The sequence below is a fragment of the Budorcas taxicolor genome, chromosome 16, assembly GCF_023091745.1.
Source record: "Budorcas taxicolor isolate Tak-1 chromosome 16, Takin1.1, whole genome shotgun sequence".
Taxonomy (NCBI): Eukaryota; Metazoa; Chordata; class Mammalia; order Artiodactyla; family Bovidae; genus Budorcas; species Budorcas taxicolor.
In genome coordinates, this window is record NC_068925.1 from 7380564 (window position 1) to 7668921 (window position 288358).

The 288358-nt window shown below is 38.1% G+C and overlaps 2 protein-coding genes and 1 pseudogene across 2 annotated transcripts; all 3 read right to left on the reverse strand.

Annotated features, from left to right (window-relative positions):
* Positions 1-637: 637 nt before the first annotated feature.
* LOC128061870 (complement factor H-like) lies at positions 638-36693 on the reverse strand (annotated as a pseudogene).
* A 27859-nt stretch (positions 36694-64552) lies between these two features.
* Positions 64553-161785, reverse strand: LOC128061747 (complement factor H-related protein 4-like). The gene is made up of 9 exons (XM_052654123.1): positions 161728-161785; positions 155975-156163; positions 131990-132172; positions 130228-130404; positions 122865-123053; positions 98874-99056; positions 97110-97286; positions 65183-65365; positions 64553-64749 (listed from the first exon to the last, which is right to left on the reverse strand). Exons 1-9 carry the CDS (start codon positions 161783-161785, stop codon positions 64553-64555), a joined length of 1536 nt encoding a protein of 511 aa, XP_052510083.1.
* A 31521-nt stretch (positions 161786-193306) lies between these two features.
* On the reverse strand, positions 193307-264316 carry LOC128061748 (complement factor H-like). The gene is made up of 16 exons (XM_052654124.1): positions 264184-264316; positions 261454-261642; positions 260861-261037; positions 236301-236483; positions 234364-234540; positions 230335-230511; positions 229240-229425; positions 228949-229128; positions 224590-224757; positions 219057-219239; positions 211204-211413; positions 210336-210509; positions 208399-208575; positions 207174-207347; positions 193938-194120; positions 193307-193503 (listed from the first exon to the last, which is right to left on the reverse strand). Exons 1-16 carry the CDS (start codon positions 264314-264316, stop codon positions 193307-193309), a joined length of 2868 nt encoding a protein of 955 aa, XP_052510084.1.
* Between the last annotated feature and the right edge of the window lie 24042 nt (positions 264317-288358).

The following is a 288358-nucleotide window of genomic DNA, read 5'->3' on the forward strand; positions in this document are numbered from 1 at the left end:
AAACTCCGGGAGTTGCTGATGGACAAGGAGGCCTGGAGTGCTGCAGTGCATGGGGTAGCAAAGAGATGGAAGCAACTGAGTAACTGAACTGAACTGAAAATATTATGTGTTTCATCATTTTTGGTTTATTCACCTATTGATAGATGAGCAAAAGTAAGATAAACTACTGATGTTTAATTACTGACATAAGTATGACATAGTTTGCTTCTGTATGTTTGTTAAGTGATATTATCAACATTTTGAGTTTTCTCCATTTCTTTCCACAGTTTTTTTCCCATGTATGCTAAAACAGAGTTTCAGAAACCCTCAGAAATGGAGAAATCTTTAAGAAAGTTAGGAAACTGATGGATGGAAGGAGACATGGAAGTGATTGAATCTAATTTCTTGCTGTAAATGTTTCATGAACAGGACACATAACATTTTGATATTCCAAGTTTAATGAGGTACTTTTAAGAAGTGATTCATTGGTCTCCCATCATCTCTCAATTACACTGTCCCCATAATATTTAATACAAATCTGGTTTATGATTCAAGATGAGTTAAAAAAATACTTGATAAAATAAACGGAATTGAATTAATAAGGAGAAATCTGAATACAGGTACATGTTCAGATTTACAACTGCATTTAGTCAATGTTTTATCCACATCAAGGATACACCACCTTTCCTTCCCGACAAGTTGTTCAAAATGTATGTTTTGGTGTCACTAGATGATAACCATGTTGGCACATAAATACAATATTATCCTCTGTTTTAGAGTAAAGATTTACATCGTGTTTCCATCTTAACTGTATGTGATGTTTTTTCACTATTTCTTCTGAAATTACACATGCCTCTAAAGTTAAAAAAAAATAAACATGAACCTTTGAATAATACGCAAATATCTTCTTCAGAATTTCAGGGTTTCAAGAACTTTGGTCCATAAATTCTTCTTCAGATCTTTCCAAACCAATATACTGAAAATATATGACATAAGTATCATCATATTAATAAAATTAATGTTATAAGAATGAGATACTTTGTTTAGTGTAATCATTAAATGTTATAATGAAAGATTCATAATGTCAGTTATCATATGGTTTCATAATGTCAGTTACCATATGGTTTCATTACTCGAACATGAAATTTTCTAACTTTCTTTCTATATACAGATATTAATACTTGGTGGTCAAGCACACAACAGAATGGTTGTTATTTAATCCATAAAAACTATATTATAAACAGTTAAACATTATGCTGTGTACAAGGACTATCCCAGGATCCAAGAGAATTTTAAAACATTCACCTAAGCATTTTGGTGGTTCTGACCACTCTCCACTTTGACATACTACGTTTCTGTTTCCCCGAAGTTCATAGTAGTCCTGACACTGGTACTCAACAAACATTCCTGGAGGATATACCGAATGCAGGAGTGAGGTAATGTCTCCATTGTCTATTGGTGGAGGAGGCCCACATTTTCCTTGAGAGTCTAAAAAAAATCATGTTTGCTTTATTCAAAGACAACCCCTACAGTTTTAAATAAATAAAATAAAAATGCAGCCAAATATGTCATATTAAAACTTATGATTTCTGATGACAGAAATGATTTGTAGAAGGAATTTTAATCACCTAATCAGAAATACACATTTTAAGACCTTATTTTACCACCATGGAAGCACATATAGTACTTTAACAAATATGTCTGCTTGGCAGTGTCCTGATGTTCAACACGTTTTCTTTCAGAGTATATGCTGGGAAGATGGGTAGTTAAGATAAAAAAATGTTACCCTTTTTTACAACATGTTGGAGTGTCTGTGAAAAGAAATTTTTTGGCTTCCATTTCTGGACAAGAGGAGGTAAAATTATTTTTGCTTATAGCATCTGCTAAGTATTCCTTCTCCCAAATGAAGGTCCTGAACACATTATAAAAAACAAACACAGGAGACTGTGAAACAAGTAGTACATCAATCTGCTTAGGGACATTTGGATTCAAAGAGTTACACTCAAGAGAGTCTTTTGGGTTTTCATTTTGCCTTCTATGTATCCTGAATGGGCCACTGAGACAACAACCCAGAAATAATACAAGTTGAGAAAGAAAGAAAATCTCAGGAAGCAGTTGATCTCTTTAAGAAAAGGCCCAGAAAAGAGTAGCTAAGACATAGTTTTCACAATACTGACTTAGTGTAGAAATATTACACAAAGTGTACACACTAAGTCCTTGTGTGCACCAGGACCCAGAGACCCCACAGAGACTAAGCCAGAATTGTGTCTGAGTGTCTCCTGCAGAAGTACGGGTGAGCAGTGCACTGCTACAGGCGCAGGGGCTCTGGATGCAGTAGACCTGGGTATTGCATAAGCCCCCTTGGAGGAGGCTAAAATTAACCCCACCACAGAGCCGCCAGAACTTACACATGACTGAAGAAACAGACTTTTAGAGGGCACAAACAAAACCTTGTGCACAACCGACCGAAGAGATAGAAGCAATGACCCCACAAGAGACTGACCCAGACTTGCTTATCAGTGTCCAGGAGTCTTCAACAGAGGCGTGGGTTAGTGGTGGCCTGCTGCAGGTTTGGCAGCATTGAGTGCAACAGTGCATGCATAAGACCTTTTGAAGGAGGTCACCAGTATCTTTCTTATCTCCACCATAGTTTGGCCACAGTTCAAAAAACAGGGAGGGAACATGGCCTGACCACCCATCAACACAAAATTTGTCAAAAGATTTACTGAGCGTAGCCTCTTCCATCAGACCAAGACCCAGTTTCCCCCTGAGTCAGTCTCTCTCATCAGGAAGCTTCCATAAGCCTCTTATCTTCATCCATCAGAGGGCAGAGAGAATGAAAGCCGCAATCACAGAAAACTAACCAATCTGATTGCATGGACAACAACCTTGTGTAACTCCATATAACTCCAAGAAACTCTGAGCCACTCAAGATGGATGGGTCATGGTGGAGAGTTATGACAAAACGCAGTCCACTGGAGAAGGGAATGGAAAACCACTTCAGTATTCTTGCGTTGAGAACCCCATGAACAGTATGAAAAGGCAAAAAGATAGGACACTGAAAGATGAACTCCTCAGGTGGGGAGGTGCCCAATATGTAGGAGATCAGTGGAGAAATAATTCCAGAAAGAATGAAGAGAATGAGAAAAAGCAAAAACAATACCCAATTGTGGGTGTGACTGGTGGTGGAAGTAAAGTCTGATGCTGTAAAGAGCACTATTGCATAGGGACCTGGAATGTTAGGTCCATGAATCAAGGTAAATCGGAAGTGGTCAAACAGGAGATGGCAAGAATGAAAATTAGCATTTTAAAAATCAGCAAACTAAAATGGACTTGAATGGGTGAATTTGACTCAGATGACCAGTATATCTACTACTGTGAGCAAGAATCCCTAAGAAGAAATGGAGTAGCCATGATAGTCAACAAAACAGTCTGAAATGCAATGCTTGGATGTAATCTCAAAAATGACAGAATGATCTCTCTTCATTTCCAAGGCAAACCATTCAGTATCAGAATAATCTAGGACTATGCCCTGAACAGTAACGCTGAAGAAGCTGAAATGGAGCAGTTCTATAAAGACCTACAAGAACTTCTAGAACTGACACCCAAAAGGGTGTCCCTTTCATTATAGGGGACTGGAATGCAAAAGTGGGAAGTCAAGAGATACATGGAGTAACAGGTAAATTTGGGGTTAGAGTACAAAATGAAGCAGGGCAAAATGTAATAGAGCTTTGCCAAGAGAACACACTGGTCATAGCAAACACCTTCTTTCAACAACACAAGTGAAAACTCTACACATGGATATCACCAAATGTTCAATACCAAAATCAGATTGATTTTATTCTTTTCAGCCAAAGATGGAGAAGCTCTATACAGTCAGCAAAACATGACTGGCAGCTGTCTGTGGCTCAGATCATGAACTCCTTATTGCCAAATTCATACTTAAATTGAAGAAAGATGTGAAAAACCACTAGACCATTCAGGGATGACCTAAATCAAATCCCTTATGATTATAGAGTGGAAGTGACAAATAGATTCAAGAGTTTAGATCTGATAGGGCCGAAGTTCCTGACTTTGTATAGGAGGCAGGTATGGCAAAACCAATACAGTATTGTAAATTAAAAAAAAATAAAAATAAAACCTACTAACAACAACAAAAAAAAAAATAAAAATAAAAATAAATTTAAAAAGACAAAATTGTTGCCTCAGTAGCCCTTACAAATAGTTGAGAAAAGAAAAGACTCTAAAGGTGAAAGAGAACAGGAAAGATAAAACTATTTGAATGCATATTTCCAAAGAACAGCAAGGAGAGATAAGAAAGCCTTCTTCAGTGTTCAGTGCAAAGAAACAGAGGAAAAAATAGATTGGGAAAGGCTAGAGATCTCTTCAAGAAAATTAGAGATACCTAGGACTTTTCATGCAACAATGGGCACTATAAAGGACAAAAATGGTATGGAACCACCAGAAGTGGGAGATATTAAAAAGATGTGGCAAGAATACACAGAAGAACTATACAAAAAAGATCTTCATGACCCAGATAACCACACTGGTGTGATCACTCACCTAGAGCCTGACATCCTAGAATACAGAGTCAAGGGGGCCTTAGGAAGCACCACTGAGAACAAAGCTAGTGGAGGTGATGGAATTCCATTTGAGCTATTTCAAATCCTAAAAGATGATGCTTTTTAAGTACTGCACTCAATATGCCAGCAAATTTGGAAAAGTCAGCAGTGACCACAGGTCTGGAAAATGTTAGTTTTCATTCCAATCCCAGAATGTTCAAACTACCATACAATTACATTCATCTCACACATCAGCAAAGTAATGCTCAACCTTCTCCAAGCTAGGCTTCAACAGCATGTGACCAACGAAATTCCTGATGTTCAAGCTGGATTCAGAAAAGGCAGAGGAACCAGAGATCAAATTGCCAACATTCATTGGATCATCGAAAATGCAAGAGAGTTCCACAAAATAATCTACTTCTGCTTTAATGACTACATCAAAGCCTTTGACTCTGTGGATCACAACGTACTGTGGAAATTAAACAGATGGTAACACCTTACCTGCCTCCTGAGAAATCTGTATGCAGGTCAAGAAGCCACAGTTAGAATCAGACACGGAAGAACAAACTGGTTCCAAATCAGGAAAGGAGCATATCAAGGATGTATACTGCCAGCCTGCTTGCTTAACTTATACGCAGAGTACCTCATGTGAAATTCCAAGCTGGATGAAGGACAAGCTGGAATCAAGATTGCCAGGAGAAATATCAACAAACTCAGATATACAGATGACACCACTCTTATGGCAGAAAATGAAGAAGAACTAAAGTGTCTCCTGATAAAAGTGAAAGAGGAGACTGAAAAAGTTGGCTTAAAAATCAACATTTAGAGAACTAAGGTCATGGCATCCAGTCTCATCACTTCATAGAAAATAGATGGTAAACAATGGAAACAGTGAGAGACTTTATTTTGGGGAGCTCGGAAATCACTGCAGATGGTGACTGCAGCCATGAAACTAAAAGACATTTGCTCCTTAGAAAAAAGTTATGACCTACCTAGAGAGCATATTGAAGAGCAGAGACATTACTTTGCCAACAAAATTCCATCTAGTGAAAGTTATGGTTTTTCCAGTCGTAATGTATGGATGTGAGAGTTGGATTATAAAGAAAGCTGAGCATCGAAAAATTGATGCTTTTGAACTGTGGTGTTGGAGAAGACTCTTGAGAGTCCCTTGGAATGTAAGGAGATCAAACCAGTCAATCCTAAAGGGAATCAGTCCTGAATATTCATTGAAAGGACTGATGCTGAAGCTGAAACTACAGTACTTTGGCCACCTGATGCAAGGGACTGACTCTTTGGAAAAGACCCTGATGCTGGGAAAGATTGAAAGCAGAAGGATAACGGGATGACAGAAGGTGAGATGGTAGGATGGCATCACTGACTTGATGGACTTGAGTTTAGTTAAGCTCTGGGAGTTGGTGATGAACAAGGAAGCCTGGTGTGCTGCAGTCCATGGGGTTGCAAAGAGTCAGACACAACTGAGCAAATGAATTGAACTGAACTGAACTGATTTAGTCTAGAAACACACAATGGCAGAAACCTAAGGCCAATTCTTTCCATGCCTTGATCTACAGGGTTCAAGTAAGCAGCCCACATTTCCACCCACATAATAAGGGAATAAGAAACTTCTGTCCTTTCTCCTGGTGTCTGAGGAGGCCAGGTGGGAACGTTGGACTTGTACCCTACATGGCAGTAATGGAGGCCTGATTAATGAAGGAGTCCAACATCATCCTTAGTCTCAAGATATAAAAGTGAATCATTTATCAGACCAAAGACCAGGTAAACCTCAAAAGAGAAAAAATGAATCAACAGAAGACAACACTGAGATGACACAGATATTGAAATCATTGGATAATGGTTTTTAAAAATCCAGTCCAATTGATAGAACTAGAAAGTTGATTATTAAAAAACCATGTGGTTCAACAATATATTGCAGAGGGCAGAAGGATCAATAAGTTGAATATTAACTAACTTTGAAAATAGACTGAAAAGAAAATGGGCATAGCTTCAAGGACCTGTGGGAAGATAGTAAAGAACTGTTGAACATGAAGTTGAAAATAAAGAGTAAGAGATAAAAAAAATAATGGCTGAGTTCATTTTCTGATGGCCTAAATGGAAAGGAAAGCCAAAAGAATGGGGATATGTGTATATGTGTAGCTGATTCACTTTGATGTGCAGTGAAACTGACACTATATTGTACAGGAAATACACTCCAAAATTATTATTTTTTAAATAATGGCTGAAAATTTCTCAAATAGGGCATATGATTTAGTGACTAACCAAAAACAATTACATATTAAAACTGCTCAGTAAATTCCAAATGGGACGGAGCCAAAGAACTTAATGTCAAGATACATCATAATCAGTTCCTGTTGTGTTGTTCAGTCACTCAGTTGTTTCTGACTCTTTGCAACCCCATGGATTGTAGAAAGCCTGGCTTCCTGGTCCTTCATTAACCCCCTGGAGTTTGCTCAAAGTCATGTCCATTCTGTCGATCATGCCATCCAACCATCTCATTCTCTGATGTCCCTATTCCTGCCCTTAAACTTTGCCAACATCAGGGTCTATTCCAATGAGTCAGCTCTTCTCATAAGGTGGCCAAATACTGGAGTTTCAACTTCAGCATCAGTCTTTCCAATCAATATTCAGGACTGATTTCCTTTAGGATTGACTGGCTTGATCTCCTTGCAGGATAAGGGACTCCCAAGAGTCTTCTCCAGCACCACAGTTCAAAGAAGTCAGTTCTTTGGTACTCAGCCTTCTTTGTGGTCAAACATTCACATCCATACATGACTGCTTGAAAAACCATATCGTTGACAATAAGAACATTTGTTAGTAAAGTGATGTCTCTCTTTCTTAACATGCTATCGAGGTTTTCATAGCTTTTCTTCCAAGGAGCAAGTGTCTTTTAATTTCATGGCTGCAATCACCATCTACAGTGATTGTGAAGCTGAAAAGAATGAACTCTGTCACTGTTTCCAAGTACTTTCTTTCTTGGGAATTGGCGAGGATTGACCTTTTCCACTCTTGTGACCACTTCTGGGTTTCCAAAATTTGCTGATGTAATGAGTGTAGCACTTTGGTATTATCGTCTTGTAGGATTTGAAATAGCTCTGCTGGAACTCAGCTAGTAACCTACCTTTAAATATCATACATAGTTACAGGTGCCCACATCTATATCAGACTTTGTGATCAGGCCCCAGCTGCTTATTCCATATTTCAAAGTGGAATTTCTTGGGCAGTTTAATGTAATTATGGTATATTTTACACACTTATTCTTCAGAAAACAACTGACTGTCTTAGTATTTAAGACAGGAAATGTCCCGTGATTCCAACTGCTCAAATCTAGTCAACCCTGTCATAGAATAAACATGTTAGATTACATATTAAGACCACAAAAGAACTGGATTTTCAGCACCATTTTTTTCTTGCATCTAAAAATTGTTCCAGAAAAGCTACTTCATCCTAATTTAGTATCAATATATTTTGTTCTTAATATATTCTCTAAATTGGGTGGACAGGGTGAGTAAGATACTCTACCTTTGTACTGAGGTGGTTTTGTCCAGGTTCCATTTAAACATACCACATCTATCTCCCCAAAGAGGTCATAATTTGTGATGCATTCATAACGTGCTCTCTCACCACTTTGATACCTAGACTTCTGATTTTGTATAATAGCATTTTCCACTTGAGGTGGATTCACACAGGAAACATCTGAATAGAAAGGGAAAAAAGTATCTCTAATCTAATGATTATCATGAACAGCAAGGAGGAATTAGAATGTCAAATATACTCCATGGTTGTTTTGATTCAACAGTTAATCTGTCATGAAAGACTGCTAATTGTCTTCAGTTTATATGTAAAGTTAAGTCAAAGGAAATAAAACAATATTTTTCAGCATGAATTAGACTTCTGTATCTTAAATCTCTCCCCTATACTTCACTAGAAAAGTGATACACAATTTTTAGGGCACTGAAAAAAAAGTTTTCCTGGAAATCTCTTTTTGAGGTTAGTAAAATAAAAATTATAAAGTATATAAATTCAAAATGAACTTATAAATCATAAGGAAAACATAATAAAATATCACTTGACATCAAGATTTGGTTTACATTCCTCCTGTTTACGAGGTATAACTTTAGGGCCTTTCAGAAAATAAACACAGGAGGTTCTTCTTTAAACACTTGATCAAGAATTAACACACTTTGAAGAATACTATAGTTGCAGGGAGAAGATGATTAATTAAAGATTTAAACAGAAGATCTGGAAAAATGATAGAAAAATAAAGTGTAAATTAAAAAAAACTATAATGATATTTTGAGGCAAATGCTAAGGACACCACCATCAATCATGTGCATTCCTCATTGTGATTCAGGGAATTAAGAGGCTGTAACTACCAGAGGCTGTAGCCATGGGTCATAAACTGAAATATACACAGAATTCCTTGGGAATCATCAAAACATTGTCGGAGTTGCAGCCCCAGAGGTTTAGATTCAGCAAGTCTGAGTGAGCCTGTGAATCTGCTTGCATATCTAACAGTTTACAGAATGTGCTGAGAATGCTCTGCCAGGACTGTGCTTTGAGAACTATTGGGCTACAACACCAAACACTGGGAACACAAGTCCATCCCTTGTTATGTTCAGGCACAAACTGGTTTTGACCTGGCCTAAAAGTAATCTATGTCCATTTAATGATAGTGGAGGCAATTTTCTACACTATATTATTTCAGATACTTATATACATTTTAAAATTTTACCAAAGTACCTCTACATGCTGGCTTTCCTATTCATTTGCTCTTAATACACTGTATAATATTAGATCCATCCAACTGATAATATGATAGACACTTAAAAGCCACTTATTCTCCTGACTTATAGAAATCCTTCTCCTGATCTATAAGTACAGCACCATCAAAGGTGGGCAAGTTAACACAATTTGGGCCTGAAAGAATATGCATTTGTTTAGTACATCTTTAAAGATTCATAGCCACCACTGATTATATTCCAGAAAATAAAGTTATATATCAAACCAAAGAATATTTACAGTATTTATCTTATACCAAGAGACAAGTGTCGGAAATCTTTATTTAGTCACATTGACTGTCTCTGTATAATCAAAAATACAACGTGGGAATGGTGACATTCTACGAGGTAGAGCTGCATACTTCTCAAATTTAAATTTTCTTCACCCATGACAGCCCACCTAAATTATGAATGTTTCTGTTTTTGCCTTTATCAAAATATGTTACCTTGAGTTATGTTAAATATCTTAGAAAATTGCATATTACAAAGAAATGATTGAAAAATTAACAGCAAATTGGGTAGTGATAAGAGCAGAGTTCAGCCATAGGACAGGAACAGAGACCTGAAATCTGTGATCTATATCAGAGGATGTTCAAACTGCACCCAAGATGATGTGAAACTGAGATAATTTAGTTAGTGTTATCAAATTGCAAACCTCCATTGGATCACAGAAAAAGCAAGAGAATTCCAGATAAACATCTACTTCTGCTTCATTGACTATGCTAAAGCCCTTGATTGTGTGGATCAGAACAAACTGTGGAAAATTCTTGAAGAGATGGGAATACCAGACCACCTTACCTTCCTCCTGAGAAAACTCTATGTGAGTGAAGAAGTATCAGTTAGATCTGTACACGGACAATTGATTGGCTCAAAATTGGAAAAAGAGTACTTTAAGAGCATATATTGTCATCCTGCTTATTTAACTTATATGCAGAATACATCATGCAAAATGCCTGGCTGGATAAAGCTCAAGCTGGCATCAAGATTGCTGGGAGAAATACTAATAACCTCAGCTATGCCTCAGATGACACCACCTTAAGGCAGAAAGTAAAGAGGAACTAAAGGGGCTGTTGGTGAAAGTGAAAGAAGAGACTTAAAATGCTAGCTTAGAACTCAGCATTCAAAAAATGGAGGTCATGGCATCTGGTCCCATCACTGCATGGCAAATAGATGGGGAAAAAATGAAAACAGTGACAGACTTCATTTTCTTGGGCTCTAAAATCACTGCAGTTTTTGACTGCAGCCATGAAATTAAAAGACGCTTGCTCCTTGGAAGAAAAGCTATGACAAAACTTGAGAGCATATTAAAAAGCAGAGCCATCGCTTTGCTAACAAAAGTACATCTAGTCAAAGCTATGACTTTTCCAGTAGTCATGTACGAATTTGAGAGTTGGACAGTAAAGAAGCCTGAGTGCCAAAGAATTGATACTTTTGAACTGTGGTGCTGGAGAAGAGTCTTGAGAGTCCCTTGCACTGCAAGATCAAATCAGTCAATCCTAAAAGATATCGACCCTGAATATTCATTGAAAGGACCGATGCTGAAGCTGAAGCGCCAATACTTGGGTCACCTGATAAAAGTGTGAAGTCGCTCAGTTGTGTCCAACTCTTTGCCACCCCATGGACTGAAGCTTACCAGGCTCCTCCATCCATGGGATTTTCCAGGCAAGAGTACTGGAGTGGTTGCCATTTCCTTCTCCAGAGGATCTTCCTGACCCAGGGATTGAACTCGGGTCTTCCACATTGCAGGCAGATGCTTTACCATCTGAGCCATCAGGGAAGTCACCTGATACAAAGAGCCAACTCATTGGAAAAGACCCTAATGCTGGGAAAGATTGAGGTTAGGAGGAGAAGGGGACTACAAAGGATGAGATGGTTGAATGGCATCACCAGCTCAATGGACATGAGTTTAAGCAAACTCCAGGAGACAGTGAAGGACAGGGAGGCCTGGCTTGCTACTGTCCATGGGGTCGCAAAGAGTCAGAAATGACTGAATACTTAACTGCAACAACAAATCAAACTTTCCCTGGTAGTTCAGATCGTAAAGAGTCTGCCTACAATGCAGGAGACCTGGGTTCGATCCTTGGGTCTGGAAGATCCCCTGGAGATGGAAATGGCAACCCACTCCATTATTCATGCCTGGAGAATTCCATGGACCGAGGAACTTGGTAGGCTACTGTCCATGGGGTCACAAAGAGTCGGACACGACTGAGAGACATCACTTTATTATTTCTAGGGTTATTAATTTTCTACCAGAGTTTAGAACTTTCCATAGATACCTTGTTAAATTCTAGAATTACTGTTTAGTTTCATATTTGTGCCATTTAAGCTTTGAATTAAAAGATATTTGTCAGCTTAAGAATAAAAGGGAAAACACTATGCTTATACAATCTTGTGGATGAGACCATTCCCCTCCTAAACATCTTATAGATGCAGGCCCATCAGTTCCAAACCCTTCATCACATTTGTAAGTAACTTCTTCTCCATATTGGTAACTGTTTTTCTTGTGAGATACAACACCATTCAGAATATAAGGTGGAAGTCCACAAGGAAGTCCTGGGAAGAAATGAAAAAAATTGATTTCAAGTTTTGCTAACTTTTAACTTGATGTACTGGTCAACATATTTGGCAATTTTACTTGAAAACAATAAATCATCATACAGGAACCTCCATGACATGGGAGGAAAGTGCACAAATTTTTCCTAAAATCACCATTCTGATGTGTGTCCACTTGAGCAAGAACTTGAAACAGAAATTATCAATATATGAAAGAAACCACCAGTGCTTCTCTAACCAGTCATGAGTAATAAAAGAAAAACACATTGAGACTCCAAACATCATCTCAGGAAAAGTACTATATATTGTAAGAAATTAAAAGGGACATATTAGGGAAGACATAGGACATATTTTTGTAACTTGAATAGATAGGGATATAAATATGTTTACTAATATGAATAGTTAGGTTTAATTTCAGTGCACATCCAGTGTTAATACAAAATAATTGCCAGATTTAAAAGTGATTCCATATAGAAGAAATGAATTTTTTAATTAGAAAAATGATTAATTTTATATGTCTAATTTTAACATATGAATATATACATTTTATTTTCATACATAAATGGCCTATAAATAGATGTTACTTGATGTATTTAGAAATCTAAAGGATCAAGTCTCATGACTTTGATGACAATTGATTAGTTTAACGAATGGTAATGAAAAGAGATTTTGGTTTGCCTAGTGTCCTCACCTACACACTGAGGTGGATAGCTCCACTTTCCCATGTGGCATATTATCACATTATTTTTAGATATCTCGAAGCCTTCTTCACAAGTATAACTTAACTTCATGCCATGTGCATACAGCCTTCTTCATGTATTTCTCTCCTTTCTTCTGCAGAGCTAGATGAGTTAATGGTTCCATGGTCTATTTGAGGTGGTTGAGAACATCCAATTTTTTCTATATGAAGTACAGAGGTCAAAGAGTAAAGTACAAATATAATCTTTAAATTAAAAATATTAATACAATCAAATATTACTTTGGATTTTAAAATAAGAATTAAAAAGAATACCTGGAACAAGTTAAAGGATTTTAAAACTGACAGATATGGGAAAATTGCAAGCTATTTGTCTCCATAAACACTATGCTACTACTACTTGTTCAATATGTCCCTTCATCCTTTTTTAGTTTTATTATTATTATTATTTTCTATTTTACTTTAAAATACTGTATTGGTTTTGCTATACATTGACATGAATCCACCACGGGTGTACATGAGTTCCCAATCCTGAACCCCCCTCCCACCTCTCTCCCCATATCATCTCTCTGGGTCGTCCCAGTGCACCAGTCCCAAGCATCCTGTATCCTGTATTGAACCTAGACTGGCAATTCGTTTCTTACAAGAGAGTATAGATGTTTCAGTGCCATTCTCCCAAACCATTCCACCTTCTCCCTCTCCCACAGAGTCCAAAAGTCTGTTCTATACATCTGTGTCTCTTTTGCTGTCTCACATACAAGGTTATCATTACCATCTTTCTAAATTCCATATATATGTGTTAGTATACTGTATTGGTGTTTTTCTTTCTGGCTTACTTCACTCGGTATAATTGGCTTCAGTTTCATCCACCTCATTAGAATGGATTCAAATGTATTCTTTTTAATGGCTGAGTAATACTCCATTGTGTATATGTACCACAGCTTTCTTATCCATCCGTCTGCTGGTGGACATCTAGGTTGCTTCCATGTCCTGGCTATTATAAACAGTGCTGCGATGAACATTGGGGTACACGTGTCTCTTTCAATTCTGGTTTCCTCGGTGTGTATGCGCAGCAGTGGGATTGCTGGGTCATAAGGCAGTTCTATTTCCAGTTTTTTAAGGAATCTCCACACTGTTCTCCATAGTGGCTGTACTAGTTTGCATTCCCACCAACAGTGTAAGAGGGTTCCCTTTTCTCCACACCCTCTCCAGCATTTATTGCTTGTAGACTTTTGGATCACAGCCATTCTGACTGGTGTGAAATAGTATCTCATTGCAGTCTTGATTTGCATTTCTCTGATAATGAGTGATGTTGAGCATCTTTTCATGTGTTTGTTAGCCATCTGTATGTCTTCTTTGGAGAAATATCTATATAGTTCTTTGGCCCATTTTCTGATTGGGTCGATTATTTTTCTGGAATTGAGCTGCAGGTGTTGCTTGTGTATTTTTGAGATTAGTTGTTTGTCAGTTGCTTCATTTGCTATTATTTTCTCCCATTCTGAAGGCTGTCTTTTCACCTTGCTCATAGTTTCCTTTGTTGTGAAGAAGCTTTTAAGTTTAATTAGGTCCCATCTGTTTATTTTTGCTTTTATTTCCAGTATTCTAGGAGGTGGATCATAGAGTATCCTGCTATGATTTATGTCGGAGAGTGTTTTGCCTATGTTCTCCTCTAGGAGTTTTACAGTTTCTGGTCTTACATTTAGATCTTTAATCCATTTTGAGTTTATTTTTGTGTATGGTGTTAGAAAGTGTTCTAGTTTCATTCTTTTACATGTGGTTGACCAGTTTTCCTAACACCACTTGTTAAAGAGATTGTCTTTTCTCCATTGTATATTCTTGCCTCCTTTATCAAAGATAAGGTCTCCATAGTTATGTGGATTTATCTCTGGGCTTTCTATTTTGTTCCAATGATCTATATTTCTGTCTTTGTGCCAGTACCATACTGTCTTGATGACTGTGGCTTTGTAGTAGAGCCTGAATTTCTTATTGAAATGTTGGATGTTTAACAGTATGTTAGCTTCAGATGGGCTACAAAATGATTTTACTTTCACATACATTATAAAATGACTACCAGTGTGTCTAGTAGCAATCTGTCCAGATCGAATTTATTACAATATTATTGACCATATTCTGTATGCTGTATATTACATCCCCCTGGCTTCTTCATTACATAACTGGGGTTTGTACTTCTATATCCCCTGTATCTACCTTGCCAACCCCCTCCTCTTTTCTTGCAACAACTCATTAATTTTTTATATCCATATGAGCCTGTTTTCCTTTGATTTTATTTTTAGATTCCATAAGTAAATGGAATCATGTGGCATTTGTCTTTTTCTATCTTACCTACTTCACTTAAAGTAATATATCCTAGACACATTCATGTTGTTGAAAATGGAAATGTTTCATATTTTATGTCATGGTTATAGTTCATATTGTGTGTATATATATAAAATATGTTCTTTATCTACCTATCAGTGGACTTTCTAGGTTGCTTCCAAATCCTGGTTATTGTATGCAATGGTGTAATGAGCATTGGGGTACATATATCTTTTTAAGATTAGTGTTTTTGGTTCCTTTGAATAAATACTCAGTAGTGGAATTTCTGGATCATATGGTGGTTCTATTTTTAATTTTTAAAGGAAACTCTATCCTCTTTTCCATAGCAACTCTGCCAGTTTACAATCCCACCAACAGTGCACAAATATTCCCTTTCTCCACATCTTTGAAAACACTTGATATTGTCCTTTTCATGATAGCCATTATGACAGGTGTGAAAGGACATCACACTATGGTTGCAATATGGTTTTCCTGGATACAGTAGTCTTGCCTGCAAGGTTTTTTCCTTTCATCACTTTGTATATGTTGTGCCAGTCCTGTGTGACCAAAAAAAGATTCTTCAGAAGCTGTTGATACTTGTAAGGGCCTCCTTGTAGGTAACTACTGCTTTTTCTCTTGAAGAAGAAGAGGGTGACAGAGGATGAGATGGTTGGATGGCATCACCAATTCAATGGACACGAACTTTGGCAAACTCTGGGAGATGGTGAGAGACAAGGAAGCCTGGCCTTTTGCAGTCCATGGGGTCACAAAGTGTTGGACATGACTTGGCAACAGAACAACTTTTTAAATATTAAATAATTTTAATTGGAGGCTAACTAGTTTATAATATTTTGGGGGTTTTTTGCCATACATTGACATGAGTCAGCCACACATGTACCCGCATCTTGAACCCACCTCCCACCTCCCTCCCTATCCCACCCCTCTGGGTTGTTCCAGTGCACCAGTTTTGAGTGCCCTGTTTCATGAATCGAACTTAGACTGGTAATCTATTTCATATATGGTAATATACATGTTTCAATGCTTTTCTCTCAAATCATCCCTGCCTCACCTTCTCCCACAGAGTCCAAAAGTCTGTTCTTTATATCTGTATCTCTTTTGCTGTCTGGCATATAGGGTCGTGGTGATCATCTTTCTAAATTCCATATATATTCATTAATATACTGTATTGGTGTTTTTCTTTCTGACTTACATCACTGTATAATAGGCTCTAGTTTCATCCACTTCATTAGAATGGATTCAAATGTGTTCTTTTTAATACCTGTCTAATATTCCTTTGTTTATATGTACCACAGCTTTCTTATCCATTTTTTCTGCCAGTGGGCATCTAGGTTGCTTTCATATCCTAGCTATTGTAAACAGTGCTACAGTGAACATTGTGGTACACGTGTCTCTTTCAATTCTGGTTTCCTTAGTGTGCATGCCTAGAAGTGGGATTGCTGGGTTGTATGGCAGATCTAGTTTCAGTTTTTGAAGAAATCTCCACACTGTTCTCCATAGTGGCTGTACTAGTTTGCATTTCCACCAACAGTGTAAGAGGGGTCACTTTTCTCCACACCCTCTTCAGTATTTATTGTTTGTAGACTTTTGATAGCAGTCATTTTGACGAGCATGAGATGGTACCTCATTGTGATTTTGATTTGCATTTCTCTGATAATGAGTGATGTTGAACATTTTTTTCATGTACTTATTAGCCATCTGAATCACTTCTTTGGAGAAATTTCTGTATATTTTTTGGCCTGTTTTTGGATTGGGTCATTTATTTTTCTGATATTGAGCTGCATGAGTTGTTTGCATATTTTTGAGACTAGTTCTTTGTCAGTTGCTTCATTTGCTATTATTTACTCATACTCTGAAGGCTGTCTTTTCACCTTTATTACAGTTTCCTTCTATGTGCAAAAGTTTTTAGTTTAATTAGGTCCCATTTGTTTATTTTTGCTTTTATTTCCATTACTCTTGAAGGTGGGTCATAGAGAATCTGCTGTGATTTATGTCAGAGAGTGTTTTGTGTAAGTTTTCCTGTAGGAGTTTTATAGTTTCTGTTCTTACATTTAGATCTTTAATCCATTTTGAGTTTATTTTTGTGTATGGTTAGAAAGTGTTCTGGTTTCATTCTTTTACAAATGGTTGATCAGTTTTCCAAGCACCACTTGTTAAAGCGATTGTCTTTTCTCCATTGCATATTTTTGTCTCCTTTGTCAAAGATAAGGTGTCCATAGGTGTGTGGATTTATCTCTGGGCTTTCTATTTTGTTCCATTTATCTATATTTCTGGCTTGTGCCAGTACCGTACTTTCTTGATTACTGTAGCTTTGTAGTATAGTCTGAAGTCAGTCATGCTGATTCCTCCAGTTCCATTCTTCTTTCTTAAGATTGCTTTGGTTATTTGAGATTCTTTTGTATTTTCATACAAGTTGTTAAATTATTTGTTCTAGTTCTGTGAAAATTGCCTTTGGAGCTTGATAGGGATTACATTGAATCTATAGATTGCTTTGGGTAGTATACTCATTTTCATTATGCTGATTTTTCTGATCCATGAACACGGTGTATTTCTCCATCAATTTGTGTCATCTTTGATATCTTTCATCAGTGTTTTATAGCTTTCTATATATAAGTATTTTGTTTGTTTAGGTAGACTTACTCCTGAGTATTTTATTCTTTTCATCACAATGGTGAATAGTATAGGAATGCAAGGGATATCTGAGTATTAATTTTATATCCTGCAACTTTACTATATTCATTTCTTAGCCCCAGTAATTTTCTGGTGATGTCTTTAGGGTTTACCGTGTAGAGAATCATGTCATCTGCAAACAGTGAGAGTTTACTTCTTCTTTTCCAATCTGGATTCCTTTTATTACAGTTTCTTCTATGATTGCTCTCACTAAAACTTTCAAAACTATGTTGAATAGTAGTGATGAGAGTGGGAACCATTGTCTTGTTCCTGATCTTAGGGGGGATGCTTTCAATTTTTTGCCATTGAAGAAAATGTTTGCTGTGAGTTTATCATATATGGCTATTATTATGCTAAGGTATGTTCCTTCTATGCCTGCTTTCTGGAGAGTTTTTTTTTTATCATAAATGGATTATGAATTTTTTAAAAGGCTTTCTTTGCATATATTGAGATAATCATATGGTTTTTATATTTTAATTTGTTAATGTGGTGTATTACATTGATTGATTTACAATTATTGAAGAAACCTTGCATCCTTGGAATAAAACCCACTTGGTCATGATGTATGATTTTTCTAATATGTTGCTGGATTCTGTTTGCTAGAATTTTGTTGAAGAATTTAGTGTCTATGTTCATCAGTGATACTGGCCTGTAGTTTTCTTTATCTGTGGCATCTTTCTCTGGTTTTGGAATTAGGGTGATGGTGACCTCATAGATTGAATTTGGGAGTTTATCTTCCTCTTCAATTTTCTGAAGAATTTGAGTAGGATCAGTTCAGTTCAGTTCAGTTGCTCAGTTGTGTCCGACTCTTTGTGGCCCCATGAACTGCAGCATGCCAGACCTTCCTATCCATCACCAACTCCCGGAATTCACCCAAACTCATGTCCATCGAGTCGGTGATGCCATCCAGCCATCTCATCCTCTGTCATCCCCTTTTCCTCCTGCCCCCAATCCCTTCCAGCATCAGAGTCTTTTCCAATGAGTAAACTCTTCGCATGAGGTGGCCAAAGTATTGCAGTTTCAGCTTTAGCATCAGTCTTTCCAAAGACCAGGACTGATCTCCTTTAGAATGGACTGGTTGGATCTCCTTGCAGTCCAAGGGACTCTCAAGAGTCTTCTCCAACACCACAGTTCAAAAGCATCAATTTTTTGGCACTCAGCTTTCTTCACAGTCCAACTCTCACATCCATACATGACCATTGGAAAAACCATAGCCTTGACTAGACAGACCTTTTTTGGCAAAATACTGTCTCTGCTTTTGAATATGCTATCTAGGTTGGTCATAACTTTTCTTTCAAGGAGTAAGCATCTTTTAATTTCATGGCTGCAATCACCATCTGCAGTGATTTTGTATCCCCCCAAAATAAAATCTGACACTGTTTCCACTGTTACCCCATCTATTTCCCAAGAAGTGATGGGACTGGATGTCATGATCTTAGTTTTCTGAATGTTAAGCTTTTAAGCCAACTTTTTCACTCTCCTCTTTCACTTTCATCAAGAGGCTTTTTAGTTCCTCTTCACTTTCTGCCATAAGGGTGGTGTCATCTGCATATCTGAGGTTATTGATATTTCTCCCGGCATTCTTGATTCCAGCTTGTGCTTCTTCCAGCCCATTGTTTCTCATGATGTACTCTGCACATAAGTTAAATGAGCAGGGTGACAATATACAGCTTTGACATACTCCTTTTCCTATTTGGAACAAGTCTGTTGTTCCATGTCCAGTTCTAACTGCTGCTTCCTGACCTGCATATAGATTTCTCAACAGGCAGGTCAGGTGGTCTGATATTCCCATCTCTTTCAGAATTGTCCACAGTTGATTGTGATCCACACAGTCAAAGGCTTTGGCATAGTCAAGAAAGCAGAAATAGATGTTTTTCTGGAACTCTCTTGCTTTTTCCCATATCCAGCAGATGTTGGCAATTTGATCTCTTGTTCCTCTGCCTTTTCTAAAACCAGTTTGAACATCTGGAAGTTTATGGTTCACGTATTGCTGAAGTCTGGCTTGGAGAATTTTGAGCATTACTTTACTAGCGTGTGAGATGAATGCAATTGTGTGGTAGTTTGAGCATTCTTTGGCATTGACTTTCTTAGGGATTGGAATGAAAGCTGACATTTTCCAGTCCTGTGGCCACTGCTGAGTTTTCCAAATTTGCTGGCATACTGAGTGCATCGCTTTCACAGCATCATCTTTCAGGATTTGAAACAGCTCAACTGGAATTCCATCACCTCCACTAGCTTTGTTCATAGTGATGCTTTCTAAGGCCCACTTGACTTCACATTCCAGGATGTCTGGCTCTAGGTGAGTGATCACACCATCATGATTATCTTGGTCATGAAGATCTTTTTTTCTACAATTCTTCTGTGTGTTATTGCCACCTAGGTTATAGCTTTCCCCTAAAGTTTTGGTAGAATTCACCTGTGAAGCCATCTGGTCCTTGGATTTTGTTTGCTGAAAGATTTTTTATTCCATTTTCTATTTCTGTGCTTGTGATGGGTCTGTTAAGACCATGTATTTCTTCCTGCTTCAGCTTTGAAAGATTCTACTTTTCTAAGAATTCATCCATTTCTTCCAAGTTGGCATATAGTTGCTAATAGTAGTCTCTTATTATCCTTTTTATTTCTGTGTTGTCTGTTATGATCTCTCCATTTTCATTTCTAATTTTGTTGATTTGATTCTTCTTCTTTCTTTTTTTTTTTCCTTGATGAGTCTGGCTAATGATTTCTCTCCTTTATTTATCACCTCAAAGAGCCAGCTTTTAGTTTTGCTGATTTTTGGTATAGTCTCCTTTGTTTTTTTTCATTTATTTCTGCCCTAATTTTTATTATTTCTTTCCTTCTACTAACACTGGGGTTCTTAATTTCTTTTTCTAGTTGCTTTAAGTGCCAAATTAGATTATTCATTTAACTTTTCTCTTCTTTCTTGAGGTAAGATGTAATGCTATGAACCTTCACCTTAGTACTACTTTTATTGAATTCCATAAGTTTGGGGCTGTTGTGTTTTTGTTTTCACTTGTTTCTGTGCATATTTTGATTTCCTTGTTAATTTCTTCCATGATATGTTGATTTTTCAGAAGCATGTTATTTAGCCTCCATATGTTGATATTTTTAATAGTTTTTGTCCTGCAGTTGACATCTAATATTAGTGCACTGTGATCAGAAAAGATTTTTGGAATGTTCCATTTTTTTGAATTTACTAATGCTAGATTTATGCTGTATCAGGATGTGATCTGTCCTGGAGAATGTTCTGTCTTCACTTGCAAAAAAGGTGAAATTCATTGCTTGGGGGTGAAATGTCCAATAGATATTAATTAGGACTAACTGTTCCACTGTATCATTTAAAGCTTGTGTTTCCTTGATAATTTGCTGTTTAGTTGATCTAACCATAGGTGTGGGTGGGGTATTAGTCTCCCACTATTGTGTTACTGTTAATACCCCCTTTCATACTTGTTAACATTTGCCTTCAGTATTGAGGTGCCTCTATGTTGGGTGCATATATATTTATAATTGTGTTATCTACTTCTTGGATTGATCCTTTGATCATTAGGTAGTGTTTCTCTTTGTCCCTTTTCATGGCCTTTATTTCAAAATCTATTTTATGTGATATGAGTATTACTACTCCTGCTTTCTTTTGGTTTCCATTTGCATGAAATATCTTTTCCAGCCCTTCACTTTCAGTCTGTATGTTTCCCTTGGTTTGAGGTGGGTCTTTTGTAGACAGAATATAAAAGGGTCTTGTTTTTGTATCTATTCAGCCAGTCTTTGTCTTTTGGTTGGTGCATTCAACCCATTTACATTTAAGGTAATTATTGATAAATATGATCCTGTTGCCATTTACTTTGGAACATTTTTAATTTTTTCCATTAAATGATACTGTGTCCTGGTATGGACCTCTTCAGGTTCATCTCTTTTTGGGACTGTCTGATTTCGAGACCTGAATGTCTGTTTCCTTCCCCAGGTTAGAAAAGTTTAGCTATTATTTCTTCAAATAAGTCTCTGTCTCTCTCTACTTTAGATCCCCATAATGAGAATGATACTTCACTTGATGTTGTCCCAGATGTCTGTTAACCTAGCCTCATTTTTTAAATTTATTTTTCTTTTTCCTATGCTATTTGGGAAGTTTCTACTACCCTGTCTTCCAGATCTCTGATCCATTCTTCTGGATCCTCTAATCTACTATTGATTTTTTTTTAGTGTATTTTTCATTTCAGCTGTTGTATCCTACAGCACTGTTTAGTTCTTCTTTATATTTTCTTATTCTTAAAATTCTGTTTTCATCCATTCTTCTCTAGAGTCCATTGAACATCTTTATGGTTATTACCTTGCATGCTTTCTTGGGTAGATTGCTTATCTTAACTTTGTTTAGCGACTTTTCTGAGATTTTGTCTTATTCCTTCATTTGGAATGCATTTCTCTGTCTCCTGATTTTACCTAACTCTGTATTTATGTCTAACAGTTAGGTGTATTCCTGATCTTAGAGAAGTGGTCTTATGCAGAAGTCTATGGGGCCCAGCAGAATGCTCCCCTCTGTAGGATCTGGGCTGCAGATGTAGATGCTATAAGGGTGCCCTTCTGTTGTGTCAATGCCAACTACTCTGGGTGCACTGGTAGAAAAGGGTCCCACCTCCTCCCCTGTTGGCTGCCAGACTCTGCCTCTTGTGATGTCTGCCAGGTCACTCATAAGCAGGATGAAGTATTGATGGAGCTGGGTTCAGGGCCTAAGAATACTTGAGCTGGTGATATCACACCCAAGAGCAGGGTGAGATGCAGGTGTAGCAGCTGTGGAGCCCAGTGGAGTCTGGGGTTAGTGCTTTCATGCTGGTGAGTTGTTTAGCCTTTGGTGCTAGTAAGCTATGTATGTGTGGGTTAGAGAGAACGCTAAAGTGGCACTTGTTTCTCATGATGGCTGGCACCAGTATCTATGATCCCAATCGTCTCCTATCTCTCTAGAAGTTTCACGAAGATAAGCAAATTTTTATAACCCAAGCTTTTTTCCCACTGATGCCTCTTTACTGGGACACAGAACATGTGAGATTTTTGTATGCCTTTAAAGAACAAAAGCTCTGTTTCTTAAAGCCCTCTGGCTTTCTTGTGCACAAGTTACTCTGGACTTCTAAGTCAGAATTTCTGGGGGCTTATCTTTCGAGACCATGACTCCCTGGCTGGGCAGCCCAGTTGTCCCTTCATCCTTGTCCTTTTGATCATTAGGAATAAAATTTGCATAAACATAAATTTTACCAGTTATTTACACAGCAGCCCAAATAATTTGTCTGCATTTCACATCAGAAGTGAAAGAGTGTTCATCAATCCATAAACAGAAACTGTGATTTACTGTTTCAAGATAAATTGGAAGAGACAGAGAGGACTTAATCTTGCTGTTCCACACAAAGCTTGTGTGAAAACACAACAACTCAAAACCTATGGGATGCAGCAAAGCAGTTCTAAAAAGGAAGTTTATAGGAAGAAACAAGGAAAACATCAAATAGACGACCTAATTTACACCTAAAACAACTCGATAAAAAAGGGCAAAAAACAAACCCAAAGTTAGTAGAAGGAAAGAAATTCTAAAGGTCAGAGCAGAAATAAATGAAAAAGAAAGGAAGGAACAACAGTAAAGACTAATAAAACTAAAAGCTGCTTCTTTGAGAAGATAAACAAAATTGACAAACAATTAGGCAAACGCATCAAGAAAAAATGGGAGAATCAAATCAACAATATTAGGAATGAGAAAGAAGAGGTTACAACAGAAATACAGAAATACAAATGATCATAAGAAGCTATTGTGAGGAACTATGTGCCAATAAAATGGACAACCCAAAAGAAATGGATATATTCTTAGAAAAGCTCAATCTCCAAGACTGAACCAGGAAAAAATTGAAATTATGAACAAGCTAACTACATGCACTGAAATAAAAAATGTGATAAAAAAATTCTCAAAAAATTAAAGCTCAGGGCCTGATGGTTTCACAGATCAGTTCTCTCAAACATTTAAAGGAGAGCTAATAATATTCTTACAAAACTCTTTCAAAAAACTGCAGCCGAAGGAGCTCTTCCAAACTCACTTTACAAGGCCATCATCACCTTTATACCAAAACCAGACAAAGACAACACAAAAAAGAAAATTACAGGCCAATATCACTGATGAAAATATATGGAAAAATCCTCAACAAAACACTAGCAAACAGAATTAAAAATACATTAAAAAGATAGTACACCATGATATGGAGAAGGCAATGGCATCCCACTCCAGTACTCTTGCCTGGAAAATCCCTTGGATGGAGGAGCCTGGTGGGCTTCAGTCCATGGGATTGCTAAGAGTTGGACACAGCTGAGCAACTTCACTTTCAATTTTCACTTTCATGCATTGGAGAAGGAAATGGCAACCCACTCCAGTGTTCTTGCCTGGAGAATCCCAGGGACAGAGGAGCCTGGTAGGCTGCCATCTATGGGGTGGCATAGAGTCAGACATGACTGAAGCGACTTAACAGCAGCAGCAGCACAGTATGATAGCAACCATCAAGTTGGGTTTATTCCAGGGATGCAACCATTCTTCAGTATACACAAGTCCATCCATGTGATATACCATATTAACAAATTGCAAGATAAATTCATATGGTAATAAAAATAAATACAGAAAAATTCTGAAAATTTTCAACACCCATTTATGATAAATACTCTTCAAAAAATGAGCAAAGAGGGAAACTACCTCAACATAATAAAGGCCATATATGAGAAAACCAGAGTGGACATCATCCTCAATGGTGAAAACCTGAAAGCATACCCTCTCAGATCAGGAAACAACAAGGGTGCCTACTGTCACCACTATTAGTCACCATTGTTTGGAAGCCTTAGCTACAGCACAGGAGAAAAAGAAATAAAAGGAATCCATATTGGAAAAGAAGAAGGAAAACTCTCATTGTTTGCACACAGACAATACTACACATAGAAAACCCAAAAGACACTATCAGAAAATTACAAGAGGTGATCAGTGAATTTAGCAAAGTGACAGGATACAAAATGAATGCACAAAAATCACTTGAATCCCTATGTACTAACAATGAAACATCAGAAAGAGAAATTAAGGTATCAATCCTATTTACCATTACAACAAAAAGAATAAAATGCCTAGGAATAAACCTACTTAAGGAGAAATAAGAGCTGTATACAGAAAAGTATAAAACACTGAGGAAAGAAATCAATGACAACATAAACAGATGGAGTGTTACTCCATTATCTGGCGTCGGAAGAATCAACATTGTGAAAATGACTATGTTATCAAATATAATCTACAGATTCAATGCCATCTGTATCAAATTACCAATGGTTTTTTTTCACAGAACTAGAACAAAAAGTCTCACAATTCATAGGGAAACACAAAAGACCTGAATAGCCAAAGCAATCTTGAGAAAGAAAAATAAAGCTAGAAGAATCAACCTTCCTGACTGAACTGACTACAAAGCTATAGTCATCCAGACAGTATGGTACTGGCAGAAAAAAACAGAAATACAGACCAATGGAACAAGATAGAAAGCCCAGAAATAAACCCACACACCTATGGATAGCTTATGTTTGAAAAGGAGCAAGAATATACAATGGTGCAAAGAGAGTCTCTTCTATAAGTGCTGCTGAAAAAACTTGACAACTACATGGGAAAAAATGAAATTAGACTACTTCCTAACACCATACACAAAGATAAACTCAAAATGGATGGAAAACACAGGCAGAACACCTTATGTCATAAATCACAGCAAGATCCTCTATGACCCACCTCCTAAAGTAGTCTGAAAAAAAAAAAAAAAGATGATCAAGTGGGACATAATTAAACTTAAAAGCTTATCCACAGCAAAGGAAATTATTAATAAGGTGAATAGACAATGCTCAAAATGGAAAAAAATAACAGCAAATGAAACAACTGACAAAAGATTAATTTCCAAAAGATGCAAGCAGCTCATACAAATCAATACCAAAAAACAAACAACCCAATAAAAAAGTGGGAAAAAGACCTAAACAGACATTTGTCCAAAGACCTATGATGGCTAATAAACATATGAATAGATGTTCAACATCACTCACTATTAAAGAAATGCAAATCAAAACTATAATGAAATATCACTTCGCACCAGTCAGAATGGCCATGATCAAAAAGTCTACAAACAATAAATGCTGGAGAGGGTGTGGAGAAAATGGAACCTGCTTGCATTGTTGGTGGGAATGTAAACTGATACAGCCACTATAAAGAACAGTATGAAGAGTCCTTACAAAATGAGGAATAAAACCACTGTATGACCCACCAATCCCACTCCTAGGTATATACCCTGAAGAAACCAAGATGGAAAAAGACACATGTACCCCTATGTTCACTGCAGTTCCGTTTACAACAGCTAGGACATGGAAGCAACATAGATGTCCATTGACAGATGAATAGATAAGGAAGCTGTGCTACATATATGTAATGGAATATTACTCAGCCATACAAAGGAATGCACTTAAATCAGTCCTAAAGAAGAGGTAGATGAACATAGAGCCTAGTATACAGAGTGAAGTAAGTCTGAAAGAGAAAAACAAATATTATGTAGTAACACATATACATGGAATCTAGAGATATTGTACTGATAAACATATTTGCCCAGCAGCAATACAGACACAGACACTGAGAACAGACTTATGGACACAGCTGCCAGGGAGGAAGTAGAGGATGGGATGTATGGAGAGGGTTAGCATGCAAATTTACACTAGTAGTGAGTAGTGAAGTTGCTCAGTCGTGTCCGACTCTGCAACCCCATGGACTGTAGCCCACCAGGCTCCTTGGTCCATGGGATTTTCCAGGCATGAATACTGGAGTGGGTTGCCATTTCCTTCTCCAGGGGATCTTCCCAACCCAGGGATCGAACCCAGGTCTCCCATATTGTAGGCAGACGCTTTACCGTCTGAGCGACCAAAATAGACAGTCAAGGGGACTTTGCTGTATGGCTCAGGGAACTCAAACCAGAGCTCAGTAACAACCTAGAAGGGTGGGATGGGCAGGGAGCCGGGAAGGATGTTCATGTGGGAGGGGAGATGGGTAAATCGATGGCTGATTCTTGTTGATGTTTGGTAGAACCCAACATAATACTGTAAAGTAATTATCCTTCAATTAAAAATAAATAAATTGAAAATAAACAACCACCCACCCCAAAATTCCATATGCCAGGGGCCCAGGAGGAGGCTCGCTCATCCATGCATGAGGTAAAAAGCAGACAGAGCTCTTTCTTGACTGTGATGCCTACAGTGGCTCATGAACCATCTCAATTCCCTCTCAGCTGCACTCCAGCAGTCCTGGAAAACCTATCTTAAAAATTCATGCATGGAGCTAATCCTTCTGTGAAATTCCAGGTTTTCACAGGAGGACCTCTGTCTGCTTCATTCACACATCCTTCCACCCTGTGGCCAGATCCCTGTGGTTACAACTGACTCAGAGGAAGAGCAACCTTTAACAGACCACCAGTGAGTTTGTACAGAAATTTGGCTTAAATCTGTGACCAAGTACAGGAACACAAGATTAAGATGTAGTGCTACTTTGGGGGAAACAAACGACAGGCTGTCAGTACCATTTCTGGTGCACTAATATATCTAGACAAGAGATGAAGCACAGAAATTCTGACAAAACAGTGATGAGAAGTGTCAGCAGGTGCCACTATAGAAGATTTGAGATAGCTGCAGAGTCTCTAGCTGGGTTGAAGGAAGTTACCTCACACCCAAAGGAGACTGGTACTTTAATTAGAAAAACAGCACCACAAAACTTCAAGGAACATGAACCCAAACTATCATGACACAAACAAAGTATAAAAATCTTCAGTATTCACATCTGAAGATTGGAGATATGTGATTTATCCAAGGAAGAATTCAAAATAGCTGTTTTAAATAACTCAGTGTGCTACAGAAAATACAGGACATCTCATGATGTAGTCTGCATATAAGTTAAATAAGCATGGTGACAACATACAGCCTTGACATACTCCTTTTCCTACTTGGAACCAGTCTGTTGCTCCATGTTCAGTTCTAACTGTTGTTTCCTGAATTTACTAAGGAGGCTTCATTTGGATCTAGGAATATTTCTCAGCAGAAACCTAGTGGGCCAGGAGAAAGTGGGATGACATATTCCAAGTGTTGAAAGAGAAAATTGCCAAAAAAGAATATTTGAAAGTATCCTTCAGAAAAGAAAAGAATATAAAGACTTCACCTGACCAAAAAATACTGAGAAAATTGAACATAGCTAGACCTTCCTTGAGGAGGGCATGGCAACCCATTCCAGTATTCTTGCCTGGAGAAGCCCAATGACAGAGAACCTGGTGGGCTGCCGGCCATAGGGTCACAAAGAATCAGACACAGCTGAGGTAACTGAGCAGGCACACAGACCTTCCTTACTGAAACACTAAAAGGAATTATTCAAGCTAAAGTAAAATAATGCTAATTAATTCCATGAAAATATGTAGTACACTGGTAAATTTAAGTGCACATTCACACTCAGAACACTATAATACTTTGATATGGAATGTTAAACACTTAACTAAGTTAAAGTGCAAGAATATAAAAGTAACTATAGCTACAATTATCTTTTTAATAAAGTACACACTATAAAAAGAGGCAAATCATGACATCAAAAAGATAAAATGGAGAAGCGGAAAAGGAAGGAGATTTAATATATGGTTGTAGTGAAAGCAGAGAGTGAAAAAGTTGGCTTAAAGCTCAACATTCAGAAAATGAAGATCATGGCATCCGGTGCCATCACTTCCTGGCAAATAGATGGGGAAACAGTGGAAACAGTGTCAGACTTCATTTTGGGGGGCTCCAAAATCACTGTAATGGTGACTGCAGCCATGAAATTAAAAGACACTTACTCCTTGGAAGAAAAGTTATGATCAACCTAGATAGCATATTCAAAAGCAGAGACATTACTCTGCCGACTAAGGTCCGTCTAGTCAAGGCTATGGTTTTTCCAGTGGTCATGTATGGATGTGAGAGTTGGACCGTGAAGAAGGCTGAGCGCTGAAGAATTGATGCTCTTGAACTGTGGTGTTGGAGAAGACTCTTGAGAGTCCCTTGGACTGCAAGGAGATCCAACCAGTCCATTCTAAAGGAGATCAGCCCTGAGATTTCTTTGGAAGGAATGATGCTACAGCTGAAATTCCAGTACTTTGGCCACCTCATGTGAAGAGTTGACTCATTGGAAAAGACTCTGATGCTGTGAGGGATTGGGGGCATGCGGAGAAGGGGATGACAGAGGATGAGATGCCTGGATGGCATCACTGACTCTATGGAGGTGAATCTGAGTGAACTCCAGGAGTTGGTGATGGACAGGGAGGCCTGGCGTGCTGTGATTCATGGGGTCGCAAAGAGTCAGACACGACTGAGTGACTGAACTGAACTGAATTGTGTTCATATATTATCAGCATAAAACACACTGCTCTCTCTTAAAGATGCTTTATGTAAATCTCATGGTAAACAAAGTAGGAATCCATACTAGATTCACACTGGTAAAGAGAAATTTATTAAATGCATACTACTATAAAGTTATAGTAGTATAGTTACACTGCTATAACTAAAATCATGAATTCACAAAGGCAAGCAGTCTGAGGAAAAGAATTCAGTTCAGTTCAGTTCAGTTCAGTCACTCAGTCGTGTCCGACTCTTTGCGACCCCATGAATCACAGCACGACAGCCCTCCTGTCCATCACCAACTCCCGGAGTTCACTCAGACTCACGTCCATAGAGTCAGTGGTGCCATCCAGCCATCTCATCCTCTGCAGTCCCCTTCTCCTCCTGCCCCCAATCCCTCCCAGCATGAGTCTTTTCCAATGAGTCAACTCTTCACATGAGGAAAGGAATTAGGGAACTTAAAATATCCTGTTACAAAAAATAGTATTAATACATCCTTGTCTATCAATAATTACACTAAATATAAAGGAACGCATGAGTGCATGCTAAGTAGCTACTATTGTGTCTGACTCTTTTGAGACTCAATAGACTGTAGCCGTCCAGGGTCCTGTGTCCATGGGATTTCTCAGGCAAGGATACTGGAGTGGGTTGCCATTTCCTTCTCCACTGTTTTCTTCTATCTCAATGAAATTCTTCAGCAATTACTTTGAATTGCTAATCAGACAAATCGTCCATATCCATTTTTGGGGTTCAGTAACTGAAAAACTATTGTGTTTCTCTGTTGACATTTTAGTCCTTTGATGTCTATGTCCCTTGAAGTCTCAGGTTGCTGTGTTTGCCTTTAAAGAAACAGTCACTCCCTCCAGTCTTTACAGACTGACCTGGGGAGGGAAGTACACTGTCACACTGATAGGGATTTTGAGACTTTTTCAGACCTTTTTTAAGGACACACCTGTCCCATGTACTCAGTTCCTCCTAGGAGAGAATTCTGAAGCCCATATGCTTCTACCAATGTAGCAAAGACAGTCTCTGTGCTGACAGTTTTCTGGCTGCTTCCCTGGGGCAATGCCAAATGCTCACATTTGTGTGCTTTCTCACAGACCCACGGGGACAGGTTGGCTTCTAGATGTCCCACAGGCCATCTGCAAAGGTCTAGATGTCACTGTGGGGACCTACACAGGGAGCTGGCCCTAGGGAGGGGGATGTGGCTGAGATGAGGGGCCCAGGGGTGAGCAGGACCACAAGCACAGTGTCTGCAATGGTTTGGGGCTCCCTGGTGGGGTCTCCACATGGTCAGTAGGACTCATGTCCCTTGAAGAATTCTAGCCCTGGATGCTGTGCTCCTAGCCTCTCCCCACCCCCCAGCCATACAGGTGACCCCAGTGTCCTAGATAAGGGGAGAAAGAAGAGGGCTGGAAGATAAGGACGTGGTACTTGCTCACGTGCTCTTATTTTCCCCACAGGTAAAATCCTGTGCTGAGGTACCTGTCTTTGCACTAAGCAGTGCCACCTCAGGGGCTAAATGAGGCTACTGCTCTAACCCTCAGTGATGCGTCCAGTCTTCAATCTTTGTGCTCTAGCAGCATGCTCTCATGTCTCTGCTAGACTCGTGGACCCCCACAAAGATCCTCTTATCCACGAATGATGGTCAAAGTCTGCGTTTATATCAGGAGAGACAGTGAGACTCCTGCCATCTTTCTGACCTCACTCTGTTATTACAGCTTTCTTCTTTGTGGATCTTTTCCTATTTTCTTGACTAATGTCTATCAATACATGTAGTTTGTTATATACTTATCAAGAAGTCTATAGGTACACTCATAGACACTTGTAAACAAAAAAATTAAATTGGTCTTTGGAAAACAAAAATTTGATATAAACTTTTTGAGTGGATAATACAGCTGAGTCTTAGAAAATGGGATCTCAGCCCAGTTTACTCACTGACACAGATGCATCTGGGAGGAGGAGACCAGCCACTCTCTGTGCAGGTCATTGTTTTCTGATTGTTTTGAAGACTGTAGCCATGATAGCAGCAAACCCTTACTGTTTCACCCTGTACAACTTTTTTTCACTACTTGAGTTATATCCATTTTCCAAATTATTGAAAATACTTTCTCCTAAGGATCATAAAATAATATGATAGAAAAAAACATAAATTTGTTAAAATAGAACCTTAAAGATTAACCTTCTAGAATTTAAATGTGAATGCACTAGTATTCAAATATAATACATAACAATAAAAATGAAAGCTACTACCAGAATTTTTACAAATGAAAATCAACATTCCATATTATTTTTCTTTAGTTTATGATTAAAGTATGTATAAATGATGCAGATATTCTTATAAAGTCTGTATCTCACAGGATTTACATGAAAAGCCTCTAGTAAAGGGAAGATCTGTTGGCACGGTTTTTTTTTTCATAGAACTCACCCCTTGGCCTTGCTGTTCTTACACAACACTTAACTCAGTTGTATACTTTTGTCTCTTCACTCTTTCAAAGATTTATGCCTATAAATTTAAATAGGTTTACTTTCTGAGGCATGGTTCTTCTGGAGACCATCCTTCTGCTGTGCAAGTCAGGTAATCTGAGGAATATTGTGAAGGAGGCACAAAATACTGATCACAGTTATAGAGAAACTGTTGATTTACATGTGCTGGAAAGTATCCACTGTATGAATGATATAGCCATCCATGTTTTATTACTGGATAATTACAATGTTTCCCTTGGAATAAAAAAAGAAATAATGCTTTACCTCATTATATAATCAAATTTGAAATTAACATTACCTCTATGAATTACATTCTCGTTCAGTTAATTACACTCACTACATTATGGTTGCTAGGAAAAGAAAAGTTATAGAAAACTCAGATGATTGAAGTATGTAAAGAGGTCCTTGATATTGAAGGTCAAATTATGTCTTGTGAGTCATATCATATAAAATTTGTATGTGGATTCTCTTGGTAGAAAACTATACAGACTTATTAAATGAATTCTCCTTACATGGAAAAGTGCTAACTATGGTTGACTAAATTAGCATCTTAGTCAAGAGATGAAAGTACAGATTTTATCTTGTGGCTCATCTGACTTCTTTTTCTTTCTTTTCCATTCTTATCAGAAACCAACATCCTGACACTTCTTCTCAGACCAAGTCAATGTAGAAAGAAAACAGTGTTTTGGGGTTTTTTCCAATTAACATTCACTTCTTTAATTTTCTGTTTATTGGAAACATGTGATATATATATCAGTTCAGTTCAGTTCAGTTCAGTTGCTCAGTCATGTCCGACTCTTTGCAACCCCATTAATTGCAGCACACCAGGCCTCCATGTCCATCACCAACTCCCAGAGTTCACTCAAACTCACATCCATCGAGTCTCTCTATATATATCGAGTCGGTGATGCCATCCAGCCGTCTGTCGTCCCCTTTTCCTCCTGCCCCCAATCCCTCCCAGCATCAGAGTCTTCTCCAATGAGTCAACTCTTCGCATGAGGCGGCCAAAGTACTGGAGTTTCAGCTTTAGCATCATTCCTTCCAAAGAACACTCCAAACGGATCTCCTTTAGAGTGGACTGGTTGGATCTCCTTGCAGTCCAAGGGACTCTCAAGAGTCTTCTCCAACACCACAGTTCAAAAGCATCAATTCTTCAGTGCTCAGCTTTCTTCACAGTCCAACTCTCACATCCATACATGACTACTGGACAAACACTTAAACCACAATAATTTTCATAGATCTAATCACACAGGGAAGTAACATTATTGTTTAATCTACTTTTTGTAGATTAGAATAATTTCTCTTAATCCTTGAATTTTACAAATTTCATCATGTATGTCAAAATATGTGTATTTAACAATAATACCATGTTGGGCAAGCTTGAGTGTTTGTATTTGCAGGAGCCAAGTGAAATGAACTCAACTAACTTTGTTATTACATTGAAGAGAGACTTCAGTCCTGATTATCTGAGTTCAGATCTAGTACAGGTATTCACCTTATTTTGATGCTTCATAGAACATGAATACAGTAAAATAATCCACTGAGACTCACTTCCAAAAGGTACACAAAGAGGGCATAATTAAAAGTAAACATCATTGCTATCACTGCCCTGAGCTATTTCCCTCCTCCCTTTTATTTGGTCACATGTGAATCTGTCTTTGTCTCTCTAACCAGATCATTTACTGAAGCACATACATAGTCCACTATGGTCAGAGTGGCACTGACTCTGTCAGGACTCAGAACAACTTCATTCTCCTCTTACACTTCTACTAATACAAGTTCTGGTCTCACGAGCAGGCTTGGCTGTCCATCATAGTGTTGGCTCAGATTGATCTCAAAATTGAGATCAATTATTCACTAAGTTGTAAAAGTGTTTCTATTCTTTCTGTATTTGTGCTGCTTATTCCTATGATCCAGGCCCAGGATCTTATAATTATCACAGCCAAATATCACATTACTGAGTCCAACCTCACAAATGGGCATCTTTCTGAGTTATGAACCTGTCTTAATGCGGGTTCACTTTCAGTAGCTCAGTATCATTCCAGGCACATCTTCTTTGCTCCATTAAACTGGTTGATGATACAAAACAGCAATGGAGCAGGCCTGAGAACAAAATCCTGCATCTGATAATCAGCTTATTTAATGAAATTATGAATATCTGATGAACTATTTAATTGGCCAATTTTCTCATCTTGTCTACAAGAACTTTACAAGGTCCCTTGTGGGATAACTTTTCTGTGATATAAATATATTTGGGTTGATCTGCCATTTTCATAGGGCTTCCCCTATGGCTCAGTGGGTAAAGAATCTACCTGTAATGCAGAAGACAAAGGAGCTGTAGCTTTGATCCCTGGGTCAATCATATTCCCTTGCAGAAGGAAGTGGCAACCCACTCCAGTAATCTCGCCTGGAGAATTCCATGGACAGAGGAGTCTGGAGGGCTATATAGTCCAAAGGGTCGCAAAGAGTTGGACATGATTGAGGGACTAAGCACACAGCACCATTTTCATAAATCCATCTTAAACAAGTTTAAATATCTTTAGTATAATTCTTATGTAGATTGAAATCTGTTTAATACTGCAAACACCATCATTTAAAAAAATTTTTAAAAAGAAATTATGCTTTCTGTGGAGGCTTCCTCCTCCCTGTCTGGGGTCAATGGCCCTGAGGAAAGCTACCTGTCTCTCAAGCAAGCTGCAGAGATTCTCCAGTGGTCAGGAGAGTGAGCCAACTTGGAAGCAAAGATTCCAGCCCAGCTGAGCGTCCAGGTGACAGCAGCCCATGTCATTACCCAGTTGCCCCCCAAATAGAGTGACGCATAACTAGCCAATGAAACCTTTTCCTTATTCCTGACTCACAGGAGCTCTAAGAATATGGAGGTGTATTGTCTTAAGCCAATATGTTCTCTAGAAAATTGTTAATTAGGACTGTGTATCTAATACAATGGGCATCCCAGTTGGTGCTAGTGGTAAAGAACAAACCCGCCTGCCAATGCAGGAGACATAGTACAGGCAGATTCGATCCTTGGGTTTGGATGATCACCTGGAGGTGGACATGGCAACCCACTCCAGTATTCTTGCCTAGAAAATCCCATGGACAGAGAAGCCTGATGGGCTAGAGTCGATGGGGAGGCAAAGAATCAGACATGACTGATACGACTTAGCATGCAGGCATCTACAACAATAGGTGTTAGGTGACATGAGTTTTACTTAATGGCTTGAATCTGATATTACAATTATTTTACATGCTAAAAATTTCATAAGTGCACCCATAAATTATGAAAAAAAAACTTTGCTTAAATATTTGAACATTTAGCTTTAAGACCACTTTTGGAAAGAGTTCAGCTGTTAATGACAAGACAAGTGTTGCACTGGAATATCTGGTGAAGATTTGTCAAAGTTTCACATTTCTCCTTCATATTGTGTAGTCTTTCTCCTCTTGTTTGGAAATATGTCTGTAGTCTTATTCTAGTTGATTAATAAATCATCACTCATATACCTGAGAATCAGGAGAAACAATTCATGTCTGCATGCTCCTCAGCAAGAATAATGGTGATGCAGCCTTTCTTATAAGTGATCTGGGGCCTGAGCTGCTCTTAACTGTAACACTAAGGACTGGACAAGGAGCTTTATTGTGTTGTAAATGTTGTTCATGGAGAAAATTGCCTAATGGACTAAAATAACATGCAACAAATTATGAGATGAATAATGCAGAGTGATGCATATTCTATTCACACCTTGAATTTCATGAGGTATCATAAAATTCATTAGAGTTTTCATTTACAAAAACTTGAAGACAGATAGATTATTAAAGAAAATGAAAGACAAAAACATCATAATGAAGAACATATAAGTTTTATAGTTTGGAATAAAATCTTTGCTTTTGATATGATTTAATTACTTATATTAATACAATTATATAATTTAATTTTTGTTTTCTTTAATTTTTATTGGAGTTGCCTTAAAATGTTGGGTTAGCTTCTTTTGTACATCAAAATGAATCAGTTATATGAAAATATATATTTATCTCCCTTTTTTTTGGATTTCCTTTCAATTTATGTCACCAGAGAGCATTGAGTGGAGCTGCCTATGATACACAGTAAGTTCTCATTAGTTATCTATTTTATTCACAACAGCCAGGACATGGAATCAACCTAAATGTCCATCAACAGAAGAATAGATGCAGAAAAAGTGGTACATATACACAATGAAATATTACTCAGCCATAAAATGCGATGAAATTGTGCAATTTGCACAGATGTGGATAGACCTCGAGACTTTCATACAGAGTGAAGAAAGTCAGAAAGAGAAAAATAAATATTGTATAATATTGCTTATATATGGAAGCTAGAAAAATGCTACAGACGAACTTATTTGCAAAGCAAACATAGAGATACAGGCATAGAGAATGGATGTATAGATAGAAGGGGGCCCAAGAGTAGAGGGATGAATTGAGAGATTGAGCCTGACATGTAATAGATAACTAACGAAAAGAACTTATAAGTTTAAAAATAAAAGTGACAAGTTTTTTTAAGGTTGTCAACGTTTACTTTTCTCTCTGAAAAGAATTCTAAATGTATTGGCACTACACTTGAAATTAAGACTGTATTCCACATTTTGTAAAAAGAAAATATATCCGGTACCTAAGCTAGTTTTTTTAAAATTAACAGTGATGTTAATGACCTTTAATAGACTTATTAAACTATAATCACAATAAGGTCAACTGAACATATTTAAAATGAGATTTGAACCTGGAAAAATATATTTGAACCTGTAAAATTGTAAAAATAACCATTTTTCTACAAAGTTTCCTCATATTACAAGTAAGACTCTCCTAAACATTCTGGAATTATGATCTACTTTTCTGTGACACATTTTCTATTCACATTTTCATGAGCATATTCACATGACCCCATAATCTACATAGAGTACATTTTTGCACTATGGAACTCAGATGACATAGAAAAGTATTCATTTTGTTTTCCCCTTTTAGGTGAATGTCTGATCATTTTTCCATTAAGGTATTCTTATGGTTACCTCACAGTGCAGACTATTTTAACCAGTTTATTCAATCAAAAATACACAAAGGAAAGTAGATAGTTATATTTAGGAGGAAGGCTGAGTGTTCATATCTGTTTCAACTTACCCTGTCCATGAGCAGTGTAAAACCACAAGGTGAGAAGAACATTGATTAAAAACAACATGTTAGATTTTCCCAATGGTACATTCACACAAATACTCCAGTTGCACTGTTTAGGGTTCAAAAATCTGCTTCATTTGCAGTTACCTGAGCGACTTCACTTTCACTTTTCACTTTCACGCATTGGAGAAGGAAATGGCAACCCACTCCAGTGTTCTTGCCTTGAGAATCCCAGGGACAGGGGAGCCTGGTGGGCTGCCCTCCCTTGGGTCGCACAGAGTTGGGCACGACTGAAGCGACTTAGCAGCAGCAGCAGCAGTAGTTACAAAGGCATACGTGTGTGTTAAAACAGTTATCAATCAGATTAAGATTAACTTTAGGTGTTTAGTTATTTATATGTTTAACTTTGCTTAAAAAATTACCATTTTCAGAATAAAATGTAAAGTTAAAAGTTACAATCCAATCCAGAGGACACACCTTAGGTCTCAAATCAAAAGGACTTGAGAGAGCCTTGAGTCTTTATCACCAAACACAAGAATTTGGGGCTATTGGTAATACTAGTTTCTACTGAATAATATGAAATCCTATATGAAAATTAGACAAATTTGTGAATGGGGTGCTATTTTCACTTTCAACATTTTAATGTTTCTTTTTTTATGTATACCGTCTATAAAAATAGTTGTGGACATTTCCATAAGCTAAAATTTCCATACAACTTATGTTTTCATAAAGAAAACTATAGCTTGTTTAAATGTTTATCAATAAAAGAATGTTGAAAAGAAAAAGAAAAAGTTACCTGTGACAGATTCATGTTGATGTATGGCAAAATCAATACAATACTGTAAAGTAATTATCCTCCAATTAAAATAAATAAATTTATATTTTTTAAAAAAGTTATTGTTTTTCTTCAAAAGTTCATTTCTCATTGAACACAAACCTCCACTCCAAAAAGAAATAGTGTAGTTATGGAACATGGAGAGACTTCAGAAGGCATGAAGGAACATTTGGGATGATGAAAATATTCTACATCTTGATTATAGAGTAATTGTATAGATGTATTGGGAAGGAAATGGAAACCTACTCCAGTAGTCTTGCCTGGGAAATACCATGGACAGAGAAGCTTGGCAGGCTACCCTCCATGGGATCACAAGAGTTGGACACAGCCTGTCACGACATAACTATATATATTTTATGAGACTCATCATGTTGCATATTTAGAATAGACAGGTTAAACATGTCTACTCTGTAAAGGTAATGGGAAGTTCCTCAGAGCTCTAGGTGGGGGAAAATAGGACTTTAGAATTCTCCAAAGAAACTAAAAGACCAAGGCAATAATAGAAGAGCATTTTCATAAAAGTTAAGAAAAGAAAATGAAAACCAAGAGTTTTATATCCATACAACCAGGCAGCCAAGTATTACACTACAAAAAATATTTTTAATTATGCAAGAACCCATAGAACGCTATTGATCTACAGATGCACACATTCCGTGGCTTTAGCTACATGCTTAGTCACCCAGTCGTGTCTGACTTTTGCTATCCTTTGGATTTTAGCCCGCCAGTCTCCTCTGTCCACGAGATTTTCTAGGCAAGAATAAGGGTGAGGATTTCCATTTCCTCCTCCACAGAATCTTCACAAACCAGCAATCAGACTAGTATTTCCTATGTCTCCTGCACTGCAGGCAGATTCTTTAAACGTTGAGCCATCAAGAAACTGCCTCCATGCATGTAAGGAGCACCTTAAATATGGAATCTACATTATTCCATCTGAATGAAGAGTTCGAAAAAATAGAAAGAAGAGATAAGAAAGCATCCTTAAGTGAACACTGCAAAGAAATAGAGGAAACAATAGAATGATAAAGACTAAAGATCTTTTCAAGAAAATTAGAGATACAAAAGGAACATTTCATGCAAATATGGGCACTGAAGGATAGAAAGAGTTGGACCTAATAGAAGCAGAAGATATTAAGAAGAGGTGGCAGGAATACATAGAAAATCTGTACAAAAATACAAAAAACCTCGAATAGCCAGAGCAATCTTGAGAAAGAAGAATGGAACTGGAGGAATCAACCTGCCTGACTTCAGGCTCTACTACAAAGCCACAGTCATCAAGACAGTATGGTACTGGCACAAAGACAGAAATATAAATTGATGGAACAACATAGAAAGCCCAGAGATAAATCCACACACCTGTAGACACCTTATCTTCAACAAAGGAGGCAAGAATATACAATGGATTAAAGGCAATCTCTTTAACAAGTGGTGCTGGACAAAGTGATCAACCACTTGTAAAAGAATAAAACTAGAACACTTTATAACACCATACACAAAAATAAAGTCAAAATAGATTAAAGATCTAAATGTAAGACCAGAAACTATAAAACTCCTACAGGAGAATATAGGCAAAACACTCTCCGACATACATCACAGCAGGATCCTCTATGACCCACCTCCCAGAATACTGGAAATAAAAGCAAAAATAAACAAATGGGATCTAATTAAAATTAAAAGCTTCTGCACAACAAAGGAAACTATAAGCAAGGTGAAAAGACAGCTTTCAGAATGGGAGGAAATAATAGCAAATGAAGCAACTGACAAACAACTAATCTCAAAAATATACAAGCAACTTATGCAGCTCAACTCCAGAAAAATAAACGATCCAATCAAAAAATGGGCCAAAGAACTAAATAGACATGTCTCCAAAGAAGACATATGGATGGCTAACAAACACATGAAAAGATGCTCAACATCACTCATTATCAGAGAAATGCAAATCAAAACCACAATGAGGTGCCATTTCACACCAGTCAGAACGGCTGTGATCCAAAAGTCTACAAGCAATAAATGCTGGAGAGGGTGTGGAGAAAAGGGAACCCTCTTACACTGTTGGTAGGGATGCAAACTAGTACAGCCACTATGGAGAACAGTGTGGAGATTCCTTAAAAAACTGGAAATAGAACTGCCTTATGACCCAGCAATCCCACTGCTGCGCATACACACCGAGGAAACCAGAATTGAAAGAGACACGTGTACCCCAGTGTTCATCGCAGCACTGTTTATAATAGCCAGGACATGGAAGCAACCTAGATGTCCATCAGCAGATGAATGGATAAGAGAGCTGTGGTACATATACACAATGGAGTATTACTCAGCCATTAAAAAGAATACATTTGAATCCATTCTAATGAGGTGGATAAAACTGAAGCTGATTATACAGAGTGAAGTAAGCCAGAAAGGAAAGCACTAATACAGTATACTAACACATATATATGGAATTTAGAAAGATGGTAACGATAACCCTGTATGCGAGACAGCAAAAGAGACACAGATGTATAAAACAGTGTTTAGACTCTGTGGGAGAGGGGGAGGGTGGGATGATTTGGGAGAATGGCATTGAAACATGTATAATATCATGTAAGAAACGAATTGCCAGTCTAAATTCGATGCAGGATACAAGATGCTTGGGGCTGGTGCAGTGGGATGACCCAGAGAGATGGTATAGGGAGGGAGGTGGGAGGGGGGTTCAGGATTGGGAACACGTGTACACTCGTGGTGGATTCATGTTGATGTATGGCAAAACCAATACAGTATTGTAAAGAAAAATAAAGTAAAAAAAAAAAAAAAACTAAAAAAAAAAAAAGGTCTTAATGAACCAGATAACCATGATGGTGTGATCGCTCACCTAGAGCCAGAAATCCTGGAGTGTGAAGTCAAGTGGGCCTGAGGAAGCATTACTGCAAACAAAGCTAGTGGAGTTTATGGAGTTCCAGCTGTGCCATTTCAAATCCTAAAAGATAATGCCAATAAAGCACTGCACTCAATATGCCAGCTAATTTGGAAAACTCAGCAGAGGCCCCAGGACTGGAAAAGGTCAGTTTTCTTTCTAACCTCAAAGAAGGACAATGCCATAGAATATTCAAACTATCACATAACTATGTTCATTTCACATATTGTCAGTATAATGCTCAAAAGCTTTCAAGCTAAGGTTCAACAGTATGTGAACCGAACTGAGACTTCCAGATCTATAAGCTGGATTTAGAAAAGGCAGAAGAACCAGAGATCAAATTGCCAGCATCTGTTGGATCATAGATAAAGCAAGGGAATTCCAGAAAAACATACACTTCTGCTTCATTGACTACACTAAAGCCTTTGACTTTGTGGATCACAACAAACTGTGGAAAATTCAGGAGACAGGCATTCCAGACCACCTTGGAAACCTGTATGCAGGTCAAGAAGCAATATTTAGAATGAGACATGGAACAATGAGCCAGTTCCAAATTGAGATATGAGTACATCAAGGCTGCATATTGTCACCATGTTATTTAACTTTATGTGGAGTACATCATGCGAAATGCTGGGATGGATGACTCACAAACTGAAATCAAGATTGCCAGATAAATATTAACAACCTCAGATGTGCCAATGACACCAGCTCTTTGCAGAGAGCCAAGATGAACTGAAGAATCTCTTGATGAAGGTGAAAGAATAGAGTGAAAAGGCTGGCTTAAACCTCAGCATGAAAAAGCTAAGATTCTGGCATCCAGTCCCATCACTTCATGAGAAATAGATGGGGAAACAATGGAAATAGAGACAGATTTCATTTTTGAGGACTCAAAAATCACTGACAAGAGTTACTGCAGCCTCAAAATTAAAAAGAAAAAAAAAAAACCTGCTCCTTGGAAGAAAAACTATGACAAATGTAGATAGAATTTTAAAAAGCATCACTTTGTCAAAAAAGGCCTATATATTCAAGCTATGGTTTTTCCAGTAATCATGTAAGGATGTGAGAGGTGGATCATAAAGGAGGCTGTGCACAAAAGAATTGATGCTTTCAAACAGTGGTGTTCTCCTGAGAGTCTCTTGAAGGGCGATGAAATGAAACCAGTCAATCCTAAAGGAAATCTACCCTGTATATCTATTGGAAAGACTGATGCTGAAGCTGAAGCTCCAATACTTGGGCCACCTGATGTGAAGAGCTAACTCACTGGAAAAGACCTTGATGTTGAGAAAGATTGAGGAAAGGAGGAGAAGGGGTTGACAGAGGATGAGATGGTTGGATGGCATCATTGACCCAATGGGTATGAGTTTGAGCAAATTCCTAGAGATAGTGATAGACAAGAAAGCCTGGTGAGGTGCTGTCCAAGGGGTTGTAAATAGTGGGACACAAATGACTGAACAATAAAACGAAGCTTAATCCACCAGATGGCACTGTTCAGTTTCTAAAGAAGGGTTTTTTTTGTTTTTTTGTTTTTTTTTTTAAATTATTTTATGGGTAAGGTAAGAAGGAGCCTTGAAGATTCTGAGACTCTTTTTGCTTTAATATACATTTCAAAAGGTGATGTGGGAAATGGGCAATATCATGATATTAAATATTTTGTATATTTTTTTCCACAGCTGAGACTGAAATAAGAACTGGGGCATGGATAGACTTATATTTGTATGAATTAAATATTCTGCAAAGTAGAAAGAATGTAACCAAATCATGGCAGGAGTAGGAAGAGATGGATGGAATAAAAACACTGACCACTGAGAAGTAGGTGAGTGTTCAAACATCCCACTTACAACTGGCAGTAAGATGTCAAATGGTGGAGTATAATGAAAACAGGAATGGTGTTCTATGAAATGTACTATACGTGTTTAGACATATAGAAAAGGCACAAAACTTTCGCAGATAACAAAGAAAATGTAAAAGCACAAAAGGAAAGAGGAGTGTATATATTTCAACATAAGATGCTATAGCAGTTTCCACCAAACATGAGTCATATGTATAAGCATGTACAGTGTGATATTGTCTATTAAAGAAAGGGTCCTTCAACTGACTTAACCTTATTCTGTCCATATACAAGGAGCATGCCTAATCAGAGTGACCTAGGAAACTAAACCTGACTTATGCACAGCAATTGGCCAGGCTTGGAGGAGAAAGAGACAGGGAGAGATGTGGAGAGTGAGACAGAGTATTATGAGGGAAGATAGAATTGAGATTTAACAAGAACTTTTTGGGCTCCAAAATCACTGCAGATAGTGATTGCAGCCATGAAATTAAAAGACGCTTACTCCTTGGAAGGAAATTTATGACCACCCTAGATAGCCTATAGAAAAGCAGAGACATTACTTTGCCAACAAAGGTCCATCAAGTCAGGCTATGGTTTTTCCAGTGGTCATGTATGGACGTGAGAGTTGGACTGTGAAGAAAGCTGAGTGCCGAAAAATTGATGCTTTTGAACTGTGGTGTTGGAGAAGACTCCTGAAAGTCCCTTGGACTGCAAGGGGATTCAACCAGTCCATTCTAAAGGAGATCAGTCCTGGGTGTTCATTGGAAGGACTGATGCTGAAGCTGAAACTCCAGTACTTTGGCCACCTCATGCAAAGTGTTGACTCATTGGAAAAGACCCTGATTTTGGGAGGGGTTGGGGGCAGAAGGAGAAGGAGATGACAGAGGATGAGATGGCTGGATGGCATCACTGACTCGATGGACGTGAGTCTGAGTGAACTTCAGGAGTTGGTGATGGGCAGGGAGGCCTGGCGTGCTGTGATGCATGGGGTCGCAAAGAGTGGGATACGACTGAGTGACTGAACTGAAATGAATGGAACAAACAACTCAGCAGGTAAAGAATCCGCCTGCAATGCAGGAGACACAGGAGATGCAGGTTGGATCCCTGGCTCGGGAAGATCCCCTGGAGGAGGGCATGCCAATCCACTGCAGTACTCTTGCCTGAAGAATTCCATGGACAGAGGAGCCTGGTGGGCTACTGTCCATGAGGTTGCAAGGAGTCTGAGAGAACTGAGAGAATAAGCTCACGACCAAGCACACAGAGGAACAAAGGACACTGCACAATGCAATAAGTCCAAATCATAATAAAGACTTACCAGGTTGGGAAAGTTGTGATAGATCCAGAAACACAAGGTTCTACTGCTCCTGGATGTACCTTCAGCTTCCAACCACCCCTCTGTTGTTGGAGATATGGTTTTGCAGTTAGTTCTGGGTCTAGAGAAGAAGAGGAACAAGCTAGCAGGAATCTAACAGGATTTTCCCTCTGGATCACCAGATCTCCACATGGAGATCTCTCACCAGATCTCTGTCTCTAACTACTGTGGGCAACTGCCTCACTGGTAGAGCTGGAGAAATCTTCTGGTTTCTGATTTCCCACTCCAATCTATGGGCAAAACTCAGGGAAAACCTGAAAATCAAAAGAATCTGAAACATAGTTTATAAGCGCTAACCTCTAAGAGGGCACAGCAGTGTGTAGAAGGTGGATATGGTGCTTGGGAACACCAGTAAATAATCAGTGTAGTTCACCATTGTCCACCACAGTAACAACAACGATGCTTCTACATAACAATATTAAATCCTAAAATGAAGATTCCTTTGTTCTCTTTCTATAGGCTGAAGTTAAAACTTCCAAGAGTCAAATTATTTCTATTTGGTGACATTATTATCTTTTTAATTTAGTCACAACTCCAATAGGTGTCTTGTATTTTGAAAAAGGGAATGATTTTTCTTTAAAACCATAAAGTCAAAGAGGCAAATGTAGTTAAAAATTTACAAGTATATTTATAAGAGTCAAACTAGAAAGCACAATGAAACAATCCTCAAAGCAGACTCAAAAGTAGACTCTTGAAATTATAAATTTGTTTTTATACACCTGATAATATATCTGCCTTGTCTTCAGCTGGCAATGAAAAAGTCCATGTCCCTTACCTTGTGGGGTTAACTTAACCTTCATTTCCAAGTGGTCAGAATCTAGAGGGATCTCACAGTTAATCAGTTCCTGCTGTCTTCTATTAACCTTAATAGGAACATGGAAAAGTGCAAAGGAGAAGCCTCAGAGAATATCCTCATCCAAATAAAGCTTCCTGCCCACGTCACGTAGCAATAGACAACGACCACTTGGTGGCTGAGTTCAATGTCCCCAGCCTGTGTTCATATCAATCTCTGTGCCTGACAGTTCAATGACATAAAAGGCTTAAGATAACAGATAGTTACTTTTCACTTCCAGGAAAGGGAAGTATCCATTTTTCTGGTGAAAAGATCTTATACTATGAACTAAACCTTGCACTTTGGCAGAATAAGAATTTGTAAGCCTGGAAAAAGAATGTTATTAGTGATTGTACATCTTAACAAATGCAAACAAAATTATAATCAACACAACCTATTACTAATACTTGGTAAAAAAAAAAAAAGAAAAAAAAGAAAGAAAGAAATACAAGAAATCAAGTTCTTTCAAAGACAAATAGAAATTTTCTTTGTTCAATTAATTTATAGCCATTGATACGATACAGTGCCAATATGTACCATCCCAACAAATCTGCAACAATGTTAGGGTTTGTGATGTTGTGATTTTCAATAAAAAAAGATATAGTTGGTCTTTGTCCCCGTTTTGGGCACAGAACTCCAGAAACTCTTGGAATTTCCTATATGTCTTTTGTTATGTTAATACAGTAACTTTGGCAAACTTGTAATGATGGAGGCTAGTTGTTCAGGGAAACAACCACATGACTAGATGGTTGAAACAACGATCCTACCCTCCTGATGTCCAGCAAAGGGCAAGGGACTGGAGGTTTCATCAGTTAGCAATGGTGAATAAATAAATAACTTATGCCCATGTAGTGATGCATTGTTTTTGCTTTGGCTCCATCCCTTCATTCTTTCTGTAGTTATTTCTCCTCTGATCTCCAGTAGCATATTGGGCACCTAATGACCTGGTGAGTTCCTCTTTTGGTACCTAACATATTGTCTTTTCATACTGTTCATGGGGTTCCCAAGGCAAGAATACTGAAGTGGCTTGCCATTCCCTTCTCCAGTGGACGACGTTCTGTCAGTTGTGGATGTGACTGGTGATAGAAGCAAGATCTGATGCTGTAAAGAGCAATATTGCATAGGAACCTGGAATGTCAGGTCCATGAATGAAGGCAAATTGGAATTGGTCAAACAAGCGATGGTGAGGGTGAACGTTGACATTCTAGGAATCAGCGAACTAAAATGGACTGGAATGGGTGAATTTAACTCAGATGACCATTATATCTACTACTGCAGGCAGGAATCCCTTAGAAGACATGGAGTAGCCATAATGGTCAACCAAAGAGTCCAAAATGCAGTACTTGGATGCAATCTCAAAAATGACAGAATGATCTCTGTTCATCTCCAAGGCAAACCATTCAGTATCACAGTTATCCAAGTCTATGCCCCAACCAGTAATGCTGAAGAAGCTGAAGTTGAATGGTTGTATGAAGATCTACAAGACCTTTGAGAACTAATAACCAAAAAAGATGTCCTTTTCATTATAGGGGACTGGAATGCAAAAGTAGGAAGTCAAGAAACACCTGGAGTAACAGGCAAATTTGGCCTTGGAATGCGGAATGAAGCAGGGCAAAGACTAATAGAGTTTTGCCAAGAATATGCACTGGCCGTAGCAAACACCCTCTTCCAAAACCACAAGAGAAGACTCTACACATAGACATCACCAGATGGTCAACACCGAAATCGGATTGATTATATTCTATGCAGCCAAAGATGGAGAAGCTCTATACAGTCAACAAAAACAAGACCAGAAGCTGACTGTGGCTCAGATCATGAACTCCTTATTACCAAAGTCAGACTCAAATTGAAGAAAGTAGGGAAAACCGCTAGACCATTCAGATATGACCTAAATCAAATCCCTTATGATTATACAGTGGAAGTGAGAAATAGATTTAAGGGCCTAGATCTGATAGATAGAGTGCCTGATGAACTATGGAATGAAGTTCGTGACATTGTGCAGGAGACAGGGATCAAGATCATCCCCATGGAAAAGAAATGCGAAAAAGCAAAATGGCTGTCTGGGGAGGCCTTACAAATAGCTGTGAAGAGAAGAGAGGTGAAAAGCAAAGGAGAAAAGGAAATATATAGGCATCTAAATGCAGAGTTTCAAAGAATAGCAAGAAGAGATAAGAAAGCCTTCTTCAGCGATCAATGCAAAGAAATAGAGGACAACAGATTGGGAAAGACTAGAGATTTCTTCAAGAAAATTAGAGATACCAAGGGAACATTTCATGCAAAGATGGGCTCGATAAAGGACAGAAATGGTATGGACCTAACAGAAGCAGAAGATATCAAGAAGAGGTGGCAAGAATACACAGAAGAACTGTACAAAAAAGATCTTCACGACCCAGAGAGTCATGATGATGTGATCACTAATCTAGAACCAGATATCTTGGAATGTGAAGTGAAGTGGGCCTTAGAAAGCATCACTATGGACAAAGCTAGTGGAGGTGATGGAATTCCAGCTGAGCTCTTTCAAATCCTGAAAGATGATGCTGTGAAAGTGCTGCACTCAATATGCCAGCAAATATGGAAAACTCAGCAGTTGCCACAGGACTGGAAAAGGTCCGTTTTCATTCCAATTCCAAAGAAAGGCAATGCCAAAAAATGCTCAAACTACCACACAATTGCACTCATCTCACATGCTAGTAAAGTAATGGTCAAAATAATCCAAGCCAGGCTTCAGCAATACGTGAACCGTGAACTCCCTGACGTTCAAGCTGGTTTTAGAAAAGGTAGAAGAACCAGAGATCAAATTGCCAACATGCGCTGCATCATGGAAAAAGCAAGAGAGTTCCAGAAAAACATCTGTTTCTGCTTTATTGACTATGCCAAAGACTTTGACTGTCTGGATCACAATAAACTGCGGAAAAATCTGAAAGAGATGGGAATACAAGACCACCTGACCTGCCTCTTAACAAATCTGTATGCAGGTCAGGAAGCAACAGTTAGAACTGGACATGGAAAAACAGACTGGTTCCAAATAGGAAAAGGAGTACGTCAAGGCTGTATAATGTCACCCTGCTTATTTAACTTCTATGCAGAGTACATCTTGAGAAACACTGGACTGGAAGAAACACAAGCTGGAATCAAGATTGCTGGGAGAAATATCAATAACCTCAAATATGCAGATGACACCACCCTTTCGGCAGAAAGTGAAGAGGAACTAAAAAGCCTCTTGATGAAAGTGAAAGAAGAGAGTGAAAAAGTTGGCTTAAAGCTCAACATTCAGAAAACGAAGATCATGGCATCCAGTCCCGTCACTTCATGGGAAATAGATGGGCAAACCGTGGAATCAGTGTCAGACTTTATTTTTGGGGGCTCCAGAATCACTGCAGATGGTGATTGCAGCTATGAAATTAAAAGACGCTTACTCCTTGGAAGAAATGTTATGACCAACCTAGATAGCATATTCAAAAGCAGAGACATTACTTTGCTGACTAAGGTCTGTCTAGTCAAGGCTATGATTTTTCCTGTGGTCATGTATGGATGTGAGAGTTAGACTGTGAAGAAACCTGAGCACTGAAGAATTGATGCTTTTGAACTGTGGTGTTGGAGAAGACTCTTGAGAGTCCCTTGGACTGCAAGGAGATCCAACCAGTCCATTCTGAAGATCAACCCTGGGATTTCTTTGGAAGGAATGATGCTAAAGCTGAAATTTCAGTACTTTGGCCGCCTCATGCGAAGAGTTGACTCATTGGAAAAAACTCTGATGCTGGGAGGGATTGGGGGCAAGAGGAGAAGGGGACAACTGAGGATGAGATGGTTGGATGGCATCACGGACTCAATGGACGTTGAGTCTGAGTGAACTCCGGGAGATGGTGATGAACAGGGAGGCCTGGCATGCTGCGATTCATGGGGTCCCAAAGAGTCGGACACGACTGAGCGACTGAACTGAACTGAGTGATGCGTTAGTCTGAGAACCTCCAGGACTCATAGCTTAGAGGAACTGGGAGTGTGGAGCCCTGGAAGAGAATGGAAGCTCTGAACTTGGTAGGTTCCTGATGTCTTCTATTAACTTCTATCACACCTTGCCCTGGGCCTCCCTTCCATCTGGCTGGTCATGAGTTAATCCAATGAGTTTCTTTTGAGTTCCATGGGCCACACTAGCAAAATAACTGAACCTGAAGACGAAGTTGTAGCTACCTCCAATCTTAATGATTAGACTAGAAGTGCAGAGTCACATGGATTTGTCATTGACTTCTGAAGTGGGCAGGGGGGCATGTTTGTGGGACTGAGCCCTTAACCTCAAGGATCTGAAGCTGTTTCAGGTAGATGGTATTAGTATGTACTAAATTGTAGGATACTCAGCTTGTGTTGGAGAATTGCTTGGAGGTATGGAAAAAAACATACACATCATGATAGAAAAGATCATCAAAATACTTGAATAGCGTATTTCAGTTGGGATAACAAATAGACTTGTCCTCAGTGGGAATAAACTTACAGCTAAGTGTGTAACTGAAAATGTTCAATTTCACGAAGTGAACTTTTCACAGTTTCAATTAAGCTTCTTGTCTTCCCTCCCACTGTTTCCTTCATATGCAGTTGTTGTGGTTGTTGTTCAGTCACTCAGTCGTGTCTGACTCTTTGCAACCCCAGGGACTGCAGCATACCAGGCTTCCCTGTCCTTCCTAAGTACCATTTACTAACTTGACACCTGTCTAGGTTTGTTGTAACTCTCTTTAAAGGAGCAAGCATGTTTTAATTTCATGGCTGCAGTCATTGAGACAGTGTACTGAAAGCAGAGACATCAGATTCCTGACAAAGGCCCATTCAGTCAAAGCTATGGTTTTTCCAGTAGTCATGGATGGATCTGAGAGTTGCACCATAAAGAAAGTTTAGCACTGAGGAGATGATGCTTTTGAATTGCAGTGCTGGAGAAGACTCTTGAGAGTCTTTGAAGTGTAAGATCAAACCAGTCAATTGTAAAGGAAATCAATCCTGAATATTCATTGGAAGGAGTGATGCTGAAGCTGAAGCTCCAGTACTCTGGCCACCTGATGCAAAGAGCTGACTCATTGGAAAAGACCCTGATGCTGAGAAAGATTGAAGACAAAAGAAGGGGGTGGCAGAGGATGAGATGGGTTAGATAGCATCATAGACTGAATGGACATGAAAGACTTCAGGCGACAGTAGAGGACAGAGGAGCCTGGCTTGCTACAGTCCATGGGGTCACAGAGTCAGACACTGGTTAGTGATTGATCAACAGCAAACCTGACACCTGACCTTCTGTGAGTAACTGAACTGTGCCACTTCCTAAAGTTTTAGGGGAGAACTTCCTGCTTATTCTCTTTTTTAAAAAATATTTATTTGTTTTAAGTGATTGATGATTGCATTACAATATTGGCTTGAATCTGTCATACATCAACATGAAGTAACCATAGTTGTACATATATCCCCTCCCTCGTGAATCTCCCTCCCACCTCTCACCCATTTCCACCACATCTAGGTTATCACAGAGCCCTGGTTTTGTGTTCCCTGAGTCATACAGCAAATTCCTGTTGGTATCTGTTTACATATGTTAGTGTATATGCATCCATGCTGCTCTCTCCATTCATCTCACCCTCTCCCTCTTCTCCCCCACCCTTGTCCATAAGCCTGTTCTCTATGTCTGTATCTCCATTGCTGCTCTGTGAACAGGTTCATCAGTACCACGCTTATAAGTACATTAATATACAATATAGGTTTTTCTCTTTCTGACTTACTTCGCTCTGTATAATAGACTCTAGGTTCTTCCACCTCATCAGAACTGACTCAAATGCACTCCTTTTTATGACTGAGTAGTATTCCACTGTATATATGCACCATAGTTTCTTTGTCTATTAAACCGTCGATGGATATCTAGGTTGTTTGCATGCATTGTCTATTATGTATAGTGCTACAATGAACACTGGGGTACAGGTTTCTTTTTTGTTTTGATTTATTCAGGGTATATGCCTAGTAGTGGTATTGCTAGGTCATAGGGTGGTTTTATTCCTAGTTTTATTTTAAGGAATGTCCATACTATCTTCCATAGTGGCTGTGTCAATTTACATTCCCACCAGAAGTGCAGAAATTTTCCCTTTCTCCAGACCTGCTTCAACACTTCTTTATGAATTTTTTGATTATGGCCATTTGGTCTGGTGTGAGGTGATATCTCATAGTAGCTTTGATTAGCATGTCTCTAATAATGAGTGATGTTCATGGGTTTTTTGATGCTTTTGAACTGCAGTGTTGGAGAAGACTCTTGAGAGTCCCATGGACTACAAGGAGATCCAACCAGTCCATTCTAAAGGAGATCAGTCCTTGGTCTTCTTTGGAAGGAATGATGCTAAAGCTGAAACTCCAGTACTTTGGTCACCTCATGTGAAGAGTTGACTCATTGGAAAAGTCTCTGATGCTGCGAGGGACTGGGGGCAGGAGGAAAATAGGATGACAGAGGAAGAGATGGCTGGATGGCATCACTGACTCGATGGACATCAGTTTGAGTGAACTCTGGGAGTTGATGATGGACAGGGAGGCCTGGCATGCTGCAATTCATGGGGTCGCAAAGAGTCGCACACGACTGAGTGACTAAACTGAACTGAACTGAACTGAGGTCCTCTTTGGGGAAATGTCTGTTTAGGTCTTTTGCCCACTTTCTGATGGGCTTGTTTGTTTTTCTGGTATTGAGTTGTATGAGCTACTTGCATATTTTGGAAATTAATAATTCAGCAATTGTTTCCTTTGCTATTATTTTGTTCTATCCTGAGGGTTGTCTTTTCACTTTGTTTATAAATTCCTTTGCTGTGAAAAATCTTATAAGCTTAACTAGGTCCCACTTATTTATTTTTTGGTTTTATTTCCATTATTTTAGGAGGTGAGTCATGAAAGATCATGCTGTGATTTATGTCATACAGTATTCTGTTTATGTGTTCTTCTAAGAGTTTTATAGTGTCTGGTCTTAAATTGAAAACATTTAGTTTTTATCCATTTTGTGTTTATCTTTGTGTATAGTTTTATGAAGTGTTCTAATTTCATTCTTCTGCACATTGTTGTCCAGTTCTTCCAGCATCAGTTATTGGAGAACTATTATTTTTCCCATTGTATATTCTTGCCTCCTTTTTCAGAGATAAGGTGCCCATGGATGCAGGGGTTTATCTCTCAGCTTTCTATCTTGTTCCATTGGTCTATCCTTCTGTTTTTGTGCCAGTGCCATGCTCTTTGGATGACTATAGATTTGTACTATAGTCTGAAATTACATAAGTTGATTCCTCTAGCTCTATTCTTCATTCTTTTTTAAAAATTTATTTATTTTAGTTGGAGGCTAATTACTTTACAATATTGTAGCGGTTTTTGTTATACACTGTCATGAATGAGCCATGGGTTTACATGTGTTCCCCATCCTGAACCCCCCTGACACCTCCCTCCCATCCCCTCCCTCTGTGTCATCCCAGTGCACCAGCCCTGAATACCCTGTCTCATGCATCAAACCTGGACTGATGATCTGTTTCACCTCTGATAATATACCTGTTTCAATATATTCTCTTAAATTATCCCACCCTCACCTTCTCCCACATAGTCCAAAAGACTGTTCTATACATCTGTGTCTCTTTTGCTGTCTTGCATATGGGATTATCGTTACGATGTTTCTAATTCCATATATATGGGTTAGTATACTGTATTGGTGTTTTTCTTTCTGACTTACTTCACTCTGTATAATAGGCTCCAGTTTCTTCAACCTCATTACAAATGATTCAAATGCATTCTTTTTAATAGCTGAGTAATATTCCATTGTGCATATGTACCACAACTTTCTCATCCATTCATCTGCCGATGGACATCTAGGTTGCTTCCATGACCTGGCTATTATAAGCAGTGCTGTGATGAACATTGGGGTACACATGTCTCTTTCAATTCTGGTTTCCTCTGTGTGTATGCCCAGCAGTGGGATTCGTGGGTCATATGGCAGATCTATCTTCAATTTTTTAAGGAATCTCCACACTGTTCTCCATAGTGGCTGTACTAGTTTGCATTTACACCAACAATGTAAGAGGGTTCCCTTTTCTCCACACCCTCTCCAGCATTTATTTCTTGTGGACTTTTGGATAGCAGCCATTCAGACAGCTGTGAGATGGTACTTCATTGTAGTTTTATTTGCATTTCTCTATAATGTCTATTCTTCTTTCTTAAAATTACTTTGGCTTTTGGGGTCTTCTGTGTCTCCATACAAATTGTGAAATTTGGGTATACCTGTGGCGGATTCATGTTGATGCATGGCAAAACCATACATACAAAAATGTGTATGCCTGTGGCGGTTTCATGTTGATGTATGGCAAAACCAATATAATATTGTAAAGTAATAAACCTCCAATTAAAATAAATAAATTTATATTAAAAAATTTTTAAATGATAATAGTAAAAATATATCTAGGAATTTCTCTGGAGCTGTTGTGGACAGTATGGGGTCAATTCATTTTCAGATAGTTCCTTGGTCTGGCTTATACTTCTCAAGATCTATAGGCACCTTCCTATGTAGTCAGTGCTGACTACAGGGTTTTAATCTGTTGCACCTGTCACTTCCAAAGTGGGTCCCTCTGTTTATTTTAGCTTTTTCTGTTTACTGGTCTCTTCAGCGTCTAATTTCTGCCCTGACACAAGGGCGCGATGGTGGTCACTTTTTCAGGCTCACTTATTCAGTCGTGCTGTTGGGAGGGAGCAATACTGCATAAAAATATCACTGCCATGTATGGGAAGTGCTCACAGTGTTTCAGCCGCCCTGGGTTTGCCTCCGCTCACTGCGTGTGTGCTTTCATTCTACACTTCTCAGGCTCTATGTTGCTCTGCCGGGAACTATCTGAGGTGGGCCCTGGGTTGCATACACTTCCGAGATCTAAATTGCTCAGGTTCAGGTTCTTGGGTACTCCACAAAGGCACAGACTTGGTTGGGCCTTCGTTTGGTGCCTTTCCCAGGCCCGAGCAGCTCAGGTGACCACGTCCTTGGCGAGCGCAGTCACCCCCAGGTAGGGGGTGCATCTTGTCACCTCCCCCGTCCCAGCCGCTCGGTTTTCTGAGTGTACAATGGATGTGCCTTCTCAGGTGTGCCGGGTGTCTCTTCTGGGGAGCTGATCTCTGGCTACAACCCTCCCTGCAGATGTCGGCCATCCAGAATCCCAAGTAGTCTTGGTTAGCAACAAAGCCTGCTTGCAGTTTGGTAGATGATGCCTCTCTGGGACCACCATTGCCCCCTTCTGGCTCTGGCTGCCCCCAACCCCCTGCCTGCCTGTCTCTGGTGGGGGATGGGCTGGTCTGCTAGCTCTGCTTAGTTCTCTGTTCTGTGAGTGGGCCTGGCAGAGTCTTAAGTTAGGGCTTTTCACGGGATAGTTTCTCTCTCTCTCTCTCTCTCTTTTTCTGTCTCTCTCTCTTTTTCTGTCTCTCTCTGGCTATCTCACAGTCTGGGTTGCTTTCTCACGTTAGTTCCCTGATGCCCTCAAGGCATCAGGGGCCCAGGCCTTACCCTAAGCAATGCAGCCGGTGCCTCCCTGTCCAGACCCTGCTTGCTAATGGCAGATGCGAGCCTCTGGGCTGCTTCTCCTCTGGGAGTTGCCATTGGCACGTAATCTGTGGGTTTTAATTATTTATTTATTTATTTTTCCTCCAGGTTATGTTGCCCTCTGAGGTTACAAGACTCTCCGCAGACCTGTGGTGAGTGTTTCCTGGTGTTTGGAAACTTCTTTCTTTTTTAAAACTCCCTTCCTGGGACAGATCTCAGTCCCTACCTCTTTTGTCTCTCTTTTTGTCTTTTATATTTTCTCCTACCTCCTTTCGAAGACAATAGGTTGCCTTTCTGTGTGCCTGATGTCCTCTGCCGGCATTCAGAAATTGTTTTGTGGAATTTGCTCAGTGTTAAAATGTTCTCTTGATGAATTTGTTGGGGAGAAAGTGGTCTCCCCGTCCTATTCCTCTGCCATCTTAGGACTGCCTCCCTTCAGTTCTTTTTCATTTATTTCTGCTCTGATCCTTATAATTTATTTCAATTTACTATTTTTGGCTTTTTGTTGTTGTTGCTGTTGTTCTTTTACCAGCTGATTTAGGTGTAGAGTTAGGTTGTCTATTTTACAACTTTCTTGTATCTTCAAGTAGGATTGTATTGTTATACACTTCCCTCTTAGAACTGCTTTGCTGCATCCCATAGGATTTGGGTCATTGTGTTTTTGTTGTCATTTCTTTCTATGAATCTTTTGATTTCCCTTCTGATCTCTTCAGTAACCTCTTTATTACTTAGAAATGTATTGCTTATTATCCTTGTTTTTGTGGGGTTTTTTTTTTTGCAGTTCTTTCCCTGTAATTGATATCTAGTCTCATAGCATTGTGGTCAGAGAAGTTGCTTGGCACGATTTCAATTTCCTGAAATTTACTGAGGCACAATTTGTGGCCCAAGCTCTGGCCTATCATGGAGAATGAATGTTCCATGTGCACTTGAGAAGAAAGTGTATTCTTCTGCATTTTTGGATGGAAATTTCTGAAGATATCAATTAACCCAAATGGCTTAATGTTTCATTTAAGGTTTGTGTTTTCTTATTGATTTTCTGTTTCTCATGCTCTGTCCATTGGTATAAGCAGGGTGTTAAAGCCACTACTACTATTTTGCTATTCTTGAGCTCCATTTTTATATCTGTTAGTATTTGTCTCATGCAAGGAGGTGCTTCTATGTTGGATACATAGATATTTACAGTTGTTATGTGTTCTTTTCAGATTGATCCTTTGATCATTATGTAGAGTCCTTTTTTATCTCTTGCAATATTCTTTACTTTAAAGAGTATTATATCTGAAATGAGAATTGCCACTCTGGCCTCTTTTGATTTCCATTTGCATGGGTATCATTTTCCATCCTTTTGCTTTCAATCTTTATGTGTCTCTAGGTCTGAAATGGGTCTCTTGTAGGCAGCAAATATATGAGTCTTGTTTTTTTATCCATTCATCCAGTCTATATCTTTTGGTTGGAAAATTTAATTCATTTACATTTAAAGTAATTATTGATATATATGTTTCTATTGACATTTTCTTAATTGTTTTTGTAGGTCTTTCCTTTCTCTTTTGTTTACAACTTATATAAAATAAGTCCCTTTAGTATTTGTTGTAATGCTGGATTGGTGGTCCTAAATTCTCTTAAAATTTGCTTTTCTGTAAAGCTTTGATTTCTCCATCAGTTTTGAATGAGATCCTTACTAGATAGAGTAGACTTGACGGTAGATTTTGTATTTTGTTTTTTTTTTTTCTTTCAGTATTTTAAAGATAAGATATTTTAAAGATATCCTGACATTATCTTCTGGCTTGCAGAGTTTCTGCTGGCTTGCAGAAAGATCTGCTGTTACTTGTATGGGCTTTCCATTGTATGTTACTTGTTTCTTTTCCCTTGATGCTTTTAATATTGTGTTTTATACTTTGTGCTTTTAATCTTTGTGTTTAATATCTGTTAGCTTGATTAGTATGTGTCTCAACATCTTTCTCCTGGGGTTTATCCTGTATTAGACTCTGTGCTTCTTGGACTTGATTGACTATTTCCTTTCCCATGTTGAGGAAGTTTTCAACTATCATCTCCTCAAAAATGTTCTCAGTGCCTTTCTTTTTCTGTTCTTCTTCTGAGACCCCTATAACTCAAACATTGGTGAGTTTAATACTGTCATAAGTTTCTTCTCATTCTTTTTCCTGTATTTTTCTCTTCAGCAGTTATTTTTGCCATTCTGTCCTCTAGCTCACTTATCTGTTCTTATACCTCAGTTACTCTACTATTGGTTCCTTCTAGAGTATTTTTAATTTCAGTAATGTGTTATTCATCTCTCTTCATTATTTATTCTTTATTTCTTCTACGTCCTTGGTAATTGTATTAATTGTGTTAATTGCTTCTTGCATATTCTACATCATATTTTTGAGGCTTTGGAACATCTTTACTGTCATTATTCTGAATTATTTTTCAGGTAGTTTGCTTATTTCCTCTTTCTTTATTTGGCCTTGTGAGTTTCTACTTTGTTTCTTCATTTGTCCTATATTTCTGTGTCTTTATTTATTTATTTATCTATTTATTTATTTTCTAACTTGCTCCATTTGAAGTCTCCTTTTCCCAGATTTTAGGGGTGTATCCCTTCTTCCTTTTGGTGTTTGCTCTCAGTGGGAAAGGTTGTTTCCAGGTTTGTGTTGATTTCTTGTTAGGGGTGACCTGAGTCTGTGTTAAAGTGGAGGAAGTGAGTTGTTTTATTTATTTATTTTTTTTCCCTGATGGAGAAGGCTGTGTGAGGCAGTATAATTTGGAATGTCTGTGGGAATCTTGTGGCTGATATTGTTTTTGTGTTTTTGTCTTGCTACTTGATTGGGTAAGGTATCCTGCAGGGTATGCCATTGGCAGCCCAGTGATACCAGGCTCTGTTTACAGTTCTAGGCCTTCATGGATTTTCTCAGTAATTAATTTCCTTAATTTCCATGGGAAGGGGGGGGGGTGCAGTTAGGAGTTCATTAGCAGTCTCGGATCTTGGACTCAATGCCCCCACTTCAGTGGTTCCATCTCAGGCACAATCTCCCATCCTGAAATTCTCCATCTCTTCTTTTCATTTTTTATGTCTTATCTTTTGTCCCACCTCATTCCAGTGAGCTTAGCTTGCCACCCTGGAGGCGCCTGGGGTCTTCTGCTGTCTCTTAGAGGCTGCTTTGTAAGCATTGTTCAATATCTTGATGAGTTTTTGGTGTATTTGTGGGGAAGCTGGAAACCTCCCCATCTTACTCCTTTGCCATTTTTTTCTACTTCTTTTTATGTGTTGCTGTATTATATAAAATTGTGTCAAATTCTATATAAAATATCCAGTGCATTTAAGAAGTAGCATAACATTTTTGTAAATGGCACAGTATTTAGAGACAGACTAATAAGCATTTAGTTGTTTCATAACAATGGGATAGATGTGAGGTCTTCAGTGATATACTATGAGTTGTGTGGCTTCCATCTCATCTGTGAAATATCTACAATCATATACTCAGTAAATGAGCTTCCTTTCTATCGTCTTCCCTCAAAGCTCATTAGTAAAGAATCTGCCTGCAATGCAGGAGATCCAGGATCAGTTCGTGGGTTGCAAAGATCTCCTGGAGAAGGAAATGGCAACCCACTCCAGCATTCTTGTGTGGAGAATTCCATGGACAGAAGAGCTTGACATTCTACAGTCCATAGAGTCACAAGAGTCAGACATAACTTAGCAGTTAAACCACCACCATACCCAGTAATAAGGCCCTTTGTGAAGATCACACATGTTAATTATACAATATCTTGAAATGTAGTATTGATAAGTATTCAGTTGTTACTAAAACTTAGTTTTTCTTAATTTGATATCTTCTTAGGCAATTATCTTACCACTAAACATTCCTGGGGATACAAACTTCAAGGGAAGATAGAATCGTTATCCTCACTAGCAAGTCATATCTCCAGATACAAACTGCAATTTCCTAACACTAAAATAAAGAAGACTATAGTGGAGAATGGATTAAGAAATCATACACATTATTCTACAAATTACTTCATTAGAAATTGAACTCTATGTTTTAAAGCAGGTTTAGGTTCATAGAAAATATGAGCAGAAAATACACAGTTCCCAAACTCCCCACCACACACACACACACACACACACACACATACACAGAGATTGAGATTTGTTTTAAGGATCTGGCTCATGTGATTGTGAGGACTGGTAGGTCTGAAACCTGCATGGTAGGTGGCAGCCTGGAAAATTCAGGAAGGGTGTGTGTTGCAGTTTTTACTTTGGAAGCCTTGAGAGGCAGAGTTCCTTTTTCCTGGAAGGAGTTCAGTGTTTTCTCTTAAAACTTTCAACAGAATGGATGAAGTATACCCATGTTATGAAAGGTAATTTACTTTATTTAAAGTTTGTGATTAAATGTTAATCATGTCTTTAAGATGCTTTCAGAGAAACAGCCAAACTGGTTTGACCAAACTACTGAGTACTATAACCTGGCCAACTTGATACAAAATTAACCACTATACAAAATGTCCAAGGTGAACTTGGATATTTAGTTCAGAAGACTGCCAACCCAATTATGGAAGATTCATCTAATTTCTTCTCGCTGCTTGCATAAAATACATGAGATGAGTTGTAAATGGAAGAATGAATCACCAGTCATTAAGAAGTCAATGGGAGATAATTCAAAATTTCTCAGTGGAGCTAGTGGTAAAGAGCCTGCATGACAATGCAGGAGACTTAAAAGATGGGCATTTGATTCCTGGGTTGAGAAAATCCCCTGGGGAAGGAAATCACAACCCACTCTAGTATTGTTGCTTAGAGAATCCCATGGACAGAGGACCCGCTCAGGCTACAGTCCCTGGCGTCGCAGAGAGTTGGACACGACTGAAGCGACTTAGCATGGCACAGCACAAGACAGAGATAGAGATGCTGTTATCCAGGGATGATCTGTGTTTTATCCACATGGCTGAGAACTTATACGTATTAAAGCACAAGAGACTGAAAAGGTTTCTGACAACTCTATATTAGCAGAAATGCATTCAGCATGGACTGAAAGGAGCAGGCATCATACACATAAAAGAAGAATGCCTTCAAAGATAGAGCTCTGATAACAGGGCTTCTTTCAGCTGAGAAAGTAGGCTCACTTCTTTGGTGGGTTGAAAAGTTGTGGCTTTCCCCCATTGGCTTTTTTTTTTTTTTTCATAGAAATGTGTTCTCTCAATTGAAATCTAATGAGATTTCTCCTCATGGGGTTTGAGTTTAAGACTTGAGACTCATTTTTTCTTTATCTTTCTCCATTTTTGAATGATGATGTCTATTCTATGTATGTATTAACATTGTACTTTGGAAGCACATTTCTTGTTTTCTGGTTCATAGGGTCACACATGAATAGGAATTTTGCCCAAGGATGGACAAGAAACTGCGTCTCACCCATAACTATTTGGAAGACATTTAATAAAATTTGGGCCTTAGAGTTGACACTGAAAATGGTGAAAACTTTGGGAGATGTTGGGATTGAGTGAATATATTTGACACTTGGGAAAGACAGGAAGCTGGGAAAGACAGGAAGCTGAGAGGCTGCAATGTGCACTGTTATGTGTCAAACAGTGTCCTCAAAAGAGTTTTTAGAATCCTTACAGGCAAGACCTAAAAGTCTAACAGATGTAATGAAGTTAAGATGCGATCATTTTGTGACACTTAGATTATTCCCAGGTTGTGGCTGTTCATTTCAGAAAAGGCAAAACTACAGTCACAGAAGCCAAATTAATGGTTCTCAGAGGTTAGGGTTTGATGAAGAGGATTGCCTGCAGAAGATTTTTCTGGGGTTATTGAACAGATGGTGCTAGTGGTACAGAACCTGCCGGCCAATGCAGGAGATGTAAGAGCGTAGGTTTGATCTCTGAGTGGGGAAGATCACCAGGAGGAGGAAATGGCAACCCACTGCAGTATTCTTGCCTGGAGAGTCCCATCGACCCAGGAGCCTGGCAGCCTACAGTCCACAGGGTCGCACAGTCAGACACGGCTGAACGCACAACAGCCTGTATTTTGACTAGATGATTCTTATACAACTGTATACATTGGTCAAAATTTCTTCAACTCTGTGCAACTCAATTCCTCCATTAAAAATAATTACTTTTAAGAGTGATTCTGAAACCATTTTATTTTATTCAATATATTTTCATAATTAATAAAATATCTTAGACTTAATTATCCTTGATGGATTTAAAAGATTAATTTCTCATAAGGCATTAGTGTAAACCTAAATTTCCTTCTTGTCCTTAGACTTGGGCTGTACATTTGCATCTTAGTATGTGTATAAGGCCACTTCTCCCAAAGAGAATTGACTGTGTGTAGGATCTGTTCATAATTCTTTAATTAAAAAAGAAAAGAAGTTTGACATATACAGACTACTATATATAAAATAGATGATGAATAAGGACCTACCATGTAAGAAAGGGAACTCTACTCCATACTCTGTTACAGCCTATATGGGAAAAGAATCTTAAAAAACTGTATCTTAAAAAAGTGTATATCTTTAACTTTACAATGCATCTGATACTACATATTATAAACCAACTATGCTGCAATAAAATTCATTTTTAAAATAAAAAATAAGTCAGATTTGTTCACGATTCTCATACTTGCATGTAATGATCCATGCATAGTACATACTCATCTCATTTTTAGCTTAGAAAATCATAACCTTTCACTGAAACTGAAAAAACAATTTGTGTTCTTACTGTCCAGATTACTTTCTTAGACTCACTCTTCATTATTTTTTCCAGACTTGCATCTTGTATGTAATCCTTTTTCCCCTGGTGTTTCACATTGCAGACTTACAAAATATGTCTAGATTCTCCTCTCTAGTACTTATTTAAGGTGCCAGATCATAGTCTATTCTCTAGTACCTCAAGTGATGATGCTTTCTTTTAACTTCATCTCCTAGAGGTACATATTTATAGATATATATTTTTTCACTCTATGTTTTCCAAAAATACTAGATATCTTAGTACAATTAAGAAAAGACTAAAAAGAAAATTGTAACAAATTTTATTTATAACTGGCCTTCTGAAATACTGGGACAATGGTAAAACAATTCCATTGTTTTACCTCCCACACCTGCACACCAGATTCATGCAAAATAAGTTAGACTTCACAGCTCTTTTTCGACTTCTTTAAAAACAAAACCCTCAAATATGCTTAGTCAAAGACCATCACAGCTTGGAAATTAATGCTCCTTATTCAGTGTAAGCATATAAATATGGATGAATATGAATCAAATTTAAATCTCCTATTCCCTAGCTTACCTTCAATAACCAGGACTACACTGATAAAAGATATGATGCTTTTCTTGTCTTTATAGTAGATTTAACTCAAACCACTAATTATGTGTGTATATATATATATATATATATATATACACACATATATATATGTATATGTACGTATTTACACAAGGGGTTAAAGTAACCATAAACAAGAATGAATTTTTGCTATTTTATACATCATGATTAGACTTAGAAGGTATTATTCTTTGTGAAATATGTCATACAGAGAAATACAAGTACCATATGATATCACTTATTTGTGGAATTAAAAAAAATTAATTGAAAGAGACACGTGTATCCCAATGTTCATTGCAGCACTGTTTATAATAGTCAGGACATGGAAGCAACCCAGACGCCCATCAGCAGATGAAGGATAAGAAAGATGTGGTACATATACACAATGGAGTATTACTCAGCCACTAAAAAGAATACATTTGAATCAATTTTAATGAGGTGGATGAAACTGGAGCCGATTATACAGAGTGAAAGCCAGAAAGAAAAACACCAATACAGTATACTACTGCATATATATGGAATTTAGAAAGATGGTGATGATAACCCTGTATGTGAGACAGCAAAAGAGACACAGATGTATAGAACAGTCTTTTGGACTCTGTGGGAGAGGAAGAGGGTGGGATGATTTGGGAGAATGACATTGAAAAATGTATAATATCATATATGAAACAAACCACCAGTCCAGGTTCGATGCAGGATACAGGATACTTGGGGCTGGTGTACTGGGATGACCCAGAGGGATGATACGAGGAGGGAGGTGGGAGGTGGGTTCAGGATGGGAAACATGTGTGGACCCGTGGCAGATTCATGCTGATGTATGGCAAAACCAATATTGTAAAGTAATTAGCTTCCTATTAAAATAAATAAATTTATATTTTAAAAATAAATTTAATAATGAATGTATGGCAAAACAAATACACTATTGTAAGGTAAAATAAATAAAAATAAAAATATAAAAACAACAGAAAAAATGAATGAATATAACAAAACAGCAACAGATTCACAGATACAGATAAAGAGCAACTGGTTGCCAGTGGGGAGAAGGAAGCTGGGAGGGACAATAGGCGTATTTGATTAAGAGGTATTATGTATAAAATAGAATCTCCAAGGACATACCATACAACACAGGAAGCATAACCAATATTTTACAATAACTCTAAATATAATATAGGGAAGTCGCTCAGTCGTGTCCAACTCTTTGCAACCCCATGGACTGTAGCCTACCAGGCTCCTTCCTCGGGATTCTCCAGGCAAGAGTACTGGAGTGGGTTGCCATTTTCCTTCTCCAGCAGATCTTCCCGACCCAGGGATCGAACCCCGGTCTCCCGCATTCCAGGTGGATGCTTTAACCTCTAAGCCACCAGGGAAGCCCTCTAAATACAGTATAATCTTTAAAAATTGTGGATCTCTGTGCTATACACCTGAAACTTGTAAATTAACTATATGTCCACTACAAATTATTTAAAAACAAATTATTTTATAGATTTGCTAAAACGTTTTAGGTGAAAGTGATTATTAACAAAGTCTGTAAATTAACACTCATCTCTTTACACAGAATGATAATAAATGCAGAAAAATGATAGAACTGATCTTTAAAAATCACCATTTTCTAGACAACAGTGAAATAACCGTTTGCAGCCTTGGGTCATAAATAGATACTACAACGATTACTTGAAAAATTTGGAGAAATATTATCTGCAAAAATGTTAACATTTACAGCAAAGATAACTTGTCAACTGTAACAGTTTTATCTAAGGGTGAGAAAACCAGCTGTTACCAGCAATTCAGATTCAAATCAATTAGCACCAATGCTGATGGCCATGCTTCTTAGACTAACAAGGTCACTTGATGCAGTACAAAGTAATAAGATATCATCTTAAATATTGTAGCTTGATTATTTAAATCTATTTTAATAATAAAATTTTTATGATATTTAGAAATTTAAAATGTTTATAGTTAACTGATTTAAGCTTAATATGCTGTTTAAAATGTGTGAACATAAAAATCATCTTTCAGACTGGTGGTGAATGTTTCTAAAGTGCTCTGTACCAGCAAAGTCAGGAAAACGTTACTAGACCTGGAGTTTATTACCAAATTGATCTCTAAAGCTCCTGTTGTGTCATTTTGCATATTTATTTTAGAAACTATTTTGAGGTTCAAAGTTGATACACACTGAAGACAGAAAAAATCACGAATTCATGTAAGTAAAAAGAAGTGAAACACATTTTACACCTATTATCTGTGAATTCAACTCTAGCTATACTAGTTTCTTATATTTCTTGCCAATATTTTTCTATAAAAAGTTATTCAGTGTTTAAAGCAGAGTGTCTTTATGTGTGTGTATGTATTTAATGTTGAATTTTTAAATCATTTATATGCCGTGTTACAGTAGTTACACAATGTGATTCTCATTGTTCTTTATTTGAATTATGTATACTTTGATAAGCATCTTGTAAAATATTATGAGATCCAACCAGTCCAGCCTAAAGGAAATCAGTCCTGAATGTTCACTGGGAGAACTGATGCTGAAGCTGAAGCTCCAATATACTGGCCACCTGATGTGAAGAGCTGACTCCTTTGAAAAGACCCTCATGCAGGGAAAAATTGAAGGAGGGAGGAGAAGGGGATAACAGAGGATGAGATGGTTGGACGGCATCATTGACTCAATGGACATGAGTTTGAGTAAGCTCCCGGAGTTGCTGATGGACAGGGAGGCCTGGAGTGCTGCAGTGCATGGGGTCACAAAGAGTCAGAAACGACTGTGTGACTGAACTGAACTAAAAATATTATGTGTTTCATCATTTTTGGTTTATTCATCTATTGATAGATGAGCAAAAGTAAGATAAATTTCTTATATTTAATTGTTGACTTAAATGTGACATTGTTTGCTTTATATGTTTGTTAAGTGATATTATCAATATTTTGAATGTTTTCCATTTCTTTCCACACTTTTTTCCCTTGTATGCTAAAACAGAGTTTCAGAAACCCTCAGAAGTAATGGAGAAAGCTTTAAGAAAGTTAGGAAACTGATGGATGGAGGCATGGAAGTGATTGAGTCTCATTTCTTGCTGTAAATGTTTCATGAACAGGACACATAATATTTTGATTTGCCAAGTTTAATGAGGTATTTTTAAGAAGTGATTCATTGGACCCATCTCTCAATTACATTGTCCCCATAATATTTAACACAAATCTGATTTATGATTCAAGATGAGTTTAAAAATACTTGATAAAATAAACAATTGAATTAATAAGGAAAAATCTGAATACATATTTATATTTCAGTTTTACAACTGTATTTAGTCTATGTTTTACCCACATTGAGGATACACAACCTTTCCTTCCTGACAAGTTGTTCGAAATGTATGTTTTGGTGTCAGTTGATGATAACCATGTTGACACGTAAATTCAATAGTATCCTCTGTTTTATAGTAAAGTTTTGTATCATGTTTCCATCTTAACTGTATGTGATGTTTTTTCATTGTTTCTTCTGAAATTACACATGCCTCTAAAATTAAAGAAAATAAACATAAACCTTTGAGTAATATGCAAATACTTTCTACAGAATTTCAGGGTTTCAAGAACGTTGGTCCAAAAATTCTTCCTCAAACCTTTTCCAAACCAATACACTGAAAATGTACAATGTAGGTTTCATCATATTTAAAAAATTAATGTTATAAAAATGAGATATTTTGTTTAGTGTAATCATTAAATGTTATAAGATTCATAATGTCAGTTATCATATGAAGAGCTTTCATAAAGGAGCCATTGTGCTTGAACATGAAATTTTATAACTTTATTTCTATATAGAGATATTAATGCTTGGTGTGCAAGCATTAACTGGTTGTTATTTAATCCATAAAATCTCTATTATAAACAGTTAAACATTATGCTGTGTACAAGGATTATCCTAGGATCCAAGAGAAGTTTAAAGCATTTACCTAAGCATTTTGGTGGTTCTGACCACTCTCCATTCCGACATACTATGTTTCTGTTTCCCCTAAGTTCATAGTAGAGCTGACACTGGTACTCAGCAGTATATCCTGGAGGATATACTGATTGCAGGAGTGAGGTAATGTCTCCGTTGTCTATTGGTGGAGGAGGCCCACATTTTCCTTGAGAGTCTAAAAAATAATGGCGTTTGTTTTATTCAAAGACAACACTGACAGTTTTAAGCAAATAAAAATGCAGCCAAATATGTCGTATGAAAACTTAAGATTTCTGATGAAAGAAATTATTTATAGAAGGAATTTTAATCACTAAAACAGAAATACACATTTTAAGACCTTATTTTACCACCATGGAAGCACCTATAGTACTTTAACAAATATGTCTGCTTTGCAATGTCCTGATGTTCAAACATATTTTCTTTCAGAGTATATGCTGGGAATATGGGTAGCTAAGATAAAAGTTTGATATGTGCAACTTTTTCATTTTGAGGGTGTAGTGCCAGTAGCAAGTATAGACACTGGAAAAAATAAAATGAAAACAGTAGAAAGGGATATTATAAATACCCACTTTACTTAAAGCGACTATGTAAAATATCACTTCAAAAATATCACTGTGTAGCTTTGGGATGAATAAGACAAACTCATTCATTGTTCTTAGAAAATCTTCATAAACATCTATGTGTTGCTACAAGAAAAACCTTCAGCACAGCAGAATTTGGTCCTGTCTAGAGGTGTTTCTCTGTCTCCACTAACTAGATGTTTATGAAGATTTCCTAAGAGAGAATTTTTCACAAGGACATTTATCCTAGAGATTCAAACATATGAATTATATGTCATATTATTTGAAGTTTATGTACCATGGCCTCACATCTTCACTTAAAAACATAACTTTTAGGCTTAGGAGCAGAGACTCTGGCTTAAGAGTCTCCTAAAATAAAAGCAGATGCATTAAGCATAAAGGTCTCAGCTGAAAATAAATGAATTTACCCCAGAAGAGAGGTAAGGATCTTAGCAAAATTACTTTTTAGTCACAGGATGTTTTAAAGTGACAAAACGTTGAACTAAATAGTACAATGATATTCTACTCCACTAGTAATTAATCATTAAAGGCAAAAAAAAACATACATTTTTCAAAGCTTTGTAATTGATCTTTTAAAATACAGCCATGGAATCACAAAACACTTCATATGACCCTGCACCAGCAAAAAAAAAAAAAAAGAAAGAAAGAAAGAAAAAAAGGAAAAAATAACAAAGTTAAAGAGTACTTCTGTATAGTTATCATCAGGATAAAGAATAGTAAGATAATGATTTACTTACTAATGCATACAGGTTGAGCTGACCATCCATTTTGCAGACATGTAATTAACCCTGATGTCTTACCATCTGCTGTTACATAGCCTGGTTTACACTTATATTCTGTTTGTTTATTTAGGAGATACGTAAAGGCAGATTCAGACAAAAATCCATTCTCAATTCTTATTTCAGATTTTGAACATGTTTCTAAAAGGGAGAAAGCATAAAGAAAAGGTAAGCATATATTTGATACATATTTCATAAGAACCCAAATAAGGTAATGATACAAAAAAGAGGAGTCATTTATGACTATAAACCAAGAAAACATCTAATCATTTCCCCTCCTGTGTGGGAGGGGGAAAAACAAAACAAAAAACTATGAGTTTCCAAAGATATAAAACCAAAACACTTGATTTCTATTTTCTAGAGCAAAGCAAGATTTAAAATACTCCGGATCCCTTCTAGGAAATTATTAGAAATCTGTCTGTGTAAAGGGTCTGGAATCCCACGGCACGTCAGAAGTCTTTTAGCAAAATGGGTTTCCTTTCCTGGGGCTTGTCGACAGTTTTGCCTAGTCTGGATCTCTTACACAAGCCAGAACACAGATCAGGCGGCGACCACAGAATCTTCCACCATGGTTACCCCAGCCTTTGCCTCTGAGAATTTGAAACGCTGTCATCAAAACTGAGTGCTTAAAGCCACATCAGTACATGGAGTTCAATGAAGATGACAAGGATCAATACATCCATTCATTTTACTAAGGACAAAATGTTGATCCTTCAAACCATGAATAACTAAACTTGGGAAAGTACAATTCTGTCACCTAATAGACATCTTCATAGAATTCAGCTAATTTTTTTAGTACTTCATGGATAAAGAAGAAGTCAAAAGAGAAAACTGAATATTTTGAATTGAATGAAAATAAAACCATGATAAGTAAAGTTTTGTATGATTTATAAGATGACACAAAATTGTGCTGAGGGGAATTTTAAAATTACATAGCAATAACAGTAATGATAAAGACTGAAAATCAATCATTGCTTTTCCCTAAAATTGAAAATAGAAAAACAAACAAGCCCAACACATATAATTTGGAAACACTGCAGTGATATCAGTAGGAGAGTAGAATAGGCCACCTTAACCTCTCCTTCCCTCCACAGACACACTGAATTAACAGCTATGTGTGTATCAGCTCCTTCTATTCCAAACAGAAACAGTAGATGAGAAGTTCTGCATTCAAGGCAAGTGAGAAAATGCCAAAATCCTAAGTGGGAGGGAAAACTAAGACACATTTCTGCAATAAGATCCGTGCAGCAGAGGACCATACAGTTTGAAGGGAACACTCAACTCCCAGCTTCTCCTGGAGGAGCAAAGAGTTTGATCCACCATCTAGGTCTCTGATTCTGCAAATGCTAGTCCACGGTCCAGTTTCCAATTTACCTGCCTCTGGGAGGCCTAGGATTTCCAATTTCCTGGGATTATAGAAATGAAGTGGCAGTTATGAATCTGTACCAGCACTTCTCACAGGTCTTCCCCTAGCTTAATGGAGAGGGAACAACTCCCAGTTTCTCCATGGAAGGAGTCAGAAGGCACATGTGGACCTTGATCTTTTCCCGCTCTGCCTGAGGAATTGGCTTCTAACTAACCTGTCCCTGAGAGCTGATGAAATCCAATATTTGCATTTGTGCCTGGATACTACAGAGAGCCAAATTATGGTGCAGAAGGCACAGGGTTTGAAGTAGCATGCAGGCATTAACCACAGCTCCTTTCCCCAAGTCAGTGCAGAGTGAGCAAGGTGATAAACTCCAATTGCCTGTTCCACCAAGTATTCTGACTTGTTCAGTTCAGTCAGTCACTCAGTCGTGTCCGACTCTTTGCGACCCCATGAATCGCAGCACGCCAGGCCTCCCTGTCCATCACCATCTCCCGGAGTTCACACAGACTCACGTCCATCGAGTCCGTGATGCCATCCAGCCATCTCATCCTCTGTCGTCCCCTTCTCCTCCTGTCCTCAATCCCTCCCAGCATCAGAGTTTTTTCCAAAGAGTCAACTCTTCTTATGAGGTGGCCATAGTACTGGAGTTTCAGCTTTAGCATCAGTCCTTCCAAAGAAATCCCAGGGCTGATCTCCTTCAGAATGGACTGGTTGGATCTCTTTGCAGTCCAAGGGACTCTCAAGAGTCTTCTCCAACACCACAGTTCAAAAGCATCAATTCTTTGGCACTCAGCCTTCTTCACAGTCCAACTCTCACATCCATACATGACCACTGGAAAAACCATAGTCTTGACTAGTTGGACCTTAGTCGGCAAAGTAATGTCTCTGCTTTTGAATATGCTATCTAGGTTGGTCATAACTTTTCTTTCAAGGAGTAAGCGTCTTTTAATTTCATGCCTGCAGTCACCATCTGCAGTGATTCTGGAGCCCAAAAAAATAAAGTCTGACACTGATTCCACGGTTTGCCCATCTATTTCCCATGAAGTGATGGGACCCGATGCCATGATCTTAGTTTTCTGAATGTTGAGCTTTAGGCCAACTTTTTCACTCTCCTCTTTCACTTTCATCAAGAGGCTTTTTAGTTCCTCTTCACTTTCTGCCATAAGGGTGGTGTCATCTGCATATCTGAGGTGATTGATATTTCTCCCAGCAATCTTGATTCCAGCTTGTGTTTCCTCCAGTCCAGTGTTTCCCATGATGTACTCTGCATAGAAGTTAAATAAGCAGGGTGACATTATACAGCCTTGACGTACTGCTTTTCCTATTTGGAACCAGTCTGTTATTCCATGTCCAGTTCTAACTGTTGCTTCCTGACCTGCATACAGATTTCTTAAGAGGCAGGTCAGGTGGTCTGGTATTCCCCTCTCTTTCAGTATTTTCCACATTTTATTGTGATCCACACAGTTAAAGGCTTTGGCATAGTCAATAAAGCAGAAATGGATGTTTTTCTGGAACTCTCTTGTTTTTTCCATGATCCAGCGGATGTTGGTAATTTGATCTCTGGTTGCTCTGCCTTTTCTAAAACCAGCTTGAATGTCAGGGAGTTCACGGTTCATGTATTGCTGAAGCCTGTCTTGGAGAATTTTGAGCATTACTTTACTAGCATGTGAGATGAGTGCAACTTTGCAGTAGTTTGAACATTCTTTGGCATTGCCTTTCTTTGGAATTGGAATGAAAACGGACCTTTTCCAGTTCTGTGTCCACTGCTGAGTTTTCCAAATTTGCTGGCATATTGAGTGCAGCACTTTCACAGCATCATCTTTCAGGATTTGAAACAGCTCAATTGGAATTCCATCACCTCCACTAGCTTTGTTCATAGTGATGCTTTCTAAGGCCAGTTGACTTCACATTCCAGGATGTCTGGTTCTAGATTAGTGACTGCATACTCTCGACTCCTCGAGGAGGCTGATTACAAACACAGAAGTTTGGATGAGCAGAGAGGTTAGAGAGGTAACCAAAATTCTGGCCAGGCTGATTGAAAAGGCTGAGTTCTGGAAAGGTTCTAATTCTGAGGCCAATCTGTGAAGACTAGGACAAGTGGATGTTTAGTCTAATGCACAGATATCAACACAGAGACTCCAGAAAAATGATCAACTGAGAAGTATGTTCAAATGAGAACAAGATATCCATTGTTTTTTATCCCAACCCAACAGCAGAAATTTAACAACCGACCACAGCAATCCTGAGTTGGAGTGAGGTGTGGACTCTATACCATACACTGAGATCCATGATGGTAAAAGAGTAGGTACACATGGAGTACATCTCTCTCCACGGATACATCAGGAATACACCTCCAGACACAGAAGATCTTGCAGAACACCAGCTGAGAACCTGACCATGGGAAAAGAATATATAGAACCAGGCAACACTCAGCAAGACAAAAGGAGAAGTGAAAAAAAGAGGAGAGTGAGTAGAACTGGATCTGCATCTGGGGTCGGGAACTGAAGCAGGGACAGAGCTACACGGGAGGGCAAATGTTCGTGACAGAGGTGAAGCACTGAGACTGTTGGAGAGTGAAGCAGCTGACCAGTGAGTGTCTGAATGGAATGAGGATCACACAGACAATCCTTGCCACAGCCGTACCTACACCAGACAGGGATGCAAGTCCCCTAGAAAGTGCTTCAGGTTGGAGCTGGAACATAGAGATTTAAAAGCAATCCCGTGGCAAGGTCTGCTGTTGACTGAAGGGAGATGATGTGAAGGAACCTGAGAGAGGAGAGCACAGTGGGAAATGCTTATGAAGGAAAGCCAGCTAACCTGGAGGCATCGTGATACTGCTGAATCACACACAGAGGATGGAGCCATCTCTATAGCCTCTCTCTCTGCACATATCAGCACCAGATGGCTGAAATAACACAGGGAGGGTGGTCCTTTAAGGACCTGACATGCAAAGCAACAGATGGACCCCAGCCAGGGTAATCTTTAAGTCCCTGATGCAAAGAACAACAAATAATGCCCCCAACAGGGGGGCCTGTAAGCGCCTGATAGAGTGAAGCAACAGTGAAGGACCAGCCAAAGAGGCCCTCTGATGGCCAGTTGCCAGAAGCTAGGAAATGACTCTAATAGGACAGTCGCTTCTGCAGCTGAGTCAGTTGGTTTCCCTGCACGCTTGGCACTGCCAGGGTTTCCATAATTCAAGCAGCTGTGTCACCTCCATGCTCAGTCCTCACTGGGCAGAGCTATCAGAAGCTAAAAAAATCCCTAATAGTCACATACCTCTGGTGACAATAGCCACAGCTATGTATCCGGGATTGCTATGGTCCCCATTATCCAAGCTCCTGTGTCACTCCCTAGCTCAATCCCACAAGGACAGAGCAAGCAGAGGCTACAAAAATCCCTAAGGTCATCATATTTCCTGCTGTCCTAGACAGTGGCTCCCCTTAGTACCTGGTACTGCCAGGGCTCCTGCAATCTAAACAACTGCATCACCTCCACATTCTGTCCTCCCTGGGGCACACCCAAGTCCTCCAGGGGAGCCTCAGGAGTAAAATCCTGTGCAAAGGTGGAGATAAAACCACAAGTGAAATCCAGGGGCAGATGTCTAAGGAATAGATCCAAAGCATTCCCACCAGTGGTACAAGCTCAAGATTGAATCCACATGATCAACTGGCAGACTTAATGTATCTTTGGAATATATAAAAGACAATGAGAATTCCTGCAAAAGAAAACACACTAGCACTGGCAGATGTGGACATTAGAGCAAGAACATGCAAGAGTAGGACCAGATGAGAGTCTGAGCTGCGGCCACAACAGGTAAGAGACCAGTCCAGAACTGGAGAGCATCCTAGAGAGGTGAGGTGGACTGTGACCCACATTGAGGAAAAGGATGCTGACAGATGACCCAAGAAAAATATCTGTTATTCTTATATTTTAATTTATTCAGAAGTTGCTACTGGGTTTTTAATTTTTTACTTGTTTTTTTGCTCTCTGTTGTTGTACCTGTTGATTTTAATACTACAATTAAATGTATTTACAATTTTGAGAAATTGTTTTCACCACACATTTAATTTCCTTTAAATACTTCTGCCTCTACATGGTTTTGAGGGTTGTTTTCCTCTTTAATTTTCAAAGCTTTAAAAAAAATTATTTTCACTATTTTCCCACATATATTCTTTTGCTTGCTTTCTTATTCTTTTTCTGTTGTTTCTCTTTAACATATGTAAAACTTCTTTATCTACCTCTATTTAAATTTGCTTTTCTAGCTTTTCTTTCTTTTTTCCTTTTCTCACTTTTCCTCATTATGTTTATTAGTTTGTTTTGCTTTAGTTGTTTTATTCCCCTGTTGACATATGGCTTTGGTTTTGTTTTCCAGTTTACGCTTTTAGTCAGATTTGTTAGTAACTATTTGATATCATTCTTACTTTACTTTGCTCATTGAATAAATCTCTTCTCCTTTTTTTCCCACTGTTTTGGTTTTGTTTATGTGTGTATACGTGTGTGTGTATTTCCCATTTTTTTGTTAGTACTTGCCTGATTTTGTATCTGCCATTTGTCTGAGGTTTGCAGTTTGTTTCTAGTTTTAGTGTGTTTGCTTTATCCCCTTTAATGCCATTACAAACCACCTGTGGAATCTCACTTCCCTGGCCAGGGATCAGGCCCAGAACCTTTGAAGTGGGAGCACTGACAAGACTCTAGACTTCCATAAAACTCCTAATCCCAGGGAGTACTTATTAGTGAGAATTGTCATAAAAGCCTCCACCTGTATACACCTGGCATCACCCAACTACCAGCAGTATTCAGTGTAGGATGCCTCACCCAAAAAAAATCAAACAAGATAAAAACACAAACCTAGTCATCAATAAACAGGACTGCCACCTCAAACAGCCCTGCCCATCAGAGAGAGAGAGGAAAAAAAAAAAAAACGTGCCTCATTTACCAGAGTACAAACAAAAGTCATGCCCAAAAGAAGCCTACACAAACCACTGGCACAATCTTACATACCAAGGGCAGACCAAAAGGAAGAAAGTATTCAAATTGAAAGCCTGAGAAAAGGAGACATCAAATGCAATAATGAAAAAAAGAAAAGGTAAAAAATTATTGCTCAAATGAAGGAACAAACTAGAAGCATACAAGACTAAAAAAAAAAAAACAAAAAACCCCTTAGGAGGAAGTAGTTCAAATTCCTGAAAAAAATTCAGAATAATGATGGTAAAGATGTTCCAAAACCCTGAAAACAGAATGCATAAAATGCCAAGAAGCAACCAACACAATTAACATAATTACCAAAGATATAGAAGAAATAAAGAATAAACAAACAAAGATGAATAACACAATTACTGAAAATAAAAATACTCTAGAAGGAAACAAGAATAGAGTAACTGAAGCAGAAGAATGGAACAATGAGCTGGAAGATAGAATGGTTGAAATAGTTGCTGATCACCAGAGTCAAGGAAAAAGAATGAAAATAATTGAGGAGAGCTTCAGACACTTCTGGGACAGTATTAAACACACCAACATTTGAGTTATAGAAGTCCCAGAGGAAGAAGAGAAAAAGAACGGCACTGAGCAATTTTTTGAAGATAATATAGTTGAAAACCTTCCCAGCATGGGAAAGGAAATAGTCAATCAAGTTCAAGAAGCACAGAGAGTCCAACACAAGATAAATCCAAGCAGAAACATGTCAAGACACATACTAACCAACAGAGATTAAACACAAGGAAAGAATATTAAAAGCAACAAGGGAAAAGCAACAAGCAACAAACAAGGGAAAGGCCATTCAATTAATAGCTGTGTTTCAGCAGAGATCCTGCTGGCCAGAAAGGAACAGCAGGATATATTTAAAGTACTGAAAGGGGAAAATCGACAAGCAAGATTACTTCGCCTGGCAAGGATTTCATTCAAAATTGATGGAAAAATTAAAACATTTAGAGATAAGCAGTAGTTAAGAGAATTTAGCACCACCAAACCAGCTTTACAACAGATATTAAAGAGACATAGGACAGATATTAGAGAGACAAAGGAAAGACCTACAAAAAACCCGAAACAATTAAGAAAATGTAAGTGGGGGGTGGTCTTAAGATGGCAGAGGAATGGGATGGGGAGATCACTTTCTCCCCCACAAATTCATCAAAAGATCATTTGAATGCTGAGCAACTTCCCCAAAACAACTCCTGAACACTGGCAGAGGACACCAGGCACCCAGAAAGGTGGCCCATTCTCTTCTAAAGGAAGTAGGACAGAATATAAAAGACAAAAAGAGAGAAAAAAGAGTTAGGGACAAAGACCCTCCCTGGGAGGGAGTTGTGAAGGGGGAGAAGTTTCCAAACACCAGGAAACCCTCTCACCAGTGGGTTTGTGGGGAGTTTTGGAATCTCAGAGGGCAACATAAAGTGAAAGACAGAAAGAAACAAAAAAGTGAAGTTGCTCAGTCGTGTCCAACTCTTTGCGACCCTATGAACTATAGCCTACCAGGGTCCTCTGTCCATGGGATTTTCCAGGCAAGAATACTGCAGTGGGTTGCCATTTTCTTCTCCAAGAGATCTTCCCTACCCAGGATCGAACTCAGGTCTCCCACATTGCGGGCAGATGCTTTAACCTCTGAGCCACCAGGAAGAGGGCAACATAACAGGGAGGGAAAAAAAAAAATACAAACCATAGAATATGTGCCTTAACCACAACTCCAAGCAGAGAAATAGCTCAGATGCTCAGGTCTGCCACCAGCAAGAGGGGGAGGCACTTTTGCATTGCTTAAGTTTAAGGACCTGTCCTGAAAGCCCTGAGGACAATCTGAGGGAGCTAATGTGAGATAGCAATCAAACTGTGGGACAGACAGAGAGAGAAAGGGATAAAAGAGAGAGAGAGAAAAGCTCTAACCTAAGCCACATCCTGGCCGACTCACAGAACAAAGGATTGAGCGAATGCCAAAGGAGAGCTAGTAGACTGCAGACCGGCTCCTCCCCAACCCCCCCACACCGGAGGCAGAGAGGCAGACAGGCGACAGCCAGAGCCAGAAGGCAGGGGGCCATTTTGGCCCCAGAGACGGCATTCACCATACTGGGAGCAGGCTCCCACTTGTTAACCACGTCTTCCTGGGATATTGAAAGGCTGACATCTGCCAGGAGGGTTGCAACCTGAGATCACCCCCCAGAGGAGACACACGGCACACCTGAGATGGCGCTCTTGCAGCGCACCCAGTAAACCGAGTGACAGGGACCAGAGAGGTGATAAGATGCACTGCACACCTGGGACAGTGTGCTCGCCAAGCACCTTGTTGCCTGAGCTCCTGGGACCTGGGAAGGGCACAAAATGCAGGCCCAGCCGAGTCTATGCCTTTGTGGAGAAACAACCTGAGCAGCTTAGACCAGGGAAGTGCACGCAACCTAGGGCCCACTTTGGAAAGTTCCCCTCCAAAGCAACCTGGAGTCTGAGCAGTGTAGATTGGGAAAGCACAGGCACCATGAGCTAGGGCAACCCAGTGTGGTCCATACACTGTGAGCACTCCCCACACATGCCAGTGATATTTGTTTGCAGTATTCCTCCCTCCCCACAGCACGACTGCACAAGTGAGTCTAAATAAGTGGCCACCTCACCCCCTTGCGTCAGGGCAGAAATTAGACACGGAAGAGACTTGCAAACAGAGGGAACTGCTCTCGAAGTGACAGGCACAACAGACTGAAACCCTGTAGTTAGCATTGACTAAGCACTGGAAGGGGCCTATAGACCTTGAAAAGACGTATAAGGATAAGAAAGCTGTGGTACATATACACAATGGAGTATTACTCAGCCGTTAAAAAGAATTCATTTGAATCAGTTCTGATGAAATGGATGAAACTGGAGCCGATTATACAGAGTGAAGTAAGCCAGAAAGAAAAACACCAATACAGTATACCAACACATATATATGGAATTTAGAAAGATGGCAATGACGACCCTGTATGCAAGACAGGAAAAAAGACACAGCTGTGTATAACGGACTTTTGGACTCAAAGGGAGAGGGAGAGGGTGGGATGATTTGGGAGAATGGCATTCTATCATGTATACTATCATGTAAGAATTGAATCACCAGTCTATGTCTGACACAGGATACAGCATGCTTGGGGCTGGTGCATGGGGATGACCCACAGAGATGTTATGGGGAGGGAGGTGGGAGGGGGGTTCATGTTTGGGAACACATGTAAGAATTAAAGATTTTAAAATTAAAAAAAAAAAAAAAGGACGTATAAGCTGGAGCAAGGAACTATCTGAAACTGAACTGACCCCACACTGCCCTCACCAGCTCCAGAGAAATTCCTAGATATACTTTTACTAGAATCATTTTTAAAAAATTTTTTCAGTTCTTTATTACACCTTTAATTTTTATTTTTATAACCTACTATTACCTTGCAGAAAAGACCCTATTTTTTAAAGCAAATTTCACATATGTATTTTTTATAATTTGTGATTGGTTTTGTATTTATAATGTTGCATTTTTCAGAGTCTAACCTCTACTCTAGATTTTTAATCTTTGCTTTTTGTATCTGTTATCAATTTTGTACCTGTAAGAATCTAATCTTCAGTACCCATTTTTACTTAGGGGTGTGATTACTGGTTTGATTGCTCTCTCCCCTTTTGACTCTCCTTCTTCTCACCCAGGTCACCTCTATCTCCTCCCTCCCCTTATGCTTCTCTACTTAACTCTGAATCTCTCTGGGTGTTCCGGGCTATGGAGAACACTTAGGGACCTGATTACTGGCTAGATTGCTCTCTCCCCTTTGGATTCCCCTCTTCATCTATCTTCCTCCTCCCTCTTCTCTTCTCCATGTAACTGTGTGAACCTTTCTGGGTGTCCCTCACTGTGGAGATTCTTTTCACCATTTTTCTAGATGTTTTATCAGCAGTGCTGTATGGATGGAGAAGTCTTGAGGCTACTGTAAGATTAAGACTGAAAGCCAGAGGTAAGAGGCTTAAATCCAAAACTTGAGAACACCAGACAACTCCTGACTCCAGGGAACATTAATCGACAAGAGCACATCCAAAACTCTGCATACCTACACTGAAATCAAATTCCATCCAACAGCCAACAAGTTCCAGAGCAAGACAGATAATGCTATTTCTCCAGCAACACAGGAACATAGCCCTGAGCTTCAATATGCACTCTGTCCAAAGGCACACCAAACCCATAGACACCTCAAAACTCACTACTGGGCACTTCACTGCACTCAGAAGAGATCCAGCTCCACCCACCAGAACACGGATACAAGCTTCCATAACCAGGAAACTTTGACAAGTCAAACGTCCAACCACACCCTCAGGGTGCAACCTGCACAATAAAGAGGAACCACAAACTTCCAGCATACAGAAAGGCCACCCCAAACAGAACAATCTAAACAAAATGGAAAGGCAGAGAAATATTCAGCCCATAAAGGAACATGATACATTCCCACAAAATCAAACAAAAGAGGAGGAGATCTCTCTTTTTGAGTCTGTCTCAAAAAGAATTCAGAATAGTGATAGTAAAGATGATCCAAAATCTTGAAAACAAAATGGAGTTGCAGATAAATAGACTAGAAACGAGGATTAAGAAGATGCAAGAATGTTTAACAAGGACCTAGAAGAGATAAAAAAGAGTCAGTCAATAATGAATACTGCAATAAATAAGATCAAAAGAACTCTGGAGGGAAACAACAGTAGAATAACTGAAGCAGCAGATATAAGTGAGGTGGAAGATAGGATGGTGGAAATAAATGAAGCAGAGAGGAAAAAAGAAAAAAGAATTAAAAGAAATGAGGATAACATCAGAGACCTCTGGGACAATGTTAAACACCCCAACATTTGAATAATAAGAGTCCCAGAGGAAGACAAAAAGAAAGGCCATGAGAAAATACTTGAGATAATACTTGAAAACTTCCCTAAAATAAGGAAGGAAATAGCCACCCATTTCTAAAAAAGCCAGTGGCTCCAAAACAGAATAAACCCAAAAGGAAACACCCCAAGACACATATTAATTAAATTAATGAGGATCAAACACAAAGAGCAAATATTAAAAGTAGCAAGAGAAAAACAACAAATAACACACAAGGGGATTCCCATAAGGATAACAGCTGATCTTTCTACAGAAACTCTTCAGGCCAGAAGGAATTGGCAGGATGTACTTAAAGTAATGAAAGAGAAAAACCTACAAACCACATTACTATACCCAATAAGAATCTCAGTCTATTATGCAGGGGAAATGAAAAGCTTTACAGACAAGCAAAAGCTGAGAGAAGTCAGCACCACCAAACCAGCTCTTCAACAAATGATAAAGGAACTTCTCTAGACAGGAAACACAGAAAAGGTTTATAAGTAAGTATGGATGTGAGAATTGGACTGTGAAGAAGGCTGAGTACTGAAGAATTGATGCTTTCAAACTGTGGTGTTGAAGAAGACTCTTGAGAGTCCCTTGAACTGCAAGGAGATCCAACCAGTCCATTCTGAAGATCAGCCCTGGGATTTCTTTGGAAGGAATGATGTTAAAGCTGAAACTCCAGTACTTTGGCCACCTCATGTGAAAAGTTGACTTATTGGAAAAGACTCTGATGCTGGGAGAGATTGGGGGCAGGAGGAGAAGGGGACGACAGAGGATGAGATGGCTGGATGGCATCACTGACTTGATGGACGTGAGTCTGAGTGAACTCCAGGAGTTGGTGATGGACAGGGAGGCCTAGCATGCTGCGATTCATGGGGTCGCAAAGAGTCGGACACGACTGAACGACTGAACTGAACTGAAGTGTTAGTCGCTCAGTCATGTCTGACTCTTTGCGACCCCATGGACGGCAGCCCACCAGGCTCCTCTGTCCATGAGATTTTCCAGGTAAGGATACTGGAGTTGGTTGCCATTTCCTTCTCCAGGGGAGCTTCCCAAACCAGGGATTGAACCCGGGACTCCTGCACTGCAGCCAGATTATTTACCGACTGAGCTACAAGGGAAGATATAACAGTTTATAAACTCAAATCCAAAACAACAAAATAAATGGCAATGGGATCATACTTAACAATAATTACCCAAAATGTAAAAGGAGTGAATGCCCCAACCAAAAGACAAAGACTGGCTGAATGGACTCCAAAACAAGACTCCTATATATGCTGTCTATAAGGGACCCCCTTCCAAACAAGGGACACATACAGACTGAAAGTAGAGGGCTGGAAAAATATATTTCAAGCAAATGCAGACCAAAAAAAGCAGGAGGAGCAATACTCATATCAGATAAAACAGATTTTGAAATAAAGACCATGAAAAACGACAAAGAAGGACACTAAATAACGATCAAAGGATCAATCCAACAAGAAGATATAACAATTATAATTCTATACGCACCCAGCATAGGCACACCACAATATGTAAGGCAAAGGCTAACAAGTGTGAAAGGGGAAATTTAACACAATAATAGTGGGAGACTTTACTATCCCACTCACTCCTATGGATAGATCAACTAAACAGAAAATTAGCAAGGAAACACAAATTATAAATGATACAATGGACTAGTTAGACCTAATGAATATCTTTATGACATTTCACCCCCAAACAATGCATTTCACCTTTTTCTCAAGAGCACATGGAACCTTCTACAGGATAGATCACATACTGGGCCATAAATCTAGCCTTGGTAAATTCAAAAAATTGAAATCATTCCACGCGTCTTTTCTGATCCCAATGTAATAAGCCTAGATGTCAACTATAGGGGGAAAAAAAAAACTATTAAAAATTCAAATATATGGAGGCTAAACAACATGCTTCTGAATAATCAACACATCATGGAAAAAATCAAAAAATAAATCAAATATGCATAGAAATGAATTAAAATGAGAACAAGACAACACAAAACCTAAGGGATTCACTAATATCAGTGCTAAGGGGAAGGTTCATAGATTACAAGCTTACCTCAAGTAACAAGAGAAAAATCAAATAAATAACCTAACTGTACACCAAAAGCAACTAGAAAAAGAAGAAATGAAGAACCCTAGGGTTAGTAGAGGGAAAGAACGCATAAAAATTAGGGCAGAAGTAATTGAAAAAGAAACAAAGGAGACTATAGCAAAAATCAACAAAACTAAAAGCTGGTTCCTTGAGAAGATAAATAAAATAGAAAAACCATTAGCCAGATTCATCAAGAAACAGAGGGAGAAGAATCAAATCAATAGAATTAGAAATGAAAATGGAGAAAGCACAACAGACAACACAGAAGTACAAAGGATCATAAGAGATTACTATCAGCAAATTTATGACAATAAAATGGACCACTTGGAAGAAATGGACGAATTCTTTAAAAAGTCTAACCTTCCAAAACTGAACCAGGAAGAAAGATAAAATCTTAACAAACCATTCACAAGCACGGAAATGAAACTGTAATCAGAAATCTTCCAGTAGACAAAAGCCCAAGACTAGATGGCTTGACAGCCGAATTCTACCAAAAATTTAGAGAAGACCTAACACCTATCCTATTCAAATTACTCCAGGAAATTGCAGAGAAAGGTAAATTGCCAAACTCATTCTATGAGGCCACCATCACCCTAATACCAAAACCAGACAAAGATGCCACAAAAACCGAATACTACAGATCAATATCACTGATGAACATAGATGCAAAAATCCTTAAAAGAATTCTAGGAAATAAAATCCAACAACATATTAAAAAAATCATACATCATGACCAAGTGGGCTTTATCCCAGGGATGCAAGGATTCTTCAATATTCACAAATCAATCAATGTGATACACAATATTAACAAATTAAAAGATAAAAACCATGTGATTATCTCAATATATGCAGAGAAAGCTTTTGACAAAATTCAACATCCATTTCCATTTATGATAAAAAAAAAACCTCCAGAAACCATGCATAGAAGGAACATAACTCAGAATAAAGGCCATATATGATAAACCCATAGCAAACATTACCCTCAATGGTGAAAACTTGAAAGTATTTTCCCTAAAGTCAGGAACAAGAGAAAGGTGCCCACTCTCACTACCACTATTCAACATAATTTTGGAAGTTTTATCCACAGAAGTCAGAAGAGAAAACATAAACAAACGGAATCCAGATCAGGAGAAAGTAGTAAAACTCTCACTGTTTGCAGATGACATGATCCTCTACATAGAAAACCCTAAAGACACTACTGGAAAATTGCTAGAGCTAGTCAATGAATATAGTAAAGTTTCAGGATATAAAATTAACACACAGAAATCCCTTGCATTCCTATACACTAACAATGAGGAAACAGCAAGAGAAATTAAGGAAACAATTTCATTCACCAGTGCAATGAAAAGAATAAAATAGTTAGGAATAAATCTTCCTAAAGAAACAAAAGACCTATACATAGAAAACTATAAAACATTGATGAAAAACTCAAAGAACACAAATAGATGTAGAAATATGCCATGTTCATGAATCAGAAGTATCAACATAGTGAAAATGAGTATACTACAAAGGCAATCTATAGATTCAAAGCAATTCCTATCAAGCTACTAATGGCATTTTTCAGAGAACTAGAATAAATCAATCCACAATTTGCATGGAAATACAAAAAAAAAAAAATATTGAATAGCCAAAGCAAGCTTGAGAAAGAAGAATGGAACTGGAGGAATCAACCTACCTGATTTCAGATTATATTACAAAACTACAGTCAATAAGACAGCATGGTACTGGCACAATGCCAAAAACATAGATCAATGGAACAAGATAGAAAGCCCAGAGATAAACCCATGCACCTATGGACACCTTATCTTTGACAAAGGAGGCAAGAATATACAATGGAGAAAAGACAATCTCTTTAACAAGTGGTGCTGGGAAACCTGTCAGCCACTTGTAAAAGAATGAAACTAGAACACTTTCTAACACCATGCACAAAAATTAACTCAGAATGGATTAGAGATCTAAATGTAAGACCAGAAACTATAAAACTCCTAGAGGAAAACATGGGCAAAACACACTCTGACATAAATCACAGCAAGATCCCCTATGATCCACCTCCCAGAGTAATGGAAATAGAAGCAAAAATAAACAAATGGGACCTAATTAAAACCATTTGCACAACGAAGGAAACTATAAGTAAGGTGAAAAGATAGCCTTCAGAATGGGAGAAAATAATAGCAAATGAAGCACCTGACAAAGAATTATTCTCCAAACTATACAACCAGCTCATGAAGATAAATTTACAGAAAAATAAGTGACCCAATCAAAAAATGGGAACACGTGTACACCCATGGCAGATTCATGTTGATGTATGGCAAAACCAATACAGATTGTAAAGTAAAATTTTAAAAAAAGAACTAGGCAACAACAAAAAACAAAAATGCTAAATCTAGTTAAATTGTAAATTATTTTCCTTTTTTCTTTAGGAAATAAAAAATTGAAAGTAAAAAAAAAAAAAGGGGGGGGGGGGGGGCCAAAGAACTAACAGACATTTCTCCAAAAAGACATACAGATGGCTAACGAACACATGAAAAGATGTTCAACATTACTCATTATCAGAGAAATGCAAATTAAAATCACAATGAGGTACCATCTCATGCTGGTCAGAAAGGCTGCTATCAAAGTCTACAAACAATAAATGCCCATTGGCAAAGTAATGGATAAGTAAGCTGTGGTAAGTATACACAATGGAATATTACTCCATGATTAAAAAATGCATTTGAATCGGTTCTAATGGGGTGGATGAAAATGGAGCCTATTATACAGAGTGACAGAGAAGGCAATGTCACCCCACTCCAGTACTTTTGCTTGGAAAATCCCATGGATGGAGGAGCCTGGTAGGCTGCAGTCCATGGGGTCACTAAGAGTGGGACACGACTGAGCGACTTCACTTTCACTTTTCACTTTTATGCATTGGAGAAGGACATGGCAACCCACTGCAGTGTTCTTGCCTGGAGAATCCCAGGGATGGGGGAGCCTGGTGGGCTGCCATCTCTGGGGTCGCACAGAGTCAGACACGACTGAAGTGACTTAGCAGCAGCAGCATACAGAGTGAAGTAAGTCAGAAAGAAAACACCAGTACAGTATATTAAGGCATATATACGGAATTTAGAAAGATGTTAATGATGACCCTATATGTGAGACAGCAAAAGAGACAGGATGTAAACAACAGACTTTTGAACTCTGTAGGAGAAGGCAAGGGTGGGATGATTTAAGAGAATAGCATTGAAACATGTATATTATAATATGTGAAATAGATTGCCAGTCCAGGTTTGATGCATGAGACAAGGGGCTCAGGGCCAGTGCAGTGGGATGACTTTGAGGGATGGGCTGGGGAGGGAGGTGGGTGGGGGCTTCAGGATGGGAGACACATGTACACCCATGGCTGATTCATGTCAACATATGGCAAAAACCACAACAATTTTGTAAATTAATTAGCCCTCAATTAAAATAAATTAATTAGTTTAAAAAATGTTATAAGAACATATGGCATTATATTATATTATAATAGTAAAATGCTAATAGTAATATATAAATAATTACTTTAAATGTAAATGGATTAAACTCTCCAACCAAAAGACAAAGATTGACTGAATAGATAGAAAACAAGACCCATATATAGGCTGTCTACAAGAGACCCACTTCAGACCTAGAGACACATACAGACTGAAAGTAAGAGGATTGAAAACATATTCCATGCACATGGAAATCAAAAGGAAGTTGTAGTGACAATTCTCATTTCTGACAAAATTGACTTTAAAATAAGGAATATGATACAAGATAAGGAAGGGACATTACATAATGATCAAGGGATCAATCCCAAAAGAAGACAAAATTCTAAACATCTATGCACCCAGCATAGAAGCACCGCAGTACATAAGGCAAATAAACAAACGTAAAAAGGGAAATTGACAGCAACACAATAATGGTAAGGGATATTAACACCCCAGTTATACCAATGGGCAGATCATCAAAACAGAAAATTAACAAGCATCGAACCCAGCTCTCCCACATTGCAGGCAGACGCTTTAACCTCTGAGCCACCAGGGAAGATCTCAATAAGGAAACAATCTTAAATGAAACATTAGACCCAAGGGACCTAATTGATATTTTCAGCATTGTCCACACAAATCCAAGAGAACACACTTTCTTCTCAAGTGTGCTTGGAATATTTTCCAGGATAGACTATATTGGGGCTAAAAATAAAACCTCAGTAAATTATTAAAAATCTAAATTCTATGAAGCATTTTTTCTGACCACAATACTATGAGACTAGATATCAATTACAGTAAAAAACACAAACACTTGGAGATTAAACAATATGCTTTTACATAATGAACAGATAAGTGAAGAAATCAAAAGGGAAATCAAAGAATTCTTGAAACAAATGAGAATGAAAACATGATAACTTAAAATCTATGGGATGCAACAAAACAGTTCTAAGAGGGAAGTTTGTAGCAAGAAAAAAGAAAAACATTAAATAGACAACCTAACTTTACACCTAAAACAACTGGATAAAGAAGGACATTAAAAGAAAACAAAAAGTTAGTCAAAGGGAAGACATCCTACAGATCAGATCAGAAATAAATGAAAGAAAATGAAGGAACATATAAAGATTGATAAAACTGGAAGGTGCTTCTTTGAGAAGATAAACAAAATTGTCAATTAGTCAAATCCATCAAGAAGAAATGGGACAAGAATCACATCAACAAAATTAGGAATGAGAAAGGAGAGGGTAACAGACAACACAGAAATACAAAGGATCATAAGGGGCTACTATGAGCAACTATATGTCAAGAAAACAGACCAACTGAAATAAATAGATCTATTCTTAGAAAAGTTCAATCTACCAAGACTGAACCAGGAAGAAATAGAAATTATGAACAAGCCAATTACATGCACTGAAATTGAAAATGTGATTTAAAAAACTCCCAGAAAATTGAAGCACAGGGCCGGATAGTTTCACAGGTGAATTTTCTCAAACATTTAGAGAAGAGCTAATGCCTATTCTTATCAAACTCTTTCAAAAAACTGCAGAGGAAGGAACACGTCCAAACTCATTCTACAAGGCCATCATCATCCTAATACCAAAACCAGACAAAGACAACATGAAAAAGAAAATTACAGGCCAATATCATTAAAGAAAATATATGGAAAAATCCTCAGCAAAACTAGCAAACAGAATTCAAAAATACATTAAAAAGATAGCACACTATGATCAAGTTGGGTTAATTCCAAGGATGCAAGCATTCTTCAATATACTGGTGTATATCCATCAATGTGATATATCATATTAACAAACTGCAAGATAAAACCATATGGTCATCTCAATAGAGGCAGAAAAAGCTTTTGAAAAATTTCAGTAGCCATTTATGATAAATACTCTTCAAAACATGAGCAAAGAAGGAACCTACCTCAACATAATAAAGGCCATATATGAAAAACCCAGAGCAAACATTATTCTCAAAGGTGAAAAACTGAAAGCATTCCCTCTGAGATCAGGAAAAGACAAGGGGGTCCACTCTCACCACTATTAGTCAACATTGTTTGGAGCCCTCGCAACAGCAATCAGAGAAGAAAAAGAAATAAAAGGAATCCAGATTGGAAAAGAAGAAGCAAAACTCTCACTGTTTGCAGACAGATGACAGACGATACTATACATAGAAAACCCTAAAGATATGTTCAGAAAATTACTAGAGGTCATCAGTGAATTTAGCAAACTGACAGCATACAAAATGAATACACAGAAATCACTTGCATTCCTCTGTACTAACAATGAAACATCAGAAAGAGAAATTAATGTATCAATGCCATTTATCATTGCAACAAAAAGAAAAAAATCCTAGGAAAAAAAACCTAAGAAGACGTAAGAGCTGTATACAGAAAAGTACAAGACGTTGAGGAAAGAAATCAAAGACAACAAAAAGAGATGGAGAGATATTCCATGTTCCTGAGTTAGAAAAATCAACATTATGAAAAGGACTATACTACCAAATATAATCTGCAGATTCAATGCAATCTGTATCAAAATACCAATGTTATTTTTCACAGAACTAGAACAAAAAGTCATAATTCATATGGAAACACAAAAGACCTGAATAGCCAAAGCAATCTTGAAAAAGAAAAATAGAGCTAGAGGAATCAGCCTTCCTGACTTCAGACTGACTACAAAGCTACAGTTGTCTAGACAGTATGGTACTGGCAGAAAAACAGAAATATAGACCAATGGAACAAGATAGAAAGCCCAGAGATTAACCCATACACCTACGAATTACTTATGTTTGAAAAAAGAGGCAAGAATATACCATGGGGCAAATAAAGGGTCTTTCATAAGTGCTGCTGGGAAAACCTGACAGCTACATGGAAAAGAATGAAATTAGACTACTTTCTAACACCATACACAAAGATAAACTCAAAATGGATGGAAAACACAGGCAGAACACCCTATGTCATAAATCACAGCAAGATCCTCTATGACCCACCTGCTAAAGTAATGGAATAAAAACAAAGATAATCAAGTGGGACGTAATTTAACTTAAAAGCTTCTCCACAGCAGAGGAAACTATGAATAAGGTGAAAAGACAATGCTCAGAATGGGACAAAATAATAGCAAATGAAACAACTGACAAAGGATTAACTTCCAAGAGATAGAAGCAACTCATAGAAATCAATACCAAAAGGAAAAAAAAAAACAAAAAACAAACAAAAAAAACACACAACTCAATCAGAAAGTGGGAAAAAGACCTAAACAGACATTTGTCTAAAGACCTAAAATGGCTAAGAAACACATGAATATATTTTCAATATCACTATTAGAGAACTGCAAATCAAAGTTACAATGAGATATCACTTCACACCAGTCAGGATGACCATCATCAAAATGTTTACAAACAATAAATACTGGAGAAGTTGTAAAGAAAAGGGAACCCTCTTGCACTGTTAGTGGGAATGTAAACTGATACAGCCACTCTAAAGAACAGTATGGAGAGTACTTACAAATCCAGGAGTAAAACCACTATATGATGCACCAACCCCACTCCTAGGTATATACCCTGAGGAAACCAAAATTGAAGAAGACACATGTACCCCAATGTTCCCTGAAGTTCCATTTACAACAGCTAGGACATGGAAGCAACATAGATGTCCACAGATTAATAGATAAAGAAGCTGTGCTACATACATACAGTGGAATATTACTCGGTCATAAAAAGGAATGCACTTGAGTCAGTCCTAAAGAGGAGGATGAACATATAGCCTAGTATACAGAGTGAAGTAAGTCTGAAAGAGAAAAACAAATATTGTATGCTAACACATATACATGGAATCTAGAGATATTGTACTGATAAACTTGTTTGCACAGCAGCAACAGAGACACAGACACTAAGGACAGCCTTATGGACACGGCTGAAAGGGAGGAAGTAGAGGGTGGCATTTATGGAGAGGGTTAGCATACAAACTTAAGCTACCATATGTAAACTAGAGAGTCAATGGGAATTTGCTGTATGACTCAGGGAACTCAAACCAGAGCTCAGGCACAACCTAGAAGGGTGGGATGGGCAGAGAAATGGGAGGGATGTTCATGTGGGAGGGGACATGGTAAATCTATGGCTGATTCTTGTTGATGTTTTGTAGAACCCAACATAATACTGTAAAGTAAGTATACTTCAATTAAAAATAAATAAATATAAAATAAACAACCACCCACCCCTGAAATTCAATATGCCAATGGACCCAGGAGGAGGCTCGCTCATGCATGCATGAGGTAAAAGGCAGACAGATCTCTGTCTTGACTGTGATGCCTACAGTGGCTCATGAACTATCTCAATTCCTCCTCAGCTGCACTCTAGCAGCCCTGGAAAACCTATCTTTAAAATTCATGCATGGATCTAAGTCCTTCTGTGAAACTCCAGGTATTGACAAGTGGACCTCTGTCTGCTTCATTCACACATCCTTCCACCCTGTGGCCAGATCCCTGTGGTTACAACTGACCCAGAGGGAAGAGCAACCTTTGACAGACCACCAGTGAGCTCGCACATAAATGTGGCTTAAATCTGTGGCCCAGAACAAGAACACAAGATTAGTAGCACTGAAGCATATATATTGTCATATGTGAAGCGGATTGCCAGTCCAGGTTTGATGCGTGAGACAGGGTGCTCAGGGATGGTGCACTGCAATAACCCTGAGGGATGGGATTGGGAGAGAGGTGGCAGGGGGGGTTCAGGATGGGGAACACATGTACGCCCATGGCTGATTCATGTCACTGTATGGCAAAAACCACTACAATATTGTAAAGTAATTAGCCTCCATTTAAAATAAAAAATTTTTTAAGTAAAAAGGAAAATTAAAAAAAGATGTAGTGCTACTTTGGGGGAAACAAAGGACAGGCTGTCAGTACCATTTCTGGTGCACTAATGTATCTAGACAAAACAAGAAGCACAGGAATTCTGACAAAACAGGGATGAGAAGTGTCAGCAGGTGCCACTATAGAAGATCTGAGATAGCTGCGGAGTCTCTAGCCAGGTTGGAGGAAGTTGTCTCTCACCCAAAGGAGACTGGAACTTTAATTAGAAAAACAGCACCACAAAACTTCAAGGAACATGAACTCAAAGTATCATGACACCAACAAAGTATAAAAATCTTCAGTATTCACATCCAATTGGCGATGTGTGATTTATCCTGTGAAGAATTCGAAATACCTTTTTAAAATAACTTGGTGTGCTATAGAAAATACAGTAAGATACTTGAACAAAAGCAGGAAAACAATGGACAAAACAAGCAGTTTAATAAAAATGTACAAATCATTCAAAATCAGAAACTCTGGTGCTGAAGGTTCCAAGGATGAAATAAAATCATTCATTAAAGAGCATCAATGACAGAGTCAAAAAGATAGAAGAATTTATTAGATAGATGATATATCAAAGTTATCCTGTCCAGGGAGATTAAAAACAAAATTTAAAAAAAAAAGAATGAAAAAGAACAAAGAAAGGCTACATGATCTATGCCACATTGAAAACAGGACCAATTTGCAAATTATTGAAGTTCCAGGAGGAGAAAGGACATGAGGCAGAAAATATATTTAAGGAGTAGTGTATGAAAACTTCCCAAATCAAGGATGATATTTGAATATCTAAGTTCAGGAAGCTTACAGGGACCAAACCAAATCAACTTTAAAAATCCTCTACAACACACATTCATAATAAAGTTGCAAAAATCAAAGAAAAATAGAGAAGCCTTCAAGCAGCATGAAGAAAAAACAAACAAGCTAACAAAACAAAAACCTTGAAATTTACTAAGGAGCCTTCATTTGGATCTTAGCAAATCTCTCAGCAGAAACCCACTAGGCCAGGAGACAGTGGGAGGATATATTCCAAGTGTTGGAAGAAAAATCTGCCAAAGAAGAATACTTGAAAATATCATTCAGAAAAGAAAAGAATATAAAGATTTCACCAGACCAACAAATATTGAGGAAATAGAACACAACTAGACCTTCCTTGTGGAGAAGGCAATGGCAACCCACTCCAGTACTGTTGCCTGGAAAATCCCATGGATGGAGGAGCCTGGTTGGCTGCAGTCCATGGGATCGCGAAGAGTCGGACACGACTGAACGACTTCACTTTCACTTTTCACTTTCATGCATTGGAGCAGGACATGGCAACCCACTCCAGTGTTCTTGCCTGGAGAATCCCAGGTACGGGGGAGCCTGGTGGGCTGCCGTCTCTGGGGTCGCACAGAGTCGGACACGGCTGAAGCGACTTATCAGCAGCGGTAACAGACCTTCCTTGAGGAGGACATGGCAACCCACTGCAGTAGTTTTGCCTGGAGAACCCCATGGAGGGACGAGCCTAGCGGGCTGCTGCCCAAAGTGTCCCAAAGAGTCAGACACAGCTGAGGTAACTGAGAAGGCACACAGACCTTCCTTACTGAAACACTAAAAGGAATTTTTGAAGCTGAAATAAAAGAATGCTAATTCATTCCATGAAATTACCTAGTACACTGGTAAATTTAAGTGCACATTCACATTCAGAACACTGCCGTACCTTGATACGCAATGTTAAACACAACTATTTAAGAGTTAAAGTACAGGAATTAAAAATTAGTATATTTAAAATTATTTTTTAATTAAGTACACACTATAAAAAGAGGTAAATCATGACATCAAAAAGATAAAATGGAGAAGGGCAAAAGGAACTAGATTTAATATGTGGTTGATGTTCATATATTATCAGCATAAAATACACTGCTCTCTCTGTAAGGTGTTTTACGTAAATCTCATGGTAAACAAAGCAAGAATCCATTCTAGATTCACAAATGGTAAAGAAAAGTTCATTAAATGCATACTACTGTAACAAAAATCATGAATTCAAAGAGGCAAGCCATCAGAGGAAGGAAAGAATTAAAAAACAATAAAACATCTTGTAAAATAAAAAAGATAATATTAATATATCCTTATCTATCAATAATTACTCTAAATATAAAGGATTGCATGTTTGCATGCCTAGTCACTACAGTTGTGTCTGACTCTTCTGAGACTCAATGGACTATAGCCCTCCAGGCTCCTCTATCCATGGGATTTCCCAGGCAAGAATACTGGAAGGGGTTGCCATTTCCTTCTCCACCGTTTTCTTCTATCTCAATGAAATTCTTAAGCAATTATTTTGAATTACTTATCAGACAAATCGTCCATATCTATTATTTGGGGTCAGTAACTGAAAAACTATTGTATTTCTCTGTTAACATTTTAGTCCTTTGATGTCTATGTCCCTTGAAGTCTCAAGTAGCTGTTTGCATTTAAAGAAGTGGTCACTCCCTCCAGTCTTTACAGACTGACCTGGGGAGGGAAGTATACTGTCACATTGCTAGGGATTTTGAGACTTCTTAGACATTGTTTAAGGAGACACCTGTCCCATCTACTCAATTCCTCCTAGGAGATAATTCTGAAGCTCATATGCTTCTATCAAAACAGCAAAGACAGTCTCTGTGCCGACAGTTTCCTGGCTGTTTCCCTGGGGCAGTGCCAAATGCTCACATTCATATGGTTTCTCACAGACCCACGGGGACAGGATGGCTTCTAGATGTCCCACAGGCCATCTGCAAAGGTCTAGATGCCACCGTGGGGACCTATAGAGGGAGCTGGCCCTGGGGAGGGGATGTAGATGAGATGAGGGGCCCAGGAGTGAGCAGAACCACAAGCACAGCGTCTGCAATGGTTTGGGGCTCCCTGGTGGGGTCTCCACATGGTCAGTAGGACCTATGTTCCTTGAAGAATTCTAGCCCTGGATGCTGTGCTCCTGGGCTGTCCCCACCCTAGCCATGCAGGTGACCCCAATGTCCTGGATAAGGGGAGAGAGAAGTGTGCTGGAAGGTGAAGACACCACCCTTGCTTCCATGCTCTTATTTTCCCCACAGGTAAAATCCTGTGCTGAGGGGTCTGTCTTGGCACTAAGCAATGCCACCTCAGGGGCTAAATGAGGCTACTGCTCTAACCCTCAGTGAGGCATCCAGTCTTCAATCTTTGTGCTCTAGCAGCATGCTATCATTTCTCTGCTAGACTCCTGGACCCCCACAAAGATCCTCTTATCCACAAATGATGGTCAAAGTGCATTTATATCAGGAGAGACAGTGAGACTCCTGCCATCTTTCTGACCTCACTCTGTTATTACAGGTTTCCTCTTTGTGAATCTTTTCCTATTTTCTTAACTAATGTCTATCAATAGGTACATGTATTTTGTTATATACTTATCAAGATGTCTATAGGTATACTCACAGACACTTGTAAACAAAATTAAATTGGTCTTTTGGCAAAACAAGAATTTGATATAAACTTTTTGAGTGGATAATACAGCTGAGGCTTAGAAAATTATGAACACCCTGGGATCTCAGCCCAGTTCACTCACTGACATGGATGCATCTAGGAGGAGGAGACCAGCCACTCTCTGTGCAGTTCATTGTGTTCCGATCATTTTGAAGACTGTAGCCTTCATAGCAGCGGACTCTTACAGTTTCACCCTGTAAATACTTTTCTTCATGATGTGGGTTATGTCCATTTTCCAAATAATTGAAGATACATTGTCCTAAGGATCATAAAATTAATATGAAAGAAATACAACATAAATTTGGGAAAATAGTACATTAAAATTAATCTTATAGAATTTACATGAGAATAAATTAGTATTCAAATATATCACATAAGAATAAAAATGAAAGCTAGTACACGTTTGTTGGAAATGAAAATCAACATTCCATATTATTTATCCTTAGTTTATGATTAAATATATATATTAATGATGCAGATATTCTTGTAAAGCCTCTGTATCTCTCACAGGATTTACATGAAGAGCCTCTAGTATGGAAAATCTATTGGGTGTTTCTACTCATAGAACTCATCCCTTGGCCTTACTGTTGTTATACAACACTTAATTGTATTCACTTATATATCCTGTTTAAGTATGCTATAATTTTACAAAATACCGTTAGAAAAAAGAGAATTGTTACTTTAGAAGCAGGAAAGTAGTTGAGGACTAAACGAAGCAGCCCCAGAAAATGCTGTGTTCAGTTGACCTGACGTTTTTCTATATGTGATGGTTTTAGGAAAGTCCACAACACCTTCCACACTCCTCTCTCCAAATATTAAAGCTTGAGTCCTCACTACTGAGTGTGCAGGACTTAGTGGCCATTTCTCATGATTACACATGACTGATGTGACAGTGTGACAAACTGATACCTGATGTGGAGGCTTCCTCCTCCCTGTCTGGGGTCACTGGCCCTGAAGAAAGCTAGCTGTCTCACGAGCTAGCTCCAGAGATGCCCACGTGGTCAGGTGCTGAGGCCTCCCCCAAAAGCCAGGAGAGTGAGCCAACTTGGAAGCAAAGCCTCCAGCCCAGCTGAGCATCCAGGTGACAGCATCCCAGGCTATTACCAAGTTGCCACCCAAACAGAGTGACTCAGAATTAGCCAGCGAGGCCCTTTCCTCATTCTGAGCGACAGAAATTCTAAGAATATGGAGGCGTGTGGTCTTAAGCCAATATGTTTTTTAGAAAATTTGTTAATTAAGAGTATGTGTCTAATACAATGGCCATCTCAGTTGGTGCTAGTGGTAAAGGACGAACCCACCTGCCCATGCAGGAGATATAGTAGTACAGGCAGGTTCGATCCTTGGGTTTGGATGACCCGCTGGAGGAGGGCATGGCAACCTATTCCAGTATTCTTGCTTGGAAAATTCCATGGACCGAGAAGCCGGGTGGGCTACAGTCAATGGGGAGGCAGCACATGACTGAAGCGACTTAGCATGCAGGCATGGAGGCATGCAGGCATCTACTACAATAGGTGTTAGATAATGTGAATTTAATATAATGGCTCGAAAAAAAAATATAATGGCTCGGATCCAATATTACAATTACTTTGCATGCTAAAACTTTCACAATTGCACCCATAAATTATGAAAAATAACTGCATATAAATATTCAAACATTTAGCTTTAGGACCACTTTTAGAAAGAGTTCAGTTGTTAATGAGAAGACAAGTGTTGCATTGGAATGTCTGGTGAAGAGTTGTCAAAGTTTCACATTTCTCTTTCATGTTGTGTACTCCTTCTCCTCTTATTTAGAAATATGCCTGTAGACTTATCTATAATTGATTAACAGACCATCACTCATATACCTGGGAATCAGGAGAAACTGAATTAAATAACATATCTGCCTGCTCCTTAGCAAGAATAATGGTGATGCAGCATTTCTTATAAGTGATCTGGGGCCCGAGCTACTATTTTTTATTGTTTTCAATTTGTGTGATTTTTTTATTCATTATTTTCTTTTTTTTTAAGATTCTTTTTTAAAATTTATTTATTTTAATTGGAGGTTAATTACTTTACAATATTGTATTGGTTTTGCCATACATCAACATGAATCCGCCACAGGTATACTTTTAATTGTAACACTCAGGACTAGACAGGGAGCTTTATTGTGCTGTAAGTCTTGTTCATGAAAAAAATTGCCAAATGGTCTAAAATAACATGCAACAAATTATGAGATGAATAATGCAGAGTGATGCATATTCTATTCACATGTTGAATTTCACAAGGTATTATAAAACTCAGTAGAGGTTTCATTTAAAAGAACTTGAAGACAAATGGATTATTAAAGAAAATGAAAGACAAAAACATCATAATGAAGAACTTATAAGCTTACTTTTTTGGAGTAAAATCTTTGTTTTTACTATTTACTTATATTAACACATCTATATAATTTAATTTTTTGTTTTTTCATTAGTTTTTATTGGAATGTAGTGGTTTTACATTGTTGGGTTAGCTTCTGCTGTACATCAAAATGAATCAGTTCCATGAATATATATATATATATATGCATAAATATATATCCCTTTTTTTTTAAATTATTTCCTTCCCACTTAAGTCACCAGACAGCATTGAGTGGAGGTCCCTATGATACACAGTAAGTTCTCATTAGTAATCTATTTTATTCAAAACAGCCAGGACATGGAATCAACTTAAATGTCCATGAACAGAAGAACAGAATAGATTGAACCCAAGTCTCCTGCATCGCAGGCAGATTCTTTACCACCTGATCTTTTTTAAATAAGCCAATTGCTTTGCTGTCTCGGCTGCTGCAAAGGCGTGTGTCTCTGCTGACAAATGGCTTCCAGGCTTTCTTTGCATAGACGTCTTCCTACATAAACTTGACCAGCAGTCCCTCCTACTTTCTAAGCACTTGGATTCTTTTGTTCTTAGAATACACTTATTGGAACAATAGAATAGAAATATTTTTACTTTTTGGTTCATTATTTGCCTTAGTTCATCTTTTTTTTTTCATACTGGCATGAAAGCTCTTGAAAGACATACCACCTTCCTCCACTGTATTCTTCACAATTACTCTTAGGTAACTTCTGGTACATATTAGGTGCTTTCTGACAGCCTGAAAGTGAAATTACCTGGGCTCTGGACACTGTTGAACAAGCCTGGCTTGTTCCTCTAACAAGCTACCCCTGTGTGTCTGTCTGAAATCTCTATCCTGAACCTCTTGTTCTCTGTCACAACCAAGCCTTTTCAGAGTTATGTCCGCATGCTATATTGCATTTCTTATTAATAATTTATTTAGCAGATTCTAAGTACATTTTTCCCTGTCTACATCATCTTAAACTGTCTCTCTCACAATTAATGTTGGCATCATATTTTTAGTCTTTTAACCTGGCTTATTAACTGAATTAGAAGTATTCATTAGTGCAACTATTCTAATGTAATTAGTTTACAAGTTCCTTGACTAAACTCTATGGCAGGCATTATGACAAGTGTATATGAATATTTTATTTTAATAGCTAAAAGATATTTTGAAATATTAGAACATTTGTAAATATTAAATCTTTTTACAGATTCAGAGGAGTGAACAAAGCTTCAAATAGGTTGTTGCCCTTAGATTCATACTTAGCAAATGGTGGAATTGGATATAGAACCATTTCAGGCTGATTCCATAGGAATTACTATTAGTCAATTTATTATCCCTTGCTCTTAAATCATTTTCTTCTGTCCAATCTATGCAACATTCATTCTGACATGTTTTCTCCTAAATTCTCTGGGTCCTCCTTTCTTTCTGTCCACTTTGCCGTCTATACTTCTTCTGTCAGACACCTCAGCGTTGGAAGCTTCAGAACTCAGTCTTGAGCTTTCTTCTATTTTCATTCTACATTCTTTTCTAATCTGATGTCATCATTTAGAGAGTGATAATCAGTCTATGGTTTTTCCAGTAGTCATGTATGGATGTGAGAGTTGGACTGTGAAGAAGGCTGAGTGCCAAAGAATTGATGCTTTTGAACTGTGGTGTTGGAGAAGACTCTTGAGAGTCCCTTGGACTGCAAGGAGATCTAACCAGTTCACTCTGAAGGAGATCAGCCCTGGGATTTCTTTGGAAGGAATGATGCTAAAGCTGAAACTCCAGTACTTTGGCCACCTCATGCAAAGAGTTGACACATTGGAAAAGACTCTGATGCTGGGAGGGATTGGGGGCAGGAGGAGAAGGGGTCGACAGAGGATGAGATGGCTGGATGGCATCACTAATTCGATGGATGTGAATCTGAGTGAACTCTGGGAGTTGGTGATGGACAGGGAGGCCTGGTGTGCTGCGATTCATGGGGTCGCAAAGAGTCGGACACGACTGAGGGACTGAACTGAACTGAACTGAACTGAATCTCATGTGTATATCTCCTGGTTAAACCTATGCATTCAGCACTACAGTTGATGTATCTTATGTTTATGGTCCCCATTGGCCTAACCACAATGTGTTCAGGTCAAAGTTGTGATGCTCTCGTGAGAGTGTGCTTTCTCCTGCCAGTACCACGTACAAAGTCATTTCCATTTGCTTGCTTGCTTATGAGAAAATGGTACTCAAAACATGAGTCCTTTCAACTTTTGCTCTTTCTGACAATCAACATTTAGCAACTTTACATGCATTTATTACCAGCAAAATATATCCCAAATTTATTCTCTGCTCAGAATCACTTCAGCCAAGAATTTATCTAATCCCCACACTTTTTCACCCCACATGGTTTCTTGAATCTTCTCTTGTCCAGCATAAGCACAGCATACAGAAAAATCCACAAACAGCCTTCAAAAATCCAAATAAAATTATATCATTCCTTTTCTTAAAATTCCCTATGCCTTTTCATGAATCATAAAATCAATCAATGTTAATATGCCTTGAAATAACCCAGCTCCTTTTTCCTTTGCCTCATATCAGCTTCAGCTCATAAAATTCTCTCTCATTCAGTAGAATACGCCCACCTTCATATTTTCCAAATATTACTTTGCTGCCAAAGTTTGCACATAACTCTTCCCTTGGCTTGAGACACTCAACATTCACTCAGCTTACCAGAAACTGAATCCCTATTTCCAACCCTGGAAAAAACACGTCTGATTGGCAAAATAAAAGAGATCCATGTCATTGTCCTCAGAACTTGTCAAAGTCAGAAAATAAAATCACCTGTCAAAACCTACAGAATTTAACATTCAAGGTAGGATGTATAAGCAGAAACTCAGGAGCAAATACTTGAACATGTTGCAAGACCCTGTCATTTTGGTATTGAGTGAGTCGCTGGACTTTAAAACTTCCCCTCCTTCTAGTTTACATTAAAGTAGAAGGAAGCATCATTCCTTAAAGATGATTCTAGATCACTGTAATTTGGTAAGAATCAAACACTTCTGAACAATTACTGTTAAATTTTGCTTATCTTGAAGGAAAGAACATCTGGAAAAGAGCACTTACCATAGCATGCAGCTTTATCGGACCAGCCGTCTTGACCACATACTATGGAGCCTGTGGTGCGTCCATCTCGAGTCTCATACCCATCAAGACATTCGTAGTCCAGGCTGTCATTCAGCTTGAACCACGTGCCATCACTTTTGACTTTGGCCTTCTCAAATACTGGCCTGTCACAGGACTCTAAGGGATAATGGGATTGTGATTTCATTTCTAATACTATTTAGTGGGCAATTTGATTGAGTTTCATCTCAAGGGAAAAGGGCTTCACCAATTAGTATGTACTAATCATAAAATATTAGCCAAGAATGCCAGTGATATATCACTGTCCTGAAATAATTACTCAAAGTGAAAACAGGTGCGTTTCTATGCAACATTTTTCTCAACACTTGATGTTCCTGAATTATTTCCTTTAAGAACGTGTTCCTCAGTTGCTGTACTTATGCATTTTTTCCAATGCTAGTATTAAAATAAGCCATTACAGAAGTATTGTACTATTTTCATAACAGCATTTTCTGAAGTAATATGCCAAATTAATCAGCAGTTGTGACATATTTGCCAGAGAAAACTTCATTGAAAAAAAGTAATTTTCAAAAGGCAAGTTAATTTTTTAAAGATGCTATAAAATTTTTTAAATCCACATGATGATTTTCCTTTTCCAACTATATTTCTAATGGTTGCATATTCTTTTATACTTATCAAGGTTGAATACAGACATAGTTCTTCATTTATAGCTATTTACAAGAAAACATGTTAACAATTAATCTGTTTTCACTAACACCATAGACTGATGTTAATAGTTTAAATAATTTACTTCAAATTTTCATAATGTGTTAAAGCAAAATTATACTAGTAAAATATAATAGAGACACTTTTCATAAAAGACTGTTAAAATGGAAAACTATCATATATTAAAATAAAATAAGTTTGATATGTGCAACTTTTCTCATTTTGAGGGTTTAGTGCTTATAGCAAATATAGACACTGGAAAAAATACAATGCAAAAGTAGAAAGGGATATTATAAATACCCACTTTACTTAAAGTGACTATGTAAAATATCACTTCAAAAATATCACTGTGTAGCTTTGGGATGAATAAGACAAACTCATTCATTGTTCTTAGAAAATCTTCATAAACATCTATGTGTTGCTACAAGAAAAACCTTCAGCACAACAGAATTTGGTCCTGTCTAGAAGTGTTTCTCTGTCTCCACTAACTAGATGTTTATGAAGATTTCCTAAGAATTTTTCACAAGGATATCTATCCTAGAGATTCAAACATATGAATTATATATCATATTATTTGAAGTTTATGCACCATGGCCTCACATCTTTGCTTAACAACATAACTTTTAGGCTTAGGAGCAGAGACTCTGGTTTAAGAGTCTCCTAAAATAAAAGCAGATGCAATGAGCATAAAGGTCTCAGTTGAAAATAAATGAATTTATCCCAGAAGGGAGGTAAAGCTCTTAGCAAAATTAGCTTACTCACAGGATGTTTTCAAGTGACAAATCATTGAACTAAATAGTACAGTGATATTCTACTCCACTAGTAATTAAATCATTAAAGGCAAAAAAAAAAATACATATTTCAAAGCATTGTTATTGATTTTTTCAAATACAGCCATGGAACCACACAACACTTCATATGATCCTGCCCCAGCAAAAAATAAAAAAAAGAAGAAAGAAAAAAGGAAAAAATAACAAAGTTAAAGAGTACTTCTGTATAGTTATCATCAGGATAAGAATACTAAGATAGTGAATTACTTACTAATGCATACAGGTTGAGCTGACCATCCATTTTGCAGACATGTAATTAACCCTGATGTCTTACCATCTGCTGTTACATATCCTGGTTTACACTTATATTCTGTTTGTTTATTTAGGGGATACATAAAGCTAGATTCAGACAAAAATCCATTCTCAATTCTTATTTCAGATTTTGAACATGTTTCTAAAAGGGAGAAAGCATAAAGAAAAGGTAAGCATATATTTGATACACATTTCATAAGGACCCAAATAAGGTAATGATACAAAAAAGAGGAGTCATTTATGACTATAAACCAAGAAAACATCTAATCATTTCCCCTCCTGTGTGGGAGGGGGAAAAACAAAACAAAAAACTACGAGTTTCCAAAGATATGAAACCAAAACACTTGATTTCTATTTTCTAGAGCAAAGCAAGATTTAAAATACTCCGGATCCCTTCTAGGAAATTATTAGAAATCTGTCTGTGTAAAGGGTCTGGAATCCCACGGCACGTCAGAAGTCTTTTAGCAAAATGGGTTTCCTTTCCTGGGGCTTGTCGACAGTTTTGCCTAGTCTGGCTCTCTTACACAAGCCAGAACACAGATCAGGCGGCGACCACAGAATCTTCCACCATGGTTACCCCAGCCTTTGCCTCTGAGAATTTGAAACGCTGTCATCAAAACTGAGTGCTTAAAGCCATATCAGTACATGGAGTTCAATGAAGATGACAAGGATCAATACATCCATTCATTTTACTAAGGACAAAATGTTGATCCTTCACACCATGAATAGCTAAACTTGGGAAAGTACAATTCTGTCACCTAATAGATATCTTCATAGAATTCAGCTAATTTTTTATAGTACTTCATGGATAAAGAAGAAATCAAAAGAGAAAACTTTGAATATTTTGAATTGAATGAAAATAAAACCATGATAAGTAAAGTTTTATGTGATTTATGAGATGACACAAAAGTGAGCTGAGGGGAATTATAAAATTACATAGCAATAATAGTAATGATAAAGACTGAAAATCAATCATTGCTTTTCCTGAAAATAGAAAAGCAAACAAGCTCAGCACATATAATTTGGAAACACTGCAGTGACATTAATAAGAGGGTGAAATAGGCCACCTTGACCTCTCCTTCCCTCCACAGACACACTGAATTAACAGCTATGTGTGTATCAGCTCCTTCTATTCAAAATAGAAACAGTAAATGAGAAGTTCTGCATTCAAGGCAAGTGAGAAAATGCCAAAATCCTAAGTGGGAGGGAAAACTAAGACACATTCCTGCAATAAAATCTGTGCAGCAGAGGACCATACAGTTTGAAGGGAACACTCAACTCCCAGCTTCTCCTGGAGGAGCAAAGAGTTTGATCCACCATCTAGGTCTCTGATTCTGCAAATGCTAGTCCACGGTCCAGCTTCCAATTTACCTGCCTCTGGGAGGCCTAGGATTTCCAATTTCCTGGGATTATAGAAATGAAGTGGCAGTTATGAATCTGTACCAGCACTTCTCACAGGTCTTCCCCTAGCTTAATGAAGAGTGAGCAACTCCCAGTTTCTTCATGGAAGGAGTCAGATGGCACATGTGGACCTTCATCTTTTCCAGCTCTGCCTGAGGAATTGGCTTCTAACTAACCTGTCCCTGAGAGCTGGTGAAACTCAAAATTTGCATTTGTGCCTGGGCACTACAGAGAGCTAAATCATGGTGCAGAAGGCACAGAGTTTGAAGTAGCATGCAGGCATTAACCACAGCTCCTTTCCCCAGGTCAGTGCAGAGCGAGCTAGGTGATAAACTCCAGTTGCCTGCTCTACCAAGTATTCTGACTTGTAGATCACTGCGTACTCTCTACTCCTGGAGGAGGCTGACTACGAACACAGAGGTTTGGATGAGCAGAGAGGTTAGAGAGGTAACCAAAATTCTGGCCAGGCTGATTGAAAAGGCTGAATTCTGGAAAGGCTCTAATTCTGAGGCCAATCTGTGAAGGACAAGTGGATGTTTAGTCTAATGCACAGTTTATCAACACAGAGACTCCAGAAAAATGATCAACAGAGAAGTATGTTCAAATGAGAAGAACAAGATATCCATTGCTTTTTATCCTGACCCAACAACAGAATTCAACAACCGCCCACAGCAATCCTGACTTGGAGTGAGGTGTGGGCTCTATACCATACTGAGATCCACGATGGCAGGTGAGTAGGTGCACATGGAGGACATCTCTCTCCACAGATACATCAGGAATATACCTCCAGACACAGAAGATCTTGCGGAAGCCAGCTGAGAACCTGACCACGGGAAAAGAATATATAGAACCAGGCAACACTCAGCAGGACAAAGGAAGGAGGGCAAGAAAAGAGGAGAGTGAGTAGAACTGGATCTGCATCTGGGGTCGGGAACTGAAGCAGGGACAGAGCTGCATGGGAGGGCAAATGTTTGCGATAATGGTGAAGCACTGAGACTGCTGGAGAGTGAAGCAGCTGACCAGTGAGAGTCTCAATGGAATGGGGATCACACAGACAATCCTTGTCACAGCTGTGCCTACACCAGACAGGGATAAAGGTCTCCTAGAAAGTACTTCAGGTTGGAGCTGGAACATAGAGATTGGAAAGCAATCCCAGGGCAAGGTCTGCTGTTGACTGAAGGGAGATGGTGTGAGGGAGCCTGAGAGAGGAGAGCATGCTTATGAAGGAAAGCCAGCTAACCTGGGGGCAGTGTGATACTGCTGAGTCACACACAGAGGATGGAGCCATCTCTATAGCCTCTCTCTCTGCACATATCAGCACCAGACAGCTGAAACAACACAGGGAGGGTGGCCTCTAAGGACCTGACGTGCAAAACAACACAGAAGGACCCCAGCCAGGGTTATCTTTAAGTCCCCGATGCGAAGAACAACAGACAATGACCCCAACTGGGGGGCCTGTAAGCGCCTGAAGGGGTCAAACAACTGAGAAGGACCAGCCAAAGAGACCCTCTGATGGCCAGGTGCCAGAAACTAGGAAACGACTCTAATAGGACCACCGCTTCTGCAGCTGAGTCAGTTGGTTTCCCTGCACGCTTGGCACTGCCAGGGTTCCCATAATTCAAGCAGCTGTGTCACCTCCATGCTCAATCCTCATTGGGCAGAGCTGTCAGAAGCTCGAAAAATCCCTATTAGTCACATATCACCGGTGACAATAGCCACAACTATGTATCCGGCATTGCCATGGTCCCCATTATCCAAGCTCCTGTGTCACTCCCTAGCTCAATCCCACAAGGACAGAGCAAGCAGAGGCTACAAAAAAACACTAAGGGCATCATATTTCCTGCTGTCCTAGCCAGTGGCTCCCCTTAGTACCTGGTGCGGCCAGGGTCCCTGCAAACCAAGCAACTGCACCACCTCCACATTCAGTCCTCCCTGGGGCACACCCAAGTCCTCCAGGGGAGCCTCAGGAGTAAACTCCTGTGGACGACTCACATGCAAAGGTGGAGATAAAACCACAAGTGAAATCCAGGGGCAGGTGGCTAAGGAATAGAACCAAAACATTCCCATCAGTGGTACAAGCTGAAGATTAAATCCACATGATCAACTGGCAGACTTTGTATCTATGGAATATATAAAGGACAATGGGAGTTCCTGGAAAAGAAAACACACTAGCACTGGCAGATGTGGACATTAGAGCATGAACATGCAAGAGTAGAACCAGATTAGAGTCTGAGCTGTGGCCACAACAGGTAAGAGACCAGCCCAGAACTGGAGGGCAACCTAGGGAGGTGAGGTGGGCTGTGACTGACATTGAGGAAAAGGATGCTGACAGCTGATCCAAGAAAAATATGTATTATTCTTATACTTTAATTTATTTAGAAGTTGCTACTGGGTTTTTTAATTTTTACTTGTTTTTTGCTCTCTGTTGTTGTAGCTGTTGATTTTAATACTACAATTAAATCTATTTACACTTTTGAGAAATTTTTTTAACCACACATTTAATTTTCTTTAAATACTTCTGCCTTTACATTGGTCTTTTGTGGTTTTGAGGGTTGTTTTCCTCTTTAATTTTCAAAGTTTAAAAAAAAATTATTATTACTGTTTTTCCACATATATTCTTTTGCGTGCTTTTCTTATTCTTTTTCTGTTGCTTCTTTTTCTTTAGTATATGTAAAACTTCCTTATCTACCTCTATTTACATTTGCTTTTCTAGCATTTCTTTCTTTTTTTTTCTTTTTTTTGCATTTCCTCATTATGTTTATTAGTCTGTTTTGCTTTAGTTGTTTTATTCCCCAGTTGACATATGGCTCTGAATTTGTTTTCCAGTTTACACTTTTAGTCAGATTAGTTAATAACTAATTGATATCATTCTTACTTTACTTTGCTCACTGGATCAATCTCTTCTACTTTTATTTTTTTTTCCACTGTTTTGGTTTTGTTTATGTATGTATACGTGTGTGTATATTTCCCACTTTTTTGTTAGTACATGCCTGATTTTGTATCTGCCATTTGTCTGAGGTTTGTAGTTTGTTTCTTGTTTTAGTGTGTTTGTTTTATCCCCTTTAATGCCATTACAAACCACCTGTGGAATCTCACTTCCCTGGCCAGGGATCAGGCCCAGAACCTTTGAAGTGGGAGCACTGACAAGAGTCTAGACTGCTGTAAAACTCCTAACCCCAGGGAGTATTTGTTAGTGAGAATTCCCATAAAAGCCTCCACCTGTATACACCTGGCATCACCCAACTGCCAGCAGCACCCAGTGTAGGATGCCTGACCAAAAAAAAAAAAACAACAAGATAAAAACACAAACCCAGTCATCAGCAAACACGACTTCCACTTCATACAGCCCTGCCCATCACAGGGGAAAAAAAAAGAAAACTTACCTCCTTTCACCAGAGTACAAACAAAAGTCACACCCAAAAGAAGCCTACACAAAACCAGTGACACAACCTTACACAGCAAGGGCAGAAACCAAAAGGAAGGAGGAACTCGACATGAAAGCCTGAGAAGAGGAGACATCAAATGTAATAATGAAAAAAAGAAAAAAACAGCAAAGGTAATAAAACATTGCTCAAATGAAGGAACAAACTAGAAGCACACAAGACCTAAAAAAAATAAAATCAAATAAACCCTAAGAGGAAGTAGTTCAAATACCTGATAAAAATTCGGAATAATGATGGTAAAGATGTTCCAAAACCTTGAAAATAGAATGCATGAAATGCCAAGAAGCAATCAACACAACTAACACAATTACCAAGGATATAGAAGAAATGAAGAATAAACAAACAAAGATGACTAACACAATTACTGAAATTAAAAATACTCTAAGGTAAGGTAAGGTGAAGTCGCTCAGTCTTGTCCAACTCTTTGCGACTCCATGGACTGTAACCTACTAGGCTTCTCTGTCCATGGGATTCTCCAGGCAAGAATACTGGAGTGGGTTGCCATTTCCTTCTCCACGGGATGTTCCCTACGCAGGGATCAAACCCAGGTCTCCTGCATTGCGGGCAGATGCTTTAACGTCTGAGGCACCGGGAAGAAGGCAACATAACAGGGAGGGAAAACACACACACACACACACACACACACACACACACACACACAGAATACGTGCCTTAACCACAACTCCAAGCGGAGAAATATCTCAAACACTCACATCTGCCACCAGCAAGTGGGGGAGGCATTGTTGCATTACTTAGGGTTAAGGACCACTCCTGAATGCCCTGAGGACCATCTGAGGGAGGTAACAGAAGATAGCAGCACAAACTGTGGGACGGAGAGAGAGAGCGGAAAAGAGAGAGAGAGAGAAAGAAAAGCTCTAACCTAAGCCACATCCTGGCCCGCTCACAGAACAAAGGATTGAGCGAATGCCAAAGGAGAGCTAGCAGGCTGCAGACCAGCTCCTTCCCCGCCACCCCCCAACCCCCTGCCCCACTGGAGGCAGAGAGGCAGACAGGTGACAGCCAGAGCCAGAAGGCAAGGGGCAATTTTGGCCCCAGAGGCGGCATCCTCCACCAAACTGGGAGCAGGCTCCCACTTCCTAACCACGTCTTCCTGGGATACTGGTCAGTTGACATCTGCCAGGACGGTTGCAACCTGAGATCAGCCCTTCAGGGGAGACACATGGCACACCTGAGACAGTGCTCTTGCAGCGCACCCAGTAAACCAAGAGACGGGGACCAGAGAGGTGATAAGACGCACTGCACACCTGGGACAGTGTGCTCGCCAAGCACCTGGTTACCTGAAAGTTCCTCTTCCAAGCAACCTGGAGTCTGAGCAGTGTAGACAGGGAAAGCGCAGGCACCATGAGCTAGGGCAACCCAGTGTTGTCCATACACTGTGAGCACTCCCCACACATGCCAGTGATATTTGTTTGCAGTATTCCTCCCTCCCCACAGCACTACTGAACAAGTGAGTCTAAATAAGTGGCCACCTCACCCCCTTGTGTCACAGTGGAAATAGACACTGAAGAGACTTGCAAACAGAGGAGGCCAAAATAAACAAATAACAGGGAACTGCTCGCGAAGTGACAGGCACAACAGATTGAAACCCTGTGGTTAGCATTGACCAAGCACAGGAAGGGGCCTGTAGACCTTGAAAAGAAGTATAAGCTGGAAGAAGGAACTATGTGAAACTGAACTGACCCCACACTGCCCTCAAGAACTCCAGAGAAATTCCTGATACATTTTTACTATTATCATTTTTTAATTTTTCAGTTCTTTATTATTCCTTTAATTTTCATTTTTATAACCTATTATTACCTTGCAAAAAAGATCCTATTTTTTAAAGCAAATTTCACATAGATATTTTTAATAATTTGTGATTGGTTTTGTATTTTTAATGTTGCACTTTTCAGAGTCTAACCTCTACTCTAGATTTTTAATCTTTGCTTTTTGTTATCTGTTACCAATTTTGTACCTTTAAGAATCTAATCTTCAGTTCCCATTTTTACTTACGGGTGTATTACTAGTTTGATTGCTCTCTCCCCTTTTGACTCTCCCTCTTCTCACCCAGGTCTCCTCTATCTCCTCCCTCCCCGTGTGCTTCTCTACTTAACTCTGAATCTCTCTGGGTGTTCTGGGCTATGGAGAACACTTAGGGAACTGATTACTGGCTAGATTGGTCTCTCCCTTTTTGACTGCCCTTCTTCTCCTCGTGGTCACCTCTATCTCTCTTCTCCCTCTTCTCTTCTCTATTTAATTCTGTGAACCTCTCTGGGTGTTCCAGACTGTGGACAGCACATAGGGAATTGATTATTGGCTAAATTGCTCTCTCCCCTTTGGATTCTCCTCTTCACCTCCTGGTCACTTCTGTCTTCCTCCTCCCTCTTCTCTTTTCCATGTAACTCTGTGAACCTTTTGGGTGCCCCTCACTGTGGAGATTCTTTTCACCATTTATCTAGATGTTTTATCAGCAGTGCTGAGTGGATGGAGAAGTCTTGTGGCTACTGTAAGATTAAGACTGAAAGCATGAGGTAAGAGACTTATATCCAAAACTTGAGAACACCAGACAACTCCTGACTCCAGGGAACATTAATTGACAAGAGCACATCCCAAACCCTGCATACCTACACTGAAACCAAGTTCCACCCAAGAGCCAACAAGTTCCAGAGCAAGACATACCATGCTAATTCTCCAGCAACACAGGAACATAGCCCTGAGCTTCAATATACAGGCTGTTCAAAGTCACACCAAACCAACAGACACCTCAAAACTCACTACTGGGCACTTCATTGCACTCAGAGAGAAGAGATTCAGCTCCACCCACCAGAACATGGACTCAAGCTTCCATAAGCAGGAATCCTTGACAAGCCAAACGTCCAACGACACCCACAGGGAGCAACCTTCCTTTATTTTGAGTCAACAATAAAGAGGAACCACAAACTTCCAGCATACAGAAAGGCCACCCCAAACAGAACGATCTAAATAAAATGAAAAGGCAGAGAAATATTCAGAAGGTAAAGGAACAGGATAAATCCCCAACAAACCAAACACAAGAGGAAGAGATAGGGAGTCTACCTCAAAAAGAATTCAGAATAATGATAGTAAAGATGATCCAAAATCTTGAAAACAAAATGAAGTTACAGATAAATAGACTAGAAATGAGGATTGAGAAGATGCAAGAATGTTTAACAAGGACCTAGAAGAGATAGAAAAGAATCAATCAATAATGAATACTGCAATAAATAAGATCAAAAGAACTCTGGTGGGAACCAACAGTAGAATAACTGAAGCAGAGGATAGGATAAGTGAGGCAGAAGATAGAATGGTAGAAATAAATGAAGCAGAGAGGAAAAAAGAAAAAAACAATTTTAAAAAATGAGGACAACATCAGAGACCTCTGGGACAATGTTAAATGCCCCAACATTTGAATCAAAGGGGTCCCAGAAGACAAAAAGAAAGGCCATGAGAAAATACTTGAGGAGATAATAGTTGAAAACTTCCTCAAAATATGGAAGGAAATAGCCACCCAAGTCCAAGAAAGCCAGAGGCTCCAAAACAGGATAAACCCAAGGTGAAACACCCGAAGACACATATTAATCAAATTAACCAAGATCAAACACAAAGAGCAAATATTAAAAGCAGCAAAGGAAAACCAACAAATAACACACAAGGGGATTCCCATAAGGATAACAGCTGATCTTTCTACAGAAATTCTTCAGGCCAGAAGGGATTGGCAGGACATACTTTTAGTGATGAAAGAGAAAAGCCTACAACCCACATTACTATACCCAGTAAGGACCTCATTCAAATATGAAGGAGAAATGAAAAGCTTTATAGACAAACAAAAGCTGAGAGAATTCATCACCACCAAACCAGCAGTTCAACAAATGATAGAGGAACTTCTCTAGACAGGTAACAAAGAAAAGGTTTATAAGTAAGTAAGTGTTAGTCACTCAGTTATGCCTGACTCTTTGCGACCTCAAGGACAGCAGCCCACCAGGCTCCTGTGTCCTTGAGATTTTCCAGGTAAGGATACTGGAGTAGTTTGCCATGTCCATCTCCAGGGGATCTTCCCAAACAAGGGATCGAACCCGGGTCTCCTGCATTGCAGCCAGATTCTTTACCAACTGAGCTACAAGGGAAGCTATTAAGGTTTATTAACTTGAATCCAAAACAACAAAATAAATAGCAATGGAATCATACTTAACAATAATTACCCAAAAATGTAAATGGGTTGAATGCCCCAACCAAAAGACAAAGACTGGCAGAATGGATACAAAAACAAGACCCTTATATATGCTGCCTACAAGTGACCCACCTCAAAAACAAGGGACACAACAGACTGAAAGTAGAGGGTTGGAAAAATATATTTCAAGCAAATGCAGACTAAAAAAAGCAGGAGGAGCAATACTCATATCAGACAAAATAGACTTTGAAATAAAGGCCATGAAAAATTACAAAGAAAGACACTAAATAATGATCAAAAGATCAATCCAAGAAGAAGATATAACAATTATAAATATATATGCACCCAACATAAGCACACCGCAATATGTAAGGCAAATGCTAACAAGTGTGAAAGGGGAAATTAACAGTAACACAATAATAGTGGGAGACTTTAATATCCCACTCACACCTATGGATAGATTAACTAAACAGAAAATTAGCAATGAAACACAAATTAAAAATGATACAATGTACTAGTTAGACATAATGAATATCTATATGATATTTCACCCCCAAACAATGCATTTCACCTTTTTCTCAACAGCACATGGAACGTTCTACAGGATAGATCACATACTGGGCTAAATCTAGCCTTAGTAAATTCAAAAAATTGAAATCATTCCAAGCCATTTTTCTAATCCCAATGCAGTAAGATTAGATGTCAACTACAGGGGAAAAAAAAAAAAAAACAACTATTAAAAATACAAATATATGGAGTCTAAACAACATGCTTCTGAATAACCAACAAATCACAGAAGAAATTAAAAATGAAATCAAAATATCCACAGAAACTAATGAAAATGAAAACACAACAACACAAAACCTAAGGGATTCAGTAAAAGCATTGCTAAGGGGAAGGTTCATAGCATTACAAGCTTACCTCAAGAAACAAGAGAAAAATTAAATAAATAACCTAACTGTACACCTAAAGCAACTAGAAAAAGAAATGAAGAACCCCACGGTTAGTAGAAGGAAAGAACTGATAAAAATTAGGGCAGAAGTAATTGACAAAGAAACAAAGGAGACTATAGCAAAAATCAACATAACTAAACGCTGGTTCTTTGAGAAGGAAACCATTAGCCAGACTCATCAAGAAACAAAGGGAGAAAAATCAGATCAACAGAATTAGAAATGAAAATGGAGAAATCACAACAGACAACACAGAAATACAAAGGATCATAAGAGATTACTATCAGCAATTTTATGACAATATAATGAACCACTTGGAAGACATGGATGAATTCTAAAAAAAGTCTAACCTTCCAAAACTGAACCAGGAAGAAAGATAAAATCTTAACAGACCCATCACATGCACAGCAATGAAACTGTAATCAGTAATCTTCTAGCAAAGAAAAGCCCAAGACCAGATGGCTTCACAGCCGAATTCTACCAAAAATTTAGAGAAGACCTAACACCTATCCTACTCAAATTACTCCAGGAAATTGCAGAGGAAGGTAAATTGCCAAACTCATTCTTTGAGGCCACCATCACCCTAATACCAAAACCAGATAAAGATGCCACAAAAAAACGAAAACTACAGACCAATATCACTGATGAACATAGATGCAAAAATCCTTAAAAAAATTCTAGGAAATAAAATCCAACAACATATTAAAAAAATCATACATCATGACCAAGTGGGCTTTATCCCAGGGATGCAAGGATTCTTCAATATTCACAAATCAATCAATGTGATACACAATATTAACAAATTAAAAGATAAAAACCATATGATTATCTCAATATATGCAGAGAAAGCTTTTGACAAAATTCAACATCCATTTATGATAAAAACCCTCCAGAAAGCATGCATAGAAGGAACATAACTCAGAATAATAAAGGCTATATATGATAAACCCACAGCAAACATTACCCTCAAAGGTGAAAACTTGAAAGTATTTTCCCTAAAGTCAGGAACAAGAGAAAGGTGCCCACTCTCACTACCACTATTCAACATAATTTTGGAAGTTTTAGCCATAGAAATCAGAGGAGAAAACAGAAATAAAAGGAATCCAGATCAGGAAAAAGCAGTAAAACTCTCACTGTTTGCAGATGACATGATCCTCTACATAGAAAACCCTAAAGACACTACCAGAAAATTACTAGAGCTAGTCAATGAATATAGTAAAGTTGCAGGATATAAAATTAACACACAGAAATCCCTTGCATTCCTATACACTAAGAATGAGAAAACAGAAAGAGAAATTAAGGAAACAATTCCTTTCACCAGTGCAATGAAAACAATAAAATAGTTAGGAATAAATCTTCCTAAAGAAACAAAAGACATATACATAGAAAACTATAAAACATTGATCGAAAAACTCAAAGAACACAAATCGATATAGAAATATAGCCTGTTCATGGATCAAAAGTATCAATATAGTCAAAATGAGTATACTACAAAAAGCAATCTATAGATTCAAAGGAATTCCTATCAAGCTACAAACGGCATTTTTCAGAGAACTAGAATAAATAAATTCACAATTTGTATGGAAATACAAAAAAATCTCGAATAGCCAAAGCAATCTTGAGAAAGAAGAATGGAACTGGAGGAATCAACCTACCTGACTTTAGACTATATTACAAAGCTACAGTCCATAAGACAGCATAGTACTGGCACAATGCCAAAAACATAGATCAATGGAACAAGATAGAAAGCCCAGAGATAAACCCATGCACCTATGGAAACCTTATCTTTGACAAAGGAGGCAAGAATATACAATGGAGAGAAGACAATCTCTTTAACAAGTGGTGCTGGGAAAACTGGTCAACCACTTGTAAAAGAATGAAACTAGAACACTTTCTAACACCATACACAAAAATAAACTCAAAATGGATTAAAGATCTAAATGTAAGACCAGAAACTATAAAACTCCTAGAGGAAAACATGGGCAAAACACACTCTGACATAAATCATAGCAAGATCCCCTATGACCCACCTCCCAGAGTAGTGGAAATAGAAGCAAAAATAAACAAATGGGACCTAATTAAACTTAAAAGCTTTTGCACAACGAAGGAAACTATAAGTAAGTTGAAAAGATAGCCTTCAGAATGGGAGAAAATAATAGCAAATGAAGCAACTGACAAGGAATTATTCTCCAAACTATACAAGCAGCTCATGCAGATCAATTTACAGAAAAACAAATGACCCAATAAAAAAATGGGTCAAAGAACTAACAGACGTTTCTCCAAAAAGACATACAGATGGCTAACAGACACATGAAAAGATGTTCAACACTACTCATTATCAGAGAAATGAAAATTACAATCACAATGAGGTACCATCTCATGCTGATCAGAAAGGCTGCCATCAAAAAGTCTACAAACAATAAATGCTGGAGAGTATGGAGAAAAGGGAACCTTCTTACACTGCTTGTGGGAATGTAAACTAGTACAGCCACTATGGAGAAGAGTGTGGAGATTCCTTAAGAAACTGGAAATAGAACTGCCATATGATCCAGCAATCCCACTGCGGGGCATACACACTGAAGAATCCATAATTGAAAGAGACACATGTACCCCATTGTTCATCGTAGCACTGTTTACAATAGCTAAGACATGAAAGCAACACAGATGCCCATTGGCAAATTAATGGATAAGAAAGCTGTAGTATGTATACACAATGGAATACTACTCAGTGATTAAAAAATGCATTTGAATCAGTTCTAATGAGGTGGATGTAAATGGAGCCTATTGTACAGAGTGAAGTAAGTCAGAAAAAAAACACCATTACCGTATATTAAGGCATATGTATAGAATTTAGAAATATGTTAATGATGACCCTAAATGTGAGACTGCAAAAGAGATAGGATGTACACCACAGAATTTTGAACTCTGTGGGAGAAGGCAAGGGTGGGATGATTTAAGAGAATAGCACTGAAACATGTATATTATAATATGTGAAATAGATTGCCAGTCCAAGTTCGATGCATGAGACAAGGGCCTCAGGGCCAGTGCACTGGGATGACTTTGAGGGATGGGATGGGGAGGGAGGTGGGTGGGGGCTTCAGGATAGGAGACACATGTACACCCTTGGCTGATTCATGTCAACATATGGCAAAAACCACTACAATATTGTAAATTAATTAGCCTCCAATTAAATTAAATAAATTAATTTAAAAAATGCTATAGGAACATGCAGCATTAGATTATAATAGTAAAATGCTAATAGTAATATATAAATAATTACTTTAAGTGTAAATGGATTAAACTCTCCAACTAAAAGACACAGATTGGCTGAATGGATAGAAAATAAGACCCATATATAGGCTGTCTACAAGAGACCCACTTCAGACCTAGAGACACATACAGACTGAAACTAAAAGGATGGAAAATATATTCCATGCACGTGGAAATGAAAAGGAAATTGGAGAGGCAATTCTCATTTCTGACCAAATTGACTTTAAAATGAGTATTATACAAGATAAAGAAGGGACATTACATAATGATCAAGGAATCAATCCCAAAAGAAGACAAAATTCTAAGCATCTATGCATCCAGCATAGAAGCACCTCAGTACATAAGTCAAATACTAACAAACATAAAAAGGGAAATCGACAGCAACACAATAATAGTAAGGGACGTTAACACCCCAGTTATACCAATGGGCAGATCATCAAAATAGAAAATTAATAAGGAAACACAAACCTTAAATGAAACATTAGACCAAAGGGACCTAATTGATATCTTCAGCATTTTCCACACAAATCCAAAAGAAGACACTTTCTTCTCCAGTGTGCTTGGAACATTTTCCAGGATAGACTATCAGATCAGATCAGTCGCTCAGTCATGTCCGACTCTTTGCAACCTCATGCACTGCAGCATGCCAGGCCTCCCTGTCCATCACCATCTACCAGAGTTCACTCAAAGTCACATCCATCGAGTCAGTGATGCCATCCAGCCATCTCATCCTCTGTCATCCCCTTCTCCTCCTGCCCCCAATCCCTCCCAGCATCAGAGTCTTTTCCAATGAGTCAACTCTTCACTTGAGGTGGCCAAAGTACTGAAGTTTCAGCTTTAGCATCATTCCTTCCAAAGAAATCCCACAGCTGATCTCCATCAGAATGGACTGGTTGGATCTCCTTGCAGTCGAAGGGACTCTCAAGAGTCTTCTCCAACACCACAGTTCCAAAGCATCAATTCTTCAGCGCTCAGGTTTCTTCACAGTCCAACTCTCACATCCATACATGACCACTGGAAAAATCATAGTCTTGACTTGACAGACCTTTGTTGGCAAAGTAATGTCTCTGCTTTTCAATATGCTACCTAGATTGGTCATAACTTTCCTTCCAAGGAGTAAGTGTCTTTTAATTTCATGGCTGCAGTCACCATCTGCAGTGCTTTTGGAGCCCCTCAAAGTAAAGTCTGACACTATTTCCACTGTTTCCCCATCTATTTCTCATGAAGTGATGGGACCGGATGCCATGATCTTCGTTTTCTGAATGTTGAGCTTTAAGCCAACTTTTTCACTCTCCTCTTTCACGTTCATCAAGAGGCTTTTTAGCTCCTCTTCACTTTCTGCCATAAGGGTGGTGTCATCTGCATATCTGAGGTGATTGATATTTCTCCCGGCAATCTTAATTCCAGCGTGTGTTCTTCCAGCCCAGCGTTTCTCATGATGTAATCTGCATATAAGTTAAATAAGCAGGGTGACAATATACAGCCTTGACATACTCCTTTTGCTATTTGGAAACAGTCTGTTGTTCCATGTCCAGTTCTAACTTTTGCTTCCTGACATGCATATAGGTTTCTCAAGAGGAAGGTCAGGTAGTCTGGTATTCCTATCTATTTCAGAATTTTCCACAGTTTATTGTGATGCTCACAGTCAAAGGCTTTGGCATAGTCAATAAAGCAGAAATAGATATTTTTCTGGAACTCTCTTGCTTTTTCCATGATCCAGCGCATGTTGGCAATTTGACCTCTGGTTCCTCTGCCTTTTCTAAAACGAGCTTGAACATCTGGAAGTTCACGGTTCACATATTGCTGAAGCCTGGCTTGGATAATTTTGAGCATTACTTTACTAGCATGTGAGACGAGTGCAATCGTGTGGTAGTTTGAGCGATTTGGGGCATTGCCTTTCTTTGGAATTGGAATGAATTCTGACCTTTTCCAGTGCTGTGGCCACTGCTGAGTTTTCCAAATTTGCTGGCAGATTGAGTGCAGCACTTTCACAGCATCATCTTTCAGGATTTGAAATAGCTCAACTGGAATTCCATCATCTCCACTGTAAAGGAGCAATATTACATAGGAATCTGGAATGTCAGGTCCATGAATCAAGGCAAATTGGAAGTGGTCAAACAGGAGATGGCAAGAGTGAACATCGACATTCTAGGAATCAGCGAACTAAAATGGACTGGATTGGATGAATTTAACTCAGATGACCATTATATCTACTACTGCGGGCAGGAATCCCTTAGAAGTAATGGAGTAGCCAACATGGTTAACAAAAGAGTTAACCAAATGGTTAACCAAAATGCAGTACTTGGATGCAATCTCAAAAATGACAGAATGATCTCTGTTCATTTCCAAGGCAAACCATTTAATATCACGGTAATCCAAGTCTATGCCCCAACCAGTAACGCTGAAGAAGCTGAAGTGGAACGGTTTTATGAAGACCTACACGACCTTATAGAACGAACACCCAAGAAAAAGAGGATAGACTATATTTGGGCCAAAAATCAAACCTCAGTAAATGATTAAACATTGAAATTCTATGAATTTTTTCTGACCACATACTATGAGACTAGATATCAATTACAGTAATAAACACAAACACTTGGAGATTAAACAATATGCTTTTACATAATGAACAGGTAAGTGAAGAAATCAAAAGGCAAATCAAAGAATTCTTGAAACAAATGACAATGAAAACATGACAACTCAAAACCTATGGAATGCAACAAAACAGTTCTAAGAGGGAAGTTTATAGCAAAAAAAAAAAAAGAAAAATAAAGAAAACCATCAAATAGACAACCTAACTTTACACCTAAAACAACTGGATAAAGAAGGACATAAAAAAAAAAAAAAAACTTAGTAGAAGGAAAGAAATCCTACAGATCAGATCAGAAATAAATGAAAAAGAAATGAAGGAACAATAGTAAAAATTAATAAAACTAAAAGGTGCTTCTTTGAGAAGATAAACAAAATTGTCAATTAGTCAAATCCATCAAGAAAAAAGGGGACAAAAATCAAATCCACAAAATTAGGAATGAGAAAGGAGAGGGTAACAGACAACACAGAAATACAAAGGATCATAAGGGGTTACTATAAGCAACTATATGCCAATAAAACAGACAACATCTATTCTTAGAAAAGTTCAATCTACCAAGACTGAACCAGGAAGAAATAGAAATTATGAACAAGCCAATTACATGCACTGAAATTGAAAATGTGATTTAAAAAACTCCCAGAAAATTGAAGCACAGAGCCGGATAGTTTCACAGGTGAATTCTTGCAAACATTTAGAGAAGAGCTAATGCCCATTCTTATCAAACTCTTTAAAAAAACTGCAGAGGAAGGAACGCTTCCGAACTCATTCTACAAGGCCATCATCACCCTAATACCAAAACCAGACAAAGACAACATGAAAAAGAAAATTACAGGCCAATATCATTGATGAAAATAGATGGAAAAATCATCAGCAAAACTCTAGCAAACAGAATTCAAAAATACATTAAAAAGATAGCACACTATGATCAAGTTGGGTTAATCCCAAGGATGCAAGCATTCTTCAATATACTTGTGTATATCCATCAATGTCATATACCATATTAACAAATTGCAAGATAAAACCATATGGCCATCTCAATAGAGGCAGAAAAAGCTTTTGAAAAATTTCAGTACCCCTTTATGATAAATACTCTTCAAAACATGAGCAAAGAAGGAACCTACCTCAGCATAAATAAGGCCATGTATGAGAAACCGAGAACAAACATTATTCTCAAAGGTGAAAAACTGAAAGCATTCCCTCTGAAATCAGGAAAAGACAAGGGTGCCCACTCTCACCACTATTAGTCAACATTGTTTGGAAGCCCTTGCAACAGCAATCACAGAAAAAGGAGAAATAAAAGGAATCCAGATTGGAAAAGAAGAAGCAAAACTCTCATTGTTTGCAGACAGACGATACTATACATAGAAAATCCTAAAGATATATTCAGAAAATTGCTAGAGGTAATCAGCGAATTTAGCAAACTGACAGCATACAAAATGAATACACAGAAATCACTTGCATTCCTCTGTACTAACAATGAAACATCAGAAACAGAAATTAAGGTATCAATACCATTTACCATTGCAACAAAAAGGATAAAATGCCTAGGGAAAAAACCTAAGGAGACGTAAGAGCTATATACAGAAAAGTACAAGACACTGAGGAAAGAAATCAAAGACAACATAAAGAGATGGAGAGATATTCCATGTTCCTGGGTTAGAAGAATCAACATTATGAAAAGGACTATACTACCAAATATAATCGGAAGATTCAATGCAATCTGTATCAAAATACCAATGCTATTTTTCACAGAATTAGAACAAAAAGTCATAATTCATATGGAAACACAAAAGACCTGAATAGCCAAAGCAATCTTGAGAAAGAAAAATAGAGCTAGAGGAATCAGCCTTCCTGACTTCAGACTGACTACAAAGCTTAGGTATCCAGACAGTATGGTACTGGCAGAAAAACAGAAATAGAGACCAATGGAACAAGATAGAAAGCCCAGAGATTAACCCATACACCTACGAATAACTTCTGTTTGACAAAAGAGGCAAGAATATACCATGGGGCAAATAGAGGGTCTTTCATAAGTGCTGCTGGGAAAACTTTGACAGCTACATGGAAAAGAATGAAATTAGACTACTTTCTAACACCATACACAAAGATAAACTCAAAATGGATGGAAAACACAGGCAGAACGCCCTTTGTCATAAATCACAGCAAGATCCTCTATGACCCATCTCCTAGAGTAGTGGAATAAAAACAAAGATAATCAAGTGGGACGTAATTAAACTTAAAAGCTTCTCCACAGCAAAGGAAACTATGAATAAGGTGAAAAGACAATGCTCAGAATGGGAAAAGAAAAATAGCAAATGAAACAACTGACAAAGGATTAATTTCCAAAACATACAAGCAGCTCCTACAAATCAATACCAGAAAAACAAACAACCCAATCAAAAAGTGGGAAAAAGACCCAAACAGACATTTGTCTAAAGACCTAAAATGGCTAATAAATGCATGAATATATTCTCAATATCACTATTAGAGAAACACAAGTCAAAACTACAATGAGACATCACTTCACACCAGTCAGGATGACCATCATTAAAAAGTCTACAAACAATAAATGCTGGAGAAGGTGTGAAGAAAAGGGAACCCTCTTGCACTGTTAGTCGGAATGTAAATTGATACAGCCACTATAAAGAACAGTATGGAGAGTACTTAAAAGCCAGGAGTAAAACCACTATATGACCCACCAACACCACTCCTACGTATATACCCTGAGGGAACCAAAATTGAAAAAGACACATGTACCCCAATGTTCACTGAAGTTCCATTTACAACAGCTAGGACATGGAAGCAACATAGATGTCCACAGATTAATAGATAAAGAAGCTGCGCTACATATATACAGTTGAATATTACTCGATCATAAAAAGGAATGCACTTGAGTCAGTCCTAAAGAGGTGGATGAACATACAGCCTAGTATACAGAGTGAAGTAAGTCAGAAAGAGAAAAACAAATATCATATACTAACACATATACATGGAATCTAGAGATATTGTACTGATAAGCCTATTTGCACAGCAGCAATAGAGACACAGACACTGAGAACAGACTGATGGACACGGCTGGCAGGGAGGAAGTAGAGGGTGGCATGTATGGAGAGGGTTAGCATGCAAACTTAAACTACCATATGTAAAATAGCCAATGGGAATTTGCTGTATGACTCAAGGAATTCAATCCAGAGCTCAGTAACAACCTAGAAGGGTGGGATGGGCAGGGAAATGGGAGGGATGTTCGTGTGGGAGGGGACATGGGTAAATCTATGGCTGATTCTTGTTGATGTTTGGTAGAACCCAACATAATACTGTAAAGTAAGTATACTTCAATTAAAAATAAATAAATATAAAATAAACAACCACCCACCCCTGAAATTCAATATGCCAATGGACCCAGGAGGAGGCTCGCTCATGCATGCATGAGGTAAAAGGCAGACAGATCTCTGTCTTGACTGTGATGCCTACAGTGGCTCATGAACTATCTCAATTTCCTCTCAGCTGCACTCTAGCAGTCCTGGAAAACCTATCTTTAAAATTCATGCATGGATCTAAGTCCTTCTGTGAAACTCCAGGTATTGACAAGTGGACCTCTGTCTGCTTCATTCACACATCCTTCCACCCTGTGGCCAGATCCCTGTGGTTACAACTGACCCAGAGGGAAGAGCAACCTTTGACAGACCACCAGTGAGCTCGCACATAAATGTGGCTTAAATCTGTGGCCCAGAACAAGAACACAAGATTAGTAGCACTGAAGCATATATATTGTCATATGTGAAGCGGATTGCCAGTCCAGGTTTGATGCGTGAGACAGGGTGCTCAGGGATGGTGCACTGCAATAACCCTGAGGGATGGGATTGGGAGAGAGGTGACAGGGGGGGTTCAGGATGGGGAACACATGTACGCCCATGGCTGATTCATGTCACTGTATGGCCAAAACCACTACAATATTGTAAAGTAATTAGCCTCCATTTAAAATAAAAATTTTTAAGTAAAAAAAAAATTAAAAAAAGATGTAGTGCTACTTTGGGGGAAACAAAGGACAGGCTGTCAGTACCATTTCTTGTGCACTAATGTATCTAGACAAGACATACAAGCACAGGAATTCTGACAAAACAGGGATGAGAAGTGTCAGCAGGTACCACTATAGAAGATCCGAAATAGCTGTGGAGTCTCTAGCAGGGTTGAAGGAAGTTGTCTCTCACCCAAAGGAGACTGGAACTTTAATTAGAAAAACAGCACCACAAAACTTCAAGGAACATGAACTCAAAGTACCATGACACCAACAAAGTATAAAAATCTTCAGTATTCACATCCAATTGGCAATGTGTGATTTATCCAGTGAAGAATTCAAAATAGCCATTTTAAATAACTTGGTGTGTTATAGAAAATACAGTAAGATACTTGAACAAAAGCAGGAAAACAATAAACAATGGACAAAACAAGCAGTTTAATAAAAATATACAAATCATAAAAATAACCAGAAACTCTGGTGCTGAAGGTTCCAAGGATGAAATGAAAAAATTCATTAAAGAGCATCAACCACAGAGTCAAAAACGTAGGAGAATCTGTGAGATAGATGATATATCAAAGTTACCCTGTCTAGGGAGATTGAAAACAAAATTAAATTAAAAAAAAAAGAATGAAAAAGAACAAAGAAAGGCTACATGATCTATGCTACATTGAAAACAGAACTGATTTGCAAATTACTGAAGTTCCAGGAGGAGAAAAGGAGATGAGGCAGAAAACATATTTAAGGAGTAATGTCTGAGAACTTCCCAAATCAAGGATGCTATTTGAATATCTAAGTTCAGGAAGCTTACAGGTGACCAAACCAAATCAACTTTAAAAATCCTCTCCAAAACACGTTTATAATAAAGTTGCAAAAATCAAAGAAAACTAGAGAAGCCTTCAAGCAGCATGAAGAAAAAACAAACAAGCTAACAAAACTAAAACCTTGAAATTTACTAAGAAGACTTCCTTTGGATCTTAGCAAATCTCTCAGCAGAAACCTACCCGGCCAGGAGAAAGTGGGATGATATATTCCAAGTGTTGAAAGAAAAAACTACCAAAGAAGAATACTTGAAAATATCATTCAGAAAAGAAAAGAATATAAAGATTTTACCAGACCAACAAATACTGAGGAAAGAGAACACAACTAGACCTTCCTTGAGGAGGGCATGGCAACCCACTCCAGTATTCTTGCCTGGAGAATCCCATGGAGTGACGAGCCTGGCGGGCTGCTGCCCACAGGGTTGCAAAGAGTCAGACACAGCTGAGGTAACTGAGCAGGCACACAGACCTTCCTTACTGAAACACTAAAAGGAATTATTGAAGCTGAAATAAAAGAATGCTAATTCATTCCATGAAAATACCTAGTACACTGGTAAATTTAAGTGCACACTCACATTCAGAACACTGCAGTACCTTGAGATGGAATGTTAAACACAGCTATTTAAGAGTTAAAGTACAGGAATTAAAAATTACTATAGCTACAATTATTTTTTAATTAAGTACATATTATAAAAAGAGGTAAATCATGACATCAAAAAGATAAAATGGAGAAGGGTAAAAGGAAGGAGATTTAATATGTGGATGATGTTCATATACTATCAGCATAAAATACAGTGCTCTCTCTGTAAGGAGTTTTATGTAAATCTCAAGGTAAAAGAAGCAAGAATCCATACTAGATTCACAAATGGTAAAGAAAAGTTTATTAAATGCCTCCTACTACTACAAAAATCATGAATTCAAAGAGGCAAGCCATCAGAGGAAGGAAAGAATTCGGAAACTATAAAACATCCTGTAAAATAAAAAAGATAATATTAATACATCCTTATCTATCAATAATTACTCTAAATATAAAGGATTGCATGTTTGCATGCTAAGTCACTACAGTTGTGTCTGACTCTTTGAGACTCAATAGACTGTAGCCCTCCAGGGTCCTCTGTCCATGGGATTTCCCAGGCAAGAACAGTGGAGTGGGTTGCCATTTCCTTCTCCACTATTCTCTTCTACCTCAATGAAATTCTTAAGCAATTAATCTGAATTACTTATCAGACAAATCATCCATATCTATTATTTTGGGTCAGTAACTGAAAAACTATTGTATTTCTCTGTTAACATTTTAGTCCTTTGATGTCTATGTCCATTGAAGTCTCAAGTTGCTGTGTTTGCATTTAAAGAAGCAGTCACTCCCTCCAGTCTTTACAGACTGACCTGGGAAGGGAAGTGCACTGTCACATTGATAGGGATTTTGAGACTTTTCAGACATTTTTAAAGGAGACACCTGTCCCATGTACTCAACTCCTCCTAGGAAAGAATTCTGAAGCTCATATGCTTCTATCCACACAGCACAGACAGTCTCTGTGCTGACAGTTTCCTGGCTGCTTCCCTGGGGCAATGTCAAATGCTCACATTCATGTGCTTTCTCACAGACCCACGGGGACAGGTTGGCTTCTAGGTGTCCCACAGGCCATCTGCAAAGGTCTAGGTGCCACCATGGGGACTTACACAGGGAGCTGGCCCTGGGGAGGGGATGTAGATGAGATGAGGGGCCCAGGGGTGAGCAGAACCACAAGCACAGTGTCTGCAATGGTTTGGGGCTCCCTGGTGGGGTCTCCACGTGGACAGTAGAACCCATGTTCCTTGAAGAATTCTAGCCCTGGATGCTGTGCTCCTGGTCTTTCCCCATCCCAGCCATGTAGGTGACCCCAGTGGTGTGGATAAGGAGAGAGAGAAGAGGGCTGGAAGATGAGGACGCAGCACTTGCTCACATGCTTTTATTTTCCCCACAGGTAAAATCCTGTGCTGAGGGGTCTGTGTTGGTACTTCAATCTTTGTGCTCTAGCAGCATGCTGTCGTGTCTCTGCTAGACTCCTGGACCCCCACAAAGATCCTCTTATCCACAAATGATGGTCAAAGTCTGTGTTTATATCAGGAGAGACAGTGAGACTCCTGACATCTTTCTGACCTCACTCTGTTATTACAGGTTTCTTCTTTGTGGATCTTTTCCTATTGTCTTGACTAATGTCTATCAATAGGTACATGTATTTTGTTATATGGAGACGGCAATGGCACCCCACTCCAGTACTCTTGCCTGGAAAATCCCATGGGTGGAGGAGCCTGGTAGGCTGCAGTCCATGGGGTTACGAAGAGTCGGACATGACTGAGCAACTTCACTTTCACTTTTCATTTTCATGCGTTGGAGAAGGAAATGGCAATCCACTCCAGTATTCTTGCCTGGAGAATCCCAGGGATGGGGGGAGCCTGGTGGGCTTCCGTCTCTGGGGTCGCACAGAGTCGGACACAACTGAAGCGACTTAGCAGCAGCAGATTTTGTCACATACTTATCAAGACGTCTGTAGGTACACTCATAGACACTTGTAAACAATAAAATTAAATAGGTCCGTTGGCAAAACAAGAATTTGATATAAACTTTTTGAGTGGATAATACAGCTGAGTCTTAGAAAATTATGAACACACTGGGATCTCAGCCCAGTTTACTCACTGACACGGATGCATCTGGGAGGAGGAGACCAGCCACTCTCTGTGCAGGTCATTGTGTTCTGATCATTTTGAAGACTGTAGCCTTCATAGCAGCGAACTTTTACAGTTTCACCCTGTAAATATTTTTCTTCACGATGTGGGTTATATCCATTTTCCAAATAATTGAAAATACATTGTCCTTAGGATCATAAAATTAATATGAAAGAAGTACAACATAAATTTGGGGAAATAGTACATTAAAGATTATAGAATTTACATAAGAATGCATTAGTATTCAAATAAAACATGTAACAATAAAAATGGAAGCTACTACCACATTTGTGGAAAATGAAAACGATAACATTCCATATTATTTGCCTTTAGTTTTATGACTAAAATATGTATAAATGATGCAGATATTAATGTAAAGTCTCTGTATCTCTCACAGGATTTACATGAAAAGCCTCTAATAAAGGGAAGTTCTATTGGATTTTTTGCTCATAGAACTCATCCCTTGGCCTTACTGTTGTTACATAATACTTAACTGCACTCACTTGTCACCTTTTGTCTCTTCACTCTTTCAAAGATTATGCATATAAACTTAAAGAGATTTACTTACTGAGGCACGGTTCTTCTGGAGACCATCCTTGTGCTGTGCAAGTCAGGTGGTCCCAGGAACGTTGTGAAGGAGGCACAAAATACCGATCACAGGAATAGATAAACTGTTGATTTACATGTGCTGGAAAGTATCCTCTGTATGAATAATATAGCCATCCATGTTTGATTACTGGATAATCACAAGGTTTCCCTTGGAATTAAAATAGCAGAAATAATGTTTTACCTCAGTATACAATTTGAATTAATATTTCATTTATGAATTATATCCTTGTTCAGTTCATTACATTCATTGCATTACGGTTTATAGGAAAAAAAGTTATAGAAAATTCAGATGATTGAAGTATATAAGGAACTCCTTGCTAATGAAGATCAAAGTATGTCTTGTGGGTCATATTATGTAAAATTTGTATGTGGATTCTCTTGGTAGGAAACTATACAGATCTATTAAATAAATTCTCCTTAAATACAGAAGTTCCAACCTTGGTTGACTAAATTAGCATCTTAATCAAGAGATGAAAGTACAGATTTTATCTTGTGGCTCATCTGCTTTCTTTTTCTTTCTTCTCCATTCTCATCAGAAACCAGAATCCTGACATTTATTCTCATACCAAGTCAATGTAGGAATTAAACAGATTTTTTTACAATTATCATTCATTAGTTTACTTTTCTGTTTATTGGAAATATGTGATATATAGAGAGAACCACAACAATTTTTCATTGATCAGATCACACAGAGTAACATTCTTATTTATCCATCAAACTAGACTTGAAGATATCTTTTCCCTTGCTTGTCTAATCAGAGACATGAACAATGACTAATTCTTAATATTTAAATGGTTAAGATGAAGGGAAACCCTTGTCACTTATGGTCTAATTTTAATTGGAGAATGATGTATTTTTCAGTATTTCTTACAAATATTTTAAATGAGGTATAACATAATTACATTTTATTATCAGCATATATTGAGTAATTTTCATGTATATGCTTGCTATGTGAATTATAAAATTTGCTTTTTGCATATCTTAATCCATTTCTTTAACAAAGACTTGTCAATTATACCCTCTCATGGCCTATAGTCTGCATTTCTCATCACTGATAGATTTCCCCCACTTTTTTGAAGCTTGTCTACATTTTTAAGTTTGAAATGCTTATGCAGTTTGATTCCTGTTAAGTAATAGTCTAGGTTTCTGTCCACTAATTTTGGGAGATTAGAACCTTGTCTCTTCAGCCTTGAATTTTACAAATTTCATCATGTATGTTCAGATATGTGTATCTTTCAATAATTCTATGTTGGGCAAGTTCGAGTCCTTGTATTTGCAAGAACCAAGTGAAAAGAACACAATTAACCTTGTCATTACATTGTAGAGGAGAGATCTGAGTTCTGATGATCTGATTTCAGAACTAGTACATTTATCATTTTGATGCATCACAGAATATGAATACAGTAAAACAGTCCTCTGACACTCACTTCCAAAAGGTACACAAAGAGAGCATAATTAAAAGTAAGCATCATTACTATCACTGGCGTGAGCTATTTTCCTCCTCTCTTTTATTTGGACACATGTGAATCTGTCTTTGTCTCTCTAACCAGATCATTTATTGAAGCACATATAAGAGTCCACTATAGTTAGAATGGCATTGACTTTGTCAGGACTCAGAACAGCCTCATTCTTCTCTTACGCTCCTACCAACACAGGTTCAGGTCTCATGAGCAGGCTTGGCTGTCCATCATAATGTTGGCTCAGATTGATCTCAAAATTGATAAAAAGTATTCACTCAGTTTTAAAGTGTTTCTAGTCTTTCTGTACCTCTGCAACTTACTCCAAAGATCCAGGCCCAGGATCTTATAATTTTTAAGTTTAAGTTTTAAATGTCATGTTATTAGGTCCACCCTCACACATGGGAGTCGTTCTGAGTGATGAATTTGTCCTAATATAGGTTCACTTTCAGCACCTGTGTATCATTCCAGATGCATCTCCTTTGCAGCATTAAACTAGCTGATGATACAAAAGAGGAAGGGAACAGGCCTGACAACAAAGTCCTGCATCTGATAATCAGCTCATCTAATGAAACTATGAATATTGATAAGCTATTTAAATAGTTCCCTCATGTTGTCAACAAGAACTTCACAAGGTGCCTTGTGGGATAACCTTGTTGTGATATAAATAGAATTGGGCTGATCTACCATTTTCAAAGGGCTTCCCTATGGCTCAGTGGTGAAGAATCCATCTGCAATGCAGCAGACACAGGAGATGTAGGTTTCATCTGTGGGTCAGAAAGATTCCCCTGGAGAAGGAAATGGCAACCCACTGCAGTATTCTTGCCTGGAGAATTCCATAGACAGAGGATCCTGGTAGGCTACAGTCCAAAGGATCACAAAAGTTGTACACGATTGAGCGACTAAGCACACAGCACCATTTTCACAAATCCATCTTAAACAAGATTAAATGTTTTTCTTAAAATTCTTATGCAGATTAAAATCTGTTTCATACTGCTAATACCTTCATTTTAATGGAACTTATGCTTTGAAAATTCATTTTAAATGTATGCTTGGAATTACCATTAAGGTCACTGAACTGTTTTATATCATTACAGTTTTCTTTCATGGAATAACTGGTTTAAGTATGCTGAAATTTTACAGTGTACTGTTAGAAAGAAGATTGTTTAGAGGCAACTTAGAGGAAGTTGAGGAGTAAAGGAAGCATCCCCAGAAAAGACTCTGTTCAGCTCACCTGACGTTTTTCTATATGTGATGGTTTTAGGAAAGTCCACAACACCTTCCACACTCCTCTCTCCAAATATTAAAGCTTGAGTCCTCACTACTGAGTGTGCAGGACTTAGTGCCCATTTCTCATGATTACACATGACTGTTGTGACAGTGTGACAAACTGATACCTGATGTGGAGGCTTCCTCCTCCTTGTCTGTGGTCACTGGCCCTGAAGAAAGCTAGCTGTCTCACGAGCTAGCTGCAGAGATGCCCACGTGGTCAGGTGCTGAGGCCTCTCCCAAAAGCCAGGAGAGTGAGCCAACTTGGAAGCAAAGCCTCCAGCCCAGCTGAGCAGCCAGGTGACAGCAGCCCAGGACATTACCCAGTTGCCACCCAAACAGAGTGACTCAGAATTAGCCAGCGAGGCACTTTCCTCATTCTGAGCGACAGAAATTCTAAGAATATGGAGGTGTGTGTTCTTAAGCCAATACGTTTTTTTGGAAAATTTGTTAATTAAGAGTTTAATTGTCTAATACAATGGCTATCCCAGTTATAGTAGTACAGGCAGGTTTGATCCTTGGGTTTGGATGATCCATTGGAGGAGGGCATGGCAACCTACTCCAGTATTCTTGCCTGGAAAATCCCATGGACCGAGAAGCCTGGTGGGCTACAGTCAATGGGGAGGCAGCACATGACTGAAGCGACTTAGCATGCAGGCATGGAGGCATGCAGGCATCTACTACAATAGGTGTTAGATAATGTGAGTTGAATATAATTCCTCGGATCCGATATTACAATTATTTTGCATGCTAAAACTTCCACAATTGCACCCATAAATTATGAAAAATAACTGCGCATAAATATTCAAACATTTAGCTTTAAGACCACTTTTAGAAAGAGTTCAGTTGTTAGTGAGAAGACAAGTGTTGCATTGGAATGTCTGGTGAAGAGTTGTCAAAGTTTCACATTTCTCTTTCATGTTGTGTACTCCTTCTCCTCTTATTTAGAAATATGCCTGTAGACTTATCTATAATTGATTAACAGACCATCACTCATATACCTGGGAATCAGGAGAAACTGAATTAAATAACATATCTGCCTGCTCCTTAGCAAGAATAATGGTGATGCAGCATTTCTTATAAGTGATCTGGGGCCTGAGCTACTATTTTTTATTGTTTTTAATTTGTGTGATTTTTTATTCATTATTTTCTTTTTTTTAAGATCCTTTTTTTAAATTTATTTATTTTAACTGGAGGTTAATTACTTTACAATATTGTATTGGTTTTGCCATACATCAACATGAACCCACCACAGGTATACTTTTAATTGTAACACTTAGGACTAGACAGGGAGCTTTATTGTGCTGTAAGTCTTGTTCATGAAAAAAATTGCCAAATGGTCTAAAATAACATGCAACATATTATGAGATGAATAATGCAGAGTGATGCATATTCTATTCACATCTCGAATTTCACAAGGTATCATAAAACTCAGTAGAGTTTTCATTTAAAAGAACTTGAAGACAAATGGATTATTAAAGAAAATGAAAGACAAAAACATCATAATGAAGAACTTATAAGCTTACTTTTTTGGAGTAAAATCTTTGTTTTTACTATTTACTTATATTAACACATCTATATAATTTAATTTTTTGTTTTTTTATTAGTTTTTATTGGAATGTAGTTGTTTTACATTGTTGGGTTAGCTTCTGCTGTACATCAAAATGAATCAGTTCCATGAATATATATATATATATGCATAAATATATATCCCTTTTTTTTAAAATTATTTCCTTCCCACTTAAGTCACCAGACAGCATTGAGTGGAGGTCCCTATGATACACAGTAAGTTCTCATTAGTAATCTATTTTATTCAAAACAGCCAGGACATGGAATCAACTTAAATGTCCATGAACAGAAGAACAGAATAGATTAAACCCAAGTCTCCTGCATCGCAGGCAGATTCTTTACCACCTGATCTTTTTTAAATAAGCCAATTGCTTTGCTGTCTCGGCTGCTGCAAAGGCGTGTGTCTCTTCTGACGAATGGCTTCCAGGCTTTCTTTGCATAGACGTCTTCCTACATAAACTTGACCCGCAGTCCCTCCTACTTTCTAAGCACTTGGATTCTTTTGTTCTTAGAATACACTTATTGGAACAATAGAATAGAAATATTTTTACTTTTTGGTTCATTATTTGCCTTAGTTCATCTTTTTTTTTTCATACTGGCATGAAAGCTCTTGAAAGACATACCACCTTCCTCCACTGTATTCTTCACAATTACTCTTAGGTAACTTCTGGCACATATTAGGTGCTTTCTGACAGCCTGAAAGTGAAATTACCTGGGCTCTGGACACTGTTGAACAAGCCTGGCTTGTTCCTCTAACAAGCTACCCCTGTGTGTCTATCTGAAATCTCTATCCCGAACCTCTTGTTCTCTGTCACAACCAAGCCTTTTCAGAGTTATGTCCACGTGCTATATTGCATTTCTTATTAACAATTTATTTAGCAGATTCTAAGTACGTTTTTCCCTGTCTACATCATCTTAAACTGTCTCTCTCACAATTAATGTTGGCATCATATTTTTAGTCTTTTAACCTGGCTTATTAACTGAATTAGAAGTATTCATTAGTGCAACTATTCTAATGTAATTAGTTTACAAGTTCCTTGACTAAACTCTATGGCAGGCATTATGACAAGTGTATATGAATATTTTATTTTGATAGCTAAAAGATATTTTGAAATATTAGAACATTTGTAAATATTAAATCTTTTTACAGATTCAGAGGAGTGAACAAAGCTTCAAATAGGTTGTTGCCCTTAGATTCATACTTAGCAAGTCGTGGAATTGGATATAGGACCATTTCAGGCTGATTCCATAGGAATTACTATTAGTCAATTTATTATCCCTTGCTCTTAAATCATTTTCTTCTGTCCAATCTATGCAACATTCATTCTGACATGTTTTCTCCTAAATTCTCTGGGTCCTCCTTTCTTTCTGTCCACTTTGCCGTCTATTCTTCTTCTGTCAGACACCTCAGCGTTGGAAGCTTCAGAACTCAGTCTTGAGCTTTCTTCTATTTTCATTCTACATTCTTTTCTAATCTGATGTCATCATTTAGAGAGTGATAATCAGTCTATGGTTTTTCCAGTAGTCATGTATGGATGTGAGAGTTGGACTGTGAAGAAGGCTGAGTGCCAAAGAATTGATGCTTTTGAACTGTGGTGTTGGAGAAGACTCTTGAGAGTCCCTTGGACTGCAAGGAGATCCAACCAGTTCACTCTGAAGGAGATCAGCCCTGGGATTTCTTTGGAAGGAATGATGCTAAAGCTGAAACTCCAGTACTTTGGCCACCTCATGCAAAGAGTTGACTCATTGGAAAAGACTCTGATGCTGGGAGGGATTGGGGGCAGGAGGAGAAGGGGACAGCAGAGGATGAGATGGCTGGATGGCATCACTAATTCGATGGATGTGAATCTGAGTGAACTCCGGGAGTTGGTGATGGACAGGGAGGCCTGGTGTGCTGCGATTCATGGGGTCGCAAAGAGTCGGACACGACTGAGGGACTGAACTGAACTGAACTGAATCTCATGTGTATATCTCCTTGTTAAACCTATGCATTCAGCACTACAGTTGATGTATCTTATGTTTATGGTCCCCATTGGCCTAACCACAATGTGTTCAGGTCAAAGTTGTGATGCTCTCGTGAGAGTGTGCTTTCTCCTGCCAGTACCACGTACAAAGTCGTTTCCATTTGCTTGCTTGCTTATGAGAAAATGGTATTCAAAACATGAGTCCTATCAACTTTTGCTCTTTCTGACAATCAACATTTAGCAACTTTACATGCATTTATTACCAGCAAAATATATCCCAAATTTATTCTCTGCTCAGAATCACTTCAGCCAAGAATTTATCTAATCCCCACACTTTTTCACCCCACATGGTTTCTTGAATCTTCTCTTGTCCAGCATAAGCACAGCATACAGAAAAATCCACAGCCTTCAAAAATCCAAATAAAATTATATCATTCCTTTTCTTAAAATTCCCTATGCCTTTTCATGAATCATAAAATCAATCAATGTTAATATGCCTTGAAATAACCCAGCTCCTTTCTCCTTTGCCTCATATCAGCTTCAGCTCATAAAATTCTCTCTCATTCAGTAGAATACGCCCACCTTCATATTTTCCAAATATTACTTTGCTGCCAAAGTTTGCACATAACTCTTCCCTTGGCTTGAGACACTCAACATCCACTCAGCTTACCAGAAACTGAATCCCTATTTCCAACCCTGGAAAAAACACGTCTGATTGGCAAAATAAAAGAGATCCATGTCATTGTCCTCAGAACTTGTCAAAGTCAGAAAATAAAATCACCTGTCAAAACCTACAGAATTTAACATTCAAGGTAGGATGTATAAGCAGAAACTCAGGAGCAAATACTTGAACATGTTGCAAGACCCTGTCATTTTGGTATTGAGTGAGTCGCTGGACTTTAAAACTTCCCCTCCTTCTAGTTTACATTAAAGTAGAAGGAAGCATCATTCCTTAAAGATGATTCTAGATCACTGTAATTTGGTAAGAATCAAACACTTCTGAACAATTACTGTTAAATTTTGCTTATCTTGAAGGAAAGAACATCTGGAAAAGAGCACTTACCATAGCATGCAGCTTTATCGGACCAGCCGTCTTGACCACATACTATGGAGCCTGTGGTGCGTCCATCTCGAGTCTCATACCCATCAAGACATTCGTAGTCCAGGCTGTCATTCAGCTTGAACCACGTGCCATCACTTTTGACTTTGGCCTTCTCAAATACTGGCCTGTCACAGGACTCTAAGGGATAATGGGATTGTGATTTCATTTCTAATACTATTTAGTGGGCAATTTGATTGAGTTTCATCTCAAGGGAAAAGGGCTTCACCAATTAGTATGTACTAATCATAAAATATTAGCCAAGAATGCCAGTGATATATCACTGTCCTGAAATAATTACTCAAAGTGAAAACAGGTGCGTTTCTATGCAACATTTTTCTCAACACTTGATGTTCCTGAATTATTTCCTTTAAGAACATGTTCCTCAGTTGCTGTACTTATGCATTTTTTCCAATGCTAGTATTAAAATAAGCCATTACAGAAGTATTGTACTATTTTCATAACAGCATTTTCTGAAGTAATATGCCAAATTAATCAGCAGTTGTGACATATTTGCCAGAGAAAAACTTCATTGAAAAAAAGTAATTTTCAAAAGGCAAGTTAATTTTTTAAAGATGCTATAAAATTTTTTAAATCCACATGATGATTTTCCTTTTCCAACTATATTTCTAATGGTTGTATATTCTTTTATACTTATCAAGGTTGAGTACAGAAATAATTCTTCATTTATAGCTATTTACAAAAAAACATGTTAACAATTAATCTGTTTTCACTAACACCATAGACAGATGTTAATAGTTTAAATAATTTACTTCAAATTTTCATAATGTGTTAAAGCAAAATTATACTAGTAAAATATAATAGAGACACTTTTCATAAAAGACTGTTAAAATGGAAAACTGTCATATATTAAAATAAAATAAGTTTGATATGTGCAACTTTTTTCATTTTGAGGGTTTAGTGCTTATAGCAAATATAGACACTGGAAAAAATACAATGCAAAAGTAGAAAGGGATATTATAAATACCCACTTTACTTAAAGTGACTATGTAAAATATCACTTCAAAAATATCACTGTGTAGTTTTGGGATGAATAAGACAAACTCATTCATTGTTCTTAGAAAATCTTCATAAACATCTATGTGTTGCTACAAGAAAAATCTTCAGCACAGCAGAATTTGGTCCTGTCTAGAAGTGTTTCTCTGTCTCCACTAACTAGATGTTTATGAAGATTTCCTAAGAATTTTTCACAAGGATATCTATCCTAGAGATTCAAACATATGAATTATATATCATATTATTTGAAGTTTATGCACCGTGGCCTCATATCTTTGCTTAACAACATAACTTTTAGGCTTAGGAGTAGAGACTCTGGCTTAAGAGTCTCCTAAAATAAAAGCAGATGCAATGAGCATAAAGGTCTCAGCTGAAAATAAATGAATATATCCTGGAAGAGAGGTAAAGCTCTTAGCAAAATTAGCTTAGTCACAGGATGTTTTAAAGTGACAAATCATTGAACTAAATAGTACAACAATATTCTACTCCACTAATAATTAATCATTAAAGGCAAAAAAAAATACATATTTCAAAGCATTGTTATTGATTTTTTCAAATACAGCCATGGAACCACAAAACACTTCATATGATCCTGTCCCAGCAAAAAACAAAAAAAAGAAGAAAGAAAAAAGGAAAAAATAACAAAGTTAAAGAATACTTCTGTATAGTTATCATCAGGATAAGAATACTAAGATAATGAATTACTTACTAATACATACAGGTTGAGCTGACCATCCATTTTGCAGACATGTAATTAACCCTGATGTCTTACCATCTGCTGTTACATAGCCTGGTTTACACTTATATTCTGTTTGTTTATTTAGGGGATATGTAAAGGTAGATTCAGACAAAAATCCATTCTCAATTCTTATTTCAGATTTTGAACATGCTTCTAAAAGGGAGAAAGCATTAAAAAAAGGTAAGCACATATTTGATATACATTTCATAAGGACCCAAATAAGGTAATGATACAAAAAAGGGAAGTTGCTTATGACTATAAACCAAGAAAATTTCTAATCATTTAAGGTCCTGTGTAAGAGAAAAAAAAAAAAAAGAACTATGAGTTTCCAAAGATATTAAACCAAAACACTTGATTTCTATTTTCTAGAGCAAAGCAAGATTTAAAATACTCCGGATCCCTTCTAGGAAATTATTAGAAATCTGTCTGTGTAAAGGGTCTGGAATCCCACGGCACGTCAGAAGTCTTTTAGCAAAATGGGTTTCCTTTCCTGGGGCTTGTCGACAGTTTTGCCTAGTCTGGCTCTCTTACACAAGCCAGAACACAGATCAGGCGGCGACCACAGAATCTTCCACCATGGTTACCCCAGCCTTTGCCTCTGAGAATTTGAAACGCTGTCATCAAAACTGAGTGCTTAAAGCCATATCAGTACATGGAGTTCAATGAAGATGACAAAGATCAATATATCCATTCATTTTACTAAGGACAAAATGTTGATCCTTCAAACCATGAATAACTAAACTTGGGAAAGTACAATTCTGTCACCTAATAGATATCTTCATAGAATTCAGACAATTTTTTATAGTACTTCATGGATAAAGAAGAAATCAAAAGAGAAAACTTTGAATATTTTGAATTGAATGAAAATAAAACCACGATAAGTAAAGTTTTATATGATTTATGAGATGACACAAAAATGTGCTGAGGGGAATTTTTAAATTGCATAGCAATAATAGTAATGATAAAGACTGAAAATCAATCATTGCTTTTCCTTAAAACTGAAAATAGAAAAGCAAACAAGCCCAGCATATATAATTTGGAAACACTGCAGTGACATTAGAAAGAGAGTGGAATAGGCCACCTTGACCTCTCCTTCCCTCCACAGACACACTGAATTAACAGCTATGTGTGTATCAGCTCCTTCTATTCAAAATAGAAACAGTAAATGAGAAGTTCTGCATTCAAGGCAAGTGAGAAAATGCCAAAATCCTAAGTGGGAGGGAAAACTAAGACACATTCCTGCAATAAAATCCATGCAGCAGAGGACCATACAGTTTGAAGGGAACATTCAACTCCCAGCTTCTCCTGGAGGAGCGAAGAGTTTGATCCACCATCTAGGTCTCTGATTCTGCAAATGCTAGTCCAGGGTCCAGCTTCCAATTTACCTGCCTCTGGGAGGCCTAGGATTTCCAATCTCCTGGGATTATAGAAATGAAGTGGCAGTTATGAATCTGTACCAGCACTTCTCACAGGTCTTCCCCTAGCTTAATGAAGAGTGAGCAACTCCCAGTTTCTCCATGGAAGGAGTCAGAAGGCACATGTGGACCTTCATCTTTTCCAGCTCTGCCTGAGGAATTGGCTTCTAACTAACCTGTCCCTGAGAGCTGATAAAATCCAAAATTTGCATCTGTGCCTGGGCACTACAGAGAGCTAAATCATGGTGCAGAAGGCACAGAGTTTGAAGTAGCAAGCAGGCATTAACCACAGCTCCTTTCCCCAGGTCAGTGCAGAGTGAGCTAGGTGATAAACTCCAGTTGCCTGCTCCACCAAGTATTCTGACTTGTAGATCACTGTGTACTCTCTACTCCTGGAGGAGGCTGACTACAAACACAGAAGTTTGGATGAGCAGAGAGGTTAGAGAGGTAACCAAAATTCTGGCCAGGCTGATTGAAAAGGCTGAATTCTGGAAGGCTCTAATTCTGAGGCCAATCTGTGAAGGACAAGTGGATGTTTAGTCTAATGCACAGATATCAACACAGAGACTCCAGAAAAATGATCAACTGAGAAGTATGTTCAAATGAGAAGAACAAGATATCCATTGCTTTTTATCCTGACCCAACAACAGAATTCAACAACCGCCCACAGCAATCCTGACTTGGAGTGAAGTGTGGGCTCTATACCATACTGAGATCCACGATGGAGAAGAGTAGGTGCACGTGGAGGTCATCTCTCTCCACAGATACATCAGGAATATACCTCCAGACACAGAAGATCTTGCAGAAGCCAGCTGAGAACCTGACCACTGGAAAAGAATATATAGAACCAGGCAACACTCAGCAGGACAAAGGAAGGAGGGCAAGAAAAGAGGAGAGTGAGTAGAACTGGATCTGCATCTGGGGTCGGGAACTGAAGCAGAGACAGAGCTGCACGGGAGGGCAAATGTTTGCAACAAAGGTGAAGCACTGAGACTGCTAGAGAGTGAAGCAGCTGACCAGTGAGAGTCTCAATGGAATGAGGATCATACAGACAATCCTTGCCACAGCTGTACCAACACCAGACAGGGATGAAGGTCTCCTAGAAAGTACTTCAGGTTGGAGCTGGAACATAGAGATTGGAAAGCAATCCCAGGGCAAGGTCTGCTGTTGACTGAAGGGAGATGGTGTGAGGAAACCTGAGAGAGGAGAGCATGCTTATGAAGGAAAGCCAGCTAACCTGGAGGCAGTGTGATACTGCTGAGTCACACACAGAGGATGGAGCCATCTCTATAGCCTCTCTCTCTGCACATATCAGCACCAGACAGCTGAAACAACACAGGGAGGGTGGCCTCTAAGGACCTGACGTGCAAAACAACACAGAAGGACACCAGCCAGGGTTATCTTTAAGTCCCCGATGCGAAGAACAACAGACAATGACCCCAACTGGGGGGCCTGTAAGCGCCTGAAAGGGTCAAACAACTGAGAAGGACCAGCCAAAGAGACCCTCTGATGGCCAGGTGCCAGAAACTAGGAAACGACTCTAATAGGACCACCGCTTCTGCAGCTGAGTCAGTTGGTTTCCCTGCACGCTTGGCACTGCCAGGGTTCCCATAATTCAAGCAGCTGTGTCACCTCCATGCTCAATCCTCATTGGGCAGAGCTGTCAGAAGCTCGAAAAATCCCTATTAGTCACATATCACTGGTGACAATAGCCACAACTATGTATCTGGCATTGCCATGGTCCCCATTATCCAAGCTCCTGTGTCACTCCCTAGCTCAATCCCACAAGGACAGTACAAGCAGAGGCTACAAAAAAACACTAAGGGCATCATATTTCCTGCTGTCCTAGCCAGTGGCTCCCCTTAGTACCTGGTGCGGCCAGGGTCCCTGCAAACCAAGCAACTGCACCACCTCCACATTCAGTCCTCCCTGGGGCACACCCAAGTCCTCCAGGGGAGCCTCAGGAGTAAACACTTGTGGACGACTCGCATGCAAAGGTGGAGATAAAACCACAAGTGAAATCCAGGGTCAGGTGGCTAAGGAATAGAACCAAAACATTCCCATCAGTGGTATAAGCTGAAGATTGAAATCACATGATCAACTGGCAGACTTTGTATCTATGGAATATATAAAGGACAATGGGAGTTCCTGGAAAAGAAAACACACTAGCACTGGCAGATGTGGACATTAGAGCAAGAACATGCAAGAGTAGGACCAGATTAGAGTCTGAGCTGTGGCCACAACAGGTAAGAGGCCAGCCCAGAACTGGAGGGCAACCTAGGGAGGTGAGGTGGGCTGTGACTGACATTGAGGAAAAGGATGCTGACAGCTGATCCAAGAAAAATATGTATTATTCTTATACTTTAATTTATTTAGAAGTTGCTACTGGGGTTTTAAATTTTTACTTGTTTTTTGCTCTCTGTTGTTGTAGCTGTTGATTTTAATACTACAATTAAATCTATTTACACTTTTGAGAAATTTTTTTAACCACACATTTAATTTCCTTTAAATACTTCTGCCTCTACATTGGTCTTTTGTGGTTTTGAGGGTTGTTTTCCTCTTTAATTTTCAAAGTTTTTTAAAAAAATTATTATCACTATTTTTCCACATATATTCTTTTGCTTGCTTTTCTTATTCTTTTTCTGTTGCTTCTTTTTCTTTAATATATGTAAAACTTCTTTATCTACCTCTATTTAAATTTGCTTTTCTAGCATTTTTCTTTTTTTTCTTTTTCTTGCATTTCCTCACTATGTTTATTAGTCTGTTTTGCTTTAGTTGTTTTATTCCCCAGTTGACATATGGCTCTGAATTTGTTTTCCAGTTTACACTTTTAGTCAGATTAGTTAATAACTAATTGATATCATTCTTAATTTACTTTGCTCACTGGATCAATCTCTTCTACTTTTTTTTTTTTTTCCACTGTTTTGGTTTTGTTTATGTGTGTATACGTGTGTGTATATTTCCCACTTTTTTGCTAGTACTTGCCTGATTTTGTATCTGCCATTTGTCTGAGGTTTGTAGTTTGTTTCTTGTTTTAGTGTGTTTGTTTTATCCCCTTTAATGCCATTACAAACCACCTGTGGAATCTCACTTTTCTGGCTAGAGTTCAGGCCCAGAACCTTTGAAGTGGGAGCACTGACAAGAGTCTAGACTGCTGTAAAACTCCTAACCCCAGGGAGTATTTATTAGTGAGAATTCCCATAAAAGCCTCCACCTGTATACACCTGGCATCACCCAACTGCCAGCAGCACCCAGTGTAGGATGCCTCACCAAAAAAAAAAAAAAAAAAAACAAGATAAAAACACAAACCCAGTCATTAGCAAACAGGACTGCCACCTCATACAGCCCTGCCCATCAGAGGGGAGATAAAAAAGAAAACTTACCTCCTTTCACCAGAGCACAAACAAAAGTCACATCCAAAAGAAGCCTACACAAAACCAGTGACAAAACCTTACACAGCAAGGGCAGAAACCAAAAGGAAGGAGGAACTCGACATGAAAGCCTGAGAAGAGGAGACATCAAATGTAATAATGAAAAAAAGGAAAAAAAAGCAAAGGTAAAAAAATATTGCTCAAATGAAGGAACAAACTAGAAGCACACAAGACCTAAAAAAAATAAAATAAAATAAACCCTAAGAGGAAGTAGTTCAAATACCTGATAAAAATTCGGAATAATGATGGTAAAGATGTTCCAAAACCTTGAAAATAGAATGCATAAAATGCCAAGAAGCAATCAACACAACTAACACAATTACCAAGGATATAGAAGAAATAAAGAATAAACAAACAAAGATGACTAACAAAATTACTGAAATTAAAAATACTTTAAGGTAAGGTGAAGTCGCTCAGTCGTGTCCGACTCTTTGCGACTCCATGGACTGTAACCTACTAGGCCTCTACGTCCATGGGATTCTCCAGGCAAGAATACTGGAGTGGGTTGCATTTCCTTCTCCACGGGATGTTCCCTACCCAGGGATCGAACCCAGGTCTCCTGCATTGCAGGCAGATGCTTTAACGTCTGAGGCACCAGAAAGAAGGCAACATAACAGGGAGGGGGGAAAAAAACACACACACACACACAGAATACGTGCCTTAACCACAACTTCAAGCGGAGAAATATCTCAAACACTCACTTCTGCCACCAGCAAGTGGGGGAGGCACTGTTGCATTACTTAGGGTTAAGGACAAGTCCTGAATGCCCTGAGGACAATCTGAGGGAGCTAACATAAAATAGCAGCACAAACTGTGGGACAGAGAGAGAGAGGGAAAAAGAGAGAGAGAGAAAGAAAAGCTCTAACCTAAGCCACATCCTGGCCCGCTCACAGAACAAAGGATTGAGCGAATGCCAAAGGAGAGCTAGCAGGCTGCAGACCAGCTCCTTCCCCACCACCCCCTAACCCCCTGCCCCACTGGAGGCAGAGAGGCAGGCAGGTGACAGCCAGAGCCAGAAGGCAAGGGGCAATTTTGGCCCCAGAGACGGCATCCTCCACCAAACTGGGAGCAGGCTCCCACTTCCTAACCACGTCTTCCAGGGATATTGGTCGGTTGACATCTGCCAGGACGGTTGCAACCTGAGATCAGCCCTTCAGGGGAGACACACGGCACACCTGAGACAGCACTCTTGCAGCGCACCCAGTAAACCAAGAGATGGGGACCAGAGAGGTGATAAGACGCACTGCACACCTGGGACAGTGTGCTCGCCAAGCACCTGGTTACCTGAAAGTTCCCCTTCCAAGCAACCTGGAGTCTGAGCAGTGAAGACAGGGAAAGCGCAGGTACCATGAGCTAGGGCAACCCAGTGTTGTCCATACACTGTGAGCACCGCCCACACATGCCAGTGATATTTGTTTGCAGTATTCCTCCCTCCCCACAGCACTACTGAACAAATGAGTCTAAATAAGTGGCCACCTCACCCCCTTGTGTCACAGTGGAAATAGACACTGAAGAGACTTGCAAACAGAGGAGGCCAAAATAAACAAATAACAGGGAACTGCTCGCTAAGTGATAGGCAGAACAGATTGAAACCCTGTAGTTAGCATTGACCAAGCACTGGAAGGGGCCTGTAGACCTTGAAAAGAAGTATAAGCTGGAAGAAGGAACTATGTGAAACTGAACTGACCCCACACTGCCCTCAAGAGCTCCAGAGAAATTCCTGATACATTTTTACTATTATCATTTTTTAATTTTTCAGCTCTTTATTATTCCTTTAATTTTCATTTTTATAACCTATTATTACCTTGCAAAAAAGATCCTATTTTTTAAAGCAAATTTCACATATGTATTTTTTATAATTTGTGATTGGTTTTGTATTTTTAATGTTGCATTTTTCAGAATTTAACCTCTACTCTAGATTTTTAATCTTTGCTTTTTGTTATCTGTTATCAATTTTGTACCTTTAAGAATCTAATCTTCAGTTCCCATTTTTACTTAGGGGTGTGATTACTGGTTTGATTGCTCTCTCCCCTTTTGACTCTCCCTCTTCTCACCCAGGTCACCTCTATCTCCTCCCTCCCCGTGTGCTTCTCTACTTAACTCTGAATCTCTCTGGGTGTTCTGGGCTATGGAGAACACTTAGGGAACTGATTACTGGCTAGATTGGTCTCTCCCTTTTTGACTTCCCTTCTTCTCCTCGTGGTCACCTCTATCTCTCTTCTCCCTCTTCTCTTCTCTATTTAATTCTGTGAACCTCTCTGGGTGTTCCAGACTGTGGACAGCACATAGGGAATTGATTATTGGCTAAATTGCTCTCTCCCCTTTGGATTCCCCTCTTCACCTCCTGGTCACTTCTGTCTTCCTCCTCCCTCTTCTCTTTTCCATGTAACTCTGTGAACCTTTCTGGGTGCCCCTCACTGTGGAGATTCTTTTCACCATTTATCTAGATGTTTTATCAGCAGTGCTGAGTGGATGGAGAAGTCTTGAGGCTACTGTAAGATTAAGACTGAAAGCATGAGGTAAGAGACTTATATCCAAAACTTGAGAACACCAGACAACTCCTGACTCCAGGGAACATTAATTGATAAGAGCACATCCCAAACCCTGCATACCTACACTGAAACCAAGTTCCACCCAAGAGCCAACAAGTTCCAGAGCAAGACATACCATGCTAATTCTCCAGCAACACAGGAACATAGCCTTGAGCTTCAATATACAGGCTGTTCAAAATCACACCAAACCAACAGACACCTCAAAACTCACTACTGGGCACTTCATTGCACTCAGAGACAAGAGATTCAGCTCCACCCACCAGAACATGGACTCAAGCTTCCATAACCAGGAAACCTTGACAAGCCAAACGTCCAACCACACCCACAGGGAGTAACCTTTCTTTATTTTGAGTCAACAATAAAGAGGAACCACAAACTTCCAGCATACAGAAAGGCCACCCCAAACAGAACAATCTAAATAAAATGAAAAGGCAGAGAAATATTCAGAAGGTAAAGGAACAGGATAAATCCCCAACAAACCAAACACAAGAGGAAGAGATAGGGAGTCTACCTCAAAAAGAATTCAGAATAATGATAATAAAGATGATCCAAAATCTCGAAAACAAAATGAAGTTACAGATAAATAGACTAGAAACGAGGACTGAGAAGATGCAAGAATGTTTAACAAGGACCTAGAAGAGATAGAAAAGAATCAATCAATAATGAATACTGCAATAAATAAGATCAAAAGAACTCTGGTGGGAACCAACAGTAGAATAACTGAAGCAGAGGATAGGATAAGTGAGGTAGCAGACAGAATGGTGGAAATAAATGAAGCAGAGAGGAAAGAAGAAAAAAAGAATTTTTAAAAAATGAGGACAACATGAGAGACCTCTGGGACAATGTTAAATGCCCCAACATTTGAATCATAGGGGTCCCAGAAGACGAAAAGAAAGGCCATGAGAAAATACTTGAGGAGATAATAGTTGAAAACTTCCTCAAAATATGGAAGGAAATAGCCACCCAAGTCCAAGAAAGCCAGAGGCTCCAAAACAGGATAAACCCAAGGTGAAACACCCCAAGACACATATTAATCAAATTAACCAAGATCAAACACAAAGAGCAAATATTAAAAGCAGCAAGGGAAAACCAACAAATAACGCACAAGGGGATTCCCATAAGGATAACAGCTGATCTTTCTACAGAAACTCTTCAGGCCAGAAGGGATTGCCAGGACATAGTTTTAGTGATGAAAGAGAAAAGCCTACAACCCACATTACTATACCCAGTAAGGACCTCATTCAAATATGAAGGAGAAATGAAAAGCTTTATAGACAAACAGAAGCTGAGAGAATTCATCACCACCAAACCAGCAGTTCAACAAATGATAGAGGAACTTCTCTAGACAGGTAACAAAGAAAAGGTTTATAAGTAAGTGTTAGTCACTCAGTCACGCCCGACTCTTTGTGACCACAAGAATGGCAGCCCACCAGGCTCCTGTGTCCATGAGATTTTCCAGGTAAGGATACTGGAGTAATTTGCCATGTCCATCTCCAGGGGATCTTCCCAAACAAGGGATCGAACCCGGGTCTCCTGCATTGCAGCCAGATTCTTTACCAATTGAGCTACAAGGGAAGTTATTAAGGTTTATTAACTTGAATCCAAAACAACAAAATAAATAGCAATGAAATCATACTTAACGATAATTACCCGAAAATGTAAATGGGTTGAATGCCCCAACCAAAGGACAAAGACTGGCGGAATGGATACAAAACAAGACCCCTATATATGCTGCCTACAAGGGACCCACCTCAAAACAAGGGACACATACAGACTGAAAGTAGAGGGTTGGAAAAATATATTTCAAGCAAATGCAGACCAAAAAAAGCAGGAGGAGCAATACTCATATCAGACAAAATAGACTTTGAAATAAAGGCCATGAAAAATTACAAAGAAAGACACTAAATAATGATCAAAGGATCAATCCAAGAAGAAGATATAACAATTATAAATATATATGCACCCAACATAAGCACACCATAATATGTAAGGCAAATGCTAACAAGTGTGAAAGGGGAAATTAACAGTAACACAATAATAGTGGGAGACTTTAATATCCCACTCACACCTATGGATAGATCAACTAAACAGAAAATTAGCAAGGAAACACAAATTATAAATGATACAATGGACTAGATAGACATAATGAATATCTATATGATATTTCACCCCCAAACAATGCACTTCACCTTTTTCTCAACAGCACATGGAACCTTCTACAGGATAGATCACATACTGGGCTAAATCTAGTCTTAGTAAATTCAAAAAATTGAAATCATTCCAAGCCTCTTTTCTAATCCCAATGCAGTAAGATTAGATGTCAACTACAGGGAAAAAAAAAAAAAAACTATTAAAAATACAAATATATGGAGTCTAAACAACATGCTTCTGAATAACCAACAAATCACAGAAGAAATTTAAAATGAAATCAAACTATCCATAGAAACGAATGAAAATGAAAACACAACAACACAAAACCTAAGGGATTCAGTAAAAGCAGTGCTAAGGGTAAGATACATAACATTACAAGCTTACCTCAAGAAACAAGAGAAAAATCAAATAAACAACCTAACTGAACACCTAAAGCAACTAGAAAAAGAAATGAAGAACCCCAGGGTTAGTAGAAGGAAAGAACTGATAAAAATTAGGGCAGAAGTAATTGAAAAAGAAACAAAGGAGACTATAGCAAAAATCAACATAACTAAAAGCTGGTTCTTTGAGAAGATAAATAAAATAGAAAAACCATTAGCCAGACTCATCAAGAAACAAAGGGAGAAAAATCAAATCAACAAAATTAGAAATGAAAATGGAGAAATCACAACAGACAACACAGAAACACAAAGGATCATAAGAGATTACTATCAACAATTTTATGGCAATAAAATGGACCACTTGGAAGACATGGATGAATTCTTAAAAAAGTCTAACCTTCCAAAACTGAACCAGGAAGAAAGATAAAATCTTAACAGACCCATCACATGCACAAAAATGAAACTGTAATCAGTAATCTTCCAGTAAACAAAAGCCCAAGACCAGATGGCTTCACAGCCGAATTCTACCAAAAATTTAGAGAAGACCTAACACCTATCCTACTCAAATTACTCCAGGAAATTGCAGAGAAAGGTAAATTGCCAAACTCATTCTTTGAGGCCACCATCACCCTAATACCAAAACCAGACAAAGATGCCACAAAAAACGAAAACTACAGACCAATATCACTGATGAACATAGATGCAAAAATCCTTAAAAAAAATTCTAGGAAATAAAATCCAACAACATATTAAAAAAATCATACATCATGACCAATTGGGCTTTATCCCAGGGATGCAAGGATTCTCCAATATTCACAAATCAATCAATGTGATACACAATATTAACAAATTAAAAGATAAAAACCATATGATTATCTCAATATATGCAGAGAAAGCTTTTGACAAAATTCAACATCCATTTATGATAAAAAAAAAAAAACCTTCCAGAAAGCATGCATAGAAGGAACATAACTCAGAATGATAAAGGCCATATATGATAAACCCACAGCAACATTACCCTCGAAGGTGAAAACTTGAAAGTATTTTCCCTAAAGTCAGGAACAAGAGAAAGGTGCCCATTCTCACTACCACTATTCAACATAATTTTGGAAGTTTTAGCCATAGAAATCAGAGGAGAAAACAGAAATAAATGGAATCCAGATCGGGAAAAAGTAGTAAACCTCTCACTCTTTGCAGATGACATGATCCTCTACATAGAAAACCCTAAAGACACTACCAGAAAATTACTAGAGCTAGTCAATGAATATAGTAAAGTTGCAGGATATAATATTAACACGCAGAAATCCCTTGCATTCCTATACACTAAGAATGAGAAAACAGAAAGAGAAATTAAGGAAACAATTCCTTTCACCAGTGCAATGAAAACAATAAACTAGTTGGGAATATATCTTCCTAAAGAAACAAAAGACATATATATATAGAAAACTATAAAACATTGATGGAAAAACTCAAAGAACACAAATCAATATAGAAATATACCCTGTTCATGGATCAAAAGTATCAACATAGTGAAAATGAGTATACTACAAAAAGCAATCTATAGATTCAAAGGAATTCCTATCAAGCTACTAATGGCATTTTTCAGAGAACTAGAATAAATAAATTCACAATTTAGTATGGAAATACAGAAAAATCTCGAGGAGCCAAAGCAGTCTTGAGAAAGAAGAATGGAACTGGAGGAATCAACCTACCTGACTTTAGACTATATATATTACAAAGCTGCAGTCCATAAGACAGCATAGTACTGGCACAATGCCAAAAACATAGATCAATGGAACAAGATAGAAAGCCCAGAGATAAACCCATGCACCTATGGAAACCTTATCTTTGACAAAGGAGGCAAGAATATACAATGGATTAAAGGCAATCTCTTTAACAAGTGGTTCTGGGAAAACTGGTCAACCACTTGTAAAAGAATGAAACTAGAACACTTTCTAACACCATACACAAAAATAAACTCAAAATGGATTAAAGATCTAAATGTAAGACCAGACACTATAAAACTCCTAGAGGAAAACATGGGCAAAACACACTCTGACATAAATCATAGCAAGATCCCCTATGACCCACCTCCCAGAGTAATGGAAATAGAAGCAAAAATAAACAAACGGGACCTAATTAAACTTAAAAGCATTTGCACAACGAAGAAACTATAAGTAAGTTGAAAAGATAGCCTTCAGAATGGGAGAAAATAATAGCAAATGAAGCAACTGACAAGGAATTATTCTCCAAACTATACAAGCAGCTCATGCAGATCAATTTACAGAAAAACAAATGACCCAATCAAAAAATGGGTCAAAGAACTAAGAGACATTTCTCCAAAAAGACATACAGATGGCTAACAGACACATGAAAAGATGTTCAACACTACTCATTATCAGAGAAATGCAAATTACAATCACAATGAGGTACCATCTCATGCTGGTCAGAAAGGCTGCCATCAAAAAGTCTACAAACAATAAATGATGCAGAGTATGGAGAAAAGGAACCTTCTTACGCTTCTTGAAATAGAACCGCCATATGATCCAGCAATCCCACTGCCGGGCATACACACTGAAGAATCCAGAATTGAAAGAGACACATGTACCCCATTGTTCATCGTAGCACTGTTTACAATAGCCAAGACATGAAAGAAACACAGATGCCCACTGGCAAATTAATGGATAAGAAAGCTGTGGTATGTATACACAATGGAATACTACTCAGTGATTAAAAAATGCATTGGAATCAGTTCTAATGAGGTGGATGAAAATGGAGCCTATTGTACAGAGTGAAGTAAGTCAGAAAGAAAACACCATTACAGTATAGTAAGGCATATGTATAGAATTTAGAAAGATGTTAATGATGACCCTAAATGTGAGACAGCAAAACAGATAGGATGTACACCACAGAATTTTGAACTCTGTGGGAGAAGGCAAGGGTGGGATGATTTAAGAGAATAGCATTGAATCATGTATATTATCTTATTTGAAATAGATTGCCAGTCCAGGGTCGATGCATGAGACAAGGGCCTCAGGGCCAGTGCACTGGGATGACTTTGAGGGATGGGATGGGGAGGGAGGTGGGTGGGGGCTTCAGGATGGGAGACACATGTACACTCTTGGCTGATTCATGTCAACGTATGGCAAAAACCACTACAATATTGTAAATTAATTAGCCTCCAATTAAAATAAGTAAATTAATTTTAAAAATGCTGTAGGAACATGCAGCATTAGATTATAATAGTAAAATGCTAATAGTAATATATAAATAATTACTTTAAATGTAAATGGATTAAACTCTCCTACTAGAAAGACACAGATTGGCTGAATGGATAGAAAACAAGACCCATATATAGGCTGTCTACAAGAGACCCACTTCAGACCTAGAGACACATACAGACTGAAAGTAAAAGGATGGAAAATACATTCCATGCACATGGAAATGAAAAGGAAGTTGGAGAGGCAATTCTCATTTCTGACAAAACTGACTTTAAATAAAGAATATTATACAAGATAAAGAAGGGACATTACATAATGATTAAGGAATCAATCCCAAAAGAAGATAAAATTCTAAACATCTATGCACCCAGCATAGAAGCACCTCAGTACATGAGTCAAATACTAACAAACATAAAAAGGGAAATTGACAGCAACACAATAATGGTAAGGGATGTTAACACCCCAGTTATACCAATGGGCAGATCATCAAAATAGAAAATTAATAAGGAAACACAAACCTTAAATGAAACATTAGACCAAAGGGACCTAATTGATATCTTCAGCATTTTCCACACAAATCCAAAAGAAGACACTTTCTTCTTAAGTGTGCTTGGAACATTTTCCAGGATGGACTATCAGATCAGATCAGTCACTCAGTCATGTCCGACTCTTTGCAACCCCATGCACTGCAGCATGCCAGGCCTCCCTGTCCATCACCATCTACCAGAGTTCACTCAAAGTCACGTCCATCGAGTTGGTGATGCCATCCAGCCATCTCATCCTCTGTTGTACCCTTCTCCTCCTCACCCCAATCCCTCCCAGCATCAGAGTCTTTTACAATGAGTCAAGTCGTCACATGAGGTGGCCAAAGTACTGAAGTTTCAGCTTTAGCATCATTCCTTCCAAAGAAATCCCACAGCTGATCTCCTTCAGAATGGACTGGTTGGATCTCCTTGCAGTCCAAGGGACTCTCAAGAGTTTTCTCCAACACCACAGTTCAAAAGCATCAATGCTTCAGTGCTCAGGTTTCTTCACAGTCCTACTCTCACATTCATACATGACCACTGGAAAAATCATAGCCTTGACTTGACAGACCTTTGTTGGCAAAGTAATGTCTCTGCTTTTCAATATGCTACCTAGGTTGGTCATAACTTTCCTTCCAAGGAGTAAGTGTCTTTTAATTTCATGGCTGCAGTCACCATCTGCAGTGATTTTGGAGCCCCCAAAAGTAAAGTCTGACACTGTTTCCACTGTTTCCCCATCTATTTCTCATGAAGTGATGGGACCGGATGCCATGATCTTCATTTTCTGAATGTTGAGCTTTAAGCCAACTTTTTCACTCTCCTCTTTCACTTTCATCAAGCGGCTTTTGAGTTCCTCTTCACTTTCTGCCATAAGGGTGGTGTCATCTGCATATCTGAGGTGATTGATATTTCTCCCGGGAATCTTAATTCCAGCGTGTGCTTCTTCCAACCCAGCGTTTCTCATGATGTACACTTCATAGAAGTTAAATAAGCAGGGTGATAATATACAGCCTTGATTTACTCCTTTTCTTATTTGGAAACAGTCTGTTGTTTCATGTTCAATTCTAACTTTTGCTTCCTGACTTGCATACAGGTTTCTCAAGAGGAAGGTCAGGTAGTCTGGTATTCTTATCTCGTTCAGAATTTTCCACAGTTTATTGTGATTCTCACAGTCAAAGGCTTTGGCATAGTCAGTAAAGCAGAAATAGATATTTTTCTGGAACTCTCTTGCTTTTTCCATGATCCAGCGCATGTTGGCAATTTGATCTCTGGTTCCTCTGCCTTTTTAAAACCAGCTTGAACATCTGGAAGTTCATGGTTCACATATTGCTGAAGCCTGGCTTGGATAATTTTGAGCATTACTTTACTAGCATGTGAGATGAGTGCAATTGTGTGGTAGTTTGAGTGTTTTTTGGCATTGCCTTTCTTTGGAATTGGAATGAAAACTGACCTTTTCCAGTGCTGTGGCCACTGCTGAGTTTTCCAAATTTGCTGGCAGATTGAGTGCAGCACTTTCACAGCATCATCTTTCAGGATTTGAAATAGCTCAACTGGAATTCCATCATCTCCACTGTAAAGGAGCAATATTACATAGGAATCTGGAATGTCAGGTCCATGAATCAAGGCAAATTGGAAGTGGTCAAACAGGAGATGACAAGAGTGAATGTCGACATTCTGGGAATCAGCAAACTAAAATGGACTGGATTGGGTGAATTTAACTCAGATGACCATTATATCTACTACTGCGGGCAGGAATCCCTTAGAAGTAATGGAGTAGCCAACATGGTTAACAAAAGAGTTAACCAAATGGTTAACCAAAATGCAGTACTTGGATGCAATCTCAAATATGACAGAATGATCTCTGTTCATTTCCAAGGCAAACCATTTAATATCACGGTAATCCAAGTCTATGCCCCAACCAGTAACGCTGAAGAAGCTGAAGTGGAACGGTTTTATGAAGACCTACACGACCTTATAGAACGAACACCCAAGAAAAAGAGGATAGACTACATTTGGGCCAAAGATTAAACCTCAGTAAATGATTAAACATTGAAATTCTATGAAGCATTTTTTCTGACCACAATACTATGAGACTAGATATCGATTACAGTAATAAACACAAACACTTGGAGATTAAACAATATGCTTTTACACAATGAACAGGTAAGTGAAGAAATCAAAAGGCAAATCAAAGAATTCTTGAAACAAATGACAATGAAAACATGACAACTCAAAACCTATGGAATGCAACAAAACAGTTCTAAGAGGGAATTTTATAGCAAAAAAAAAAAAAAAATCAAATAGACAACCTAACTTTACACCTAAAACAACTGGATAAAGAAGGACATAAAAAAAAAAGTTAGTTGAAGGAAAGAAATCCTACAGATCAGATCAGAAATAAATGAAAAAGAAATGAAGGAACAGTAGTAAAGATTAATAAAACTAAAAGGTGCTTCTTTGATAAGATAAACAAAATTGTCAATTAGTCAAATCCATCAAGGAAAAAAGGGAGAAAAATCAAATCCACAAAATTAGGAATGAGAAAGGAGAGGGTAACAGACAACACAGAAATACAAAGGATCATAAGGGGCTACTATAAGCAACTATATCCCAATAAAACAGACAACATCTATTCTTAGAAAAGTTCAATCTACCAAGACTGAACCAGGAAGAAATAGAAATTATGAACAAGCCAATTACATGCACTTAAATTGAAAATGTGATTTAAGAAACTCCCAGAAAATTGAAGCATAGGGCTGGATAGTTTCACAGGTGAATTCTCTCAAACATTTAGAGAAGAGCTAATGCCCATTCTTATCAAACTCTTTTAAAAAACTGCAGAGGAAGGAACACTTCCGAACTCATTCTACAAGGCCATCATCACCCTAATACCAAAACCAGACAAAGACAACATGAAAAAGAAAATTACAGGCCAATATCATTGATGAAAATAGATGGAAAAATCCTCAGCAAAACTCTAGCAAACAGAATTCAAAAATACATTAAAAAGATAGCACACTATGATCAAGTTGGGTTAATTCCAAGGATGCAAGCATTCTTCAATATACTTGTGTATATCCATCAATGTCATATACCATATTAACAAATTGCAAGATAAAACCATATGGCCATCTCAATAGAGGCAGAAAAAGCTTTTGAAAAATTTCAGTACCCCTTTATGATAAATACTCTTCAAAAAATGAGCAAAGAAGGAACATACCTCAGCATAATAAAGGCCATATATGAGAAATCCAGAACAAACATTATTCTCAAAGGTGAAAAACTGAAAGCATTCCCTCTGAGATCAGGAAAAGACAAGGGTGCCCACTCTCACCACTATTAGTCAACATTGTTTGGAAGCCTTAGCTACAGCAATCAGAAAAGGAAAAGAAATAAAAGGAATCCAGATTGGAAAAGAAGAAGCAAAACTCTCATTGTTTGCAGACAGACGATACTATACATAGAAAATCCTAAAGATATATTCAGAAAATTGCTAGAGGTAATCAGCGAATTTAGCAAACTGACAGCATACAAAATGAATACACAGAAATCACTTGCATTCCTCTGTACTAACAATGAAACATCAGAAAGAGAAATTAAGGTATCAATACCATTTACCATTGCAACAAAAAGGATAAAATGCCTAGGGAAAAAACCTAAGGAGACGTAAGAGCTATATACAGAAAAGTACAAGACACTGAGGAAAGAAATCAAAGACAACATAAAGAGATGGAGAGATATTCCATGTTCCTGGGTTAGAAGAATCAACATTATGAAAATGACTATACTACCAAATATAATCTGCAGATTCAATGCAATCTGTATCAAAATACCAATGTTATTTTTCAAAGAACTAGAACAAAAAGTCATAATTCATATGGAAACACAAAAGACCTGAATAGCCAAAGCAACCTTGAGAAAGAAAAATAGAGCTAGAGGAATCAGCCTTCCTGACTTCAGACTGACTACAAAGCTATAGTTATCCAGACAGTATGGTACTGGCAGAAAAACAGAAATATAGACCAATGGAACAAGATAGAAAGCCCAGAGATTAACCCATACACCTACGAATAACTTCTGTTTGACAAAGGAGGCAAGAATATACCATGGGGCAAATAGAGGGTCTTTCATAAGTGCTGCTGGGAAAACTTTGACAGCTACATGGAAAAGAATGAAATTAGACTACTTTCTAACACCATACACAAAGATAAACTCAAAATGGATGGAAAACACAGGCAGAACACCCTTTGTCATAAATCACAGCAAGATCCTCTATGACCCACATCCTAGAGTAATGGAATAAAAACAAAGATAATCAAGTGGGACGTAATTAAACTTAAAAGCTTCTCCACAGCAAAGGAAACTATGAATAAGGTGAAACGACAATGCTCAGAATGGGAAAAGAAAAATAGCAAATGAAACAACTGACAAAGGATTAATTTCCAAAACATACAAGCAGCTCATACAAATCAATACCAGAAAAACAGACAACCCAATCAAAATGTGGGAAAAAGACCTAAACAGACATTTGTCTAAAGACCTAAAATGGCTAATAAACGCATGAATATATTCTCAATATCACTATTAGAGAACTGCAAATCAAAGTAACAATGAGATATCACTTCACACCAGTCAGGATGACCATCATTAAAAAGTCTACAAACAATAAATGCTGGAGAAGGTATGAAGAAAAGGGAACCCTCTTGCACTGTTAATCAGAATGTAAATTGATACAGCCACTATAAAGAACAGTATGGAGAGTACTTACAAAGCCAGGAGTAAAACCACTATATGACCCACCAACCCCACTCCTAGGTATATACCCTGAGGGAACCAAAATTGAAAAAGACACATGTACCCCAATGTTCACTGAAGTTCCATTTACAACAGCTAGGACATGGAAGCAACATAGATGTCCACAGATTAATAGATAAAGAAGCTGCGCTACATATATACAGTGGAATATTACTCGGTCATAAAAAGGAATGCACTTGAGTCAGTCCTAAAGAGGTGGATGAACATACAGCCTAGTATACAGAGTGAAGTAAGTCAGAAAGAGAAAAACAAATATCGTATACTAACACATATACATGGAATCTAGAGGTATTGTACTGATAAGCCTATTTGCACAGCAGCAATAGAGACACAGACGCTGAGAACAGACTGATGGACACGGCTGGCAGGGAGGAAGTAGAGGGTGGCATGTACGGAGAGGGTTAGCATGCAAACTTAAACTACCATATGTAAAATAGCCAATGGGAATTTGCTGTATGACTCAAGGAATTCAATCCAGAGCTCAGTAACAACCTAGAAGGGTGGGATGGACAGGGAAATGGGAGGGATGTTTATGTGGGAGGGGACATGGGTTAATCTATGGCTGATTCTTGTTGATGTTTGGTAGAACCCAACATAATACTGTAAAGTAAGTATACTTCAATTAAAAATAAATAAATATAAAATAAACAACCACCCACCCCTGAAATTCAATATGCCAATGGACCCAGGAGGAGGCTTGCTCATGCATGCATGAGGTAAAAGGCAGACAGATCTCTGTCTTGACTGTGATGCCTACAGTGGCTCATGAACTATCTCAATTTCCTCTCAGCTGCACTCTAGCAGTCCTGGAAAACCTATCTTTAAAATTCATGCGTGGATCTAAGTCCTTCTGTGAAACTCCAGGTATTGACAAGTGGACCTCTGTCTGCTTCATTCACACATCCTTCCACCCTGTGGCCAGATCCCTGTGGTTACAACTGACCCAGAGGGAAGAGCAACCTTTGACAGACCACCAGTGAGCTTGCACATAAATGTGGCTTAAATCTGTGGCCCAGAACAAGAATACAAGATTAGTAGCACTGTAACATATATATTGTCATATGTGAAGCGGATTGCCAGTCCAGGTTTGATGCATGAGACAGGGTGCTCAGGGATGGTGCACTGCAATAACCCTGAGGGATGGGATTGGGAGAGAGGTGGCAGGGGGGGTTCAGGATGGGGAACACATGTACGCCCATGGCTGATTCATGTCACTGTATGGCAAAAGCCACTACAATATTGTAAAGTAATTAGCCTCCATTTAAAATAAAAAATTTTTAAGTAAAAAAAAAAAAAAATTAAAAAAAGATGTAGTGCTACTTTGGGGGAAACAAAGGACAGGCTGTCAGTACCATTTCTTGTGCACTAATGTATCTAGACAAGACATATAAGCACAGGAATTCTGACAAAACAGGGATGAGAAGTGTCAGCAGGTACCACTATAGAAGATCCGAAATAGCTGTGGAGTCTCTAGCAGGGTTGAAGGAAGTTGTCTCTCACCCAAAGGAGACTGGAACTTTAATTAGAAAAACAGCACCACAAAACTTCAAGGAACATGAACTCAAAGTACCATGACACCAACAAAGTATAAAAATCTTCAGTATTCACATCCAATTGTCAATGTGTGATTTATCCAGTGAAGAATTCAAAATGGCCATTTTAAATAACTTGGTGTGCTATAGAAAATACAGTAAGATACTTGAACAAAAGCAGGAAAACAATAAACAATGGACAAAACAATCAGTTTAATAAAAATATACAAATCGTAAAAAAACAGAAACTCTGGTGCTGAAGTTTCCAAGGATGAAATGAATAAATTCATTAAAGAGCATCAACCACAGAGTCAAAAAGGTAGAAGAATCTGTGAGATAGATGATATATCAAAGTTACCCTGTCTAGGGAGATTAAAAACAAAATTAAATTTTAAAAAAAAGAATGAAAAAGAACAAAGAAAGGCTACATGATCTATGCTACATTGAAAACAGAACTGATTTGCAAATTACTGAAGTTCCAGGAGGAGAAAAGGAGATGAGGCAGAATACATATTTAAGGAGTAATGTCTGAGAACTTCCCAAATCAAGGATGCTATTTGAATATCTAAGTTCAGGAAGCTTACAGGTGACCAAACCAAATCAACTCAAAAAATCCTCTACAAAACACGTTTATAATAAAATTGCAAAAATCAAAGAAAACTAGAGAAGCCTTCAAGCAGCATGAAGCAAAAACAAACAAGCTAACAAAACTAAAACCTTGAAATTTACTAAGAAGACTTCCTTTGGATCTTAGCAAATCTCTCAGCAGAAACCTACTCGGCCAGGAGAAAGTGGGATGATATATTCCAAGTGTTGAAAGAAAAAACTACCAAAGAAGAATACTTGAAAATATCATTCAGAAAAGAAAAGAATATAAAGATTTCACCAGACCAACAAATACTGAGGAAAGAGAACACAACTAGACCTTCCTTGAGGAGGGCATGGCAACCCACTCCAGTATTCTTGCCTGGAGAATCCCATGGAGGGACGAGCCTGGCGGGCTGCTGCCCACAGGGTTGCAAAGAGTCAGACACAGCTGAGGTAACTGAGCAGGCACACAGACCTTCCTTACTGAAACACTAAAAGGAATTATTGAAGTTGAAATAAAAGAATGCTAATTCATTCCATGAAAATACCTAGTTCACTGGTAAATTTAAGTGCACACTCACATTCAGAACACTGCAGTACCTTGAGATGGAATATTTAACACAGCTATTTTAAGAGTTAAAGTACAGGAATATAAAAATTACTATAGCTACAATTATTTTTTAATTAAGTACACACTATAAAAAGAGGTAAATCATGATATCAAAAAGATAAAATGGAGAAGGGTAAAAGGAAGGAGATTTAATATGTGGATGATGTTCATATACTATCAGCATAAAATACAGTGCTCTCTCTGTAAGGAGTTTTATGTAAATCTCAAGGTAAAAGAAGCAAGAATCCATACTAGATTCACAAATGGTAAAGAAAAGTTTATTAAATGCCTCCTACTACTACAAAAATCATGAATTCAAAGAGACAAGCCATCAGAGGAAGGAAAGATTTCGGAAACTATAAAACATCCTGTAAAATAAAAAAGATAATATTAATACATCCTTATCTATCAATAATTACTCTAAATATAAAGGATTGCATGTTTGCATGCTAAGTCACTACAGTTGTGTCTGACTCTTTGAGACTCAATAGACTGTAGCCCTCCAGGCTCCTCTGTCCTTGGGATTTCCCAGGCAAGAACAGTTGAGTGGGTTGCCATTTCCTTCTCCACTGTTCTCTTCTACCTCAACGAAATTCTTAAGCAATTAATTTGAATTACTTATCAGACAAATCATCCATATCTATTATTTTGGGTCAGTAACTGAAAAACTATTGTATTTCTCTGTTAACATTTTAGTCCTTTGATGTCTGTGTCCCTTGAAGTCTCAAGTTGCTGTGTTTGCATTTAAAGAAGCAATCACTCCCTGCAGTCTTTACAGACTGACCTGGGGAGGGAAGTACACTGTCACATTGATAGGGATTTTGAGACTTTTCAGACATTTTTAAAGGAGACACCTGTCCCATGTACTCAACTCTTCCTAGGAAAGAATTCTGAAGCTCATATGCTTCTATCCACGCAGCACAGACAGTCTCTGTGCTGACAGTTTCCTGGCTGCTTCCCTGGGGCAATGTCAAATGCTCACATTCATGTGCTTTCTCACAGACCCATGGGGACAGGTTGGCTTCTAGGTGTCCCACAGGCCATCTGCAAAGGTCTAGGTGCCACCATGGGGACTTACGCAGGGAGCTGGCCCTGGGGAGGGGATGTAGATGAGATGAGGGGCCCAGGGGTGAGCAGAACCACAAGCACAGTGTCTGCAATGGTTTGGGGCTCCCTGGTGGGGTCTCCACGTGGTCAGGAGAACCCATGCTCCTTGAAGAATTCTAGCCCTGGATGCTGTGCTCCTGGCCTCTCCCCATCCCAGCCATGTAGGTGACCCCAGTGGCCTGGATAAGGGGAGAGAGAAGAGGGCTGGAAGATGAGGACACAGCACTTGCTCACACGCTTTTATTTTCCCCACAGGTAAAATCCTGTGCTGAGGGGTCTGTCTTGGCACTGGGCAGTGCCACCTCAGGGGCAAAACAAGGCTACTGCTCCAACCTTCAGTGAGAAATCCAGTCTTCAATCTTTGTGCTCTAGCAGCATGCTACCGTTTCTCTGCTAGACTCCTGGACCCCCACAAAGATCCTCTTATCCACAAATGATGGTCAAAGTCTGTGTTTATATCAGGAGAGACAGTGAGACTCCTGCCATCTTTCTGACCTCACTCTGTTATTACAGGTTTCTTCTTTGTGGATCTTTTCCTATTGTCTTGACTAATGTCTATCAATAGGTACATGTATTTTGTTATATGGAGATGGCAATGGCACCCCACTCCAGTACTCTTGCCTGGAAAATCCCATGGGTGGAGGAGCCTGGTAGGCTGCAGTCCATGGGGTCACGAAGAGTCGGACATGACTGAGCAACTTCACTTTCAATTTTCATTTTCATGCATTGGAGAAGGAAATGGCAATCCACTCCAGTGTTCTTGCCTGGAGAATCCCAGGGATGGGGGGAGCCTGGTGGGCTTCCATCTCTGGGGTTGCACAGAGTCGGACACAACTGAAGCAACTTAGCAGCAGCAGATTTTGTCACATACTTATCAAGACGTCTATAGGTACACTCATAGACACTTGTAAACAATAAAATTAAATAGGTCCGTTGGCAAAACAAGAATTTGATATAAACTTTTTGAGTGGATAATACAGCTGAGTCTTAGAAAATTATGAACACACTGGGATCTCAGCCCAGTTTACTCACTGACACGGATGCATCTGGGAGGAGGAGACCAGCCACTCTCTGTGCAGGTCATTGTGTTCTGATCATTTTGAAGACTGTAGCCTTCATAGCAGCGAACTTTTACAGTTTCACCCTGTAAATATTTTTCTTCACGATGTGGGTTATATCCATTTTCCAAATAATTGAAAATACATTGTCCTTAGGATCATAAAATTAATATGAAAGAAGTACAACATAAATTTGGGAAAATAGTACATTAAAGATTATAGAATTTACATAAGAATGCATTAGTATTCAAATAAAACATGTAACAATAAAAATGGAAGCTACTACCACATCTGTGGAAAATGAAAACGATAACATTCCATATTATTTGTCTTTAGTTTTATGACTAAAATATATATAAATGATGCAGATATTCTTGTAAAGTCTCTGTATCTCTCACAGGATTTACATGAAAAGCCTCTAGTAAAGGGAAGTTCTATTGGATTTTTTGCTCATAGAACTCATCCCTTGGCCTTACTGTTGTTACATAATACTTAACTGCACTCACTTGTCACCTTTTGTCTCTTCACTCTTTCAAAGATTATGCATATAAACTTAAAGAGATTTACTTACTGAGGCACGGTTCTTCTGGAGACCATCCTTGTGCTGTGCAAGTCAGGTGGTCCCAGGAACGTTGTGAAGGAGGCACAAAATCCCGATCACAGGAATAGAGAAACTGTTGATTTACATGTGCTGGAAAGTATCCTCTGTATGAATAATATAGCCATCCATGTTTGATTACTGGATAATCACAAGGTTTCCCTTGGAATTAAAATAGTAGAAATAATGTTTTACCCCAGTATACAATTTGAATTAATATTTCATTTATGAATTATAGCCTTGTTCAGTTAATTACATTCATTGCCTTATGGTTTATAGGAAAAAAAGTTATAGAAAATTCAGATGATTGAAGTATATAAGGAACTCCTTGCTAATGAAGATCAAAGTATGTCTTGTGGGTCATATTATGTAAAATTTGTATGTGGATTCTCTTGGTAGGAAACTATACAGATCTATTAAATAAATTCTCCTTAAATACAGAAGTTCCAACCTTGGTTGACTAAATTAGCATCTTAATCAAGAGATGAAAGTACAGATTTTATCTTGTGGCTCATCTGCTTTCATTTTCTTTCTTCTCCATTCTCATCAGAAACCAGAATCCTGACATTTATTCTCATAACAAGTCAATGTAGGAATCAAACAGATTTTTTACAATTATCATTCATTAGTTTACTTTTCTGTTTATTGGAAATATGTGATATATAGAGAGAACCACAACAATTTTTCATTGATCAGATTACACAGAGTAACATTCTTATTTATCCATCAAACTAGACATGAAGATATCTTTTCCCTTGCTTGTCTAATCAGAGAAATGAACAATGACTAATTCTTAATATTTAAATGGTTAAGATGAAGGGAAACCCTTGTCACTTATGGTCTAATTTTAATTGGAGAATGATGTATTTTTCAGTATTTCTTACAAATATTTTAAATGAGGTATAACATAATTACATTTTATTGTTATTAGCATATATTGAGTAATTTTCATGTATATGCTTGCTATGTGAATTATAAAATTTGATTCTTTGCATATCTTAATCCGTTTCTTTAACAAAGACTTGTCAATTATACCCTCTCGTGGCCTATAGTCTGCATTTCTCATCACTGATAGATTTCCCCCACTTTTTTGAAGCTTGTCTACATTTTTAAGTTTGAAATGCTTACGCAGTTTGTTTCCTGTTAAGTAATAGTCTAGGTTTCTGTCTACTAATTTTGGGAGATTAGAACATTGTCTCTTCAGCCTTGAATTTTACAAATTTCATCATGTATGTTCAGATATGTGTATCTTTCAATAATTCTATGTTGGGCAAGTTAGAGTCTTTGTATTTGCAAGAACCAAGTGAAAAGAACTCAATTAACTTTGTCATTACATTGTAGAGGAGAGATTTGAGTTCTGATGATCTGATTTCAGAACTAGTACATTTATCATTTTGATGCATCACAGAATGTGAATACAGTAAAACAATCCTCTGACACTCACTTCCAAAAGGTACACAAAGAGGGCATAATTAAAAGTAAGCATCATTACTATCACTGGCGTGAGCTATTTTCCTCCTCTCTTTTATTTGGGCACATGTGAATCTGTCTTTGTCTCTCTAACCAGATCATTTATTGAAGCACATATAAGAGTCCACTATAGTTAGAATAGCATTGACTTTGTCAGGACTCAGAACAGCCTCATTCTTCTCTTACGCTCCTACCAACACAGGTTCAGGTCTCATGAGCAGGCTTGGCTGTCCATCATAATGTTGGCTCAGATTGATCTCAAAATTGATAAAAAGTATTCACTCAGGTTTAAAGTGTTTCTAGTCTTTCTGTACTTCTGCAACTTACTCCAAAGATCCAGGCCCAGGATCTTATAATTTTTAAATTTAAGTTTTAAATGTCATGTTATTAGGTCCACCCTCACACATGGGAGTCGTTCTGAATGATGAATTTGTCCTAATATAGGTTCACTTTCAGCACCTGTGTATCATTCCAGATGCATCTCCTTTGCAGCATTAAACTAGCTGATGATACAAAAGAGGAAGGGAACAGGCCTGACAACAAAGTCCTGCATCTGATAATCAGCTCATCTAATGAAACTATTAATATTGATAAGCTATTTAAATAGTTCCCTCATGTTGTCAACAAGAACTTCACAAGGTGCCTTGTGGGATAACCTTGTTGTGATATAAATAGAATTGGGTTGATCTACCACTTTCAAAGGGCTTCCCTATGGCTCAGTGGTGAAGAATCCATCTGCAATGTAGCAGACACAGGAGATGTAGGTTTCATCTGTGGGTCAGAAAGATTCCCCTGGAGAAGGAAATGGCAACCCACTGCAGTATTCTTGCCTGGAGAATTCCATAGACAGAGGATCCTGGTAGGCTATAGTCCAAAGGATCACAAAAGTTGTACACGATTGAGCGACTAAGCACACAGCACCATTTTCACAAATCCATCTTAAACAAGATTAAATGTTTTTCTTAAAATTCTTATGCAGATTAAAATCTGTTTCATACTGCTAATACCTTCAATTAATGGAACTTATGCTTTGAAAATTCATTTTAAATGTATGCTTGGAATTACCATTAAGGTCACTGAACTGTTTTATATCATTACAGTTTTCTTTCATGGAATAACTGGTTTAAGTATGCTGAAATTTTACAGTGTACTGTTAGAAAGAAGATTGTTTAGAGGCAACTTAGAGGAAGCTGAGGAGTAAAGGAAGCATCCCCTGAAAATATTCTGTTCAGCTCACCTGATGTTTTTCTATATGTGATGGTTTTAGGAAAGTCCACAAAGCCTTCCACACTCCTCTCTCCAAATATTAGAGCCTAAGTCCTCTCTACTGAGTGTGCAGGACTTAGTGGCCATTTCTCATGATTGCACATGACTGACGTGACAGTGTGACAAACTCATACCTGGTGTGGAGGCTTCCTCCTCCCTGTCTGCTGTCACTGGCCCTGAATAAAGCTAGATGTCTCTCAAGCAACCTGTGCAGATGACCACGTAGTCAGGTGCTGAGGCCTCCCCCGAAAGCCAAGAGAGTGAGCCAACTTGGAAGCAACACCTCCAGCCCAGCTGAGTGTCCAGGTAACAGCGGCCCAGGCCATTACCCAGTTGCCTCTCAAACAGAGTGATACATAACTAGCCAGTGAAGCCCTTTCTTTATTCTTGACCTACAGGAGCTCTAAGAATATGGAGGTGTATTGTCTTAAGCCAATATGTTTTCTGGAAAATTTGTTAATTAGGACTATGTATCTAATATAATGGGCATCCCACTTGGTGCTAGTGGTAAACAAGGAACCTGCCTGCCAATGCAGGAGACATAGTACAGGCAGGTTTGATCCTTGGGTTTGGATGATCCCCTGGAGGCAGGCATGGCAACCCACTCCAGTATTGTTGCCTGTAAAATCCCATGGACAGAGAAGCCTGGTGGGCTAAAGCCGATTGGGAGGCAAAGAGTCAGACATGGCTGAAGCGACTTATCATGCAGGCATGCAGGCATCTACAACAATAGGTGTTAGTTGATGTGAGTTTTACTTAATGGCTTGAATCTGATATTACAATTATTTTGCATGCTAAAAATTTCATAAGTGCACCCATAAATTATGGAAAAAAAACTTTGCTTAAATATTCAAACATTTAGCTTTAAGACCACTTTTGGAAAGAGTTCAGTTGTTAATGAGAAGAGAAGGGTTTCACTGGAATATCTGGTGAAGATTTGTCAAATTTTCACATTTCTCGTTCATATTGTATACTCTTTCTCCTCTTGTTTGGAAATATGCCTGTAGTCTTATTCTGCTGCTGCTGCTAAGTTGCTTCAGTTGTGTTCGACTCTGTGTGACCCCATAAGCGGCAGCCCACCAGGCTCCCCCATCCCTGGGATTCTCCAGGCAAGAACAATGGAGTGGGTTGCCATTTCCTTCTCCAATGCATGAAAGTGCAAAGTGAAAGTGAAGTCGTTCAGTCATGTCCGACTCATAGCGATCCCATGGACTGCAGCCTACCAGGCTCATCTGCCCATGGGATTTTCCAGGTAAGAGTACTGGAGTGGGATGCCGTTGCCTTCTCCAGTAATCTTATTCTAGCTGATTAATAAACCATCACTCATGTACCTGAGAATCAGGAGAAACAATTCATGTCTGCCTGCTCCTCAGCAAGAATAATGGTGATGCAGCCTTTCTTATAAGTGATCTGGGGCCAGAGCTGCTTTTAATTGTAACACTAAGGACTAGACAGGGAGCTTTATTGTGCTGCAAATGTTGTTCACAAAGAAAATTACCAAATGGACTAAAATAGCATGCAACAAATTATGAGATGAATAATGCAGAGTGATGCATATTCTATTCATATCTTGAATGTCACGAGGGATCATAAAACTCATTAGAGTTTTCATTTACAAAAACTTGAAGACAAATGGATTATTAAGAAAATGAAAGACAAAAACATCATAATGAAAAACATATAAGTTTTATATTTGGGAGTAAAATCTTTGTTTTCAATATGATTTAATTACTTATATTAATACATTTACATAATTTGATTTTTGTTTTCCATTTTCATTGGAGTTGCTTTTAAATATTGGGTTAGCTTCCGCTGTACATCAAAATGAATCTGAATATGTTATATGAATGTGTGTGTGTATATATATATATATATATATATATATCCCCTTTTCTTGGATTTCCTTCACATTTAGGTCACCAGAGAGCATTGAGTGGAGCTGCCTATGATACACAGTAAGTTCTCCTTAGTTATCTATTTTATCCACAACTGCCAGGACATGGAATTAACCTAAATGTCCATCAACAGAAGAACAGATGCAGGAGAAGTGGTACATATACACAATGAAACATTACTCAGCCATAAAAAGCTATGAAATTGCACAATTTGCAGAGACATGGATAGACCTAGAGACTGTCACATAGAGTGAAGCAAGTCAGAAAGAGAAAAATAAATATTGTATAATTTTGCTTATATATGGAATCTAGAAAAATGCTACAGATGAACTTATTGCAAAGCAAAAATAGAGATACAGGCATAGAGAACGGATGTATGGATACAAGAGGGCCCAAGAGTAGAGGGATGAATTGGGAGAGTGTAAAAAATAGATAACTAATGAAAACAACTTATAAGTTTAAAAATAAAAGTGACAATTTTTTTAAGGTTGTCAACATTTACATTTCTCTCTGAAAAGAATTCTAAATATATTGGCACTACACTGGAAATTAAGACTGTATTTCACATTTCGTAAAAGGAAAATATATCTTGTACCTAAGCTGGTTTTTAAAAACTAACAGTGATGTTAATGACCTTTAATAGATTTATTAAGCTATAATCACAATACAGTCAAATGAACATATTTAAAATGAGATTTGAACCTGCAAAATTCACCATATGTAAAAGTATAAAAATAATCATTGTTCTCCAGAGCTTTCTCATATTACAAGTAAGACTCTCCTAAACATTTTGGAATTATAATCTACTTTTCTGTGACACATTTTCTATTCACATTTTCATGAGCATATTCACATGACCCCATAATCTACATAGAGTACCTTTTTGCACTGTGGAACTCAGATGACATAGAAAAGTATTCATTTTGTTTTCCCCTTTTAGGTGAATGTCTGATCATTTTTCCATTAAGGTATTCTTATGGTAATCTCACAGTGCAGACTATTTTAACCAGTTTATTCAATCAAAAATACACACAAAGGAAAGTAGATAGTTATATTTAGGAGGAAGCCTGAGTGTTCACATCTGTTTCAACTTACCCTGTCCATGAGCAGTGTAAAACCACAAGGTGAGAAGGACATTGATTAACAACAACATGTTAGATTTTCCCAATGGTACATTCACACAAATACTCCAGTTGCACTGTTTCAGGTTCAAAAATCTGCTTCATTTGCAGTTATCTAGTGTGACTGAATTTATGCGTTACAATGAAGCTAGTTAATTAGTGCCATTTAGTAAACATCAAAGTTCAAAATTTTGAAATGTCCCTAATTTTTTTCTGTTGGTAGTTTCACAATAAGTTATTGTATTCATCACCTGATATCTATGTGTATAACTTTCTATGGCTAATATGGACTAGCTCCAAAGCCATATATCAGATACTAACTTTCAATAATATATTTCAAGACAGTAGGTGAAGTTTTTACCAGCCATTTGGGTCATCCATATTTTCATGGACTGGGGAAAGTGAATAAATTAAAAAAACAAATTATAGTAGAGCTTAAAAACAATCATATAAATTATAGCACAATCCCTTCATTTACATGCTATTTATGTATGGGTTTTATGATTATCAATTTCCTAATGTTGTTAACATATAATTGACATAAAGCACTGCATAAGTTTCAGGTGTATGGCCTAATGATGTAGTTTACATATATCCTGAAATGATTACAACAATAAGGTTTGTGAATATCCATCGTCTCATTTAGATATAAAAGTAAAGAAAAATGAATTTGTGATGAGAACTCAGGACTTACCATCCTATTAACTTTCATACTTAAGATACAGCAAAATTAGTCATATTAATCATGTTGTACACTACATTCTTAGTACTAATCTATCTCACAGCAGGAATTTGGTACCTTTTGACTGGCTTCATCCAGTTCCCCTATCTCCAGGCCTAGCCTATGGTAATCACAAATGAGATTTATTTTTCAAACTATTTGTTTGTTCTTTTAAGTACAGTTGGCCTACAACATTCTGTTACTTTCTGTTACACAGTGTAGTGATTCCATGTTTCTGTCCATTTCAAAATAATTGCCACAGTAAGTCTAGTTACAATCTAGCAAGATTTTAAAAATTGCATAATTATTGACTAAATGCTCCGCACTGAATATTTCATGTTTATGACTCATCTATTTTGCACCTGGAAGTTTCTCCCCTTCACCTCTCCCTCACCAGAGGATCTGGAGTGCATCCCTTAAAAAGACACATACAGAATTGTTCATTGCAGCTTTATTCATAAATGGCAAAAATGCAATTGTTCCCATGAACATTGAGAAAATGGATAAAACATTTGTAGCATTGTCATATGACTGATTAATATGCACTAATTTAGAAAATGATAGACAGTGATTTGGGATAACCTTACAGCTCTTGTAAATGGAAAAAAATCAAACACACTCACTAAGTACATATCTTATAATTTCATTGGTAGGCTTTCGAAAGGTTGAAAACCTCATCATGAAGGTGGTGCCTACGAGGTAACGTGTGGTACAGAATGGGACGAGACACAAGGAAACCTGAGGATGTGTTGGACATTTACTCAATTTAGTCCTGGGTAGTAGTTACACAGGCATACATGTGTGTTAAAAAAAATTATCAATCACGTTAAGATTAACTTTAGGTGTTTAGCTATTTCTATGTTTAACGTTGCTTTAAAAATTACCATTTTCAGAATAAAATGTAAAGTTAAAAGTCAAAATCCAATCCAGAGGACACACCTTAGGTCTCAAATCAAAAGGACTTGACAGAGCCTTGAGTTTTTATCCCCAAACACAAGAATTTGGGGTATTGGTCATACTAGATTCTACTTAGTAATATGAAGTCCTATATGAAAAATTAAACAAATTTGTGAATGGGGTGCTATTTTCACTTTCAACATTTTAATGTTTCTTTTTTTATGTGTACCTTCTATAAAAATATTTGTGGATGTTTCCATAAGCTAAAATTTCCATACAACTTATGTTTTCATAGAAAAAACTACAGATTGTTTAGATGTTTATCAATAAAAGAATGTTGAAAAAAAGAAAAAGAAAAAGTTACCTGTGGCAGATTCATGTTGATGCATGGCAAAATCAATACAACACTGTAAAGTAATTATCCTCTGATTAAAATAAATAAATTTATATTTTTTAAAAAAGTTATTGTTTTTCTTCAAAAGTTCATTTCTCATTGAACACAAACCTCCACTCCAAAAAGAAATAGTGTAGTTATGGAACATGGAGAGACTTCAGAAGGCATGAAGGAACATTTGGGATGATGAAAATATTCTACATCTTGATTATAGAGTAATTGTATAGATGTATTGGGAAGGAAACGGAAACCTACTCCAGTAGTCTTGCCTGGGAAATACCATGGACAGAGAAGCTTGGCAGGCTACCCTCCATGGGATCGCAAGACTTGGACACAGCCTGTCACAACAAAACTATATATATTTTGTGAGACTCATCATGTTGCATATTTAGAATAGACAGGTTAAACATATCTTCTCTGTAAGGGTAATGGGAAGTTCCGCAGAGCTCTAGGTGGGGGAAAATAGAAGGACTTTAGAATTCTCCAAAGAAACTAAAAAACCAAGGCAATAATAGAAGAGCATTTTCATAAAAGTTAAGAAAAGAAAATGAAAACCAAGAGTTTTATATCCATACAACCAGGCAGCCAATTAAACTACAGAAAATATTTTTAAAGAACTCATAGGACACTATTGATGTACAGATGCACACATTCCGTGGTTATAGCTACATGCTTAGTCACCCAGTCGTGTCTGACTTTTGCTATCGTTTGGATTTTAGCCCGCCAGTCTCCTCTGTCTATTAGATTTTCTAGGCAAGAATAAAGGTGAGGATTTCCACTACCTCCTCCACAGAATCTTCACAAACCAGCAATCAAACTAGTATTTCCTGTGTCTCCTGCATGGCAGGCAGATTCTTTAAATGTTGAGCCATCAAGGAACTGCCTCCATGCATGTAAGGGGCACCTTAAATATGGAATCTACCTTATTCCACCTGAATGAAGAGTTCAAAAGAATAGACAGAAGAGATAAGAAAGCATCCTTAAGTGAACAATGCAAAGAAATAGAGGAAAGCAATAGAATGATAAAGACTAAAGATCTTTTCAAGAAAATTAGAGATACAAAAGGAACATTTCATGCAAATATGGGCACTGAAGGATAGAAAGAGTTGGACCTAATAGAAGCAGAAGATATTAAGAAGAGGTGGCAGGAATACATAGAAAATCTGTACAAAAATACAAAAACCTCGAAAAGCCAAAACAATCTTGAGAAAGAAGAATGGAACTGGAAGAATCAGCCTGCCTGACTTCAGGCTCTACTACAAAGCCACAGCCATCAAGACAATATGGTACTGGCACAAAGACAGAAATAGAGATCAATGGAAAAAAATAGAAAGCCCAGAGATAAATGCACACACCTATGGACACCTTATCTTCAACAAAGGAGACAAGAATATACAATGGAGAAAAGACAAACTCTTGAACAAGTGGTGCTGGGAAAACTGGTAAACCACTTGTAAAATAATGAAACTGGAACACTTTCTAACACCATACATAAAAATAAACTCAAATGGATTAAAGATCTAAATGTAAGACCAGAAACTATAAAACTCCTACAGGAAAACATAGGCAAAACACTCTCTGACATAAATCACAGCAGGATCCTCTATGACCCACCTCCCAGAAAACTGGAAATAAAAACAAAAATTAAAAAATGGGATCTAATTAAAATTAAAAGCTTCTGCACAACAAAGGAAACTATAAGTAAGGTGAAAAGACAGCCTTCGGAATGGGAGAAAATAATAGCAAATGAAGCAACTGACAAACAACTAACCTCAAAAATATACAAGAAACTTATGCAGCTCAACTCCAGAAAAATAAACGACCCAATCAAAAAATGGGCCAAAGAACTAAATAGACATTTCTCCAAAGAAGACATACAGATGGCTAACACATGAAAAGATGCTCAACATCACTCATTATCAGAGAAATGCAAATCAAAACCACAATGAGGTACCATTTCACACCAGTCAGAATGGCTGTGATCCAAAAGTCTAGAAGCAATAAATGCTGGAGAGGGTGTGGAGAAAAGGGAACCCTCTTACACTGTTGGTGGGAATGCAAACTAGTACAGCCACTATGGAGAACAGTGTGGAGATTCCTTAAAAAACTGGAAATAGAACTGCCTTATGACCCAGCAATCCCACTGCTGGGCATACACACCAAGGAAACCAGAATTGAAAGAGACACGTGTACCCCAATGTTCATCACAGCACTGTTTATAATCGTCAGGACATGGAAGCAACCTAGTTGTCCAGCAGATGAATGGATAAGAAAGCTGTGGTACATATACACAATGGAGTATTACCCAGCCATTAAAAAGAATACATCTGAATCCATTCTAATGAGGTGGATGAAACTGGAGTGGATTATACAGAGTGAAGTAAGCCAGAAAGAAAAACACCAATACAGTATACTAACACATATATATGGAATTTAGAAACATGGTAATGATAACCCTGTATGCAAGACAGCAAAAGAGACACAGATGTATAGAACAGACTTTTGGACTCTATGGGAGAGGGAGAGGGTGGGATGATTTGGAGAATGGCATTGAAACATGTATAATATCATATAAGAAACAGGATGCTTGGGGCTGGTGCAGTGGGATGACTCAGAGAGATGGTATGGGGAGGGAAGTGGAAGGGGGATTCAGGATTGGGAACACATGTACACCCGTGGCAGATTCATGTTGATGTATGGCAAAACCAATACAGTATTGTAAAATAAAATATAGTTTTTAAAAAAAAAAAAAAAACCTAAAAAAAAAAAAGGTTTTAATGAACCAGATAACCATGATGGTGTGACACTCACCTAGAGCCAGAAATCCTGGAGTGTGAAGTCAAGTGGGACTTAGGAAGCATTACTGCAAACAAAGCTAGTGGAGTTGATGCAGTTCCAGCTGTGCTATTTCAAATCCTAAAAGATAATGGCAATAAAGTGCTGCACTCTATATGCCAGCTAATTTGGAAAACTCAGCAGAGGCCCCAGGATTGGAAAAGATTAGTTTTCTTTCTAATCTCAAAGAAGGACAATGCCATAGAATATTCAAACTATCATATAATTATGTTCATTTCACATATTGTCAATATAATGCTCAAAATCTTTCAAGCTAAGCTTCAAAAGTATGTGAACTGAACTGAGACTTCCAGACCTATAAGCTAGATTTAGAAAAGGCAGAAGAACCAGAGATCAAATTGCCAGCATCCATTGGATCATAGATAAAGCAAGGGAATTCCAGAAAAACATACACTTCTGCTTCACTGACTACACTAAAGCCTTTGACTTTGTGGATCACAACAAACTGTGGAAAATTCAGGAGACAGGCATTCCAGACCACCTTGGAAACCTGTACACAGGTCAAGAAGCAATATTTAGAACCAGACATGGAAAAATGAGCCAGTTCCAAACTGGGATAGGAGTACATCAAGGCTGTATATTGTCATCCTGTTATTTAACTTTATGTGGAGTACATCATGCAAAATGCTGGGATGGATGACTCACAAACTGAAATCAAGATTGCCAGATAAATATTAACAACCTCAGATGTGCCGATGACACCAGCTCTTTGCAGAGAGCCACGATGAACTGAAGAATCTCTTGATGAAGGTGAAAGAACAGAATGAAAAGGCTGGCTTAAACCTCAGCATGAAAAAGCTGAGATTATGGCATCCAGGCCCATCACTTCATGAGAAATAGATGGGGAAACAATGGAAATAGAGACAGATTTCATTTTTGAGGACTCAAAAATCACTGACAAGAGTTGCTGCAACCTCAAAATTAAAAAGGAAAAAAAAGCCTGCTCCTTGAAAGAAAAACTATGACAAATGTAGATAGAATTTTAAAAAGCATCACTTTGTCAAAAAAGGCCTGTATATTCAAGCTATGGTTTTTCCAGTAATCATGTATGGATGTGAGAGGTGGATCATAAAGGAGGCTGTGCATCAAAGAATTGATGCTTTCAAACAGTGGTGTTCTTCTGAGAGTTCTTGGAGGGCGATGAAATGAAACCAGTCAATCCTAAAGGAAATCCACCCTGTATATCCATTGGAAGGACTGATCCTGAAGCTGAAGCTCCAATACTTGGGCCACCTGATGTGAAGAGCTAACTCATCAAGGAAAAGACCTTGATGTTGGGAAAGATTGAGGAAAGGAGGAGAAGGAGTTGACAGAGAATGAGATGGACCCATCATTGACCCAATGAATATGAATTTGAGCAAACTACTAGAGATAGTGAGAGACAAGAAAGCCTGGTGAGGTGCTGTCCAAGGGGTTGCAAATAGTGGTACAAAAGTGACTGAACAACAAAATGAAGCTTATTCCACCAGATAGCACTGTTCAGCCTCTAAAGAAGGTGTTTTTTTGTTGTTGTTGTTGTTTTTTAATTATTCTGTGGGCAAGGAAGGAAGGGGCCTTGAAGATTCTGAGACTCTTTTTGCTTTAATATACATTTCAAAAGATGATGTGGGAAATAGGCAATGTCATGATGTTAAACATTTTGTATATTTTTTTCCAGAGCTGAGACTGAAATAAGAACTGGGGCATAGATAGACTTATATTTGTATGAATTAAATATTCTGCAAAGTAGAAAGAATGTAACCAAATCCTGGTAGAAGGAAGAGGTGAGTGGAATAAAAACACTGACCACTGAGAAGTAGGTGAGTGTTCAAACATTCCACTTACAACTGGTAGTAAGATGTCAAAAGGTGGAGTATAATGAAAACAGGAATGGTGTTCTATGAAATGTACTATACAGGTTTAGACATATAGAAAAGCACAAAACTTTTGCAGATAACAAAGTAAATGTAAAAGCACAAAAGGAAAGAGGAGTGTATATATTTCAACATAAGATGCTATAGCAGTTTCCACCAAACATGAGTCATATTTATAAGCATGTACAGTGTGAAATTGTCTATTAAAGAAAGGGTCCTTCAACTGACTTAACTTTATTCTGTCCTTATACAAGGAGCACACTTAATCAGAGTGACCTAGGAAACTAAACCTGATTTATGCACTGCAATTGGCCAGGCTTGGAGGAGAAAGAGACAGGGAGAGACGTGGGGAGCGAGACAGAGTATTATGAGGTAAGTTAGAATTTAGATTTAACAAGAAATTTTTGGGCTTCAAATTCACTGCAGATGGTGATTGCAGCCATGAAATTAAAAGACACTTACTTCTTGGAAGGAAATTTATGACCAACCTAGATAGCATATTGAAGAGCAGAGACATTACTTTGCCAACAAAGGTCCGTCTAGTCAAGGCTATGGTTTTTCCAGTGGTCATGTATGGATGTGAGAGTTGGACTGTGAACAAAGCTGAGCACCGAAAAATTGATGCTTTTGAACTGTGGTGTTGGAGAAGACTCCTGAGAGTACCTTGGACTGCAAGGAGGTCCAACCAGTCCATTCTAAAGGAGATCAGTCCTGGGTGTTCATTGGAAGGACTGATGCTGAAGCTGAAACTCCAGTACTTTAGCCACATCATGCAAAGTGTTGACTCATTGGAAAAGACCCTGATGCTGGGAGGGACTGGGAGAAGGAAGAGAAGGGGACAACAGAGGATGAGATGGCTGGATGGCATCACTGACTCGATGGACGTGAGTCTGAGTGAACTCCAGGAGTTGGTGATGGACAGGGAAGCCTGGCGTGCTTTGATGCATGGGGTCGCAAACAGTCGGACACGAATGAGCAGCTAAACTGAATTGAATGGAAAAAATGGCTCAGCAGGTGAAGAATCCACCTGCAATGCAGGAGACACAGGAGATGCAGGTTGGATCCCTGGCTCGGGAAGATCCCCTGGAGGAGGGCATGCCAATCCACTGCAGTACTCTTGCCTGAAGAATTCCATGGACAGAGGAGCCTGGCAGGCTACTGTCCATGAGGTTGCAAGGAGTCTGAGAGAACTGAGAGAATAAGCTCACAGCCAAGCACACAGAGGAACAAAGGACACTGCACAATGCAAAAAGTCCAAATCATAATAAAAACTTACCAGGTTTGGAAACTTGTGCTAGATCCAGAAACACAAGGTTCTACTGCTCCTGGATGTACCTTCAGCTTCCAACCACCCCTCTGTTGTTGGAGATACGGTTTTGCAGTTAGTTCTGGGTCTAGGAAATGGCAATCCACTCCAGTACTATTGCCTGGAAAATCCCATGGACAGAAGAGCCTGGTAGGCTGCAGTCAATGGGGTGGCAAAGAGTTGGACACAACTGAGCGACTTCACTCACTTTCACTTTCTGGGTCTAGAGAAGAAGAGGAACAGGCTAGCAGGAATCTAACAGGATTTTCCATCTGGATCACCACATCTCCACGTGGAGATCTCTCACCAGATTTCTGTCTCTAACTACTGTGGGCAACTGCCTCACTGATAGAGCTGGAGAAGTCTTCTTGTTTCTGATTTCCCAATCCAATCTATGGGCAAAACTCAGGGAAAACCTGAAAACCAAAAGAATCTGAAACAGTTTATAAGCGCTAACCTCTAAGAGGGAATAGCAGTGTGTAGAAGGTGGATGTGGTGCTTGGCAACACCAGTAAATAATCACTGTAGTTCACCATTGTCCACCACAATAACAACAATGATGCTTCTACATAACAATTAAATCTGTCTCCTAAAATGAAGATTCCTTTGTTCTCTTTCTATAGACTGAAGTTAAAACTTCCAAGAGTCACCTTATTTATATTTGGTGACATTATTACCTTTTCAATTTAGTCACAGCTCCACACAGGTGTCTTGTATTTTGAAAAAGGGAATGATTTTTCTTTAAAACCATAAAGTCAAAGAGGAAAATGTGGTTAAAAATTTACAAGTATATTTATAAGAGTCAAACTAGAAAGCACAATGAAACAATTCTCAAAGCAGACTCAAAAGTAGACTCTGTTGAAATTATAAATTCATTTTTATACACCTGATAGTATATCTGTCTTGTCTTCAGCTGGCAATGGAAAAGTCCATGTCCCTTACCTTGTGGGGTTAACGTAAACTTCATTTCCAAGTGGTCAGAATCTAGAGGGATCTCACACTTAATCGGTTCCTGCTGTCTTCTATTAACCTTAATATGAACATGGAATAGTGTGCAAGGGAGAAGCCTCAGAGAATATCCTCATCCAAATATAGTTTCCTGTCCACATCATGTAGCAATAGACAATGGCCGTTTGGTGGCTGAGTTCAATGTCCCCAGCTTGTGTTCATATCGATTTCTGTTCCTGACAGTTCAATGACATAAAAGGCTTAAGATAACAGATAGCTACTTTCCACTTCCAGGAAAGGGAAATATCCATTTTTTCTGGTGAAAAGATCTTATACTATGACCTAAACCTTGCACTTTGGCAGAATAAGAATTTGTAAGCCTGGAAAAAGAATGTTATTAGTGATTGTACATCTTAACAAATGCAGACAACCTAACACTAATACTAATACTAACACAAACACTAATACTTGGTAAAAAAGAAATACAAGAAATCAAGTTCTTGCAAAGACAAATAGAAATTTTCTTTGTTCAATATACAGCCATTGATATGATACAGTGCCAATATGTACCATCCTAACAAATTTGCAGCAATGTTAGGGTTTGTGATGTTGTGATTTTCAATAAAAAAAGATATAGTTGGTCTTTATCCCCGTTTTGGGCACAGAACTCCAGAAACTCTTGGAATTTCCTATATGTCTTTTGTTATGTTAAAATGTTAACACTTTTGTTATGTTAATATGTTAATATGTTAACACTTATGTTAATACAGTAACTTTTAGAAATCTTCTAATGATGGAGGCTAGTTGCCCGGGGAACCAACCATATGACTAGATGGTTAAAACCACGATCTTACCCTCCTGATGTCTAGCGAAGGGCAAGGGACTGGAGGTTTCATCAGTTAGCAATGGTGAATAAATAAATAATTTATGCCCATGTAGTGATGCGCTGGTTTGAGAACCTCCAGGACTCATAGCTTAGAGGAACTGGGGGTGTGGAGCCCTGGAAGAGCATGGAAGCTCTGCACTTAGTAGCTTCCTGCTGTCTTCTATTAACTTCTATCACACCTTGCCCTGGGCCTCCCTTCCATCTGGCTGGTCATGAGTTAATCCAGTGAGTTTCTTTTGAGTTCCAGGGGCCACACTAGCAAAGTGACTGAACCTGAAGACGAAGTTGTAGCTACATCCAATCTTAGTGATTAGACCAGAAGTGCAGGGTCACATGGATTTGTCATCAGCTTCTGAAGTGCAGAGGGTGGCATGTTTGTGGGACTGAGCCCTTAACCTCTGGGATCTGAAGCTGTTCCAGGTAGATGATAACAGTATGTACTAAGTTATAGGATACTCAGCTTGTGTTGGAGAATTGCTTGGATGTATGGAAAACATACACATACACATCATGATAGAAAAGATCATCAAACTACTTGAGTAGCATATTTCAGTTGGGATAACAAATAGACTTGTCCTCAGTGGGAATAAACTTACAGCTAAGTGTGGTAACTGAAAATGTTCAGTTTCACAAACTGAACTTTGCACAGTTTCAATTATGCTTCTTGTCTTCCCTGCACTGTCTTCTTCATATGTGGTTGTTGTTGTTGTTGTTGTGGGTCAGTCACTCAGTCGTGTCTGACTCTTTGCAACCCCATGGACTGCAGCATACCAGGCTTCCCTGTCCTTCCTAAGTACCATTTACTAACTTGACACCTGTCTAGGTTTGTTGTAACCCTCTTTAAAGGAGCAAGCATGTTTTAATTTCATGGCTGCAGTCATTGAGATAGTGTACTGAAACAGAGACATCAGATTCCAGACAAGGCCCATTCAGTCAAAGCTATGGTTTTTCCAGTAGTCATGGATGGATCTGAGAGTTGCACCATAAAGAAAGTTGAGCACTGAGGAGATGATGCTTTTGAATTGCAGTGCTGGAGAAGACTCTTGAGAGTCTTTGAAGTGTAAGATCAAACCAGTCAATTGTAAAGGAAATTAATCTTGAATATTCATTGGAAGGAATAATGCTGAAGCTGAAGCTCCAATACTCTGGCCACCTGATGCAAAGAGCTGACTCATTGGAAAAGACCCTGATGCTGAGAAACATTGAAGACAAAAGAAGGGGGCGGCAGAGGATGAGACGGGTTAGATAGCATCATAGACTGAATGGACATGAAAGACTTCAGGCGACAGTAGAGGACAGAGGAGCCTGGCGTGCTACAGTCCATGGGGTCACAGAGTCAGACACTGGTTAGTGATTGATCAACAGCAAACCTGACAGCTGACCTTGTATGAGTAACTGAACTGTGCCACTTCCTAAAGTTTTAGGTGAGAACATCCTGCTTATTTTCTTTTTAAAAAATATTTATTTGTTTTAAGTGATTGATGATTGCATTACAATATTGGTTTGAATCTGTCATACATCAACATGAAGTAACCATGCTAAGTCACTTCAGTCGTGTCCAACTCTGTGCGACCCCATAGATGGCAGCCCACCAGGCTCCCCCGTCCCTGGGATTCTCCAGGCAAGAACACTGGAGTGGGTTGCCATTTCCTTCTCCAATGCATGAAAGTGAAAAGTGAAAGTGAAGTTGCTCAGTCGCGTCCGACTCTTAGCGACCCCATGGACTGCAGCCCACCAGGCTCCTCCATCCACGAGATTTTCCAGGCAAGAGTACCGGAGTGGGGCGCCATTGCCTTCTCCATATGAAGTAACCATAGTTGTACATATATCCCCTCCCTCATGAATCTCCCTCCCACCTCTCACCCATTCCCACCACATCTAGGTTATCACAGAGCCCTGGTTTTGTGTTCCCTGAGTCATACAGCAAATTCCTGTTGGTATCTGTTTACATTTGTTAGTGTATATGCATCCATGCTGCTCTCTGCATTCATCTCACCCTCTCCCTCTTCTCCCCCACCTTTGTCCATAAGCCTGTTCTCTATGTCTGTATCTCCATTGCTGCTCTGTGAACAGGTTCATCAGTACCACGCTTATAAGTACATTAATATACAATATAGATTTTTCTCTTTGTGACTTACTTTGCTCTGGATAATAGACTCTAGGTTTTTCCACCTCATCAGAACTGACTCAAATGCACTCCTTTTTATGCCTGAGTAGTATTCCATTGTATATAGGTACCATCGTTTCTTTGTCTATTAAACCGTCAGTGGATATCTAGGTTGTTTGCATGCATTGTCTATCGTATATAGTGCTACAATGAACACTGGGGTACAGGTGTCTTTTGTAGTTTTGATTTCTTCAGGGTATATGCCTAGTAGTGGTATTGCTAGGTCATAGGGTGGTTTTATTCCTAGAGTTATTTTAAGGAATGTCCATACTATCTTCCACAGCGGCTGTGTCAATTTACATTCCCACCAGAAGTGCAGAAAGGTTCCCTTTCTCCAGACCCTCTTCAACACTTCTTCTTTATGAATTTTTTGATTATGGCCATTTTGTCTGGTGTGAGGTGATATCTCATAGTAGCTTTGATTAGCATGTCTCTAATAATGAGTGATGTTCATGGGTTTATTGATGCTTTGGAACTGTGGTGTTGGAGAAGACTCTCGAGAGTCCCATGGATTGCAAGGAGATCCAACCAGTCCATTCTAAAGGAGATCAGTCCTGGGTGTTCTTTGGAAGGAGTGATGCTAAAGCTGAAACTCCAGTACTTTGGCCACCTCATGCGAAGAGTTGACTCATTGGAAAAGACTCTGATGCTGGGAGGGATTAGGGGCAGGAGAAGGGGACGACTGAGGATGAGATGGCTGGATGGCATCACCAACTCAATGGACACGAGTTTGAGTGAACTCCGGGAGACAGTGATGAACAGGGAGGCCTGGCGTGCTGCAATTCATGGGGTTGCAAAGAGTCAGACACGACTGAGCGACTGAACTGAACTGAACTGATCCCCAGTAATACCTGCACTAAGCGCAGGCGGCAGTGGCAGCAGCCAGTGCACAAGCAAGGCTGAGAGCTAGCCTTCGTCCCAGGTCAGGGGCGACAGCTGGGAGGAGATACCGCACGTCCAAGGCCAGGGATGATGGTCGGGAGGAGTCACCCTGAGTCCCAGGCCAGGGCGGCACCCGAGGCCAGGGGCGGCGGCAGGAAGGAGCAACCCCATGCAGGAGGCCAGGGCAGCGACCAGGAGGAGCAACCCCACGCCCAAGGAGTGGTGGCTGTGTGGACACAGGAGGACCTAGAGGAGCCATCCCACATTGAAGGTCAGGAAGGGTGGCAGGAGGAGATATCCCTCATCCAACGTAAGGAGCAGCGGCTGTGCTTTGCTGAAGCAGCCATGAAGAGATACCCCACAACCAAGGTAAGAGAAACCCAAGTAAGATGGTAGGTGTTGCAAGAGGGCATCAGAGGGCAGACACACTGAAACCACACTCACAGAAATCTAGTCAATCTAATCACACTAGGACCACAGCCTTGTCTAACTCAATGAAACTAAGCCATGCCCACCCAGCAACCCAGGACAGGTGGGTCATGGTGGAGAGGTCTGACAGAATGTGGCCCACTAGAGAAGGGAATGGCAAACCACTTCAGTATTCTTGCCTTGAGAACCCATGAACAGTATGAAAAGGCAAAATGATAGGATACTGAAAGAGGTACTCCCCAGGTCATTAGGTGCCCAATATGCTACTGGAGGTCAGTGGAGAAATAACTTCAGAAAGAATGAAGGGATGGAACCAAAGCAAAACAATACTCAGCTGTGGATGTGACTGGTGATAGAAGCAAGGTCCGATGCTGTAGAGAGCAATATTGCATAGGAACCTGGAATGTCAGGTCCATGAATCAAGGCAAATTGGAAGTGGTCAAACAGGAGATAGCAAGAATGAACATCGACATTCTAGGAATCAGTGAACTAAAATGGACTGGAATGGGCGAATTTAACTCAGATGACCATTATATCTACTACTGCAGGCAAGAATCCCTCAGAAGAAATGGAGTAGCCATCATGGTCAACAGAAGAGTCTGAAATGCAGTACTTGGATGCAATCTCAAAAACGACAGAATGATCTCTGTTCACTTCCAAGGCAAACCATTCCATATCACAGTTATCCAAGTCTATGCCCCAACCAGTAACACTGAAGAAGCTGAAGTTGAACGGTTCTATGAAGACCTACAAGACCTTTGAGAACTAACACCCACAAAAGATGTCCTTTTCATTATAGGGGACTGGAATGCAAAAGTAGGAAGTCAAGAAACACCTGGAGTAACAGGAAAATTTGGCCTTGGAATGCGGAATGAAGCAGGGCAAGACTAATAGAGTTTTGCCAAGAAAATGCACTGGCCATAGCAAACACCCTCTTCCAAAAACACAAGAGAAGACTCTACACATGGACATCACCAGATGGTCAACACCGAAATCAGATTGATTATGTTCTTTGCAGCCAAAGATGGAGAAGCACTATACAGTCAACAAAAACAAGACCAGGAGCTGACTGTGGCTCAGGTCGTGAACTCCTTATTACCAAATTCAGACTTAAATTGAAGAAAGTAGGGAAAACCACTAGACCATTCAGGTATGACCTAAATCAAATCCCTTATGATTATACAGTGGAAGTGAGAAATAGATTTTAGGGCCTAGATCTGATAGATAAAGTGCCTGATGAACTATGAAATGAGGTCCATGACATTGTACAGGAGACAGGGATCAAGACCATCCCCATGAAAAGAAATGCAAAAAAGCAAAATGGCTGTCTGTGAAAAGAAGAGATGCGAAAATCCAAGGAGAAAAGGAAAGATATAAGCATCTGAGTTGAATGCAGGGTTCCAAAGAATAGCAAGAAGAGATAAGAAAGCCTTCTTCAGCGATCAATGCAAAGAAATAGAGGAAAAGAACAGAATGGGAAAGACTAGAGATCTCTTCAATAAAATCAGAGAAACAGCAATAAACTCAGATATGCAGATGACACCACCCTTATGGCAACAAGTGAAGAGGAACTCAAAAGCCTCTTGATGAAAGTAAAAGAGGAGAGTGAAAAAGTTGGCGTAAAGCTCAACTTTCAGAAAACGAAGATCATGGCATCTGGTCCCATCACTCCATGGGAAATAGATGGAGAAACAGTGAAAACTGTTTCAGACTTTATTTTTTGGGGATCCAAAATCACTGCAGATGGTGACTGCAGCCATGAAATTAAAAGACGCTTACTCTTTGGAAGAAAAGGTATAACCAACCTAGATAGCATATTCAAAAGCAGAGACACTACATTGCCGACTAAGGTCCGTCTAGTCAAAGCTATGGTTTTTCCTGTGGTCATGTATGGATGTGAGAGTTGGACTGTGAAGAAGGCTGAGTGCTACAGAATTGATGCTTTTGAACTGTGGTGTTGGCGAAGACTCTTGAGAGTGTCTTGGACTGCAAGGAGATCCAACCAGTCCATTCTGAAGGAGATCAGCCCTGGGATTTCTTTGGAAGGAATGATGCTAAAGCTGAAACTCCCGTATTTCGACCACCTCATACGAAGAGTTGACTCATTGGAAAAGACTTTGATGTTGGGAGGAATTGGGGCCAGGAAGAGAAGGGGATGACCGAGAATGAGATGGCTGGATGGCATCACTGACTCGATGGATGCAAGTCTGAGTGAACTCCGGGAGTTGGTGATGGACAGGAGGCCTTGCATGCTGCAATTCATGGGGTCACAGAGAGTCGGACATGACTGAGAGACTGAACTGAACTGAACTGAATACCCAGTAATAAGGCCCTTTGTGAAGATAGCACATATTAATTATATAATATCTTGAAATGTAGTATAGATAAGTATTCAGTTGTTACTAAATCTTAGTTTTTCTTAATTTGATATCTTCTTAGGCAATTATCTTACCACTAAACATTCCTGGGGATACAAACTTCAAGGGGAGATAGAAATGTAATTCTCACTAGCAAGTCATATCTCCAGATACAAACTGATATTTCCTAACACTAAAATAAAGAATAATATCGTGGAGAATGGATTAGGATATTACACACATAATTCTACAAATTACTTCATTAGAAAAATATTTCTGTGTTTTAAAGCAGGTTTGGGTTCATAGCAAATGTGAGCAGAAAATACAAAGTTCCCAAACTCCCCACCAGACACACACACACACACACACCAGACTGAGATTTGTTTTAGGGATCTGGCTCATGTGATTGTGAAGACTGGTAGGTCTGAAACCTGCAGGGCAGGTGGCAGCCTGGATAATTCGGGAAGGGTGAGTGTTGCAGTTTTTACTTTGGAAGCCTTGAGAGACACAGTTCCTTTTTCCTGGAAGGAGCTCAGTGTTTCCTCTTAAAACTTTCAACAGAATGGATGAAGTATACACATGTTATAAAAGGTAATTTACTTTATTCAAAGTCTGTGATTAAATGTTAATCATATCTTTAGGATGCCTTCAGAGAAATAGCCAAAGTGGTTGGCCAATCTATTGAGTATTATAACTCGGCCAAGCTGATATAAAATTAACCACTATACAAAATTTCCAAGGTGAACTTGGATATTTAGTTCAGGAGACTGCCAACCCAATAATGGAAGATTCATCTAATTTCTTCTCACTGCTTGCAAAAGTACATGAGATGAGTTGTAAATGGAAGAATGAATCATCAGTCATTAAGATTTGAAATTTCTCAGTGAAGCTAGTGGTAAAGAACCTGCATGACAATGCAGGAGACTTAAAAGATGGGCATTTGATTCCTGGGTTGAGAAAATCCCCTGGGGAAGGAAATCACAACCCACTCTAGAATTGTTGCTTAGAGCATCCCATGGACAGAGGACCTGGTCAGGCTACAGTCCCTGGGGTCGCAGAGAGCCAGACACAACTGAAGCGACTTAGCATGGCACAGCACAAGACAGAAATAGAGATGCTGTTATCCAGGGATGATCTGTGTTTTATCCACATGGCTGAGAACTTATACGTATTAAAGCACAAGAGACTGACAAGGTTTTTGAGAACTTTATACTAGCAGAAATGCATTCAGCATGGACTGAAAGGGACAGGCATCATACACATAAAGGAGGAATGCCTCCAAAGATAGAGCTCTGATAACAGGGCTTCTTTCAGCTGAGAAAGTAGGCTCACTTCTATGGTGGGTTGAAAAACTAACACAATATTGTAAAGTAGTTCACCTCAAAATAAATAATAAATAAGTTTATATTTAAAAAAATAAATTAAAATAAATTAAATTAAAAAATAAAAAGAAAATCTGTGACTGTCCCCCATGGGCTTTTTCTTTTTTTCCATAGAAATGTGTTCTCCCAATTGGAATCTAATGAGATTTCTCCTCATGGGTTTTGAGTTTAAGACTTGAGACTCATTTTTCTTTCTCTTTCTCCATTTTAGAATGGTAATGTCTATTCTATGTATGTATTAACATTGTACTTTGGCAGCACACTTCTTGTTTTCTGGTTCATAGGGTCACACATGAATAGGAATTTTGCTCAAGGATGGACAAGAAACTGTGTCTCACCCATAACTTATTCGGAAGACATTTAATAAAATTTGGGCCTTAGAGTTGATGCTGAAAAGGGTGAAAACTTTGGGAGATGTTGGGATTGGGTGACTATATTTGACACTTGGGAAAGACAGGAAGCTGAGAGGCTGCAATGTGCACTGTTATGTGTCAAACATTGTCCTCCAAAGAGTTTTTAGAATCCTTACAGCCAAGACCTAAAAGTCTTACTTTATTTGGAATTAGGTGTCTAACAGATGTAATCAAGTTAAGATGAAATCATTTTGGTGGGCTTCAATGAAATATGACTGATGTCTTTTAAGAAGAAGAAAATACAATTAAAGACAAAGACAGAGAAAATATTCTGACCAGAGAGGCAGCAGTTAGACTAATGCAGCTGCAAGCCAAAAACCAGTGAGGACTGATGGCCACTCCCAGAAGCTACAAAGAAGCAAAGAATAACCTACTCATTCTCAGAGAGCATGGAATATAGAAGAGCAAATTGAAAAAAAAGGAAGCAAATGCTATTGTTAGTGTTCCAGGGGCCCCAATCCATGCATAAGGGCTCCACCCCAAAGACCTCCTCTAATCCTAATCACCATCCAAAGGTTCTACCTCAATTCTATCACTTTAGAAAGTTTGATTTCAAAATGCAGATTCTGGAGAACTCACTCCATCATTTTTCCAAAGTCAATAACTCTTCAAAAAAGAGTTAACTGCAATTCTCTTTATGTGTATTGGTATATTTACTATGCTGTCGTGTATTACCTGAATTCAGGTCATGAATCGGTTAGATTTGTACTTAATGAATATTTCAAATGAATATTTGAAGATTATACATTTGGAGATTTCAAATGATGATATACTAATATTGGAAACTGAAGAATAAGTCTCAGTAATTTTACTTCTAGTAGTGAAACATATGACTAACAGAGTTAGCTTATAAGAACAAAGATCTATCCATCTACCAGTTGAGTGACACTTAGATTATTCCCAGGTTGTGGCTGTTCTTTTCAGAAAAGGCAGAACTACAGTCACAGAAGCCAAATTAATGGTTCTCAGAGGTTAGGGTTTGATGAAGAGGATTGCCTGCAGAAGATTCTTCTGGAGTTATTGAACAGATGGTGCTAGTGGTAAAGAATCTGCCGGCCAATCCAGAAGATGTAAGAGCGTAGGTTTGATCTCTGAGTGGGGAAGATCACGCGGAGAATGAAGTGGCAACCAACTGCAGTATTCTTGCCTGGAGAGTCCCATCGATCCAGGAGCCTGGCAGCCTACAGTCCGTAGGGTCGCACAGTCAGACATGGCTGAATGCACAACAGCCTGTATTTTGACTAGATGACTCATGCAACTGTATATATTGGTCAAAATTTCTTCAACTCTGTGCTTAAAGTGTGTAAGCTTATTGTATGCAAAGTACCTGAGTAAAATCACATTTTATTTTTCAGATGTAAAAGATACACTTCTTTGTTTTATTACTCCCATTTAACTTAAAAATTAGGTAACTCTAAAAAGAATCTATTTTTAATAGAATAACTGCAAATACCAAATATCAAAATTTTTAAATGATCAAGGCATTTGATCATGTGGTCAACTTGTGTACTTCATTTTTTATACAAATTTGATATCAACCCCTTGGACATTGTATTTTGAGTTTTGTTTTTTAATTTTGTGTTTGTGAATTCCTCCATTAAAAATAATTACTTCTAAGAGTGATTTTGAAAACATTTTATTTTATTCAATATATTTTCATAATTAGTAAAAGATCTTAGACTTAATTATCCTTGCTGGATTTAAAAGATTGATTTCTCATAAGGCATTGGTGTAAACCTAAATTTCTTTCTTGATACTAGACTTGGGTTGTATAATTTATCATTTGCATCTTAGTATTTGGATACGGCCACTTCTCCCAAAGAGAATTGACTGTGTGTAGGATCTGTTCATAATTCTTTAATTAAAAAAAAAGAAGTTTGACATATACACACTACTATATATAAACTAGATGACTAATAAGGACCTACCATGGAAGACAGGGAACTCTACTCCATACTCTGTTACAGCCTATATGGGGAAAGAATATATTAAAAAAAGTGTATATCTTTAACTGAGTCACTTTGCAATGCATCTGATACTACACATTATAAATCAACTATGCTCCAAAAAAATTTGTTTTTAAAATTAAAAAAAAGTCTGAGATTTGTTCACGATTCTTATATTTGTATGTAATGATCCATGCATAGTACATACTCATCTCATTTTTAGCTTAGAAAATCATAACCTTTCACTGAAACTGAAAAAATAATTTGTGTTCTTACTGTCCAGGTTACTTCCTTAGACTCACTCTTCATTATTTTTTCCAGACTTGCATCTTGTATGTAATCCTTTTTCCCCTGGTGTTTCACATTGCAGACTTACAAAATATGTCTAGATTCTCCTCTCTAGTACTTATTTAACATGCCAGATCATAGTCTATTCTCTCAAGTACCTCAAGTGATGATGCTTTCATTTAACTTCCTCTCCTAGAGGTACATATTTATATATATATTTTTTTGCTCTGTGTTTTCCAAAAATATTAGATATCTTAGTACAATTAAAGAAAGACTAAAAAGAAAATTATAACAAATTTTATTTACAACTGGCCTTCTGAAATACTGGGACAATTGTAAAACAATTCCACTGTTTTACCTCCCACACCTGCACACCAGATTCATGCAAAATAAGTTAGACTTCACAGCTCTTTTTTGACTTCTTTAAAAACAAAACCTTCAAATATGCTTAGTCAAAAGCCATCGCAGCTTGGAAATTAATACTTCGTACTCAGTGTAAGCATATAAATTTGGATGACTATGAGTCAAATTTAAATTCCCTATTCCATAGCTTACCTTCAATAACAAGGACTACACTGATAAAAGATATGACGATTTTCTCATCTTTATAGTAGATTTAACCAAAACCACTAATTATGTATATATATATATATATACACACACACACACACTTATATGTGTGTATATATATACACACTTATATACACATACATATAAATGTGTATGTATTTACACAAGGGGCTAAGCAACTATAAAAAAGAATGAATTTTTGCCATTTTATACAACATGACTGGACTTGGAAGGTATTATTCTTTGTGAAATTTCTCATACAGAGAAATACAAGTACCATATGATATCACTTATATGTGAAATGAAAAAAAAAATTGAAAGAGACACGTGTACCCCAATGTTCATCACAGCACTGTTTATAATAGCCAGGACAAGGAAGCAACCTAGATGCCCATCAGCAGATGAATGGATAAGAAATCTGTGGTACATATACACAATGGAGTATTACTCAGCTATTAAAAAGAATACATTTGAATCAGTACTAATGTGGTGGATGAAACGGGAGCCTATTATACAGAGTGAAGTAAGCCAGAAAGAAAAACACAAATACAGTATACTAACAGATATATATGGAATTTAGAAAGATGGTAATGATAACCCTGTATGTGAGACAGCAAACGAGACACAGATGTATAGAAGTCTTTTGGACTCTGTGGGAGAGGGCTGGGTGGGATGATTTGGGAGAATGGCACTGAAGCATGTATAATATCATGTATGAAACAAATCACCAGTCCAGGTTCAATGCAGGATACAGGATGCTTGGGGCTGGTGCACTGGAATGATCCATAGGGATGGTACGGGGAGGGATGTGGGAGGGGGGTTCAGGATGGGGGACACATGTACACCCGTGGCAGATTCATGTTCAGTTCAATTCAGTTCAGTCACTCAGTCGTGTCCAACTCTCTGTGACCCCATGAATCGCAGCTCGCCAGGCCTCCCTGTCCATCACCAACTCCCGGAGTTCACTGAGACTCACGTCCATCGAGTCAGGGATGCCATCCAGCCATCTCATCCCCTGTAATCCCCTTCTCCTCCTGCTCCTAATCCCTCCCAACATCAAAGTCTTTTCCAATGAGTCAACTCTTCTCATGAGGTGGCCTAAGTACTGGAGTTTCAGCTTCAGCATCATTCCTTCCAAAGAAATCCCAGGGCTGATCTCCTTCAGAATGGACTGATTGGATCTCCTTGCAGTCCAAGGGACTCTCAAGAGTCTTCGCCAACACCACAGTTCAAAAGCATCCATTCTTTGGTGCTCAGCCTTCTTCGCAGTCCAACTCTCACATCCATACATGACTACTGGAAAAACCATAGCCTTGACTAGACAGACCTTAGTCGGCAAAGTAATGTCTGTTTTTGAATATGCTGTCTAGGTTGGTCATAACTTGTCTTCCAAGGAGTAAGCGTCTTTTAATTTCATGTATAATATCATATAGGAAACAAATCACCAGTCCTGGTTCGATGCATGATACTGGATGCTTGGGACTTGTGCACTGGGATGACCCAGAGGGGTGGTAAGGGGAGGGAGGAGGGAGGAGGGTTCAGGATGTGAAACATGTGTATACCTGTGGGAGATTCATGTTGATGTACGGCAAAACCAATACAATATTGTAAAGTAATTAACCTCCAATTAAATTAATTTATATTTAAAAAATTTAAAAAATGAAAATAGTAAACATATATCTAGGAATTTCTCTGGAGCTGTTGTGGACAGTGTGGGGTCAATTCATTTTCAGATAGTTCCTTGATCCAGCTTATACTTCTTCTCAAGATTTATAGGCCCCTTCCTATGTAGTCAGTGCTAACTACAGGGTTTTAATGTGTTGCACCTGTCACTTCTAAAGTGGATTCCTCTGTTTATTTTAGCTTTTTCTGTTTACTGGTCTCTTCAGCATCTAATTTCTGCCCTGACACAAGGGGGTGATGGTGGTCACTTTTTCAGGCTCACTTGTTCAGTCGTGCTGTCAGGAGGGAGCAACACTGCAGACAAATATCACTGGCGTGTATGGGAAGTGCTCACAGTGTTTCAGCCGCCCTGGGTTTGCCCCCGCTCGCTGCATGTGTGCTTTCATTCTACACTTCTCAGGCTCTATGTTGCTCTGCTGGGAACTATCTGAGGTGGGCCCTGGACTGCATTTACTTCCCAGGTCTAAGTTGCTCAGGTTCAGGTTCTCGGGTACTCCACAAAGGTGCAGACTTGGTTGGGCCTGCGTTTGGTGCCCTTCCCAGGTCCCAGGAGCTCAGGTGACCAGGTCCTTGGCGAGCGCAGTCACCCCCAGGTAGGGGGTGCATCTTATTGCCTCCCCCGTCCCAGCTGCTCGGTTTTCTGAGTGTACAATGGATGTGCCTTCTCAGGTGTGCCGGGTGTCTCTTCTGGGGAGCTCTCTGGCTTCGACCCTCCCGGCAGATGTCGACCATCCAGATTCCCAAGTAGTCTTGGTTAGCAACAAAGCCTGCCGGCAGTTTGGTAGATGATGCCTCTCTGGGACCACTATTGCCCCCTTCTGGCTCTGGCTGCCCCCGCCTGCCTGTCTCTGGCAGGGGATGGGCCGGTTCACTAGCTCTGCTCAGTCCTTGTTCTGTGAGTGGGCCTGGCAGTCTTAGGTTAGAGCTTTTCAGGGCATAGTTCTCTCTCTCTCTCTCTCTCTTTTCTGTCTCTTTGGCTATCCCACAGTCTGGGTTGCTTTCTCACCTTAGTTCCCTCAGATTGCCCTCAGGGCATTCAGGCCCAGGCCTTACCCTATGCAATGCAGCCTGCACCTCCCTATCCAGACCCTGCTTGCTAATGGCAGATGCGAGCCTCTGGGCTGCTTCTCCACTGGGAGTTGCCATTGGCTCGTAATCTCTGGGTTTTAAGTATTTGTTTATTTATTTATTTATTTATTTATTTTTCCTCCTGGTTATGTTGCCCTCTGTGGTTACAAGACTCACCACAGACCCGCCGTGAGAGTGTTTCCTGGTATTTGGAAGCTTCTTTCTTTTTTAAGATTCCCTTCCTGGGACAGATCTCTGTCCCTACCTCTTTTGTCTCTCTTTTTATCTTTTATATTTTCTCCTACCTCCTTCTGAAGACAATGGGCTGCCTTTCTGGGTGCCTGGTATCCTCTGCCAGCATTCAAAAATTGTTCTGTGGAATTTGCTCAGTGTTCAAATGTTCTTTCAATGAATTTGTTGGGGAGAAAGTGGTCTCCCAGTCCTATTCCTCTGCCATCTTAGGACTGCCTCCCTTCACTTCTTTTTCATTTATTTCTGCTCTGATCCTTATAATTTATTTCCATTTACTATTTTTGGCTTTTTGTTGTTGCTGTTGTTCTTTTACCAGCTGATTTAGGTGTAGAGTTAGGTTCTCTGTTTTATAATTTTCTTGTATCTCCAAGTAGGAGTGTATTGCTATACACTTCCCTCTTAGATCTGCTTTGCGGCATCCCTTAGGTTTTGTGCCATTGTGTTTTTGTTGTCATGGTTTCTATGAATCTTTTCATTTCCCTTGTGATCTCTTCAGTAACCTCTTTATTACTTAGAAATGTATTGCTTATTTTCCTTGTTTTTGTGGTTTTTTGCAGTTCTTTCCCTGTAATTGATATCTAGTCTCATAGCATTGTGGTCAGAGAAGTTGCTTGGTACGATTTCAGTTTCCTGAAATTTACTGAGGCATGATTTGCAGCCCAAGCTGTGGTCTATCATGGAGAATGAATGTTCCATGTGCACTTGAGAAGAAAGTGTATTCTTCTGCATTTTTGGATGGAACCTTCTGAAGATATCAATAATCCAAATGGCCTAATGTTTCATTTAAGGTTTGTGTTTTCTTATTGATTTTCTGTTGTTCACGTTCTGTGCATTGGTATAAGCAGGGTGTTATAGCCACCTACTATTATTTTGCTCTTCTTGAGCTTCATTTTTATATCTCTTAATATTTGCCTCATGCAAGGGGGTGCTTCTATGTTGGATACATAGATATTTACAGTTGTTATGTCTTCTTTTCAGATTGATCCTTTGATCATTATGTAGAGTCCTTTTTTATCTCTTGCAATATTCTTTACTTTAAAGTGTATTATATCTGAAATGAGACTTGCCACTCTGGCTTCTTTTGATTTCTATTTGCATGGATATCATTTTCCATCCTTTTGCTTTCAATCTGTATGTGTCTCTAGGTCTGAAATGGGTCTCTTGTAGGCAGCAAATATATGGGTTTTGGTTTTGTATCCATTCATCCAGTCTATATCTTTTGGTTGGAGAGTTTAATTCATTTACATTTAAAGTAATTATTGATATATATGTTTCTATTGACATTTTCTTAATTGTTTTTGTAGGTCTTTCCATTCTCTTTTGTTTATGACATATAAAATAAGTCCCTTTAGTATTTGTTGTAATGCTGGATTGGTGGTCCTAAATTTTCTTAAATTTTGCTTTTCTGGAAAGCTTTTCATTTCTCCATCAGTTTTGAATGAGATCCTTACTAGATAGAGTAGACTTGACGGTAGATTTTTTTTTTTTTTTACCTTTCAGTATTTTAAATATATCCTGACATTACCTTCTGGCTTGCAGAGTTTCTGCTGGCTTGCAGAAAGATCTGCTGTTACTTGCATGGGCTTTCCATTGTGTGTTACTTGTTTCTTTTCCCTTGATGCTTTTAATATTGTGTTTTATACTTTGTGCTTTTAATCTTCGTGTTTGATATCTGTTAGCTTGATTAGTATGTGTCTCAACATCTTTCTCCCGGGGTTTATCCTGTGTTAGACCCTGTGCTTCTTGGGCTTGATTGCCTATTTCCTTTCCCATGTTGAGGAAGTTTTCAACTATCATCTCCTCAAAAATGTTCTCAGTGTCTTTCTTTTTGTGTTCTTCTTCTGAGACCCCTATAACTCAAACACTGGTGAGTTTAATACTGTCATAGGTTTCTTCTCATTCTTTTTCCTTTATTTTTCTCTTCAACAGTTATTTCTGCCATTCTGTCCTCTAGCTCACTTATCTGTTCTTATACCTCAGTTACTCTACTATTGGTCCCTTCTAGAGTATTTTTAATTTCAGTAATGTGTTATTCATCTCTCTTTATTTCTTCTATGTCTTTGGTAATTGTATTAATTGTGTTAATTGTTTCTTGCATCTTCTACATCCTACTTTTGAGGCTTTGGAATATCTTTACCGTCATTTTTCTGAATTATTTTTCAGGTAGTTTGCTTATTTCCTCCTTGTTTATTTGGTCTTGTGAGTTTCTACCTTGTTTCTTCATTTGTCCTATATTTCTGTCTTTTTTTTTTTTTTTTCTAACTTGCACCATTTGAAGTCTCCTTTTCTGAGACTTTAGGGATGTATCCCTTCTTCTTTTTGGTTTTTGCTGTCAGTGGGAAAGGTTGTTTCAGTGGTTTGTGTTCATCTCTTGTTAGGGGTGACTTGAGCCTGTGTTGTAGAGGAGGAAGTGAGTTGTTTTATTTATTTATTTTCTTTCCTGATGGAGAAGGCTGTGTGAGGTGGTATAATTTGGAGTGTCTGTGGGAATCCTGTGGCTGATATTGTTTTTGTGCTTTTGTATTGCCACTTGATTGGGTAAGGTGTCCTGAAGACTATGACATTGACAGCGCAGTGATAGCAGGCTCTGTTTACAGATCTAGGCTTTCATGGATTTTCTCAGTAATTAATTTCCTTAATTTCCATGGGAAGGGGGGTGCAGTTAGGAGTTCTCTAGCAGAATCGGATCTTGGACTCAATGCTCCCACGTCAGTGCTTTCGTCTCAGGCACAATCTCCCATCCTGAAACTCTCCATCTCTTATTTTCCTTTTTTATGTCTTATCTTTTGTCCCACTTCATTCCAGTGAGCTTAGCTTGCCACCATGGAGGCCTGGGGTCTTCTGCTGTCTCTTAGAGGTTGCTTTGTAAGCATTGTTCAATATCTTGATGAGTTTTTGGTGTATTTGTGGGGAAGCTGGAAACCTCTCCATCTTACTCCTCTGCCATTTTTTTCTACTTCTTTTTATGTATTGCTGTATTATATAAAATTGTGTAGAATTCTATGTAAAATATCCTGTGCATTTAAGAAGTAGCATAACATTTTTGTAAATGGCACAGTATTTAGAGACAGACTAATAAAAATTTAAGTTTTGTCATAACAACAGGATAGATGTGAGGTCTTCAGTGATATACTATGAGTTGTGTGGCTTCCATCTCATCTGTGAAATATCTACAATCATATACTCAGTATATGAGCTTCCTTTCTATGGTCTTCCCTCATAGCTCATTAGTAAAGAATCTGCCTGCAGTGCAGGAGATCCAGGTTCAGTTCATGGGTTATGAAGATCTCCTGGAGAAGGAAATGGCAACCCACTCCAGTATTCTTGCCTGGAGAATCCCATGGACAGAAGAGCTTGGCATTCTACAGTCCATAGAATCACAAGAGTCAGACATGACTTAGCAATTAAACCACCACCATACCCAGTAATAAGGCCCTTTGTGAAGATCGCACATATTAATTATACAATATCTTGAAATGTAGTATAGATAAGTATTCAGTTGTTACTAAAACTTAGTTTTTCTTAATTTGATATCTTCATAGGCAATTATCTTACCACTAAACATTCCTGGGGATACAAACTTCAAGGGAAGATAGAAACGTAATCCTCACTAGCAATTCATATCTCCAGATACAAACTGATTTCCTAACTCTAAAGAAGAATATAGTGGAGAATGGATTAAGAAATCACACACATAATTCTTCAAATTACTTCATTAGAATATGAACTCTATGTTTTAAAGCAGGTTTAGGTTCATAGCAAATATGAGCAGGAAATAGAGTTCCCAAACTCCCCACCAGACACACACACACACACACACACACACACACACACACACACACACACACACACCAGATTGAGATTTGTTTTAAGGATCTGGCTCATGTGATTGTGAGGACTGGTAGGTCTGAAACCTGCATGGTAGGTGGCAGTCTGGAAAATTCAGGGAGGGTGTGTGTTGCAGTTTTTACTTTGGAAGCCTTGAGAGACAGAGTTCCTTTTTCCTGGAAGGAGTTCAGTGTTTTCTCTTAAAACTTTCAACAGAATGGATGAAGTACACCCATGTTATGAATGGTAATTTACTTTATTCAAAGTCTGTGATTAAATTTTAATCACATCTTTAAGATACCTTCAGAGAAACAGCCAAACTGGTTTGACCAAGCTACTGAGTACTATGACTCGGCCAAGTTGATACCAAATTAACCACTATACAAAATATCTAAGGTGAACTTGGATATTTAGTTCAGGAGACTGCCAACCCAATTATGGAAGATTCATCTAATTTCTTCTCGCTGCTTGCATAAAATACATGAGATGAGTTGTAAATGGAAGAATGAATCATCAGTCATTAAGAAGTCAGTGGGAGATAATTCAAAATTTCTCAGTGGAGCTAGTGGTAAAGAACCTGCATGACAATGCAGGAGACTTAAAGATAGGCATTTGATTCCTGGGTTGAGAAAATCCCCTGGGGAAAGAAATCACAGCCCACTCTAGTATTGTTGCTTAGAGCATCCCATGGACAGAGGACCTGGTCAGGCTACTGTTCCTGGGGTCACAGAGAGTTGGATACGACTGAAGCGACTTAGCACGGCACAGAACAAGACAGAAACAGAGATGCTGTTATCCAGGGATGATCTGTGTTTTATCCACATGGCTAAGAACTTATACATATTAAAGCACAGGAGACTGAAAAGGTTTCTGACAACTCTCTATTAGCAGAAATGCATTCAGCATGGACTGAAAGGAGCAGGCATCATATACATAAAGGAAGAATGCCTCCAAAGATAAGAGCTCTGATAACAAGGCTTCTTTCAGCTGAGAAAGTAGGCTCACTTCTCTGGTGGGTTGAAAAGTTGTGGCTGTCCCCCGTTCACTTTTTTTTTTTTTTTTCATAGAGATGTGTTCTCTCAATTGGAATCTAATGAGATTTCTCCTCATGGGTTTTGAGTTTAAGACTTGAGACTCATTTTTTTTTTCCTCTTTCTCCTTCTCCAGTTTTGAATGGTAATGTCTATTCTATGTATGTATTAACATTGTACTTTTGAAGCACATTTCTTGTTTTCTGGTTCATAGGGTCACACGTGAATAGGAATTTTTCCCAAGGATGGACAAGAAACTGCGTCTCACCCATAGCTTATTTGGAAGACATTTAATAAAATGTGGGCCTTAGATTTAACACTGAAAAGGGTGAAAACTTCGGGAGATCTTGGGATTGAGTGAATATATTTGAGACTTGGGAAAGACAGGAAGCTGAGAAGCTGCAGTGTGTACTGTTATGTGTGAAACAGTGTCCTCAAAGAGTTTTTAGAATCCTTACAGCCAAGACCTAAAAGTCTTACTTTATTTGCAATTAGATGTCTAACAGATGTAATCAAATTAAGATGCAATCACTTTGTGACACTTAGATTATTCCCAGGTTGTGGCTATTCTTTTCAGAAAAGGCAGAACTACAGCCACAGAAGCCAAATTAATGGTTCTCAGAGGTTAGGGTTTGATGAAGAGGATTGCCTGCAGAAGATTCTTCTGGGGTTATTGAATAGATGGTGCTAGTGGTACAGAACCTGCCGGCCAATGCAAGAGAGGTAAGAGCGTAGGTTTGATCTCTGGGTGGGGAAGATTGCCAGGAGGAGGAAATGGCAACCCACTGCAGTATTCTTGCCTGGAGAGTCCCATCGATCCAGGAGCCTGGCAGCCTACAGTCCATAGGGTCGCACTGTCAGACATGGCTGAATGCACAACAGCCTGTATTTTGACTAGATGATTCTTATGCAACTGTATACATTGGTCAAAGTTTCAACTCTGTGCAACTCAATTCCTCCATTAAATATAATTACTTTTAAGAGTGATTTTGAAAACATTTTATTTTATTCAATATATTTTCATAATTAATAAAAGATCTTAGACTTAATTATCCTTGCTGGATTTAAAAGATTGATTTCTCATAAGGCATTAGTGTAAACCTAAATTTCCTTCCAGGTGTTAGACTTGGGCTGTATAATTTATCATTTGCATCTTAGTATGTGTATAAGGCCACTTCTCCCAAAGAGAATTGACTGTGTGTAGGATCTGTTCACAATTCTTTAATTAAAAAAAAAAGAAGTTTGACATATACAGACTACTATATATAAACTAGATGACTAATAAGGACCTACCATGGAAGACAGGGAACTCTACTCCATACTCTGTTACAGCCTATATGGGAAAAGAATCTTAAAAACGTGTGTATCTTTAACTGAGTCACTTTGCAAGGCATCTGATACTACACATTATAAATCAACTATGCTCCAATAAAAATTGTTTTTAAAATAAAAAAAATAAGTCTGAGATTTGTTCATATTCTCATATTTGCATGTAATGATCCATGCATAGTACATACTCATCTCATTTTTAGCTTAGAAAATCATAACCTTTCAAATTATTTTAAAGATTTGCTAAAACTTTTTAGGTGAAAGTTGATCATGAACAGAGTCTGCAAATTAACACTCATCTTTACACAGAATGACAATAAATGCAGAAAAATGATAGAACTGATCTCTAAAAATCACCATTTTCTAGACAACAGTGAAATAACTGTTTGCAGCCTTGGGTCATAAATAGATCTACAACCATTAGTTGAAAATTTTGGAGAAATAATATCTGCAAAAATGTTAACATTTATAGCAAAGATTATTTGTCAACTTTAACAATTTCATTAAAGGGTGAGAAAACCAGCCGTTACCAGCAATTCAGATTTAAATCAATTAGCACCAATGCTGATGGCCATGCTTCTTAGACTAACAAGGTCACTTGACTTGATGCAGTACAAAGTAATAAGATGTCACCTTAAATATTCTAGCTTGATTATTTAAATCTATTTTAATAATAAAATTTTTATGATATTTAGAAATTTAAAATGTTTATAGTTAACTGATTTAAGCTTAATATGCTGTTTAAAATGTATGAACAGAAAAATCACCTTTCAGACTGGTGGTGAATGTTTCTAAAATGCTCTGTACCAGCAAAATCAGGAAAACATTACTAGACCTGGAGTTTATTACCAAATTGATCTCTAAAGCTCCTGTTGTGTCATTTTGCATATTTATTTTAGAAACTATTTTGAGGTTCAAAGTTGATATACACTGAAGACAGAAAAATTCAAGAATTCATGTAAGTAAAAAGAAGTAAAACACCTTTTACACCGATTATCTGTGAATTCAACTCTAGCTATACTAAATAGTTTCTTACATTTCTTGCCAGTATTTTTCTATAAAAGTTATTCAGTGTTTAAAGCAGAGTGTCTTTATGTGTGTGTGTATATTTAATGTTGAATTTTTAAATCACTTATATGCCGTGTTATAGTAGTTATGCAATGTGATTGTCATTGTTCTTTATTTGAATTATGTGTACTTTGATAAGCATCTTGTAAAATATTAAGAGATCCAACCAGTCCAGCCTAAAGGAAATCAGTCCTGAATGTTCACTGGGAGGACTGATGCTGAAGCTGAAACTCCAATATATTGGCCACCTGATGTGAAGAGCTGACTCCTTTCAAAAGACCCTCATCCAGGGAAAGATTGAAGGAGGGAGGAGAAGGGGACGACAGAGGATGAGATGGTTGGATGGCATCACTGACTCAATGGACATGAGTTTGAGTAAGCTCCGGGAGTTGCTGATGGACAGGGAGGCCTGGAATGCTGCAGTGCATGGGGTCGCAAAGAGTCGGAAACGACTGTGTGCCTGAACTGAACTGAAAATATTATGTGTTTCATCATTTTTGGTTTATTCATCTACTGATGAGCAAAAGTGAGATAGACTACTTATATTTAACTGCTGACATAAGTATGACATAGTTTGCTTTTATATGTTTGATAAGTGATATTATCAATATGTTGAGTGTTTTCCATTTCATTCCACACTTTTTTCCCATGTCTTCTAAAACAGAGTTTCAGAAACCCTCAGAAGTAATGGAGAAAGCTTTAAGAAAGTTAGGAAACTGATGGATGGAAGGAGGCATGGAAGTGATTGAATCTCATTTCTTGCTGTAAATGTTTCATGAACAGGACACATAACATTTTGATTTGCCAAGTTTAATGAGGTACTTTTAAGAAGTGATTCATTGGACCCATCTCTCAATTACACTGTCCCCATAATATTTAACACAAATCTGATTTATGATTCAAGATGAGTTAAAAAATATTGATAAAATAAACAAAATTGAATTAATAAGGAAAAATCTGAATACATGTACATATTTCAGTTTTACAACTGCATTTAGTCTATCCACATTGAGGATACACCACCTTTCCTTCCCGACAAGTTGTTCGAAATGTATCTGGTGCTGTCCGTGGACGGTAACCATATCGACACCTAAATTCAATAGTATCCTCTGTTTTGGAGTAAAGTTTTTTATCGTGTTTCCATCTTAACTGTATGTGATGTTTTCTCATTGTTTCTTCTGAAATTACACATGCCTCTAAAATTAAAGAAAATAAACATAAACCTTTGAGTAATATGCAAATATTTTCTACAGAATTTCAGGGTTTCAAGAACTTTGATCCAAAACTTCTTCCTCAAACCTTTTCCAAACCAATACACTTGAAATGTATAATGTAGGTTTCATCATATTTAAAAAATGAATGTTATAAGCATGAGATACTTTGTTTAGTGTAATCATTAAGTGTTATAAGATTCATAATGTCAGTTATCATATGAAGAGCTTTCATAAAGGAGCCATTGTTGCTTGAACATGAAGTTTTCTAACTTTATTTCTATATACAGATATTAATCCTTGGTGCGCAAGCATTAACTGGTTGTTATTTAATCCATAAAAACTCTATTATAAACAGTTAAACATTATGCTGTGTACAAGGACTATCCCAGGATCCAAGAGAAGTTTAAAGCATTTACCTAAGCATTTTGGTGGTTCTGACCACTCTCCATTCCGACATACTACGTTTCTGTTTCCCTGAAGTTCATAGTAGGCCTGACACCGGTACTCAACAATCATTCCTGGAGGATATACTGATTGCAGGAGTGAGGTAATGTCTCCGTTGTCTATTGGTGGAGGAGGCCCACACTTTCCTTTAGAGTCTAAAAAATAATGGCGTTTGCTTTATTCAAAGACAACTCCTACAGTTTTAAACAAATAAAATAAAAATGCAGCCAAATATGTCATATCAAAACTTAAGATTCCTGATGACAGAAATGATTTACAGAAGGAATTTTAATCACTTAATCAGAAACACACATTTTAAGACCATTTTTTACTACCATGGAAGCATATATAGTACTTTAACGAATATGTCTGCTTTGCAGTGTCCTGACGTTCAGATATGTTTCCTTTCAGAGTATATGCTGGGAAGACGGATAGCTAAGATTAAAAAAAAAAAAAAAAAAAATTTACCCTTTTATACAACATGTGGCAGTGCCTGTGAAAGGAAACTTTGGCTTCCATTTCTGGACAAGATGAGGTAAAAATATTTGTGCTTACAGCATCTGCTAAGTATTCCTTCTGCCAAATTAAGGCCCTGAACATATTATAAAAACCAAAACAGGTGACTGTGAAACAAGTAGTAAGTCAATCTGCTTAGGGACCTTGGGATTCAAAGAGTTACACTGAAGAGAGTCCTTGGGGTTTTCATTTTGCCTTCTATGTTCCCTGAATGGGCCACTGAGACAGCAACCCAGAAATAATACAAGTTCAGAAAGAAAAAAAGTCTCACGAAGCAGTTGATCTCTTTAAGAAAAGGCCCAGAAAAGAGTAGCCTAGCAAGATACAAACAGTTTTCACAATACTGAATTAGTCTAGAAATACTACACTAAGTGTGCACACTACATCTTGTGTGCACCAGGACCCAGAGACCCAAAAGAGACTAAGCCAGAATTATGTCTGAGTGTCCCCTGCAGAAGTACGGGTGAGCAGTGCACTGCTACAGGGGCAGGGGCTCTGGGTGCAGTAGACTTGGGTATTGCATAAGCCCTCTTGGAGGAGGCTGCAATTAACTCCACCACAGAGCCACCAGAACCTACACAGGACTGCAGAAACAGACTCTTAGAGGGCACAAACAAACCTTGTGCACAAAAGAACCCAGGAGAAAGAACCAGTGACCCCATAAGAGACTGACCCAGACTTGCCCATCAGTGTCCAGGAGTCTTCAGCAGAGGCATGGGCTAGTGGTGGCCTGCTGCAGGTTTGGGGGCATTGAGTGCAGCAGTGCATGCATAAGACCTTTTGAAGGAGGCCACCAGTATCCTCCTTACCTCCACCACTGTTTGGCCACAGGTCAAAAAACAAGGAGGGAACACGACCCCACCCATCAACAGAAAATTGAACTAAAGATTTACTGAGCATGGCCCCTTCCATCAGACCAAGACCCAGTTTAATCCTGAGTCAGTCTGTCTCATCAGGAAGCTTCCATAAGCCTGTTATCCTCATCCATTAGAGGGCAGACAGAATGAAAACCACAATCACAGAAAACTAACCAATCTGATCACACGGATAAGAGCCTTGTATAACTCCATGAAACTCTGAGCCATGCCATATAGGGCCTTCAAGTTGGACGGGTCATGGCGGAGTATTCTGAAAAAATGTGGGCCACTGGAAAAGGGAATGCCAAACCACTTCAGTATTCTTGCCTTGAGAACCCCATGAACAGTATGAAAAGGCAAAAAGATAGGACACTGAAAGATGAACTCCTCAGGTGGGGAGGTGCCCAATATGCAGGAGATCAGTGGAGAAATACTTCCAGAAAGAATGAAGAGATGAAGAGAAAGCAAAACAACATCCAGGTGTGGGTGTGACTGGTGATGGAAGTAAAGTCTGATGCTGTAAAGAGCACTATTGCATAGGGACCTGGAATGTTAGGTCCATGAATCAAGGCAAATTGGAAGTGGTCAAACAGGAGATGGCAAGAGTGAACATTGGCATTTTAAAAATTAGCCAACTAAAATGGACTTAAATGGGTGAATTTGACTCAGATGACCAGTATATCTACGACTGTGAGCAAGAATCCCTAACAAGAAATGGAGTAGCCATGATAACCGACAAAACAGTCTGAAATGCAGTGCCTACATGCAATCTCAAGAATGACAGAATGATTGCTGCTCATTTGCAAGCCAAACCATTGAGAAGCATGGTAATCCAGGTCTATGCCCTGAACAGTTATGTTGAAGAAGCTGAAGTGGAATGGTTTTCTGAAGACATACAAGGACTTCTAGAACTAACAAGCAAAAAGCTGTACTTTTCATTATATTGGACTGGAATGCAAAAGTGGGAGGTTGAGATATCTGGACTGGCAGGCAAGTTTGGAGTTAAGAGTACAAAATGAAGCAGGGCAAAGAGTAACAGAGTTTTGCCAAGAGAACACACTGGTCCAGCAAACACCTTCTTCCAACAACACAAGTGAAAACTCTACACATGGACATCACCAAATGTCCATGGAAAACTCTACACATGGACAATACCAAAATCAAATTGATTATATTCTTTGCAGCCAAAAATGGAGAAGCTCTATACAGTCAGAAAAAACAAGGCTGGGAGCTGACTGTGGCTCAGATCATGAACTCCTTGTTGCCAAATTCTTACTTAAATTGAAGAAAGATGTGAAAACTTCTAGACATTCAGGCATGACCTAAATCAAATCCCTTAATTTAGAGTGGAAGAGACAAATAGATTCAAGGGATTGATAAGACAGAATGCCTGAACAACTATGGACAGTGGTTCCTGACTTTATACAGGAGGAAGGGATCAAAATCATCCCCAATACAAAGAAACATAAAAAAGGCAAAATGTTTGCCTCAAGAGGCCTTACAAATAGCTGAGAAAAGAAGAGATGCTAAAGGCAAAGCAGAAAAGGAATGATAAAACGATTTGAATGCAGTGTGCCAAAGAACAGCAAGGAGAGATAAGAAAGCCTTCCTCAGTGATCAGTGCAAAGAAATAGAGGAAAACAATAGAATGGGAAAGACTGGAGATCTTTTCAAGAAAATTAGAGATATCAAGGACATTTCATGCAATGATGGGCACTATAAAGAACAAAAATGGTATGGACCTAACAGAAGCAGAAGATATTAAGAAGAGGTGGCCAGAATACACAGAAAAACTATACAAAAATATCTTCATGACCCAGATAACCACAAAGGTGTGATCACTCACCTAGAGCCAGACATCCTAAAATACAAAGTTAAGTAGGCCTTAGGAAGCATCACTGTGAACAAAGCTAGTGGAGGTGATGGTATTCCAGTTGAGCTATTTCAAATCCTAAAGATGATGCTCTTTAAGTGCTGCATTCAATATGCCAGCAAATTCAGCAGTAAACAAAGGTCTGCAAAATGTCAATTTTCATTCCAATCCCAAAGAAAGGCAATCCCAAAGAATGTTCCAACTACCGTACAATTGCATTCATCTCACACACTAGCAAAGTAATGCTCAAACTTCTCCAAGCTAGGCTTCAACATTACGTGACCCATGAGATTCCTGATGTTCAAACTGGATTCAGAAAAGGCAGAGAAGCCAGAGATCATATTGCCAACATCCATTGGATCATCAGAAAAGCAAGAGAGTTCCACAAAAAAATCCACTTCTGTTTTATTGACTACACCAAAGCCTTAAACTGTGTGGATCACAGCAAAATGTGGAAATTAAATAGATGGTAACGCCTGACCTGCCTCTTGAGGAATCTGTATGCAGGTCAAGAAGCCACAGTTAGAGTCAGACATGGAAGAACAAACTGGTACCAAATCAGGAAAGGAGCACATATATCTGTATACGGTCACCTTCTTACTTAACTTATACGCAGAGTACATCATGCAAAATTCCAGGCCGGATGAAGCACAAGCTGGAATCAATATTGTCAGCAGAAATATCAACAACCTCAAATATGCAGATGGCACCACCCTTATGGCAGAAAGTGAAGAACTAAAGAGTCTCCTAATGAAAGTGAAAGAGGGGAGTGGAAAAGTTGGCTTAAAAATCAACATTCAGAGAACTAAGGTCATGGCATCCAGTTCCATCACTTCATAGCAAACAGATGGTGAAACAATGGAAACAGTGAGAGCTTTTATTTGGGGGCTCCAAAATCACTGCAGATGGTGACTGCAGCCATGAAATTAAAAGACACTTGTTCCTTAGAAAAAAGTTATGACCTACCTAGACAACATATCAAAAAGCAGAGACATTATTTTGCCAACAAAATTCCACCTAGTGAAAACCGATTTTTTCAGTAATCATGTATGGACGTGAGAGTTGGACTATAAAGAAAGCTGAGCACCGAAAAATTGTTGCTTTTGAACTGTGGTGTTGGAGAAAACTCTTAAGAGTCCCTTGAAATGCAAGGAGGTCAAACCAGTCAATCCTAAAGGAAATCAGTCCTGAATATTCATTGGAAGGAATGATGATGAAGCTGAAGCTCCAATACTTTGGCCAGCAGATGAAAAGAACTGACTGGAGAAAACCCTGATGCTGGGAAAGATTGGAGGCAGAAGGATAAGGGGATAACAGAGGATGAGATGGTAGGATGGCATCATTGACTTGATGGACATGAGGTCAGTCAAGCTCTGGGAGTTGGTGAAGGATGGGAAAGCCTGGTGTGCTGCAGTCCATGGAGTTGCAAAGAGTCAGACACAACTGAGTGACTGAACTGGACTGATTTAGTCTAGAAACACACGATGGCAGAAACCTCAGACCAATCCTTTCCATGCCTTGATCTACAGGGTCCAAGGAAGCAGCCCCTATTTCCACCCACATAATGAGAGAACTCTTGAGAGTCCCTTGGACTGCAAGGAGGTCCAACCAGTCCATCCTAATGGAGATCAGTCCTGGGTGTTCATTGGAAGGACTGATGTTGAAGCTGAAACTCCAATACTTTGGCCACCTCATGTGAAGAGTCGAATCATTGGAAAAGACCCTGATGCTGGGAGGGACTAGGGGCAGAAGGAGAAGTGGATGACAGAGAATGAGATGGCTGGATGGCATCACCGACTCGATGGACATGAGTTTGAGTGAATTCCCCGAATTGGTGATGGACAGGGAGGCCTGGCATGCTGCAATACGTGGGATAGCAGAGTCAGACATGACTGAGCGACTGAACTGAACTGAGCTGAATGATCGAATAAGAAACCTCTGTCCTTTCTCCTGGTGTGAGAGGAGCCCAGGTGGGAACCTTGGACTTGCACCCTACATGGCAGTAATGGAGGCCTGATTAATGAAGGAGACCAATAACATCCTTAGTCTCAAGATATAAAAGCTCAAGTGTCTGAATACAGTTGAAGATCATTTATCAGACCAAAGACGAGGTAAACCTCAAAAGAAAAAAAGCAATCAACAGAAGACAACACTGAGGTGACACAGATATTGAAATCATTGGAAGATGGTTTTTAAAAATCTAGTCCAATTGGTAGAACTAGAAAATAGATTATTAGAAAACCACATGGTTTGACAATATATTGCAGATGGCAGAATGATCAATAAGTTTGAATATTAACTAACCTTGAAAATAGACTGAAAAGAAAATGGACATAGCTTCAAGGACCTGTGGAAGATAGCAAAGAAGCTTGAACATGAAGTTGGAAATAAAGAATAAGAGATAAAAAAAAATAATGGCTGAGTTCCCTGTGCCATCATTCTCTGATGGTCTAAATGTAAAGGAAATCCAAAAGAATGGGGATATGTGGATATGTGGATATGTGTAGCTGATTCATTTTGATGTACAGTGAAACCAACACTATACTGTATAGGAAATACATTCCAAAAAATTTTTTTTTAAATAATGGCTGATAATATCTCAAATAGGGCATATGACTTAGCGACTAACCAAAAACAACAGCTACATGCTAAAACTGCTCAGTGAACTCCAAATGGGACGGAGCCAAAGAACTTAATGTCAAGATACATCATAATCAGTTCCTGTTGTGTTGTTCAGTCGCTCAATTGTTTCGGACTCTTTGCAACCCCATGGATTGTAGAAAGCCCGGCTTCCCAGTCCTTCATTAACTCCCAGAGTTCGTTCAAAGTCATGTCCATTCTGTTGCTCATGCCATCCAACCATCTCATCCCCTAATGTCCCTTCTCCTCCTGCACTTAATCTTTTCCAATATCAGGTATTTTTCCAAAGAGTCAGCTCTTCTCATCAAGTGGCCAAAATACTGGAGCTTCAGCTTCAGCATCAGTCCTTCCAATGAATATTCAGGACCGATTTCTTTTAGGATTGACTGGCTTGATCTCCTTGCATTCCAAGGGACTCTCAAGAGTCTTCTCCAGCACCACAGTTCAAAAAAATCAGTTCTTTGGTACTCAGCCTTCTTTGTGGTCAAACATTCACATCCATATATTACTGCTTGAAAAACCATAACTTTGACAATGAACTTTATGAACCTTTGTTGGTAAAGTGATGTCTCTGCTTCTTACCATGCTGTCAAGGTTTTCATAGCTTTTCTTCCAAGGAGTCTTTTAATTTCATGGCTGCAGTCAGCATCCACAGTGATTGTGAAGCTGAAAAGAATGAAGTCTGTCACTGTTTCCAGTTTCCCCCATTTTTGACAGACAGTGATGGAACCCGATACCATGATCTTCGTTTTTTGAATATGGCTTTAAGCGAGCTTTTTCAATCTCCTCTTTCACCATTATCAAGAGGCTCTTTAGTTCCTCTTTGCTTTCTGCCATTAGTGTGATGTCATCTGTGTATCTGAGGTTATTGGTATTTTTCCTGGCAATCTTGATTCCAGCTTGTGCTTTTTCCAGCCTGGTGTTTTGTGTGATGTTTAAAGTAGTAGGGTGATAATATACAGCCTTGACACACTCCTTTCCCAATTTTGAACCAGTTTGTTGTTCCATTCCGGTTCTAACTGTTGCTTCTTTACTTGCATACAGGTTTCTCAGGAGGCAGGCACAGTGGTCAAGTATTCCCATCTCTGTAAGAATTTTCCACAGTTTGTTGTGATCCACACAGTCAAAGATTTTAGTGTAGTCAATGAAGCAGAGTGTTTCTTCAATCCCTTTCCTTTTCCTATGATCCAACGGATGTTGTCAATTTAATTTCTAGTTCTACTGTCTTTCTAAATTTAGCTTGTACATCTCGAAGTTCTCGGTTCACATGTTGTTGAAATTTAGCTTGAAGGATTTTGAGTATTAACTTGCTAGCATGTGAAATGAGCCCAGTTGTGTTGTGGTAGTATGAACTTTCTTTGGCATTGTCCTTCTAGAGACTGGAATAAAATCTGACTTTTTTCAGCCCAATAGCCACTGCTGAGTTTTCCAAATTTGCTGGCATATTAAGTGCAGTACTTTCACAGCATCATCTGTTAGCATTTGAAATAGTTCAGCTGGAATCCCATCACCTCCACTAGCTTTGTTTGTAGTGATGCCCACTTGACTTCACACACCAGGATTTCTGGCTCCAGGTGACTTGTGGTCATCTGGGTCATTAAGTCCTTTTCTGTACAGTTCTTCTGTATATTCTTGCCACCTCTTCTTAATACCTTCTGCTTCTCTTAGGGGCATACTCCTTCTGCCCTTTACTGTGCCCATCATTACATGAAATGTTCCCTTTCTCTCTCTAATTTTCTTGAAGACATCTCTAGTCTGCCCCATTGTATTGCTTTCCTCTATTTTTTTGCATTGCTCACTTAACAAGGCTTTCATATCTGTCCTTGCTATTCTTTGGATTCTGCATTCAGATGGGTATATTTTCCCTTTTCTCCTTTGCGCTTTGCTTCTCTTCTTTTTTCATCTCGTGTAAGGCCTTCTTAGAAAGCCATTTTGCATTGTTGCATTTCTGCTTCTTGGGGATGGTTTTGCTCACTGCCTCCTGTACAAAGTTACAAACCTCTATCCATAGTTCTTCAGGCACTCTCTCAGATCTAATCCCTTAAATATTTTTATCCTTTCTGCTATATAATCATAAAAGACCCAAATGGCCTAGTAGTTTTCCCTGCTTTCCTCAATTCAAATCTGAATTTCACAATAAGGACCTCATGATCTGAGTCACAGTCAGCTTCCAGTCTTGGTTTTGCCAACTGTATAGAGCTTCTCTATCTTTGACTGCAAAGAATATAATCATTCTGATTTCAGTACTGACCATCTTGTGATGTTCATGTATAGAATTGTCTCTTGTATTTTGAAGAGGGTGTTTGCTATGACCCATGTCTTCTCTTGTCAAAACTCTTTTAGCCTTTCCCCTGCTTCATTTTGCACTCCAAGGTCAAACTTGCCTGTTGCTCCAGGTATCTTTTTATTCATACCTTTGCATTCCAGTTCCCTGTATGAAAAGCAGATTTTTTTGGTTTTGATGTTTTGATCTAAAATGTAATATAAGTCTTCATAGAACCAGTCAACTTCATATACTTTGACATTAGTGGGTGGAGCATAGACTTGGATTACTGTGATTTTAAGTGACTTGCCTTGGAAATCAATGGGGATAATTTTGTCGTTTTTGAGAATGCACCCAAGTACTGTATTTCAGTTTGTTTTGTTGGCTGTGAGGGCTACTCCATTTCTCCTAAGGAATTCTTGCCCATAGTAGTAGATATAATGGTCATCTGAATTGTTTGCCCATTCCTGTCCATTTCAATTCACTGATTCATTAAGTCTTGATGTCATAATGAGTATCTTTTTTTTTTTAATGTCTAGAGCTTTGTAGTATAGTCTGAAGTCAGGGAGTGTCATTCCTCCAGCTCCGTTTTTCTTTCTCAAGATTGCTTTGTCTATTTTTGGCCTTTGGTGTCTCCATTCAAATTTTAAGGGTTTTTTTTTTTTTTTTTTCCTAGTTCTGTGAAAAATTGCCATTGGCAATTACATACGGATTGCACTAAATCTGTAAATTGCTTTTGGTAGTACAGTCATTTTGACAATATTGGTTTTTCTAATTGAAGATAATGATATATCCTTCTATCTGTTTTTGTCTTTAATTTCTTTCATTAGCATACTACAGTTTTCAGATTACAGATCTTCTGTCTCCTTAGGTTTATTCTCCAAAGAAGACATTCAGATGGGCAAGACACCCATGAAAAGATGTTCATATCACTAATTATTAGAGAGATTCAAATCAAAACTACAGCATGATATCCCTTAACATGAGTCCAAAGAGCTATGCTGGTGAGTATGTGAAGAGAAGGTAACCCTCCTACACTGTTAGTTGATACAGCCACTATGGAGACAAGTATTTATGCTCCTTTGAAAGCTAAAAATAGAGCTACCATATGACCTTGCAATCTTGCCCCGGGCATGGATTTGGTGAAAAACTTGGTCTAAGAGGAAACACACACCCTAATGTTCATTGAAGCACTATTTACAATAGTCATGATATGGAATCAACCTAAATGTCCCTCAACAGAGAAATGGGCAAAGAAGATGTGGTACATATACAATGGAATATTACTCATCCACTAAAAGAATGAAATAATGTCATTTGCAAAAATATGGATGGACCTAGAGAGTGTTATACTGAGTGTAGTTAGAGAAGGAGAAAAATTGTAAGACATCCCCTATATATGGAATCTTAAAAGAAATTTTGCAAACAAACTTATTTGTGGAACAGAAACAGACTCACAGACTTAGAGAAGGAATTTATGGTTGCCAGGGGGAATGATGGTAGAAGAGACAAGGAATTTGGGTGGACATGAACACACTGCCATTTTTTAAGTGGATGACAAATAAGGACCTACTGTATAGCACAGGGAACTCTGTGGAGTGTAATGTGGCAGATTTGACAGGAAGGGAGTTTGAGTGAGAATGCTCACATGCATATGTGTGGCTGAGTCCCTTCTCTGTTTACCTGAAGTGAGCACAACAGTGTTAATCGGCTATATGCCAAAACTAAGTAAAAAGTTAAACAAGATACGTCATGTTCAAATTCCTGAAACTTACAGAAAAAAATCTCATCAGCAGCTTCATAGATATGCAATACTTATTTGGGATAAATATTATGCAATACATATTTGGAAAAAAAGATTCAAGCATCAGTGGAAATTTCATTAATGAGCATAGAGCCAGAAAGATGTGAGAAAATTTTTCCAAAGCTGGATGAAAATAATTGTCAAGTCCAAATTCTATATCATATAAACTATCCTTCTGAATTAATGGGAGAAAGAAAGAATTTCCTGAACAAAGCAAAACTGAGACAGTTTGTCTCCAGCAGAACTATACTTAAGAATTTTTCAAAAGAAAGCAAAGTAGAAAAAGAATCGAGATTTTAGAATGGAGTTTTGTGTTTTTTTTAAAAAAAGGTAAATATAATAAGAATATGATTTTCCTGGGATTTCTTTGGAAGGAATGATGCTAAAGCTGAAACTCCAGTACTTTGGCCACCTCATGCGAAGAGTTGACTCATTGGAAAAGACTCTGTTGCTGGGAGGGATTGGGGGCAGGAGGAGAAGGGGATGACAGAGGATGAGATGGCTGGATGGCATCACTGACTCGATGGACGTGAATCTGAGTGAACTCTGGGAGTTGGTGATGGACTCCCTGTCATGCTGTGATTCATGGGGTCGCAAAGAGTCGGACACGACTGAGTGACTGAACTAACTGACTGATGATTTTCCTCCTGATTTTATTAGAGTTGTACAAAACTGTCATCTGATATGGTGCTCAATGTATATAGAGAGGATACTACAGACATTTATGTTAAAAATGTCGAGAGAACCAATAAGTCTAAATGGAAGCAAGCATTCCACATTTCATCTGAGATGGTAAAATGTCAGCAACAGTAGGGAGTGATAAACTACCTGCTGCTGCTGCTAAGTCACTTCAGTCGTATCCGACTTTGTGCAACCCCAAAGTTGGCAGCCCATAAAGCTCGCCTGTCCCTGGGATTTTCCAGGCAATAGTGAACTGGGGTGCCATTGCCTTCTCTGGATAAACTACCTATGTGTATCTTAATACCTAGAGAAAAGAAAACCATGTAAAGACATAAACTCAAAAACAATGCAGATCCAAGTCAAATTATTTTATAATGTTCAAAAATCCACAAGTAAGTCAAGAAAAGAAGAACATTGAGAATTGAAGGAAATACACACAAAACAAATAAGAAAATGGCAGACTGTCCTTAATAGTTAATAAGTTTCACAAAATATAAATGGTCCTAAATACATCAATTAAAAACCTGAAAATGGCAGGGTAGACACCTAAACAAGACTCAGATGTATGTTGTCTAAAACAAAAGTCACTTCAAACATGAAAATATGTTCAAGTGGAGACTTCAAAAATTACACACCAGGCAAAAGTTAACTTGAAAAGTTAGAAGTGGCTAATGTACATGGAATAATAGACTGGTTTCAAATAAGGAAAGGCTGTATATTGTAACCCTGCTTATTTAACTTCTATGCAGAGTACATCATGAGAAACGCTGGGCTGGAAGAAGCACAAGCTGGAATTAAGATTGCCAGCAGAAATATCAATAACCTCAGATATGCAGATGACACCACCCTTATGGCAGAAAGTGGAGAGGAACTAAAAAGCCTCTTGATGAAAGTGAAATTGGAGAGTGAAAAAGTTGGCTTAAAGCTCAACATTCAGAAACCTAAGGTCATGGCATCTGGTCCCATCACTTCATGGCAAATAGATGGGGAAACAGTGGAGCAGTCTCAGACTTTATTTTTTTGGGCTCCAAAATCACTGCAGATGATGACTGCAGCCATGAAATTAAAAGACGCTTACTCCTTGGAAGAAAAGTTATGGCCAATCTAGATAGTATATTGAAAAGCAGAGATATTACTTTGCCAACAAAGGTCCATCTAGTCAAGGCTATGGTTTTTTGAGTGGTCATGTATGGATGTGAAAGCTGGACTGTGAAGAAAGCTGAGTGCCAAAGAATTGATGCTTTTGAAATGTGATGTTTGAGAAGACACTTGAGAGTCCCTTGGACTGCAAGGAAATCCAACCAGTCCATCCTAAAGGAGATCAGTCCTGGGTGCTCATTGGAAGGACTGATTATTCTGAAGCTGAAACTCCAATACTTTGGCCACCTCATGCAAAGAATTGACTCATTGGAAAAGACCCTGATGCTGGGTGGGATTGCGGGCAGGAGGAGAAGGGGACGACAGAGGATGAGATGGCTGGATGGCATCACCGACTCGATGGACATGAGCTTGAGTGAACTCCAGGAGTTGGTGATGGACAGGGAGGCCTGGCGTGCTGGAATTCATGGGGTCTCAAAGAGTTGGACATGACTGAGCGACTCAACTGAAATGAACTGAACTGAATGTACTTCTTGTTTTGGATTCCCATCCTGTCTGATCTCTAAACACTGAAGTGTCCCAGTACCAAGTTCAGACTCTATTTTTATGTGTACACTCATTTCCTGAATGAGTTCAGCTAGTTATCATTTAGTCGCCAAGTCGTGTCTAACACTTTGTGACCCCACGGACTGCTCATGCGAGGTTTCCAGGTCTCTGACCTCTCCCGGAGTTGCCTAAGTTCATGTCCATGGAATCAGTGATGTCACCCAAACATCTCATCGTCTGTCACCCCCTTCTCTGTTTGCCTTCAACCTTTCCCAGTTTCAGGGTGTTTTTCAAGGAATCAGCTATTCACATTGAACATAACCTTACTAGCATGGGAGATGACTGCAATTGTCTGGTGATCTGAACATTGTTTAGCACTGCCATTCTTGGGAATTGGTGGGGATTGACCTTTTCCACTCCTGTGACTACTGCTGGGTTTCCCAAATTTGCTGACGTAATGAGTGTAGCACTGTAGCATCATCCTGTAGGATTTTAAATAGCTCTGCTGGAACTCAGCTAGTAACCTACCTTTAAATATCATCCATAGGTACAGCTGCCCACATCTATGTCAGATTTTGTGATCAGGCCCCAGCTGCTTATTCCATGTCTCAAAGTGGAATTTCTTGGGCTGTTAAATGTAACTATGGTATCTTTTACACACTTATCTTCAGAAAACAACTGATTATCTTAATGTTTAAAGACAGGAAATGTCCCATGATTCCAACTGCTCAAATTTGATCAACACTGTCATACAATAAACATGTTAGATTACATAATCGGACCACGAAAAAACTGGATTTTCAGCACTATTTTTTTTTTCTTTGCAACTAAAAATCATTCCAGAAAGGCTACTTCATCCTAATTTTGATTCAATATAGTTTGTTATTATATTCTCTAAATTGGGTGGACACGGTGAGTAAGATACTCTACCTTTGCACTGAGGTGGCTTTGTCCAAGTTCCATTTAAACATACGACATCTATCTCCCCAAAAAGGTGATAATTCCCAACGCATTCGTAACGTGCTCTCTCACCACTTTGATATCTAGACTTCTGATTTTGTATAATAGCATTTTCCACTTGAGGTGGATTCACACAGGAAACATCTGAATAGAAAAGGAAAAAAGTATCTCTAATCTAATGATTATCATGAAGAGCACGGAGGAAATAGAATGTCAAATACATTCCATGGTTGTTTCGATTGAACAGTTAATCTGTCATGAAAGACTGCTAATTGTCATCAGTTTATATGTAAGGTTAAGGGAAAGGAAACAAAGCAATATTTTTCAGCATGAATTAAACTTCTGTATCTAAAATCTCTCCCCTATACTTCACTATAAAAGTGATACACAATTTTTAGGGCACTGAAAAAAAAGAGTTTTCCTGGAAATCTCTTTTTGAGGTTAGTAAAATAAAAATTATAAAGTATATAAATTCAAAATGTATTTATAAACCATAAGCAAAACATAATAAAAGTATCATTTGACATCAAGATTTGGTTTACATTCTTCCTGTTTATGAGGTATAACTTTAGGGCCTTTCAGAATATAAACACAGGAGGTTCTTCTTTAGAGACTTGATCAAGAATTAACACACTTTGAAGAATACTATAGTTGCAAAGAGAAGATTAATTAAAGATTTGAAAAGAAAATCTGGAAAAATATTAGAAAAATAAAGTGTAAATTTACAAAACTATACTTTAATTATATTTTGGGGCAAATGCTAAGGACCCCACCATCAATGATGTGCATTCCTAACTGTGATTCAGGGGATGAAGAAGCTGTAACTGCAAGAGGCTGTAGCCATGGGTCCTAAACTGAAATATACACAGAATTCCTTGGGAATCATCAAAACATTGTCAGAGTTGCAGCCCCAGAGGTTTAGATTCAACAAGTCTGAGTGAGCCTGTGAATCTGCTTGCATATCTAACAGTTTACAGAATGTGCTGAGAATGCTCTGCCAGGACTGTGCTTTGAGAACTATTGGGCTACAACACCAAACACTTGGAACACAAGTCCATCCCTTGTTATGTTCAGGCACAAACTGGTTTTGACCTGGCCTAAAAGTAATCTATGTCCATTTAATGATAGTGGAGGCAATTTTCTACATTATATTACTTCAGATACTTATATAAATTTTAAAATTTTACCAAAGTACCTCTGCATGCTGGCCTTCCTATCCATTTGCTCTTAATACACTGTATAGTATTAGATCCATCCAACTGATAATATGATAGACACTTAAAAGCCACTTGTTCTCCTGACTTATAGGAATCCTTCTCCCGATCTATGAGTACAGCATCATCAAAGGTGGGCAAGTTAACACAATTTGTGCCTGAAAGAAAAAAGAATATGCATTTGTTTAATACATCTTTAAAGATTCATAGTGATACTGATTATATTAGAGAAAATAAAAAGTCACATATCAAACCAACGAATATTCTACAGCATTTCTCTTATACCTTGAGACAAATGTCAGAAATCTTGATTTAGTCACATTGACCATCTCTATATTATCAAAAATACAATATGGGAATGGTGACATTCTAAGAGGTAGAGCTGGATACTTCTTAAATTTAAATTCTCTTCTCCCATGACAGCCCACCTAAATTATGAATGTTTCTATTTTTTGCTTTCATCAAAATGTTACATTGAGTTATGTTAAATGTCTTAGAAAACTGCATATTACAAAGAGATGATTGACAAATTAACAGCAAATTGAGTAGTGATAAGAGCAGAGTTCAGCCATAGGGCAGGAACAGAGACCAGAAATCTGAGATGTATATCAGAGGATGTTCAAGCTCACCCAAGATGATGAGAAAGAGATCGTTCAGTGTTATCAAATTGCCAGCCTCCATTGGATCACAGAAAAAGCAGGGGGATTCCAGAAAAACATCTACTTCTGCTTCATTGACTACACTAAAGCACTTGATTGTGTAGATCACAACGAACTGTGGAAAGTTCTTGAAGAGATGGGAATACCAGACCACCTTACCTTCCTCCTGAGAAAACTATGCAGGTGAAGAAGTATCAGTGAGATCCGTACATGGCCAATTGACTGGCTCAAAATTGGAAAAAGAGTACTTCAAGGATGTATATTGTCATCCCGCTTATTTAACTTAAATGCAGAGTACATCATGCAAAATGCCTGGCTGGATGAAGCTCCAGCTGGCATCAAGATTGCCGGGAGAAATACCAATAACCTCAGCTATGCCTCAGATGACACCACCTTAATGGCAGAAAGTAAAGACGAACTAAAGGGCCTCTTGGTGAAGGTGGAAGAAGAGACTGAAAAAGCTGGCTTAAAACTCAACATTCAAAAAATGGAGATCATGGCATCTGGTCCAATCACTTCATGGCAAATAGAGGGGGGGGAAATGGAAACAGTGACAGACCTCGTTTTCTTGGGCTCTAAAAGCACTGTGGATGGTCACTGAAGCCATGAAATTAAAAGATGCTTGCTCCTTGGAAGAAAAGCTATGACAAACCTCAACAGTCATGTATGATTTGAGAGTTGGAAAGTTCAGAAGAGTCAGGCTGAGTACCAAAGAGTTGATACTTTTGAACTATGGTGCTGGAGAAGACTCTTGAGTGTACCTTGGACTGCAAGATCAAAGCAGTCAGTCCTAAAAGAAATCGACCCTGAATATTCGTTCGAAGGACTGATGTTGAAGCTGAAGCTCCAATACTTTGTTCACCTGATACGAAGAGCCAACATATTGGAAAAGACCCTGATGCTGGGAAAGATTGAGGGCAGGAGGAGAAGGGGACAGCAAATGATGAGATGGTTGAATGGCATCACTGATTCAATGGACATTAGTTTAAGCAAACACCAGGAGATGGTGAAGGACAGGGATGCCTGGCTTGCTACTGTCCATAGGGTCGCAAAGAGTCAGAAATGACTGATTGACTGAACTACAACAACAAATCAAACTTTTATTATTTCTAGGGTTATTAATTCTCTACCAGAATTCAGAACTTTTCATAGATACTTTGTTAAATTCTAGAATTACTGCTTAATTTCATATTTGGGCCATTTATGCTTTGAATTAAAAGATATTTGTCAGCTTTAGAATAAAAGGAAAAATACTATACTTATGCAATCTTGTGGACGAGACCATTGCCCCCCTAAACATCTTATGGATGCAGGTCCATCAGTTCCAAACCCTTCATCACAGTCATAAGTAACTTCTTCTCCATATTGGTAACTGTCGTTCTTGTGAGATACAACACCATTCTGAATATAAGGTGGAACTCCACAAGGAAGTCCTGGGAAGAAATGAAAGAATGATTTCATGTTTTGCTAACTTTGAAATTTAATTTGATGTACTGGTCAACATATTTGGTAGTGTTACTTGAAAATAATAAATCCTTATACAGGAACTTCCATGACATGACAGGAAAGTGCACAAATTTTTCCTAAAATTACCATTCTGGTGTGTGTCCCCTTGAGCAAGAACTTGAAACTGAAATTTCCAATATATGAAAGAAACCATCAGTGCTTCTCTAACCAATCATGAATAAGGAAAGAAAAACACATTGAGACTCCACACATCATCTTAGGAAACGTACTATATATTGTAAGAAATTAAAAGGGACATTTTAGGGAAGACATAGGACATTTTTTTGAAACTTAAATAGATAGGAATATAAATAGGTTTACTAATATAAATAGTTAGGTTTGGTTTTATTGCATATCCAGGGCTAATACAAAATAATTTCCAGATTGAAAAGCGATTCTCTATAGAACAATATTATTAATAACAAAAATGATTAATTTTATATGTCAAATTTGATTTAATATATAAATATATACATTTTATTTTAATACATGACCTATAAATAGATAAATTACTTGATGTATTTAGAAATCTAATGGATCGAGTCTCATGACTTTGATGACAATTGATTAGTTTTAATGAATGGTACTGAAAATAGATTTTGGTTTGCCTAGTGTCCTCACCTACACACTGAGGTGGAGAGCTCCACTTTCCCATGTGGCATATTATCACATTATTTTCAGATATCTCGAAGCCTTCTTCACAAGTATAACTTAACTTCGTGCCATGTGAATACAGCCTTTGTTCATGTATTTCTCTCCTTTCTTCTGCAGAATTAGATGAGTTAACGGTTCCATGGTCTATTTGAGGTGGTTGAGAACATCCAATTTTTTCTATATGAGGTACAGAGGTCAAAGAGTAAAGTACAAATATAATCTTTAAAATTAACATGTTAATACAATCAAATATTACTTTGGATTTTAAAATAAGAATAAAAAGAAAAGAATACTCAGAACAATTTACAGAATTTTAAAACTGACAGATATTTGAAACTTGCAAGCTATTTGTCTCCATAAACACTATGCTACTACCACTTGTTCAATATGCCCCTTCGTCCTTTTTTAAATGAATTTCTTATTGAAATGTTGGATGTATAACAGTATGTTAGCTTCAAATGGGCTACAAAATGATTTTACTTTTACATACATTATAAAATGACTAACAATATGTCTAGTAACAATATTTCCTAACAAATTTATTACAATATTATTGACCATATTCTGTATGCTGTATATTACATCCCCCTGGCTTCCTTATTACATAACTGGAGTTTGTACTTCAAAATCCCCTGTATCTACTTTGCCAACCCCCTCCTCCTTTCTTGCAACTCACTAATTTTCTGTATCTGTATGAGCCTGTTTTCCTTTTATTTTTAGATTCCACAAATAAGTGAAATCATGTGGCATTTGTCTTTTTCTATCTGACCTACATCTCTTAGAATAAATACATCCTAGACATATCCACCTTGTTGCAAATGGAAATGTTTCATATTTTATGGCTTGGTCATAGTTCATATAGTGTGTATATATAAAACGCCTTCTTTATCTACATATATATCAGTGGACTCTTTAGGCGGCTTCCAAACCTTGGTTATTGTGTGTAATGCTGCAGTGAACATTGGAGTGCATATATCTTTTTAGATGAGTGTTTTCGGTTCCTATGAATAAATACCCAGTAGTGGAATAGCTGGATCATATGGCAGTTCTAGTTTTAATTTTTAAAGGAAATTCCACATTGTTTTTCATAGCAACTCTGCCAGTTTACAATCCCACCAACCATGCACATAGATTCCCTTTTCTCCACATCTTTGACAACACTTGATGTTGTCCTTTTCATGGTAGCCATTATGACAGGTGTGAAGGGACATCACACTATGGCTGCAATATGTTTTTCCTGGATACAGTAGTCTTGCCTGCAAGTGTTTTTTCCTTTCATTACTTTGTATATGTTGTGCCAGTCCACTGTGACCTAAAAAATATTCTTCAGAAGCTGTTGATACTTGTTAGGGTCTCCTTGTAGGTAACTACTGCCTTTTCTCTGGAAGGAGAGGGTGACAGAGGATGACATGGTTGGGTGGCATCACCGTTTCAATGGACTTGAACTTGGGCAAACTCTGGGAGATAGTGAGAGACAGGATAGCCTGGCATGTTGAAGTACATGGGGTCACAGTGAGTTGGACATGACTTGGCAACTGAACAACAAATTTCTTTTAATTAATTTTAATTTTTTAATTTTAATTGGAGGCTAATTACTTTACAATATTGTGGTGGTTTTGCCATACATTGACATGAATCAGCCATGGGTGTACCCCCATCCCGAACCCCCCTCCCACTTCCTTCCCTATCCCACCCCTCTGCATTGTCCCAGTGCACCAGCTTTGAGTGCCCCATTTCATGCGTTGAACTTGGACTGGTGATCTATTTCACATATGGTAATATACATGTTTTAATGCTATTCTCTCAAATCATCCCCCCCTCACCTTCTCCCACAAAGTCTAAAAGTCTGTTCTTTATATCTGTGTCTCTTTTGCTGTCTCGTGTATAGGATCTTTCTAAATTCCTTATATATGCATTAATATACTGTATCGGTGTTTTTCTTTCTGACTTATATCACTCTGTATAATAGGCTCCAGTTTCATACACCTCATTAGAACTGATTCCAATGCAATCTTTTTAATAGCTGAGTATTATTCTGTTGTGCATATTTACCACTACTTTCTTATCCATTCGTCTGCTGATGGACATCTAGGTTGGCTCCATGTCTTAGCTATTGTAAACTGTGCTTTGATGAACATTGGGGTATATGTGTCTCTTTCAATTCTGTTTTCTTCAATGGGTATGCCCAGCAGTGGGATTACTTGGTCATATGGCAGATCTGTTTTCAATTTTTTTTTTTTTTTAAGGAATCTCCACACTGTTACCCATAGTGGTTGTAGTAGTTTGCATTCCCACCAACAGTGTAAGAGGGTTCCCTTTTCTCCACACTTTCTCCTGCATTAGACTTTTAGATAGCAGCCATTATGACTGGCATGAGATGGTACCTCACTGTGGTTTTGATTTGTAGTTCTCTGACAATGAGTGATGCTGAGCATTTTTTCATGTGTTTGTCAGCCATCTGTATGTCTTCTTTGGAGAAGTGTCTGCTTAGTGCTTTGGCTCATTTTTGGATTGGGTTGTTTGTTTTCCTGGTATTGAGCTGCATGAGTTGTTTCTATCATTTTGAGATTAGTTCTTTGTCAGTTGCTTTGTTTGCTATTATTTTCTCCCACTCTGAAGGCAGACACCTTGCTTAGAATTTTCTTCATTGTGCAACAGCTTTTATGTTTAATTAGGTCTCATTTGTTTATTTTTGCTTTTATTTCCATTACTCTGTGAGGTAGGTCATAGAGGATCTTGCTGTGATTTATGTCAAAGAGTGTTTTGCCTATGTTTTCCTGGAGGAGTTTTATAGGTTCTGATCTTATATTTAGATCTTAAATCCATTTTGAGTTTACTTTTGTGTATGGTGTTGGAAAGTGTTCTAGTTTCCTTCTTTTATAGATGGTTGACCACTTTTCACAGCACCATTTGTTAAAGAGATTGTGTTTACTCCATTGTATATTTTTGCCTCCTTTGTCAAAAATAAGGTGTCCACAGGTGCATGGGTTTATCACTGGGCTTTCTATTTTGTTCCATTGATCTATATTTCTGGCTTTGTACCAGACAATACTATCTTGATGACTGTATAGCTTTGTAGTACAGTCTGAAGTCAGGCAGGTTGATTCCTCCAGTTCCATTCTTATTTCTCAAGATTGCTTTGGCTATTTGGGTTTTTTTTGTTTTTTTGTTTTTTTGTTTTTTTTTAAATTTCCATACAGATTGTGAAATTATTTGTTTTAGTTTTGTGAAAAAAATGTCGTTGGAGCTTGATAGGGATTGCACTGAATCTATAGATTGCTTTGAGAAGTATACTCATTTTCAGTATATTGATTCTTCTGATCCATGAACATGGTATATTTCTCCATCTATTTGTGTCATCTTTGATTTCCTTCATCACTGTTTTATAGCTTTCCATGTATAGGTCTTTTGTTTCTTTAGGTAGATTTATTCCTAAGTATTTTATTCATATCATCACATTGGTGAATGCGATTGTTTCCTTAATTTCTCTGTTTTCTCATTGTTAGTGTATAGGAATGCAAGAGATTTCTGTGTATTAATTTTATATCCTGCAAATTTACTATATTCATTGATTAGCTCTAGTAATTTTCTCATGGTGTCTTTAGCGTTTTCTATGTAGAGGATTGTGTCATCTGCAAAAGGTGAGAGTTTTGCTTCTTCTTTTCCAATCTGGATTCCTTTATTTCCTTTTCTTCTCTGAGTGTTGTGGATAAAACTTCCAAAACTATGTTGAATAGTAGTGGTGAGAGTGAGCACTCTTGTCCTGTTCCTCACTTTAGGAGAAATGATTTCAATTTTTTGCCATTGAGGATAATGTTTGGTGCGGGTTTATCATATATGGCTTTTATTATGTTGAGGTATGTTCCTTCTATGCCTTCTTTCTGGATGGTTTTTATCATAAATGGATGTTGAGTTTTGTTAAAGGCTTTCTCTGCATCTATTGAGATAACCATACGGGTTTTTTTCCTTCAATATGTTAATGCGGTGTATGACATTGATTGATTTGTGAATATTGAGGAATCCTTGCATCCTTGAGATAAAGCCCATTTGGTCATGATGTATGATCTTTTTAATATGTTGTTAGATTCTGTTTGCTAGAATTTTGTTAAGGATTTTTGCATGTATGTTCATCAGTGATATTGGCCTTTAGTGTCCTTTTTCTGTGGCATCTTTGTCTGGTTTTGGAAATAGGGTGATGTTGGCCTCACAGAATGAGTTTGGGAGTTTACCTTCCTCTGTATTTTTCTGGAAGTGTTTGAGTAGGATAGGTGTTGAAAAGAAAAGTGAAAGTGAAGTTGTTAAGTCGTGTCCAACTCTTTGCGACCCCATGGACTGTAGCCTACCAGGCTTCTCCATCTGTGGGATGTTCTAAGCAAGAGTATTGGAGTGGGTTGCCATTTCCTTCTCCAAGGGATCTTACCTACCCAGGGATTGAAGACAGGTCTACCACATTGCAGGCAGATGCTTTACCCTCTGAGCCACCCGGGAAGGATAGGTGTTAGCTCGTCTCTAAATTTTTGATAAATTCACCTATGAAGCCATCTGGTCCTGGGCTTTTGTTTCTTGGAAAATTTTTGATTCCAGTTTCTATTTCCATGCTTGTGATGGGTCTGTTAAGATTTTCTCTTTCTTCCTGGTTCAGTTTCAAAAGGTTATACTTTTCTCGGAATTCCTCCATTTCTTCCAAGTTGTCTATTTTATCAGCATATAGTTGCTGATAGTAGTCACTTATGTTCCTTTGTATTTCTGTGTTGCTGCTCTGATTTCTCCATTTTCATTTCTAATTTTATTGATTTGATTCTGCTCCCTTTTTTTCTTGATGAGTCTGGCTAATGGTTTGTCTATTTTATTTATCTTCTCAAAGAACTAGCTTTTAGTTTTGGTTTGTTTTTTTTGTTGTTGTTTTTTTTTTTTTTTGCTATAGTCTCCTTTGTTTCTTCTTCATTTATTTCTGCCCTAATTTTTATAATTTTCTTCCTTATACTAAACCTGGGGTTCTTATTTTTCTAGTTGCTTTAGGTGTAAAGTTAGGTTATTTATTTTTCTCTTGTTTCTTGAGGTAAGCTTGTAAAGCTATGAACCTTCCCCTTAGCACTCTTTTTACTGATTCCCATATGTCTTCAGTTCTTGTGTTTTCATTTTCACTTGTTTCTATGCATATTTTGATTTCTTTTTATTTCTTCCATTATTTTGTTAGTGATTAAGAATCATGTAACTTAACCTCCATATGTTTGTATTTTTAATAGTTTCTTTTTCCGGTAGTTGACATCTAATCTTACCACATTGTGATCAGAAAAGATCTCTGAAAGGATTTCAACTTTTTTGAATTTACCAAGGCTAGATTTATGGCCCAGGATGTGATATATCCTGGAGAATGGCCCTTGTGCACTTGAGAAAAAGGTGAAATGCACTGCTTGGGGGTGAAATGTCCTATAGATATCAATTAGGTCTATCTGGTCCATTGTATCATTTAAAGTTTGTGTTTCCTTGCTAATTTTCTGTTTGGATGACATGTCCATATGTGTGAGTGGGGTACTAAAATCTCCCACTATTAATGTGTTATTATTCATTTCTCCTTTCATACTTGTTAGCATTTGCCTTCTGTATTGAGCTGCTCCTATGTTGGGTGCATATAAATATATAATTGTTATATCTTCTTTTTGGATTGATCCTTTGATCATTAGGTAGTGTCTTTCTTTGTCTCTTTTCACAGCCTTTATTTCAGTCTATTGTATCTGATATGAGTATTGCTACTCCTGCTTTCTTTTGGTCTCCATTTGCATGAAATATCTTTTTCCACCCTTTCACTTTCACTCTGTATGTGTCCCTTGTTTTCAGGTGGGTCTCTTTTAGACAGCATATATAGGGGTCTTGTTTTTATATCCATTCAGCCAAGTCTTTGTCTTTTGGTTGGGGCATTCAACCCACTTACATTTAAGGTAATTATTGATAAGTATGATCCCACTGCCATTTACTTTGGAACAACAACATTATTAATTTTTTTTCCATTAAATGATAATGTGTTCTGGTATGGACCTCTTCAGGTTCATCTCTTTTTGGGACTGTCTGTGATTTTGAGACCTGAATGTCTCTTTCTTTACCCAGGTTAGAAAAGTTTAGCTATTATTTCTTCAAATAAGTCTCTGTCTCTCTCTATTTTAGATCCCCATAATGAGAATGGTACTGATGTTGTCCCAGATGTCTGTTAACCTATCCTCATTTTATAAATTCTTTTTTCTTTTTCCTATGCTGTTTGGAAGTTTCCACTACCCTGTCTTCCACATCTCTGATCCATTCTTCTGAATCCTCTAAACTACTAAAGATTTTCTTTAGTGTATTTTTCATCTCAGCTGTTGTAATCTTCAGTACTGTTTAGTCTTTATATTTTTCTTAATCTTAAAATTCTGCTTTCATCCATTCTTCTCTAGAGTCTACTGAACATCTTTATGGTCATTACTTTGAATGCTATATTGGGTAGGTAGATTGCTTATCTTAACTTTGTTTACTAACTTTTCTGAGATTTTCTCTTATTCCTTCATTTGGAATGCATTTCTCTGTCTCCTGATTTTACCTAACTGTGTTTATTTCTAAGAGTTAGGTGTATTCCTGATCTTAGAGAAGTGGTCTTATGCAGAAGTCTATGGGGCCCAGCAAAATGGTCCCCTCTGTAGGATCTGTGCAGCAGATCTAGATGATATAGGGGTGCCCTTCTGTTGTGTCAATGCCAACTACTCTGGGTGCACTGGTAGGCAAGGTTCCCACCACCTCCCCAGGTGCCTGACAGACTGTGCCTTATGTGCTGGCTGCCAGCCCACTCATAGGCAGGATGAAGTGTTGATGGAGCTGGCTTCAGGGCCTAAGCGTACTTGAGCTGGTGATATCACACCCAAGAGCAGGGTGAGATGCAGGTGTAGCAGCTGTGGAGCCCAGTGGAGTCTGGGGTTGGTGTTGTCATGCCGGTGAGTTCTTAAGCCTCTGGTGCTAGTAAGTTATGTACGTGTGTGTTAGGGAGAACTCTAAAGTGGTACTTGTCTCTCATGATGGCTGGTACCAGTATCTATGATCCCAATTGTCTCCTATCTCTCTAGAAGTTTCACAAAGAAAAACAAATTAGTCTAACCCAAGCCTCTTTCCCACTGATGCCTCTTCACTGGGACACAGAGTATGTGAGATTTTGTATGCCTTTAAAGAACAGAAGAAGCTCTGTTTCCTAAAGCCCTCTGGCTTTCTTGTGCACAAGTTACTCTGGACTTATAAGTCAGAATTTCTGGGGGCTTATTTTTCAGGACCATGACTCCCAGGCTGGGCAGCCCAGTTGTCCCTTCATTCTTGTCTTTTGATCATCAGGAATAAAATTTGCATAAACATAAAATGTACCTGTTATTTGCACAGTAGCCCAAGGAGTTTGTCTGTGCTTCACATCAGAAGTGAAAGAGTGTTCATCAATTCATAAACTGAAACTGTGATTTACTGTTTCAAGATAAATTGGAAGAAACAGAGAGGACTTCATCTTGTTGATCCATACAAAGATTGTGTGCATGCTCAGTCACTTAGTCATGTCCAACTCTTTGTGACCCAGTGGACTCTAGCCCACCAGCTTCCTCTGTCCATGGAATTTCCCAGGCAAGAATGCTGGAGTGAGTTGCCACCCTCCTCCCCAGGGGATCTTCCCTATCCAGGATTTGAACCCATATCTTCTGCATCTCTTGCATTGCAAGAGTTTCTTTACCACTGAGCCACCATGGAAGGATACAAAGCTTAGAGGAGTATTAATCTTCTTTAAAGAATATTTTAAACAAACTTATGCATGCACTGCTTACCAATACAACGTGGGATTGACTGCCATCTCCCATCCTTGCACACAATTTCTTCTGCATCTTGAATTAAATAATTTTCTTTACATAGAATTGATATTTTTTCTCCATCCTGATATTTCACTGTGGTTGTCATACCTCGAGCATTGGGAATCTGAGGTGGAGGTGGGCATGTTTGTATTTGTGCTTCTGAAAATATTAAATTTAGATATCTTGATTAAAAAGCATAAGTTCAAATATTAAAGGAAAATTTTGCAATAAACAGAAAGCTCTAATGTTATATCATAAATGATCAAATAATATGATACTCTGTAATTATACTCTTAAACTTGTTTAGCACTTCAGTATATCACATTTGGTTCATTGTCTCATGGTCTTAGTTTCTTCCTTTTATTCTTCCTGTGCTCAATCTTGCATGATTTACGTAAAACGGATTTTATGTTTTTTCTAACCTTTAGGATGCCCTAACTGAATTGCTCACTCAGTTATAGGTGCTGAGGAAAAACTGTTATCAGGGTCGTTGTTGGTTTTTTTTTTTTTTTTTTTTTTTTTTTAGGCAGGTATTCATGATCAGATATTTTGGAATTGGACTGAAGCCCTCACAAATTTTTCTATCATGGGAGTTGATTAGCCAGATGAGAAACTACATTTAGTTAATAACCTATTAATTTGATACTAATTCTTGAACAAGGTAAGAGTTAGATATGTTCACTGGGATTTAGAGTGTATTGTTTACAGTTCAGTACTCTCCTGGAGGTACAATTCACTAGCTTGCCTGCACTGTTCAATGATATATACATAGATGAATGAACCTTCTTTAATGGATTAGCAAGCCTGGCTTTTTCTATGTGACCAGAGGGTATAAAAGATCCCTCTGTAAACTGTGTCTGAGTCCATCAAATGGAGATACCTCAAATATCCAATTCATAATCTGAAGACAAAGCCTGTTCTGCTCAACTGAGGGAAGACTGTGTGAATACACCTGGAAGAATTTGGAGCCCTCTATGACTCCTTGGTTTTGCTTTCTCCTGTCATACTTCATTTCTATTTCATTAGAAACACTATGCAAGTATAGGCTGGAAACTCATAAATCCTTCCAGCGATCCAACATTTTGTATTAAATTCAGGGAAATATTTGACTGAATACTTAGTAATATCATCAGATTTTCTATGCTGATCTAAGTCAATAGGAGTATTTTTTGTGCCGTGTTGTGCTTAGTCACTCAGTCATGTCAGACTCTTCATGACCCCATGGACTACAATCTGCCAGGCTCCTTTGTCCATGGGGATTCTGGATTCTCCAGGCAAGAATACTGGAGTGGGTTGCCTTGCCCTCCTCCAGTGGATCTTCCCAACACAGGACTTGAATCGAGGTCTCCTGCAACTCTGGTGGATTCTTTACCATCAGAGCCACCAGGAAAGACTTGGAATATTTTATGTTTCATCAAAAATATTTCTCTTATTTCTGTTTTAACTATTTTGACATTTTTATCAATGTATTTTCAAGAATTTATTTTCTTTTATGTCTGATGTTTAAACATTTTTGTCCTAATAATTTTAATTTGTTAAAAGTATTACAAAAGTTAGTCTATACACTACATTTCCCCATAAACTGAATATTTTGCAAATCAGCTATTTATACTTTTTAGCTTATTATAAAAATTGACATTTTACTTTTAGGTTTTTTTTTCCTTCTATGCTCTTTGGATGTATGTCCTTTTCTAGATTCTAGATTGTACTACCTATTACTTAAGTCCCTTTATTTTGTAAAGCAAGTTTTAAGCTATACATATCTTTGTTTTTTTTTGCTGTATACCATAGATTTCAAAATATACAGTTTTCATTTTACTTAATTTAACATATTTTCTGTCAGTAAATCATAGAAAAAAATTTTTTAATTTTCAAGTTTTGTGATATGGGTGAATAAGTTGTTTAGCTAGCTTTCTTTTAATTTACAATTGCTTTTAATTTATAGAGAATAATTTGAGGACACATATCATGAAACTGATTAGGAATTCTTTTATCACATGAAAATAATCAGGTGTTTTAAATTAATTATCTATATTTCAATAAATTAATGTGGACTTCCAGAGAAGGCATATTATGATAACTATGAAGACCTATTTTATAAATATTTAAAAGGTAATTCACAAGGACTATGCCATTATAAATATATAATGTATCTAAGAATATATCAGAATACATGAAGCAAAGATGGGCAGAACTGAGAGAAGAAATAGACAAATCCACATCCCTTTTTAGCAATTCTGAGAGCCTTCCTACTCTGATGGATAAAACAACTAGAAAAAGCTATTTTAAGACATAGGTACATTTTAGAACACTATCAACAATGTTAACCTGATCTAGAAAGTAGAATTCACATATACTTTATATGAAATGGAAGCATCACAAATATAGACAATATGCTGCGCAACAAAGAATAAACTTCAAAATATTAAAAATTTACAGAGTGTATTCTATGACAAGGGAATTAGATTAGAAATCAATAAGAATAAATTATCTATGTAATCAACGATGATAGTCTTCAAATTGTGTACAGTAAATATAGGCAGCTCTCTAGATAAAAATCATACCACAGTATTACTGTTAATGGAGAATGAATTATTTAGAAAACCATAAACATGTGAGAATTAAACAACACATTTCTAAATAACTGTTACATCAAAGAAGCCACTAGGAAGATTAGAACATATTTCACATACAGTTAATTGAAAATAAAATTGATACATATTTATAAATTTTTGAGGCACAGGTAAAGCAATGCTTAGAAGTGAACAAAGGTAGTTTTACACAGGTAAAGCAATACTTAGAAGTAAAAAAAGGTAGTTTTACAGGCTTAGATTTAAAAAGCAGGATGATTTGAATCAATGTTTTCATTTTTTATCTTAAAAAATGAGAGAGTAAAATTACAATGAAGCGATCAGAAAAAAGGAAAATTAAGTCCACAAGAGAGAAAAAAATTGAGAAAGATTAATAGAAAACAGAAAATTAAGAAAGTTAAAAATCATGAATATTAACAAGGTAAAAATTAGACAAGAGAGGAAATGGAAGAAGCTGAGTGTGTTTAAAATGTTAATTTGAAAATGATAATGTTGAAAAACAAAACTTTATTCACAAAATGAAGGAGGGAACAACTCTCAATACCAAAAATGAAAGAGGTGATATTACCAAATATACTATAGGATTAAAAGAAAAATAGAATGTTAAGTGACTATTAGAAATGATTTTTCATCAATTAATTTCATAAGTTAGGTAAAATAGAGATATTTCTTGAAAATGCAACTTTCACACAGTGATAAGACAATGTAGAAAATGTGAATAGCATACTCCCTATTAAAGAAACTGAATTCTTCAAGGGAATTTTTCAAAGAAACAAATTGCATATCAGATCTCACGTGTGCTCAGTCATGTCCAACTCTCTGCAACCCTATGGACTGCAGCCTGCCAGGCTTCTCTGTCCATGGGATTCTCCAGGCAAGAATACTGGAGTGGGTAGCCATTCCCTTCTCCAGGGAATCTTCCCTACTCAGGGACTGAACCCGGGTCTCCTGAATTGCAGGCAGATTCTTTACTATCTGAGCCCCCAGGGGAGCCTATTTGTATGTCTGGAAAAATTGAAGCAGAAATAGAGACATATCATGTTTATGAATTCAAAATTCAATATGGTAAAGAAGCCAATTGTCCACAATTCGTTTCTCATTACAAAGTCATCCTGTTCAATATACAACCCAATATTTTATCAAAATTTGTAAGTTTCCCCTGAAATTTCTATGTTCAAAACCAAAATAACTAAAGGAAATTTGAGTGAGAGAAACATACTTGGAGACTATTATGAGACTTTCAGCCTGCTAAAAAGATAGTTACAAAGGTAATTTGGCAGCAGTGAAGATAGTTAAATGACTAAATAGAAAGTTCAGAAATAAATCAACACTTTCATATTTAACTGATTTTTCACTTCAATGGCTTTTCCACGCATATTCTTAAAATAATTGACAATCCACCCATAAAAAATCAACTTGTACTTTATGCAATCCTCAAATGTTAACATGAGACAGATAACATACTTAAATATACTCACATAAAATTATAGTTTCTAGAAGAAACTGTAGAACATACGTACTTCACTACCTGTAGATGTTACTTGTTTCCTTAAAGATGCAGTTGTGTAGCAAGCTCTTTTAATTTTTTATTTGCTACTAATTTAGAATAATTTATAAACATGAATTCCTTGAAATATGTTGGGAATTCCTTCATCATATGAAATAATAAATTGTTTTAATTTAACTATATTTAATAAGCTAATACAGACTTCCAGACAAGGTGCATGACAAAAATTAAGAAATACTTTATTATTATAAAAAAGTTAATTCACAAGGACCAAGCAATCATAAATATATAATGATTAATATACAATGCTGTGCTTAGCCACTCGGTCATGTCCCACTCTTTGTGATCCCATGGTCTGCAACCTGCCAGGCTCCTTTGTTCTTGGGGCTTCTCCAGGCAAGAATACTGGAGTGGGTTGCCTCCATGGGATCTTCACAACACAGGGACCGAACCCAGGTCCCACCCACTGCAAGCAGATTGTAGACTGATCTACCAGGGAAACTCAGGAATCCTGGAGTGTGCAGCCTCTCTTCTCTAGGGGATATTCCTGATCTAGAAATTGAACTGGGGTCTCCTGCATGGCAGGCGGATTCTTTACCAGCTCAACTACCAAGGAAGCCCATAATATACAATGTATACTATGTATCGTCATGGCAGTTATTTAGAAGCTTGTTGTTTAATCTCCAAATAGTTATGCTTCTCTAAATAATTTATTTTCCATCAATACAGCTTTATTGTTGTATGATTTTTCTATTAGGATCTTTATAAAAGTATGAATTATGAGGTTGAATATTAGACAAGAGATCTGGTTTACTATTGATTTGAAGCTTCTTTCTAGATACTCTAGGCTTGTAGAAACTGGTAAACATATTGAGGATAGGGAGTCAAGATGTCATAGAGTCAGAGAAGAGAAACAAATATTAAAAGTGGAAAATTGAAATGAACCTATTCAACTGGAATTCATCATGTAAACATGACTCAAGACTTTTCAAGATAGTTAAACAGATAAATTGATGACCAGATAGATAAATAAATATATATAAATAGATATATAGATTTATACGTATAGATATGCCAATAAATGCATTACAGTTCAGCATAAGCATAAGTACATTCATGTGTAATACACAAAATCAAAAACAATGGCTTTCCCATAGAAATGAGCACACCTACTGCCCAGATGTTAATTTAAAGTTACAAAGACTCTGAGTGGTTTGTCACATAGCTGACTAAGGCACATTATACAATTAATATTTAGACATAGTATTTTGATTAACTTCTAAATTACCTTGCAGATGGAAAATATTTGGAATGATAAATAGCTAAATTTCCTTGAAGGAGACAAAGATACTACTTTTACAACTTAGAGAGATATAGAATACATTTTTTAGAACATTATAGACGAGATTACCTTCTTTGCAGTCTACTTTAGGATCCCATTCTCCATTTATACAGATTGAGTGTTTCTGTTCTGATTTTCCTCGACATTGGTAACTTTTGTTGGTGTTATGGTCATATTCAATCGTATGTGCTGGTTTTCCCTCAGTTGACCATTTACACTTCTTAAGTTCATCTGTTGCTATAAAATGAAAAGATTCCCTTGAAAAGACTAATTCTAAAGAACCAATTAGCTAAGTATGGCAAAACCAAACAATATTGTAAAGTAAAAAACAAATAAATAATTTTAAAAAATAGCTATGGAGTGAACAAAATAATGATGTTAGAATTTATGCTTACAAATTCCACCAGCCAAGTTCTTGCTGATCAAATTGCATGAGATGTAAAATTATACATGAGCCTGAGTCTTGCGTCCAGCTTTTGAAATTTCAGAAAAAAATACCCATCCTAAAGATTTCTGCCTTTTTGACTAGAATACTTTTTGATGATCTACATAGTGAACAGTTATCACATGAATAACTTTAGTCCCAAACTTGACATCTGTGCAAATGTTCATATAATAAGCTTGTTGACCTTAAGCATCTCTGCATTATTTTTAATTCACAATCTTAAAACAATAAAATAAAAACAATTTTCTGTGGACAAAGCATACCAAGTTGCTACTTTATAAATGTTTTTTCAAGAAATGTAATGAAACATAATAAGAAAACTACATCCAAGGTGTTTTGTAAGAATGTTAACTTCTAAGCAAATCTTTTATCTGACACCGAAAATAAACACTTGAAATAAGAAGATGGGTACTTAAAAGTTACAACCTATCTTGTATATATACTTAGAGTCTTTGAGCCACTATGTTATGTATCAGATCATTATAATGCAATATAAAGCCATGATAACAATTTTTCCTAGCTCCAGGATAAGTTAAATATGGACTAAAAAAGCTTTATATATATATATATATATATATATATATATATATATATACACACACACACACCTATTTTCATAAATTTAGTGCAGGTGGAAGTTCTTTTTGAATTTGAAAAAATATCCATATAGGTCATTGGCAGTATATGTTAATGATTTGTTAATAATAAAGGTTAAATGAAATGAATAAAATAAGGAAAGTCAAGTAGGTAGTCAAAGAAAAGAAATGATTTCAAAATGAAACTCTGAAAAATAAAATAACAAACTGAATTGAAAACACACTAAAGGCTTGAGAATTAGCCTTTTTTTAAGATTTGTTCAGGGTGTAGAGGGACAAAAAACCAGTAGTATTCTTCAAGGAATGGTGGCCAAAGGAAGATGTATACTCAAAAGGAGAAATAGTGGCTGCGGACCTCATCCTATGATGAACTGGTTTCTGGAAGGAAAACAGACTTATTTTATTAGGAGAAAACAAGCATAGTAGGAAGAAAGACAAGCTAGATTAGACAGAGTTACAAAATAAACCTTGAGAGAAGAAAACTGGAATAAGGTCTATTATAGCAAAGGGGGACTATAGTAAACTGAATACAGGTAGAGGATTAACCTTTGCAAGGAAAACTCTGAGGTCAGAAGAGTAATAAGAAGCAAACATTTTGGCATTAGGTAGAATGAAAAGTCAAATGAGGTGAGGTCATTTGAGGAGATAGAAGAGGACAAAGATGAGGTTTGGTCTTGAAGAACTGGCAATACCTAGGACAGGAATGTGTTCATGAAAATGCAGGGATTAATAAGCAAAAAAATTACTATGTAACTAAATAAACTCCTACTGAATGTCTCCCATCTGTCAACTGGTCTTTTGAGTATGGGTCTTTCGACATACAGTTGGCAAAGAAAACAGTCAGTCCCTGCCCTCACTCAGGGCCCTAGCCTAAGTCCTACCTTCTTCTTGGAATAATTAATGACTAGAAATATAATGAGTTAATAGGCCTGGGCATCCAGGCCTCTCTTTGAATGCAGAGCCAGGAAAAAGTCTATTCCAAGAGAAAAAATGAAAAAGGCAGCTAACATTGATTCTCCTGGTCAGTCATCAAAGACTTGGTCATCCAAAACTCAGTATGAGTCTCTTACAGGGAAATGAGTCAGGGCACGTTCCTGGGCCCACCCCAAGCACCTCCCATGACAGAGTTACCTACTAATAGGGAGGGCTTGAGCCCACCCTCCCCAGCACAATAACTTCTCTTTGCAGAATTTGAAACAGATAGAGAAATATTCATTGTTAGAAGCTTGACAGAGGCAAGACTCCTACACAAATGTATCAAATGGGTGTTGTCCTCCTCAACTATAATTCCTGATTTCAAATGTTCTAAAAGAAAGAGTATCATATAAAAGCAAAAATGGCATTTCTGCAATGATAGTTGTATTTTCCTGGTAACTAGTTCAGTTTGGTTCAGTTTAGTCGCTCAGTCGTGTCTGACTCTTTGCGACCCCATGAATCGCAGCACGCCAGGCCTCCCTGTCCATCACCAACTCCTGGAGTTCACTCAGACTCACGTGTAAGAGAAACCCAAGTAAGATGGTAGGTGTTGCAAAAGGGCAGACACACTGGAACCATAATCACAGAAAACTAGTCAATCTAATCACACTAGGACCACAGCCTTGTCTAACTCAATGAAACTAAGCCATGCCCGTAGGGCCACCCAAGATGGGCGGATCATGGTGGAGAGGTCTGACAGAATGTGGCCCACAGGAAAAGGGAATGGCAAACCACTTCAGTATTCTTGCCTCGAGAACCCCATGAACAGTATGAAAAGGCAAAATGATAGGATACTGAAAGAGGAACTCCCCAGGCCACTAGGTGCCCAATATGCTACTGGAGATCAGTGGAGAAATAACTCCAGAAAGAATGAAGGGAAGGAACCAAAGCAAAAACAATACCCAGCTGTGGATGTGACTGGTGATAGAAGGAAGGTCTGATGCTGTAAAGAGCAATATTGCATAGGAACCTGGAATGTCAGGTCCATGAATCAAGGCAAATTGGAAGTGGTCAAACAAGAGATGGCAAGGGTGAACGTCAACATTCTAGGAATCAGCAAACTAAAATGGACTGGAATGGGTGAATTTAATTCAGATGACCATTATATCTACTACTGCGGGCAGGAATCCCTCAGAAGAAATGGAGTAGCCATCATGGTCAACAAAAGAGTCTGAAATGCAGTACTTGGATGCAGTCTCAAAAACGACAGAATGATCTCTGTTCGTTTCCAAGGCAAACCATTCAATATCACAGTAATCCAAGTCTATGCCCCAACCAGTAACACTGAAGAAGCTGAAGTTGAACGGTTCTATGAAGACCTACAAGACCTTTTAGAACTAATACCCAAAAAATGTCCTTTTCATTGTAGGGGACTGGAATGCAAAAGTAGGAAGTCAAGAAACACCTGAAGTAACAGGCAAATTTGGCCTTGGAATGCGAAATGAAGTAGGGCAAAGACTAATAGAGTTTTGCCAAGAAAATGCACTGGTCATAGCAAACACCCTCATCCAACAACATAAGAGAAGACTCTACACATGGACATCACCAGATGGTCAACACCAAAATCAGATTGATTATATTCTTTGCAGCCAAAGATGGAGAAGCTCTATACAGTCAACAAAAACAAGACCAGGAGCTGACTGTGGCTCAGTTCATGAACTCCTTATTGCCAAATTCAGACTTAAATTGAAGAAAGTAGGGAAAACCACTAGACCATTCAGGTATGACCTAAACCAAATCCCTTAAGATTATACAGTGGAAGTGAGAAATAGATTTAAGGGACTAGATCTGATAGATACAGTGCCTGATGAACTATGGACTGAAGTTTGTGACATTGTACAGGAGACAGGGATCAACACCATCCCCATGGAAAAGAAATGCAAAAAAGCAAAATGGCTGTCTGAGGAGGGCTTACAAATAGCTGTGAAAAGAAGAGAAGCAAAGGAGAAAAGGAAAGATACAAGCATCTGAATGCAGAGTTCCAAAGAATAGCAAGAAGAGATAAGAAAGCCTTCCTCAGTGATCAATACAAAGAAATAGAGGAAAACAATAGAATGCGAAAGACTAGAGATCTCTTCAAGAAAATTAGAGACACCGAGGGAACATTTCATGCAAAGATGGGCTCAGTAAAGGACAGAAATGTTAACTAGTACTCCCATTTTAATCACATGAGTATCTATCAGTAAGATTTAGCTTCACACTTGTCGAGATAAACAATGTTAATATCAGGACAGAAAGATGCATAAAATTCTATTGCTAGTTTATATTTTTCCTCTTTAGACACATATTGGACTATAAAAATCAACTGTTTGGGATCATTATAATTTAAGATCTGACATTTTCAAGGATAACTCTAAATTTCAACAGAATTGCTGCAAATACTAAAGGTCAATTTGAGATGTGTATTCTGACCAATGCACTGAGGAGGCTGGGTCCACTCTCCACTAATACACGTGATAAATCTGGGTCCAATCATTGTAAATGCTTCTCTGCAACTGAACTCTACCGAGTCTCCATGGTGATAGGGAGGGACAGAAGGCTTGATATCGCCGTGATCAAGGTCAGGTATATCTCCACAGGTACGCTCCTCCTCTGAAAATCCACAAAAATATGTTTGTCTTTAAAATATTATTTAAATGTGTATATGAATACAAAATAAGAGTAATGTTTTACCTTTAAATATTACTACTTTTAATACATTACCAATACACACAGGTAAAGCTGTCCATCTTCCATCAACACACTGAATTTTATGAGAACCCTTCATCAGAAATCTGGGGTTGCAAGCATATTCCACGACCTCATTGTGTGCATATTCTTCTTTGTGTATTTCTTTCCCTTTTCCATTGAGAAGTTGAGGAGGTGGAGCACACGCTTTTACTTTCTTTGCTGTAGAAATATTGCATAAATTATGGTTACATTGCGTCTTATAACTGAAAAATCCAGCTAATGCAGAAATTTATTTCTCTAAATAATCTTTTATTTGTTATATAATTTACTTTAGGATTCTTAAACAATGAAAAAAGAACAGTGTTTACTGATTCTGTTACTCATCTTAAACTAGCATATTGAAGTTATGTATGCTCAGAAAGCATGTTCATTATCCAGACATGCTAAATAAATATGCAAACCAGTTACTCAATCTGGGTGTACGAATTATAGCAATACTTTTATTCCACAGAAATACTGTATGAAAACTTTTTGAAAAAAAATCATTTGAGAGGAGCATTTGAACAGTTTAACTTTGATTCATATGATTTGATACATGTGACTGTATTGACTTTAAGTTACTTGAACACTCTTTAGACATACTTGAGAACATTAGATGCAAAGCCCACAGTATATAAACTCTCCAATATTAATGGTGGAACTGCAGGAAAAAGGAAAACTAACAAGAAATCCTGCCAGTGTCAGGTTCCTCATGCATTTCTGTGGATTCTCCACCACATATTTCAAGAACCACCCAGAGGTTAATTTCTTAAAGAAGGAAAACTGAGGTATCTACTACCCAGAACATGTCCTCGGTGAGTATGCTCCTGCTAAGTCGCTTCAGTCGTGTCCAACTCTGTGCGACCCCATAGACAGCAGCCCACCAGGCTGCTCTGTCCCCAGGATTATCCAGGCAAGGATACTGGAGTAGGTTGCCATTTCCTTCTCCACCTTGGTGGGTATATCTCTGCTTTAATGCATTAGACTATAGATGCACTGAAAGTGGACAGAAAATTAAGGGAGGGAAATAAAAAGGTTGATATCTGAAATCCCAACTTTTGCTCCAGCAACCGTCAGATAAATATTTACCTTTACACGTTGGAAGTTTAGGGGACCATCCAAAGTGGTAGCATTGAACGGAATCTGCTCCAACCATAATACGGCCTTGACTGCAGGAGAATTTCAGCACATCCCCAACTTTAAATGTGTCTTTCCTGGGATAAGCATTTAAGTATGTATCCATTTGGGGAATACTGCATTCTTTTTCTATCGAAATAATTCAGTGAGAATATTTAACCATTGCAAAATAAATATTTGTGTCACATAAAATGAGGTGCTGGGTACTGCATACACAGAGGACATACATTAATGCACATTAATGTTCTTCCTTGAAAAACATTACATGTTAGGTTTTATACACCCTCTGCACTCATCTGGGACTTTTGAGAAATATTAAGGTATTGAGCAGCACCATATATGTCCTGATAATTTATTTGTAAAGTCAACTTGTTAATACTGGATCTGATTTTATCACTGACATTTATAAAATATAATGCTAATTTTTGGTCTCAAAATGTATAAATATTCTCTCAGAATAAAAGTAAAAGACACAATTTTAAAATTGAATACAAATGAAAAAATGGTATTATATAAAATATAACTGGGACACTAGAACACACACGAGAGACATTTCTCTTGTATTTGAGTTACAGGTACATTAAAAATCACTTAATTTTATCTACAAGTGTAGAAATCAAACTGAAACATGAAACAAAATAAGTAAACATGTTCAAGGTCACACAGGCATATTTTAGGTGTCTTGATTATGTATATGACAACACAAACATCTAGTCTCATTGTACCTATAAATGATCTTAATTATTAATATATGCTTAATTATTGATTCATTTTAAAAATTATAAATTTATCATTGAAAATGTATAAAATCTATGAAATTTGTGACATTGCTGTGTGTGGCTTAGTCGTCCAGTTGTGTCTGGCCCTTTGTGACCCCATGCAGTATAGCTGGTCAGGCTCCTTTGTCCATGGAATTCTCCAGGCAAGAATACTGGAGTGGGTAGTCATTCCCTTTTCTAGGGGATCTTTCTAACTCAGGGATCAAACCCAGGTCTCCCACATTGTAGGCAGATTCTTTACCATTTGAGCCACCAGGGATTGCTACACATTATCAAAAATTTCATTATTCTTTATTTGGAATCTTCCTATTGCTAAATCATTTATAAACTTTAAAATTGGAATTTAAGAATTAGAACCTCACCAAAAAGAAGGATCACACTATCTAAAATTCTTCAAACATTATCATAAAATTATGTATAAGCTAACTAGTTTTAAAAGTAATGCCCCCTCCCCCCAAAATCAATAACTTTGTTTCTGCTTTTGTTTTAATGATGAGTTTTGTAGCTTACATGAAAGGTTACTATTGATGAGAACCATTGGGATTCCTTTCCTAAAATTCTATTCCAAACTTCCACATAGCAATACTTCTAATGGTATGTGACTTTGTTTACATATTTTATGCTTATCTTATGTAAAATTCCTATTTTATCATACTGTGTTAAATACTGCTTTAACAACAACAAAAAGATCTTGGCGTTAGGCTGTTTTCCAACTGCTGTCTTCACATAGAGTGACTGTAAGAAAGCCATGATCATCTTATAAGCCTTTCCCTTTACTTAGAATTGTTAGTAGCTCAGTCATGTCCATCTGTTTGTGATCCCCTGGGCTGCAGCTCACCAAAATTCCATGGAATTCTTCAGGCAAGAATACTGCAGAGGGTTGCCATTCCCTTCTCCAAGAGACCTTCCTGACCCGCGGATTGAACCCAAGGCTCCTGCATCACAGGCAGATTCTTTACCATCTGATCTTTTAAAATAAGCCAATTGCTTTGCTGTCTCGGCTGCTGCAAAGGCGTGTGTCTCTGCTGACGAATGGCTTCCAGGCTTTCTTTGCATAGACGTCTTCCTACATAAACTTGACCAGCAGTCCCTCCTACTTTCTAAGCACTTGGATTCTTTTGTTCTTAGAATACACTTATTGGAACAATAGAATAGAAATATTTGTACTTTTTGGTTCATTATTTGCCTTAATTCATCTTTTTTTTTTTTTTTTTTTTCATACTGCCATGAAAGCTCTTGAAAGATATACCACCGTCCCCCACTGTATTCTTCACAATTACTCTTAGGCAACTTCTGGCACATATTAGGTGCTTGCTGACAGCCTGAAAGTGAAATTACCTGGGCTCTGGACACTGTTGAACAAGCCTGGCCCGTTCCTCTAACAAGCTTCCCCTGTGTGTCTATCTGAAATCTCTATCCTGAACCTCTTGTTCTCTGTCACAACCAAGCCTTTTCAAAGTTATGTCCGCATGCTGTATTGCATTTCTTACTAATAATTTATTTAGCAGATTCTAAGTAGGTTTTTCCCTGTCTACTCCATCTTAAACCGTCTCTCTCACAACTAATGTTGGCACCACATTTGTAGTCTTTTAACCTGGCTTATTAACTGAATTAGAAGTATTCATTAGTATAACTATTCTAATGTAATTAGTTTACAATTTCCTTGACTAAGCTGTATGGCAGGCATTATGACAAGTGTATATGAATAATTTATTTTAATAACTAAAAGATCTTTTGAAATATTAGAATATTTGTAAATATTAAATCTTTTTACAGATTCAGAGGAGTGAACAAAGCTTCAAATAGGTTGTTGCCCTTAGATTCATACTTAGCAAATGGTGGAATTGGATATAGAACCATTTCAGGCTGATTCCATAGGAATTACTCTTAAGCCAATTTATTATCCCTTATTCTTACATCATTTTCTTCTGTCCAATCTATGCAACATTCATTCTGACATGTTTTCTCCTAAATTCTCTGGGTCCTCCTTTCTTTCTGTACACTTTGTCATCTATTCTTCTTCTGTCAGACACCTCAGTGTTGGAAGCTTCAGGACTCAGTCTTGAGCTTTCTTCTATTTTCATTCTACATTCTTTTCTAATCTGAGGTCATCATTTAAAGAGTGATAATCTCATGTGTATATATCCTGGTTAAACCTATGCATTCAACACCGAGTTGATGTATCCTATGTTTACGGTCCCCATTGGCCCAACCACAATGTGTTCAGGTCAAAGTGGTGATGCTCTTGCGAGAGTGTGCTTTCTCCTTCCAGTACCACGTACAAAGTCATTTCCATTTGCTCGCTTGCTTATGAGAAAATGGTATTCAAAACATGAGTCCTTTCAACTGTTGCTCTTTCTGACAATCAACATTTAGCAATGTTACGTGCATTTATGACCAGGAAAATATATCCCAAATCTATTCTCTGTTTGGAATCACTTCAGCCAAGAATTTATCTAATCCCCACACTTTTTCACCCCACATGATTTCTTGAATCTTCTCTTGTCCATCATAAGCACAGCATACAGAAAAATCCACAAACAGCCTTCAAAAATCCAAATAAAATTATATCAATCCTTTTCTTAAAATTCCCTATGCCTTTTCATGAATCATAAAATCAATCAATGTTAATATGTCTTGAAATAACCCAGCTCATCTTTCCTTTGCCTCATATCAGCTTCAGCACATAAAATCCTCTCTCATTCAATCGACTCTGCCCACCTTCACATTTTCCAAATATTACTTTGCTGCCCAAGTTTGCACATAACGCTTCTCTTGACTTGGGACACTCAACATCCACTCAGCTTACCAGAGACTGAAGCCCTATTTCCAACCCTGGATAAAACACATCTGATTGGCAAAATAAAAGAGATCCATGCCACTGTCCTCAGAACTTGTCAAAGTCAGAAAATAAAAAGCACCTGTCAAAACCTGCAGAAGTTAACGTTCAAGGTAGGAGATATAAGCAGAAACTCAAGAGCAAATACTTGAACAGGTTACAAGACCCTGTCATTTTGGTATTGAGTGAGTCATTGGATTTTAAAACTTCCCCTCCTTCCAGTTTACATTAAAGTAGAAGGAAGCATCATTCCTTAAAGATGATTCTAGATCAGTGTAATTTGGTAAAAATAAAACACTTCTGACAATTACTGTTAAATTTTGCTTATCTTGAAGGAAAGAACATCTGGAAAAGAGCACTTACCATAGCATGCAGCTTTATTGGACCAGCCGTCTTGACCACATACTATGGAGTCTCTGGTTCGTCCCTCTCGAGTCTCATACCCATCAAGACATTCGTAGTCCAGCCTGTCATTCAGCCTGAACCACGTGTCATCACTTTTGACTCTGGCCTTCTCAAGTACTGGCCTGTCACAGGTTTCTAAGGGATAATGGGATTGCGATTTCATTTCTAATATTATTTAATGGGCAATTTGATTGAGTTTCATCTCAAGGGAAAAGGGCTTCACCAATTAGTATGTACTAATCATAAAAAATTAGCCAACAATGCCAGTGATATATCACTGTCCTGAAATAATTACTCAAAGTGAAAACAAGTATATTTCTTGCAACATTTTTCTCAACACTTAATGTTCCTGAATTATTTACTTTAAGAACATGTTCTTCAGTTGCTGTACTTATGCATGTTTTTCCAATGCTAGTATTAAAATAAGCCATTACAGAAGTATTATACTATTTTCATAACAGCGTTTTTTGAATTAATATGCCAAATTAATTAGCAGTTGTGACATATTTGCCAGAGAAAACTTCATTGGAGGGGGGTTCAGGGTTGGGAACTCATGTATTCCTGTGGCAGATTCATGTCAATGTATGGCAAAACCAATACAGTATTGTAAAGTAAAATAAATAAATAAATAAATAAAGTAGGAAAAAAAAAAAAGAATTTCTACACCATTTCTAGATCACAGAAAAAAAAAAGAAAAAATGTAATTTTCAAAAGGCAAGTTAATTTTTTTAAAATGTTATAAAATTTTTAAAATTCACATGCTGATTTTCCTTTTCCAACTATATTTCTAATGGTTGCATATTCTTTTATAGTTATCAAGGTTGAATACAGACATGATTCTTTATTTATAGCTATTTATGAGAAAATATGTTAACAATTAATCTGTTTTCACTAACACCATAGACAGATGTTAATAGTTTAAATAGTTTACTTCAAATTTTCATAATGTGTTAAAGAAAAATTGTACTAGTAAAATATAATAATAGAGACATTTTTCATAAAAGAGTGTAAAAATGGAAAGCTGTCATATATTAAAATAAAATAATTTTGATATGTGCAACTTTTTTCTTTTTGAGGGTGTAGTGCCTGTAGCAAGTATAGACACTGGAAAAAATAAAATGAAACAGTAGAAAGGGATATTATAAATACTCACTTCACTTAAAGTGAATATGTAAAATATCACTTCAAAAATATCATCGTGTAGCTTTGGGATGAATAAGACAAACTCATTAACTGTTCTTAGAAAATCTTCATAAACATCTATGTGTTGCTACAAGAAAAACCTTCAGTACAGCAGAATTTGGTCCTGTCTAGAAGTGTTTCTCTGTCTCCACTAACTAGATGTTTATGAAGATTTCCTAAGAATTTTTCACAAGGATATCTATCCTAGAGACTCAGACATATGAATTATATATCATATTATTTGAAGTTTATGCACCATTGCCTCACATCTTTACTTAAAAACATAACTTTTAGGCTTAGGAGCCGAGACTCTGGCTTAAGAGGCTCCTAAAATAAAAGCAGATGCAATCAGCATAAAGGTCTCAGCGGAAAATAAATGAATTTATCCCAGAAGAGAGGTAAGGCTCTTAGCAAAATTAGCTTTTAGTCACTGGATGTTTTAAAGTGACGTTGAACTAAATAGTACAATGATATTCTACTCCACTAGTAATTAATCATTAAAGTCGAAAAAAAAAATAAACATTTTTTCAAAGCTTTGCAATTGATCTTTTCAAATACAGCCATGGAACCACAAAACACTTCATATGACCCTGCCCCAGCAAAAACAAAAAAAAAGAAAGAAAGACAGAAAAAAGGAAAAAAGAACAAAGTTAAAGAATACTTCTGTATAGTTATCATCAGGATAAAGAATACTAAGATAATGAATTACTTACTGATGCATACAGGTTGAGCTGACCATCCATCTTGCAGACATGTAATTAACCCTGATGTCTTACCATCTGCTGTTACATAGCCTGGTTTACACGTATATTCTGTTTGTTTATTTAGGGGATACGTAAAGGTAGATTCAGACAAAAATCCATTCTCAATTCTTATTTCAGATTTTGAACATGTTTCTAAAAGGGAGAAAGCATAAAGAAAAGGTAAGCATATATTTGATACACATTTCATAAGAACCCAAATAAGGTAATGATACAGAAAAGGGGAGTTGCTTATGACTATAAACCAAGAAAATTTCTAATCATTTAAGGTCCTGTGTAAGAGGAAAAAAAAAAAAAAAAGAACTATGAGTTTCCACAGATATTAAACCAAAACACTTGATTTCTATTTTCTAGAGCAAAGCAAGATTTAAAATACTCCAGATCCCTTCTAGGAAATTATTAGAAATCTGTCTGTGTAAAGGGTCTGGAATCCCACGGCACGTCAGAAGTCTTTTAGCAAAATGGGCTTCCTTTCCTGGGGCTTGTCGACAGTTTTGCCTAGTCTGGCTCTCTTACACAAGCCAGAACACAGATCAGGCGGCGACCACAGAATCTTCCACCATGGTTACCCCAGCCTTTGCCTCTGAGAATTTGAAACGCTGTCATCAAAACTGAGTGCTTAAAGCCATATCAGTACATGGAGTTCAATGAAGATGACAAGGATCAATACATCCATTCATTTTACTAAGGACAAAATGTTGATCCTTCAAACCATGAATAACTAAACTTGGGAAAGTACAATTCTGTCACCTAATAGATATCTTCATAGAATTCAGCTAATTTATATAGTACTTCACGGATAAAGAAGAAATCAAAAGAGAAAACTTTGAATATTTTGAATTGAATGAAAATAAAACCACGATAAGTAAAGTTTTATATGATTTATGAGATGACACAAAAGTGTGCTGAGGGGAATTTTAAAATTACATAGCAATAATAGTAATGATAAAGACTGAAAATCAATAATTGCTTTTCCTTAACACTGAAAATAGAAAAGCAAACAAGCTCAGCACATATAATTTGGAAACACTGCAGTGACATTAGTAAGAGAGTGGAATAGGCCACCTTGACCTCTCCTTCCCTCCACAGACACACTGAATTAACAACTATGTGTGTATCAGCTCCTTCTATTCAAAATAGAAACAGTAGATGAGAAGTTCTGCATTCAAGGCAAGTGAGAAAATGCCAAAATCCTAAGTAGGAGGGAAAACTAAGACACATTCCTGCAATAAGATCCATGCAGCAGAGGACCATACAGTTTGAAGGGAACACTCAACTCCCAGCTTCTCCTGGAGGAGCAAAGAGTTTGATCCACCATCTAGGTCTCTGATTTTGCAAATGCTAGTCCAGGGTCCAGCTTCCAATTTACCTGCCTCTGGGAGGCCTAGGATTTCCAGTCTCCTGGGATTACAGAAATGAAGTGGCAGTTATGAATCTGTACCAGCACTTCTCACAGGTCTTCCCCTAGCTTAATGGAGAGGGAACAACTCCCAGTTTCTCCATGGAAGGAGTCAGAAGGCACATGTGGACCTTCATCTTTTCCCGCTCTGCCTGAGGAATTGGCTTCTAACTAACCTGTCCCTGAGAGCTGATGAAACCCAACATTTGCATTTGTGCCTGGATACTACAGAGAGCCAAATCATGGTGCAGAAGGCACAGAGTTTGAAGTAGCATGCAGGCATTAACCACAGCTCCTTTCCCTAGGTCAGTGCAGAGTGAGCTAGGTGATAAACTCCAATTGCCTGCTCCACCAAGTATTCTGACTTGTAGATCACTGCATACTCTGGACTCCTGGAGGAGGCTGACTACAAACACAGAAGTTTGGATGGGCAGAGAGGTTAGAAGTAACCAAAATTCTGGCCAGGCTGATTGAAAAGGCTGAATTCTGGAAAGGCTCTACTTCTGAGGCCAATCTGTGAAGGCTAGGACAAGTGGATGTTTAGTCTAATGTACAGTTTATCAACACAGAGACTCAAGAGAAACGCTCAAATAAGAAGTATGTTCAAATGGGAAGAACAAGATATCCATTGCTTTTTATCCCGACCCAACAACAGAAATTCAGCAACCGCCCACAGCAATCCTGACTTGGAGTGAAGCGTGGGCTCTATACCATACACTGAGATCCATGATGGCGGAAGAGTAGGTGCACGTGGAGGTCATCTCTCTCCACGGATACATCAGGAATACACCTCCAGACACAGATGATCTTGCAGAAAGCCAGCTGAGAACCTGACCACTGGAAAAGAATATATAGAACCAGGCAACACTCAGCAGGACAAAGGAAGGAGGGCAAAAAAAGATGAGAGTGAGTAGAACTGGATCTGCATCTGGGGTCGGGAACTGAAGCAGAGACAGAGCTACACGGGAGGGCAAATGTTTGTGACAGAGGTGAAGCACTGAGACTGTTGGAGAGTGAAGCAGCTGATCAGTGAGAGTCTGAAGGGAATGAGGATCACACAGACAATCCTTGCCACAGCTGTACCTACACCAGACAGGGATGCAAGTCCCCTAGAAAGTTCTTCAGGTTGGAGCTGGAACATAGAGATTGGAAAGCAGTCCCATGGCAAGGTCTTCTGTTGACTGAAGGGAGATGGTGTGAGGAAACCTGAGAGAGGAGAGAGCAGGGGGGAAATGCTTATGAAGGAAAGCCAGCTAACCTGGAGGCAGGGTGATACTGCTGAGTCACACACAGAGGATGGAGCCATCTCTATAGCCTCTCTCTCTGCACATATCAGCACCAGACAGCTGAAACAACACAGGGAGGGTGGCCCTCTAAGGACCTGACGTGCAAAGCAACACAGAAGGACCACCAGCCAGGGTTATCTTTAAGTCCCTGATGCGATGAACAACAGACAATGACCCCAACTTGGGGGCCTGTAAGCGCCTGAAGGGATCAAGCAACAGAGAAGGACCAGCCAAAGAGGCCCTCTGGTGGCCAGGTGCCAGAAGCTAGGAAACGACTCTAATAGGACCATCGCTTCTCCAACTGAGTCAGTTGGTTTCCTTGCACGCGTGGCACTGCCAGGATCCCCATAATTCAAGCAGCTGTGTCACCTCCAGGCTCAATTCTCACTGGGCAGAGCTGTCAGAAGCTAGAAAAATCACTAATAGTCACATACCTCCTGTTACAATAGCCACAGCTATATCCGGCGTTGCCATGGTCTTCATTATCCAAGCTCCTGTGTCACTCCCTAGCTCAATCCCACAAGGACAGTACAAGCAGAGGCTACAAAAATCCCTAAGGGCACCATATTTCCTGCTGTCCTAGCCAGTGGCTCCCCTTAGTACCTGGTACTGCCAGGGTCCCTGCAGACCAAGCAACTGCACCACCTCCACATTCGGTCCTCCCTAGGGCACACCTAAGTCCTCCAGGGGAGCCTCAGGGGTAACTCCTGTGGACGACTCACATGCAAAGGTGGAGATAAAACCACAAGTGAAATCCAGGGGCAGGTGGCTAAGGAATAGAACCAAAACATTCCCATCAGTGGTATAAGCTGAAGATTGAAATCACATGATCAACTGGCAGCCTTCGTACCTATGGAATATATAAAGGACAATGGGAGTTCCTGGAAAAGAAAACACACTAGCACTGGCAGATGTGGACATTAGAGCAAGAACATGCAAGAGTAGGACCAGATGAGAGTCTGAGCTGTGGCCACAACAGGTAAGAGACCAGCCCAGAACTGGAGGGCAACCTAGGGAGGTGAGGTGGGCTGTGACTGACATTGAGGAAAAGGATGCTGACAGCTGATCCAAGAAAAATATGTATTATTCTTATATTTTAATTTATTTAGAAGTTGCTACTGGGGTTTTAAATTTTTACTTGTTTTTTGCTCTCTGTTGTTGTAGCTGTTGATATTAATACTACAATTAAATCTATTAACACTTTTGAGAAATTTTTTTAACCACACATTTAATTTCTTTTAAATACTTCTGCCTCTACATTAGTCTTTTGTGGTTTTGAGGGTTGTTTTCCCTTTAATTTTCAAAGATTTTTAAAATTTTTTATCACTTTTTTTCCACATATATTATTTTGCTAGCTTTTCTTATTCTTTTTCTGTTTTGTATTTCTTTAATATATGTAAAACTTCTTTATCTACCTCTATTTAAATTTGCTTTTCTAGCATTTCTTTCTTTTTTTCCTTTTCTTGCTTTTCCTCATTATGTTTAATTAGTCTGTTTTACTTTAGTTGTTTTATTCCCCAGTTGACATATGGCTCTGATTTTGTTTTCCAGTTTATGCTTTTAGTCAGATTTGTTAATAACTAGTTGATATCATTCTTACTTTCCTTTGCTCACTGGATCAATCTCTTCTACTTTTTCTTTTCCCCCACTGTTTTGGTTTTGTTTATGTGTGTTTACATGTGTGTATATTTCCCAATTTTTGTTAGTACTTGCCTGATTTTGTATCTGCCATTTGTCTGAGGTTTGCAGTTTGTTTCTTATTTTAGTGTGTTTGTTTTATCCCCTTTAATGCCATTACAAACCACCTGTGGTATCTCACTTCCCTGGCTAGAGATCAGGCCCAGAACCTTTGAAGTGGGAGCACTGACAAGAGTCTAGACTGCTGTAAAACTCCTAACCCCAGGGAGTATTTATTAGTGAGAATTCACATAAAAGCCTCCACCTGTATACACCTGGCATCACCCAACTGCCAGCAGCACCCAGTGTAGGATGCTTCACCAAAAAAAAAAAAACAAGATAAAAACACAAACCCAGTCATCAGCAAACAGGACTGCCACCTCATACGGCCCTGTCCATCAGAGGGAAACAAAAAAAAAGAAAGAAAACTTATCTCCTTTCACCAGAGTACAAACAAAAGTCACACCCAAAAGAAGCCTACACAAACCAGTGATACAACTTTACACAGCAAGGGCAGAAACCAAAAGGAAGGAGGAACTCGACATGAAAGCCTGAGAAGAGGAGACATCAAATATAATAATGAAAAAAAAAAAAAAAGCAAAGGTAAAAAAATATTGCTCAAATGAAGGAACAAACTAGAAGCACACAAGACCTAAAAAAAAAAAATAAAATAAACCCTAAGAGGAAGTAGTTCAAATACCTTAAAAAATTTCGGAATAATGATGGTAAAGATGTTCCAAAACCTTGAAAATAGAATGCATAAAATGCCAAGAAGCAATCAACACAACTAACACAATTACCAAGGATATAGAAGAAATAAAGAATAAACAAACAAAGATGACTAACAAAATTACTGAAATTAAAAATACTCTAAGGTAAGGTAAGGTGAAGTCGCTAAGTCGTGTCCGACTCTTTGCGACCCTGTGGACTGTAACCTACTAGGCTTCTGCGTCCATGGGATTCTCCAGGCAAGAATACTGGAGTGGATTGCCATTTCCTTCTCCAGGGGGTCTTCCCGACCCAGGGATCAAACCCGGGTCTCTCACATTGAAGGCAGGTGCTTTTAACCTCTGGGAAGCCAAAAATACTCTAGAAGGAAACAATAATAGACTAACTGAAGCAGAAGAATGGAACAATGAGCTGGAAGATAGAATGGTTGAAATAGTTACTGATGAGCAGAGTAAAGGAAAAAGAATGAAAATAAATGAGGAGAGCTTCAGAGACCTCTGGGACAGTATTAAACACACCAACATTTGAGCTATAGAGGTTCCAGAGGAAGAAGAGAAAAGAAAGCCACTGAGCAATTTTTTCAAGATACTATAGTTGAAAACCTTCCCAGCATGGGAAAGGAAATAGTCAATTAAGTTCAAGAAGCACAGAGAGTCCAATACAAGATAAATTCAAGCAGAAACACGTCAAGACACATACTAACCAACAGAGATTAAACACAAGGAAAGAATATTAAAAGCAGCAAGGGAAAAGCAACAAGTAACACACAAGGGAAAAGCCATTCAATTCACAGCTGATGTTTCAGCAGAAATCCTGCAGGCCAAAAAGGAATGGCAGGATATCTTTAAAGTGCTGAAAGGGGGAAATCTACAAGCAAGATTACTTTACCTGGCAAGGATTTCATTCAAAATTGATGGAAAAATTAAAACTTTACAGACAAGCAGTAGTTAAGGGAATTTAGCACCACCAAACCAGCTTTACAACATATATTAAAGAGACATATAGGCAATAAGCATAAGACAAAGGAAAGACCTACAAAAAACCCAAAACAATTAAGAAAATGCTAATTGGGGAGCGGTCTTAAGATGGCAGAGGAATAGCATGGGAGATCACTTTCTCCCCCACAAATTAATCAAAAGATCATTTGAATGCTGAGCAACTTCCCCAGAACAACTTCTGAACACTGGCAGAGGACACCAGGCACCCAGAAAGGTGGCCCATTCTCTTCCAAAGGATGTAGGACAAAATGTAAAAGACAAAAAGAGAGACAAAAGAGTTAGGAACAGAGACCCATCCTGGGGAGGGAGTTGTGAAGGGGGAGAAGTTTCCAAACACCAGGAAACCCTCTCACCAGTGGGTCTGTGCTGAGTTTTGGAACCTCAGAGGGCAACATAAAGTGAAAGAAAGAAAGAAAGTCGCTCAGTTGCGTCCAACTCTTTGCGACCCTATGAACTGTAGCCTACAAGGGTCCTCTGTCCATGGGATTTTCCAGGCAAGAATACTGAAGTGGGTTGCCATTTCCTTCTCCATGGGATATTCCCTACCCAGGGATCGAACCCAGTCTCCTGCATTGCAGGCAGATGCTTTAACGTCTGAGGCACCAGGAAGAAGGCAACATAACAGGGAGGGGAAAAAAACAACAACAACAACAACACAGAATACGTGCCTTAACCACAACTCCAAGTGGAGAAATATCTCAAACGCTCACATCTGCCACCAGCAAGCGGGGGAGGCACTGTTGCATTACTTAGGGTTAAGGACAAGTCCTGAATGCCCTGAGGACAATCTGAGGGAGCTAACATAAGATAGCAGCACAAACTGTGGGACGGAGAGAGAGAGGGAAAAAGAGAGAGAGAGAGAGAGAGAGAGAGAGAGAGAAGCTCTAACCTAACCCACATCCTGGCCCGCTCACAGAACAAAGGATTGAGCGAATGCCAAAGGAGAGCTAGCAGGCTGCAGACCAGCTCCTTCCCCACCACCCCCCAACCCCCTGCCCCACTGGAAGCAGAGAGGCAGGCAGGTGACAGCCAGAGCCAGAAGGCAAGGGGCAATTTTGGCCCCAGAGACGGCATCCTCCACCAAACTGGGAGCAGGCTCCCACTTGCTAACCACGTCTTCCTGGGATATTGGTCAGTTGACATCTGCCAGGACGGTTGCAACCTGAGATCAGCCCCTCAGGGGAGACACACGGCACACCTGAGACAGCGCTCTTGCAGTGCACCCAGTAAACCAAGAGACTGGGACCAGAGAGGTAATAAGATGCACTGAACACCTGGGACAGTGTGCTCGCCAAGTACCTGGTTACCTGAGCTCCTCGGACCTGGGAAAGGCACAAAATGCAGGCCCAGCCAAGTCTTTGCCTTTATGGAGAACCTGAACCTGAGCAGCTTAGACCTGGGAAGTGCATGCAACCTAGGGCCTGCTTTGGAAAGTTCCCCTTCCAAGCAACCTGGAATCTGAGCAGTGTAGGCAGGGAAAGTGCAGGCACCATGAGCTAGGGCAACCCAGTGTGGTCCATACACTGTGAGCACTCCCCACACATGCCAGTGATATTTGGTTGCAGTATTCCTCCCTCCCCACAGCACTACTGAACAAGTGAGCCTAAATAAGTGGCCACCTCACCCCCTTGTGTCAGGGTGGAAATTAGACACTGAAGAGACTTGCAAACAGAGGAGGCCAAAATAAACAAATAACAGGGAACTGCTCAAGAAGTGACAGGCACAACAGATTGAAACCCTGTAGTTAGCATTGACCAAGCACTGGAAGGGGCCTGTAGACCTTGAAAAGAAGTATAAGTTGGAACAAGGAACTATGTGAAACTGAACTGACCCCACACTGCCCTCAAGAGCTCCAGAGAAATTCCTAGATATATTTTTACTATTACCATTTTTTAATTTTTCAGTTCTTTATTATTCCTTTAATTTTCATTTTTATAACCTATCATTATCTTGCAAAAAAGACCCTGTTTTTTAAAGCAAATTTCACATATGTATTTTTTATAATTTGTGATTGGTTTTGTATTTTTAATGTTACATTTTTCAGAGTCTAACCTCTACTCTAGATTTTAATTTCTTTGCTTTTTGTTATCTGTTATCAATTTTGTACCTTTAAGAATCTAATCTTCAGTACCCATTTTTACTTAGGGGTGTGATTACTGGTTTGATTGCTCTCTCCCCTTTTGACTCTCCCTCTTCTCACCCAGGTCACCTCTATCTCCTCCCTCCCCTTATGCTTCTCTACTTAACTCTGAATCTCTCTGGGTGTTCTGGGCTATGGAGAACACTTAGGGAACTGATTACTGGCTAGACTGGTCTCTCCCTTTTTGACTGCCCTTCTTCTCCTCGTGGTCACCTCTATCTCTCTTCTCCCTCTTCTCTTCTCTATTTAATTCTGTGAACCTCTCTGGGTGTTCCAGACTGTGGACAGCACATAGGGAATTGATTACTGGCTAAATTGCTCTCTCCCCTTTGGATTCCCCTCTTCACCTCCTGGTCACTTCTGTCTTCCTCCTCCCTCTTCTCTTTTCCATGTAACTCTGTGAACCTTTCTGGGTCCCCCTCACTGTGGAGATTCTTTTCACCATTTATCTAGATGTTTTATCAGCAGTGCTGAGTGGATGGAGAAGTCTTGAGGCTACTGTAAGATTAAGACTGAAAGCATGAGGTAAGAGACTTATATCCAAAACTTGAGAACACCAGACAACTCCTAACTCCAGGGAACATTAATTGATAAGAGCACATCCCAAACCCTGCATACCTACACTGAAACCAAGTTCCACCCAAGAGCCAACAAGTTTCAGAGCAAGACATACCATGTTAATTCTCCAGCAACACAGGAACATAGCCTTGAGCTTCAATATACAGGCTGTTCAAAGTCACACCAAACCAATAGACACCTCAAAACTCACTACTGGGCACTTCATTGCACTCAGAGAGAAGAGATCCAGCTCCACCCACCCGAACATGGACTCAAGCTTCCATAACCAGGAAACCTTGACAAGCCAAATGTCCAACCACACCCACAGGGAGCAACCTTCCTTTATTTTTAGTCAACAATAAAGAGGAACCACAAACTTCCAGCATACAGAAAGGCCACCCCAAACAGAACAATCTAAATAAAATGAAAAGGCAGAAAAATATTCAGAAGGTAAAGGAACAGAATAAATCCCCAACAAACCAAACACAAGAGGAAGAGATAGGGAGTCTACCTCAAAAAGAATTCAGAATAATGATAGTAAAGATGATCCAAAATCTTGAAAACAAAATGAAGTTACAGATAAATAGACAAGAAATGAGGATTGAGAAGATGCAAGAATGTTTAACAAGGACCTAGAAGAGATAAAAAGGAATCAATCAATAATGAATACTGCAATAAATAAGATCAAAAGAACTCTGGTGGGAACCAACAGTAGAATAACTGAAGCAGAGGATAGGATAAGTGAGGTAGAAGATAGAATGGTGGAAATAAATGAAGCAGAGAGGAAAAAAGAATTTTTAAAAAATGAGGACAACATTAGAGACCTCTGGGACAATGCTAAATGCCCCAACATTTGAGTCATAGGGGTCCCAGAAGACAAAAAGAAAGGCCATGAGAAAATACTTGAGGAGATAATAGTTGAAAACTTCCTCAAAATACGGAAGGAAATAGCCACCCAAGTCCAAGAAAGCCAGAGGCTCCAAAACAGGACAAACTCAAGGTGAAACATCCCAAGACACATATTAATCAAATTAACCTGGATCAAACACAAAGAGCAAATATTAAAAGCAGCAAGGGAAAACCAACAAATAACACACAAGGGGATTCCCATAAGGATAACAGCTGATCTTTCTACAGAAACTCTTCAGGCCAGAAGGGATTGCCAGGACATAGTTTTAGTGATGAAAGAGAAAAGCCTACAACCCACATTACTATACCCAGTAAGGACCTTATTCAAATATGAAGGAGAAATGAAAAGCTTTACAGACAAACAAAAGCTGAGAGAATTCATCACCACCAAACCAGCAGTTCAACAAATGATAGAGGAACTTCTCTAGACAGGTAACAAAGAAAAGGTTTATAAGTAAGTAAGTGTTAGTCACTCAGTCATGCCCGACTCTTTGTGACCCCAAGAATGGCAGCCCACCAGGCTCCGGTGTCCATGAGATTTTCCAGGTAAGGATACTGGAGTAGTTTGCCATGTCCATCTCCAGGGGATCTTCCCAAACAAGGGATCGAACCCGGGTCTCCTGCATTGCAGCCAGATTCTTTACCAATTGAGCTACAAGGGAAGCTATTAAGGTTTATTAACTTGAATCCAAAACAACAAAATAAATAGCAATGAAATCATACTTAACGATAATTACCCGAAAATGTAAATGGGTTGAATGCCCCAACCAAAAGACAAAGACTGGCGGAATGGATACAAAAACAAGACCCCTATATATGCTGCCTACAAGGGACCCACCTCAAAACAAGGGACACATACAGACTGAAAGTAGAGGGTTGGAAAAATATATTTCAAGCAAATGCAGACCAAAAAAAGCAGGAGGAGCAATACTCATATCAGACAAAATAGACTTTGAAATAAAGGCCATGAAAAATTACAAAGAAAGACACTAAATAATGATCAAAGGCTCAATCCAAGAAGAAGATATAACAATTATAAATATATATGCACCCAACATAAGCACACCGTAATATGTAAGGTAAATGCTAACAAGTGTGAAAGGGGAAATTAACAGTAACACAATAATAGTGGGAGACTTTAATATCCCACTCACACCTATGGATAGATCAACTAAACAGAAAATTAGCAAGGAAACACACATTATAAATGATACAATGGACTAGATAGACATAATGAATATCTATATGATATTTCACCCCCAAACAATGCACTTCACCTTTTTCTCAACAGCACATGGAACTTTCTACAGGATAGATCACATACTGGGCTAAATCTAGTCTTAGTAAATTCAAAAAATTGAAATCATTCCAAGCCTCTTTTCTAATCCCAATGCAGTAAGATTAGATGTCAACTACAGGGGGAAAAAAAAAAAAACTATTAAAAATACAAATATAGGGAGCCTAAACAACATGCTTCTGAATAACCAACAAATCACAGAAGAAATTTAAAATGAAATCAAAATATCCATAGAAACGAATGAAAATGAAAACACAACAACACAAAACCTAAGGGATTCAGTAAAAGCAGTGCTAAGGGGAAGATTCATAGCATTACAAGATTACCTCAAGAAACAAGAGAAAAATCAAATAAATAACCTAACTGTACACCTAAAGCAACTAGAAAAAGAAATGAAGAACCCCAGGGTTAGTAGAAGGAAAGAACTCATAAAAATTAGGGCAGAAGTAATTGAAAAAGAAACAAAGGAGACTATAGCAAAAATCAGCATAACTAAAAGCTGGTTCTTTGAGAAGATAAATAAAATAGAAAAACCATTAGCCAGACTCATCAAGAAACAAAGGGAGAAAAATCAAATCAACAGAATTAGAAATGAAAATGGAGAAATCACAACAGACAACACAGAAATACAAAGGATCATAAGAGATTACTATCAGCAATTTTATGACAATAAAATGGACCACTTGGAAGACATGGATGAATTCTTTAAAAAGTCTAACCTTCCAAAACTGAACCAGGAAGAAAGATAAAATCTTAACAGACCCATCACACGCACAAAAATGAAACTGTAATCAGTAATCTTCCAGTAAACAAAAGCCCAAAATCAGATGGCTTCACAGCCGAATTCTACCAAAAATTTAGAGACCTAACACCTATCCTACTCAAATTATTCCAGGAAATTGTAGAGAAAGGTAAACTGCCAAACTCATTCTATGAGGCCACCATCACCCTAATACCAAAACCAGACAAAGATGCCACAAAAAACGAAAACTACAGACCAATATCACTGATGAACATAGATGCAAAAATCCTTAAAAAACATTCTAGGAAATAAAATCCAACAACATATTAAAAAAATCATACATCATGACCAAGTGGGCTTTATCCCAGGGATGCAAAGATTCTTCAATATTCACAAATCAATCAATGTGATACACAATATTAACAAATTAAAAGATAAAAACCATATGATATTCTCAATATATGCAGAGAAAGCTTTGGACAAAATTCAACATCCGTTTATGATAAAAAAAAAAAAAACCCTCCAGAAAGCATGCATAGAAGGAACATAACTCAGAATGATAAAGGCCATATATGATAAACCCACAGCAAACATTACCCTCAAAGGTGAAAACTTGAAAGCATTTTCCCTAAAGTCAGGAACAAGAGAAAGGTGCCCACTCACATTACCACTATTCAACATAATTTTGGAAGTTTGAGCCATAGAAATCAGAGGAGAAAACAGAAATAAATGGAATCAGATCGGGAAAAAGTAGAAAACCTCTCACTATTTGCAGATGACATGATCCTCTACATGGAAACCCTAAAGACACTACCAGAAAATGACTAGAGCTAGTCAATGAATATAGTAAAGTTGCAGGATATAAAATTAACACACAGAAATCCCTTGCATTCCTATACACTAAAAATCAGAAAATAGAAAGAGAAATTAAGAAACAATTCCTTTCACCAGTGCAATGAAAACAATAAAATAGTTAGGAATAAATCTTCCTAAAGAAACAAAAGACCTATATATAGAAAACTATAAAACATTGATGGAAAAACTCAAAGAACACAAATTGATATAGAAATATACCCTGTTCATGGATTAAAAGTATCAATATAGTGAAAATGAGTATACGACAAAAAGCAATCTATAGATTCAAAGCAATTCCTATCAAGCTACTAACGGTATTTTTCAGAGAACTAGAATAAATAAATTCACAATTTAGTATGGAAATACAGAAAAATCTCGAGGAGCCAAAGCAGTCGTGAGAAAGAAGAATGGAACTGGAGGAATCAACCTACCTGACTTTAGACTATATTACAAAGCTACAGTCCATAAGACAGCATAGTACTGGCACAATGCCAAAAACATAGATCAATGGAACAAGATAGAAAGCCCAGAGATAAACCCACGCACCTATGGAAACCTTATCTTTGACAAAGGAGTCAAGAATATGCAATGGAAAGAAGACAATCTTTTTAACAAGTGGTGCTGGGAAAACTGGTCAACCACTTGTAAAAGAATGAAACTAGAACACTTTCTAACACCATACACAAAATTAAACTCAAAATGGATTAAAGATCTAAATGTAAGACCAGAAACTATAAAACTCCTAGAGGAAAACATGGGCAAAACACACTCTGACATAAATCACAGCAAGATCCCCTATGATCCACGTCCCAGAGTAATGGAAATAGAAGCAAAAATAAACAAATGGGACCTAATTAAACTTAAAAGCTTTTGCATAACGAAGGAAACTATAAGTAAGTTGAAAAGATAGCCTTCAGAATGGGAGAAAATAATAGCAAATGAAGCAACTGACAAGGAATTATTCTCCAAACTATACAAGCAGCTCATGCAGATCAATTTACAGAAAAACAAATGACCCAATCAAAAAATGGGTCAAGGAACTAACAGACGTTTCTCCAAAAAGACATACAGATGGCTAACAGACAAATGAAAAGATGTTCAACACTACTCATTATCAGAGAAATGCAAATTAAAATCACAATGAGGTACCATCTCATGGTGATCAGAAAGGCTGCCATCAAAAAGTCTACAAACAATAAATGCTGGAGAGTATGGAGAAAAGGGAACCTTCTTACACTGCTTGTGGGAATGTAAACTAGTACAGCCACTATGGAGAACAGTGTGGAGATTCCTTAAGAAACTGGAAATAGAACTGCCATATGATCCAGCAATCCCACTGCCGGGCATACACACTGAAGAATCCAGAATTGAAAGAGACACATGTACCCCATTGTTCATCGTAGCACTGTTTACAATAGCTAAGACATGAAAGCAACACAGATGCCCACTGGCAAATTAATGGATAAGAAAGCTGTGGTATGGATACACAATGGAATACTACTCAGTGATTAAAAAATGCATTTGAATCAGTTCTAATGAGGTGAATGAAAATGGAGCCTATTGTACAGAGTGAAGTAAGTCAGAAAGAAAACACCATTACAGTATATTAAGGCATATGTATAGAATTTAGAAAGATGTTAATGATGACCCTAAATGTGAGACAGCAAAAGAGATAGGATGTAAACCACAGACCTTTGAACTCTGTGGGAGAAGGCAAGGGTGGGATGATTTAAGAGAATAGCATTGAAACATGTATATTATAATATGTGAAATAGATTGCCAGTCCAGGTTCGATGCATGAGACAAGGGCCTCAGGGCCAGTGCACTGGGATGACTTTGAGGGATGGGATGGGGTGGGAGGTGGGAGGTGGCTTCAGGATGGGAGACACATGTACACTCTTGGCTGATTCATGTCAACATATGGCAAAAACCACTACAATATTGTATATTAATTAGCCTGCAATTAAAATAAATAAATTAATTTTAAAAATGCTGTAGGAACATGCAGCATTAGATTATAATAGTAAAATGCTAATAGTAATATATAAATAATTACTTTAAATGTAAATGGATTAAACTCTCCAACTAAAAGACACAGATTGGCTGAATGGATAGAAAACAAGACCCATATATAGGCTGTCTACAAGAGACCCACTTCAGACCTAGAGACACATACAGACTGAAAGTAAAAGGATAGAAAATATATTCCATGCACATGGAAATGAAAAGGAAGTTGGAGAGGCAATTCTCATTTCTGACAAAATTAACTTTAAAATAAAGAATATTATACAAGATAAAGAAGGGACATTACATAATAATCAAGGAATCAATCCCAAAAGAAGACAAAATTCTAAACCTCTAGGGACCCAGCATAGAAGCACTTCAGTACATAAGTCAAATACTAACAAACATAAAAAGGGAAATTGACAGCAACACAATAATGGTAAGGGATGTTAACACCCCAGTTATACCAATGGGCAGATCATCAAAATAGAAAATTAATAAGGAAACACAAACCTGAAATGAAACATTAGACCAAAGGGCCCTAATTGATATCTTCAGCATTTTCCACACAAATCCAAAAGAAAACACTTTCTTCTCAAGTGTGCTTGGAACATTTTCCAGGATAGACTATCAGATCAGATCAGTCGCTAGTCATGTCCGACTCTTTGCAACCCCATGCACTGCAGCATGCCAGGCCTCCCTGTCCATCACCATCTACCAGAGTTCACTCAAAGTCACGTCCATCGAGTTGGTGATGCCATCCAGCCATCTCATCCTCTGTCGTCCCCTTCTCCTCCTGCCCCTAATCCCTCCCAGCATCAGAGTCTTCCAATGAGTCAACTCTTCAAATGAGGTGGCCAAAGTACTGAAGTTTCAGCTTTAGCATCATTCCTTCCAAAGAAATCCCACAGCTGATCTCCTTCAGAATGGACTGGTTGGATCTCCTTGCAGTCCAAGGGACTCTCAAGAGTTTTCTCCAACATCACAGTTCCAAAGCATCAATTCTTCAGCGCTCAGGTTTCTTCACAGTCCAACTCTCACATCCATACATGACCATTGGAAAAATCATAGCCTTGACTTGAAAGACCATTGTTGGCAAAGTAATGTCTCTGCTTTTCAATATGCTACCTAGATTGGTCATAACTTTCCTTCCAAGGAGTAAGTGTCTTTTAATTTCATTGCTGCAGTCACCATCTGCAGTGATTTTGGAGCCCCCCAAAGTAAAGTCTGACACTGTTTCCACTGTTTCCCCATCTATTTCTCATGAAGTGATGGGACCAGATGCCATGATCTTCATTTTCTGAATGTTGAGCTTTAAGCCAACTTTTTCACTCTCCTCTTTCACTTTCATCAAGAGGCTTTTGAGTTCCTCTTCACTTTCTGCCATAAGGGTGGTGTCATCTGCATATCTGAGGTGATTGATATTTCTCCCGGCAATCTTAATTCCAGCGTGTGCTTCTTCCAGCACAGCGTTTCTCATGATGTACTCTGCATATAAGTTAAATAAGCAGGGTGACAATATACAGCCTTGACGTACTCTTTTTCCTATTTGGAACCAGTCTGTTGTTCCATGTCCATTTCTAACTGTTGCTTCCTGACCTGCATATAGGTTTCTCAAGTGGAAGGTCAGGTAGTCAGGTATTCCTATCTCTTTCAGAATTTTCCACAGTTTATTGTGATCCACACAGTCAAAGGCTTTGGCATAGTCAATAAAGCAGAAATAGATGTTTTATCTGCAACTCTCTTGCTTTTTCCATGATCCAGCGCATGTTGGCAATTTGATCTCTGGTTCCTCTGCCTTTTCTAAAACCAGCTTGAACATCTGGAAATTCACGGTTCACATATTGCTGAAGCCTGGCTTGGATAATTTTTAGCATTACTTTACTAGCATGTGAGATGAGTGCAATTGTGTGGTAGTTTGAGCATTATTTGGCATTGCCTTTCTTTGGAATTGGAATGTAAACTGACCTTTTCCAGTCCTGTGGCCACTGCTGAGTTTTCCAAATTTGCTGGCATATTGAGTGCAGCACTTTCACAGCACCATCTTTCAGGATTTGAAATAGCTCAACTGGAATTCCATCATCTCCACTGTAAAGGAACAATATTACATAGGAATCTGGAATGTCAGGTCCATGAATCATGGCAAATTGGAAGTGGTCAAACAGGAGATGGCAAGAGTGAACATTGACTTTCTAGGAATCAGCGAACTAAAATGGGCTGGATTGGATGAATTTAACTCAGATGACCATTATATCTACTACTGCGGGCAGGAATCCCTTAGAAGAAATGGAGTAGCCAACATGGTTAACAAAAGAGTTAACCAAATGGTTAACCAAAATGCCGTACTTGGATGCAATCTCAAATATGACGGAATGATCTCTCTTCATTTCCAAGGCAAACCATTCAATATCACGGTAATCCAAGTCTATGCCCCAATCAGTAACGCTGAAGAAGCTGAAGTGGAACGGTTTTATGAAGACCTACACGACCTTATAGAACGAACACCCAAGAAAAAGAGTATAGACTATATTTGGGCCAAAAATCAAACCTCAGCAATGATTAAACATTGAAATTCTATGAAGCATTTTTCTGACCACAATACTATGAGACTAGATATCAATTACAGTAAAAAACACAAACACTTGGATAGTAAACAATATGCTTTTACATAATGAACAGGTAAGTGAAGAAATCAAAAGGCAAATCAAAGAATTCTTGAAACAATTGACAATGAAAACATGACAACTCAAAACCTATGGAATGCAACAAAACAGTTCTAAGAGGGAAGTTTATAGCAAAAAAAAAAAAAAAAATCAAATAGACAACCTAACTTTACACCTAAAACAACTGGATAAAGAAGGACATAAAAAAAAAAAAAGTTAGTTGAAGGAAAGAAATCCTACAGATCAGATCAGAAATAAATGAAAAAGAAATGAAGGAACAATGGTAAAGATTAATAAAACTAAAAGGTGCTTCTTTGAGAAGATAAACAAAATTGTCAATTATTCAAATCCATCAAGAAAAAAAGGGAGAAAAATCAAATCCACAAAATTAGGAATGAGAAAGGAGAGGGTAAGAGACAACACAGAAATACAAAGGATCATAAGGGTTTACTATAAGCAACTATATGCCAATAAAACGGACAACATCTATTCTTAGAAAAGTTCAATCTACCAAGATTGAACCAGGAAGAAATAGAAATTATGAACAAGCCAATTACATGCACTGAAATTGAAAATGTGATTTAAAAAACTCCCAGAAAATTGAAGCACAGGGCCAGATACTTTCACAGGTGAATTCTCTCATTTAGAGAAGAGCTAATGCCTATTCTTATAAAAACTCTTTTAAAAAACTGCAGAGGAAGGAACGCTTCCAAACTCATTCTACAAGGCCATCATCACCCTAATACCAAAACCAGACAAAGACAACATGAAAAAGAAAATTACAGGCCAATATCATTGATGAAAATAGATGGAAAAATCCTCAGCAAAACTCTAGCAAACAGAATTCAAAAATACATTAAAAAGATAGCACACTATGATCAAGTTGGGTTAATCCCAAGGATGCAAGCATTCTTCAATATACTTGTGTATATCCATCAATGTCATATACCATATTAACAAATTGCAAGATAAAACCATATGGCCATCTCAATAGAGGCAGAAAAAGCTTTTGAAAAATTTCAGTACCCATTTATGATAAATACTCTTCAAAACATGAGCAAAGAAGGAACATACCTCAGCATAATAAAGGCCATATATGAGAAACCCAGAACAAACATTATTCTCAAAGGTGAAAAACTGAAAGCATTCCCTCTGAGATCAGGAAAAGGGTGCCCACTCTCACCACTATTAGACAACATTGTTTGGAAGCCCTCGCAATAGCAATCACAGAAGAAAAAGAAATAAAAGGAATCCAGATTGGAAAAGAAGAAGCAAAACTCTCATTGCTTGCAGACAGACGATACTATACATAGAAATCCTAAAGATATGTTCAGAAAATTACTAGAGGTAATCAGCGAATTTAGCAAACTGACAGCATACAAAATGAATACACAGAAATCACTTGCATTCCTCTGTACTAACAATGAAACATCAGAAAGAGAAATTAAGGTATCAATACCATTTACCATTGCAACAAAAAGAATAAAATGCCTAGGGAAAAAAACCTAAGGAGACGTAAGAGCTATATACAGAAAAGTACAAGACACTGAGGAAAGAAATCAAAGACAACATAAAGAGATGGAGAGATATTCCATGTTCCTGGGTTAGAAGAATCAACATTATGAAAATGACTATACTACCAAATATAATCTGCAGATTCAATGCAATCTGTATCAAAATACCAATGCTATTTTTCACAGAATTAGAACAAAAAGTCATAATTCATATGGAAACACAAAAGACCTGAATAGCCAAAGCAATCTTGAGAAAGAAAAATAGAGCTAGAGGAATCAGCCTTCCTGACTTCAGACTGACTACAAAGCTATAGTTATCCAGACAGTATGGTACTGGCAGAAAAACAGAAATAAAGACCAATGGAACAAGATAGAAAGCCCAGAGATTAACCCATACACCTACAAATAACTTATGTTTGACAAAAGAGGCAAGAATATACCATGGGGCAAATAGAGGGTCTTTCATAAGTGCTGCTGGGAAAACTTTGACAGCTACATGGAAAAGAATAAAATTAGACTACTTTCTAACACCATACACAAAGATAAACTCAAAATGGATGGAAAACACAGGCAGAACACCCTATGTCATAAATCACAGCAAGATCCTCTATGACCCATCTCCTAGAGTAGTGGAATAAAAACAAAGATAATCAAGTGGGACGTAATTAAACTTAAAAGCTTCTCCACAGCAAAGGAAACTATGAATAAGGTGAAAAGACAATGCTCAGAATGGGAAAAGAAAAATAGCAAATGAAACAACTGACAAAGGATTAATTTCCAAAACATACAAGCAGCTCCTACAAATCAATACCAGAAAAACAAACAACCCAATCAAAAAGTGAGAAAAAGACCTAAACAGACATTTGTCTAAAGACCTAAAATGGCTAATAAACGCATGAATATATTCTCAATATCACTATTAGAGAAACACAAGTCAAAACTACAATGAGACATCACTTCACACCAGTCAGGATGACCATCATTAAAAAGTCTACAAACAATAAATGCTGGAGAAGGTGTGAAGAAAAGGGAACCCTCTTGCACTATTAGTCGGAATGTAAATTGATACAGCCACTATAAAGAACAGTATGGAGAGTACTTACAAAGCCAGGAGTAAAACCACTATATGACCCACCAACCCCACTCCTAGGTATATACCCTGAGGGAACCAAAATTGAAAAAGACACATGTACCCCAATGTTCACTGAAGTTCCATTTACAACAGCTAGGACATGTAAGCAACATAGATGTCCACAGATTAATAGATAAAGAAGCTGTGCTACATATATACAGTGGAATATTACTCGATCATAAAAAGGAATGCACTTGAGTCAGTCCTAAAGAGGTGGATGAACATACAGCCGAGTATACAGAGTGAAGTAAGTCAGAAAGAGAAAAACAAATATCGTATACTAACACGTATACATGGAATCTAGAGATATTGTACTGATAAGCCTATTTGCACAGCAGCAATAGAGACACAGACACTGAGAACAGACTGATGGACACGGCTGGCAGGGAGGAAGTAGAGGGTGGCATGTACGGAGAAGGTTAGCATGCAAACTTAAACTACCATATGTAAAATAGCCAATGGGAATTTGCTGTATGACTCAAGGAATTCAATCCAGAGCTAAGTAACAACCTAGAAGGGTGGGATGGGCAGGGAAATGGGAGGGATGTTCATGTGTGAGGGGACATGGGTAAATCTATGGCTGATTCTTGCTGATGTTTGGTAGAACCCAACATAATACTGTAAAGTAAGTATACTTCAATTAAAAATAAATAAATATAAAATAAACAACCACCCACCCCTGAAATTCAATATGCCAATGGACCCAGGAGGAGGCTCGCTCATGCATGCATGAGGTAAAAGGCAGACAGATCTCTGTCTTGACTGTGATGCCTACAGTGGCTCATGAACCATCTCAATTCCTCCTCAGCTGCACTCTAGCAGTCCTGGAAAACCTATCTTTAAAATTCATGCATGGAGCTAAGTCCTTCTGTGAAACTCCAGGTATTGACAAGTGGACCTCTGTCTGCTTCATTCACACATCCTTCCACCCTGTGGCCAGATCCCTGTGGTTACAACTGACCCAGAGGGAAGAGCAACCTTTGACAGACCACCAGTGAGCTCGCACATAAATGTGGCTTAAATCTGTGGCCCAGAACAAGAACACAAGATTAGTAGCACTGAAACATATATATTGTCATATGTGAAGCGGATTGCCAGTCCAGGTTTGATGCATGAGACAGGGTGCTCAGGGATGGTGCACTGCAATAACCCTGAGGGATGGGATTGGGAGAGAGGTGGCAGGGGGGGTTCAGGATGGGGAACACATGTACGCCCATGGCTGATTCATGTCACTGTATGGCAAAAACCACTACAATATTGTAAAGTAATTAGCCTCCATTTAAAATAAAAATTTTTTAAGTAAAAAAAAAAAAATTAAAAAAAGATGTAGTGCTACTTTGGGGGAAACAAAGGACAGGCTGTCAGTACCATTTCTTGTGCACTAATGTATCTAGACAAGACATACAAGCACAGGAATTCTGACAAAACAGGGATGAGAAGTGTCAGCAGGTACCACTACAGAAGATCCGAAATAGCTGTGGAGTCTCTAGCAGGGTTGAAGGAAGTTGTCTCTCACCCAAAGGAGACTGAAACTTTAATTAGAAAAACAGCACCACAAAACTTCAAGGAACATGAACAACACGTATAAAACAAAGTATAAAAATCTTCAGTATTCACATCCAATTGTCAATGTGTGATTTATCCAGTGAAGAATTCAAAATAGCCATTTTAAATAACTCAGTGTGCTATAGAAAATACAGTAAGATACTTGAACAAAAGCAGGAAAACAATAAACAATGGACAAAACAAGCAGTTTAATAAAAATATACAAATCATAAAAAACAGAAACTCTGGTGCTGAAGGTTCCAAGGATGAAATGAAAAAATTCATTAAAGAGCATCAACCACAGAGTCAAAAAGGTAGAAGAATCTGTGAGATAGATGATGTACCAAAGTTACCCTGTCTAGAGAGATTAAAAACAAAATCAAATTTTAAAAAAAAGAATGAAAAAGAACAAAGAAAGGCTACATGATCTATGCTACATTGAAAACAACCGATTTGCAAATTACTGAAGTTCCAGGAGGAGAAAAGGAGATGAGGCAGAAAACATATTTAAGGAGTAATGTCTGAGAACTTCCCAAATCAAGGATGCTATTTGAATATCTAAGTTCAGGAAACTTACAGGTGACCAAACCAAATCAACTTAAAAAATCCTCTACAACACACGTTTATAATAAAGTTGCAAAAATCAAAGAAAAATAGAGAAGCCTTCAAGCAGCATGAAGAAAAAAACAAACAAGCTAACAAAACAAAAACTTTGAAATTTACTAAGAAGCCTTCATTTGGATCTTAGCAAATCTCTCAGCAGAAACCTACTCGGCCAGGAGAAAGTCGGATGATATATTCCAAGTGTTGAAAGAAAAAACTACCAAAGAAGAATACTTGAAAATATCATTCAGGAAAGAAAAGAATATAAAGATTTCACCAGACCAACAAATACTGAGGAAAGAGAACACAACTAGACCTTCCTTGAGGAGGGCATGGCAACCCACTCCAGTATTCTTGCCTGGAGAACCCCGTGGAGGGACGAGCCTGGCGGGCTGCTGCCCACAGGGTCGTAAAGAGTCAGACACAGCTGAGGTAACTGAGCAGGCACACAGACCTTCCTTACTGAAACACTAAAAGGAATTATTGAAGCTGAAATAAAAGAATGCTAATTCATTCCATGAAAATACCTAGTACACTGGTAAATTTAAGTGCACACTCACATTCAGAACACTGCAGTACCTTGATATGGAATGTTAAACACAGCTATTTAAGAGTTAAAGTACAGGAATATAAAAATTACTATAGCTACAATTATTTTTTAATTAAGTACACACTATGAAAAGAGGTCAATCATGGCATCAAAAAGATAAAATGGAGAAGGGTAAAAGGAAGGAGATTTAATATGTGGTTGATGTTCATATATTATCAGCATAAAAAACACTGCTCTCTCTGTAAGGTGTTTTACATAAATCTCATGGTAAACAAAGCAAGAATGCATACTAGATTCACAAATGTAAAGAAAAGTTTATGAAGTGCACACTACTATAACAAAAATCATGAATTCAAAGAGGCAAGCCATCAGAGGAATGAAAGAATTAGGAAACTATAAAACATCCTATAAAATGACAAAGATAATATTAATATATCCTTATCTATCAATAATTACTCTAAATATAAAGGATTGTGTGTTTGCATGCTAAGTCACTACAGTTGTGTCTGACTCTTTGAGACTCAATGGACTGTAACCGTCCAGGCTCTTCTGTCCATGGGATTTCCCAGGCAAGAATACTGGAGTGGGTTGCCATTTCCTTCTTCACTGTTTTCTTCTATCTCAATGAAATTCTTAAGCAATTACTTTGAATTACTTATCAGACAAATCGTCCATATCTATTATTTGGGGTCAGTAACTGAAAAACTATTGTGTTTCTCTGTTAACATTTTAGTCTTTTGATGTCTATGTCCCTTGAAGTCTCAAGTTGCTGTGTTTGCATTTAAAGAAGCAGTCACTCCCTTCTGCCTTTACAGACTGACCTGGGGAGGGAAGTACACTGTCACATTGATAGGGATTTTGAGACTTTTCAGACATTTTTTAAGGATACACCTATCCCATGTACTCAATTCCTCCTAGGAAAGAATTCTGAATCTCATATGCTTCTATTAACATAGCAAAGACAGTCTCTGTACTGGCAGTTTCCTGGCTGCTTCCCTGGAGCAATGCCAAATGCACACATTCATGTGCTTTCTCACAGACCAACGGGGACAGGTTGGCTTCTAGATGTCCCACAGGCCACCTGCAAAGGTCTAGGTGCCACCATGGGGACTTACACAGGGAGCTGGCCCTGGGGAGGGGATGTAGATGAGATGAAGGGTCCAGGGGTGAGCAGAACCACAAGCACAGTGTCTGCAATGGTTTGGGACTCCTTGGTGGGGTCTCCATGTGGTCAGTAGAACCCATGTTCCTTGAAGAATTCTAGCCCTGGATGCTGTGCACCTGCCCTCTTCCCACCCCCCAGCCATGCAAGTGACCCCAGTGGCCTGGATAAGGGGAGAGAGAAGTGCACTGGAAGGTGGAGATGCCGCCCTTGCTCACACACTCTTATTTTGCCCACAGACTCTTATTTTGCCCACAGGTAAAATCCTGTGCTGAGGGGTCTGTCTTGGCACTAAGCAGTGCCACCTCAGGGGCAAAATGAGGCTACTGCTCTAACCCTCAGTGAGAAATCCAGTATTCAATCTTTGTGCTCTAGCAGCATGCTGTCGTTTCTGTTAGACTCCTGGACCCCCACAAAGATCCTCTTATCCACAAATTATGGTCAAACTCTGCATTTATATCAGGAAAGTCAGTGAGACTCCTGCCATCTTTCTGACCTCACTCTGTTATTACAGGTTTCTTCTTTGTGGATCTTTTCCTATTTTCTTGACTAATGTCTATCAATAGGTACATGTATTTTCTTATATACTTACCAAGATGTCTACAGGTACACTCATAGACACTTGTAAACAATAAAATTAAATAGGTCTTTTGGCAAAACAAGAATTTGATATATACTTTTTGAGTGGATAATACAGCTGAGTCTTAGAAAATTATGAACACACTGGAATCTCAGCCCAGTTTACTCACTGACACGGGTGCATCTGGGAGGAGGAGACCAGCCACTCTCTGTGCAGGTCATTGTGTTCTGATCATTTTGAAGACTGTAGCCTTCATAGCAGCGAACTCTTACAGTTTCACCCTGTAAATATTTTTCTTCACGATGTGGGTTATGTCCATTTTCCAAATAATTGAAAATACATTGTCCTTAGGATCATAAAATGAAAGAAGTACAACATAAACTTGGGAAATAGTACATTAAAGATTAACCTTATAGAATTTACATAAAAATACATTAGTATTCAAATAAAACATGTAACAATAAAAATGGAAGCTACTACCACATTTGTGGAAAATGAAAATGATAACATTCCATATTATTTGTCTTTAGTTTTATGACTAAAATATATATAAATGATCAGATATTCTTGTAAAGTCTCTGTATCTCTCACAGGATTTACATGAAAAGCCTCTAGTAAACGGAAGTCCTATTGGATTTTGCTCATAGAACTCATCCTTTCGCCTTACTGTTGTTACATAATACTTAACTGTACTCACTTGTCAACTTTTGTCTCTTCACTCTTTCAAAGATTATGCATATAAACTTAAAGAGGTTTACTTACTGAGGCATGGTTCTTCTGGAGACCATCCTTGTGCTGTGCAAGTCAGGTGGTCCCAGGAACGTTGTGAAGGAGGCACAAAATCCCGATCACAGGAATAGACAAACTGTTGATTTACATATGCTGGAAAGTATCCTCTGTATGAATAATATAGCCATCCATGTTTGATTACTGGATAATCACAAGGTTTCCCTTGGAATAAAAAAAGTAGAAATAATGTTTTACCTCAGTGTACAATTTGAATTAATATTTCATCTATGAATTATATCCTTGTTCAGTTAATTACACTCATTGCATTATGGTTTCTAGGAAAAAAAGTTATAGAAAATTCAGATGATTGAAGTATATAAGGAACTCCTTGCTAATGAAGATCAAATTATGTCTGTGTGTCATATTATATAAAATTTGATGTGGATTCTCTTGGTAGGAAACTATACAGACCTATTAAATAAATTCTCCTTAAATACAGAAGTCCCAACCTTGGTTGACTACACTAGCATCTTAATCAAGAGATGAAAGTACAGATTTTAACTTGTGGCTCATCTGCTTTCTTTTTCTTTCTTCTCCATTCTCATCAGAAACCAGAATCCTGACATTTATTCTCATACCAAGTCAATGTAGGAATCAAACAGATCTTTTTACAATTATCATTCATTAGTTTACTTTTCTGTTTATTGGAAATATGTGATATATAGAGAAAACCACAACAATTTTTCATTGATCAGATCACACAGAGTAACATTCTTATTTATCCATCAAACTAGACATGAAGATAGCTTTTCCCTTGCTTGTCTAATCAGAGAAATGAATGATGAATAATTCTTAATATTAAAATTGTTAAGATGAAGGGAACCCCTAGTCACTTATGGTCTAATTTTAATTGGAGAATGATGTATTTTTCCATATTTCTTACAAATATTTTAAATGAGGTATAACATAATTACATTTTATTGTTAGCATATATTGAGTAATTTTCATGTATATGCTTGCTATGTGAATTATAAAATTTGATTCTTTGCATATCTTAATCCGTTTCTTTAACAAAGACTTGTCAATTATACCCTCTCATGGCCTATAGTCTGCATTTCTCATCACTGATAGATTTCCCCCACTCTTTTGAAGCTTGTCTACATTTTTAAGTTTGAAATGCTTACGCAGTTTGATTCCTGTTAAGTAATAGTCTAGGTTTCTGTCCACTAATTTTGGGAGATTAGAACATTGTCTCTTCAGCCTTGAATTTTACAAATTTCATCATGTATGTTCAGATATGTGTATCTTTCAATAATTCTATGTTGGGCAAGTTTGAGTCTTTCTATTTGCAAGAACCAAGTGAGAAGGACTCAATTAACTTTGTCATTACATTGTAGAGGAGAGATTTGAGTTCTGATGATCTGATTTCAGAACTAGTACATTTATCATTTTGATGCATCATAGAATATGAATACAGTAAAACAATCCTCTGACACTCACTTCCAAAAGGTACACAAAGAGAGCATAATTAAAAGTAAGCATCATTACTATCACTGGCGTGAGCTATTTTCCTCCTCTCTTATATTTGGGCACATGTGAATCTGTCTTTGTCTCTCTAACCAGATCATTTATTGAAGCACATATAAGAGTCCACTATAGTTAGAATGGCATTGACTTTGTCAGGACTCAGAACAGCCTCATTCTTCTCTTACACTCCTACCAACACAGGTTCAGGTCTCATGAGCAGGCTTGGCTGTCCATCATAATGTTGGCTCAGATTGATCTCAAAATTGATGAAAAGTATTCACCCAGTTTTAAAGTGTTTCTAGTCTTTCTGTACCTCTGCAACTTACTGCAAAGATCCAGGCCCAGGATCTTATAATTTTTAAATTTAAGTTTTAAATGTCATGTTATTAGGTCCACCCTCACACATGGGAGTCGTTCTGAGTGATGAATTTGTCCTAATATAGGTTCACTTTCAGCACCTGTGTATCATTCCAGATGCATCTCCTTTGCAGCATTAAACTAGCTGATGATACAAAAGAGGAAGGGAACAGGCCTGACAACAAAGTCCTGCATTGAAAATCAGCTCATCTAATGAAACTATGAATATTGATAAACTATTTAAATAGTTTCCTCATGTTGTCAACAAGAACTTCACAAGGTGCCTTGTGGGATAACCTTGTTGTGATATAAATAGAATTGGGTTGATCTACCATTTTCAAAGGGCTTCCCTATGGCTCAGTGGTGAAGAATCCATCTGCAATGCAGCAGACACAGGAGATGTAGGTTTCATCTGTGGGTCAGAAAGATTCCCCTGGAGAAGGAAATGGCAACCCACTGCAATATCCTTGCCTGGAGAATTCCACAGACAGAGGATCCTGGTAGGCTATAGTCCAAAGGATCACAAAAGTTGTACACGATTGAGCGACTAAGCACACAGCACCATTTTCACAAATCCATCTTAAACAAGATTAAATATTTTTCTTAAAATTCTTATGCAGATTAAAATCTGTTTCATACTGCTAATACCTTCATTTTAATGGAACTTATGCTTTGAAAATTCATTTTAAATGTATGCTTGGAATTACCATTAAGGTCACTGAACTGTTTTATATCATTACAGTTTTCTTTCATGGAATAACTGGTTTAAGTATGCTGAAATTTTACAGTGTACTGTTAGAAAGAAGATTGTTTAGAGGCAACTTAGAGGAAGTTGAGGAGTAAAGGAAGCATCCCCTGAAAATATTCTGTTCAGCTCACCTGACGTTTTTCTATATGTGATGGTTTTAGGAAAGTCCACAACACCTTCCACACTTCTCTCTCCAAATATTAAAGCTTGAATCCTCACTACTGATTGTGCAGGGCTTAGTGACCATTTCTCATGATGACACATGACTCATGTGACAGTGTGACAAACTCATACCTGATGTGGAGGCTTCCTCCTCCCTGTCTGAGGTCACTGGCCCTGAAGAAAGCTAGCTGTCTCACGAGCTAGCTGCAGAGATGCCCACGTGGTCAGGTGCTGAGGCCTCTCCCAAAAGCCAGGAGACTGAGCCAACTTGGAAGCAACGCCTCCAGCCCAGCTGAGCATCCAGGTGACAGCAGCCCAGGCCATTACCCAGTTGCCACCCAAACAGAGTGACTCAGAATTAGCCAGTGAGGCACTTTCCTCATTCTGAGCCACAGGAATTCTAAGAATATGGAGGTGTGTGTTCTTAAGCCAATAAGTTTTTTTGGAAAATTTGTTACTTAGGAGTATGTGTCTAATACAATGGCCATCCCAGATATAGTAGTACAGGCAGGTTTGATCCTTGGGTTTGGATGATCCGCTGGAGGAGGGCATGGCAACCTACTCCAGTATTCTTGCCTGGAAAATCCCATGGACCGAGAAGCCTGGTGGGCTACAGTCAATGGGGAGGCAGCACATGACTGAAGCGACTTAGCATGCAGGTATGGAGGCACGCAGACATCTACTACAATAGGTGTTAGATAATGTGAGTTGAATATAATGGCTTGGATCTGATATTACAATTATTTTGCATGCTAAAACTTTCACAATTGCACCCTTATATTATGAAAAATAACTGCGCATAAATATTCAAACATTTAGCTTTAAGACCACTTTTAGAAAGAGTTCAGTTGTTAATGAGAAGACGTGTTGCATTGGAATGTCTGGTGAAGAGTTGTCAAAGTTTCACATTTCTCTTTCATGTTGTGTACTCCTTTTCCTCTTATTTAGAAATATGCCTGTAGCCTTATCTATAATTGATTAATAAACCATCACTTATATACCTGGGAATCAGGAGAAACTGAACTAAATAACATGTCTGCCTGCTCCTTAGCAAGAATAATGGTGATGCAGCCTTTCTTATAAGTGATCTGGTTCCTGAGCTACTTTTTTTTTTTTTTTTTCAATTTGTGTGATTTTTTATTTATTATTTTCTATTTTTTTAAGATTTTTAAAATTTATTTATTTTAATTGGAGGTTAATTACTTTACAATATTGTATTGGTTTTGCCATACATCAACGTGAATCCGCCACAGGTATACTATTAATTGTAACACTTAGGACTGGACAGGCAGCTTTATTGTGCTGTAAATTTTGTTCATGAAGAAAATTGCCAAATGGTCTAAAATGGTCTAAAATAACATGCAACAAATTATGAGATGAATAATGCAGAATGATGCATATTTTATTCACATCTTGAATTTCATAAGATATCATAAAACTCATTAGAGGTTTCATTTAAAAGAACTTGAAGACAAATGGATTATTAAAGAAAATGAAAGACAAAAACATCGTAATGAATAACTTATAAGTTTACTTTTTTGGAGTAAAATCTTTGTTTTTACTATTTAATTACTTATACATTTGTATAATTTAATTTTTTGTTTTTTTCAGTAGTTTTTATTGGAGTATAGATGCTCTACATTGTTGGGTTAGCTTCTGCTGTACATCAAAATGAATCAGTTCCATGAAAAAAATATATATATATACATAAATATATATCCCCTTTTTTAATTTCTCTCCCATTTAGGTCACCAGACAGCACTGAGTGGAAGTCCCTATGATACATAGTAAGTTCTCATTAGTTATCTTTTTTATTCAAAACAGCCAGGAAATGGAATCACCCTAAATGTCCATGAACAGAAGATTAGATACAGAAGAAGTGGTATATATATACAATGAAATATTACTCAGCCATAAAAAGGGATGGGATTGTGCAATTTGCAGAGATGTGGATAGAGCTAGAAACTGTCATACAGAGTGAGGCAAGTCATGAAGAGAAAAATAAATATTGTATAATATTGCTTATATATGGAATCTAGACAAATGATTTAAATGAACTTATTTGCAAAGCAAAAATAGAGATACAGGCATAGAGAATGGATGTATGGATACCAGGGGGCCAAAGGGTAGAGGGATGAATTAGGAGATTGAGCTTGACATGTATACACTATTGTGTAAAAAATAGATAAGTAATGAAAAGGACTTATAAGTTTAAAAATAAAAGTGACAAGTTTCTTTCAAAGTTGTCAACATTTCTATTTCTTTCTGAAAATAATTCTAAATGTATCAGCATTACACTGGAAATGAAGTCTATATCCCACATTTTGTAAAAGGAAAATGTATCTTGTACCCAAGTTGATTTTTTTAAAGCCTTAAATTAACAGTGAGGATAATGACCTTCAATAGATCTATTAAGCTGTAATTGCAATACAGTCAACTGAATATATTTAAAATGAGATTTGAACCTGCAAAAATCACCATGTGTAAATGTATAAAAATAACCATTGTTCTCCAGAGTTTCTTCATATTACAAGTAAGATTCTCCTAAAAATTCTAGAATTATAATCTAGCTTTTCTGTGACACATTTTCTATTCACATTTTAATGAGCATGAAACATGGCACAATACTTTACATACCTTTTTGCACTGTGAAACTCAACTGACATAGAAAAGTATTTTTTTAATTTTATTTATTTATTTATTTTTTACTTTACATTACTGTATTGGTTTTATCATACATTGACATGAATCCACTACAGGTGTACATGAGTTCCCAACCCTGAACCCCCCTCCCACCTCTCTCCCCATATCATCTCTCTGGGTCATCCCACTGCATCAGCCCCAAGCATCCTGTATCCTGTATCAAACCTAGAATGGCTATTCGTTTCTTATATGATATTATACATGTTTCAATGCCATTCTCCCAAATCATCCCACCCTCTCCCTCTCCCACAGAGTCCAAAAGTCTGTTCTATATATCTGTGTCTCCTTTGCTGTCTCATATACAGGGTTATCATTACCATCTTCCTAAATTCCATATATATGTGTTAGTATACTATATTGGTGTTTTTCTTTCTGGCTTCCTTCACTCTGTATAATCAGCTCCAAATTCATCCACCTCATTAGAACTGATTCAAATGTATTCTTTTGAATGGCTGGGTAATACTCCATTGTGTATATGTACCACAGCTTTCTTATCCATTCGTCTGCTGATGGACATCTAGGTTGCTTCCATGTCCTAGCTATTATAAGCAGTGCTGCAATGAACACTGGGGTACACGTGTCTCTTTCAATTCTGGTTTCCTCGGTGTGTATGTCCAGCAGTGGGATTGCTGGGTCATAAGGCAGTTCTATTTGCATTTTTTTAAGGAATCTCCACACTGTTCTCCATAGTGGCTGTACTAGTTTGCATTCCCACCGACAGTGTAAGAGGGTTCCCTTTTCTCCACACCCTCTCCAGCATTTATTGCTTGTAGACTTTTGGATCATAGCCATTCTAACTGGTGTGAAATGGTACCTCATTGTGGTCTTGATTTGCATTTCTCTGATAATGAGTGATGTTGAGCATCTTTTCATGTGTTTGTTAGCCATCCGTATGTCTTCTTTGGAGAAATGTCTATTTAGTTCTTTGGTCCATTTTTTGATTGGGTCATTTATTTTTCTGGAATTGAGCTGTATAAGTTGCTTGTATACTTTTGAAAGTAGTTGTTTACCAGTTGCTTCATTTGCTATTATTTTCCCCCATTCTGAAGGCTGTCTTTTCACCTTGCTTATAGTTTGCTTTGTTGTGCAGAAGCTTTTAATTTTAATTAGATCCCATTTGTTTCTTTTTGCTCTTATCCAATATTCTGGGAGGTGGATCATAGAGGATCCTGCTGTAATTTATGTCCGAGAGTGTTTTGCCTATGTTCTCCTCTAGGAGTTTTATAGTTTCTGGTCTTATGTTTAGATCTTTAATCCATTCTGAGTTTATTTTTGTGAATGGCATTAGAAAGTGCTCTAGTTTCATTCTTTTACAAATGGTTGACCAGTTTTCTCAGCACCATTTGTTAAAGAGATTGTCTTTTCTCCATTGTATATTCTTGCCTCCTTTGTCAAAGATAAGGTGTCTATAGGTGTGTGGATTTATCTCTGGGCTTTCTATTTTGTTCCATTGATCTATATTTTTGTCTTTGTGCCAGTACCATATGGTCTTTATGACTGTGGCTTCAAGGGGATTCCCATAAGGATAACAGCTGATCTTTCAATAGAAACTCTTCAGGCCAGGAAGGAATGGCAAGACATACTTAAAGTGATGAAAGAAAATGACCTACAGCCCAGATTACTCTACCCAGCAAGGGTCTCATTCAAATATGAAGGAGAAATCAAAACCTTTACAGACAAGTAAAAACTGAGAGAATTCAGCACCACCAAACCAGCTCTTCGACAAATGCTAAACGATATTCTCTAGACAGGAAATACAAAAAGGGTGTATAAACCCGAACCCAAAACAATAAAGTAAATGGCAATGGTATCATACTTATAAATAATTACCTTTAACATAAATGGGTTGAATGCCCCAACCAAAAGACAAAGACTGGCTGAATGGATACAAAAACAAGACCCTTATATATGTTGTCTACAAGAGACCCACCTCACAACATGGGACATATACAGAATGAAAGTGAAGGGCTGGAAAAAGATTTTCCATGCTAATAGAAACCAAAAGAAAGCAGGAGTAGCTATACTCATATCAGATAAAATAGACTTTAAAATAAAGGCTGTGAAAAGAGACAAAGAAGGACACTACATAATGATCAAAGGGTCAATCCAAGAAGAAGATATAACAACTATAAATATATATGCACCCAACACAGGAGCACTGCAATATGTAAGACAAATGCTAACAAGTATGAAAAGGGAAATTAACAATAACACAGTAATAGTGGAGACTTTAATACCCTACTCACACCTATGGACAGATCAACTAAACAGAAAATTAACAAAGAAACACAAACTTTAAATGATACAATAGACCAGTTAGACTTAATTGATATCTATTGGATATTTCACCCTAAAACAATGAATTTCACCTTTTTCTCAGGTGCTCACAGAACCTTTTCCAGGATAGGTCACATCATGGGCCATAAATCTAGCCTTGATAAATTAAAAAAAAAAAAAAGAAATTGAAATCATTCCAAGCATCCTTTCTGACCACAATGCATTAAGATTAGATCTCAATTACAGGAGAAAAACTATTTGAAATTCCAACATATGGAGGCTGAACAACACGCTTCTGAATAACCAACAAATCACAGAAGAAATCAAAAAAGAAATAAAAATATGCATAGAAACAAATGAAAATGAAAACAAAACAACGCAAAACCTGTGGGACAGTATAAAAGCAGTGGTAAGGGGAAAGTTCAAAGCAACACAGGCATACCTCAAGAAACAAGAAAAAAGTCAAATAAATAACCTAACTCTACATCTAAAGCAACTGGAAAAGGAAAAACTGGAGAACCCCAGGGTTAGTAGAAGAAAAGAAATCTTAAAAATTAGGGCAGAAATAAATGCAAAAGAAAGAAAAGAGACCATGGCAAAAATCAACAAAGCCAAAAGCTGGTTCTTTGAAAGGATAAATAAAATTGACAAACCATTAGCCAGACTCATCAAGAAACAAAGGGAGAAAAATCAAATCAACAAAATTAGAAATGAAAATGGAGAGATCACAACAGACAACACAGAAATACAAAGGATCATAAGAGACTACTATCAGCAATTATATGCCAATAAAGTGGACAACTTGGAAGAAATGGACAAATTCTTAGAAAAGTACAACTTTCCAAAACTGAACCAGGAAGAAATAGAAAATCCTAACAGACCCATCACAAGCATGGAAATTGAAACTGTAATCAGAAATCTTCCAACAAACAAAAGCCCAGGTCCAGATGGCTTCACAGCTGAATTCTACCAAAAAACTTACAGAAGAGCTAACACTTATCCTGTTCAAACTCTTCGAGAAAATTGCAGAGGAAGGTAAACTTCCAAACTCATTCTATGAGGCCACCATCACCCTAATACCAAAACCTGACAAAGATGCCACAAAAAAAGAAAACTACAGGCCAATATCACTGATGAACATAGATGCAAAAGTCCTTAACAAAACTCTAGCAATCAGAATCCAACAACACATTAAAAAAGATCATATACCATGACCACGTGGGCTTTACCCCAGGGATGCAAGGATTCTTCAATATCTGCAAATCAATCAATGTCATTCACCACATTAATAAATTGAAAAATAAAAGCCATATGATTATCTCAATAGATGCAGAAAAGGCCTTTGACAAAATTCAACATCCATTCATGATAAAAACTCTCCAGAAAGCAGGAATAGAAGGAACATACCTCAACATAATAAAAGCTATATATGACAACCCCACAGCAAACATTATCCTCAATGGTGAAAAATTGAAAGCATTCCCCCTAAAGTCAGGAACAAGACAAGGGTGCCCACTTTATCTGCTATTATTCAACATAGTTCTGGAAGTTTTGGCCACAGCAATCAGAGCAGAAAAAGAAATAAAAGGAATCCAAATTGGAAAAGAAGCAGTAAAACTCTCACTGTTTGCAGACGACATGATCCTCTACATAGAAAACCCTAAAGACTCCACCAGAAAATTACTAGAGTTAATCAATGAATATAGTAAAGTTGCAGGATATAAAATCAACACACAGAAATCCCTTGCATTCCTATATACTAATAATGAGAAAGTAGAAAAAGAAATTAAGGAAACAATTCCATTCACCATTGCAAGGAAAAGAATAAAATACTTAGGAATATGTCTACCTAAAGAAACTAAAGACCTATATATAGAAAACTATAAAACACTGGTGAAAGGAATCAAAGAGGACACTAATAGATGGAGAAATATACCGTGTTCATGGATCGGAAGAATCAATATAGTGAAAATGAGTATATACCCAAAGCAATCTACAGATTCAATGCAATCCCTATCAAGCTACCAGCGGTATTTTTCACAGAGCTAGAACAAATAATTTCACAATTTGTATGGAAATAAAAAAAACCTTGAATAGCCAAAGCAACCTTGAAAAAGAAGAATGGAACTGGAGGAATCAACTTGCCTAGAAAAGTATTTATTTATTTTTCCTCTGTTAGGTGAATATCTGATATTTTTCCATTAAGGTGTTCTTATGGTTATCTCACAGCGTAGACTATTTTAACCAGTCAGTTAGATCAGAAATACACACAAATGAAAATAGATAGTTATATTTAGGAGGAAGGCTGAGTGTTCACATCTATTTCAACTTACCCTGTCCATGAGCAGTGTAAAACCACGAGGCGAGAAGGACATTGATTAGCAACAACATGTTAGATATTCCCAATGGTAAATTCACACAAATACTCCAGTTGCACTGTTTAGGGTTCAAAATCTGCTCCATTTACAGTTACCAAGTGTGACTGAATTTAAATGCATTACAATGAACCTAGTTAATTAGTTCCATTGTGTAAATATCAAAGTTCAAAGTTTCAAGATGTCCCCAACTTGTTTTGTTAGTAGTTTCACAATAAGTTATTGTATTCATCACCTGATATCTATGTGCACAACTTTCTGTGGCTCATATGGACTGGTTCCAAAGCCATATATTAGATGCTAACTTTCAATAATATATTTCTAGAGAGTAGGTGAAGTTTTTCCCAGCCATTTAGGTCATTTGTATTTTCATGGGCTTAGGGAAGTGAATAGATTTTTTTGTAATTATATTAGATCTTAAAAACAATCACACATGATAGTATACATGTTTCAATGCGATTCTCCCAAATAATCCCACCCTCTCCCTCTCCCTCAGAGTCCAGAAGTCTGTTCTATACATCTCTGTCTCTTTTACTGTCTTGCATACAGGGTCATCATTACCATCTTTCTAAATTCCATATATATGGGGATGATCCAGAGAGATGATATGCGGTGGGAAGTGGGAGAGGGATTCAGGATTGGGAGCTCGTATACACCCGTGGTGTATTCATGTCAATGTATGGCAAAACCAATACAGTATTGTAAAGTAAAATAAAGTAAAAATAAAATTAAAAAAAAAAAGAAAACAATCACACAAGTTATAGCACAATCATGTTATTTGCATGCTATTTATGGGTGGGTTTTATGATTATCAATTTTCCCTATTTTGTTGACATATAATTGACATAAAACACTGAATAAGTTTCAGGTGCATGGCCTAATGATGTAATTTTAATATATCATAAATTATTACAACAATAAGTTTTGTGAACATCCATCATCTCATATAGATATAAAATTAAAGAAAAATATGTGATGAGAACTCAGGACTTACTGTCCTATTAACTTTCATACATAAGATACAGCAGAATTAAATCATGTTGTACGCTATGTCCTTAGTACTGATCTATCTCACAGATGGAAGTTGATACCTTTTGACTGGCTTCATCCAGTTCCCCTATCTCCAGCCCTAGCCTCTGATAACCACAAATCAGATCTCTTTTTCAAAGTATTTGTTTGCTCAATAGGCCTACAACATTGTGTTACTTTCCACTGCACAGTGTAGCGATTCCATGTTTCTGACCATTTCAAAATAATTGCCACAGTAAGTCTAGTTACCATCTATCAAGATTTTAAAAATTGCATAATTATTGCCTATATGTTCCACACTGAATATTTCAGGTTTATGACTCATCTGTTTTGCACCTGGAACTTTATCCCATTATCCTCTCCCTCACTAGAGGATCTGGAGTGCATGCCCATAAAAAGACACATACAGAGAACTGTTCCTTGCAGCTTTATTCATAAATAGCAGAAATGCACATTGTTCCCATGAACATCCAGATAATGGATAAAACATTTGTAGTACTCTAACCTGGAAAATCCTATGGATGGAGGAGCCTGGTAGGCTGCAGTCCATGGGACTGCTAGGAGTTGGATACAACTGAGTGACTTCACTTTCACTTCTTGCTTTCATGCCTTGGAGAAGGAAATGGTAACCCACCCCAGGGTTCTTGCCTGGAGAATCCCAGGGACGGGGGAGCCTGGTGGTCTGCCATCTATGGGGTCGCACAGAGTCGGACACGACTGAAGCGACTTAGCAGCAGCAGCAGCAGCAGCAGCAGCAGTTTCATATAATAGATTAATATTCACGAATTTAGAAAACACAGTGAAGTACTGCTATAGACCACAGTTTGGGATAATCTCACAGCTCTCATAAAGATGAACATTGGTGTGTAAAGATGAACAGTGCTGGGATGAACAGTGTGTGTCTCTTTCAATTCTGGTTTCCTTGGTGTGTATGCCCAGCAGTGGGATTGCTGGGTCGTATAGCAGTTCTTGGGGGCAGGAGGAGAAGGGGACGACAGAGGATGAGATGGCAGGATGGCATCACTGACTCAATGGACACGAGTCTGAGTGAACTCCAGGAGTTGGTGATGGACAGGGAGGCCTGGCATGCTGCGATTCATGGGGTCACAAAGAGTTGGACACGACTGAGTGACTGAACGGAACTGAACTGAACTGATAGTAGTTCTATTTCCAGTATTTTAAGGAATCTCCACACTGTTCTCCATAGTGGCTGTACTAGTTTGCATTCCCACCAACAGTGTAAGAGGGTTCCCTTTTTTCCACACCCTCTCCAGCATTTATTGCTTGTAGACTTTTGGATCGCAGCCATTCTGACTGGCGTGAAATGGTACCTCATTGTGGTCTTGATTTGCATTTCTCTGATAATGAGTGATGTTGAGCATCTTTTCATGTGTTTGTTAGCTATCTGTATGTCTTCTTTGGAGAAATGTCTGTTTAGTTCTTTGGTCCATTTTTTGACTGGGTCATTTATTTTTCTGAAATTGAGCTGCAGGAGTTGCTTGTATTTTTGAAATTAATTCTTTGTCACTTGCTTTGTTTGCTATTATTTTCTCCCATTCTGAAGGCTGTCTTTTCACCTTGCTTATAGTTTGCTTTGTTGTCCAGAAGCTTTTAAGTTTAATTAGGCTCCATTTGTTTATTTTTGCTTTTATTTCCAATATTCTGGGAGGTCACAAAGAATCTTGCTGTGATTTATGTCCGAGAGTGTTTTGCCTATGTTCTCCTCTAGGAGTTTTATAGTTCCTGGTCTTCCGTTTAGATCTTTAATGTCTTTTGAGCTTATTTTTGTGTATGGTGTTAGAAAGTGTTCTAGTTTTAGTGGTTGACTAGTATTCCCAGCACCACTTGTTAAAGAGATTGTCTTTTCTCAATTGTATATTCTTGCCTCCTTTGTCAAAGATAAGGTGTCCATAGATGCATAGGTTTATCTCTGGGCTTTCTATTTTGTTCCATTGATCTATATTCCTATCTTTGTGCCAGTACCATACTGTCTTGAAGACTGTGGCTTTGTAGTAGAGCCTGAAGTCAGGGAGGTCGATTCCTCCAGTCCCATTCTTCTTTCTCAAGATTGCTTTGGCTATTAGAGGTTGTTTTTTGTGTTTTTTTTGTTTTTGTTTTTGTTTTTGTTTTTTTTTGTATTTCCATACAAATTGTGAAATTGTTTGTTCTAGCTTCATAGGGATTGCACTGAATCTATGGATTGCTTTGGGTAGTATGTTCATTTTCACTATATTGATTCTTCTGATCCATGAACACGGCATATTTTTCCACCTATTACTGTCCTCTTTGATTTTTTTCACCAGTGTTTTATAGTTTTCTATATATAGGTCTTTTGTTTCTTTAGGTAGATATATTCCTATGTGTTTTATTCTTTCATTTCAATGGTGAATGGAATTGTTTCGTTAATTTATTTTTCTATTTTCTCACTATTAGTGTATAGAAATGCAAGCGATTTCTGTGTGTTGATTTTATATCCTGCAACTTTACTGTATTCATTGATTAGCTCTAATAATTGGTGGAGTCTGTAGGGTTTTCTAAGTAGAGGATCATGTCATCTGCAAAGTGAGAGTTTTACTTTTTCTATTCCAATCTGTATTCCTTTTATTTCTTTTTCTGCTCTGATTGCTGTGGCCAAAACTTCCAAACCTATGTTGAATAGTAGTGAGAATGGGCACCCTTGTCTTGTTCCTGACTTTACGAGAAATGCTTTCAATATTTCACCATTGAGAATAATGTTTGCTGAGGGTTTGTCATATATAGCTTTTATTATGTTGGCGTATGTTCCTTCTATTCCTGCTTTCTGGAGAGTTTTTATCATAAATGGATGTTGAATTTTGTAAAAGGATTTCTCTGCATCAGTTGAGGTAATCATATGGTTTTTATTTTTCAATTTGTTAATGTGGTGTATTTCATTCATTGATTTGCAGATATTGAAGAATCCTTGCATCCCAGGGATAAAGCCCACTTGGTCATGATATATGATCTTTTTAATGTGTTGTTGGATTCTGATTGCTAGAGTTTTGTTAAGGATTTTTGCATCTATGTTCATCAGTGATATTGGCCTGTAGTTTTCTTTTATGTGGCATCTTTGTCAGGTTTTGGTATTAGAGTGATGGTGGCCTCATAGAATGAGTTTGGAAGTTTACCTTCCTCTGAAATTTTCTCGAAGAGTTTGAGTAGGATAGGTGGTAGCTCTTCTGTAAGTTTTTTGGTAGAATTCAGCTGTGAAGCCATCTGGACCTGGGCTTTTGTTTGTTGGAAGATTTCTGATTACAGTTTCAATTTCCATGCTTGTGATGGGTCTGTTAGGATTTTCTATTTCTTCCTGGTTCAGTTTTGGAAAGTTGTACTTTTCTAAGAATTTGTCCATTTCTTCCACGTTGTCCATTTTTATTGGCATATAATTGCTGATAGTAGTCTCTTATGATCCTTTGTATTTCTGTGTTGTCTGTTGTGATCTCTCCATTTTCATTTCTAATTTTGTTGATTTGATTTTTCTCCCTTTGTTTCTTGATGAGTCTGGCTAATGGTTTGTCAATTTTATTTATCCTCTCAAAGAACCAGCTTTTGGCTTTGCTGATTTTTGCTATCATCTCTTTTGTATTTATTTCTACCCTAATTTTGAAGATTTCTTTCCTTCTACTATCCCTGGGGTTCTTCATTTCTTCCTTTTCTAGTTACTTTAGGTGTAGGTTTGGTCACTTATTTGACATTTTTCTTGCTTTTTGAGGTATGCCTGTATTGCTATGAACTTTCCCCTTAGCATTGCTTTTATAGTGTCCCACAGGTTTTGGGTTGTTGTGTTTTCACCTTCATTCTTTCTATGCATATTTTTATTTCTTCTGTGATTTGTTGTTTATTCAGCAGTGTGTTGTTCAGCCTCCATATGTTGGAAATTTTAATAATTTCTCTCCTGTAATTGAGATCTAATCTTAATGCATTGTGGTCAGAGAACATGTGTGGAATGATTTCAATTTTTTTGAATTTACCAAGGCTAGATTTATGGCCCAGGATGTGATCTATCCTGGAGAAGGTTCCGTGTGTGCTTGAGAAAAAGGTGAAATTCATTGTTTTGGGGCAAAATGTCCTATAGATATTAATTAGGTCTAACTGATCTATTGTATCATTTAAAGTTTGTGTTTCTTTGTTAATTTTCTGTTTAGTTGATCTGTCCATAGGTGTGAGTGGGGTATTAAAGTCTCCCACTATTACTGTGTTATTGTTAATTTCCCCTTTCATACTTGATAGCATTTGTCTTACATATTGTGGTGCTCCTGTGTTGGGTGCATATATATTTATAATTGTTATATCTTCTTCTTGGATTGACCCTTTGATCATTATGTAGTGTCTTTCTTTGTCTCTTTTCACAGCCTTTGATTTAAAGTCAATATTATCTGATATGAATATTGCTACTCCTGCTTTCTTTTGGTCTCTATTTGCATGGAATATCTTTTTCCAGCCCTTCACTTTCAGTCTGTATGTGTCCCTTTTTTCGAGGTGGGTCTCTTGTAGACAACATACATAGGGGTCTTAATTTTGTATCTATTCAGCCAGTCTTTGTCTTTTGGTTGGGGCATTCAACCCATTTTCATTTAAGGTAATTGTTGATAAATATGATCCCATTGCCATTTACTCTATTATTTTGGGTTCGAGTCTATATACCCTTTCTGTGTTTCCTGTCTAGAGAATATTCTTTAGCATTTGTTGGAGAGCTGTTTTGGTGGTGCTGAATTCTCTCAGCTTTTGCTTGTCTGTAAAGCTTTTGATTTCTCCTTCATATTTGAATGAGATCCTGGCTGGGTAGAGTAATCTGGGCTGTAGGTTATTTTCTTTCATCACGTTAAGTATGTCCTGCCATTCGCTCCCAGGGTGAAGAGTTTCTATTGAAAGATCAGCTGTTATCCTGATGGGAATCACCTTGTGTGTTATTTGTTGTTTTTCCCTTGCTACTTTTAATATTTGTTCTATGTATTTGATCTTTGTTAATTTAATATGTGTCTTGGGGTGTTTCACTTTGGGTTTATCCTGTTTGGGAGTCTCTGGGTTTCTTGGACTTGGGTGATTATTTCTTTCCCCATTTTAGGGAAGTTTTCAACTATTATCTCCTCAAGTATTTTCTCATGGTCTTTCTTTTTGTATTCTTCTTCTGGGACTCCTATGATTCGAATGTTGGGGCATTTAACATTGTCCCAGAGGTCTCTGAGATTGTCCTAATTTTTTTTAATTCGTTTTTCCTTTTTCCTCTCTGTTTTATTTATTTCTACCATTCTATCTTCTACCTCACTTATTCTATCTTCTGCCTCCATTATTCTACTGTTGGTTCCCTCCAGAGTGTTTTTGATCTCATTTATTGCATTATTCATTACATGTTGACTCTTTTTTATCTCTTCTAGGTCCCTGTTAAGCCTTTCTTGCATCTTCTCAATCCTTGTCTCCGGGCTATTTATCTGTGATTCCATTTTGTTTTCCAGATTTTGGGTCATTTTCACTATCATTTATTTGGAATTTTTTATCAGATAGATTCCTTATCTCTTCATCTTTTGTTTGGTTTGGTGAGCATTTATCCTGTTCCTTTACCTGCTGAGTATTTCTCTGCCACTTCATCTTGTTTATATTGCTGTGTTTGGGGTGGGCTTTCTGTATTCTAGCAGTTTGTGGAGTTCTCTTTATTGTGGAGTTTCCTCATTGTGGGTGGGTTTGGACTGGTGGCTTGCAAGGTTTCCTGGTTAGGGAAGCTTGTGTCCATGTTCTGGTGGGTGGAGCTGGATTTCTTCTCTCTGGAGTGCAATGCAGTGTCCAGTAGTGAGTTATGAGATGTCAGTGGGTTTGGAGTGACTTTGAGCAACCTGTGTATTGAATCTCAGGGTTATGTTCCTGTGTTGCTGGAGAATTTGCATGGTATGTCTTGCTCTGGAACTTGTTGGCCCTTGGGTGGTGCTTGCTTTCATTGTAGGTATGGAGGCATTTGATGAGCTCCTATCGATTAATGTTCCCTGGAGTCAGGAGTTCTCTGGTATTCTCAGGATTTGGACTTAAGCCTCCTGCTTCTGGTTTTCAGTTTTCTTCTTACAGTAGCCTCAAGACTTCTCCATCTATACAGCACTGATGATAAAACATCTAGGTTAATGGTGAAAAGTTTCTCCACAGTGAAGGACACCTGTCACTTCCAAGGAAGTTCATGCTGTTTTAGGTTCTTCTGATTGCTGGTCTCTTCAGTGTTTAATTTCCGCCCTGACCCAGGGGGATGGTGGTGGACATGTTTTTAGGCTCACTTTTTCAGTCGTGCTGTGGGGAGGGAGGAACACTGCAAACAAATGTCACTGGCATCTTTGGGGAGTGCTTCCAGTGTCTTGGCCATAGTGGATTTGCCCCCACTCGCGGCATGTGTGCTTTCCCTGTCTGTACTGCTTAGGCTCTAGGTTGCTCTGCCAGGAACTGTCTGAGGTGGACCCTGGGTTGCATGTGCCTCCCAGGTCTAAGCTGCTCAGGTTCAGGTACTCAGGTAGTCCTCAAAGGCACTGACTTGGTTGGGCCTACGGCTTGTGCCCTTCCCAGGTCTGAGCCGCTCAGGTGACCAGGTGTTTGGCGAGCATGGTCGCTGTGATTTATCGCCTCGCCAGTCCCTGCTGCTCGGTTTTCTGGGTGTACAACCAACACACCTTATCAGGCGGGTGTCAACCGTCCAGAATCCCAAGAAGTCTTGGTTAGCAAAAAAGCCTGCTTGCAGTTTGGTAGATGATGCCTCCCTGGGGCCACGATTACCGCCTTCTGGCTCTGGCTGCCCTCTCCTGCCTGTCTCTGGCGGGGGATGGGCCAGTCTGCAGCCGGCTAGCTCTGCTCAGTCTTTTGTTCTCTGAGCCAGCCTGGCAGTGTTTTAGTTTAGGGCTTTTCACAGGGGAGCTTTACCATGGTCTGGCTTGCTCTCTCAAGTTAGTTCCTTCAGATTGCCTTAGGGCATTCAGGCCTGGTCTTTACTCTAAGCAATGCAGCCCTCACCTCCCTGCCCAGCCCCCTCTTGCTCATGATGGATGCAGGCATCTGCGATGCTTCTCTGCTGGGAGTTACCCTTGGGCACATAATCTGTGGGTTTAAATTATTTATTTATTTTTCCTCCCAGTTGTGTTGCCCTCTGAGGTTCCAAGGTTGGCCACAAACTTGCCTGTGAGAGTGTTACTGGTGTTCGGAAACTTCTCTCTTTTTTAAGACTCCCTTCCTGGGATGAATCTCCATCCCTACCTCTTTTGTCTCTCTTTTTATCTTTTATATTTTTCCCTACCTCCTTTTGAAGACAATGGGCTGCTTTTCTGGGTGCCTGATGTCCTCTGCCAGCATTCAGAAGTTGTTTTGTGGAATTTACTCAGCGTTCAAATGTTCTTTTGATGTATTTGTAGGGGAGAAAGTGGTCTCCCCATCCTATTCCTCTGCCATCTTAGCTATAAGGTGGATTTAGAAAAGGCAGAGAAACTAGAGGTCAAATTGCCAGCATCAGTTGGATCATACATAAAGCAAAGGAATTCCAGAAAAACATCTACTTCTGCTTCATTGACTACACTAAAGCTTTTTGCTGCATGGATCAAAACAAACTGGAAAATTTTTGAAAAGGTGAGAATACCAGATAAGCTTGGAAAGTTGTATGCAGGTCAAGAAGCAACAGTTAGGACCGGACATGGAACAAAGAGCCAGTTCCAAATTCGGATAGAGTACATCAAGGCTGTAAATTGTCACCCTGTTATTTAGATTTATGTGGAGTACATCATGCAAAATGCTGGGTTGGATGACTCACAAGCTAAAATCAAGATTGCTGGATAAATATCAACAACCTCAGATATTCAGATGACACCACCTCTTTGCAGAAAGCAAAGATGAACTGAAGAGCCTAATAAGGAATGTGAAAAAATAGAGTGAAAAGGCTGGCTTAAAACTCAATGTGAAATAGCTAAGATCATAGCATCCGATCCCATCACTTCATGACAAATAGATGGGGAAACAATGAAAATAGAGGCAGACTTCATTTTCTTGGACTCCAAAATCACTGACGAGAGTGATTGCAGCCACAAAATCAAAAACGTCCTGCTCCTTGGAAGAAGAGCTGTGACAAATGTAAATACCATTTTTTAAAAGCAACACTTTGTAAAAAAAAAAAAGGCTTGTATAGTCAAAGCTATGGTTTTTCCAGTTCATGTTCGGATGTGAGAGTTGGACCATTAAGGAGGCTGTGTGCCAAAGAACTGATGCTTTCAAGCTGCTGCTTTTTCTTGAGAGTCCCTTGGAGAGCAACGAACCAAAACCCGTCCATCCTAAAGGAAATCCACCCTGAATATTCATTGGAAGGACTGATGCTGAAGCTGAAGCTCCAATATTTTGGCCACCTGATGTGAAGGGACAACTCATTGGAAAAGACCCTGATGCTGGGAAAGGTTGAGCGCAGGAGGAGAAGGGGACGACAGAGGATGAGATGGTTGGATGGCATCACTGACCCAATGGATATGAGTTTGAACAAACTCCTAGAGATTGTGAGGGACAGGGAAGCCTGGTGAGCTGCTGTCCAAGGTTTTGCAAAGAGTGCAACACAACTAAGTGACTGAACAACAAAATCAAGCTTATTCCACCAGATGGCACCGTTCAGTCTCCAAAGAAGGTTAGTCTTTTTGTTTTGTTTTGTTTTAATTATTCTGTGGGCAAGGTAGGAAGGAGCCTTGAAGATTCTGAGACTCTTTTTGCTTTAATATACATTTCAAAAGATGACTTGGGAAATGGCGAATATAATGATGTTAAACATTTTGTGTATTTTTATTTTCCAGAGCTGAGACTGAAATAAGGACTGGGGCATGGGTAGAGTTACATTTGTGTGAATTATGTATTCTGCAAAGTAGAAAGAATGTAACCAAATCATGGCAGGAGAAGGAAGAGATGAGGGGAATATAAACACCTACCACTGAGAAGTAGGGGATGGTTCAAACTTCCCACTTACAACTGGCAGCAAGATATCAAATCGTTGATTGTAAAGAAAACAGGATTAGTGTTCTGGGAAATGTACTATACAGATTTAGACATATAGAAAAGACACAAAACTTTCTGAAATAACAAAGTAAATGTAAAAGCACAAAAGTAAAGAGCAGTGTATGTATTTCAGCATAAGCTGCTATAACAAAGATTCCACCAAACATGAGTCATATCTATAAGCATGTACAGTGTGAACCTGTCTATTAAAGGAAAGGGTCCTTCAACTGACTTAACCTTATTCTGTGCTGTATACAAGGAACACACCTAATCAGTGTGACCTAGGAAACAAAACCTGATTTATGCACTGCAATTGGCCAGGCTTGGAGGAGAGAGAGACAGGGAGAGATGGGGAGAGAGAGACAGAATATTATCAGGTAGGTTAGAATTTAGATTTAACAAGAATTAAAGGAACAAATGGCTCGGCAGGTAAAGAATCCACCTGCAATGCAGGAGACACAGGAGATGCAAGTTGGATCCCTGGCTCGGGAAGAGCCACTGGAGGAGGGCATGGCAATCCAGTGCAGTACACTCCAGTGCAGCTGAAGAATTCCATGGACAGAGGAACTTGGCAGGCTACTGTCCATGAGGTTGCAAGGAGTCTGAGAGGACTGAACGAATTATCTCATGACCAAGCACACAGAGGAACAAAGGACACTTCACAATGCAAAAGGTCCAAATCACAATAAAAACTTACCAGGTTGGGAAACTTGCACTAGATCCAGAAACACGAGGTTCTACTGCTCCTGGATGTACCTTCAGATTGCAATCACCCTCTGTTGTTGGAGATATGGTTTTGCAGTTAATTCTGGGTCTAGAGAAGACGAGGAACTGGCTAGCAGGAATCAAACAGGATTTTCCTTCTGGATCACCAGATCTCCACGTGGAGATCCCTCACCAGATCTCTGTCTCTTAACTATGGTGGGCAACTGCCACACTGGTAGAGCTGGAGAAATCCTCCTTGTTTCTCATTTCCCATTCCAATTTCTATGGGTAAAACTCAGGGAAAACCTGCAAACCAAAAGAGTGTGAAACATAGTTTATAAGCGCTAACCTCTAAGAGGGCATAGCAGTGTGTAGAAGGTGGATGTGCTGCTTGGCAACACCAGTAAATAATCAGTGTAGTTCACCATTGTCCACAACAATAATGATGCTTCTACATAACACTATTAAACCTGTCCTCTAATGTCATTGAAACATGTATATTATCATATGTGAAATGAATCGCCAGTCCAGGTTCGATGCATGAGACAGGGTGCTCGGGGATGGTGCACTGGGATGGCCCAGATGGATGGGATAGGGAGGTAGGTGGGAGAGGGGTTCAGAATGGGGAACAAATGTACACCCGTGGTGGATTCATGTCAATGTATGACAAAACCACTACAATATTGTAAAGTAATTAGCCTCCAGTTAAAATAAATAAATTTATGTTAAAAAATAAAGGGTGATTAAGGAAAAAATAAATAAATAAAATGAAGATTCCTTTGTTCCCTTTCTATAGACTGAATTGCAAACGTACAAGAGTCACCTTATTTATATTTGGTGACATTATTACCTCCTTTAATTTAGTCACAACTCCACACAGGTGTCTTGTACTTTAAAAAATGGAATGATTTTTCTTTAAAACCATAAGGGCCAAGAGGAAAATGTAGTTAGAAATTTACAAGTTTATTTATAAAAATCAAGCTAGAAAGCACAATGAAGCAATCCTCACTGCAGTCGTCACCTTTAGAGTCTGTTGAAATTATAAATTCGTTTTTCTAAACCTGATTATATATCTGCCATTTTTTCAGCCAGCAATGAAACAGTCCATGTCCCTTACCTTTTGGGGTTAAACTAAACTTCATTTCCAAATGGTCAGAAACTAGAGGGATCTCACACTTAGTAGGTTTCTGTTGTTTTCCATTAACCTTTATTGGAAAATGGAATAGTGGAAAGGAGAATCCTCAGAGACTCTCCTGTATCCAAAATATAGTTTCCTGTCCACGTCATGTAGCAATAGACAGTGACCATTTGGTGGCTGACTTCAATGTCCCTAGCTTGTGTTCATATTTAATTTTGTGCCTGATAGTATAATGACATAAAGGGCCTAAGATTACAGATAGTTATATTTTCCAGGAAAGGGAAATATCCATTTTCTGGTGAAAAGCCCTTATACTATGACCTAAACCTTGCACTTGGGCAGAGTAAGAAATTGTAAGCCTGGAAAAAGAATGTTACTAGTGATTGAACATCTTAACAAATGCAGACAAACTAATAATCAACACAACCTGGTTAAATACTTGTTTTAAAAATTGATTAATACGTGGTTTAAAAAAATATAAGAAATCAAATTCTTGCAAAGACAAATAGAAAAATTTTTTTGTGCAAGCAAATTATAGCAATTGATACAATACACTGCCAATATGTTACCATCTTAAAAAAAACTTGCAACAATTTTCGGGTTTGTGATATTTTGATTTTCAATAAAAAAGACATAATTGGTCTTTGTCCCCATTTTGGGAATAGAACTCTAGAAATGTTTGGAATTTCCTATATGTATTTTGTTTTAATACAGTGACTTTTGGAAATTCTTTAAGGATGGAAGCTAGTTGCCCAGGGAACCAACCATATGATTAGACAGTTGAAACAATATTACCCGCCTGATGTTCAGTGAAAGGCAAAGGAATGGAGGTTCCATCAGTTAACACTGGTGAATGAATAAATAATTTATGCCCATGTAGTGATGCCTGAGTTCTGAGAATCTCCAGCACTGATAGCTTGGAGGAACTGGGAGAGTGAACCCTGGAAGAGCATGGAAGCTCTGCACTTAGTAGGTTCCTGCTGTCTTCTATCACACGTGGCCCTGGGCCTCCCTTCCATCTGACTGGTCATGAGTTAATCCAATTAGTTTCTGTTGAGTACCATGGGCCACACTAACAAAGTAACTGAACTTTAAGACGAAGTTGTAGCTACCTCCAATCTTAATGATTAGACCAGAAGTGCAGGGTCACATGGATTTGTCATTGGCTTCTGAAGTGGGGAGGGGGCATATTTATGGGACTGAGCCCTTAACCTCTGGGATCTGAAGCTGTTTCAAGTAGATGATATTAGTATGTACTAAATTGTAGATAGTATATTCAAAAGCAGAGACATTACTTTGCTGACTAAGGTCTGTCTAGTCAAGGCTGTTTTTCCTGTGGTCATGTATGGATGTGAGAGTTGGACTGTGAAGAAGGCTGAGCACTGAAGAATTGATGCTTTTGAACTGTGGTGTTGGAGAAGACTCTGGAGAGTCCCTTGGACTGCAAGGAGATCCAATCAGTCCATTCTGAAGGAGATCAGCCCTGGGATTTCTTTGGAAGGAATGATGCTAAAGCTGAAACTTCAGTACTTTGGCCACCTCATGTGAAGAGTGGACTCACTGAAAAAGACTTTGATGCTGGGAAGGATTGGGGGCAGGAGGAGAAGGAGACGACAGAGGATGAGATGGCTGGATGGCATCACTGACTCCATGGACGTGAGTCTGAGTGAACTCCGGGAGTTGGTGATGGATAGGGAGGCCTGGCGTTCTGCGATTCATGGGGTCACAAAGAGTCGGACACGACTGAGCGGCTGAACTGAACTGAAAAGTAATCTATGTCCGTTTAATGATAGTGGAGGCAATTTTCTACATTATATTACTTCAGATACTTATATAAATTTTAAAATTTTACCAAAGTACCTCTGCATGCTGGCCTTCCTATCCATTTGCTCTTGATACACTGTATATTCTTAGATACATCCAACTGGTAATATGATAGACACTTAAAAGCCACTTGTTCTCCTGACCTATAGAACTCCTTCTCCTGATCTGTGAGTACAGCATCATCAAAGGTGGGCAAGTTAACACAATTTGTGCCTGAAAGAAAAAAGAATATGCATTTTTTTAGTGAATCTTTAAAGATTCATAGCAACCACTGATTATATTCCAGAAAATAAATAGTTACATATCAAATCAATGAATATTCTACAGCATTTTTCTTATACCTTGAGATAAGTGTCAGAAATCTTGATTTAGTCACATTGACTGTCTCTATATTATCAAAAATACAACATGGGAATGGTGACATTCTAAGAAGTAGAGCTGCATACTTCTCAAATTTAAGTTCTCTTCCCCCATGACAGCCCATCTAAATTATGAATGTGTCTACTTTTGCTTTTATCAAAATATGTTACCTTGAGTTATGTTAAATGTCTTAGAAAACTGCATATTACAAAGAAATGATTGACAAATTAACAGCAAATTGAGTAGTGATAAGAGCAGAGTTCAACCATGGTACAGGAACAGAGATCAGAAATCTGAGATGTATATCAGAGGATGTTCAAACTGCACCCAAGATGATGTGAAAGAGATAGTTTAGTGTTATCAAGTTGCCAACCTTCACTAGATCACAGAAAAAGCTAGGGAATTCCAGAAAAACATCTACTTCTGCTTCATTGACTACACTAAAGCACTTGATTGTGTAGATCAGAAAAAAACTGTGGGAAATTCTTGAGATGGGAATACCAGACCACCTTACCTTCCCCCTGAGAAAACTATGCAGGTGAAAAAGTAATAGATCTGTACGTGGTCAATTGACAGGCTCAAAATTGGGAAAAGAGTACTTCAAGGGTGTATGTTGTCATCCTGTCTATTTAACTGATATACAGAGTACATCATTCAAAATGCCTGGCTGGACGAAGCATCAGGATTGCCAGGAGAAATACCTCAGCTGTGCCTCAGATGACACCACCTTAATGGCAGAAAGTAACGAGGAAGTAAAGGGCTTCCTGATGAAGGTGGAAGAAGAGACTGAAGAAGCTGGCTTAAAACTCAACATTCAAAATATGGAGATCATGGCATCTGGTCCCATCACTTCATGGCAAATAGATGAGGAAAAAATGGAAACAGTGACAGACTTCGTTTTCTTGGGCTCTAAAATCTCTGTGAATGGTCACTGCAGCCATGAAATTAAAAGACGCTTGCTCCTTGGAAGGAAAGCTATCACAAACCTAGACAGCATATTAAAAAGCAGAGACATCACTTTGTCAACAAAGGTTCACCTAGCCAAAGCTACGACTTTTCCAGTAGTCATGAATGATTTGACAGTTGGACAATGAAGAAGAGTCAGGCTGAGTACCAAAGCGTTGATACTTTTGAACTATGGTGCTGGAGAAGACTCTTGAGAGTACCTTGGACTGCAAGATCAAAGCAGTCAGTCCTAAAAGAAATCGACCCTGAATATTCATTCGAAGGACTGATGTTGAAGCTGAAGCTCCAATACTTTGTTCACCTGATACGAAGAGCACACTTATTGGAAAAGACCCTGATGCTGGGGAAAATTGAGGGCAGGAGAAGAAGGGGAGAGCAAACAATGAGATGGTTGAATGGCATCACCGATTCAACGGGCATTAGTTTAAGCAAACACCAGGAAACAGTGAAGGACAGGGATGCCTGGCTTGCTACAGTCCATAGGGTCGCAAAGAGTCAGAAACCACTGAATGACTGAACTACAACAACAAATCAAACTTATTATTTCTAGGGTTATTAATTCTCTACCAGAATTCAGAACTTTTCATAGATACCTTGTTAAATTCTATAATTACTGCTTAATTTCATATTTGGGTCACTTATGTTTTGAATTAAAAGATATTTCTCAGCTTTAGAATAAAAGGAAAAACACTATACTTATGCAATCTTGCAGACGTGATCATTCCCCTCCTAAACATCTTATAGATGTAGGTCCATCAGTTCCAAACCCTTCATCACAGTCATAAGTAACTTCTTCTCCATATTGGCAACTGTCTTTCTTGTGAGATACAACACCATTCTGAATATAAGGTGGAAGTCCACAAGGAAGTCCTGGGAAGAAATGAAAAAATGATTTCATGTTTTGCTAACTTTGAAATTTAATTTGGTGTACTGGTCAACATATATGGTAGTTTTACTTGAAAATAATAAATCCTTATACAGGAACTTCCATGACATGGGAGGAAAGTGTACAAATTTTTCCTAAAATTACCATTCTGGTGTGTGTCCACTTGAGCAAGAACTTGATACTGAAATTACCAATATATGAAAGAAACCATCAATGCTTCTCTAAGCAATCATGTGTAATAAAAGAAAAACACGTTGAGACTCCACACATCATCTTAGGAAAAGTACTATATATTGTAAGAAATTAAAAGGGACATTTTAGGGAAGACATAGGACTTTTTTTGAAACTTAAATAGATAGGAATATAAATAGGTTTACTAATATAAATAGTTAGGTTTCATTTTATTGCACATCCAGTGTTAATATAATTGCCAGGTTGAAAAGCTATTCTCTATAGCACAAATGAAATTATTAATAACAAAAATGATTAATTTTATATGTCAAATTTGATTTAATGTATAAATATATGCATTTTATTTTAATACATAAATGACCTATAAATAGACAAGTTACTTGATGTATTTAGAAATGTAAAGGATCAAGTCTCATGACTTTGATGACAATTGATTAGTTTTAATGAATAGTACTAAAAGTAGATTTTGGTTTGCCTAGTGCCCTAACCTACACACTGAGGTGGAGAGCTCCACTTTCCCATGTGGCATAGTATCACATTATTTTCAGATATCTCAAAGCCTTCTTCACAAGTATAACTTAACTTCGTTCTATGTGCATACAGCCTTTGTTCATGTATTTCTCTCCTTTCTTCTGCAGAGCTAGATGAGTTAATGGCTCCATGGTCTATCTGAGGTGGTTGAGAACATC

Excerpts from the sequence above, each read along its gene's own strand:
- LOC128061747 (XM_052654123.1), bottom strand. The coding sequence starts at position 161,785 with ATGTTGTTGTTAATCAATGTCCTTCTCACCTTGTGGTTTTACACTGCT. Across the intron at positions 130,405-131,989 it reads AGCTCAACCTGTATGTATTA|AGTCCTGTGACAGGCCAGTA; the intron begins GTAAGTAATTCA and ends ATTATCCCTTAG. Across the intron at positions 97,287-98,873 it reads AGCTCAACCTGTATGCATTA|AGTCCTGTGACAGGCCAGTA; the intron begins GTAAGTAATTCA and ends ATTATCCCTTAG.
- LOC128061748 (XM_052654124.1), bottom strand. The coding sequence starts at position 264,316 with ATGTGTCATCATGAGAAATGGTCACTAAGCCCTGCACAATCAGTAGTG. Across the intron at positions 236,484-260,860 it reads TCCCAGATGCACCCGTGTCA|AAACATGTTCAAAATCTGAA; the intron begins GTGAGTAAACTG and ends TCTCCCTTTTAG. Across the intron at positions 211,414-219,056 it reads GTCAATCCCACGTTGTATTG|AAAAAATTGGATGTTCTCAA; the intron begins GTAAGCAGTGCA and ends TACCTCATATAG.